At 45.0% G+C, this 234025-nt stretch overlaps 8 protein-coding genes, 1 long non-coding RNA gene and 2 other non-coding genes across 21 annotated transcripts; 4 read left to right on the forward strand and 7 right to left on the reverse strand.

The window, feature by feature from the left end:
• Positions 1 to 4141: 4141 nt before the first annotated feature.
• LOC103185837 (hexokinase-1) lies at positions 4142 to 25227 on the forward strand. Its single transcript, XM_007904548.2, is given in 19 exon segments — positions 4142 to 4518; positions 9705 to 9867; positions 12227 to 12277; positions 12280 to 12374; positions 12470 to 12589; positions 13184 to 13279; positions 13625 to 13724; positions 14181 to 14364; positions 15065 to 15220; positions 16233 to 16466; positions 17046 to 17350; positions 17625 to 17773; positions 18133 to 18252; positions 18789 to 18884; positions 20928 to 21027; positions 21853 to 22036; positions 22701 to 22856; positions 23384 to 23617; positions 24229 to 25227. Coding segments are annotated over 19 exon segments (2748 nt in total). The 5' UTR covers positions 4142 to 4455; the 3' UTR covers positions 24371 to 25227.
• A 3356-nt stretch (positions 25228 to 28583) lies between these two features.
• On the reverse strand, positions 28584 to 36248 carry rufy2 (RUN and FYVE domain containing 2; the record flags this gene model as incomplete). The annotated part of the gene is made up of 14 exons (XM_042336807.1): positions 28584 to 28872; positions 29164 to 29241; positions 29397 to 29445; positions 30337 to 30431; positions 31119 to 31248; positions 31651 to 31770; positions 32514 to 32611; positions 33913 to 34080; positions 34486 to 34602; positions 34814 to 34915; positions 35160 to 35229; positions 35504 to 35569; positions 36015 to 36079; positions 36162 to 36248. Coding segments are annotated over 14 exons (1389 nt in total), but the record flags the coding sequence as incomplete, so codon positions are not given.
• Positions 36249 to 36815: 567 nt separating this feature from the next.
• tspan15 (tetraspanin 15) lies at positions 36816 to 80191 on the reverse strand. Its single transcript, XM_007904551.2, has 8 exons — positions 80056 to 80191; positions 62715 to 62900; positions 60967 to 61041; positions 58150 to 58245; positions 57063 to 57185; positions 43350 to 43397; positions 42922 to 43038; positions 36816 to 40331 (listed from the first exon to the last, which is right to left on the reverse strand). The coding sequence occupies exons 1-8, from the start codon at positions 80149 to 80151 to the stop codon at positions 40158 to 40160; spliced, it is 915 nt and encodes a 304-aa protein (XP_007902742.1). The 5' UTR covers positions 80152 to 80191; the 3' UTR covers positions 36816 to 40157.
• On the reverse strand, positions 73098 to 73169 carry trnat-ugu. Its single transcript has one exon. It is a non-coding gene; the product is annotated as a tRNA-Thr (tRNA).
• Positions 80192 to 83250: 3059 nt separating the features above from the next.
• tacr2 (tachykinin receptor 2) lies at positions 83251 to 90769 on the forward strand. The gene is made up of 5 exons (XM_007904620.2): positions 83251 to 83656; positions 85504 to 85698; positions 87923 to 88073; positions 90256 to 90452; positions 90577 to 90769. The coding sequence occupies exons 1-5, from the start codon at positions 83454 to 83456 to the stop codon at positions 90767 to 90769; spliced, it is 939 nt and encodes a 312-aa protein (XP_007902811.2). The 5' UTR covers positions 83251 to 83453.
• Positions 90770 to 95878: 5109 nt separating this feature from the next.
• On the reverse strand, positions 95879 to 112789 carry LOC103185878 (annexin A7). The gene is given in 13 exon segments (XM_007904621.2): positions 95879 to 98561; positions 98995 to 99107; positions 99250 to 99325; positions 99610 to 99780; positions 100419 to 100502; positions 100504 to 100590; positions 101517 to 101630; positions 101852 to 101946; positions 102159 to 102285; positions 109074 to 109138; positions 109551 to 109646; positions 111229 to 111327; positions 112553 to 112789. Coding segments are annotated over 13 exon segments (1458 nt in total). The 5' UTR covers positions 112761 to 112789; the 3' UTR covers positions 95879 to 98438.
• Positions 112790 to 112817: 28 nt separating this feature from the next.
• On the reverse strand, positions 112818 to 119878 carry LOC103185840. Its single transcript, XR_488686.2, has 3 exons — positions 119687 to 119878; positions 113551 to 113596; positions 112818 to 112892 (listed from the first exon to the last, which is right to left on the reverse strand). It is a non-coding gene; the product is annotated as an uncharacterized LOC103185840 (long non-coding RNA).
• A 3963-nt stretch (positions 119879 to 123841) lies between these two features.
• Positions 123842 to 160993, reverse strand: LOC103185841 (serine/threonine-protein phosphatase 2B catalytic subunit beta isoform). Of its 7 annotated transcripts, none has more exons than XM_007904552.2 (15): positions 160812 to 160993; positions 154865 to 155065; positions 151806 to 151930; positions 150086 to 150197; positions 148681 to 148826; positions 146485 to 146624; positions 146311 to 146388; positions 141245 to 141339; positions 139879 to 140004; positions 139277 to 139354; positions 137030 to 137056; positions 134233 to 134314; positions 132894 to 132991; positions 129681 to 129701; positions 123842 to 125490 (listed from the first exon to the last, which is right to left on the reverse strand). In XM_007904552.2, the coding sequence occupies exons 1-15, from the start codon at positions 160858 to 160860 to the stop codon at positions 125309 to 125311; spliced, it is 1560 nt and encodes a 519-aa protein (XP_007902743.1). In that variant the 5' UTR covers positions 160861 to 160993; the 3' UTR covers positions 123842 to 125308. The 7 variants fall into 7 exon arrangements, with proteins under 7 accessions (XP_007902743.1, XP_042192607.1, XP_007902746.1 ...); XM_042336673.1 differs by having other exon boundaries at positions 134233 to 134317; XM_007904555.2 differs by lacking the exon at positions 137030 to 137056.
• Positions 149310 to 149447, reverse strand: LOC121849494. The gene has a single exon (XR_006085247.1). It is a non-coding gene; the product is annotated as a small nucleolar RNA SNORA84 (small nucleolar RNA).
• Positions 160994 to 167355: 6362 nt separating the features above from the next.
• pik3ap1 (phosphoinositide-3-kinase adaptor protein 1) lies at positions 167356 to 221029 on the forward strand. 3 transcript variants are annotated; one of them, XM_007904560.2, is made up of 18 exons: positions 167356 to 167437; positions 168643 to 168672; positions 175421 to 175822; positions 191055 to 191227; positions 193812 to 193956; positions 194642 to 194784; positions 196751 to 196883; positions 198350 to 198546; positions 201894 to 202092; positions 204155 to 204259; positions 206132 to 206296; positions 211097 to 211180; positions 211824 to 212035; positions 213255 to 213327; positions 216003 to 216158; positions 217734 to 217798; positions 218128 to 218228; positions 219551 to 221029. In XM_007904560.2, the coding sequence occupies exons 2-18, from the start codon at positions 168660 to 168662 to the stop codon at positions 219609 to 219611; spliced, it is 2427 nt and encodes an 808-aa protein (XP_007902751.1). In that variant the 5' UTR covers positions 167356 to 167437; positions 168643 to 168659; the 3' UTR covers positions 219612 to 221029. The 3 variants fall into 3 exon arrangements, with proteins under 3 accessions (XP_007902751.1, XP_007902750.1, XP_007902749.1); XM_007904559.2 differs by lacking the exon at positions 167356 to 167437 and adding an exon at positions 167475 to 167578; XM_007904558.2 differs by lacking the exon at positions 167356 to 167437 and having other exon boundaries at positions 168387 to 168672.
• A 5027-nt stretch (positions 221030 to 226056) lies between these two features.
• On the forward strand, positions 226057 to 233518 carry LOC103185843 (fatty acid-binding protein, intestinal). Of its 3 annotated transcripts, none has more exons than XM_042336981.1 (5): positions 226057 to 226214; positions 229730 to 229811; positions 232067 to 232236; positions 232961 to 233071; positions 233222 to 233518. In XM_042336981.1, exons 1-5 carry the CDS (start codon positions 226074 to 226076, stop codon positions 233270 to 233272), a joined length of 555 nt encoding a protein of 184 aa, XP_042192915.1. In that variant the 5' UTR covers positions 226057 to 226073; the 3' UTR covers positions 233273 to 233518. The 3 variants fall into 3 exon arrangements, with proteins under 3 accessions (XP_042192915.1, XP_007902752.2, XP_042192916.1); XM_007904561.2 differs by having other exon boundaries at positions 226151 to 226214; positions 229737 to 229811; XM_042336982.1 differs by having other exon boundaries at positions 226164 to 226325; positions 229737 to 229811.
• Positions 233519 to 234025: the final 507 nt, after the last annotated feature.

Raw genomic sequence — 234025 nt, forward strand, 5'->3', positions numbered from 1 at the left:
ACACTCCACCTTAGCCAGTCAGAAACCTGGATGTCTTGGTTGACCCTTAACGGTCCTTTCTCCCCCATATCAGTGCCATGACCCATTCTGCTCTCCCCCACATCCGCAACATTGCCCGACTCTGCCACTGCCTCACCTCCCAGGTCGCCGAAACCCTCATACACTCATTTGTCACCTCAAGGCTCAACTCCGGAAACTCCCTCCTTGTCGGTCTCCCCAAGTCTTCCCCTCCACAAGCTGCAGATCATCCAGAACCCTGCAGTTCGTGTCCTCTCCTGCACCAGGCTCCATGACCCCTACCCTCGTCCGGCTCCACTGGCTCCCCATCCCTCAAAGGATCGAGTTCAAAATCCTCATCTTCACTTTCAAGGCCCTCCAAGGCTTTATCGCCTCCTACATCTCTGACCTGCTGACCCTCTATCAACCTGTCTGCTCCCTCCACTCAGCAGGCTCCGGCCTGCTTCAGGTCTCCTGCCCAACCATTGACGGACGGGCATTCATCCTCTCTGCCCCCACTCTTCGGAACTCCATCCCACAATCCCTGCGCCTTGCTCCCTCTTTTGCCTCCTTCAAGGCGCGACTTAAGACACTCCTTTTTGACCGTGCCTTCAGCCACCCTCCTACCCCCTCTTCCCTTCCTCATCCCAACTCTGCCCCCCCACCCTCGGGTCCTGATCCCCGACTGTTCAGCGGCATGGGGCATTCTCCCGACGTGAAAGGCGCTTTAAAATGTAATATTGTTGTTGTTGTAAACAACGGAGCTTGCCATTGATAGCACTGTCTGGCAAGTTTTCTCACTGCTTGTCCAGCTAGGATGACCCTACCCATTAGAGCTTTGGCTTGCAGGGTTAACAGGAGCTGAGTCAGAGGATTCCCTGCCCCCAAATGATCTACCAAAGAGGCGCTATGCCAGACTGTGTGATTTACACTGAGGGCTATAAATAGTCTTCTATCGACCTCTTTTAGAATGCGATTTGAGATTACGAAGAGAGAGTGAACAGATGATTACTTTTAGGGCTGTGTATGATATTTAGAGTACTCGAGTGCTATGTCAGACTAATTGTCTTTGAAGCAGCACAGCCAAGCTTGGACCTGGGGTGCGGACTGAGTAATTGAGAGAACATTGTGGCTGGGGCCTCGGTTGATGGATTGACAGCCCTCTCTATCACTGTGGGAACAAAGAAAGGGAGGAGATTTATATCAGCCCAAGGACATAACATCCAAAACTCTCTCTCTCTCCTCTCTCTCTCTCTCTCTCTCTCAGTATGGCGGACAATATAACCCGCAAATCTCTGGAAATCTGGCCCCAAACCAGCCGCTCTGGGGATTAGCTTGTTTTGGTTCAGCCGGGAGTCTGCCAATCTATTGAGAGTTTCACATCTGTCTGTTGCCCGTATACAATTTAAGGTTGTTTCAGGTACAAGTGGATTTGTTGTTTGGTTTGACCCAAGCGGAAACCCATCAACATGTTTGAGAGTATCCAAACCAAGATGAGAATTCCGTGCATCCCACCTACACATGGAAATTCCAGAGATTCCAGAGAATGGAATGCACAATCTCTCCCTCAAGGGACGCACTCTGCTTACCTAATCACAGAAAGTATTAGGCTTGGGGACCTCATTAGAATCTAATGAGCTAAACCTTGCCATTGCTAGACAAAGATGGGTTGCATGTGTAGGTGGCATACATTTGTCAATACTCTTAAGCACAGTGATGGGTTTCCACATGTATCATCCGACCAAAGAAACATTGTCTGGAATGGAACCCGCACTCTCTCTCCTCGCAGGGGAATGCATGATGCTCACCTAATTCCGGAGAGTACAACAACTTGCAATTATATAGCACCCTTTATGAGTCCTGGAGGGCTTAGGGGATCTCAGAGTGTGCATTGGAGTGACTCCTGGAGTCTGACCAACTAAAACCATGTAGCTTGCCATTGATATTGCTGTCTGACAAGCTTTCCCGCCCTGCTTGTCGGCCTTCCCAACTCCTCCCTGCACAGGCTGCAGATAATCCAGAATTCTGCAGCCCGTGTCCTCTTCCGCACCAAACTCCAGGACCCCATCTCCCTCATTCTCATCCAACTCCATAGGCTCCCTATCCTTCAGAGGATCTAGTTCAAGATCCTGGTCCTCACCTACAAAGCCCTCCAAGGCCTCGCCCCACCTTACCTCTGCGACGTCCCAAACCCGCTCCCTCCGCTCAGCCGGCTCTGGCCTGCTCCACATCCCCCGACTCACGCGCCCCACCATTGGCGAGAGAGTCTTCAGCCACTCTGCCCCCAACCTCTGGAATTCCATCCCGCAGTCACTCCGCCTCGGCCCCCTCCTTAGCCTCCTTCAAGTCCAAGCTCAAGACCCTCCTCTTCGACCATGCCAACGGCCGCCCCCCTTCCCCTCCCCTCCCTTCTCCCTCCCTGCTTGGGTCTGAAATGCTGTACACTGTCCAATGCCTTGGGACAGTGAAAGGCGCTATACAAATGTAATCTTGTTGTTGCTGTTGTTGTTGTTGTTGTACACACATTCATAACATCCTGGCTCGACTATGCAAACTCCCTGCTTGTTGGCCTCCCCAACTCCCCGACTTAAAGCATTTCCTGTTACTTTGTGCCTCCACCACTCAATAAATGAGCAGTGTGGCTACATGCGGGCAATTAACGTTGGCAACAGAGGAGTGACTCTGAAACCGTCATACGTGATTTCATTACATCGAACCTTGACTATGTAAACTCACTGCTTGTCAGCCTCCGCAATTCCTCCCTTCATAGGCTGCAAATCATTCAGCCCATGTCCTCTCCCGCACCAGGCTCCATGACCCTCTCACTTGCATGTTTGTCCAACTCCAATGGCTTCCCATCACACAGAGGATACAGTTCAAGAACCTGGTCCTCACCTTCAAACCCCTCCATGGCCTTGCCCCCCTCTACCTCTGTGACATCCTAACCACCTACCAATCCTGCTCGCTCCCTCCACTCAGCGGACCACACCTCGCACACACTCTACCTCGCATACCCCACCGTTGGCGGGCAGGCCTTCAGCCACTCTGGAACTCCACCCGCAGTCCCTCCGCCTTGCACCCACCCCCTTGCCTCCCTCAAGACCTGTCTTTTCGATCACCCTCCTTCCCCCCCTGCCCTCCACCCTTCCTAATCCCGACCGCCAGTTCAGTTCCAAAACACTGATTGTCCAACACCTTGAGAAGTCCTCCTGATGTGAAAGGCGCTGCACAAATGTAATTCTGTTGTTGCTGTTGTTGTTGTCCAGCTAGGATCGCCCTACCCATTAGAGCTTTGGCTTTCAGGGTTAACAGGAGCTGAGTGGGAGGATTCCCTGCTCCCAGTGACTGGTCTGCCCTTCCAGGTCCTGCCAGTGAGCTGTGCTGTCATCAGCAGTGTCCTGGAATACCTCAGATCTGCCTGGCTCAGGAGCTGGATTAGAGACCACCCCAGAGGGTTGACTCGATTCCGACATTCCGTTGCCAAACAAGTCACCTTAGAGCCAGTTCAGCTCCAGGGAGACCTCCACCCCAATGAGGATAGTCACGAGTTGGTCAGTTTATGTTGTTGCTGTTGTATTTTATATCCGACAAGTGCAGATTTGAGCTCTCACTCGGTGTATGATAGGTACCAGGAAATCGGTTATTTGTCAAATGGAGGATCGCTTTTCTGGGGATAATAATGCAAAATAATAATTTGGTCACTTCAATCCACGACTGTTTGTGGGACGCTGCTGTGTGCAATTGGTTGCTGCGTTTTGCCCACAAAATATACAGTCAACTCACTTTACAGGATATTCTGTGAGTCGCTTTGAGACGTCTTGAAGACATGATAAGGTGCTATATCGAATGCAAGGATCATTATTATATTATTATAGATGAACTGTGTTACTATCATTGTTTGTGTCTAAGAAATGAACGGTGTGATTGCTAGGGCAGGTTATGAGGTTCGGGGGCTGTGTGTGTGTGGGCGTGTGTGGTGTGTGAGTCTGTCTGTCCGTGAGCTGGAATGACAGAGACATAGGGAACGTGCGCTGTTGCACTGAGCTCTGCAGCCCAGTTCCTGGCTCTGATGGCTTCTCAGTAGCCACTCAGGGCTCAAGAGTTGGGTTTCTTCCCTTATGCAGCAAAAGGTCTCTCTGTAGATGGCCAATTACCAGGCAGGAAGTGGGCTGGTGCTTACAGAGTGAGAGAGAGAGAGTGTGTGTGTATGAGTGAGTGTGTAGCCATTGACTACACAGGAAGGCTGGCAAGTGTATCTCACAGCTCTGCGGGATCTGAGACTGAAGGATCTTAGACTTTTAGTCTGTGTGTGTGTGTGAGAGAGAGAGAGAGAGGAAATTTAGAGCAAGCACACATCACACTGTCTGCGGTGGAGGGAAAAGAAAGGAAAGGGTGTGGGTTTTGTGCAAAGGGCTCTTTATCACTCTCTCAATCAGTCCTTTGTGAATTCCAGGCAAGATGATAGCTGCGCAGCTCCTGGCCTATTACTTCACGGAATTAAAGGATGATCAAGTGAAAAAGGTAAGTGTGAAACTGCATTGCTATATCTCGTCTGGAAGACGTGAAAAGCGCTATATCAAATGCAAGGATTATTATCTCCTGTCTGTCTGTCTCTCTCTCTCTCACACACACACACACAGATGCATCCTGCCTCCTGCTCGTAGGCACATCACTGGGCACAGGGTCGGTCTGCAAGGCGCAGTTACAGCTGATGGCTGTTGGATGGTCCACTGTTAGTGGCCAGGGTTCAGTGTTTGGGTGAAGCTGGAGGAAAAACTGCACCAACCTCTCTCTCTCTCTGCCCTGCGTAGATAACGAATGCATCCTGCAAACGATGTTGCAATGGCTTCCTTCTTCTCACTGCAATGTCCTTGAAATCAGCTGTGGTGACATTCCTCTATGGTGTGTGTGTGTGTGTAATCAGTGTACAATATCCCACACAATTCTCCCTCTCCCACCCACCAGGTCTATCTATCTTTTAACCCCCACCCATTTCTTCCTCGGGTTTAGAAGCTATCGATTTTGACCATCTGGGGCAGGATTTTAAGGCTGCATTTGAATAAGAGTAACAATCTTGCATTTGATCCTTATCACGTTGTCGAGACGACTTAAAGCGATTCACAGGATATACTGTAAAGATTGACTGTGTGTTTTGTGGGTGAAAATTTATAAACATCCCTTGTAAAACACAGCAGGTCACAGCGCGCTAGGCATTGCCGGGTTTAAATCCCTTTATAATGAGTGTTATTATTGGATTATTTAATCCAAGCAAATCTAAGCGGTTCTCGGTGTAGGGAGAGGTTGGCGTGATGGTTTCTCTCCCTTTGGTAAGGTCCGCTGGGAGTAAATGGCGCGGTGCATCAGTGTTTATCAGTGAATTGTTGGCAATGTTAGCACGGCCCTGCCCGGGCCTGTGCGGAATGTTTGGCTGGTTTAAATGGACGGAGTTGGTTCCTGGACGATGTGTGTAACGACTTCGGTGCAGGGGTTAAAGTGGTTTAAAATCAACAGCAGAAAATGAGTGAAAGACATGTTCTCTGCGTATTCGGTAACTAAGCTACCCTGGGGTAGGGGGTGGGGGCCGACTGTCTCCATTGCCCTCCAGCTGGGCTCGCAATTGTCCTCTGACTAGGTCACGCTCCCCTCCCCCACCCCATCCACTCCGAGGCCCCACAGGGAACATTTATGTTAATGTAATTCCTTTTTTTGTTCAGGTAATTAACCCCGGGTTTCAGACATTCCTGCGTGCTGGGTTTGTGGCTGGGATGTAATGGGCACAGGCATATCGCAAAGCTGGTCCCCTGGGATTATAATAGCAATAATAATCCTTTGCATTTGATATAGGGTCTTTATCATGTGTCGAGACGTCTCAAAGTGCTTCACGGGTGTGTAAAGGGCAGTGAGTGTGTGTTTTGTGGGTGAAACGCGGCAGACAGTTTGCAGTGTCCCACAAGCAGTCGTGGAGTCAGTTACCAACTTTATTAATAATAATAATCCTTGAATTTGATATAGCACCTTATCATATTGTTGAGACGTCTCAAAGCGCCTCACAGAATTATTTTGGGGGCTTGTCAGCCAGGACACCAGGAGAGAGAAACTCCCTTCTCTTTTCGATTAGTACCATGGGATCTCTAACGTCCACCTGAACAAGCAAACGGGACCTCAGTTTAATGTCTCATTCCTTCTTCTCACTGCAATGTCCTTGAAATCAGCTGTGGTGACATTCCTCTATGGTGTGTGTGTGTGTACACACACTTGTAATCAGTGTACAATATCGCACACAATTCTCTCTCTCCCACCCACCAGGTCTATCTTATCTTTTAACCCCCACCCATTTCTTCCTCGGGTTTAGAAGCTATCGACTTTGACAATCTGGGGCAGGATTTTAAGGCTGCATTTGAATAAGGGTAACAATCCTTGCATTTGATCCTTATCACGTTGTCGAGACGACTTAAAGCGATTCACAGGATGCATTGGAGTGTCAGCTTAGACTGTGTGATTCCAGGTCCCGACATCGGGCTTGAGCCCCACGATCATCTGACTCGGAGACGAGTCAGGCTGACACACAAAAAGGGAACAGGAGGAAAATGGTTGCTTTGACTTGGGCTTCATTGATTCCCTTGCCCATATCAGCCCATTCACGTGTCAGCCCGACAGTGAGCATCAGATCACAGGCCCAACCCTGGCCTCATCCCATATCTGTATCTTCCACTACCTAGGGAGGAGAGGGGGTGCTTATTGGGGCAGTGGCTTTGTCTGATGTTGTTTCCCCCAACCCCTCTGGCCTGGTAACCTAGGAACTGCTGTAACCCTGACCCCTGCTCCCGACTGAGATCAGGAACTCGGCACTTAGCTGGTGTGCCTCGCTCACTGAATATGCGAGACGCCTCGATGTGACTATTTGTGGACTTTTATCACCTAAGCCTCATTCAGCTGTTTGCTGTTGTAATCGGCGAGTGTGTGTTCAGATAAACGCTGTGTTCACGATGGATATAATGAGCCAGGTGCAGCGTGGAGACTCAATCCCTCCGCTGCTACCTGTGCTTCCTTTACCTGTCGGCGTTTGCGTGTGTGTCAGTCCGTCACCGTTACCGAAGGCTGTTCGGGAACGCACGTTTGTACATTCAGCGCCTGGAATCCACCTTGATTAGCCTGCGGCGAGGTGGGGGCAGAAAGGCTGAACGCCCGACCGCCCATGGTGGAGCAGGCAGGGCAGGGGTTATGGACAAAACACACAGTCGCTCCACTTTACAATATATTCAGTGAAGCACTTTGAGACGTCTCAACGACGTAATAAGGCGCTATATCAAATGAAGGATTATTGTTAGCATTATTGGTCAGCAATTCCCTTTAAAGCATTCCTCTTTCATTACAGTTGCTCTGTTAAATACAGGTATTATTAAGCATGATTTTGCAAGGAGGAGAGGTATGCGTCCAAACATCGACCAGTGGAAATGTGTGTGAATGAATTTGCTAGCCTAGTGACGCACATGCTGGGGATCTGAACCTGCGCATCACCCTCGCCGAGTGGATTAACGCAGACCGGGTGGGGGGGAGAGGTGGAGGGGGAGTGAAATCCAATAAAAGAATCCTTCTAGAATGTCAGCGTGGAGCGTAGCAACGATCGCCAGGTTCATCTTCCTGACTGCTGAGTCTCTGATCTCGGTGGCTGAGAGCCTTTGCTGTGCCCTGGGGTGTGAATAGCACACAGTGTGTCTCAGACTGAGCTGCTGATGGGGACTGAGAGGTGTGGGCAGTGTCGGTGTAGAGGACACAGTGCCCTTGGCTGCCATTACCCGAGGCACCCAGACAGGCTGACAGCGAACTCTCACTGTTTCAATGGAATTTAATTTCTATTTTGTTTCCGTTCCCTTGGGAAAGGGTCTGATGTGCCTGTGTATGTGTGTTTGTGTATTGTGTGTGTTTATGTCTATGTATGTGTTCTGTGTGTGTGTCTGTGCCTTTTTGTTTCTGTGTGTGTGTTGTGTGTGTGTGTGATTGTCTGTCTGTGTCTTTGTGTGTGTGTCCTTGTGTTTGTCTCTTTGTCTGTCTGTGGTGTTTGTGTGTCTGTGTGAGTGTGTGGGGTGGGGGTGGAGGGAGCCTCCTCATTTTGACTGATGTGGATAAAGAGAGATTGCTGTTTGTGACAGTGAGAACCTCAAGGGCTACGTTCGTGGAGCGGGCAGAGCTGGGGACACTTTACAATATATTCTGTGAAGCACTTTGAGACAACAGCAACAACTTGCATTTATATAGCGCCCTTCACGCAGTCCTGGAGACGTCCCAATGATGTGATATGGCGCTATACCAAATGCAAGGATTATTATTATTATCAGCACACGCTCACGCAGGTCTCAAACCTGCAACCTCCCGACAGTCGAGAGGTTTACGATGACTCAGGCCATTAGGGAAACACAACTGAGCTTTTCTCTATAAGATGACTTGTTCATTTATTTATAGAGAGACTGCATCTCCGCACTGACCGTAGAGAGACAGACAGGGTGTGTATCTGATTCCGCACATTACGCACTGAGAAACAGTGTCTACACAACTCTGAGAGACATTCTATTTTTGATCAGCCTGGAGGGTGTCTTAACACACACGTAATCCCATCGCTGTGCTTAAGCGTCTCCAAACCAAATTGAGAGTTCCATGTATGTCACCTACACAAGGAAATTTCTGTGTCTGGAATGGAATGCGCACTCTCTCCCTAGAGGGACACTCTCTGCTTACCTCATACCGGAACGTATTAGGCGCAGGGGTACCTTCTGGAGTCTAACTGGCTAAAAACAGGGGGCTCGGCTTGCAGGGTTAACATGAGCCGAGTGGGAGGATTCCCTGCCCCCAAGTAACTGGTCTGCCCTTCCAAGAGAAGCCTATGAGCCAGGCTGAGCTGTGCTGTCATCAGCAGAGCCTTGGAATACTGCCGACCCGCCGGACTCAGGGACCAGACAAGAGACCGTCACAGAGGGTAGGTTTGTTTCCGACGTTCCGTTGCCAAATATATCACCTTGGAGCCAGTTCAGCTGGATATACAAACGGATGTTCCCGAACTCAAGCTCACAGGTAACGCCCTCCAGCAGCTGTTAACTGAAGCCTCAGAGTTCCCTGATCAGCTATTCTATAATAATAATAATAATCCTTGCATTTGATGCAGCGCTTTTCACGTCTTCTAGACTTCTCAAAGCGCTTCACAGAATATGCTGTAAAGTGAATTAATCGTATATTTGTGGGCGAAATGGCAGCCAATTGCACACAGCAATGTCCCACAAACAGTCGTGGATTGAAAATGACCAATTTATTATTGTTTTTGGTTTTGTAGGGATTATTATTAGGTGTGTGGAGTAAGGAAACTTGCCCAAGGTTTCACCCTCTGCCTGGAATTGAACTCAGGTCTCTCGCTTGCAAGGGAGTGCTCTAACCACTGAGCTACAGGACTTCTGTGGCATTTGCCTTCACTACAGAGACATAGAGAGTGTGTGTGACTCCACACAGTGACAGAGACAGTGTGTGTGCGTGTGTGACTGAGTAACTGTGTATATTCACACAGAGACAAAGTGCACGTGTGTGTTTGTGTGTGACCCACACGGAGACTGAGGCTGTGGCTCTTCACAGCTGCTGTGCCTGAAGGTGAATTTATCTCACAGTTGTGCGGTGTCTGTGCCTGTTGTGTTACCTTTGTTAACTGCCGTGTTTTCCTCTCACAGATTGACAAGTATCTTTACGGAGCCCGTCTGTCAGATGAGACGCTGTGTGAAATCATGGGCCGTTTCCGAACGGAGATGGAGAAGGGTTTGGGTCGAGACACCCACCCCACAGCCACCCTGAAAATGTTACCAACCTTCGTCAGGTCCACCCCAGATGGAACAGGTGATGTCAACTCCCTTAGAGCCCTCCACGGTCTTGCTCCTCCCTACCTCTATAACCTCCTAAAACCCCAACAACCTGTCTGCCTTCTTCACTCGGCTGGCACTGGCCTGCTTCAGGTCCCTTGCCCTGCCTGCTCCACCATCAGGGTCAGATCTTTAGCCTTTCTGCCCTCACCTCAAGATCTACCTGTTCGACCGTGCCTTTGGTCATCCTCCTACCCCACCCTCCCTGCTCTCCACCCCTCTGGACTCCAGCCCGCATCTTGGGTGCAAACTCTTTAACTGTCCAGTGCCTAAGGATGTTCTCCCACCGAGTCAAAGGTGCTGTACAAATGCAATTTGTTGTTGTTTAAATATTTATCCAGTTCCCTTTTAATTGTTGTAAATTGATTCCTCTTGGAGGTGCCGTCCTTCAAATGAAACCTTCCTGCCTGTTCAGGTGGATGTTAAAGATCTTATGGTGCTATTCAATAAGAGAATGGAGTTTCTCTCCCGGTGTCCTAGGCCCAATAAAATTGGTCACGCAATCCAATCCGCGACTGTGGGACACTGCTGTGCAGCACAAATGGCCGCCGCCGTTTCGGCCACAAAATACACAGTCACTACACTTTACAGTATATTCTGTGAAGCGCTTTGAGACTTCTTGATGACGTGACAAGGCACTATATCAAGTACAAGGATTATTATTATAACAATAATTGGAAACCTTTAACGTAAAAAGGAGCTATGAAATTCCACCAGCTTCTGAGGGTTGGGATGTGATTGAGGGGGGGGGCTTGTCAATCAATATGCTGACTCACTGAGCTCGCGCTCTCTCTCTCTCTTTCTCACTCGCGTACTCTCTCTCTAAGCGAGGAAAGACATAAGTGGTTTAAATCACGCTGTGTGAGCACTGTTTGCTTTCTCTCTGTCAAATGCGCTTTTGATGGCATTCCCATCACTGCTCTCCTGGTTGTTATGAGGTTTTTATTAACAAATTAATAACAAGCACTCTCCAGTTTTTTTGCGCAGTCATATCCTGGGAAAGGCAGACTGTGTGAGGCTGAGCCACTCTGGATGTGACTGTCTGGACAAAGTCAAAGGTCCTTTGATAAGATAGGGTTCAGATTGTCAGGATTGTCCCTTATTCTGGAGGAAGCGGAAGATATGCTGTTTCCAGGGAAAGGGATTTTGGTCACTGGGAGTCTGACACGTATATACACACACACACACACACACACACACACATACATCCATCCTCCTTGGGAAGGAGGTAAGCAGTCTCTTCCTGGAGGGATGCACCTAATTTCAGAAAGTATTTGGCTCAGGTTGGCAAGAGCGAAGGCTTGGGGACCCCAGAGTATGCGTTGGGGTAATTGCTGGAGTCTGACCAGCTAAAACCACGTAACTTGTCATTGAGAGCACTGTCTGGCAAGCTTTCCCGCTGCTTGTCCAATAGGACCACCCTACCCCTTAGGACTTTAGCTTACAGTGTTAACAGGAGCTGAGTGGGAGGATTCCCTGCCCCCAGTGACTAGTTTGCCCTTCCAAGTCCTGCCGATGAGCCAGGCTGGGAGGTGCTGTCGTCAGCAGTGCCCTGGAATACTGCGACTGCCTGGCTCAGGAACAGGACTAGAGACCGTCACAGAGGTCTGGCTCGATTCTGACTTTCTGTTGCTAAACGTGTCATCTTGGAGCCAGTTCAGCTCATAGAAGATTCCAACTACCCTCTCCACCCCCCCTTCAAGGATAGTTGTTGATGGGAAGTGGGCTGAATGTATGGATCAGATTCTTAGTCAGTCTACTGGTAGCCTTGTCGGGCCGTTTGTGGGATTTTACTGTGGGCAAATTGGCTGCTGCGTTCCCGTACACAACACACAGTGACTACACATTTCAGTGTTTCCTGTGACACGCTTTGAGAGGTCCGACAGATGTGGTTGGCGCTATATTATTAATAATAATAATCCTTGCATTTGATATAGCGCCTAATCACGTTGTTGAGACTTCTCAATGCGCTTCACAGAATATACTGACAAGTGGATTGACTGTATTATGTGGGCGAAACACGGCAGCCAGTTGCGCACTGCGGTGTCCCACAAACAGTCGTGTATTGAGTGCCCAAATTTTGGGGGGGAGGGATTATTACCCCGAGAAAGCGATCCGCCAATCAATTAACAACTGGGTTCCTGCTTACTGCTTGGTAAACAGAGGAGTGTGGAGTAAGGAAACTTGCTTAAGGTTTTGCTCTGCCTGGGAATCAAATCCAGGTACTTGCGCTTGCGAGGCGAGCGAGCTATGCTACGCGACGCAAATGTAAACGTAAGGATAATGATTATTAAAGAATTGCGGAGGACGCTAACTGCTTGTCACTGTTTTTGCAGAGAAGGGAGATTTCCTCGCCCTGGACCTGGGTGGCTCGAATTTCCGTATCCTCCGGTGAAGGTGTCTCACGAGCGTCAGCAGCGGGTGGAGATGGAGAGCAAAATCTACAGCACGCCCAAGGACATCGTCCATGGCAGCGGCGCCCAGGTAGGCAGAGCGCTAAGCTTCCCCTTCAGTCTCTCTTCCCTCGGAAACGCCTCCGCCCACACTGATCTCCTCTCCTCTCCCCATTCCTCCTGCAGCTGTTTGACCATGTGGCCGAATGCCTGGGAGAGTTTCTGGAGAAACAAGAGATTAAGGACAAGAAACTGCCTCTGGGCTTTACCTTCTCCTTTCCCTGCAGACAGACCAAGCTGGACGAGGTAAGTGGGGCCCGCTCTCTCTCCCTCTCCCCTCTTTCAATGCGCATCTCTTTGACCGCATTTCAGTCATCTTACGCCCACCTCCCCATGGATCCCACCCTATCTTGATGCCCAGCCAGTGCTATGAAGCACTAGGAGATGTCCTCCCAATGTGAAAGGTGTTGTATCAGCACGCTCCGGCCTGCTCCTCAACCCCCCGCCTGGCCCACCCCACCATCGGCAGTCAGGCCTTCAGCTTTTCTGCCCCCACCCTTTGGAACTCCATCCCATAGTCCGTTTGACTTGCTCCCTCTCTTGGCCTCCTTCAAAGCACGTCTAAAGACCCTCCTCTTCGACGGCGCATTCGGTCTCCCTCCTTACCCCTATCCTCCCTGCCCTCCACCCCTCTTGATCCCAGCTCCCTGCTCGGGTCCAAATCCCTGACTGTCCAGCGCCTTGGGACGTCCTCCCGACTTAAAAGGCGCTGTGTAAATATAACTTGTTGTTGTTGTTGATTGTATTTTTGTGATTTGTGGCGGTGGGGCTACGCTGGCTGTCAACTGGGTGGGGCTGGCTGATTGACAATGAAATAACCCGTTGCTGTGTGTGACTCAGAGTATCCTGATCACGTGGACGAAGGGTTTCAAGGCGAGCGGAGTGGAGGGCTCTGATGTGGTAAAGCTGCTTCGAAAGGCGATCGACAAGCGAGGGGTAAATGTCCTAACTGCTTGCTCAGGGAGCAGGGAGTGTTCACACAGTGGGTCTGGGAAGGAAGCTGCTAAGATCTATTTGATCTCATCCTGACTGTCTTCTGGGGTGGGTGGGAAGTTGAAGGTGGGGGGGGGGGGCAGTAAAGCAGAGTCTTGTTCTCTTACACTCTCTCTCACACGCTCTCTCACTCACATACTCGTTCTGTCTTGCAAATTCTTTCTCTCACGCATTCTCTCACTCTCACTTTCACACTCTTTCTCTCGCACTCTCTCTTTACCACACACACTATCTCTCATACTCTCTCACACGCGAACACACTCTCACACGCACTCTCTTTCTCTCCAGGAGTATGATGTGGATATTATGGCCGTGGTGAATGACACAGTGGGCACTATGATGACCTGTGGCTTTGACGACCAGCGCTGTGAAGTGGGGCTGATCATTGGTAAAGTTGTTCTCAGTCTCCGTGACCCTATCACCCCTACCCTCGCCTGGCTTCACTGGCTCCCATCCCCCAGAGGATTGAGTTCAAAATCCTCGTCCTCAAAACCCTCCACGGCCTCACTCCTACCTCCCTCTGTGACCTCCTAACTCCATACCAACTTGCCTGCTGTCTCCGCTCAGCGGTCACCTGCCTGCTCCCTGTCTCCTGCCCGGCCCACCCTACCATTGGCGTCGGCCTTCAGCTTCTCTGCTCCTACCCTTTGGAACTCCATCCCGGAGCCTCTCTGCCTTGCCCCTCCCTTGCCTCCTTCAAGGCCCATCTCAAGAGTTTCCTCTTCTTCCGTGCCATCGGTCACCCTCCCTGCCCTCCACCCCTGTTGTGTTTCGCTGGCTGTAAGCTGACGCCTGCCATCTCCTGCCCCCCCGTCCCCCCACTCCCCTCCTCCCCCCCCCGCAGGTACTGGTACTAACTGCTGTTACATGGAGGAGCTGCGGCACATTGACCTGGTGGAGGGGGACGAGGGCCGCATGTGCATCAACATCGAGTGGGGGGGGTTCGGGGACGACGGCTCCCTGGAGCACATCAGGACTGAGTTTGACCGGGAGATTGATCGCGGGTCTCTCAACCCCGGCAAACAGATGTAAGTGCTTAGCTTTGCGATCGGGTTTCTTCCTATTACCACTGAGACCAGACAGTGAGCGTTGGCAGGACATTCAACTCCAAGGGCATTGCAACACCTGACCATGTCCTCACACACCCTCCGTAGGGTGGGGGTCGGCGGGGGGCTGGGGGGGAGTGTGAGGGGAAGTAGTCTGTGGTCTCTGCATAACAATCCAGAGTTTGGGAACTTGGACAGAATCCCCCCCCCCCTCCCCCCCCATTGGTAGTCCAGTGTGGATCCCCAAAGCATAGTGGTTAGACCCCTCGCCTCGCAAACCAGATCACCCGGGTTGGTTCGATTCACTGGCGGGGTGAAAGCTTAGGCAAGTTCCTTACTCCACAAAGCTATCTTTTCTTAGCAATAAATAGGAACCTGATTGGTAGTCGATTGGATGATTGCTTTCCAGGGGTAATAAATTCGCCCCTCAAAAATTAATAATTTGGTTACTTATTCCACGACTGTTTGCGGGACATTGCTGTGCGCAATTGGCTGCTGCATTTCGCTCACAAAATCCACTTTAAGGTGTATCCTGTGAAGGTTTTTGAGACGTCTCAACGACGTGATAAGGCGCTATATCAAATGCAAGTGTTATTATTATTATTGTTGTTGTTATTGAGTGGGGCTGAGGGCAGAGCTGGTGGAGGGAGTGGAGTTGATGGTTGGAATGGGTGTGTTGCAGGTTTGAGAAGCTGATCAGTGGGATGTATATGGGAGAGCTGGTGAGGCTTATCCTAGTCAAGATGGCGAAGGAAGGGCTGCTGTTTGAGGGTAGAATCACGCCCGAGCTTCTGACTAAAGGCAAACTACAAACCAAGGATGTGTCCGCCATGGAGAAGTAAGTCTCATTTTCAAATCCTCGGCTGTTTGACTGTTTTATTCTCTGAGCACTTCTTCACTCCCCTCCTTTCTTCTCCTGAAATAGTTTGACTTGATCATCCCATCCTCGCCTGGCTCCACTGGATTTTAAATCCTCATCCTCACCTTCAAAGCCCTCCATGGCCTTGCTGCTCCCTACCTCTGTGACCTGCTAACTCCCTCCGCTCAGCAGGTTCCAGCCTGCTCCATGTCCCCCGCCTTGCCCGCTTCACCATCAACTGTTGGGCCTTCAGGCTTTCTGCTCCCACCCTCTGGAACTCCATCCCGGAATCCCTCCACTTCGCCCCCTCCCTTTCCTCCTTCAAGGCCCGTCTCCAGACCTTCCCCTTTGACTGTATCTGACCCAATGTGGGTGTCAGCTCAGCTCAGTCGCTCGCACTCTCACCTGAGTCACATGGTTGTGGGTTCGAGCCCCACATTGGGGGTTTTGAGCTCACAGCCCGACCTTACGCTCCAGCGCAGTGCTGAGGAGAAGCGCCTGCATTGACAGAGGCGCCGTCCTTCAGATGACTTGTGCGTCATTCTGGCGCAGTGGTAGCACTCTCGCCTCTGACTCGGAAGGTTGTGGGTCACAACTTGGAATCACACAGTCTAAGACCGCACTGTTCGAGGTGCCGCCCTTTGAATGAGACGCTAAACCGAGGTCCCCTCTGCCCGTTCAGGTGAAAGATCTTGTGGCTCTATTCGAGAAGAGAAGTGGAGTTTCTCTCTCCCGGTTGTCCGGCCGACAAATCCCCCAAATAAAATTGGTCGCTCACTCCAAGGCTGTCGGTGGGACATTTCTGTGTGCAACTGCTGGGTGCACTGTATCAAATGTAACGATTATTATTATTATAAACCGAGGTCCGGTCTGTGCCTGTCCAGGCGGTTGTTAAAGATCCTGTGACACTATGATGAGTTATGAGACGCTATGTTGAAGGCGAGGATTATGATTGTGTTTGTGACTCTCTCTCCCCTCTCCGCGCTCCCAGGACCAAGGAGGGTTTGCTGAGGGCGAAGGAGGTGCTGAGCCGCTTGGGGCTGGAGCCCTCAGACGAGGACTGTATTGGGGTGAGGCACGTGTGCACCATCATCTCCTTCCGCTCCGCCAACCTGTGTGCCGCCGCGCTCGGCGCCATCCTCTCCCGCCTCAAGGATAACAAGGGCGTCCCCCGGCTCCGCACCACCGTGGGCGTGGACGGCTCGCTCTACAAGATGCACCCGCAGTAAGTCATCTCCCATCTCTGTCACACTCGCCTTCTGGGCTCGATTCGCAGGGGGTGCAAAACCTTAGGCAAGTTTCCTTACTCCACACACATGCCTCTGTTTACCAAAAAATTCCTTTTTAAAAAAAAACAACTACTTTTTTCTGGGATGCTGCTGTGCGCAATTGGCTGCCGTGTTTCGCCCACAAAATATAATATACTCTGTGGAGCACTTTGACGTGATAAGGCGCTATATCAAATGCAAGGATTATTATTTTTATTTTGTAGGTGAAACGCGGCAGCCAATTGCGCACAGCAGTGTCCCACAAACAGTCGTGGATTGAAGTGACCCAATTTAATTATTACTACCAGAAAAGCGATTTCCCCCAATCGACTTAACAACCGGGCTCCTACTTACTGCTAGGTAAACAGAGGCGTGTGGTGTAAGGGAACTTGCCTAAGGTTTCTCCCTGACCCACCAGGGAATCAAACCCAGGTCCTCTCGCTTGCAAGGCGAGTGCTCCAACCTCTACGCTGCAGGACTCCGCTTGAAGTTGAGTAAGTGGCCACAGTAACGGAGGCTGTGTTTGCCGTTCCCAGGTTTGCCCGGCGTCTCCAGAAGACGGTCAGGCGGCTGTTGCCGGACTGCGAGGTGCGATTCCTGTTGTCGGAGAGCGGCAGTGGGAAGGGGGCGGCCATGGTGACTGCAGTGGCCACCCGGCTGGTGTCCCAGCGCCAGGAGATGGACCAGACACTAGCCTCCTTCACCCTGACCAGGGAGCAGCTGTTTGAGGTGAAGCGGAGGATGCGGGTGGAGATGGAGAACGGGCTGAAGAAGAAAACGCACGAGGCGGCCACCGTTAAAATGCTGCCCTCCTTCGTCCGCAGCATACCTGATGGCTCAGGTCAGTCACCGCGCGGGCACAGCATCACCAGCGCTGGCAACGGGCACTCCCCCCACCCCCAGCACAGCACCGACACATTGAACAGGGGGAAACATAGGCTTGATCGGGCTTATGTGACTATTACTGTATACATAACTATACAACAATAATATAGGTTAGCGCGGCGGGAGGGGGTGGACTGTATCAGGAGTGGTGGGGAGTGGGTGTTGTTGTGGGAGTGTGTGGCACCCCCTGCTGCCTCCGCACTGTATTGCCTGTGTTCTGCCCCTGACAGAGAATGGAGACTTTGTGGCCCTGGACCTGGGAGGCACTAACTTCCGGGTGCTGCTGGTCAAGATCCGCAGCGGCAAGCGGCGCACCGTGGAGATGCACAACAAGATCTACGCCATCCCCTTAGAGATCATGCAGGGCACCGGAGAAGAGGTAAGCCTGGCACTGCCTGGCATGGGGAGGGGGAGAGGCAACGCCTGGCACAGAGCGGGAGGGGTGTAAGGAAACGTTAATGTGCGCACAATTTGAATGTCAAATAATTTTTTCCTTCACTGTTGTTCCACAGTCAATGATTAAGACACAATAATGGGAGCAACCAGGTTATTAGAGAAATAACCATTGATCAATTACCCGGGAGAGGAGCAGGCAGCTGGAAGAGGAACGTGGGGAGGGGAGGGCTGGTCATTAGCGAGTGGGCTGGTTGGCTGAGGCTGGGGGAGGGGTGTTGGGCCTCGCTGTCTCTGCAGAGACTTAAGACGTGGTTCTAAGGCTCACTGTGTGTCTGTCTCCAGCTCTTCGATCACATTGTCACATGCATCTCCGACTTCCTGGATTACATGGGCATGAAAGGAGCTCGTCTTCCTCTTGGCTTCACCTTCTCCTTCCCCTGTGAGCAGAAGAGCTTAGACGAGGCAAGTGTTAACGTACATATAGCTCGTGGCATTCCAACTGTGGCAAACTCACAACTGGAGTACAGAGTCAGCCTGGCTCAGTGGTAGCGCTCTCACCTCTGAGTCAGAAAGTTGTAGGTTCAAATCCTACGTTGAAACTTGGATTCGCACAGTCTAAGGTGTTAAACGGAGGTTCCGTCCGCCTGTTCGAGTGGATGTTAAAGTTCCTGCGACCCTATTCGAAAAGAGAAGGGAGTTTCTCTCTCCCGGTTTCTTGCCCCCAAGATAAAATTGGTCACTCACTCCACGACTGTTTGTTGGACATCACTCTGCGCAAATTGGCTGCCGCGTCTCACCCACAAAATACACAGTCACCACACTTGCCAGTATATTCTGTGAAGTGCTTTGAGACGTTTCGATGACGTGATATCAAATGTAAAAATGCAAGGATTATTATTAGTGCGTCCAGCTGTGGTCAGACACACCTGGATTCCTGTGTCCAGCTGTGGTGTGGTTACCGTTTATTGCCACTGACCCTCTTCTTGTCTTGTCTTCAGGGGATTTTGCTGAAATGGACCAAGGGATTCAAGGCCACGGACTGTGAGGGGGAAGATGTGGTGTCCATGCTGAGAGACGCCATCAAACGCCGGGACGTAAGTACATCATTTGTCACTTTTTCTGCCGGTTTCAGCCGCTCGGCACAGAGCGGGGCTGAGATCAGTAACAGCACAGAGCGGGGCTGAGATCAGTGACAGCACAGAGCGGGGCTGAGATCAGTAACAGCACAGAGTGGGGCTGAGATCAGTAAACTCTTCTGCTTCTACGACATTGTGGAGCAGCGAGTTCCACACTCGCATCACCCTTTATGCGAAGAGAGATGTTCTGATCTCACCTCTGAACGTCCTAGTTATAATTTGAAGATCTCTTTGCTTTGGAGTCTCGACCAGAGGGAAGAGTCGTCCACTCTCTATTTAACTGGTCAATTAGTTACACTGTGTTACATACCTCAATCAGATCAGATACGGAAAACTGTGGTGGCTATGTAGTGGGAGCCAGTTTGCGCACAGCAGTGTTCCACAAACAGCCATAGAGTGAGTGACCAATTTTATTTGGGGCGGGGGGGGGGGGGGTTGTTGGCCAGGACGCCAGGAGGCCAGAACCTCCCTTCTCTTTTCCAATAGGATCACGGGATCTTTAACTTCCCAGAACAGGCAGACGGGACCTCGGTTTAAGGTCTCATCCTTTCTGATTGTCCCTTTCTCTACATTGCAATGAAACCTCCACCTCCAACGATCCAGGGTCTGGCGTGTACAGGCCATTGTGTCCTGTTGTTAGAGCTGACCCTGACTGAGCGCTGAGAGCCTAACCTCAGTCCGGGAGCTGGGTGACCCTGGTGGGGTAAAGATTGAACTTGGGTGTAATTATCTCACTCTTGAACACGTCGGCCTGTAATTATCCATTGGTGTTGTTAATGTGCAGAGTCCAATGCCACACACACACCCAGTGTTCTGCTTCACTGCCGTTAACCCTTTCACCACCACCTCTCTTTACAATAAACCCCTTTTACAACAGGCTTCGGCAAATCACATGGAGAAATATTTGCACAGCACTTTGCAACGACTGAGTGAGAGGTGTGAGGGCGTTTGGAAGGGACGCCTCTAAGGTAACCGTCAAAGGCTATGAAAAAAGGCTCCAAATCAGGAGGTTGTGGGTTGAAGCTCCACGTGGAACCTTTGAGCTCACAGTCCAGGCTGACACTCCAGTGCAGTGTTGCTTTGTCGGAAGTGTCGTACTTCGGATGAGACATTAAACCCAGGCCTGGTGGATGTTAAAGATCCCACGGCACTATTTGGAAAGAGGAGAGTGTTTCTATCTCCCAGGGTCCTGGCCAACAATCCCCCAAACAAAATTGGTCACTCACTCCATGGCTGATTGTGAGACATTGCTCTGTGACTTTCACTTTCAGACGTGCTCCCAGTGTGAAAGAGGCTGTGTTATTTAGTGCCGTGTGACAGATTTGCATGTCTGGTCTGTGAGGCTGCGCCAAGGTATGTGAGCTATGTGGAGTTTGCAGTTTGTCCTATATTGGAGTAAACTTGCACTGAAAACACCCTCTTAGCACCTTGTACCTGTTTATCACAGCACTGCCTGGCTTTTCACAGGTTCTAAAGGTCTCTTTCTTATAAAGTTAACTTAATAATTTCCTAATGGTTCAGTGGGTAATGGCACAGGACTGTCTGTATATAAAAAAAATTTAATTAAAAAAAATAATTTGATCACTCAATCCACGACTCTTGGTGGGACACAGCTGTGTACAATTGGCTGCCACCTTTCACCCACGAAAGTTCACTTTTAAAGTATATTCTGTGAAGCGCTTTGAGACGTCTCGAAGACGTGATAAGGTGCTATATCAAATGCAAGGATTATTATTATAACAGCACTGTGGGTAATAGGACTGATTAGTGTGTGTGAGTGTGTGTGTGTTTGTGTTTTTAAGTGTAACAGGAGCCTGACTGTGTGTGTGTGTGTGTAACAGGAGCCTGACTGACTGTATGTGTGTGTGTGTGTAACAGGAGCCTGACTGACTGTGTGTGTGTGTGTGTGTGTAACAGGAGCCTGACTGACTGTGTGTGTGTGTGTGTAACAGGAGCCTGACTCTGTCTGACTATGTGTGTGTGTGTGCGTGTGCGTAACAGGAATTTGAGCTGGACATTGTGGCTGTTGTGAACGACACGGTTGGGACGATGATGACCTGCGCTTACGAGGATCCGCAGTGTGAGGTCGGCATGATCGTAGGTAAGTCTCTCACTCCGAGGCCGGTGGTAACTTCAGCCGAGTCCTCGCCCCATCCAGGCTGATCAACACTCTGAGTCACAAGGTTGTGGCTTCAAGTCCCACGTCAGGATTTGAACTCACACAGGAGCCGACATTCCAGTGCAGTGCTGGGGATATGTTGTATTGTCAGAGGTGCCGTCCTTCCGATGAGATGTTAAACCGAGGTCCCGTCTATACCTGTTCAGGTGGATGTTAAAGATCCCATGGCACTATTCAAAAAGAGAAGGGAGTTTCTCTCTCCTGGTGTCCTGGCCAACAATCGACCCCAAATAAAATTGGTCACTCACTCCATGGCTGATTGTGGGACATCGCTGTGCGTAAATTGGCTGCCACGTTTCGCTCGCAGAATACACAGTCACTACGCTTTACAGTCTATCCTATGAAGTGCTTTGGGACATCTTCCTGTGAAAGGGCACTGTATAAATAATAATAATATTTGCATTTGATATAGTGCCTTATCATGTCATTGAGATTTTTCAAAGTGCTTCACAGAATATTTTGTAAAGTGGAGTGACTGTTTTTGTGGGGGGATCGTGGCAGCCAGTCATGCACAGCAGTGTCGCACAACCAGTCGTGGATTGAGTGACCACATTTTTTTAACTGATTATCACCCCTGGAAAGCGATCCGACAGTCGACAAACAACCGGGTTCCTACTTACTGGTAAGTAATCGGAGGAGTGTGGAGTAAGGAAACTTGCCGAGGGTTTCGCTCTGCCCGGGAATCTGACCACTACGCTACAGGACTCCACAATGCAATTTGTTGCTGAATCGTATGTCTTGTCACAGGGACGGGCAGTAACACCTGCTACATGGAGGAGATGGGGAACGTGGAGATGGTGGGCGAGGAGGAGGGCAGGATGTGTGTAAACATGGAATGGGGGGCCTTCGGGGACAATGGCTGCCTGGACGATATCCGGACAGAGTACGACCGAGCTGTGGATGATCTGTCTTTGAACCAAGGCAAACAGAGGTGAGAGCGTCACACATGATTTATGGTGCTGTGTTTTTCTCCACACAAAACCCCAGTGTTTCTGTCAGGGTAACCGCCGGAGTCTGACCAACGCCAACCAGATAGCTTGCCTTTGAGAACACTGTCTGGCGAGCTTTCCCGCTGCTTGTCCAGCTAGGACCACCCTACCCATCAGAGTTTTGGTGTGGAGGGTTAACAGAAGCTGAGCGTGAGGATTCTCTACCCCCAATGTGCCAGACGATGTGTTGTCACCAGCAGTGCCCTGGAATACTGTGGACCCCCTGGCTCAGGAACTGGCCTAGAGACTGCCACAGAGGGCCGGCTCGATTCTGACATTCTTATGTAACCTTGGAGCCAGTTTCATTCCATGGATACTCTGCTTACCTTCCCCCCCACCCCACCCTCACCCCACCAAAAGGATAATCATTTGTTGGTCATTGTGGGGTGGGCTGGTCAGGGAGATGCAGCCTGATATTCAGAGCCAGCTCCCAGTTTCCAGCACTGGACAAGCAGTGTGAAAGCTTCCCAGACAGACAGTATTTGGGAGATTGTTGGCCAGGCCACTGGGAGAGAGAAACTTGCTATTCTTTTCAAATCATACCTTGAGGTCTATAGGAGATCAGAGGCACAGGTTGACCTGAGTTTCTGTTTTGTCGTTGATCAGATATGAGAAAATGATCAGTGGCATGTACCTGGGCGAAATAGTGCGTAACGTAGTGATTGATTTCACCCGGCGAGGCTTCCTGTTCCGAGGTCAGATCTCCGAGAGACTAAAGACCAGAAGCATCTTCGAGACCAAGTTCCTGTCACAGATAGAAAGGTGAGCAGCCTCTTTGTACAGGATATCCCCTGCCCTTTGGCCCATTTGATTTTACTGTAGTAATAATAATCCTTGCGATTGATATAGCGCCTTATCACGTCTCAAAGAGTTTCACAGAAATGTGTTGAAAAGTGCGTAAAGGGGGTATTTTTGTGATTGAAACGTGGCAGCCAATTGCGCACAGCAGTGTCCCTAAAACAGTCGTGGATTGAGTGACCAAATTATTACTTTTAACAACTGTAAGAGTCCATTCAGCTCATCGAGCCTGTTCTGCAGGTTTATTAGGTTACAGCAGATCTTTAAACCAAATTCCCAGCCTTTTATAATATTACAGCTCCTTTCACATTGGGAGGACATCTCAAAGCGCCTCCCGGGGTTTGTAAAGTGTAGTGACTGTGCCGCAGCAAAAGAAAATGACAAATCCCTGACTCTCCAGCGCGTTGGGACGGCCTGCTGACATGTGTGTAAATGTAATGTTGTGGTGGTTGTGGTTGTTGTTGTTGACGTGTTGCTTTCTTGTGTGGCAGTGACCGACTGGCTCTGCTCCAGGTGAGAGCCATCCTGCAGCAGCTGGGCTTGGACAGCACGTGTGATGACAGTATTATTGTGAAGGAGGTGTGTGGGGCTGTGTCCTGCCGAGCGGCACAGCTGTGCGGGGCAGGAATGGCTGCCGTCGTGGACAAAATCCGGGAGAACAGGCGCCTGGATCACCTGGAGGTCACGGTGGGCGTGGACGGGACTCTCTACAAACTGCACCCACAGTGAGTGTCTGCCTCGTTACCATCTTTTACATACACAGCAATCTTTGCGTTCCATACGGCTATTCACGGTCTGTCTGAAAAAGCTTGGCAGGTTTTTGTGCACTGTCAGCCAACGCAGCAGCCAATTTGCACGCAGCAATGTCCCACAAACAGCTGTGGAGTCGGTGACCAATTTTATCTGGAGGATTGTCAGCCAGGATGCCAGGAAAGAGAAACTCCTTTCTCTTTTCAAGTAGTGTCGTGGGATCTTTCGCCATGATGTCAACCTGTTCAGGTGGATGTTAAAGATCCCTGGGCACGACTGGAAAAAAGGGAGTTTCTTACTATTTGACCGGTTAGAAGTGTAGATTGTAGAAACGTAGCCTAATAAACCAGCTTAGTTCGTCAGTCGGCCATGCTTATGGTCACCTCCCCATTCGCCCTTGCTCTGTGTCCGAGCTCGTCACTCTGCATTGAAGAACGCTGTGTAAATGCAACCTGTTGTTTTATTTCCCAAGTATCAGTTATTCTATTGTCATTATTTACATGCCAAATACACAGAAACTCTGAGTAAGGTGGGTGGGGGGGGAATTTGCTTAAGACTATAACTTAATTGTTCCTTTTCTCTCCAGTTTCTCAAAGATCATGCACAAAACAGTGAAGGAGCTGGCTCCCAAGTGCAACGTGACCTTCCTGCTGTCTGAGGACGGCAGTGGAAAAGGTGCTGCGCTGATCACTGCGGTGGCCTGCAGACTGCGGGAGTGTGGCCAGTGAGACGACCAGCCAGATCTCGGAGAGCACAGGGCTCTGTGTGTGTGTGTCGGTGTGGAGGGCGAGACGAGAGACCAGTCACCTCTCTTTGGCAGTTATAACTCAACCTCTGTAACCCAGGCCTGGAACCAACCAGTCAGAAACCACATGAAAATAACATGTAAAGATGGCAAACTGCGGTATTGCATCACCACCTCCAATCCTCGCTTGGCTGGTTTGGAAGCTCTTAAGCATGGCGATGGGTTTCCGCATCCATCAGACCAGCCGGCTGACCACAACAAAATGCCACTGTGTGCTGAGTTACTGGTCTTAGTGCCCACTCGGAGGGGAGAATAAAAATACCGCCCCCTCTCCTATTTTATTTTTAAAAAAATCAGGTTCAGGTTCTTGGAGTTACAGCTGTCTGTGTTATCATTGTCCTATACCCCCAAAGCCCTCCTCCGCACTAAACTGTCCCAAACCACCCAAAGACACACAAGCTTTCTGTGAAAGACAAAAGGAACCACTGGATAAAACTGATTTCTATATTGGCTGTTTCGAGTACCTGATTTTACCCGTTGTTGGTTATAAATTTTGTGATGTGTTGTAGTGTGACACAGAGAAAGATGTATATATGTGACTCACGCACTCCCCCAGAGCCATCCCAGTGCTTGTTGCCATTCGGTGTCTGTTTCCGTCACTACTTTGGCTGTTTTGTGTGCTGTTTGTTCACCTTGCTGCAGAGGTTAAAGACTTACATGTGGAATGCATGCCTTATCGATGTTAGTCAAGGCAGCAGCTTTTAATTTTATACACTCGCTAAGGGACGCTGTGTATTTTAAAGCAACATTTGTGGATTCATTAAACTGTATTTTGATGTGCACCTTGTCCTGTCGTCTCGTTCCTCACTCCTCAGGGTGTTAAAAGAGCTGGTAAACAGATACTTGGGCAAAGAAACAGGAGACACTGCTGTCTGAGGAAGGCAGTGGGAAATGTGCCGTCCTGATCACTGTGGTGGCCTGCAGACTGCGAGTGCGTGGTCAGTGAGGAAACCAGCCAGAGGAGAGTGTGTGAGTGTAGAGGGAGGGAGAGAGAGAGAGAGTCAGCTCTCTAGGGCAGTTATAACCTAACTTCTGTAACCCATTGCCTGGAACCAACCAGACAGAAACCAAATGAAAATAAAATGTGAAGATGGCAATGCTCTTCTGATAGCCAACTGTGGTGATTGCAGCACCACCTCCAATAACTCTCTTGACTGGTTTTCGGTTGCTCTAAGCAATGAGTTACTGGGCCACTCACTGGATAAAGTCTGATTGAAATGTTCCTTCCAATTTAATGAAATTGCTTTCTGCTCATATTAATAATAATCCTTGCATTTGATGCAGCATCTTATCACATCATTGCGCCATCTGAAGGCGCTTCACAGAATGCACTGTATAGTGGATTGACTATTTCGTGGGCGAAACAGGGCAGCCAATTGGGCACAGCAGTGTCCCACAGTCTTGGATTGAGTGACCACATCTTTTTTAATGAAGGGATTCTTACCCCAGGAAAGCGAAACAGCAATTGTTTTAACAACCGGGTTCCTACTTACTGCAAAGTAAACAGAGGCGTGTGGAGAAAGGAAACTTGGCTAAAGTTTCACCCTGCCCCGGAATCAAACCTGGGTCCTCTCGCTTGCGAGGCGAGCGCACTAACCGCTAAGTTACAGGATTCCACTTTAGTAAATAAACTGGACAGTAAATTGCACAGATAGGGATTAAAGTCTTTATAATTTAACAGTCAGAGTGAACAGGCTGGTTTACACACACACACTTTGGTCCCAGCTTGTCCCGAGGAATGATGTCAGTGGAGTAGCTGCAGTCCCCGACCGTCAGTGGGCGTCATCGCTCACAATGCCAACCACACGCCACACACAGGGCAAAGGGGCAGTTACATTAAATAGTGCTCGTTTTTTAAATACATTTTACAAAAATTAAACAGTCACAAAAAAGAAACCATTAGTGTTCTTACAAAGTCATTAGTACAATCAGAGCACCTGGGTGCAAATTGGTCCTGTCCCGGCGGCCGGAATGGGTGACAAGTGCACGGAGGGAGAGAGGGAGGGTGGGGACGGGAGGGAGGGTGGTGGTGATGGTGGGTGGAGATAGTGGCTGCAAAACTCTAGATGTGGGTATGCAAGCGCTGCTTCCCATACACAGCGGTGGGGGTGTGAAAAGCTGGTGTCCACAAAGTTCTGTTACCCTTTATTACAAAACAGGGATAGGAGACTGGGGAGGAGCTGAAACAAGCTGTCAGGGATGCATTTTGTCTCCTCACTCCATCCATCCATGTTACAGAAGATGTTACCTATCCTGTGGATGACTAAATACAGTTAAACACTTGTGCTGAATACGATTAAGTATTTCTAAATGCAATCATCAACATCATTCTTCCACATGTTTCAGTTATTGGTCATCGCACTGTATAAAAAAAAACATGGCAGTAACAGGACTTGGTGGATACACTGTACAGGCTCTGTGGAGTGGCTAAGAGCAGAGGAGACCTGTCAGACTGACACCTCCACCCATGGGTAGGGAGGCTGGCTAGACTTGGCTGACTCGTTAAGTGTTGGGGAAAGGAGCACAGAGCAGTTTCACCCCCAACCCCCTAAAAAGGACTGACACATAGACAACAACACACAGAGACTGTGCTCACACCCTCTGTCACCCACCAGCATGGGGTTGCCTCTCTCCCCCCCTGCATTAGATCCCACTCTGTGATAAACCAGCGACAGTCAATCTGTGTTACAGTATTAATTCATTCTCAGTTCCATATAGTGGGAGTGAGCAGGAAGGGGCGTAACTACAATAATAATCCTTAATCATTGCATTTCATACAGTGGTATCTGTTGTTGCGATGTCTCTACGCACTTCACAGAATATACTACAAAACAAATTGATTTGTGCATTTTGTGGGCAAACCGCAGCAGCCAATTGTGCACAGCAGTGTCCCACAAACAAATGTTTTTTTAAAGGAATTATTACCATAGAAAGTGATCCGGCAATCGACTAACAACCAAATTCTTACTTATTGCTAGGTAATCGACTAACAACTGATTGGCTGATTGCTTTCTGGGCGTGATAATCCCCAGATAAGTAGGCAATGCTTACTATAGAGTAATAATTCATTACTATAGAGTAATAATTCATTCTCAGCTCCATGTGAGCAGGGAAGGACGTAGAGACATGGGGTCAGTTCAGATACCACACAGCAACCTGACTGGGAAAAAGCAATACACTCTATGAAAGTGAGGGGGAAGGAATGAGAGAAAACCTCACATCTAAACCTGATCTATAGGGTGTCCACAAAGTCCTGTTACCCCCTATAACAAAAAAGTGATAGGAGACTAAGGAGGAGCTGAAACAAGCTGTCGGAGAAGCATATCACCTCCTCACTCCGTTCACGTTACAGAAGGTGTGGCATCAAGCATGACGACTGATCATTATCTGCCATGAAAATGATGGCGCTCACTCACACTCATCTTCTGGACGTCTAAATACAGTTAAACACTAGTTAAACACTAATTATAACCTCAATCTAAACTCTAAATACAACTATCATCAATCTTCCACGTGTTTCAGTTGTTGGTAAGTGCACTGTAGAAAAATAACACGTGGGTAACAGGACTTTGTGGACACTTGTTGCTGGGTGGGGGCGATCACTGACCATGTAACCTGAGACACAAAGCAAATCTGGTTCATTGGTTAGTTGAGCACCAGAGGGAGGGAGGGAGGGAGGGAGGGAAGGTTGTGTGCACTCAGTCACCGGGGAACCTCACTGAGATACCTGGATCATTTGATCTCAGACCTCCTCAGTTCAGGGAATCACTAGGCTTGGAGCGTTTCTGTTTGCAGACCAGTCACTGGGGGCAGGGAGGGACTCTACCCACTCAGCTCCTGTTAACCCTGTAAGCCAAAGGCCTTAACTGGTAGGGTGGTCCTAGCTGGACAAGCAGCAGGAAAGCTTCCCAGACAGTGCTCTCAATGGCAAGCTATGTGGCTTTAGCTGGTCAGACTCCAGCAGTTACCCCAACGCACACTCTTGGGTCCCCAAGCCTTAGCTCTTACTCTCCAGAATTAGGTGAGCAGGACGCTTCCCTGTAGGGAGAGAGTGCGCACTGCATTCCAGCAATCTATCTCTGGAATACCCACGTGTAGTTGGGATGCATGGAATTCTCAGTTTGGATTGGAGACTCTCAAGCAACGATGATGGATTTCCGCATGTGTCAGACACCCAGCTGAACGCGAAAAACAAAAACGAAACTGAAAAGTTCTTGATTTTACGACAGACGGTGGGAGGTTGTCCGGGTAGGCGGGAGGAATGCCGAGGCTGACGGGAAGTCAGGAGAGGTTGGAGGAGCAGCTCTGGAGGAGCGTGGCGTGACATGTGTCGCACACGCGCTCAGGCTTAGGTGAGGAGGGCAGCGGGAGCTCATTGTCAGAGCAGGCGTTACAGAAAATCTCCCCGCAGTTTCTGCAGTGATGCTGAAAGAGAACATCAGGATATCAGCTCACACTGACCCCCTCCCTCCCTCCCCGCCCCCATCCCAATACACTGACACTCACCCTCCCCCAAACACTGACCCACCTCCCCCAATACACTGATCCCCTCCTCCCTCAATACACTGACCCACCTCCCCCAATACAGAGCCCCCCTCCTCCAATACATTGACGCCCCCCCCTCCCTCAATACCCGGACCTCCCCTCCATCAATAAACTGATACCCCCCCACCCCCCTTCCTCAGTACACTGAAAGCCACTCGCTCACTCTCTCACCTTTCTTCTTGAAATGGAGAATTCCTTCTCACACAGTTTGCAGCTTGTGGCCTCTTTGTCCTTCAGCCACACCAGGCCCTGGAGGTCAGAGGAATAAAGTGAGGTCACTGCAGACACCAGAAAGTCAGTCAGTCACTCTAGATATAAGTGAGTCAGTTACCCCCTCCCCCAGTTTGAGTTACTCTGCCTGGGATGGGGGATACCCTGAGAATGTATCAGACAGACAGCAATACCTGCAAAGCTTTGTTAGCTTCTTTGATTTCTTCTATCTTCAGTTTTGACCTAAAGAAATAAAAAATAATACATTTTAGTTGGGAATGTAAGACACTTACAGCTCAGCACAGAGAGAGAGAAAGCGAGAGCACCAGTGAAAGTGAACTGCGAACGAAAAAGAGCACATGAAGAAACGAGAGAGAGTGGACGCAAAAGAGTGCGTACAAGTGAGAGAGAGAAAGTGCAGGAGAGCGAGTGCATTTGAATGAGCACAGGAGAAGAGTAAGCGTGAGACAGAGAACAAGTGTGTGAGTCAGAGAGACCGAGTGAGGACGTTATAGAGTACTGGGAAAAACTATGTGGATGTAGTGTACACAGGATTGATTCCTGACTGTCTTAAAGGGAGCGTCCCCCCAAAAAATGGGTGCACAACATGTGTGCTGTGAATCTGTCTGCACTCCCCACTAAGAGGGGGGGGAGGGGTGAAGGAGATAGGGAGGTGGGGTACAAGATCCCATTTGTAACGGCGGCAGGAGTGCCTTGGTCCCTTGACCAACATGGAGTGTGCAGAGGCACAAACAAGTTGGAGGAAAGGGGCAGAAATATTAATAATAATTATCCGTGCATTTGTTATAGCACCTTTATCACGTCTCCGAGACATCTCATAGCACTTCACAGAATATACTGTGAGGTGAATTTACTGTATACTTTGTGGGTGAAATGTGGCAGCCAATCGTGCACAGCAGCGCCCCACAAACAGTTGTGGATTGAGTGACCGAATTATTATTTATTTTTGAAGGGATTAACAAGGTGGGAAATGAAGTTTAATGTAAGACATTAATAAAAGTGAAATGGCAACCTAATAATAATAATCATAATAATCTTTGAATTTGATATACTATGCGACAGGACATCGGTGTTGGGAAATCGTTATCAGCCAGGCAAACGTTAGTTAGTTACTCTCGGAGCTGCAAGCCCAATTCCTGCAGTGCCAGCTCCTGCTCAGTACAGATCTTCTGTAGCTGCCGGTTCTCATCCTGTAGGCGGAGGAATTCCTAGGGAGAGAGAGAGGGAGAGAGGGAGAGGATCAATAAGAAGTTATATTGTGAGAACAAGTCTCATATGGGTTTAACAGGAGCCATGCTGTTTCAGGGAGAGATGGTTATAGAGTGGGTTTTAATAATAATCCTTGTATTTGATAAAGCCCCTTATCACATCGTTTAGATGTCTGAAAGCGCTTCACAAAATATACTGTAATGTGGATTGACTGTGTAGTTTGTGGGCGAAAAGCGGCAGCCAATTGCGCACAGGGGTGTCCCACAAAAAGTTGTGGATTGAATGACTTTTTTTTTGATGGAGTATTACCCCCGGAAAGTGTTCCGCCAATCAACTAACAACCGGGTTCCTACTTACTGCTAGGTAAACAGAGACGTGTGGAGTAAGGAAATTTGCCCATTAAACTTGCTTTAATAACAAAATAAGAATCACTAAATTTACAGCGTCAGGCCAACGTCTCAAAGGTTTCAGAGTCTTTACTGTAAGGTGGAATGTGTTTTCTGGGACAATTGCATGATTTACACCCAGCGACGTATCCGCGGGGCGGCAAGAGAAACCGTTGGAAGAAGCAAAGTGCAGGGGCTGGGACACACGAGAGTGACAGCAGGAAAACATAGGGCAACAGCAGCTTTCAATCTGTGCTCTCAGCCTCGGGGGTGGGGGTTGTGCTCTCAGCCTGCAGTTACCTTTTTGAGGGCGTTCATTTGCTGGGTCTCTGCTCGCAACTCGGAGATGGTCTCGCGCTCCTTGTGCAGATCGCACTGCAGCGCATATCTCCATTCCTTCTCAATCTTCAGGTCAGTCTCCAGCTGCTGCCTGGGAACAGCCAGAGAGAGAGTCAGAGCGGCGGAGAGAGAGCAAGAGACAGAGCGGCGAGGACAGAGAAAGAGTGAGAGTGTCAGAGTGGCGGGGAGAGAGAGTGAGAGTGTCAGAGCGACGGGGAGAAAAAGAGAGAGACACAGCGGCAAGCCGTCTGGTATCCACAAGGAGCGATCTGAAGCGATGCAGCTCCCCCAGCACCACATCCCATCCCTATGCTCTCTGCCCATTACAGTAAAACTCACATAAGTCGTATCAGAACTGAGAGTGCTACCACTAAGCCAGGCTGACTCACAGGCCTGAGAACCCAGAATGGCAAAGGTTTGAAAGCAATGGAAAAGGCACACGTCCCCCCAGTCCCCCGAGTCCCCTGTCCCTCCCCCACCCCCCAACACTCACAGCTGCCGCTCTTTCTGTACGATCTGTCTCTGCAGACCGTCCACCTTGTCGCCCAGCTCCCGCTTGAACTTCCTGCTGCCGTCCTCGGCCAAGCGTCGCTCCTTGTCTGCTTGCTGCAATCTGGTGGAAGTCAAACCAGCTGAGGTCAGCGGGGCCCAACGTCCAACAACAAAACAAAGTCAAAGACGGGAAAATAAAAAGGACAAGGGGAGCAACCCAACTCAACCAGCGGAACCTAGCTGAGCAATTTGAGACATGACACACACACACAGGGTAACCAAAAAGACGTGATAACTACCCTATTATCTAAAAAAAGAACATCATTTCTTTAAGACAGTGCAATGGTATTACTACTTTTTGGTCACGCTGTAGTAAGAACCAGGCAACGTTGGATTGAAGGTTCCCAAAGCTTCCCACTGTGTTGTCGACTAATCCATACAGAATTAATTGCTATCAGCATCTCCATTATTGTTGCATGCGGACAACCAGGATGGTAGATGGACCTTGGGTTTTTTCATCCAGCAATTCCTATGGAAACTAAATGAGTGCCGGTACCAGTGCTGTGCCCAACTTTGATCAGACTCTGAAGTGTTGGAGAGTTCAGAGAACAACAGGTCAGCACGGTGAGCTTTGACCAGTCCAGCAGAGCTGAAGGGCATCGATTGAAAACGATTTGCCTCGTGATTCAGCGCACAGACTTCCCTCCCACTCCCCAGAAGAACTCATTTGTGCAAGTGGGGTTTGGGGTTTAAGCACCCTCGTGCCAGCAGCACACCCCGCGAGATATCCGCACACTTTCAGGCAGCTCACGGCCATTTTTTTAACCACTCAGGAAGTGACAGTTAGCTGACAGGAAATTGTACCTTTGCTCCATCCGCTTCATGGCTGCCGTGATTTGATTGGTCTTCTCTTCCAGTCGGCCCATCATCTCACTCTTGTGCTTTAGGCCATCTTCGGAGCCCTGACGAGAAGCAAGAAATCAAACCAGGGGCAAAACAGGGCTTTACAGAATCCAAGTTCTTCAGATAGCTCCAGAGAATCAATCCAGTGATCAGATCTGATCCTGGCTCAGTCGCTCACACTCTCACTGTTGCTCAGAAAATGGTGGGTTCAAGCCCCACGTCAGGGCTAATGCTCCAGTGCAGTGCTAGGGGAGTGCTGCACTGTGAGAAGTGAGAAATGAGACATTAAGATGAGGTCTGCCCTTTCAGGTGTACATTAATAAATCCCATGTTAATCTTGGCCTTTTGACTAAAAACAAAGAGAACTGATTAGCGGGCTGCATTATGGGAATGAAGGGACTTTGAACAACAACAAATTACATTTATACAGCGCCTTCCATGTCGGGTGGATGTCCGAAGACACTGGACAGTGCAGGGTTTGCACTCAAGCTGGGGGTTAGGATCATTAGCGATGCAGGGCAGGGAGGGGTAGGAGGGTGACCGAAGTCACAGTCAAAGAGAAAGGTCTGGAGACAATCCATGAAGGAGGCAAGGGAGGGGGCAAGGTGGAGGAGCTCTGGAATGGAGTCCCAGAAGGTAGAGGCAGAGAGGCTGAAGGTCCAACCATCGATGGTGGTGCGGGTAGGGCGGGGAACGTGGAGCAGGCCAGCGCCCGCTGAGCGGAGGGAGCGGACAGTGTGGTAAAGGTTTAGAAGGTCGCAGAGGTAGGGAGGAGAAAGACAGCTGAGAGATTTGTAGCTCAGACAGAGAGACAATTGACCCAGCTAGACTGAATGGCTCTCACCAACCTGTGCCTAATAGATTCCAGAATTAGGAAGCAAGATGCATCCCCCCAGAGAGAGAGCGCACATTAAATTCCAGACATGAGGAAATTTCTATGTGTAGATGGCAGACGTATGTGGAATGATCAGTCTGGTTTGGATACTGTTAAGCATGTGTCACACACCCTGGTGCCATCGCCCTCTCTCTTGCCTCCTTCAAGACCCGTCTCAAGACCCTTCTCTTTTGGTCACCCTTCTACCCCTGCCCGGCACCCCTCCTGAGCCTAACCCCCAGCTTTGGTCTAAATCCTTGACTTGGGACGTTCTCCCAACATGAAAGGCGCTATACAAATGCAATTTTTGGTTGTGATTAAAGAAAACAGTTGAATGTATGCGCTGAGCTTGGGAGGCCGATTGAGTAAGAACTGGGATGAAGGTAAAGGTGATTTAGTAAAATGGGTGCAGATGTGATGGGTGCAATAGTCTCTCTCTGTACTGAAGGTTTGTCTTGTTTTCCCTGTGTGGGAGACTAGACTGACCTGTAATTTGCGGAACATCTCCACGTTGATGGCCTTCACCTCCTCCAGCTGCTCTCGGAGGCTGATCAGAGCGTCCTGCTTCTCATGAACATCCTTCTCCAGCAGCTTCATAGCCAGCTCCATCTCATGCTTCATACCTACCTGAGCCAACAAGTCACTCTCCACTTCCTGGGGAAAGCAAACTAGTCACACAGTGTCAGTAGCTCATCCCAACCCTCCCTCATCCCATTACTCTTCAGCTCATCTTAACCCTCATCCCATCATGCTCCACCTCCTGTAAAGAGGCGCCCAATCACATAACTTCACTAGTTTACAACAACAACTTGCATTTACGCTGCAGCCTTCACGTGGGGTAGCATCTTGGAGCACTTAAGAATGAGGAATTAACCAGGCTTTATACTCCCTTTTCCTCTCTGGACAAGTGACTTTGATTCCTGATCACAGATCCGAACATAAAATATTCAGTCAAACACAATAAGCTAGTTTCAATAAGAGTACTTAACCCCAGTACTAAAGGAATTTTTCTCAGTGCAGTAACGCTGTGTGGGTCTGGATTGTCAGTACTCTCCTCACCTGTCTCAGCTGTGCCTCCTCCCTGAGCTGCCTGCGGGCCTCGCTGTACATATCGTCCTGGCCCTGTCTCGTGTCCTTGTAGGTCTCCAGTTCAGCAGATACATCCAGCTTCACCACCTGAACACACACATGGCCTTTTGTCAGCTCACAGAAACACACAGGCAGGGGTATTCTGATTATCCTCCTTATGGGGAGGTAAGCGGGGTTTCCTTAAAGCTGAACTGGTTTCAAGGTGACATGTTTGGCCCTCTGTTAAGGTCCTTGAGCCATGCGGGATAGCAGTACTCCAAGGCACTGCTGATGACAGCTCAACCCAGCCTGCTCTTACCTCCATGTGCTGTTGGGTTTTCATTATGATGTGCATGTTCTCATTGCGAAACTGAAGATTTTCCTCTTGTAGTCGAATGATGCTGTTCTTTGCGATCGCCAGCTACAGGAGAGACAAGATAGAGGTGTCCAGAAATACAGCCGGAGAGGAAACAGCGGAACCTTGTCCCTGTCTCAGGCCTTCCTCCCCCCATGGAGGTCTGTAAGTCACGGTTTGGGGTGGAGGATTGTCAGCGATGCATCCTGGAGTGACTGTTTTATAAATTGATCGGAATTTTATAAATCACCCAGTGGGTGGACAGTGCTGAACGATACAAATTTTGCCTTACATGAAACAATATAATTACCTCTTCAATCAATTTAGTGTTTGCTTTCTCAAGTGTATCAACTCTGCCCTGGAGACCATTGACTGTAGAACTGGAACACAAACAGAAGGAGAACAGTTGCGACTACAACTTTGCTCAATTTAAGTGTTGAAAACTGGAACAAAATTAAATAATAATCCTTGCATTTGATATAACGCCTTATCACGTCGTTGAGATGTCTCAAAGTGCTTCACAGGATTCACTATAAAGTGGATTGACTGTCTATTTTTGTGTGTGAAACATGGCAGCCAATTGCGCACAGCAGTGTCCCGCAAACAGTCGTGGATTGAGTGACCGTAATTTATTTTGGTTTAAAAGAAACGTACTTGAGTTGCCGATTTAGTTCCTCCACATAGTTCTTCTGATCCAGGATCGCAGCTATCTGGCCATCCCTGAAAGAGACCGACAGGCTCAGAAATCCTTCAGGTGAGATAGTAAACGTATTTGCGAAAACCTCTCCCCATTACCATTAACAAATCATAAACAGATAATCCTGAACCTGACGAAGTGCCTGTCACTTCCGGGGAACATCTCAAAACACTACATGAGGCTTACTGTAAAGTGCAGTGGCTGTATTTTGTGGGTGGCATGTGTGGGTGGGTTGCATGGAATTCTCAGTTGGTTTGGAGACCCTTAAGCACGGCGATGGGTTTCCCCGTGTGTCAGACACCTAGATGCCCCCCAACTCAAAAATTGTGCAGAGTTATTTTTTTGGAAAAGCAATAGCCAAATGAGGAGAGATTCAAATTCTAGGCAAAGCAGAACGGCAATAACAGACTCGTCTCTTAGCAGAGAGCTGGGAGCTCATTACTGGCTGGAACTCTGTTGGCCAATTACCTTTCACAGCAGCCGCTATTCTCTTCATCGTTCTTCAGGTAGAAGGAGAAATCGATGACTCCCACCTGGAAGGGAAGCAGGACTCACGGTTACAGCCGATTATGCGAACACCAGTACAGGCTACGTACTGCCTTCCTTCTCACTCACCGTCACCGGGTCAAACACAAGGAGAAATAAGAGCCATGAATTCCCCAGGTTATTCAGGCTCGGTCGCTCTCGACCCCACTTGTCTCCAGGTCAGAAGGTTGTGAGTTCAAGCCATTGTGGTAAAGGTTTAGAAGGTCGCAGAGGTAGGGAGGAGAAAGACAGCTGAGAGATTTGTAGCTCAGACAGAGAGACAATTGACCCAGCTAGACTGAATGGCTCTCACCAACCTGTGCCTAATAGATTCCAGAATTAGGAAGCAAGATGCATCCCCCCAGAGAGAGAGCGCACATTAAATTCCAGACATGAGGAAATTTCTATGTGTAGATGGCAGACGTATGTGGAATGATCAGTCTGGTTTGGATACTGTTAAGCATGTGTCACACACCCTGGTGCCATCGCCCTCTCTCTTGCCTCCTTCAAGACCCGTCTCAAGACCCTTCTCTTTTGGTCACCCTTCTACCCCTGCCCGGCACCCCTCCTGAGCCTAACCCCCAGCTTTGGTCTAAATCCTTGACTTGGGACGTTCTCCCAACATGAAAGGCGCTATACAAATGCAATTTTTGGTTGTGATTAAAGAAAACAGTTGAATGTATGCGCTGAGCTATGGAGTTCCAAAGGATGGGGGCAGAAAGCCCAACCGTCGATGGTGGGTGGGGTTGTCAGGAACATAGAGCAGGCCAGAGCCCGCTGAGCGGAGGGAGTGGACAGGTTGTTATGGAGTTAGCAGAAAAAAATATTAAAAAATACAGAAAGGTAGGAAATAAAACACTCAAATCCCTTTAAACATCCTAGCGGAGTGTGGACTCGTCTGGTCTTATTTTGATGTGATGCCTAAGTACAGTAATCAATGAAATCTCCAATAGAAATGCTGGTTATCCACATGCCAATTCCCCCACGTGTGTTTTACCTGCACTGTGCTGTTATGTGGACATGGATTGAGGGCTGTGAGACATCAGCAAATAAAAATCCTGTAGTGTGCACCAGTGAAGTTGTCACAAATGCACGGTTGGTAAAAGTCGCTGTGATCAGCTAAATGTGCAGAACAGGATCTCCCCCTGGTTGTGTGAAGATTAAGCTCCCCAAAGGATTTATACAGTAGTTTGTACAGGTATGGTTAGTGTCAGAAAGGGAGACTGAGGGAGAGGAAGTCAGAAAGAGGAAGGCATTGACAACCGTCAAGACAGTGGTAGACCCAGAGAAAAACAGAAAGGCAATGAGAAAAAGGCAGAGGGACAAGAGAGAGAGAGAGAACTAAGGAGCTTCCTGCTTAATTGTTAACTGTTCTACTGGAACAGTGAGAAAATAGAGAATAGCTGATCCTGTGCTCACCCCATGTCCACATGTGCACCTTCTAGCAGGAGTATGGATTGTGATAAACTCTGGAACTCTCTCCTTCAATCCCTCTGCCTTGCCCTGTCCTTCCCCATCTCCAGATTGCGCCTGAAGACCTTCCTCCTCAAAGTCATGCTCTGTCACTGTCAAGCGCTCTGAGATGCTACCCTGTGTGAGGGACGCTATGTAAATGCAAGTTGTTGTTGTTGATCAGAAGCAGCAATCTTAGCTGGTTTTCCCCTTCTTCTCCCAGTGGGTTTGAGGACTATTGCATGTTCCGACTCCTGTCTCGGCTGAGATCAGTAGCTCAGACTGGTGGGATAGGAAGCTGTGAGTCTCACTGGGCACCCACTGCTGTAACCTTTACCATCTCGTCTGACAGAGCAGCTCAAAAAGGCATTTGTGGAAACATCTGAAAATGGACTGAATTCAAATTCAGAATTCCCGTTCACAAATAACGTGAACAGAATCAACCCGTTAGATACTAAGTAGTAACTGCACTCATTAAGGCAAGGAGGCACACGTCTTCTCACAGTGAGATGGCACCCAGAGAAATCTCAAACCAAGAGAAGGCCACTTGACTTGTGCCAATGTCCTGCTAGCAACACCACAAGCGCCATCTTCTCTGTGTGGGTATCGTGGCTTAGAGGCAAAAGCCTCTGCTTGGTAAACAGAAGATCCCAGCTTCAAAGAGGTGCTTTCTTCCATAGTTTGTGTGCTGGCACAGACTAGTTGGGCCAAATGGCCCATTTCCCTGCTGTATAACTTTAACTCTAACCTCACCTGCTAAAAGAATTCCGCTCCCTTCACTGGTCAACTGACCTGCTAACCTGCCAGCTCAGAAGTCCAGTCCTGCCACATCAAGGCCTATCACTAGGAGTGCCAATCATTGGGTAAGACTATTTGATGCTACGTTTGGCCAGTTTAATGGGGCAGGATTGCTTCTTCACAGTAAGGCTGAGACTGGCCGAAACAGATCCTCCTTTGATTCAGATTGAGGAGCAGAAGTGGTTAACCCTTCACGAAATCAGTAAAATATATTAGTTCCTCATTAAGTGCTACACCTTTTACATAACCATAGAAACATTTTTACATTTCTAATTATATCAATCACAAAACACTGTAAACAAAAATGAAAGTAAACCCCATTTAGCCCATCCTAATAGCAAACTCCATTGCACAATGCAGCATTGTTATAAAGTGCAACCGCGTCATTGATGGTGTGTTATATCGCTTGCTACAACTTCACGTGCTCACTTGTCGCCTGTGTGGCTGTGGATCAGGAAGCCAGGCAGAAGGTAGCCAGGCTGGTACAGAGCTGTCCGCTCTGCGCTTCTACAACAAACACTAGGCAGCCCCTCCTGCTCGCATTCACAACAGGGTCACCGGCTGACGTCGTGGCCTGCTGTGTTACTGTAGTGTACACTGACACGTGTTAGAACAAAGCTGCACTGCACTTAGGAAATTCAAAAAGGCGATTATTAAAAGCCCAGCTTTACAGGGTGTTCACTAATTCCTGTTAAATACAATTATCATCATTCTTCTACACGTTTCCATTGTTGGCCAATGCACTCTAGAAAAAATCATGGGGATTACAGGACTTCGCGAACACCCTGTACAGTAATAGAGATGTGTATATTAAATTATGTAAAACCGTTCTCTATTAAAAAGGCATACATTATCACAAACAAATCAGCATTAACCTCAACCCAATTACTTTCAAAGTGAGAAGTTAAACCGGAAATGATTCCAAACTTTAAATCTATGATTCATCTTGTACAACGAAGAAGGTAAAAGAGTGATTTAGGGGAGGTGGGAAAGTAGGGGTAATTAGAAAGGGCACACAGGCTCATGTGGAGCAGAAACACCAGCAGTTGGACTGAACAGCCTGTTTCAGTACTGTACAGTCTCTCAAATTCTATGTACTCACAGTATGCTGCAAACTCTAGGTCTCTTTCTCCTCATCGGTAATGATCAGTAGTCATAATTAATAAACACTTAGCAGTTCTTAAGACACACATATTGTAATTACACCCAAAAAGGTCAGTAGTTTATCAGTTTGCAGCTGTTAAATTCTAATGTGAGGCAAAGGATTAACAGTATGCATGAGAAAACTGTATAATCCTTGCTCAATGGAGTGAGGTTAGCATGCAGAGGGATGGTAGATATCTATTAGGGCTAACACATCGAGACTACCTCAGCAGGTCACCAGGACTGTAGGAACGGTCCAAAAGATAGGCATCTTTCATTGCCTCTTTGATAAGTGTCTGGAGGGCAGTGGCGAGTGGGCAGGTGAAGCGGCTATCACGAATAGGAACGGAAAAGCAGGGGTCTAACATATCCCACTTGCTGACAATATTCTAAGCTGCACATAGACTGCAATTCTCACCTGCATGTTAGATCCCATAGACTGACGTGAGCGTTGAAAATGTACGTGTGCTTCTACAAAACACTGACCGTGGGGTAAACACTGATGGGAAAGAAATGGGTGTGCTGAAGCCCAATGTTATGTGTTTGAATTATATCGTAAAATAATGCATTTCCCTCAAATGGTACATATTGGCATCTCGACGTCCTGACTGAAGTGCCGCAGTGTAAGACACTTGCAGATCGGGGTTGCGCTCATTCTATACCCCACAAAATATACACTACTAATCTACAATGTCAGGCATCAAGGTCTGGGAGGCACCAACAACACCCTGGCCCTTTCTTGCTGCCACCTTCACACTTCATGTCGCTGGGCGGATCGAGCATGCTCCGAAAGTCAACCTGGTCGTTCTCAAGGATCATGTCTTCCACACGAGAGATGTACAGCCAGGTTAGAAACACACCAAAAAACTGAGGAAAGAAAGACAAGGTGAGGTTCAAACAAATGAACCGATTCAGAAAACACATCTCTACATCACCCCATCTCTCAATTGATTTCTCACCAAATGAAAAAGGTAGTTCGTCAATGCAGAAAGCAATCACAAATGTTACATGGAATCCCATGGTGTACTGGTTAGTGCACTCGCCTCGCAATCAAGAGGACCCAGGTTCAATTCCCGGATGGGGCGAAACATTAGGCAAGTATCTTTACTGCAAACGTCTCTCTTTACCTAGCAGTAAGTACGAACCCAGTTGTAAGTCGATTGGCAGATTGCTTTCCAGGGGTAATAATCCCTCCCAAACAAACAAACAAACAAGTAAATAAATACGTCACTCAATCCACGACTGTTTGTGGGACACTGATGTACGTAATTGGGTCCTGTGTTTCGCCCACAAAATATACAGTCAATCCACTTTACAATATATTCTATGAAGAGCTTTGAGATGTCTCAACAACGTGATAAGGTGCTATATCAAATGAAAGGATTATTATTAATCTTTTATAACAAGGAGTTTGGAATATAGAAGTAAGGAAGCAAATGAAAACTAATTTGGATTACTATTTGGTTATTGTCACTTGATCTTAGGAAGGTTACACTAGCTGTTCAGGATGGCTAGCAATGCTTCACTAGATTTGTACCTGAGATGAAAAGGTTTAGCTATGAGAGGTTGGATTTCACTGTAAAGTGTAGAGACCGTCTATTTGTAGACAGTCATGGGCAGCCAATTGCACATAGCAAATGTCCCACAAACAGCCATGGAGTGAGTGACCAATTTTTGGGGGGGCATTGTTGACCAGGATCCCAAGAGAAACTCTCTTTTCTTTTTGATTAGTGTCAGGGATCCTCAACATCCACCCGAAGAATCAAATGGGGCCTCGGTTTAACGTCTCATCTGATGGACGGCAATGCAGCGTTCCCCCAGCACTGCACTGGAGTGTCAGCCTAGACTGTGAGCTCAAAGTCCCCACAACCTTTTCACTCAAAGACCACAGTGCAAACAACTGAGCTAGGCTGACACACAAGAACAAAAGAGAAAAGAAAAACCAGGAGAGAAGTCAGAGAATGAGGGTCACGCAAAATCTATCTATAATTTTGTAACTCAAATTGCTTTTATTGGATTTCCAATTAGGAACACATCCTCGCCTGTCTGGGGGGTGGGGGCGAGGAGAAAGTAATAACGTTGCTTCTCCCATGGTACAGAACCATTGCTCAAACACACAGAACCAATGGTGTGAGCATTCAGTAATATTCTGAATAATTATAATATGGAGTTGATATTAAAAATCTTAATAGATCCCTTCAGTACCCAGCAATTAGATAAAGGCACTGCAGCCAATTATTTGGTGTTGCTGAAACTAGTTGACAACAAGGCAGCTTTTGACTTGGACATACGTGTAAACCAAACTGGAGAAATAGCTTAAGTGACAGTGCTGGGATCTCATTTAAAGAGTCAGGAATTGCCGAGAGGTGGATGTATGAATTATGTAGGACAATTACAGCACTGGGACATGTGCTTGTTTTTTTTGGTTGTAGCAGAATACAGTCTGCTGTAACTTTTATCTCCAGAAAAATAATATTTCAAAAAGCTTCAGAAATTCACTGCCAGTTGAATCCACAACAAACTTGCATTTATAAAGCACCCTTCACGCCATGTAGTGTCCCAGAGTACTTGACAGTGGCGGAGTCTGACGTCGAGCCAGGGGGAGAGGTAACCGTAAGCACGATCAAAAAGGAAGGTCTTTGGGTGAGATTTGAAAGTGGGGAGTGAGGGGGCAAGGCTGATGGAATAAAGGGAGAGAATTCCAGAGCACGACCACTGATGGTGGAGAGGAGGGGATGAGCGACAAACATGAGGCCGGAGCCAGCTGAGCCAAGGCAGCAGGTGGTGGAGTGGGGTGTAAGCAGATAGATAGGTAGGGAGGTGCGAGGGCATGAAGGTATTCGAAAACGAGTTGAGAGTGGAGCCTGGCAAGGACTGGTGTGATGGGATATGGAGTTTTGTGCAGGTGAGTATCCGGACAGCGGAGTTTTGGATTAATTGAATTTTGTATGGGGGAGCTGGGGAGACCAGCGAGCAGGGTAATTGGAGTGGTCCAGCCAGGAAGTGCAAAAGGCGTGGAATAGGGTTTCGGCTGCGTTGGTTGCGAGGTACAGATGGAGGCAAGCAATGTGATGGAGGTGGAAAAAAGCGGTCCTGGTCAGGGATCGGATGTAGGGTAGAAAGGAAAGCTGGGGATCAAACCTTACGCGTGGGTTCAGTGAGGGAGAGCCCAGGGAGGTCGAGGAGTTCAGACCTGCAGGAGAGATGACGTTGACGGGAGCCAAAGAGTATGGCTTCCGTCTTGCCGACATTCAGCTGCAGGAAATTTGCGCTCATCCAGACCTTGATATCCGTCAAAGCGGACAGGACATCATCTGTGATGACTTCGCTAAGAGGGAGCATGTAGATAAGGAAAAGAAATGGGCCAAGGATGGAGCCTGTGCAGCGCCTTAAGACCTCTTACTGACATAAAAGGCGCTGTATCAAATGTAAGGATTATCAGTAACATAAACATTACCTGTGGTACTATTATACCCAGCAGAAGGCCAGCCATGGCAGTATAGTGATCCATGAACCAGAGCAGCACAGCATTTGTGCACCCACGGATATAAATGGTGTTGACCAGACTCAGACGCTGTAAGTAAAGCAGCAACAAATTACATTTACACATTTCACATTGGGAAGACGTTGGCATCCTCTAGTCCATGCTGGTGTTTATACTCCACATGAACCTCCATCTATGCTAATACCCCCATACACCTCTACTCCCTTCTCCCTGCAGTAATAACTATTCCATTTCAATATCCCTGGTCTGGTCCACGCACGCACTGAACACCCCCGCTCTCTCTCCTTTTGCTTGATCGCTCATTACCTTGGTGCTGTGATGTCCAATAAAACCCCAGGAAACTGACATAGAATACTAAAAGCAAATCTAGAAATACATACCAGTTTATTAAGAGTTTCGAAGCCGCACAGTGTATTGGCAACTTCGGTCTGAAACAAAATAAAACACCGATTAACTTTCAAAAGTTTAAGAACCAGAGAGGGGACAAGGAGATTTTTTTATACTCAGAGAGTTGTTATGGCCTGGAATGCACTGCCTGAAAAGGTGGTGGAAGCAGATTTGATAATGGCTTTCAAAAGGGAATCGGATAGGCACTTAAAAAGGAAAAATTTGCAGGGCTGTGGGGTCAGAGAAGGCGGAGTGGGACTAGTTGGTAGTTCTTTCAAAGAGCCAGCACAGGCACGATGGGCCAAATGGCTCCTTTTGTGCTGTAAGGTTCTATGAAGTAGCAAATACCGATTTTTTTTTGGAGCAGCAAGCTCGATAATAATAATAATCCTTGCATTTGATATAGCGCTTTTCACGTCGGGAGGACGTCCCAAAGCGCTTCACAGAATAATAATAATAATCCTTGCATTTGATATAGCGCTTTTCACGTCGGGAGGACGTCCCAAAGCGCTTCACAGAACACACTGTAAAGTGAATTGACTGTATATTTGTGGGCGAACGCGGCAGCCAATTGCGCACAGCAATGTCCCACAAACAGTCGTGGATTGAAAATGACCAATTTATTATTGTTTTTTTGTTTTGGAGGGATTATTATTAGGCGTGTGGAGTAAGGAAACTTACCCAAGGTTTCGCCCTGCCTGGAATTGAACTCAGGTCTCTTGCTTGCAAGGCGAGTGCTCTAACCACTGAGCTACAGGACTCCACAATATTGATATTGATATCGATATTAAAATATTGAATTTTCCCAATAAATCTCTATGAGGTTCACAATAATTGTAAGAGAGGTCTCCAGAGAAGAACATCATGAAAGATGCTCAGTGTTAGAGAGATTAGCTAAGAGGAACAAGAGAGAGGCTAGAAATGACCAGATGGAACAGTAATCATTTCAAATCTGGACATTGCTATTGCTCAAGACACAAATCTTTCTCAAATTATCATAATAGTCTTTGCATTTTATATTGCACCTTGTTGAAACGTCTCAAAACGCTTTACAGAGTGTAGTGACTATACTTGTAGACAAACATATCAACTTGTCCATGCCCTCCGCTCAGCAGGCTCTGGCCTGCTCTACATCCCCCGCCCGGCCTGTGCCACCATTGGTAGTCGGGCCTTCAGCCTTTCTGTCCCCACCCTATGAAACTCCATCCCATATTCCCTTTGCTCGCTCTGTCCCTTGCCTCCTTCAAGGCGCGTCTCAAAACCCTCCTCTTCGACCGAGCCTTCGGCCACCCTCCTACACTCCCTGCCCTCCACCCTCTCTGACCCCCAGTTTGAGTCAAAATCTCTGACTGCCCAGCGCCTTGGGACGTCCTCTCGACATGAAAGACGCTACACAAATGTAATTTTGTTTTGTATTGTAACATGACAGCCAATTTGTGCACAAACTGGTTCTGAAGATAACCCCTGCATTTGATACAGCGCTTTTCACATCAGGAGGACGTCTCAAAGCATTTCACACTTTTTGCTGTAAAGTGTTGTAACTGTGGATTTTCTAGGCATAAAAAGTGAAGGCATTTATTTTGGCAACTGGCAATATTGTTTCCTGTTCTCGAACTACTGCATCAAATGCAGTGCTTGAATCTAGCGCTCAGCATTGAGAATTAATAGCCCTGTAGCGTAGTGGCTAGTGCTCTCACCTCGCAAGCGAGAGGACCCGGGGTTTGTTTCCCAGGCAGGGCGAAACCTTAGGCAAATTTCCTTACTCCATACGCCTCTATTTGCCTAACAGTAAATAGGAACCCAGTTGTTAGTTGATTCGCGGATCACTTTCCTGAGGTAATAAGCCCTCGAAAAAAAAACGGTCACTCAATCCACGACTGTTTGTGGGACACTACTTTCCATAATTGGCTAATACATTTTACGCACAAAATACACAGTCGATCCATTTTATTCCTTAAAGCACTTTGAAAAGTCTTAACAACGTGATAAGACGCTATATCAAATGTCAGAATTATTATTATTACAGTGCACAATTAAAACAAAGGCAACAAGGTTCCATGATCCTGAACGGTTGGCATCAAGGATTGTAATGATGAAACTAAATAATAAATGTGAAAAACATATGTGTTGCTACATAGTAAGCAACTAACTGAGACGTAAGAAAGTAAGACATCTTAAAAGGATATTCCTTTTGTTACTTCTCTCTCCCCTCCATTTTAGTCTCTTGTGCTGCACTGTATGAACAATCTTAGAATAAAGAATGATATTTCTCCAAGATTCCTGCTTTGTTATTGACACATCATGAAATTTCCTAAAAAGGCCCTCTGGGTTCGGAACTATGCACATGTGCACATTTCTCCATTGCGAAGGGGAAAAACAAAGAATTATGTTACAACGTGGAAGTAAACTATGAACATTAGCCCTAGCATGAAATACTGTTGGGACCTTAGCTTTCTTACAGCACTTGACTGCAGCCCACCTCTCTAAAGTGTTATAGATCCTGGAGCCAAAAGTGTATTCTTTTATTCCGATCAACCTATTTGTAAGATCCAAATTTAGCGGTTCAAACTGTGATTTAAGAGTTTTTATAAACAGGGCTTCAGGATTGCCAATGCGTCACCAATGTTCAAATAAACTAAGCGCACTGTATATAACGGGAACGATTAAACCCCAAATTGTTGGCAACTTCAAAGAGGTTTTAGCTGAGGTCTAAAATGTCTAACATGTTTCTCCATTATGTTATTCTCATCTGATGCTCTATAAATTTCAGCAGCAGACAAACCACATCACCAGCACCTCAGCTGCACTGACAGAAGGATTCCTAGGATCAGCTTGACATTCCTTCTGGTCCCAGGAGCTCAAAGACCAACAAGATTCAATTTGCTCAAACTTCCTTCGGAAAGGTGTCGTCAAGTTGCAGCACTGCTTGTGCTTACAGGGTAATGATTCCAATTCAAATTAGTATCAAATTGATCCATTGATAAATACTCAAGAAAATATTAAATATTTTTAGGAAAAAGCAAAGGAATAGGATTACAGAGTTCCAGTGGGGGAGCGAGCACCAGGACAGACACGATGGGGAGAGAGTATGGGATTTGGATTAGAGGCAATAGTTCAGATTGGGCAATGAGCACGAACGTAGATGCAACAGGAGAATAGTCTCTCTCTTTGCTGTGCGTATTATTCCTAATATCCAAGAATATTGCCAATAATACATAATTGCAACATTAAATGTGAAGAAAGTGATTTGGATATTTTTTCATTGCCGATTACAGGCGTGTTGTGGATGTGTTTATTATTACCTTGGCTTTCTCTTGTTAAAACTCAACAGTGCATCACTGAAAACAAAAACAAAAGTTGCAGGGAACACTCAGTAGGTCATGGAGAAAGGAAAGTGAGTCAATGTTTCGGGTCCACGACCCTTCGTCAGAAGTAGGGGATGTTGGGCGGGAGAGGCTTTTAAGGGCTAACAGAGAGGCGGGAGACAGGGCAAGGAAGTCAAAGGAGAAAATGGGGTAGAGGACAGGGGATGATGGGTTAAAGACTGTTCCCAGCGACTTCTGTTGTTGTTTTCAGATTTCCAGCATTTGCAGTATTTTGTGTTTTGTTTAATGCATCACTGAAGCCTGGTGGTGACCTTCAACTTGTAGCATCCTGTATCACGATCAACTGTTCCAACACGATAATAGGCTAAAACATCAACTAATTGTTTGCAGATTAGGTGAGCAAGCATGCACAAAGGTCTCGGGAGGGAGGGCATGCCCCATATAAGACAAACACATGTGGAACACTCAGTTTGGTGTGTACTCTTAAGCATGGCGATGGGTTTCCATGTGTGTCAGACACAAGGCTGACCAGAAGCACGCCCTAATACCTTTGTCGTCTACCCTACCTTCAATGTTTCACCATTTAGAATGTATTCTTGTCTGTCATTCTTACATTTCGCTCACAAAATACACAGTCAATTCACTTTACTATTGTGAAGCACTTTGAGACATTTCGAAGACGTGATTAGGCGCTATATCAAATGCATGGATTATTATTACTATTTTATTTTTTACATCCATAATGGACTGTTAGCCACAATCTGTCGGAAATCTTACATTTCCCCCAAGACATTTCTGAAACAATGAACAAGGATTCAAACGTGTAATCAAAATCAGAAAAAAATATTATTGAAGAGCATAGATGATGTTTTTTAATTTCTTCTTTCTTCAGAAGCCGGGTGTCTGACATATACAGAAATTCATCACCATGCTTAAGAGTATCCAAGCCTATACATTAAAATTTCCCTGTGTCTGAAATGGAGCCCGCACTCTCTCCTGGGAAGGATGCTTATCTAATTCCAGAGAGTATTAGGAGCAGGTTGGCAACAGTCAAGGTTTGGGGACCCCAGAGTGTGCTATTTCCCAAACGCACACATTGAAAAACTGTGAAAAGTAATTCTAAGAGAAAATTAAAAAACTATCACTGAGCGACAAGTTCATTAAGGGAAAGAGATACTGCATTAATCACGAGGAAGCACTTCTAAAGGACATTAATTAGTAGACACTAATGAAAATGTGAAGTGGAAAGAATTAACTTGAAAAGATGAAAAGGAAGCAGACATTTACTAGGGGAGCCATCTTCCTTTGAAATTCTGAATGCTTTGGCCTCTCTTCTTATCTTCCCATATCAGTCTTAACTCACTTCACCATCAGCACTCAGAATTAGGTAAACTGTATGGATGCCCAAGTATTATCACATTTTAATAAAGGTTTTTGTTACAATAGCTTCATTATCAGTTTTGTGGGCGAACATGGCATCCGATTTGCACACACCAATGTCCCACAAACAGCCTTGAAGTAAATGACCAATTTTATTCTCTTTTCGAATAGTGCCACGGGATCAGCGCCTTGGGATGTCCTCCTGACGTGAAAGGCGCTCTATAAATGCAATCTTGTTGTTGTTGTTAACATCCACCCAAACAGGCAGATTTTTTTTGCAACATTTTATCCAAAGGACGACACCTCCAACAATCAGCAAACCCATACATTTGCATTGGATTGTTAGCCTAGACTGAACTCCCAATCCACAACATGGCTGTTTGTGGGACACAAATGGCTGCCATGTTTTGCCCCAAAATAGTCACTCCACTTTACAGTATATCCTGGGAAGCGCTTTGGCATGGCCTCCCGACGTGAAACGTATTATGCCAAATGTAAGGGTTATAATTCACTTCTAACTTTGTGGACTCAGCTTCAAGAGCCAATAATGTTAAACATTCCATATTCTAATATCCTCTGCCTTTATTGCTTCCAATTCCCCTAGTCTGTTGCAGAAATGCCCCAGGTTCACTGAATCATCAAGCAGTGGAAATAGTTTATCAGAACCATTCAGAATTTTCAAGCACTTCATTAAATCGGGACTTCCGTTTAATGTCTCATCTCAAGAACGTATTTGACAAGAAAGAATATAAAAGGGGTATGGGGTAAAAGCAGGGAGTTAGGTTTAGAGGTGGAGTTAGCACCAGTTTAGACACAATTGGCCAATGGCTTCCATCTGGGCTAGAATTTTAATAAAGGGAACCATCAAGAACAATGTACTCAACTCAATATTAAGTCTAGTACCCAAGTCAATATATAATCATAGACATTTATAGCACAGAAGAAGGCCATTCAGCCCATCGAGTCTGCACCGGCTCTCAGAGCAAGGAATTTGTTCAACCCCACTGTCCTGCTATAGCCCATTCAGCCTCCATATTTCATATAACTATCCACTTAAACCCACAATACACAGTGCCTCTACCACCTTACTCAGCAGGGCATTCCACATTACAACAACTCTAAATGAAAAATTCTCTCAAACTCTCCTTTTGCTCTTCTTGTGACTATCTAATTACTATGGTGCAGAGTCACCGATTCCCCAACCAGTGTGTTGCAATACTGCTTTACATTTAAAACGGACAACTGTGGGTTCAAATTAAAGCCATTAACAGTGTCACAAGAACCAATAAACTTATTTTACTATCCTCACTGTCTTACACTTAAGTGTTTTATTTGGATTCACAACTGGCAGATGTTCAATTTTCCTCTAATAAAACTGGCCCCAAATGACTGAAGCTACAATGGGCTATATGGTCACTTTGGATGCTCTGGTTTTCACATAACCCCATCCTCTATATTTGTGGCCATTTCCTTTGTATTCATGATCTCAGTTTACAATAAGTGTGATCAAACACATTCATCCAAGTCATCAGAGTGATTCATGGCTTAAGGAAATTGGATTATCTCAAATAGGCTAGTATTTAATATGTGTATTTCTATGTCTCATATAATGTCTGGAATTGCAGGAAGTCAGCTTGGCTCAGTCAGCACTGCTCGTGTCTCTGGATCCGATAGTCGTTGGTTTAAGCTACACAGTGGGACTTTGAGCGTTCCAGGCTGACACATTCCAGGCTGACACTCCACTGCAGTCCTGAGGGAGCAGTTCAATGATGGAGGTGCTGCCCGCCCTTTGAGTGAGACATTAAACCAAATCTGTCTGTTCAGGTTGACGTTAAAGAACCCATTGTATTTTTCGAAAAGAGAAGGGAGTTTCTCCTGGTGTCCTGACAAACAATTCTCTCTCATGAGTTTCGGAGGTGCTGCCCGCCCTTTGAGTGAGACATTAAACCAAATCTGTCTGTTCAGGTTGACGTTAAAGAACCCATTGTATTTTTCGAAAAGAGAAGGGAGTTTCTCCTGGTGTCCTGACAAACAATTCTCTCTCATGAGTTTCCAAAATAGCAGGGTGTCATGAGGTCATTGGGTAAGAATTTAGTGGGTTTTGTTTTATTGGCATTTTGCCCAAGTTGGGGGAGAAAGAGAAGCTGAATGTGGGCCTTGGAAAAGGAGAGAAAAAAATGAATAAAAACACACCAATTTTATTTGAGAGATTGTTGACCAGGACACCGGGAAAAACTCCTTTCTCTTTTGCAATAGGATCTTTAACTTCCACCTGAACATGCACAGATAGGATCTTGGTTTAGCGTCTCATCTGTAGCAGGGCAACTCCAACAATACAGTGCTCCCCAGCACTGTATTCGAGTGTTACCTTGAATAGAATTTAAAGCCTTGATATGACTTCTGACTCAGAGACAAAGTGCTCTTAACAGCCAGGCCAAATGGCTAATTTGCATCCATCATTCAGGGACAAGCCCTCAGCATAACGAGGATCTTTAAACATTCCTACAGCAGCAGAATACAGGCTACACTGCTCCTGTTTGGTCCTCTCTGCGCCAGACAGCCTGGGAACTTTTATACCCACAGACATTGTCAATTACCCTAAAACTATAAAAATTAATGCTTTGATTACAATCCAAAAAAAGTCCTTCTGTGCATTTTTAGAGACAAGCAGCTTGAAGTAAAGGTTTCATTATCAGTAAACCAGGAACATGGTTCCAAGAAAAGTACAATGCCATGCAATCAAATCATATTCAGCTTAAGAGGGAAAACTCCACACCCTTCACTCAGACAGCACTGGGCTGCTTCATGCTCCTACTCCTTCAGTTCCACCATCGGCTATTATCACTCTCTGAAACTCAACAATAGCAACAAAATTACACTGTTGTATCTTTCCCGGGAGGACGTTCCAAGCTGCTGGACAGTTTCGGACCCGAGTTGGGGTCGGGGAATGTGGAGGGTGTGGGAAGAGTGCAGTCCAACTCTGACTTCTCCCCCCTCACCTTGTTCAAGGTCCAACGCCTTTGACCACGCTTTCCGGCATCTTTCCCCTCCCTCCCCAACCCCCTGGCCTCCCAATCGCAGTTTGGATGCCAGGTCAATTCTGTGAAGCGCTTTAGGATCTCCTCCTGACATGACAGCTTCTATACAAATATAAATGTTTATTGTATTGGAAAACAGGTCATTTAGCAATAATGCTTACAAAAGGAAATCATCATTTGCTTATAAATAAACTGTCCCTACAACTGACAGAAAGCAGTGAGACTTTTGACGTGATAGGTTCTGTATCAAAATGTACTGTGCTGTATTATCGATATTTTGGGGTCAGAGCTGTTTGACTCCACAGAAACCCATCACCGTGCTTAAGAATCTCCAAACCAGACAGAGCTCCGCATATGCCACCTACAAATGGAAATTTCTCTTAGTTTGGAATAGAATGCGCATCTCCCTCTGGAGGGTCGCAGCCTGCTTACCTGATTAGGCATAAATTGGCAAGAGCCAAGGCCCTGGGAACCCCAGAGGGTGGGTTGGGGTAATTGCTGGAGTTTAAACAACTAAAACAGTATAGCTTGTCATTGAGAGCACTGTCTGGCCATCTTCCTACTGTTTATCTATCCAGAACCACCCTTCACGTTAGGGTTAGGCTTGGAGCTGAGTGGAAAGAGTCGCTATATTGGGTAACTGGTCTGGTCCTGCCAATGAACCAGATTGGCTTTGCTGTTATCAGCAGTGCCCTGGAGTACTGTGGACCCGCTTGGCTCAGGAACTGGACGAGAGACTGTCACCGTTCTCTTTGACCGTGCCTTCAGCTCCCCTCTCGACTCTCTTCCCCCTCCTCGCTCCCTCCCTTCCCTCCCCTCACCCTGACCATTTCCCCCCTCCTTGCTCCCTCCCTTCCCTCACCCTGACCATTTCCCCCCTGCTCGGGTCATGACCCAACTGTGCAGCGCCTTGGGACGTCCTCCTGACGTGAAAGGCGCTTTATAAATGGAATCTTGTTGTTGTTGTCTTGTTGTCACAGAGGGTGAATTCGATCCTGACATCCTGTTGTCAAGCATGCTCAGCCCCGAGGAGACCCCATTTACCTTCTCCCCAAGGAGGATAATCATTATAAACAATGGTGCCAAACCTGGGATGTCAAATCTATTGAGCTGTCTTCCTGACGTGAAAGACACTATTTAAATGTAAATCTGCACTGAACTGTATTGTATAAACATGGTGAAATACACTGTAGAAATGCAAGCCAGAATATGTGATACTGTTAGGCGGAAGGGAGGTAACTGAGCATTTTTTTGCCTTAATTAGAAAACAATATTCAAAACAATCTTTCAGTTTTCCGAAATGGATAATAAATTTGCCCAGGATTACTGACTACATGGCACCAGTGTGATTTCAGAAAGCAGGAAAAGTTGCAAAAGGTTCTACTAATTTCACAAGACTTTTTGTTTTGGCAGCCATACAAAAAGAGCTTTACACATGGCTTTTATATGGTTTATCATAGGAGCAGTTAGTGCTACACCAGAAGTCAACAGTTCCCAAATTCGACAGAATGAATCCATCTCATTGCTGTTTGCGAGACATTGCTGCAAAGATTAGCTGCCACATTTATCTACAGAACTATCCAGAAACTTTAAAGTAAGTTATTATGTGAAGCCCTTTGGAGACATTTCAATATACACAACGCTGCATCAACCAACTTAGCAGAACAAGAGGGCACAGGTTCAGGGGCAATTTAAGGGCAGAGAGCACGAAGTAGTTTGTTACCCAGAGAGTAATTAACAACTGGAACAGATTACCAGGAAGGGGTGGGTTGAGACCGAGACTCTGGACTAATTTGGGAAATAGTTTTTTTTATATATACTGCTGAGCGAGGTTAGGCCTACTCACCCCTATTAACCAAATTAGATCGAATATGTTCCATTAGGGAATGAGGATTGTCCCCGCAGAGAAGCCCCACCCCACCAAACTATTCTGGACCCCAAATTGTTAAAGGACAATGCGGACCTGAGCCATCTCTTCACAACCACTAAATCCAGTCAAGTGACCTCATTGCATTTCTGGCATGGCAAGCACAGCCTGAGCCTAGCGACCAAAGTGCTCAAGTGAGATCTGCCTTCCAGTATCTCCGCTTCCTCTGTCTGAGAGCAATTTGGGAAACACCTTGATGCTGTAATGGAAGCATGGTTAAACTGGAAGGTTGAAATCAAACGGGACAAAAGGTCATCAACTCAGCTGTAGGTAGGAACCCAGTTGTTAGTTGATTGGCAGATTGCTTTCTGGGAGTAATAATCCCTTCAAAAAAAATCTGGTCACTCAATCCATGACTATTTGTGGGACACTGCTGTGCGCAATTGGCTGCCGTGTTTCGCCCACAAAATATACAGACAATTCACTTCACAGTATATTGTGTGAAGAGCTTTGAGACTTCTGAAAGGCACTATATCAAATGTTTATTATTATCAAATATCAAGTATTATTATTATTATTCAAACCAGTAAGCATCTCAGCTCTCTCAACTACTGAACAAATTCCAACATTTCTGTCCCAGTGTGTGGAGGGCGCTGGGAATAAAACTGCGATTTTACAAATTGGTTTTATTTTAATCAGTCAGAGAGATAGGAAGAAAAAGAAAAAAAATTTAATTTCAGATTCACTTCTATTCGGTAATTAATAAAATCAAAGCTCCTTTGAGATGAAAGTTAGCGTTTCCCCAGCACCTCAGGATAAGCCGTTATTGCGTCTGAAGGAAGACTCATAAGTGACTTTTGATAAGATTTGAAATGTTGGCTGAAAGCTGAACTAACATGAAATAATTAAATAATCAAAACATGTAGTGAGGAAAGATCATGGTGTTCACCCCCGCTCCCTGCACAATATACAATCTGTTGCACAAATTCCTCCCTCAGTCCCGAGGGAACGATCTGCAAGCTTCCACCAATCCCTTCCCGACAGGTTGTGGACCGGCCTCAATAGCCACTTAACAGTAACAATAATCCTTGATTATTTGATACAGAGCCTTTAATGTCAGGAAGATGTCCCAAAGCGCTTCACGGGATTTACTGTTTCTTAAGTGGGGTGACTGTGTATTTGTAGGGAAACATGGCAGCCCAACTGCATACAGGAATATCCCACAAACATCTTGTGACTCTTGGTATAAATTCCACACCTTAGTCCAGGGTTCTAATCTCATCTGCTGCACAACAACAAACTCAAACTTTTGTCGGTTATCAATCAGCCAAGGTAAAAGTGACAACCATTAATTTCCTGTTCCATTTTATCTTTATGAGAATCCATTAGTTCATTTGTTAAATAAAATTGAAAAGAGCATTTGCAGAACAGCTTCATTCCCATGCAAGCAGACAGCTCACCAGAACATTCAATTCTCACTTTCATTAATACCTCAAGCATCTAGCATGCAAAAATCTTCAACTTGATTTCTATTAAATTACTAACATGTACGTAAACTCAATCACTGTATGTATAGGGGCACCACACCTAGTTACTAAGAATTCCACATAAAGTATATATGGTTTCTGTTTGTCTGATAGAGAGTGTCCACCCTCTCCGTAGAGGGATATGTCCTGCTTGCCTGATCTCAGAGAGTTTAGACATAGTTTGGCATAGGCCAAGAAATAGATTTCCTTTGCTTATGGTGAGGTAATAGTGATAATAATCCTTGCAATTGATATAGTGCTTTATCACGTCATTGAGATGTCTCAAAACACTTCACAGGATATATTGTAAAGTGGATTGACTGTGTATTTTGTGGGCGAAATGCGGCAGCCAATTGCACACAGCAGTGTCAAACAAACAGTCGGGGATTGAGTGACCTCAACTTTTTGAGGGATTATTACCCCAAGAAAGCGATCTGCCAATCGACTATCAACCGGGTTCCAATTTACTGCTGGGTAAACAGAGACATGTGGAGTAAGGAAACTTGCCTAGGGTTTCACCACAACCGAGAATCGAACCCGGGTCCTCTCGCTTGCGCTATGCTATGGGACTCCAATACAGTTGTCATTTCATTTTTGCTGTGAAATGCCATTAGTATTGCTGGAGTGAGGAGGCTGAATGCTCTGTCAGGAAAAGCAAAGGAACTCAATAACCCATATAGTGGAGTTACTGCATAATTTTTTAAAAAGCAGTGCAATGTAAAATCCATCAAACCACACACAGATTCACAGCCTGTAAACCATTTGTTTGGATCTGATTTGGCACAGAATCAAAGGGAAGAAGCACCCCACCCCTGTAACTACATCCTAGAATCTTGCACAATCATTCAAAAGACTACAATATGCCAAGAAATAATAGCAAAAACATCCAACCCTCATGCACTTGAAGCTGTGCTGGGTGCTCAGGGTCAGCAAGAACAGCTCACGCACAGGGTCCACACATGGAGTGCTGTAGCGTATTGGTTAGAGCACTCGCCTTGCAGATGACCTGGGTTCAGCTCCTGGGCAGGGCGAAAGGTTAGGCAAGGTTCCTTACTGCACACGTCCCTCTTTACCTAGTAGGAACCCAGTTGTTAGTCAATTCGCAGACTGCTTTTCTAGGGGGTAATAATACCTTCAAAATTAAATAAATAAATAGTAGAATGAATAATACACAGAAATAAATAATAATATAGTCACTAACACCTTGTGGGACACTGCTGTGCACAATCGGCTGCCGTTTTTAGCCCACAAAATATAGTTAATTCATTTTACAATATATTTTGTGAATCGCTTCAAAGAGTCTCGAAGACGTGATAAGGCGCTTTATTAAAATGCAAGGATTATTAATATTATTATGGTACACCATAGATGGAGACGGAGGCTTTCAAACATTCATCCCTGCATTTCATGTTCCAGCATCTCCTCCTACTCCACTCCTTGGGTCGCCCCGTTACTTGGCTAACCGGTTTGTTGTCTCCCACCCACCGCCTCCACGTATGCACATTTACAGACACACAAAAAACCAACCAAGTTGGCTGCAGAAACACTCCACAATTTCTCAAAGTATTAAGCTAATTGAGAGAATGTTTTATCCTGGAGTTTTATACTTCGAATCTTTATATCAACATTTCCAAACAAGATCTTCTGTTTTTTTCTTCTCAATGTACAGGAAAAAACTAGCCACAGACCCATCTGTAGCTTCCATTGCTGCATGAAGGCTCCACCAGTGAGACACCTGCAAACCCGATTAGCCTATTAGGCACCACATCTGGCAGCCAGACAGAGGAGCTCATTCAGCTGGCGATTATGTTGGACAATCTGCAGCAAGGTACTAGCTGCAGCTTCAATAAACCCACTGACCTTGAAATAATGTGAATCCTACAAACTACTATTCTGCTATCTATTCTGTGAAGCACTTTTGAGGTGTCTCAATGACATGCTAAGGCACAATGTAAATGCGAGGATCATTATTATTTACTGCAGCCCTTTCATACGTTATTTACATATATGAGAATTATCAGCAGAAGACAAAAGGTTAAAATATCGTTTAATTTGTGTTTCTCCTAAAAATATACAGTTAATTTACTTTACCGTATATTCTTTGAGACGTCTCAAAGACGTGATAAGGCACTTTGTCAAATGTCACTTTATTATTATTATAATTGTACACCCACACTCTACCCCAGCAAGTTAATAATAAAAAATAATCCTTGCATTTGATATAGCACTTTTCATGTCTTAAGAGTCTCAAAGCGCTTCATAGAAATTACTGTAAAGTGAATTGACTGTATATTTTGTGGGTGAAACACAGCAGCCAATTGCGCACAGCAGTGTCCCACAAATAGTTGTGGATTGAATGACCAAATTATTACTGTTTTTTTTTCTTGAGGAATTATTATCAGGCGTGTGGAGTGAGAAATTTGCTCAAAGCTTTGCCCTGCCGGGAATCAAACCCAGGTCTCTCCCTTGCGAGGTGTGCGCTCTAACCACTGAGCTACAGGACTCCACTTCCAAGTTGTATACTTCCAAGTTGGAAGTGTATAGCACATTACAGAACAGAAAGCCGTACCTTGTTGCGGATACAGCATGTGTAAGGGACACCGCATGCCAACGGACCAGAAGTTAGTCCATCACAACTGTGATACTGATTCTTCTTCCAGTCCAAATAATCTTCACCACCACAGCATTTAAACTGAAAAAAAGACACACAAGTAAACGTCTGAACTGACTTACGTATATGGTGGCTCTGTAGAGGGAAATAACACACGACTTCCATTTGTTGAACCAAAGACCAATTTATACTATGCAATTTAAAAGTTGAAACAGCACCCTATATTTGTTGGACTATAATCAAGGTAGAGCACTAAAAAATGGAGACAATAATAATAACCTTTGCATTTGATATACTGTAAGATGGGAGTGACTGTGTATTTTGAGGGCAAAACACAAGAGCCAGTATGCGCTCAGCAATGTCCCACAATCTGGACTTGGAATCACATATCTAAACTGACATTCCAATGAGTGCTGGGGTGTGTTGCATTGTCTGAAGTGCCGTCCTTTGGATGAGATGTTAAACCAAGACCCCATTTGCCTGTTCAGGTGGATGTTAAAGATCCCATGGCAATATTCAAAAAGAGAAGGGAATTTCTCCCAGTGTCCTGGCCAACAATCCCCCCAAATAAAAAAAATTGGTCACTCACTCCATGGCTGTTTGTGGGACACAGCTGTGAGCAACTGGATGTTGTGTTTTGCCCAGAAAATACACTTCATACTTTATAGTATATCTTGTGAAGCTCTTTGAGACGTCTCAACAATGTGACATCAAATGCAAGGATTATTATTATTATTGATGGGGAAATCTACTTACTCTTCAAAAGTATGTAAGGCAATAATCACAGAAATTGCACCTGCTTTATATATTGCGCTCTGCAGCAAGTCACTGAGAATGAGGAGTGGAGTAAGATAACTTGCCTGATGTTTTGCCCTGCCCTGGAATCAAAACTGGGTCCTCTCACTTGTGAGGCTAGCGTGCTAATCACTACATTACGGGACTCCACAAGATGAATTAATCCATGAGAAATCCAACTTTAGGGGAGATCATGAAACAGACGGCTCACAATCTGCAGGAACTGCTGAGGATTAAATAATGCAAACACCTGCTCTTGGACGAAATCCATGATGTTTTTGAAGTCCAAGTCATCATAATAATTCTTTATGCCTTTACGAATGTTGTCGTTCAAAAAGTCTAGCGTCTGGAAAACAGCAAAGAGAGAATTTAAAACATTTTGAAAAAGTTGAAATGATTATCAATTCATTCAAAAACAGAAGTCACTGGGAACACTCAGCAGGTCAGGCAACATCTATGGAGAAAGGAAAGTGAGTCAAAGTTTAGGGTCCACGAACCTTTGTCAAATTCAACCTTCTCTCTCCCAGAGGCACGAGTGCTCCAATGGAGCATAGCTGACATGCTTAAAGTCACTATCAAGTTACAATTGATAACTTAGACCAGAGAGACTATTCACAATATGCTGCTGCGTAATTCGTTGTTGTCAATACTTTATAATATATTCTGTAAAGCGCACTGAGACATCTCAGTGACGTGTTGAGGCGCTATATCAAATGCAAGAATTAATATTATTGAAAGTGAGATTCAACAAAAAGAACACATTGCTGATCGTGACATGCTCACTGCTGTCATCGGACACAAAGCAGAAAAATGCTCAATTTTCTGGGCGGTTAAACATCCAGCCCAATTAAGCAAAAACAATTGTACAGTTTTAATACATTGCTTCCCTGTGAGTGCAAGTCTTTTATATCTGTATTTACATACCCCATAGAGAGTGTCACTTTTGGGGGCAGAATACTAAGGTCATTACCTTAAGCACATTTCCAAAACTGTTTTTAATGACCGATGTGGAAATGCAGTTCCCAAGATACACACACTGATTTCAATGTTCGGTATCTGTGTTGCAACCTCCTCTTCACATCTTGTACTTTCAGAATGGATTGTGCTGGTAATCATTAATCAGTGCTGGGTCCTAGAACTTGGCTCAGTTATGAAGTGCTTCATTTACTTTATATCCCCATGGGGATTGTGAAGTCAGGCATTTGTGAACCATTCCTACTGCAATCATTTTGCATGTCCAATCTATACCCAACCCAGTCCACGCAGATCAGTTGTACTAACAATAACAACAGCCTCCAATGCTGCAACTGGATGGAGTCTTACCCGACACAGTGTAGAAGTAACTGAGCAGCCATCAGCAGCCAATCTCCATTCCCCATTGAAGCATTACTTGTGTGTGTCTTTCCTTTGAACAGTGGCAGCAGTTCCAATAGGTGAGCTGCATTTTCTGAGACATTAAGGGTAATCTTCCCAAAAACCTGCACTCCCATCACCCCTCAGCATGTACAAGTAACAAACTTCAAATGACTAATGCTATAGTTATAACAGGGGAGCAGTGGGCTTCTCAGGAGAAAATCAAGTATCTGGATTAAGCTGACCCCTTAACAATGGCGTAGTTTGACCCTAAACCAGGAAGAAAGTGGAGGTGACTGTAGGCACGGTCAAAGAAAAAAGGGCTTCAGGTGTGATCTGAGATGGGAATAGGGTGGCAGGCAGAGAAACTGATGCTGGGAATTGCAGAGTTCTAGGGTGGCATAGTGACTGAAAGCCCAGTCGCCAATGACGGAGTACAGGGGACGAGGGCCGTGAAGATATGGCTGAAGTCAGCTGAGTATAGTGGGATTCGGCTGGTGTAAACATGACCGGGATTTTCCAGGTGTAAGTTTAAAATGAGTACTTGACTCAAACAGACTTAATACCTCCTGGTATGGAATGTGACTCCAGACAGCCATGTGTATAAATCAAATCCTTGGATATCTCATTTAGTTCAGAGTTTTTCTTCCAAACAAGTGCCTCCTAGGAAACAGTGCAGACTTGTCTGTCCTGAACAAGATGGAGACTGAGGCAGCAGCAGCAGACTCTGTAATGTACTCCGTGTCCAAACCCCAAATGACATTTAAAGGCTGAATATTATTCCGCATACTCACCTGTTGACTAGTCTTACAAATTATCAATTATATTCATTCCAGCATAAGTCTTGGCTTTTCAACAAAATTCCAAACAAATTTGTGAACTTTATTGTGTTAATCCAAACCAATTGGGAAACACCCTCTGTCTAAAGATAGTAACAATTTGGATTATGGATGATGTACGAATGTATACTATAAGGTGTGTAATATACAAATAGTGCGATTAATTTGTTCAGAGTTGGACTGCGTGTTTGACAGTGCCAGAAAATTGATTATTTTTCCGCTTTGTGTCCGATGACAGGAGTAAGCACTTGTGATCTCAATCTCACAGCCACACGGTTCAGCTTTGCCAAGTATCTTTTTGTTGCATATCACTTTTAACCCAGTACTAACTACCTACGTTGGGACTTGAAATCACATAGTCTAAGATGATACTCCAATGCAGTGCTGGGTGTGTGTTCCATTGTCAGAGGGACTGTCCTTCGGATGTGGTGTTAAACCGAGGTCCCATCTGCCTGTTTAGGTAGACATTAAAGATCCCTTGGTGCATTTGAAAAGAGAAGGGAGTTTCTCACTCGGTGTACTGGCCAACAGTCCCCCACCAAAATAAAATTGGTCACTTACTTCATGGGTGTTTGTGGGACATTGCTGTGACAACTGTCTACCGTGTTTCGCCCACAAAATGCGCAATCACTCTACTTTGTAGTATATCCTGTAAAACGCTTTGAGACGTCCCAACGTCGTGATAAAGCGCTATATCAAATGCAAAATGCAAATGTAAGGATTATTGCCTGTGGCAAGTTGCTGGTGAGATCAGCTGACATTTTTGCCTATATAACATTCATTTCATTTCAAAGCAATTGTCGTTTGTAAAGCACACAAGAGAAATGTACCAATTCTTCTTATATTATTAATTAGGAAGCGTTGAAAAGTTTTACCTTGTTCCGAAAGATCAGTGCCACAATCGCACCCAGCAACTCCAGCATCAGCACAATTGCAAGCGTGTAGAGAAACTAAACACAAACACAAAACAAGTCTCATTTTCCAGTCAAAATTACTAGTGGATCTAAAAGCATGAGTCTCCCAGATCCCTATAGTTCTCTCTCTGAGAGGATCAAGCAGTGTGAGAAACCTAACCAACATTGAAATACAACTTCAATATTTTAAATACGCATACATCGACAACTCACCTACTACTTTTAAAAAAGCTCCTACAGTTTCATTTCCCCATTAGCTCAGTGAGGATTTAAGCCATGTTCTGTTCCATTGGGTCACATGAACCAAAAGGTGCGAGGGTCCAACCCTGCTTTGTTCTGTTAGCTCTCAGCCAGGCAACAATGGGAGTACCGCAAATGGCCTCAGTGTCTCAATGAGGGGAAAACTCTGTGAGACCTTGCTTCTGAAGGCTATCTATTGACCTCTGCTGGAAAATATATTTGAGGACAGAGTCAGGTAATGGTGCTCTGTAATGGAAATGCTTCACCGCACTCGATATTGGGCTATAATGTCCTGCATGCTAATAGCCTTTCATTAAGTCATTATAACAGGATTTCTAAAATAATGCGACTCTCATGGAAAGCTGGGAGGGTGGGTATTCTGAAAGGGTTAGATCAAATGGGCTGAAAGGCCATCTTCATCCAAACTGCTCTTGCAAGTAAATATTTATTTAAGCTATCTGGGTATTATATCCCTGCAAAAAAAAATCCAGGCTTAAACAAAAAAAGGCACAACCAAGAACCATAAACCAGAGTGAGCCACTGCCGAGGAGAGGAGAGAAAGAATGCTGGGAGGAAGAGGGGAGAAAGTACAAAGTCTTCCAACAGATTCCATTCTTTAACACATTTCTGCTTTCTGCCATCAATGTAAACCAGGACATTTGAGCTATTTATGCTCTGAGGTCGTGGATAGCGAGCGCTGCAATGTCAGAGGTGCCGCCTACGAATGAGCCATTAAACTGAGCTCCTGTCTGTGCCTGTTCAGGTCGATGTTAAAGTTTCCATGGTGTCATTCGAAAATAAAAGGGAGTTTCTCTCTCTCGGTGTTCTGACCAACAATTTCCCAAATAAAATTTGTTTTATCCATGGCTGTTTGTGGGGCAATGCTGAGCGCAGCTGGCTGCCCCGTTATGCTCAGAAAATACACAGTCCACTTCACAATATATCCTGTGAAGCGCTTTGAGATGTTATGATGATGTGAAAGGCACTATATCTAATGCAATGATTATTATTATTCTCTTTTTGATTAATGCTTCTCTTTTTGAATGTGATCTTTAATGTCCACCTGAACAGGCAGATGGGGGTTGATTTAAAGACTCATCTGAAGGACAGCACCTCCAACAATTAACCCACGCCACCAGCATTGCTTCAGAATATCAGCCTGGATGATATCATTTCAAACTTCCGTCTTGAACCCACAATCTTCTCAAAAACTCAAAAGATGAAAGTGCTGCCAACTAAGCCAGGTTGACACATGATATTTGAAGACAAATGTTTTCTGGATGATGTGTTGATTTTCCGTACAATACTGAACAAATCACTGAAGTGTTTTTGGAGCAAAAGACTGAGACATCAAATGACACTGATAAATGAATAGCTCTTTGCAGATATATTTGGTTCCAAAGTTAGTTTACATTAGTGGTTATGTTAACTGTTCTAGAACTGTTGTAAGGTTACAAATATCGTCTTACCACTCTAAGAAGAGACAAGTTATCCCTCAGAGATGCAAGGACGCCAATGAAGGAGACGATGAACATCAGCACCCCCAGCAAGATCAGGATTATAGCGGGGGCCAGAAAGGCACCTTCCAACGTCTTGTACTTCTGTCTTTCAATCTCTGCATATATGCCAATGCACAGGATAAGGCCGCCGATCAGCTGCAAATAGAAAACAGGCAATTTGAAAATGAAGTTCTAATATTTGCTTAATTTGCCCCTTTAAAATTAGTCTCACTGTTTAAAGACAATGGAATATGAAGATCTTATGTTTTGATTGTGTGGAGTTTTCACATATGAAAGGATGAGGTGCAGCATCAAATGCTTGTGCTAGAATCCTGAGCTGTAACTTTTGACTATACTTATAGTAATCCTTGCATTTGATATCACGCCTTATCATGTTCTTGAGACGTCTCAAAATGCTTCAAAGAATATATTGTAAAGTGCAGCGACTATTTTGTGGGCGAAACTACTGGGATGTTTAATAGGAACAAGAATTTGCAAGTTCAGCATTTGCACAATCTGATTTTTAAATCTTCACATATTTCCCTAATCCACTCTGTAATCAAATTGTTATCTGATCACTCCTGAAACTATCCACTCTACCTCATCATCTTGATTTCCACATGTTAACCACCCACTGTGTAAAGTCAAGTCTAACATGCCCATTCATCTTCTCGATTTGAGATCATATTGGAGGATATTGGAGCTGATCTGTAATAATAATAATCCTTGCATTTCATATAGCGCCTTATTACACTGTTGAGACATCTCAAAGCGCTTCACAGAATATACTGGAAAGTGAAATTTACAGAATATACTGTAAAATTAACTGTATATTTTGTGGGTGAAACTCGGCAGCCAATTGCACACAGCAATGTCCCACAAACAATTGTGGATTGAGTTACCAAATTTTTTTTGAAGGGATTATTACCCCCGAAAAGCAATCTTCTAATCGAATAACAACCGGGTTCCTACTTACTGCTAGTAAACAGAGGCGTGTGGAGTAAGGAAATTCGCCTAAGATTTTGCCCGTATGGGGAATCAAACCTGGATCCTTTTGCTTGCGAGGACAAGTGTTCTAACTACTACACTACAGGACTCCTGTACCCTTGAGGGTATGGAAAATGTCTCCAGGATGTGAAAAATACAGGGCATGTCACTCCAGGGAGAGAGTGCACCTTCCATTTCAGACATCAGGAAATTTTCTTAAACATAATGATGGGCTTCGATAAGTCAGACACCCGGCTGACCAAAGTAAAACATTCTAAGCTTCAGGAAACTCTTCTTACCTCAGATACTCAATCTCATGGATTAATTCAGTCAGCCTTCACTGTACCTTCTAGCAATGCTAGGACACACTTCTGGAGTACAGTCTCCAGAACCCCGTGCAAGACTCCAACAACAAAAACATTTATTTACAGTAAACTACTGATAACTCATCATTCTAAGGGAAAAGGGCCCAATGACGAGTTATCTGAAGTGGCGAGTTAAGCATACATATAAATACATAAGTTAATGCAGCTGGGATATTGACAGCATGATGATTTAAGTGGTTGTGACATGTTGAGGCAGGGTCAAATTAACAGGAGTTTACTGTACATAGCACCTTTCACACCAAGAGGACATCCCAAGGTGCTGGACAGTGAGGATTTGCACCATAAATTTGTTAATTTATCAAATGAAAGTGTAGCAAAGTTTCCTATGATTATGCTTTATTCCACTAATTATTTACCCTATAGAATAAAAAGAACATCACTTGAATAAACCACATCAATTGGTCTGCTTTACAACTGAAATACAGTGCAAGATTAAATACAGGATAGAGTTTGAGATAAATTGCAGATGTGCAAATAGATTGGTACAGATGATGGATTGTACACATATCAACGGGCCTCTCACACAAATCTTCAATTCATTCCCAACTTATTTTCAATAACTCAAGTTCTTGTTCTGTTTATGCAAACTGACTGGCATTGTGTCAGGCTTAAGTCAACTGAAGACACGATAAACAGGAAAAACTACCCATTATGCAAAGAATATCAAGTAATTGCATGGATTTAATAGAACAATGCACAGATTAAAAACCTGCAATTCGTATAGACAAATTTGGAAAAATGAGGAATTGCCAGTAGAACAGAATTAACACACTTGTAAACTCTGCACATTATAAATATACATTATAATTTTAGACCCACACCCAACTTTAAATCTGTTATTGTCATGTAATGTTGACGAAAAGTAGTTAAAACACCTAAAATTAAAGGTATTATACATATACATAATACCTTTAACCTTATTCATATCATCTGCAAATATGTCAGTTTCTTTGCCAAATAGACAGTTATTATTATTAATATATTAATAATAATCCTTATATTTGGTGCAGTGCCTTTCATAACAAGAGGATGTCTTAAAGGCGGATGCACTGTAAAATATAGTGATTGTGTATTTTGTAGGCAAACAAGGTAATCATTTGCTTACAGGAATGACCCACAAACAGCCACAAAGTGAATAATATAATAATAATCCTTGCATTTGATGGAGCCTTATCAGCACTTAGATTTCTCAAAGCACTTCACAGAATGTACTGTAAAGTGTAGTGACGGTATATTTTGTGGGCAAAGCGTGGCAGTCAGTTACACACAGCAGTGTCTCACAAACAGCCATGGAGTGAATGATCAATTGTACCTGGAGGATTGTTGGCTAAGGACACTAGGACAGAGAAACTCCCTTCTCTTTTCAAATTGTGTCGTAGTGTTAATGAATACATCCACCTGAAAAGGTAGATAAGACCTTGATTTAACATCTCATCCAAAGGGCGGCGCATCCAACAATGCAACACCCTCCCAGAACTGCATTGGAGCATTAAAATAAGACGATGCGATTCCAAGTCCTGACGTGGGGTTTAATGTTCAACCTTCTCACTCAGATGCAAGAGTGCTACCACAGACCGGCTGAATGATCAATTTTCTTTGGTCGGACAGGACACCAGGAGGAACTCCCTTCTCTATTTGAGTAGTGCCACGGGATCTTTAATGTCCACCTAAACAGACAGACGGTACCTCAGTTTAATGTTACATGCAAAGGACAGCACCTCAGACAATGCAACGCATCCCCAGCACAATATTGGAATGTCAGCCGAGTACAAACGTCTCAATGTGGGGCTTTAACCCACAACCTTCTGACTCAGAGCTGATAATTCTACCAACTGAGCCAGGCTGACACAATTATGGAAAACAGGTAGTCAGGTTTGAATAATGGAGGACTGAATATTGCTGGGAAGTTTGGAAATCCTTCCTTCAGAAGACTAAAGTGGATTGGAATCCAAGATAAGGAAAGTAGATAATGGAAAAGTCACGATCAGTACAAGTTTTATTCCTGGATCTGTAAAATCCTTCTATTACTGTAGTGTTTATGCCTTTCTGTATATACTCTTCTCATGCCTATCCCATTTTTTTCGCACACAAAATATAGTCAACTCACTTTACAGTATCTTCTCTGAAGCACTTTGAGATGTCTCGAAGATGTGATAAGGCGCTATATCGAATGCAAGGATTATTATTATTATTATTTTTCATATGATAAAATCCAGAATACAACCGGTTTTCTGTTAAAACCAAATCCAATATTTTTGACTGAGAAAAATCATCTACTAAAGTAGGAGCACAAACTTTCTCTTGCTTGAGTTCTTTATAAATTGGCAGCATGGCCACACATTTTCCATGTCCCTGAATTAATCACACTTTTCCTAAACACAAACAGGATAGGGATTAGAGAATTGTGTGCCATGTAATACCATTCTTTCAAGCGCTTATTCTTTCCAATTGAAGGAGTTTGGCCAGCCGGATAGAGCAGTTACTGGGAATATAAAGACTTGCACAAATGCAATGTCCTATTAGGGGAATGTGCTGTAAGTCTCCCTGCTCTGAGTTACAAAGACTAAATGCCCTGTCAATTCAAAATGACAATTTAGAATACAATTACAAAATCAAATGCTTTTACCTGCAGAGTGAAGGGAGCCTTTACTGGCTCTGGAAATCTTCATTGTTTGTGACAGAGTTTTATGAATTGAGGTTTTAGAGGGTATCAAAGGCCTTAAAGTAATCTGTGTACCATCCCTCATTTCTTATATAAGCCTGAGCTTCAGAGCAGAAAATGTTCACCGACTCGTTTCAGAGATCAATTACCTAAACTACAACACAATGGAAAAAGATGGTTCCCCTAGAGATTTCTGCCTTAAATAGAAACAGCATTTCAAACCCAGAACAGTGCAAAGCCCCTTGAAAGGAAAAAAATGTTCTGGGGACAATAATCGTGGTGATACAAAGCAGGAATAAAAAAAGTACTGCAACTGAAAGAACAATTTCTGTTCAAAATATTTTCAATCTACTATAGAAAAAACGTGCTGTGCAATTTGCCTAAACGTCAGAGATTTTTTGGCTCCCAATGAAGAGTTTACAGATAGAGCATTTAGTCCTCACAAGTTACAGCAATGTTTTCAGACACTTAACTGAAGCTGTACTTTCCCCAGTCCTCAGGAATCGGAAGGGGGACGACCCCTATTTGGCTGAGACCCACCTCTAAAGGGCAACTAAGCAAAGAGGGTAGGATAAGCAAAGATTATAAGGAAGTAGTTTAGAAAGAAGAGAATTCTAACCTGCCTTATAATGGAGCATGATCAACAGGGCTGGTCAGCTCTTCCACATCCTGTCATCACGATTCACATGAGCAGACATGTCCGCGACGTGTACAGAAAACCGGTCAGCAATGGTTCCCTGCCCCTAGTAACTGGTCTATCCTTCCAAGTCCTGCCGATGAGCCAGGCTGGCTGCACTGTCATCAGCAGTGCCCTGGAGTACAGCAGACCCACCTGGTTCAGGAACCAGACCACCATAGAGAGCTGCCTCGATTCCAATATTCACTTTGGAGCCAGTTCAGCTCCTAGGACACCCCACTTACCTCTCTCTCCCCCTTTCCCCACACTCAGGAGCCAGCAAGGCTGAAACAAAGGAGCCCTCTCTCCACAAGATGTGTACCTCGAGAATCCCTAATCCTATCTTCCATCCCTTTCTTCCACACGTATGGTACATTATATGCCTTACATTTTTAACACAAAAAGGAAACCATACAAAATAAATACCAAGATGTCATAGAATTATAGAATGTTACAGTACAGAAACAGCTATTCAGCCCATCAAACGGGCCATTTAGTCCATCAAGTGTACCCTGGTATTTGTGCCACGTGGTCCAGCTTGCTTCGCACAGTTCGTCTTTCATATTTCATATTTAGTCTCTTCAAGCATCATTCTAATTCTCTATTAAAGTAATTTGTAGACTGTACAATTTGTAGATTTGTAATTTGTAGATAGATCAACTACTATGTGCAAGAAAGAATTCTACACTCCAATCATAGTCTGCAAAGACTTTTTTTCTAACCTCCTGCTGAATTCTTTTTATGTCATCCTATATATCTGTGTCCTCTCGTTGCTGACTGGCCGACTACTGGGATTAATCTTACTATTTTACCCTGATGGAACTTTTGCGGGTCATGAAGACCTTTATCAGGTTACCCCTTAACAGCTCCAGTGGGAAAAGTACCTAACTTCCAGAGTCTCTTTTCATCCCTCTAATCACGGGTAATTACAGATTTAGAATTTTTCCAAGTGTAAAATCCAGTAGTCTTACTACAATTAAAAGCTTATAAAACATAACCGAACAGGTATAGCAAAATATCAGAATATATGTAGTTTACACTAGGGACCATTGGTTCTGTCTAACAATGGCCCTTTTATACTTCAGAAATAATGACAGAAACACAACACAGCTGGGTAATGGAATACAATCACTCATTCAAAGTTCAGGCCTGCTTTTATGATTTACTCCACTATTCCACTAACCCAAGAAAATTATTTACTTCAATGTCTCCAATATGAGAGTGCCAAATGGTATCTTGAGGCCCTGCCAAGTACAAGGCGCATGCAATACATTGCGTCCTGAGTAAATGAAGGCATCCTAAGGTCTGACTGGCACCAGAAACAAAAGAAACTTTTGGATGGTCGGATTACAATGGATCCATAGTATTTGTTAAAATAATTGCACTGGGTCCAAATATGCATCAAAGTAGCTGATCACAAATGAGGGATTTGGGCTGACAGTACTTATACTTGATCTGCCAGGTACTTGCAATCGTCAAAGAGATTGCAGTGTGTTTGACATAGGTGCAAACAGATGCTGAGAGTCTTGTGATTCAGCCTAATTTTCCAGCAAATAATCAGGTATGAGGACGAAGCTAAAGTGAGTTACACATAATCAGCCATCTAGATGCTGATGAAAGAATAGTCTCCACACAGAATAATAATAAAATGTGCATTTGGTCAGTAGCTTTCACCCATTTATATTGGCAGGGTGTCTCAAAACCCTTCACCCGATACACTGAGAAGCGGAATGACTCTTTTGTGGAGCAACACAGCAGCCAATTTGGACACGACAAAGCTCCAAAACAGTCATGAAGTGAATAACCAATTTTATTGAGGATTGTTGACAGAGCTGGGAGACTCTCCCCTATAATGGCGAGTTAAGTTAAAACGATTTTAAAGTTTAAGGGGCCAGATTTCAGTACAGTAAATATACTGTAAAGTGAATTAATTGACTGTATATTTTGTAGGCGAAACGCAGCAGTCATTGTGCGCAGCTGAGTCCCACAAACAGTTGCGGATTAAAGTGACCAATTTTTTATTATTTTCTTTGAAGGTGTGTGGAGTAAGGAAACTTGCCCAACATTTCACCCTGCTGGGAATCAAACCCAGGTCTCTCATTTGCCAGTGCTCTCATCAATGAGCTACGGGATTCCACATGAAGAACAACAACAACTTGCATTTGTATAGCACCCACCACGCAGGATTAAGTCCCCGATCACTTGACAGTGGCGGAGCACAACGCCAAGCTGGGGGTAGGGGGTGGGAGGTGACCATGAGCATGGTCCAAGAGGAAGGTCTTCAGGCGTAACCTGAAGATGGGGAAGGAGGAGTCAAGGGGGAGAGATTGAGGGAGAGTTCCAGAGTTTTGAGGGTAGTGACTGCTGATGGTGGAATGATGATGGTTATGATCCAGTCAGTAGTACTGCGGGCTTTGGCCATTATTTGGGATGACAGTATAACACCTTTGGTTATAACATGGGATCATTTATAATATTATTAAGTTGCGAGCCCTGACATTTTGTTACCCAAATATCCAAAATCCCATCATTACACCAACAAACATCCATGGTTGCACCTGAAACCGTGTCTTCTCTCTTCAAACTGTATCAGCACAAGAGGATTTGAATGTTTGAAGTACAACATCGTGATTTCAAACTCATCCCTGAGTAATGGAATTGGCTGGCTTCATGCACCCGTGTGCGGGCATGTGTTCATTGACGGCTATGATGCAGAAACCCTGATTAGTAGCTGCTCTTAAACGTTTTCCCATTAGAAAACAGATTGGAATTTTATGAGCCCCCAATTACTGTTTCATAAAGGGTGTTCTACTCTATATTTAATTGCTCTCTTGTAGATTGTAGATTAACTTTGTTTGTTTGTTTGTCTGACATTTCTGTACTGTAGCATTCTAAGGCCTATACTGAGACTAGTAACTACGGTATAAACTATTTATTATAGCATCCATGTTACAGAAGATGTGGCCCTGAACGTGGCAACGGACCATGAAAATGATGGCGCTCACTCACACCAATCCTCTGGCCTTCAAATATAGTTAAACATTTGGACTGAATAAAATTAAGTACTTTGAAATACAATTTTTCCACATATGTTTCAATTGTTGGTCAGTGCACCATAGAAAAAAATGTTGGTACCAGGACTTTGTGGACACCCTACACATTAAATTAGATAGTTGTCTGCCATTATGAATTGCGGGCACACTTCAATACAAGGGAAGTTTTGAAATACTTTTCACAATGCAGAACCAGCATGCTGAGACCTGCCTTTGATACAGTATCTCCATTATAAAGTATATAGTGTCTGTGTTTTATGACTATATTAAATGTATTGTTCCATTTGTTTTTAAAGTAGAAAGGTACAAATTTCAGAAAATGCCATACAACTGTGTTTTTGCGTAGGTGAATCTTAAAACTATTAATAAACCAGGAGAAAACACAGGGTGCTCAAAGCTTTTAATACGAAAAATGCTAAGAAGACTATTAATTACAGCTAAAAGCAAAGATGACAAGATTTGCTAAACAAATAGAACCTCCCAGGAAACCAGCTGATCTTTGGACCTTCAAACAGATTTATTGCTGGGATTGTAATATTTCTAGGTACAGATAGAAGTTCCAAAAATATCACCAACTGAGGGGAGTTTTTGTCAACCAAAATGATTCAGGGTTACAATAGTTAGAAGATAGATGCATCAAAGCATCTTGTGGGAACTTAGATGTATTTATGTATGTACTTGAACGAATCTGCAGAAACACTACTTCGGTGAGTGAGTTGCAAATGTATGGAACAGGCTCCCTAGGGAGACGGTGGAAGCAGAACATGTTGATCCATTCAAGATCAAATTAGATAGATTTGCTCAAGTTGGCTGTCACGTTCGTCCACAAAATGCAGAGTCACATCACTTTACAGTGTATCATGTAAAGTGCTGGGACTTTTCCACGACGTGATGAGGAGCTATATGAAATGAAAGGATTATTATAAAACAATTTTTCATTACTTCAATTTACAGTAAACACCTGATATCCATTTGTCTTACTTGTTTTTCTTTTAATCTCATAGCATTCCAGTTTATCCAATAATAATAATCCTTGCATTTGATATAGCACCTTATCACGTCTTCGAGCCATCTAAATGCTTCACCAAATATTCTGTTAAGTGAATTGACTGTATATTTTGTGAGCGAAACGTGGCAGCCAATTGCGCACAGCAATGTCCCACAAACAGTCTTAGTTTGAGTGACCAAACTTTTTTTTTGGAAGAGATTATTACCCCCAGAAGAACGATCCGCCAATCAACTAACAACTGGGTTCCTACTTGCCGCTAGGTAAACAGAGGCGTGTGGAGTAAGGAAACTTGCCTAACGTTTCACCCTCCCCGAGAATCAAACCCAGGTTCTCTCACTTGCGAGATGAGCGCTCGAACCACTGAGCGATTGGACTCCAACCATTTGTTGTTTTACATGCTTCACTGAAATGCCATCTGCATCCTTCTGCACTGTAGAGATGCAGATGCAGAGATGCAGGTGCATAGCAGGACATGTTTCTAGTCCTGCTATGCACCTGCATGCCAAACAGCTCTTTTCTGTTGAAGGGTGTGGGACAGCATTTTCTATTGAAGTTCCAAAGGGGATCCAGACAAGCCAAGCAAACCGGGGTAGTCAAGGAGGAACTGTGGGATGGAGTTCCAGAGGGTGGGGGCAGAAAGGCTGACTGCTGATGTTGGGGCAGGTAAGGCGAGAAATTTTCCTGAGGAAATGGGGAAAGAAGCAGATGTAATGCATGCTCAGGAAGTACTACCACTGATCCTATGAGCATGGCCATCTTCACAGTCGGAAAAAGCAAAAAGATAACAGCTAGATTTGGATTCGTTAAACAAAATAGATTTCTAAAGATTCCAACAGGGTAAAGCAAGAACAAACATTACTCTGGGAATGATGCCAAAGTCAGCTAAGAGCACTTTGACTGTGCACTCAGCCTAAAAGTACTTTTGTTGAAGTCTGCAGGTCATGCACTTCTTTGGTTGAACGTAAGCATATGGCTGTCGCAAATAGACTATTAAAAACCCCTTGCGGAGAAGCTGTCCTGGATAGTAACTGCCATCATCTGGCAACAGACCCATGCTCCCTCCCGAATGATGCAATTCTACTCTCCCAAGTCATCAGTAAAAGGCTTGGTTGATACCATGCTAACAAATGTGAGATGTCAGATTGACAAAGGATGGGGGTGCAGCATTAAGGTCAAAGCCCAAGAATATTTTTCAATTGGTGTTTTTTTTTACATTATATTTAGCAGTGAACATTCCTCAATTTATTAACAATCACCTTTGCATTTGATGTAGCCCTTTTCAGAACATCTTAAGTGATTTACTGTAAACTGTGTTTTGTAGGCAAAATAATAATAATAATAATAATAATAATCCTTGCATTTGATATAGCGCTTTTCACGTCAGGAGGACGTCCCAAAGCGCTTCACAGAACACACTGTAAAGTGAATTGACTGTATATTTGTGGGCGAACGCGGCAGCCAATTGCGCACAGCAATGTCCCACAAACAGTCGTAGATTGAAAATGACCAATTTAATTATTGTTTTTAGTTTTGGAGGGATTATTATTAGGAGTGTGGAGTAAGGAAACTTGCCCAAGGTTTCGCCCTGCCTGGAATTGAACTCAGGTCTCTCGCTTACAAAGCGAGTGCTCTAACCACTGAGCTACAGGACTCCACTCCATGTCCGAAGTCCTACTGAGAGCCATGAAAAGAATGACCTAAGTTACTCGAGGGATTGTTGGCCAAGAAACCAGGAGAAACCCATTTCTCTTTTTGAGAATGGCATGGAATCCTTAATGTCCACTTAGCCAGGTAGATGGGCCCTCAATTTAACGTCTCACCTGAAGGACGACATCTCTGACAATGGAGTCAGTGTACGTGAGTTCAAAGTCCCAATGTGGGGTTTGATCCCACAACCATCCGACTCAAGAGGTGAATGCGCTGCCAACCGAGCCAGACTGATACCTATCATGTCCAAACTTTAAGAGGTCCAATCTTGTGAATTTCAGAAGTCCAGAATAGAGCTTTTTCAAAAGCAAGACCAGCAATAATAGCTACAAAAAAAATCCCACAACTAGTAATTCAATGAGTTTGACCTTTAGTCTTTGGAGCTGCTATAGTCTTTGGGTTGTTAAATTTATCATTTTAACCAAACAAAAGTTCAATTTATTCTTTAATAAATAAGTGAGCCTTCATCACAGTTTAGAAATGAGAATTAATCTTATGAGAACAAGTTGGGTTGCAGCCTGCAATCTGTTTGTTGAAGGAGGTGGCTTGTTCAGACCTCTGATATGCAAATTAATGCAGTATGTACAGTAAAGACATTTGTAATTTGATGGGAGTTGAGCGTGAAATCACAGAAGGCAAGAGAAACTCTTTGATTGTGCACTCAATCCTTAATATCCACCTGACCAGCCAGATAATAATAATAATCCTTGCATTTGATATAGCGCAGATGGGACCTCAGTTTAACGTCTCATCAGAAGGACGGCATCTCTGACCATGGAGCCATCCCCAGAGATACAATCTTGTGAAATCAGATTTCAGGGACACCTCCCGCAATCCAAGGCTGAAACACTGCATATACAGAACTGTTACTGCAATACAACTGCATGTTTAAAATTAGATCCCTGTAAGCCGTTCTAACATCTAATTTGGAATACTTTGTCTCTGTTTGAATGTCAAACCTTAAAGCGGATATACCTGCCTTGGAAGGCATCCTGCAATGTTTCACCAGATTAACACCTAGGTTAAACTGAAAGTTGAGACCGAGTGGATTCGTTACCTGGAGTTAAGGAGACTAATGACTAATGATCATAATTCGACCCATAAAATATTGAAGAGTATTGACAAGCTACTACACGTAGCGGACAACTCTCAAAACTTGAGGTTGTACAGCTAAAATGGTTAAAAACATGATCAGTGAACATTTCTCCACAAAGAGGTTATGAGAATGTGGAAGGCCTTGCTCCAGAGGAACACTGATGCAGAATCAATGAGAATTGTTAAGGAAAATAGGTAAGATTCTTGGGATGTAAAGTGTATCAAAGGATATGGAGAAAGGGTGTAGACATAGGTTTAAAGCTGCCATGATCTAAAAATATGGCATTGAGCTGAATGGCCTCCTTCCGGAAGGTTGTACAGTACTTGAATATCAAACTGTTCTCTTATAAATTATGTGTCACACACTCCATTCTCACTAATATCTGAACAGTTGTGGTGGACGAAATCAATCAGGAACGGCATTAAGACTGTGAATCAACTGATAGCACTCTCATCCGTGAGTCAAAAAGTTAAGACTAAATCCTAGTCAGGACTTGAACTCAGTCCAGACTGCCATTTGAGCACAGGGCTTCAGGAAAATTCAACCATTTATTTGGCATTGCCAAGAGTAGTTTTATCTTGGAAACTTCACTATTCCACAGTAAGTGGATTTAATAATAATGATCCTTAATTTGATATAGCACAATTTTCACGTCGTTAGACATCTGAAAGCACTTCACAGAATATAATGCAACGTAAAGTGAATTGCATATTTTGTGGGCGAAACATGGCAGCCAAATGCGCACAGCAGTGTTCCACAAACAGCTGTGAATTGAGTGATTATTATTATTATTGTGTTTTGAAGGAAACCGATCCGCCAATTGACTAACAACCAGGTTCCTATTTACTGCTAAATAAACAGTAAGGAAACTTGCCTAAGGTTTCGCCTTGCGAGGTGAATGCTCTAATCAATTTGCTACAAGACTCCACCTTTGCTTTAGTGATTTTTATCCACAGTAATAAAGTTTGCAGTGGGCGGAGGCATATTCAACATGCATGTTGTTACTCTAGTAATGGAGGCATCAATCATACGCTACTGAGTCAGAAGTATATTTTTTAATTAAGTCAATAAGACTGGATTCACTACTTTTTTCCCTAATACAAAGCTGCACTTCATTATAAGTATTTTGATTTCAGATTAGGAGATCTATCCTCATAGAACCATAGAACTGACACAATCTGAGACACTAGAAACACATGATCTCTTTTCACGAGAGCAAAGGTTGAATGGAGACTTGATCAGAGGTATTCTATGGAAGGTTTCTTTCAGGCAAATAGTGAAAAATAATTTCTCCTGATTAGTGAGTTAGTAACTAGAAGGCTAATAAAAATAAGATCATATCGAAACAAAATGGGAGAGGTTCAGAGATTTTGTTAAAAACAAGGCGTTATTAAACAAGGAATGTCCTAATGTAAACAATGATGGAAAAACTATTTATATTTACTATATATTGCACCATTCAGGCCGGGGAAACATCTCAAAGCGCTTTACACAGCTGACTAGGCACTTAAACTGGAGGGATGAGGGGATTTACCCTGTTGTTACGGGAGAGCATTAGCTTCCAGCTGCCTCCTCCAGAGTTCAATTGTTCGTATCTTTGCTGGAGCTCACCCACTCAGTTCCAGACATTTTTAAATGAGCTTGTAAACAGATAGTAAGTGTCAGAGTTTGGGTATTTCCTGTATTCATTATCCTCGCTATCGTGTTACATAGATTTCATGCAATTAATTCCAGTTATGCTGCCTGTAGCTTAGTGGTTAGAGCACTCACCTCGCGGTCCTTCCTGAGTCATATTTTGAGGTCAAGAAATCCTTAGGCACTTCATTAATCCCTTAGAAAAGGTACTTAGGCCCTAACTTTTTGCTGGGACAGTTATCCAAATTGATGCCAAGTGAGAGTTGTTCATTGCTTCGCCTGTTAGGTCATTTACATCAATAAATGGCACTATTGAAAAACAAGAGGGAGTTTCTCTCACCCGATATCTTAGCCAACAATCCCACAGATAAAACTGGCCAACTCACTCCATTGTTGTTTGTGGGACACTGCTGTGCACAAACTGATTGTCGTGGTTCTCCTACAAAATGCAGACCATCCACTTCATAGTATATCCTGCAAAGCGCTTTGAGACTGTTAACAAATGATAAGGCGCTGTATCAAATGCAAGGATTATCACTATTATTAAATCCCACCTGAAACCTATTTCTTTAACCATGTTACAGCCACTTGCCCCTCCTTTGAACAATGCAGTGATGATAATAATAATAATCTTTGCATTTGATATAGCGCCTTATCACATCTTTGAGATATCTCAAAGCGCTTCACTATTCACTATAAAGTGAATTGTCTGTATATTTTGTGGGCAAAACTCGATAGCCAATTGCGCACAGCAGTAGCCTAGAAACAGTCGTGGATTGAAGTGACCAACTTATTACTTTTTTTGAAGGAATTATTACCTCCAGAAAAGCGATCGGGCAACTGACTTACAACTGGGTTCCTACTTACTGCTAGGTGAACAGAGAAGTGTGGAGCAAGGAAACTTGCCCAACGTTTTACCCTGCTGGCAATCAAACCCAGGTCCTCTCGCTTGTGAGGTGAGTCCTCTGACCACTAAGCTACAGGACTCCAGGGCAGCATAACATTTGCTGGAAGTAACTGCATGAAAACTATGCAACACTGCGACAAGGCTAAGGAACAAAGGAAACACCCAAACTCTGTCTCTTACTATCTGTTTACAAGCTCATTTAATGGCTGTTATGCACCTTATTTATTACAGGGAAGGGAAGGGAATTCCAGTTCCCAGAACTAAAACCACTGATCTATATCAAGCAAACTACCTATGAAGCTCTATATGAAAGCCACAGCTCCATGTAGACCACAAGTTCACTGCCAAACCACAGTATCCCGGAAGTGTGGTAAACCTCCAGTTTGCAGTGTTGACTGGTTGGCTTCCTATGCAAAACACACAGACCTCCTAGTGTCACACGTGTCGTGCAATTGCTGGAAATGCATGTGAGCGCAGTCACCGCTGACTGGCTGACTTTCTGTGAGCTGTGTGCATGTAAGTATGCAATGTGATTGGCAGAAGCTGACTATAACGCAGCCCATTATAATGTAGAATCTGATCCAATAGATCCAAACCACCTTGTTAGAATAACTGTACAATGCTTTCATGTTGGATGAAATCTTCAAGTGCTTCAGAGGAGATGGAGATCACTGAGAAGGAGCAGAATTTAAATATGTTGACCAAAGGTACGGTCAAAGAATAAAGAGTTAAGAGGGTATTCAAGTAAGGAGGAAAATCAACAGATTTTGACATAGTAGCCAAAAGCTCTACACTAGCAGCTATTTATGTTTCTAAGGGACGAATGAACAACTATTCATTTGAGTATCCACAACTCCCTAGCCTGCTTGTCCTAAATCCATTACAAAATTTGAATCAAAAGCTCAAGAAGGATATTATACTGCTTATTAAATGCTTATCATGGAGTCCAGTAACATAGCAATTAGCACAATCGTAAGTGAAAGGACCTGGGTTTGATTCCTTGCCAGGGCGAAATTTTAGGCTAGTTTTCTTATTGCACACACCTGTATACCTAGTAGTAAGTCGGAACCCAGTTGTTAGCAAATTGGCGTATCTCTTTCCAGCAATAATCTCTCAAAAAAAAATGGTCATTCAATCCACGACTGTTTGTCTGCTGCATTTTGCCCACAAAATACATAGTCAATCTACTTTACAATATATTCTGTGCTTTTGAGACATCGCAACAATGTGATAAAGCGCTATATCAAATACAAGGATTCTTCTTATTATTAATGAAGCAAATCTTCAAGTGTAACTCAATGTGTGAGTAAATACCCACCATTGTAACATTCCATAACAAAACATTTTTTTCGCAGGGATGTTTGTTACATGAATTTGCTAATTGCTAATTGCCATGAAAGCAGCTCCTGTTCCTGGTTGAGTTATCAGAAAGTTATCACAAGTCGGACAGCATACAAATTGTTACTTTGAATATAATAATAATCCTTGGATTTGATATAGTGCCTTTCACGTCAGAAGGATGTCTCAAATTGCTTTACAAGAGTCAGTAAAGTGTTGTGATTGTATTTGTAGGAAAATCCAGCAACCAATTTACACACAGCAACACCCTAAAACAGCCATTAAATCAATGACCAGTTTTATCTGAGGGATTGTTGGCCAGGAACCAAAAAACCCTTTCTTTTTTTTGAGCAGGGACACGTGATCTTAATGCTTACCTGTAATAGATGGGACCCTAAGCTTAACGTCTACATTGGGAATTGAACCCACAACCTTTGGACTCAAGAGGTCAGAGTGCTACCAACTGAGCCAGGCTGACACAAGGGCTGGCTTTGTCCTTATTGTCTCTCAAGGAACATGATCCAACATTAACACAGGAAAGCATGGAACGAGAAAAGACCATTTAAGTTACCAAACCCGCTCCCTACCTAGACTGAGCAGAATCGACTTCACAGGGGTTTTACACCAAAGAATGGTGGCACGGCGATCCCAGGTCTACACAATCGCCAGGTTTCTGCCACACAGTGGACCAACGGAATAATAATAATTCTTGTATTTGCTATTGCACCTTATATCATCAAAACATCACAAAGGGCTTCACAGGAGTTCCTGTCAAATAATAGTAATAACACTTGTATTTGATCTAGCGCCTTTTCACATCGTTGGAGACGCCTCAAATCGCTTCTCAGGATATACTGTTAACTGTAGCGACTGGGTATTTTGGGAGTGAATGCAGCAGCCAAGTTTTGCACAGCAATGTCTCACAAACAGCGACGGAGTGAGTGACTGATTTTATTCGGCGGATTGCCAGCCAGGACGCCGGGAGAGAGACACTCTCTTCTCTTTTCGAATAACGCCGTGGGATCTTTGAAATCCATGTGGACAGGCAGACAGACGGTACCTCAGTTCAACGTCTCATCGGCGGGACGGGATGTAGTTATCGTTTTTTGTAGGCAAATACAGGGTGCCCAAAAAGTTGTCTTAACTACCCTATTGTCTTCAGAAAAACGTCAAAAATATCATCATTTCTTTACGACTTATTGAACTGGACATTGCAAGGGTATCACGACTTTTTGGACGTAGCTTCTCTAGAATAATAGATAAATAATAAGCCTCGCATCCGATAGATGTCTTTTCGCGTCTTCCGGAACGTCTCACCAAAGGCGCTTCGCGGGATAACACCGCAAAGCTGCACGTCCGAGGGCGAGAGGCGGCGGTCGACTGCCCGCGGCCGCGGCGACCCGCAAACAGCCGTGGATTGAAGCGACCGATTTTATTTCGTGCTATGTTTTTCTTTCGCTCCGGGGGGGGGGGGGGGTTACCATCGGGCGCGCGGAGCGAGGAAACTCTTGCCCAAGGTTTGGCCGCCCCCCCCCCACCACCACCACCATCACCACCCAACCCCTGCCCGGGAATCAGACCCAGGTCACTGGCTGAGCTGCAGGACTCTCTGGTCATCATAGCCATACACCTGCTGCCATGGAAAATAATGACCCCCCCCCCCCCACCCACACACCCCCTCTCCATCCAAAGCCCCCCCCACCCCCCACCCACCTATATAACCATGAGACCCAACACCCTCGGGGTGTGGTCGATACCAAGAGAGACAACACCAAGTGACACAACAGAACACAACACCCCTGGGGTGGGGCCACCAAGAGAGACACACAACCCCCCGGGGGTGGCCAATACTTACCCAGAAGCAGGTGGAGTAGGTGACGAGGGTGAACTTGAGGCAGAGGTAGGAGAAGCGGTGGCAGGTCGGCGCCTCGCGGGCCTCCCGTTTCGCCATCGCGAGCCCCCGGCCAACCGCCGCGCCTCGCGCCGCATTCAAACCCGCTTCCGGCTCCGCCCCGCCGCCGGCCAATCGCAGCGCGAGCCGCGCTGACTGACGCCCGTCCCGCCCAATGGGCGCGGCGGCGCTTGGGCGCCGAGCCGCCCGCCTCCGGGCTGGTGCCCGACCGGAAGGAGCGCCCCCCCTCGGCCGACAGCTGCGGCTGCAGCAGCTTTTTAAAGGGACTTTCGACTGGACGTGTCCTTCATATAACAATAACAATAATAATAATAATAATACGAACTTGCATTCGTATAGCGCCCCTCACGCCAGGATAGCGCCCCAGAGCTCTCTTTTTTTTATATAAAAAAAATCCTGACATTTGGTACAACAACAACAACAACAACAAGATTTAATTTATTGAGCGCCTTTCGGGTCGGGAGGACGTCCCGAAGCGCTTCGTGGGATTTTACCCACAAGACGTGCGTTGACTGCGTCTTCGTGGGTTAAAAGTAACTGCCCGTTTGCGAGCAGCGACGTCCCACAAACAGCCGTGACGTGTTTTATCTGGGGGATTGTTGGCCAGGACACGGCGAGAGAGAGACTCCCTTCTTTTTTTCCAATAATAATAATGATAATAAGAATACTTGGAAAGGCAGACCAGTTACTGGGGGCATGGAATCAATCATCCCACTCAGCTCCGGTTAACTCTGAAAGCCAAAGCCCTGATGGGCAGGGTGGTTCTCGCCAGTGGCAAGCTACGTAGCTTTAGCTGGTTAGACCACGATCAGGGCGTACGTCACCATCCACACAACGACAACAGCAAAAAAATTACATTTGTAAAGAGCCTTTCACGTTGGGAGGACGTCCCAAGGCGCTGGGCAGACACACCACCACTTACAGTTACCCCAACGTCTCAAGCCTTGGCACTCACCAAACTCTTAGCGGTTTGATTTGGAGACTGGCTGCATTCATTTTTTTGAGAGTCATTTTGCCGCAAATGAAACTCCGATTGTGGGGGTGGACAGGGGCTGCGCCTTTAGGTATTTGCTGAGTATCTTATCAATCTGTATTTGTGCATGTGAACTACAGTTTCAATGTGTTTTGTGATAGTTCACTGGGAAACCAGACACAGCTTGCAACATATCCTATTTTTGATAAAAGCTACATTCCACTTTCAAGTCAGTGCACACGCACATATTTCAAGGAATGTCTGATCTGTACCCAACGAAGTGTCTCTTGCCTCTGAGTCAAATGGTTGTAAATTCAATCCACATTGCAGACGGACTCTTGAGAGCAGTTCATTGTCAGAAGTGTTGCCCTTAAATCGAGGTCCCGGCTGCCTGTTCAGGAAGGCATTAAAGATCTCCCACGAGACTGTCACAAAAGAGAGAGATGTTCCTCCCTCCCGGTGTCCTGGTCAACAATCCCACAATTACTTTGGTCATTCACTTTATGGCTTCTTGTTGTATGGAACTTGGTTCCCACATTTGCCAACAAAACCTCCTCACGCGCACCAAACTCCCAATGCACATCACCCCAGTCCTCGCCTAGCTCCACTGGCTCCTCATGTAAAATCCTCACTCTGAACTATAAAACCCTAGTGCCTCCCTATCTCTGTGACCTCCTGCCCCGCTCCTCCGCTTGGCTAACTCAAGCTTCCTGTGTGCCCTCATGTCCTCTGCTCCACCATCAGTAACCAAGCTTTAGCTGCTACACCCCTGACCACTGGAGCTCCCTCTCTCTAACCTCCATCTCTCCTCTCTCTAAACTGTCCTTAAATTTGTCATCCTGGCGCAGTTGTACCACTCTCTCCTCTGAATCAGAAGGTTGTGGATTCAAGCCACACGTCGGGACTTGGAATCACATCGTCCAAGCTGACACTGGAATGCAATGCTGAAGGGAATGTTGCATTGACGGAGGTGCCATCCTTCAGATGAAATGTTAAACCAAGGTCCTGTATACTTGTTCATGTGGACTTGAAAGATCTTGTGGCACTACTTGAAAAGAGAAGGAAGCTTCTCTGTCCCGGTGTCCTGACCAACAATAGTCCCAATAACATTGGTCACTCACTCCATGAGTGTTTGTGGGACATTGGTATGTGCAAACTAGCTGCTGCATTTCACTCACAAAATAGTCACTGCTCTTTATCGTATCAAATGCAAGGATTATTATTAAATCACACCTAAAATCTACCTCTTTGATCACAGTTGCAGCCATCTTCCCCTTCTCCCCCTCCTCCCTTGCATAAAATCCCTGTGCAGTGCTCTGAAAAGTTGCTATGCGACGAGTGCTATGCAAGTCTTTGTTACAGTAATAATAATCCTTGCATTTGATACAATACCTTATCAGGTCTTCGAGGCATCTCAAAGGATTTTGCTGAAAAGTGTAGTAAGTTTTGTAGGCGAACCTGGCGCACAGCAACATCCCATGAACAGGTGTAAAGCAAGTGACCAATTTTATTTGGGGGAATGTCGGCCAGGACCCAAGAGAGAGAAACACCCTTCTCTTTTTGAGTTTTACTGCCTGTAATGCTAATATTGACTTGAATGAACCAGGACTGCCAGGAGGCAGAGTGTTGTTGTGGTGATTTAAAAATCTATTTGCCAGCGATAGGCAGATGGGTTTAACAGAACTCATTTCCCAGATCGGTGGGAGGTGGGATTGGAAACCAGCGGTCGCTCCAGTCAAGTGGTTGTTGTCAGGACAGTCACATCCCCTCTCTGTCAAACTCCCGCACCCTCTACCTTCCCCACTCTCTCTCACACAGACACAAGTACCAGTTTAAATTCACTTGCTCATTCATCTGATTCCACAGTTACAAGTGATCCACTCACTTTGCATCTCTCTCTCTGCTTCCCCCTTTCTCCCCCTCTGCTCCCCCCTCTCTTTCTCTCTCTTTCTCCTCCTCCCTCCACATGACGCTGAGCTCCATCCAGCCCATCTCTCTCTCCCTATCTCTCTGTGACTGTTTGTCTCTCTCTCTCTCTCCTCTGTTTGACTGTCTCTGACTCTCTCTCTGTAACTCTCTCCCTATCTCTGTGACACGCACAGTCGGCATCTTGCCTGAAGGATGCAGTGAGACCCCTTTGCCTGTCTCTGTCCCTGTCTGTGTGATGAGTGTGACGGTGGAGCCGGCTGTGTTGCCGGGGTCGGAGCTGGTGCCTGTGCTGGGGCCGGAGGTGAACAGCACGCTGGAGAACGTGTATGCTCAGCCGACCTGGCAGGTGGCGGTGTGGACGGTGGCGTACGCCCTGATCGTGGTCACCGCCGTCATTGGTAACCTGACCGTTATCTGGATCATCCTAGCTCACCGCAGGATGCGCACCGTCACCAACTACTTCCTGGTGAACCTGGCGTTCGCAGACGCTTCCATGGGCGCCTTCAATACCGTCTTTAACTTCCTCTATGCCACCCACAACGACTGGTACTTTGGGCTGGAATACTGCCGCTTTCACAACTTCTTCCCCATCACTGCCATCTTCGCCAGCATTTACTCAATGACCGCCATCGCTGTGGACAGGTAATACTATAATAATAATAGTTTGATATAGCGCTTTATCACAGCAACGGATCAAGACTATGTTTCCCGCAATTCAATGCAGCCGGTAAATGCAGGAGTAATGGAGGGTAGAGGAACAGCGTTACGAGTTTAGAGATGATTAAAATGAGTAGTGTAAAGAAATCTAAGTGGTTTCCATAGGAAACTGAATGGGACTCGGGTGAACATATGACTTAGGTGTTTATACGATTTATAAAGCTAAGACTTATGCGAGTTTTACTCAATATTTCACACGGTTACTAACTCCACAGGAAGGGGCTGCTGGTCAGGAAAGGGAAGGACAGTACAGACCGAGTGAGTTTCCACAGAGAGAGAACGGAGTGTGGCATGTGCAGGAGGCAGGCTAGAGATAGAGGCAGACCGTAAAATTAAAGAGCCAATTTGCTGTGTGAGCCTGTGGGAGGCTGAGGAGTGCAGCAATAGCGAGTTTGGGTCAGCCGAACGGACAGCACTGATCTTTCACTTTCCTGCATATTCTTACATTAATATTTCCCATCGATCAAACTGTGTTCAGTCGTTTCTTTGACGAAGAATAATGGAAATGGGAGTCTGTTTACTAGCTTATTTATTCTCTGTCCACTTATTTTGTTTATATATACATATATATAATATGTATATATATGGAGGTTGTGGGTTTATATTCACAGCCCCTGACTTTGACATAATAATACTATTAATCCCAAAATGTTTATATTGTGCCTTATCACATTGTCAACTCATCTCCAAGCGCTTCACAGGATTCACTGTAAAATGTAGTGACGGTAGGCGAAGACAGCAGCCAATTTGCACACAGCAGTGTCCCACAGACAGCCATGGAGCGAGTGAGCAATTTACTTGGGAGATTGTTGGCCAGGACACCCGGAGAGAGAAACTAACTTCTCTTTTCCAATATTGCCGTGGGATCTTTAATGTCCACCTGAACAGGGCACAAATGGGTCCTTGGTCCAAAGGACAGCCCCCATGACAACGCAACACTCTCTTAGCACTGCACTGGAGTCTCAGCCTAGACTGTGAGCTCAAAGTCCCTGATGCGGGGCTTGAACCCACAACCTTCTGACCCAGAGGCGAGAGTGTCCCTGACTGAGCCTGGCTGACACCTCTATTAGAAGCTGCGGTTTGTAGTTTCTCTACAAGAAACACATTGTCCTGAAATCCCTGGTCTGTAACAATTGTTCTCAAAGTTCTGGAGAGAGATGGTAAATGTCCCAGGTTTTTTAATAATAAACAGATTGCTGCCTGCGTCCCGGCTTTCAGAGGAACATTCTGTTACTGAACCCCTCTGCGTGTGGTGGGAAAATGAAAATAATAGTAATCCTTACATTTAATACAGCGTCTTTCACGTTGGAAGGACTTTTTAAATCACCTCACGTGACTTATAATATATATACTGTACAAAAACAACAACCTGCATTAAAGCAGGTTCCTTTCTCAGGATGCTTTCCCACGACCCCAAAACACCATTCTAGATTTTCTCTTAAAAAAATCCAGATTCTGCCTTATAATAATAATAATGGCGCTATTCAAAAAGGGGAGTTTCTCTCTCCCGGTATCTTGACCAACAATCCTCCAAACAAAAAGAAACCTGTTCACTCCCTCTATGGCTATTTGTGGGACAACGCTGTGTGCAATTGTGCTGCCACGTTTGCCTTCAAACACACAGTTACTACACTTCACAGTAAAGCCTGTGAAGTGCTTTGAGACATCAACCTGACACGGTAAGGCGCTATATCAAATGCAAGTATTATTATTGTATATTGCTGGACTCTCCTGTCTGTAGTGTAAACATTTCCGCTGTTCTTGCTGTACAGGTACATTGCTATAATTCACCCCTTGAAGCCTCGGCTGTCCTCGGGTGCCACCAAGATAATGATTGGGGTCATCTGGCTCCTGGCTTTGGCACTCGCTTTCCCCCAGTGTTTTTATGCTCACGTTGAACACCGGGACACCAGGACAATCTGTATCGTGAACTGGCCCGGAGACATTGGCGGTCAGCACCAACTCACGTAAGAAATTGTCATTCACGTTCAACAGTTTATAATGATAAGCTCACATTCTATACAGGGCCTTAATAATAATAATAATCCTTGCGTTTGATATAGCGCCTTATCTGGTCATTGAGATGTCTCAAAGCCCTTCACAGAATATACTGTAAAGAATATTTTGCGGTCAAAACGTGGCAGCAAATTGCGCACAACAGTGTCAAACACAAACAGTCGTAGATTGAGTGACCAAATTATTATTATTTATTTATTTATTTATTTTTGGAGGGAGTATTACCCCCAGAAAACGATCCGCCAATCAACTAACAACTGGGTTGCTACTTACTCCTAGGTAAACAGAGGCGTGTGGAGTAAGGAAGCTTGCCTAAGGTTTCGCCCCGTCCGGTAATCGAACCTGGGTCCTCTCACTTGTGAGCACTCTAACCAATACTCTACAGGACTTATCACAGCTTTGACCGCCTCACAGGATTTACTGTAAAGTGTCGCATTTGTGTCCTTGTAGATGAACATAGTAGCCAATTTGCACCAAACGGCCACGAAGTGAGTGATTCATTTTATCTGGAGGATTGTCAGTTCGGCTAGGACACCTTTTTCTTTTCCAACAGTGCCATGAGATCCACCCGAACAGGCAGACGGGACCCCAGTTTAACGTCTCATCTAAAGGACAGCACCTCCAAAAATGTAGCGCTCCCCACAGCATTGCACTGAAGTGTCAGACTGGACATTGAGCTCAATGTTCGGACGTGGGGCTTAAATCCACAACCTTCTGTCTCAGAGATGAGAGTGCTACAAATGAGCCAGGCTGAGACAGATATGTGAAGTGGAGGAATATTAAAGAAGTGAGCGGGAGAGTGGGATTAGACATCTTCATGTGGTGCCAACATCTTTGGTTGGCCAACAGTATAAACGTTCCTTGATTGAATATTTCTGGATTTATGGCATAAATCTACGCTATTTTGTTATTTCCATAATTATTTTGTTGGTCAACCAAAGTCTGAAGGTTGTGGGTTCTCAGCCCCACGTCAGGGCTTTGAACTCGTGTAGTCCAGGCTGACATTCCAGTTCGGTGCTGGGGGAACGCTGTATTGTCAGAGGTGCTGTCCTTCAGATGAGACGTTAAACCGAGGCCCCGTCTGCTTCTTCAGGTGGACTTGAAGATTTCGAGGCAGTATTCAAAAAGAGAAGGGAGATTCTTTTCTCCCGGTGTCAATAGATAATAAACACCCAAATAAAATTGGTAACTCACTTCACAGCTGTTTGTGAGATGCTTCTGTGTGTAATTGGGCTGCTGCATTCACCTACAAAATACACAATCACTCCACTTTACAGTGTTTCCTTTGAGACATCCTCCTGACATGAATGAAAGACAATACCAAATGATTATTATTCTTATTCCATCTGGGCTGTGTTACAGCAGTATCTCATGTGCCAGCAATGCAGAACGAAAGCCAACTATCATTTCTGAGGCAGAGTTGAATTACTCAAAGGAATGTGTGTGACATAAACATATTTGAATCTGCCCTCAATCTCAGTCCCATGTGTGACCTGATTGACAGCCTGATTGATGGTAAGAGTCTCACTTTTCCAATCCCATTTTGTGCTGAGTTGGCTGATCACAACACAGGACGGGTAGGGAGGAGTCAAGAGAGACTCCATTATATACCCCGCAATATTTAATGACAGATAACTTTCCCCTGGTATGTGGCAGAGTGCGATTATTATAATAATAATCCTTGCATTTGATATAACGCCTTATCATATCTTAAGACATAAAGCGCTTCACAGAATATATTGTAAAGTGAATTGACTGTATATTTTGTGGGCAAAATGCCAGTTGTGCACAGCAGTGTCCCACAAACAATCGTGGATTGAGTGACCATTTTATTTAAAAACGGGCTTATTATTATTATTACATTAAATCTTATAATAATAATTCTTACCCATATGATACAGTGCTTTATCACATCTCATATCAAATGTATAAGAATTATTGTAATTATATTATTATTCTCAAGACCTTGCTCTTCAACCGTGTCTTTGGTCATCCTCCCACCCCTCGACTCCAACCCTTGAATGTCCAGTGCCTTGGGACGTCCTCTTTTCGTGAAAGGCGCTATATAAATGCAATTTGTTGTCATGACAGGGTCCGAGAGTTGAGGTGACGTGAGGGTGTTTGCAGACAGATGAAGTGATGCGAGTGCTATGCGTGTGCGTGTGTGTGTTGCAGGTACCAACTGGCTGTCATCGTGCTCATTTACTTGATGCCGTTGACGGTGATGGGCATTACCTACACCAAGGTGGGGATCACACTGTGGGCCAGCGAGATCCCAGGAGATTCCTCTGAGCAATACCATGAGCAACTGAGTGCCAAACGCAAGGTACGCTGCATCACTCCCTGTACAGTATTCACTGCCAGTCAGGGTCAGCATGGGGCAGTGTGGAGTCACACAGGGCACTGCTACATCCCACACCCCATACTCACCTTACCCCCACACACCATCACACTATCACCCCATCCTCACCTTACCCCCACACACCATCACCTTCACCCCTCCAGCCCCATCCTCACCTTCTCTCCATCCTCACCTTATCCACACACACCATCACTCGCACCGTAATCTCCTCCGGATATACATTCTAAACAAAATGGTGTGGAGTCGACCAACAAAATACACAGACAAACTGCTTTACAATATATCTTCTGAAACTCCTTGAGATGTGATAAGGCGAGGATTATTAATATTATTTAATATCCTCCCCTTGCCTTTCTCTGATCTGCTGCTCGCTCCCCACATCCTTCCCTCTATCCTCAGTGGCTAGGATACAGTCACTCTGTTCTCTGAGACTCTCACAAAGCCTTGTCTCCTCCCCACCTTGCTTCTGGGACAGTGCTTTGTGACCAGTACGACTGTATAAATCTACACATTGTTTTAGTCACAGTTTACCCAGCTTGGATGGTGATCTGGTCTGCTCTGACTTGGCCAGGCCTGTGTTGGGTGCTGTATTGAGGTGCGTTGGGTGCTGGTTGAGGTGTATTGGGTGCTGGATGAGGTATGTTGGGTCAAAAACAGAGAGAGCTGGGAAAACTCAGCAGGTCAGGCAGCATCGATGAAGAAAGGAAAGTGAGTCAATGTTTCGGGTCCACGACCCTTCGTCAGAACTGGGGTATGTTGGAGGGAGAGGTTTTTAAGGACAAGTTGAGAGAGGGAGGCAGGACAAGATGACAAAGAAGACAAAAAAAAGAGAGAAGACAAAGGAGAGAATGTATTAGTTGATAGGTTAAAGAGGTGATATGGCATAAAACAAAAGGGTATTTTTTAACAAAACGGGTGTGTGTTGAAACAAAACTGGGGAGAACCCAGTGTTAATGGTGCAGAACAGGCAACACACCAGAGTGTCTGGGGTGATGATTGTAGTGATAACAAAAGATAGCTCTTCTGGTAACAGAAGGGGGGGGTGGAGGCAAGGGAAAGGTGAGCTGTTACAGTATGAAGTGGCTGAAATCGACATTGAGGCCAGAGGGCTGTAAGGTCCCTCTAGCAGATAGATAAGATGTTGTTCCTCAAGCTTTCACTGTGGATCACTGGAACAGCGTAGGAGACCATGGATGGAAAGGTCAGACTGTGAATGGGATTGTGCATTGAAATGGTAGGAGACCGGAAGATCAGGGTTGACCTTGCCTACCGAACGGAGGTGTTCTGCAAATCGGTCACCCAATCTGCGCTTAGTCTCCCCAATATAGAGGAGACCACACCGTGAGCAGCAGATACAGTAGACAACATTAGTGATAGTACATGTAAACCGCTGTCTTACATGGAACCTGTGTTTGGGGCCTCGGATAGTGGTCTGGTAGGAGGTGAAAGGGCAGGTATTACATCTCCTGCGCTGGCATGGGAAGGTGCCAGGGAAGGAGAACAACTGGTAGTGCTGACAGCAGAATTAACTAAGGAATCCCAGAGGGAGTGACCCTTAGGAATGCGGAGAGCGGAGGGGAGGGAAATATGTGTTTGGTGGATCAGTCACACTGGAGGTGCGGGAAATGTCGGAGGATGATGTGATGAATCTTGAGGCTGGTGGGGTGGTAGTTGAGGACTAAGGGCACCCTATCCCGGTTCTGGGATGGGGGGGAAAGGGGTGAGGGCAGAGGTGCAGGAAACAGAGCGGACACGGTCAAGGGCCTTGGCTGTTAATGTTGATGGGAATCCTCAGTCGAGGAAAAATGAGGACATTTCGGTTGCTCTGGCGTGAAAGGTTGCATTGTTGGAGCAGATGTGGCGGAGGCGGAGGAACTGGGAAAATGGAATGGCATCTTTGCAGGGAGCTGGGTGGGATGAGGTGTAATCAAGATAGCTATGGGAGTTTGTGGCCTTGTAGAAAATGTCTGGATGCTGTGTTGAGGTGTGGACATTGTGTTGGATGCTGTGTTCTGGTGTGATGGATGCTGTGTTGAGGTGTGTTGGGTGCTGATTGAGGTGTGTTGGGTGCTGCATTGAGGTACATTGGGTGCTCTATTGAGGTCCGTTGGATGTTGTGTTGAGTGAAGCTCTCGCTGTGTTGCAGGTGGTGAAGATGATGATTGTGGTGGTGGTGACCTTCGGGATCTGCTGGCTGCCCTATCACTTCTACTTCATTCTCGGCAGCTTCAACAACGACATTTACTACGAGACGTACATGCAGCAGGTCTACCTGGCCATCTTCTGGCTGGCCATGAGCTCCACCATGTACAACCCCATTATCTACTGCTGCCTCAACAAACGGTGAGCAAAGCCTACTCGCATTCTCTCACACTCATACGCTCATTTCCTCCCTCCCTAATTGACTACCTCACTCCCTTCCCTCCTGTGCGCTGTTTTGCTGACCTGATGCTGTGCTGTGTTGCAGGTTCCGGATCGGCTTTAAGCGAGCGTTCCGCTGGTGTCCCTTCGTGCGGCTCAGTAAGTACGATGAGCTGGAGCTGAAGGTGGCTCGCAGTCAGCGACTGAACCGCGCCAGCACTTACACCGCCAGCCGCCTGGAGACCGCCAGCAGCGTGCTGGAGCAGGGCCGGGCCAGGCCAGGGAGCACCTGCATTTGACAACAGCCTGGCCTCGTACCGGGGGGAGTGGGGGAGAGGGGAATAGAAGGGAGGGCGGGAGACAAGTCTCAGACTCACACTAAAGAATGGTTACTTAGGACAGACTTGAGACACTAGACACTGGTGTGACTCAGAGGACAGAATGTCTTGCCACATTACACCACCTCCCGACAATACCAGTTTGTGTACTAGTATTGCCAAGTTCTGTAGCGTAGTGGTTAGGGCACTCACCCCGCAAGCGTGAGGATTTGGGTTTGATTCCCAGGCGGGGCGAAACCTTAGGCAAGTTTCCTCACTCCGCACTCCTCTGTTTACCTAGCTGTAAGTAGGAACCTGGTTGTTAGTTGTTTGGTGGATCACTTTCTGGGGGTAATAATCACCTCAATCCACAAATTTGTGAGTCACTGCTGGGTGAAATTGGCTGCTGTGTTTTGCCGACAAATGCACAGTCAATCCACTTTACAGTATATTCTGTGAATCACCTTCGAGACATCTCAACAACGAGATAAGGCGCTATAACAAATGCCAAGGATGATTATTATTACCTGCTGATAACACCAGGCTTTGTGTCAGGTAACAAGTAAAAATATTCTTTAAGACCTAGACTAATTAAGGAGATGTGCCAGATCCAGTTAAATGCAGACAAACAAAAGTAGTTATTTTGGCTCCACTGAAGGACTTGATCTCCCAGTCTATTCTAGGCTGACTCTCCCGTGCAGTGCTGCATTGTTGGAAGCGTTGTCTTTCAAATCAGATATCCCCACGGTTGGAGAGTCCGTAACCAAGAGACACGAATATAAACTAGCAACAAGGGGATCTAAAAGAGAATTTAGGAATTACTTCACTCAGAGGATAGTGAGGTTGTGGAACTCACTGCCTGAATCAGTGGTTCAATCAAATAGTGTGGATGCACTCAAGAGGATGCTCGACCATTATATGAGGGACAGTGGAATAGAGGATATGGGAGAGGAAGTAAGGAGAAAGGAGGGGAGAGAGATGAGACTTGCGTGGAGTATAAACACCGGAACGGACTGGTTGGGCCGAGTGGCGTTGTACATTCTGTGTAAATCTTTGTAAATTAAAACTGAAGGTCCCTCTGTGCCTGTGCAGGTGGATGTGAAAGATGCTGCAATGCTATTGGGAAAAGGAAATGAGTTTCTCTCTTCTGATGTCCTGGTCAACAATCTCTCAGATTAAAATTGGTCACTCACTCCATGGCTGTTTGTGGGACATAGCTGCGTGCAAACTAGCTGACGCGTTTATCTACAAAATGTGGAGTCCTGTAGCTCAGTAGTTAGAGCACTTGTCTCGCAAGCGAGAGACCTGGGTTCGATTCCTAGCAGGTCGAAACCTTGGGCGAGTTTCCTTACTCCACATGCCTGATAATAATCCCTCAAGAAAAAAAAACAATAATAAAATTGGTCACTCAATCCACGACTGTTTGTGGGACACTGCTGTGCGCAATTGGCTGCCGCATTTCGCCCACAAATATGCAGTCAATTCACTTTACAGTATATTTTGTGAAGCGCTTTGAGATGTCGAGAAGATGTGAAAAGCGCTATAGCAAATTCAAGGATTATTATTATTAAGATACAGTCACTACACGATAGTAAATGCTGTGAAGCGCTTTGAGATGTCTTGGTAACATGATAAAATGTGATATCAAATGTAAGCTTTATTAAAATGTATCTGGAGAAAGCTGACTATTGTGGTTGGTGTTTTTTGCTATGGTTTTCTCCTAATCCTCTCTCATCTCTGCCCTTCCATAGACTTCTTATGTTTGTCCTGGCTTTGTCCTCAGTATCATTGCCCTGTAAGACTCTTCCCCTATCCCTTTGCCTTGCCCCCTCTTTCCCGATCTTCAGATCGCGCCTGAAGATCTTACATTTCGACCATAATAATAATAATAATAATCCTTGCATTTGATATAGCGCTTTTCACGTCGGGAGGACGTCCCAAAGCCTAGAATCACCTCCCCACCTCGCCCCAGCTCGGAGTCGTGCTCTGCAACTGTCAAGCGCTCTAGGTCGCTATTCTCGCTGAGGGGCGCTATATAAATGCAAGTTGATGTTGTTGCTGTTTGACTGTCTAACCCTCTGTCATCTTTCAGTGTTGCTGTTTGCTGATCCCTGAAGCCACAGCTCCCCTCTCCGTCTTCCTCGCTCTCCCAGCACCTGCTATCGTCTCCAGTATTTTCACTATAAAACTTCCAGAAATAGACAACAACGGAGTGTACTGCCACCCAAAGGCCGCACGGAGATTCACTGGGTATACTGTATACACACACTCGCTCAAGTAACACAGGAACACAGACACACACATACTCACCTAACACACACATACTCCACGCCATGACCGGCACTGCCTCCCACCACCTCCGCAACATTGCCAGACTCCGCCACTGCCTCACCCCTCAGGCTGCCGAAACCCTCACCCACGCATTCGTCACCTCAAGGCTCGATTACGGGAACTCCCTCCTCATCGGCCTTCCCAACTCTTCCCTTCACAAGCTGCAGATCATCCAAAACTCTGCAGCTCGTGTACTCTCACGCACCAGGCTCCGTGACCCCATCACTCCCACCCTCGCCTGACTCCACTGGCTCCCCATCCCCCAGAGGATCGAGTTCAAGATCCTCGTCCTCACCTTTAAGGCCATCCATGGCTTTGCCCCCTCCTACCTCTGACCTGCTGACTCCCTACCAACCTGCCCGCTCCTCCGTTCATCGGGCTCCGGCTGCTCCATGTCTCCCGCCCGACCCACCCTACCATCGGTGGCCGGACTTTCATCCACTCTGCCCCCACAATCTGGAACTCCATCCCACGGTCCCTTCGTCTTACTTGCTCCCTCGCATTCTTCAACGCCGGTCTCAAGACCATTCTCTTCGACCGTGCCTTTGGTCACCCTCCCACCTCTCTGCCTTCCCTCACCCCTACACCACCCCTCTCCCATGCTCGGGCCCCGACAGCTGACTGTTCAGCGCCTTGGGACGTCCTCCCGACGTGAAAGGCGCTCAATAAATGTAATTTTGTTGTTCTTGTTGATACTCACCCACGCAAGACACACACAATTACCTAGCACAGACACACACACTCACTTATCTGACACATATAGGCCCACCCCCACCCACACACACTCTCACCTAACAGGAACACACACATTCAACTGGTACACACACACATGTATATGCCTAACACAGACATACACACTTATCTAACACAGATACAGACAGATACAGACAACAAGATTACATTTGTATTGCACCTTTCACGTTGGGAGGACGTACAAGGCGCTGATACACACACACAACGCACACCTAACAGAGATACACATATACACTCACCTAACACATATATACATACGTTCCCTGCAGTCCCCATACATAGAGCTGATATCTTGTTGGTCTGTGCCCCTCTGGTTAAAAACAACTATAAACATTCCTTCTAACGCTGACCAGCCTGTGAGTGAATAGATTGCCTATAGCTCAAATTCGGTCACACCTCCCCATCCACTACCTCCTCGAGCCCCTGCACAGAGACAGCGCTTGTCAAAATCACAAACAACATCCACTCTATCTGTGACCAGGGATCTCTCTGCCTTCTAGTCCTCCTGGAGCTCTTTGCCGTGGACACAGTCGAACACGCCATCCTCCTCCACCGCCTCTTCTCCCTCATCCACCTTAGTGGGACCGTACTCACGTGGTTTGAATCTTATTTAACCAACTGCCTCCACTTCATCTCGGCAAATGGTTTCTCCTCCCGCTCCCGCCCGGTCACATGCAGGGTACCCCAGCCCTCTTCTTTTCCTTATCTATATGCTCCCTTTGGGCGATGTCATCTGCAGAACTGGAGTAAACTTCCACATCTATGCGAATGACACACAAATCTACATGGTCTCTTCCAGTATCGACTCCAGGTCCGCCGATGTCCTATCAGCTTGTCTGGCAGATATCAGGGCCTGGATGAGTGTAAACTTCCTGCAGCTGAATGTGGACAAGACGGAAGCCATACATACTCCTTGGCTCCTGTCAACGTCTTCACTCCTCCGGATCTGAACAACCTCAACCTCCCTGGCTCTCCCTCAGGCTCACCGAACCAGTGTGTACCTAGGTGACTGGTTCAACCCCCAGTTGTCCTTCCTCGTCTACATCTGGTCCCTGACCAGGACAGCCTTCCTCCACCTCCGCCACATTGCCCGCCTCCGACAGTACCTTACCCCAAAACAGCTGAAACCCTCATGCAAGCGTTTGTCACCTCCTGCCTGGATTACTCAAACGCACTCCTCGCCGGTCTCCCCAGCTCCACTATTCGAAAAATCCGCTCGACTGGCACCGGCCTCCTGCTTGTCCCTCGCTCCCTCCGCTCCACCATTGGAGGATGCGCTTTCAGCCACTACGTCCCGAAACTCTGGAACACTCTCAATCCCTCCACCTTGCCCCCCCTCTTCCCACCTGAAAACCTTCCTTTTCAACTGTGCTTACCGTCACCTCCTCGCTGGCTTGGAGTCAGGCTCCACCACTGATAAGCGCTCTGAGACGCTACCTTGTGTGGAGGGCGCTATATAAGTGCAAGTTGTTGCTGTTCTCTTGGGAACATGCTGTACCAGCCACACCATGGCCAGTGCTTCACATTCTTGTTCCTCTCCATCTCCCTGCTCTTTCCCTCCACCTACCAACCTGCCCGCTCCCTCTGCTCAGTGGACTCCTGCCTGCTTCACGTCCCCCACCCTGCCTGCCGCACCATTGGCGGTCGGGCCTTCAGCCTTTCTGCTCCCCACCTTCTGGAACTCCATCCCAGTATCTTTGCCACACTGCCTCCCTTGTCTCCTTCAAGACCCGTCTCAAGACCTTCCTCTTTGACCTTGCTTTAAGCACCCACCCACCATACTCTCCTAATCCCAACCCACAGCTCGGGTGCAAACTGTTGACGTTCCAGGGGCTCAGGATATTCTTCTGACGCTGTGGAAATGTAATTTATTGTTGCTGTTGTCAAATAGAGAGAACCAAAGCTGCGCGTCATCCAATAGTTTTATTTTCATTTCTCGTACTTTAGCAATTGGCAAAAAACACAAAGAAACACAGAAACTGAGATTTTTCCATTATTCCAGTCTTGGCGGTGGGGTTGGGGTAGGGCAACATTTTCCAGGGTTTTTATAGTTCCCCCACCCCCAAGAATTTTACCGTGATGTCACTTGTCGATCCGTACAAAAACTGAACCACAGAAAAAGTGTTTGGAGTTGTGTGTGAGGACGGAGGAACGGTGAGAGGAGCCTAAGCAGGTGACCGACTTTGTTGGAAGGGCAGACCAGTCACTGGGTCCAGGGACTCTTTCCACTCAGCTCCCGTTAACCCCGCAAGCCAAAGCCCTAACCCGTAGGGTAGTCCAAGCTGGACAAGCAGCAGAAAAGCTTGCCATACAGCGATATCAAAGGCAAGCTATGCGGTTTTAGCTGGTTAGACTCCAGCGGTTACAACACTCTGGTGTCCCCAAGCCTTGGCTCTTGCCAACCTGCGCCTAATACTCTCTGGAATTAGATAAGAATCAGGGAGAGTGCGCATTCGATTCCCAACAGTCTATCTCTGGTATTTCCATGTGTAGGTGGGATACAAGGAATTCTCAGTTTGATTGGGAGACTGTTAAGCACGGTGATGGGTTTCTGTGTGTGTCAGATACCTGGCTGACCAAATTCCCCCAACCTCAAAAACAAGCTTTGTGTTTTGGTCAGGACCCCGGTGGCTGATACAGATATGGCTGTGGACAGAGAGGTCACTATAGCAGGTGGTTACTGAGTGGGTGTGGGGCAGGCGAGGGAGGGTGGGGGGAAGAGATTGTCGTAGCTATTTGGGGGGAAGAGGGTCCTGAGTGTGAACTTTGAGCCATTGAATGGTCAGCTTCCAAACAGACCTCGCCCTGTCCTGAGACACGTGAGGACTGAGTAAACAATAGGTCAGTCTAACCCACAATGAGTGTGTGTGCGTGTGCGCAAGAGCATGTGAGTGTGCGTGAGTTGATAGTGTGAGAGTGTGTGTGTGTGTATTTATGTGTGAGAGTATGTACGACAGTGGAGAGAGTGCGCGTGTGAAAGAATGTGTTTGTATCAGTGTGTGAAAATGTATGAGAGTGAATATGAGATGAGTAAGTGACTGAGTGTGAGTGAGTGTGAGTATGCTGGAAATGTCCAAATAACCATCACAAGTAAAGATAACATCAGGTTACAGGCAATATTGGGATCCATGTTGACTGGTTCTCCTGCTCTCTCTGAGAAAAGCATCTATGATGTCCAACGCAGTTATTTTTGACTTTGATACAATGATAGATGTGCAGAGCTCAGCTAAGCCTAGTGTCAGCATGTGGCTCGAGTATTCAGGTGATGCTCTGTATAAATCACCTGTGCAGTGAGCGGGTGGCACTAAATCATGGTTCGCTTAAGTTTTTGGGGGGAATATCTGAATTTGGCTCGGTCGCCTTTCCTTCGCACCAGACCAAACCTCGTTATAACGCTTCACACTGTGGATCCAACAGGGTGTGACCCATCAGCAGAACGCACAGGAAGTGACGCCAACAGGAGTTGATGTCAGGGGGCCTGCCTGCGTATAGCGCGCATGCAGAGCGCACAGGACACGACATCATTGGCGATTTGGAAGCACGGACCGGCAGCCATTTTGGCAGAAGTCAAAGCATCTCGTTACAACGAGGCTTTGCCTGGATTTCAACAAGCGCCACTGCTTCAAAACAACCCAAATAGTTTCTTTCTCCACGTGATTCGACATACAAGCTTACTATAACAGCAGAATAATAGAATTAATAATCAGATACATTCAGCAAACTCACAAAGGCTTTACCGGTTAAAACCTTGTTTAGATAGTTGTCTAAAGTCTCTCCCACTAGATATTCAGAGACAGGGGAAGGGGGCGCCTTTTTTTAAAAAAGCATTCTTTGCGTCAATTAGGATAGATTTGATAACCACCAGCTGGTGGCTCTCCCCTCTCTAAATTTAGTGGAATAATCCTCTCCCAGTATAATTATGAACCGTTAGGGTGACTTATGACTGACAGATGGAGGTGGGACTTGGGGGAGGGAGGGCTCCTCCAAATAATAGATCTGGAGCAAAGGTTTCTCCGTCGAAGCAAGAAATGCTCAGATCAGTATTCCTTCCCAGCTGCAATGTATTCAAATGGATCAGTCAGATCCCTAACTGGGTATCGAGGTCATTTGAAAATTCTCTCCCCACCCCCACAATGGAAACGAGGTGTCGTGAGGGGTCCGGTGATGTGACGATATTCAACCCTGGTTACATGTAGCTGTGACACGTGCAGCAGGACGAGCAGTGGCGAACACATTGCATTTGGGGGTTTACTGAGCGTTAATCTCCGCGCTTTAACTGCGCAGAATTCCGGATGGATGGAAATTGAGCGTCAACTGGGTTTCCTTTCAACACCCAGGAGGCGGGAGGAGGAATACTGAGACGCCACAAGCATTCATCAGATTACGACGCAGACAAAATCAATCCCGGGGAAAACAGGATTTTTTCCAAACTGGAGGTGGACTGGGAGCGGGGAGGTGGGATGCGATTGGGGAGGCGGGGAGCAGTCTCTCTGGGAATCTCAAAGTGGCTTTGGCATTGACTAAGGCATGGAGGGAGTGAGCGAGGGGGTGAGAGAGGGGGCGGCTTTCAGTTGCCGATGACGGACAGCAGCATACGCTTGTAGTCTCCGCTGGTGTCGTGTTCCACCATGGTCCGCAGGCTTTTCTGGTACTTCTCCCAGAACACCTGCTTGATCTGCACCAGGTCAATCTGCGGGCGGGCAAGAGAAGCGTTACAGTCAGACAGTTCACATTTACACAGCACTTCCCACTCTAACTGCCCTCCCCCCACCCTCTCACTGGACTGGCCAAGCAGTGCACAGGGCTTTGAGACACCCGGCTGGCTGGCTAGTGAGAGGGGGGAGAAAAGATTAAAAATAATAATAATCCTTGCACTTGATATAGTGTCTTATCATGTCGTTGAGATGTGTGAGGAAGGTGGGGGGAGGGGAGAGAGAGAGAGAGAGAGAGAGAGAGAGAATGAGAGAGATGGACTGAGAGAAGGGGAGTGAGAGTAGGGGAGTGAGAGAGGACATGAGCATGAGAGAGAGAGGGAGAGAGATGGAGAGTGAGATGAGACACCGGAGAGCGGTAGCACGGAAGCGATGAGGAACGAGCTGCTGTTACTCTAAGCCGATGCGCACCTCACTGCGAGTGACGATGACCCTGATGATGGTGGAGTCACTGGTGCCGAGACCTTTCATGGCCTTGTAGAGTTTCTCAGCAAAGAAGGCCGGTCTGTTCATAACACACTGCACTGGAGGGAAACACACCACAGCATGGTTACTCCCTGAGGGATCAGCCAGACTCCCTCACCCTGCCAGAGCCACCGCCTCTGCCCAAAACCCCCGCCCCAGCCAAGCTCTGCCCCAGCCCTGACCCGGACGCTGTGGTCTCACCAATGGCGTGCATGCCGTCACGGACGTCTCCGGAGAATTCCCGGTCGATGCTGTTGATGAGCTCACGGTTGGCCATCTGCATAGAGAACGAGAGAGAGACAGAGAGAGGAGGAGAGTGATAGACAGAGAGTGAGATATAGAGACAGACAGTGAGATGGAGACAGAGACACCTGTAAACCCTCAACTCAGGGCAGCTGCAGCCGCTCCACAAGCGAAGGCTCAGGGGGGTGGGGGTTGGGGGGCGAGTGTGGGGTGGGGAGTGTTCTCTGAGAACAGGGGTGTGTGATCTGGGGGTGGGGCCAGGGAGCTGGGGGCAGGGAGCTGGGGGTAGGGTGGGGCAAATGGCGGTGGCTACCTTACCCGAGAGTACTCCTGCAGGGTGGCACGGAGCTGTGGGAAGCTGCGGGTGGCCAGCACCATGTTGAAGGTGGACTCGTCGGTGCCCAGCTTGCCCTCGCCGGCACGGTAAAGCCTCTCGGCGTCCGCCCTGGCTTTCTGCTGGTCCACACTCTGCGTCTCGTCCCGGTTACCCTGACAGCAAACAAGCAATAGCACATCAGCCAGAGGCACACACCGCCATAACACTCGCAATAACAACAATCCTCACATTACACACTGCCTTTCACCCCAGCAGGACGACACACAGCCTCACAGGGCTCACGGTAAAGTGTAGTGACTTGTGTATATTTGTGGGCGCACGCCCCAGCCCAATTTGTGCACGACGACGTCCCACAAACAGCCAAGGAGTGAAGTTAACTATTTCCTTCATAACAATAATCCTTGCATTTGACATAGCGCCTTATCATCGAGACGTCTCAAAAGCGCTTCACAGAATATACTGTAAAGTGGATTAACTGTATTTTGTGCGTGAAATGCCGCAGCCAATTGTGCACAGCAGTGTCCTGCAAACAGCTGCGGAGTGAGTGACCGGTTTTATTTGTTGGATTGTTGGCCAGAAACCAGGAGAGAAACTCTCTCCTCTTTCCAAATAGCACCATGGGATCTTTAACATCCACCTGAACAGGCAGACGGGACCTTCCGACAAAGCAACACACCCCCAGCGCGGCATTGCAACGTCAGCTTAGACTAAGTGATTCCAAGTCCTGACGTGGGGCTTAAACCCACAACTTTCTGACTCTGGCCTTCACTCTGCTGCCCCCCACCCTGACCTGGGACATGGAGATGAGGAGCCTCTTGAAATGGCCGCTTGTGTCTTTCTTCAGGTCCTTCTCGATGTCGCGTCCCAGCTCGTTTCTTGTAGCAGCGGACGATCTCCTGGATCTCGTGATTACTCCTGGTGCACAGGATCTCAATCAGCACTCGGTCCTGAGTGCCCGCTCCCTGTGGGCAACAACAACCCGCTCAGCTCCAGCCATCAACCCCTCTCCTCCAAGTATGTCACCTCAAAGCTGAACTGGCTCCAAAGTGACATGTTTGACAACAGAATGTCAGAATCGAGCCAGTCCTCTGTGACCATCTCTAGTCCAGTTCCTGAGCCAGATGGGAAAGTAGTACTTCAGGGCACTGCTGATGACAGCACAGCCCAGCTCATCAGCAGGACCCGAAGGGCAGACCAGTCACTGGTGGCAGTTAACAACCCGTCCACTCCCTCCACTCAGTAGGTTCCAGCCTGCTCCATGTTCCCCCGCCCTGCCCACCCCATCATCGGCTGTCAGGACTTCAGCCTTTCTGCTCCAACCCTCTGGAACGCCATCCAACAAACCTTTCGCCTCGCCCCCTCCCTTGCTTCCTTCAAGGCCCGTCTCAAGACCCTCCTCTTTGACCGCGCCTTCGGTCACCCTCTTACCCCTATCCTCCTCCTCTCCTGATCCCAACCCCCAGCTTGGGTTCAAGCCCATGACTGTCCAGTGCCTTGGGATGTCCTCCCGATGTGAAAGACGTAATTTGTTACTGTGTAAACGTAATTTGTTACTGTTGTTATTGTAAATCCAGATTCATTCTGATCTCAGCGTGATCTGGGCTGAAGGCAGCCAACACCCATCGCCTCAAGGGAGAGGATTAGAGCAGAGGTTAGACTAAGGGTGGTTACACTGACAGCCAGTTAACGTTCAAACATGACTGAATTAAAAGCGTTTAAAAAGATAATTCAATATAAAGCAACTTGAATTTTTATAATAGTTCAGAAAAAAGAGCAAGGCATGGGATTGAAGTAGAGAACTCCAGTGGGAGAGCGAGCACCAGCACCGACACGATGGGGAAAGAGCAGGGAATGGGGTTAGAGCAGAGAGCTCCAGTGGGGTCGGTACCTCCATGGCTTTGCGCACACTCCAGGCGTCGTAGTAAGTGGTTGGCATGAAGAGAGCGATAATCAACTCCTCCATGTTCCCCGACAGCTCCGACTTCAGGTCCTTAATCAGGTCCTTCATACAACAGCAATACATGTGTCAGCGCCCAGTCAGGGATAAAACACCCCCACGATACAACCCACCTCCAGCACAATACAGCGTCCCCGCCTTGTCCCCTCCCACCATGCTGTCCCCTCCGCGTGCGCTCTCCCGATCCCTTCTCGCTGCCCCCCTCCCCCCATCCTGACCCCCTCCATCCGCATTGTGTCCTCCCCCCACGCTGACCCTGCGCTAACCTTGCCGTAAAGAGTCTTGAAAGCCAATTTTATCTTTTGCCGCTGATCATTGCTGCGATTACAGACGATGTCGATTATCGCTTGTTCATCCGTCCCTGAGAGAGAGAGAGTGTATGTCAGAGAGAGTGTCACAGAGAGACGGAGTGACAGACATAGACGCACACAGACAGACAGACAGACAGACAGACAGACAGACAGACAGACAGACAGACAGACAGACAGACAGACAGACAGACAGACAGACAGAGTGGAAGAGAGAGAGAGAGTGCGAGAGGGAGAGAGTTGTGGTAATGTTGCGGTAACTTACCCGCCCCCTTCATGGCTCTGCGGATCACCTCTGCGTCGTTCTGGGCATTGAAATTTCCCACTGGCCTGACCGTGCCCTGGGTCGCACCACTGCCGATAGATAGCGCGTTGATGTTTGGCATCGAGGGCTGCAGGCAAGACATGAGAGGATTAAATCACAGCCACCATCCAGCTCTGCCTCCCTTTCTCTCCCCGCTCGGCGGGGTGGTGGGTGGGGGTGTGGGCCGAGACTTCTTCATTACCAGTTTTTGTCCAACACGTTAAAACCGAACCCCCGTTTGTGCCGGCTCATGTGGCTGTGTGTCAGCCTGGCTCAGCGGTAGCGCTCTCGACTTAGAGTCAGAAGGTTGTGGGTTCAAGCCCCACATCAGGGTCTTGGAACCGCATTGTCTAAGCCGACGCTCCAATGTGGCGCTGGGGGGTGTTACATTGTTGGAGGTGCCGTCCTTCGGCTGAGACGTTATATCAAGGTCCCGTCTCCCTGTTCGGGTGGATGTTAAAGATCCTGCGATGCTATTTGAAAAGAGAAGGGAGTTTCTCTCTCTCGGTGTCCTCGCCAACAATTCTCCAAATAAAATTGGTCACTCACTCCACGGCTGTTTGTGGGACACTGCTGTGCTCAACTGGCTGCTGTGTTTTGCCCATAAAATACACTTTACAGTACAGTATATCCTGTAGCTCAGTGGTTAGAGCACTCGCCTTGCAAGTGAGAGGACCTGGGTTCGATTACCAGGCAGGGCGATATGTTAGGCAAGTTTCCTTACTCCACATGCATCTGTTTATCTAGCAGTAAGTAGGAACCCAATTGTTGGTCCCTTCAAAAAAATAAGAAGAATTTGGTCACTCAATCCATGACTGTTTGTGGGACACTGCTGTGGGCAATTGTCTGCTGTGTTTCTCCAACAAAATATACAGGCCAATTCACTTGACAGTATATTCTATGAAACGCTTTGAGAGACGTCTCGAACACGATAAGGGACTATATCAAATGCAAGGATTATTATTATTAATAGCTGGAACAGGGTTAGCAGGAAGGGTGGTTGAGGAATTTAAGAAACAGCTCAATGCTGTGAGGGGAGGATAGTCTGTTCTGCGAGAGGAGGGTCTACAGATAAGAAGAGAGGAGGCGAGGCAAAGGGTCTGTGGGATGAAGTTCCAAAAGCTGGGGGTAGAGAGGCTGAAGGTCTGGCCACTATGGTCGGGGTGGAACAGGTGGGGTGGGACTGCTGCCATTTCCCAATCAGTTCCTGTTCCTCTGCTAACTTAGTCTTCTCTAAAAGGCAGCTCAAGATATTACAGCTTCCTGTGTGTCAGGCTGGAGCTCATTGAGTGGAGGGAGCAGATAGACCGGCATGGAGTCAGTAGGTCACAGATGAAAAGAGGAGCAAGACAATGGAGGAGTGTCACCTTGTCAGGACATCTCAAAGTGCTTCACAGGATTTACTAACAAGTGTAGTGACTGTGTGTTTTGTAGGCAAATACAGCAGTCAATTTGCACGCAGCAATATCCACAACCAACCAGGAAGTGAATGACCAATTTTATTTGCGGGATGGTTGGCCAAGATATTTCTTTTCCAATGGTGCCATGCGATCCTCAGCATCCACCTGAACAGGCACAGACAGGAGCTCAGATTAATGCCTCATTCGAAGGACGGCACCCCTGACACTGTGGCGCTCCCCCACTGAAACATCAGCCTAGACTGTGAGCTCAAAACACCCAACGTGGATCTTGAACCTGCAACCTTCTGACTCAGAGACGAGAGTGCCTGACCAAAGTCCATCAGTGACAGTGTTGGCTTGTTACCATGGAACTGGGCTCATAGGGGGGAGGAATCATCACCTGAAGCAATAGGTTTCTCAATCTTCCTTCAAGAATAACTGCTGCCATTTCCCAATCAGTTCCCGTTCTTCTGCTAACCTAGTTTTTTCTAAAAGGCAGCTCGAGATATTACAGCTTCTCGTGTGTCAGCCTGGTTCAGTGGTAGCACTCTCGCCTCTGAGTCAGAAGGTTGTGGTTTCAAACTCCCTTCTCTTTTCGAATAGCTCCATGGGATCTTTAATATCCACCTGAACAGGCAGACTGAACATCGACTTAATGTCTCATCCGAAGGCAGGACCTCCGACATTGCAACACCCCGCCCCAGCACTGCATTGGAGCGTCACTATGCAATTGCAAGTCCTGATGTGGGGCTTGAACCCATCAACTTTCTGACTTAAGAAGCAACAGCACTACCACAGAGCCAGCCTGATCCAGAGATCTTTACAAGTGAGAGTTCAGGTCATGAAGGCTATTAAAAAAGTAAATAGGATTCAGAGCTTTAGCCACAGGGCCATTGAATTCACAAGTAAGAAAGTGACACCAGCTGTATACAATATACGGGTCAGGCTATGGTGGAGTCATGTGTGCAGATTTGGGTGCTCCAGTATGTAAGGAATGTCAAAGCCACATAATAATCCTTGCATTTGATATAGCGCCTTATCACGTTGTTGAGATGTCTCAAAGCGCTTCACAAAATATATTGTAAAGTGTGTATTTTTTGGGCAGAATGTGGCAACCAAACGTGCACAGCAATGGTCCACAAACAGTCGCGCAATCCGCGAGCTAACCACTACTCTATGGGACACCGTGAAGAGGATAAAGCAGGCAGAACAGTTTACAGATAAGAGGAACGTTTAAAATAAACTGGTGAGTGAAGAAGAGAAGTTTAGGAGGGAACGCAATAGAAGTCTTCAAGATCCTGAATGGTTTTGATAAGTAGTTAAAGACTATTCTGGCTGAGCGGCAAATCGATAAAGACATGACCCCAGGACAGGATCAGCACCGATCGATCCAGGACAGTGAAGGAAGAGTTAGGAGAGATGTTCATGCAGAAGGTTGTTAGAACATGGAATATTTGGCACAAGTGGACGCGGTTGAAATGGTGTCACAATGTTTACGTGGAAAATAGATCAGTATGTGAAGAGAAACTGATGTAAAAGAGAGTGAGGAGGAAATTGGGGTTGGAGGAGAGAGATCCAGTGGAGGAGCTAAGACCAATATACACTCAATGGGCTGAATGGTTTCCTATTGTGCTGCAGTTTCTAACCAGCTAAATCCACATAGCTTGACATTGAGAGCACTGTCTGTCAAGATTTCCCGCTGCTTGTTAACAGATGAGTGGGAGGATTCCCTGCCCCCAGTAACTGGTCTGCCCTTCCAAGTCATTGCTGATGAGCCAGGCTGGCTGTGCTGTCATCAGCAGAGCTCTGGAATACTTTAGACCAGCTTGGCTCAGGAACCAGACTAGAGGCCGCCACAGAGGGCAGGCTCGATTCTGATCGACCAGAAGCCTCGGATGGACACTGGATGTTCCTCAATCTCACACCAGTTGGGTTTGGGTTAATATTGGACAGGAATTATGAAACCAGCCTGCAGAGGACTCGCTTAATAAGGAACGAAAGACCGCCTGCTCCACATCGCACACACTGCAACTTCCAAATCACTTCAGTTTTGAATTTTTTTTATTTAAAAAGGTTTTGAGGTTGAACATGGTAAGGAAGCAGATACATAGCGTCTTCAACATGGAATAGAGCAACAGGAAATTCAATGTATTCTAGAATACCCTCACTGCCGTTTGTTAAGTTCTGTGTTTGTCCTGGGCTAGAGCAATGTTTTCCCCAGGGTAGTGAGAGCTTTACAGCACCCTTGTGAAGGTGGTCACGTAACAGAGAATGGGGTCAAGTGCGGAACGGAAGATGAGAAAGAGAGGGGCAAGGTTGCTTGGAAGGTAAGAGTGTCAAGAAGGTCCTCTCTGACAGGCTCTTTCTCACAGTCTCCAAGCCTCACAAAGTAACACACAAAGAATTCACGGAAAATAAATGACAAAGAGACGGCACATATAAAGCAGCATCTGGATTCACTCTGGCTAAGAAGGAGCCCAGTGTCATGGTCTATCAATGCCGAAGATCTTCTTCATAAAGCTCCTCAGAAGAGTCAAAAGGTGTGAAATCTGGCATCAATGAAGAGCCTTTTATGACTGAGCGTGTATAATAATAATAATCCTTGCATTTGATGTAGCACATTGTTGAGAAGTCTCACCCAAATTATTATTTTTTTCTGGAGGGATTATTACCTTGGAAAGCAATCTGCCAATCGACGAAGAACCAGGTTCCTACTTACTGCTAGGTATACAGAGGCGTGCAGAGTAAAAAAAACTTGCCTAAGGAATCAAACCCGGGTCCTCTCGCTTGCGAGGCGAGTGCGTTAATCACTATGCTATGGGACTCCACTCTGGTTTGTAGGACCAGAGAGATCTATTTGTTGGAGGTGGAAGAGATGACGTAAACTTTGCTCTAACTAGACTGCACCTATTCACTCCCTTTTTATAGGGCAAGGGTGGAACAGGCAAGAAGGGATGGACAGGGTGCCCTCAAGAGAAGTGGTGCCAGAAAAGCAAAATAGTCTTTTGAAAAAAATGATTGGTCTTCAAGGTCTCCCAGGGACAGGGAGAGAGGGTAGGCGATGTGGTTAGGAACTGTTGACAAAAGACTGGCACATGCTCTGCAAAGCACCTATAGAACCGAGATCTAGCCCAGTACAGCACAACTCTGCACCCAACCCAGTACAACAGACAAACTGGATCGAATCCACAACAGTGTGACAGAAACACAACTGGGAAGAAATGCTGAGACGTTGAGTTCAGCAGAGATGTTGAGTGAGCATCATCAGCTCCTCTAATATTTAACTGCACGATCAGCGCCAAAAGAGGAACAGATCTGAAGTAAGAATCTCAACTCCTGAGAACACAAGCGATAGAAGAGTAAAGGAAGGGCCCCAGAGATGGTCCTGGACAATGTCGCACATACAGAGTGTTGCTCGCTCCTCAGTGTGCTATAGAGGCAGAGCTTTCTATCCTAAGAGGGAAGAGAAGAGCCCGAGGGTGCACAGTTTGTGCCTCGGAAATGATTCACTCTGTACTAACGGTACAAGACGTGAGGTAAGGGAAACACACTCAGGGATAAACTTCTGGTCTGGACGTGAAGAGGAAGACTGGTGACCTGGAGGTGTGAGTGATACTTTGTTCTGGTTAAACACCAGCAGCCACAAACCTGGTGTAGAGTGGAAATAGTGACAGCATCCTCACCTGAAAGGCACTATATGTTATTGTTGCTGCACCAGTCTCTATGTCCCATCCCCGTGTAGACTGGATAGCACACAAGAGGAGAACATTTGGTGGAACACACACATTGAGACACTCAACACATCAAAATTTTGGGAGCACAGCCATGAGGTCTATTTACCAAAGGCATCCCCACACCTTTATCTTCAGTAAGAAGGCTTTGAAAGAATTCTCATCAATTGGGTCAAAGGTTCTTTTCCCGCTTGATGATGAATGAGCAGTGGAGGCTCCCTGCCAACTACACTGGAAGAAGAGGGGAGGAGATGGATAGCCCACATTAGAGGACAAGAAGAGGCACATCGTGAAGATTTGGTGGAACACACTGAACAAAGAAAGGAGGTGAAGGATCACAGTGAAGATTGGGTTCCACACACTGAATAGAAAGAGGAGGTGAGGCATGTAATGAAGATTGGGTACCAAACACGTCAGATGAAGAGAGAAGGACAATAATGAAGAATGGGAGGAACACACTGGTGGAGCATGCATTGCTAATAAACATCTCCAAGATGATTCCAGGTTGATGTGTGTGTCGGGGGGAGTGGGGGGGGGGGGGGGGGGGGGGGGGGTGGAATGGTGGGAGGGGGCGGAGTGGGTAGGAAGGAAGACAATTTGTTTGGAGATCAAATGACTCAGTATAAAGCCAGGCGCACATAAAACAAGTCAAGTCTAGAAGATACGAGTTAAAGGATTGGGAGACTGATGGAGACATTGTCTCTTAGTTCCGGTTTAGGGGAAAAGGAGGGGGCTGTGGAGAGCTACGGTCCAGGGCTGCGTCTCCTCAGAGATGGGGCGGGGGTCGACAACCTTTCAACCGAGCAGTGAGATTGCAAGTCAGGGAGCTTGACTCAAGCTGAACCCAAGCTAGTGCCAGTCAATTTGCACACTACTGTACAGGGTGTCCACAAGTCCTGTTATCCCTTGTTACAAAACAGGGATAGGAGACTATGGAGGAGCTGAAACAAGCTGCCAAGGGATGCATTTTGCGTCCTCACTCCATCCATGTAATGGAAAATGTGGCACCGAACAAGGCGGCGGATCATTATCTGCCATGAAAATGATGGCGCTCATTCACTCACAACCGCCCTGTGTACGACTAAATACAGTTGAACACTTGTACTGACTACAGTTAAGTACTTCTAGATACAATTATCATCCATCTTCCACACGTTTCAGTTGTTGGTTTGTGCACTGTAGAAAAATAACATGGGGGTAACAGGACTTTGCGGGCACCCTATACGCACTGACACTGTGAACACGAGCAGTGGGCAGATTTACACAGCACTGCCTCTCGCTCACACACACACACACACAACACACAGAGAGCAGTAGGAGGAAGAGCATCACAGACTGACAGCCACAGGAAGCAGAAAAGGTTACAGATACAAAAGGAAATCACGAGCTGCGTGTTCAGACCCGCACTGAGAGGGACGGAGAGCTTCTTTGTATCAGGTTAGACAGAAGGTTGTTGGTCTATCTTGTTCCATTTCCAATCAGAATCCGAGCGGCCCCGCTGTGGGCAAGTCAGGGGCTGCTGCTAACTGCTGGTTCTGGACAAGCAATTTTCAGTTATAAACACAAGGCAATTCTTCAGTGACTCTGCTACAGAGCAAACCTGCACCGTGTCGGACACCTTCTCAGCTTCATTGCCTCGGGCTGAAGGCTGCCGTTGGTGGCTAGCGAGCAGTGCTGGGACCTGGGCATGTTTGCTTTGGGCAGAGGGTGGGTAGATGAGGGGGTCAGATAGGAGGCGGGTATACCTGGGAGCTGGGCGGGTGAGGACCACTCATAGCAGGGCCAGGGGCAGGGCCAGTGGGATATCCACCTGCAACACAGAGCAATAGAGTGTTACACTCCCTGTCAGACATGATCTTCAATATCTGCTCACAATCAGCCACAGCACAGCGAGGAGACAGAGTAACTCTCCCTCTAACACTATCGAAACGCACTTCCAGGTAAGTGACAGTGCAGGTTGGAGCCAGAGTAAAGTTCCCTCCACGTTGTCCATCCTCACTCCCAAGTCAGGGATAGAGACAGAGTAAAGCTCCCTCTACACTGTCCATCCACACTCCCAGGTCAGAGTTAGACACACAGTAAAGCTGCCGCTACACTGTCTGTCCACACTCCCAGGTCAGTGACAGATAGTGTGATCGGGTGTTGTGCCTGTGACACCTTTGGACAGTGGAGCCTGGGTGAAGGTGTGAATGAATGAATGAGTTTCTCCAAGATTGAGTTACCTGGAGCGGGGTTGCCACCGCCATAGCTTTGTCCACTGGGCTGAGAGTATCCACCATAACCAGGAGCACCGTAACCAGGCCCTGGGGCACTCGGAGCTACAACAAGTAAAGACAGACCATCAGAGAGACAGACAGACACACAGTGGGAGTTTCACAGCCACAAGTACATAGTCACTACACTTTACAGTAAAACCTCTCAAGCTCTCTGATGTTGGTTCACGTGATCAGGGGTCTTTGGAGCTGAACTGGCAAAGGAATGTCGGAATCAAACCAGCCCTCTGTGACGGTCTCCGGTCCAGTTCCTGAGTCAGGTGGGTCCGCAGTATTCCAGGGCACTGCTGATGACAGCCCAGCCTGGCTCATCGGGAAGACTTGGAAGAGCAGACTAGTCAATGGGGGCAGGTGAGCTCCCATTAATCCTGCAAGCCAAAACTCTAGCGTGGGGTGGTCCTAGCTGGACAAGCAGCAGGAAAGCTTGCCAGACAGTGATATCAATAGTAAACCATATGGTTTCATCTGGTTAGACTCTAGCTGTTAACCAAACGCAAGCCTTGGCTCGTCAACCTGGCTATAATACTCTCTGGAATTAAGTAGCCGGGGGGAGAGTGCACACTCCATTCCAACAATCTATCTCTGGAATCTCCATGTGTAGGTGGGATGCATGGAATTCTCAGTCTGGTTTGGATACTCTTAGTGATAGATTTCCTCATGTCAGGCTGACCAAAAAAAGAAGCCCCGCGGCAGAGACATTAAGCTCAAGATCACAGACCAGGCTGATATTTCAATGCAGTGCTGGGTGGGGAGGGGGGAGGTCGGCGAGCATGGCTGGATCGTCAGAGGTGCTATCTTTTTGGATGAGATCTTTGGACCCCCCCAGGAATCATCCATTTAGCCCCTCGAGCCTGTTCCGCCATTCTATTAGATCATGGCGGATCTGGACCTCAACTCCATTTACCCGCCTTTGCCCCATATCCCTTGATACCTCGACCTAACAAATATCTATCCACCTCAGGCTTGAAAATGTGAATGGATCCACATCCACAGCCTTTTGGGGGAAGAGAGTTCCAGATTTCCACTAGCCTTTGTGTAAAGAACTGCTTCCTGATTTCACTTCTAAATGACCTAGCTCTCATTTTAAAATGATGCCCCTCTGTTCTAGATTTCCCCGCCAGAGGATAGAGCCTCTCTGTAGCTACCCCATCAAATCCCTTTATTATTTTAAATAGCAGTTTTATTTGCCAACTTGGCCTCTCCAAAGTCACTGCTCCTCAGAGTAACTCGTTGTGTAACAACGAATTACATTTGTATACACCTTTCACATCGGGAGGACATCCAAAGGCGCAAAGATTAGCACCCAAACTGGGGATTAGGATTAGGAGGGGTGGATGGGAGGCAGGATAGGAGTAGGAGGGTGACCTAAGGCGCGGTCAAAGCGGAAGGTAGTGAGAAGGGCTTTGAAGGAGGAAGGGGACAAGGCGGATGAACCATGGGATGGAGTTACAAAGGGTGTGGGCACAGCTGAAGGCCCGACCGCTGATGGTGGACCGGAGCCCGCCGAGCGGAGGGAGAAGGCAGTTCAGTATGGAAGCGTGATGTGCTTCAGAGGCAAATTAACAGGAGCAGCTGGGCCAAAGCCAGGGGAGGATGAAATGCCGGTATCCGCGGTCAGTCACATTACCTGCAGAACCCGGAGCACCGCCCGGGTAGGTCGGACCGCCCGCCTGAGGGAATCCTCCGTAACCCGGGGCTCCATAACCGGGGGCTGGGGCACCGGGAGCTGAGAGAGGAAAAGGCAGACAGTCAGTCACTACAGCCATCACCACCACCAGAACACAAACTTACAATAATATTAATAATCCTTGCATTTGATGCAAGCGCCTTATCATGTCATTGAGAATATATTGTGAAGTGGATTGACTGTGTATTTTGTAGGCGAAACGTGGCAGCCAATTGCACACAGAAGCTAACAAATTATTTTGTGGAGTCGTTGAGACAAATGAATTGTTCAGTTCATGGCTGCTGGCGATACTGAGCTGTGTACCAAATGGCTGTCGTGTTTATCTGGACTTGACAGGGATTTCCTGTCAAGTGTTTGGCGATGTTTTGACATTACGTTGTAATAATAATAATAATCTTTCCATTTGATGTCATCAACATTATGGGAAACTGTCTCAAAGCAATTGCTATCAAGTGTAGTGACTGAATTAGTGCAGGTAAACGTGCCAGCATATTGGCACATAGGAATGACCCACAAATAAGTGTGGGACAATCCTGGTACAGTGGTAGTGCTCTCATTTCGGAGTTTCGAAGGTTGGGGTTGAAGCCCCACATCAGGGCTTGGAATCACATTGTCTAAACTGACGATCCAATGCAGTGCTGGGGGTATGCTGCATTGTTGGGAGGTGCCGTCCTTCAGATGAGATGTTAAACCAAGTTCCCGTCTGTCATAGCGCTATTTGGAAAGAGAAGGGAATTTCTCTCTTTCGGTGTCCTGGCCAACAATCTCCCAAATAAATTTGGTCCCTCACTCCACGACTGTTTGTGGGACACTGCTGTGCACCAACCGGTTGCCACGTATCACACACAAAATACACAGTTCACTGCACTTTACAATATGTCCTGTGAAGCGCATTGATATGTCTCAACGACATGATAAGGTGCCATGTCAAACGCAAAGATTATTATTAAGAGATGACAGAACAACTTATGTGGAAGAACGTTGGCCAGAACACTCCATTCTCTTTTCCAATACGGGATCTTTAACATCCAACCAAACAGGTATGGATGGGTCCTCGGTTTAGCATCTCATCTGAAGGACGGCGCCTTTGCCAATGAGGCGCTCCCCCAGCACTGCACTGGAGCGTCAGCCTGGACTGTGACATCAAAGCAAAGCCCCACTACCCCCCACACCCACCCGTGTGGGGATTAAACCCACATTTGCCTTGACCCCAGCGGTGAGATCACACAGGTGCTCACACATTGCAGAGAAAATTAGTGCTTACCTCCCGGGTAGGCTGGGAATCCCTGTGCATTGGTGGGGGGGGCAGGGTAGCCCCAGGCTGCCTGGGGGGCCTGGAATCCCCCCGCCGGAGCAGAAGGGTAGCCAGCTCCTCCTTGGGGGTAGCCGGCCCCGGGCACTGCTGAGGGGTAACCCCCACCAGCTGCTGGAGGGTAGCCTGCCCCAGCCGGTGGGTAGCCCCCACCTGGCATGGTGGGGGGGTAAGCACCCCCCGGCCCTGCAGGAGGGTATGCCCCCACCCCTGGCCCCCCTGGGTACCCCCCCGGCCCCCCAGGATATGGGTACTGGCCCGCGGGAGGGTAGCCTGCATCTCCACCCGGGGGCTGAAAGAAAGCAGAAAGAAGAACGATTAATAACAGCCATTATTAACTTGTTGAGTCTCGTAGCTTATTAACTAACGTACTCGCCTCGCAAGCAAGAGGACCTGGGTTTGTTTCCCAGGCGGGAAGGCAGGCTTCCTTACTCCACACGTCTCTGTTTATCTAGCAGCAAGCAGGAACCCGTTTGTTAGTCGATAGGTGGATCGATTCACGTGGATAATAATCCCACACCTCCAAATAATAATAATAATAATTTGGTCACTTCAATTCACGATCCTTTAGTGGGACACTGCTGTGCGCAATTGGCTGCCGTGTTTCGCCCACAAACACACAGTGCCTTATCACGTCGTTGAGACGTCTCAAAGAGCTTCACAGAATATATTGTAAAGTGAATTGACTGCATATTTTTGCGGGTGAAACGCAGCAGCCAATTGCACACAGCAGTGTCCCGCAAACAGACGTAGATTGAGTGACCACATTTTGTTTTGGAGCGATTATTAGCGCCAGAAAGCAATCCGAGCTGAGTAGGAGGACTCCCTGCCCCCAGTAATCAGTTATCTAAATATCATTGCACCAGGAGCCATGAGAAACCGCCTCCAACAGCGCGTTCATACAGAGTATACTATGGGTAGTGTCCAGGGAGAGAGTGAGAGTGACTTACAGGATACCCAGGATAGCCGGGTGCTGGATAGCCGCCTTGTGACATTCTGGAATAAAAGGAAAAAGAGATTTAGTGATCGCAGCGAGCCCTTGCCCCCCCACCCCCACCCCCATGGTCACCGCACTCAACAACCAGCCTTTTACACAGCTCCATTTTTGTGGGGCAGGGTCTCGAAGCATTTAACCTGATGCCGAACCGGGAGGGGAGGTAACCGTAGGCACGGTCGAAGAGGAAAATCTTCTGGTGCAAGCTGAAGACTGGTAAAGAGGGAGCAAGTCGGAGGGGTTGAGTCGGGAGTTCCAAAGCTCTGGGACATAGTGGTTGAAAACACGGCTGAAAACATTCTATGAGATCACGGCTGATCTGTACCTCAAGTCCAGTTACCCTCCCTTGCCCCAAATCCCTTAATAAGGTTTTGCCCCACTTGGGAATCGAACCTGGGTCCTCTCACTTGTGACTCGAGAGCACTAACCACTACACTACAGGACACAGCAATGAGCAATTGGTGACTTTCAGGTTAATTGTACAGAGGAGCACTCACGTGTGTGGTTGGGAGGTGCTGGCAAGGCTATACACGCAGACAGATGTAGTGACCTAGACACCTCCCAACCTGTCCTTCAGGCTCTGTGACACACATGATCCACCCATTCATAAAAAAAAGGCAGATCAGCAAGAGATTTGTGTTTGGTCAGCCGGGTGTCTGACACATGCAGAAACCCACCGCCATGGAGTGTGATGGATTTCCGCGTGTGTCAGACACCCGGCTGACCAAACCAAGCTGAGAATTCCATACATCCCACCTACACATGCCCTACCGGTTATATCTGTCACTGAACCAGACATTGGCTAGCTTGTTCAGCGAGAGATTTAATAACCAGGGCAGTCGTGACAGGAACCGCATCGCAAGAGATGTCTCACTGTAATTGAAGCTGCAACACCCCACGAATCAGCAACTTTGCTTAAAGCTCAACCTTCTCTCGTGTTCGTAACCACTGATATCTACTCAGCCCCCCGAGGCTGTTCCGCCATTGTATAAGATCACAGCTGATCTGTACCTCAAGTCCAGTGAGCTGTCTTTGCCCCAAATCTCTTAGTACCCTGACCTAACAAGTATCTATCTAAAAACACTTCAAAAGATAATAGTGACCAGACTCTGGTTTGCCTCACTGCCTTTTAGACTCTAACATACATTTCATGCTCTTCCTCTCTCATTGATAATAAGAATTTGCATTTATATAACGCCCTTCACGCGGGTCAACACCTCTGAGCACTTGACAGTGGCAGAGCCTGATGCCGAGCTGGGGTGGGGAGAGTTTGACCATAAGCATGGTCGAAGAGGAAGGTCTTCAGTCGTGATCTAAAAGAGGAGGAGGGGGCAAGATGGAGGGATAAGGGAAAGTGTTCCAGAGCTTTGGGGCGTAGTGGCTGAAAGCTGATAAAGGAGTGGAGGGGACGAGGGACAAGAGGCAGTCGAGCGGAGACAGCGGGTGGTATCATTGGGAATAAGCAGGTCGGAAAGGTAGGGAGGTGTGAGGGCATGAAGGGATTTCTAGATGTATGAGAGGATCTTGAAATCTATCCATTTTGTGATAGGAGAGTTAGTAGAGCCAAGCGAGAACTAGAGCGAAGGGGGTACGGAGTTTAGTGTGGGAGAGAATTGAGGACTGGTTTAGAAGAGTTCTGTGAGCTGGAGTGGAATCAGTGACAGGTTACACAGCTCAGGCCTGCAGGAGATGTAGTGCTGGCGTAAGCTGGGCACGCCCTGTGTCTGGGAGGTGCAGACGACAGAGTTCTCACATGACAGAACAAGTTTCTGTTCAATAACTCCCATTTTGTCCTTCCCAATAACTGGCCTGTCGCCATAGATGGCGGGTGGAAAATATTCTAAGGGGGAGGGAGGAGTGGAGTGGCTGAGTCATACTCCTTTAAAACAGGTGAACTGTTGGCTTGACTGACAGGTGCGTCAATCAGACACGAATAATAGCCTGCGTTTTGCCCACAAAATACGCAGTCACTTTACAGTGAAGCCTTTGAGACGTCTGACAATGTGAGAAGGAGCTATATCAAATGCAAGGATTACTATTATTAACACTGGCCTCTGGGGTGAGGTTACTAGAGGGCTTCTGTGGAAACCTCAACCGCTGGAAGGCAATCAATTCAATGAAAGGGGTAGAGGAGAAAGTGGACTGTGAGCAAACCAGAAAGACTTTCAGATAATCAACAATAAGTAGATGTGTGTCCAATGCATTTTGCTCCGACCACACACACTAATTGTATAATTACAAACAGACACAAGCTGACGAACGTCCAAGAGCTCAGTGCCCAAGCTCACACAGTCATCACTGGAATCAGTTTTTAAAACTCACAGAAACTGCACAGTATATTCTGTGAAGTGCCTTGACACGTCTCGAAGACACGATAATAATAATAATCATAATCCTTGCATTTGATATGGCGCTTTTCACGTCTTCTCGACGTCTCAAAGCGCTTCACAGAATAACGTGATAAGTCTCTACACCAAAGGCAAGGGTTATTATTAAACCAGAAAATGTAAATTCAAATACCGTAATGAGTTCCCTCCTCTCACTCACATAAACGTTTATTTTTTAGACCTGGATTAGAGAGAAAGTTGTACTTTCGGTTGTACTTTCACCTCCGAGTCAAGGTTGTGGGCTCACAGTCCAATACAGCGCTACAGGATAGCTGCGTTGTTTGGAGAAGTTGTTCTTTGGATGAGGAATTAAACTGAGGTCTAACATCTGACTGTTTAGGTGGATGCTAAAGATCCCGTTCCACTATTCAAAAAGAGAAGGGAGTTTCTCATGGTGCCCTAGCCAACAAACCCCCAAATAAAATTGGGCAGCAGGTTGGCCCCCGCTGTTATGAATTGTAGTGACTGTGTATTTGCAAGCGAAATGGACAATGGGAACGACCTGGGCTCTACATTCGCCACACAAAGTGAAGCCAGCGACACACCACAGGCTCCTTGTCACTAAAAACACTTTCAAACCACAACACCTGCACTTTCTGAGCCTGAGGGCCTAAACCAGGGAAGCCATGTTTGCCTTTTAAAAGCTGTGTAGTTAATTACTGGGTGGACAGGGATTGTCTCTGTCACCAGTGTGCACCGGCAATGGAGAAGTACCCGTTGTCCTCACGACATCCAGGCGTTTCCCCCCACAACCCCACCCGCTGAGTGTCCTGTAGCTTAGTAATTAGCATTTAGCGGCTAGCAAACACTTCAGCAAGTTTCCTTACTCCACACATTCGTGTTTACCCAGCAGTATGTAGGATCACTTTCCGAGGGTAACAATCCCTCAAAAAAATAATTAAAATTTGGTAACTCAATCCATGACTGTTTGTGGGACAGCTGCCGTGTGCACTTGGCTGCCGGCTTTCGCTCACAAAAGAGACCGGCAATGCCCTTTACAGTATATCCCGTGAAGCGCTTTTGAGACACTTCGAAAACATGATAAGGCGTTATATCAAATGCAAGGATTACTTATGAAGCCGGATGTGTCCCTCCAGGGAGAGAGTGCACATTCCATTCCAACAATCTATCTCTGGGATTTCCATGTGTAGGTGGGACGCAGGAAAATCTCAGTTTGGTTTGGATACTGTTAAGCACGGCGATAGTTTTAATGTGTGTCAGACACCCGGTTGATCAAAAAAAAAACCTCTCGATGGCAAAATGGGAACCAGCCTAACAAGAGCTGAGTGACTCAGCCACCAACCACCACCAGCATGTCTTGTCCTGTGGGGACAGTACTGGGTTGCGATACTCCCCTGTGCCTTCATCACCATACCTACCGAGGGGAGGTATCGGAGGGTCCTAACAACCACCCAACGTAACCCAGCACTTCTCGAAGGCTACGGAACAAACATCTTTGGATTGCGTTTAGAATAAACCTCCTCACTATTAAAGCTCTCCACAGCCTAGATCCTCCCTATCTCTCTGATCTCTTAACTCCACACCGACCTGTCCACTCCTACCGCTTAGCAGGTTCTGGCCTGCTCCATGTCCCCCCGGCCTGCCCACCCCAGCATTGGCAGTCGGGTCTTCAGCCTTTCTTACCCCCAACTCTTTGGAACTCCATCCTGGAACCTCTCCACCTCTCACTCTTCCTTGCCTCCTTCAAGGCCCAATTCAAGACCTTCCTCTTCAAACGTGACTTTGGTCACCCCTCCTAACCCCACCATCTCTTGCCCTCCACCCCTCTGATTCCAACACCGAGCTCAGGTCCAAATCCCTGAGTGTCCAGCACCTTGGGATGTCCTCCTGACGTGAAATATAAATATATAAATTGCATTATATATTAATATATAAACTGTATAAATGTGGAGTCCCATAATGAAGTGGTTAGAGCACTCGCCTTGCAAGCGAGAGGACCTGGGTTCAATTCCCAGATGAAACCTTAGACAAGTTTTGTTACTCCATCCGCTTCTGTTTACCTAGCAGTAAATAAGAACCCAGTTGTTAGTCGATTAGCGTTTCACTTTCAGAGGTAATAATCCCTCCAAGAATAAAATGAATAATTTGGTCACTCAATCCATGAATGTTTGTGGGATACTCAGTGCTGTGCACAATTGGCTGCCGTATTTTGACCACAAAATACACAGTCAATCCACTTTACATTATATCCTGTGAAGCGCTTTGTGATGTCTCAAAGTCTCAACAATGTGATAAGGCACTACAACAACAAAATTACATTTGGTAAAGCGCCTTTCACGTCGGGAGAACGTCGCAAGGCGCTAAACAGTCTGAGATCAGGACCTGAGTGTGGGGGGGTCAGGGTTAGGGTGAGGGAGGGCAGAGGGGTGGGAGGGCAGAGGGGTTAGGAGAGCGGTGAAGGCACAGTCGAAAAGGAGGGTCTTGAGTTGTGCCTTGAAGGAGGCAAGAGAGGGAGCGAAGCGAAAGGATGGTGGGATGGAGTTCCAGAGTGTGGGGGCAGAGAGGCTGAATCCCGGCTGCCGATGGTAGGGCGGGTCAGGCGGGAAACATGGCGCAGGCAGGGGCCCGCTGAATGGAGGGAGCGGACGGGTTGAAAGGGGGTCAGCAGGTTCAGAGCGGTAGGAGGGGGGCAAGGCCTTGGAGGGTCTTGAAAGTGAGGACGAGGATTTCGAACTCTATCCTCTGAGGGACGGGGAGCCAGTGGAGCCGGGCGAGGGTGGGGGTGATGGGATCACGGAGCCTGGTGCGGGAGAGGGCACGGGCTGCAGGGTTCTGGACGATCTGCAGCCTGCGGGGGCGGGGGGGAGGGGGGGAAGAGTTGTGGAAGCCGACAAGGAGGGAGCTTCCGTAGTGGAGCCTCGAGGTGACCAACGCGTGGATTGCACGTATGTCAAACGCAACGATTAGCATCGTTATTCGTAGTTCGTTTGCTGCGGTGGTGGTTGCGTCAGTCCCCGGGGAGGGGTGGGGGGAGAATCACATGTAAGATCTGTGCGAAAAAATCTGTATGACATTGTGAGTGACTAATCAGTAACAGAGGGCGGTCCACACACAACACACACACACACACCCTAACAGGGTGCAACCCACAGCTAAAACCCGGAACAACTCAAGAAAGATTTTTCGCTCTCTCTCTCTGTGTATAAAACACCAGATCATAAAATGTATCCAACCAGGAAATCAAAGCAAGTTCGAGATACAATGTCTCAGCTCTCAGTATCAACTCACCACCACCACCACCTCTCTCCCTCTCTCTCTCTCTCTCTTTCTGGGAGATTCCCAATTAATTATTAAACATGTAACATGTGTGTGTGTGTGTTTGTTTTGGGTGTGGCTTTTAACAAGCATTTTTTTTTAAAAAAACAAGATTTTTGGGGGTTTTTTTTTGGTGGTGGTGGGGGTGTGGGGAGGGAGGGATTGAAGGGGGAGAGAAGAAAGGTCGTCATTCAATTTCTTCTGCAACGCATCAAATAAAAGTTTACATCGTTTTAAGACCAAATAGATGGGAGATGGGAGTGGAGGTTTTTTTTGATAAAAAACCCTCACACAGCAAACCCCAGAAGAGGAAACTGAGTGTAAACGAAAAGACTGGGATGTGTTTTTTTCTTTCTCTCTCTCTCCCTCTCTCTCTCTCTCTGTGTGTGTGTACGAGTTAAAAGGTTATAAAGAGGAATTTTTTTTTACCTGCTTTAAAATGTGCCTCTGAACCAGTCCGTTTGGGAACAAAATCTCTGGCCCTGGAGTCGATCCAAGAAATGATATGTTTTTTTTCAGCCACACACTCACACACACAAAAATAATCTCACAAACAGCCCAGTGTGAAAGGGAAGAGAAATGAGCAAAGTATGTGCTTCCTGCTCCAGGGAAGACCAACCAACCAATGACTACTTCCTTGCTAACTCCCCCTCTTGACTGACTGCTTAAATTGTGTACTTCCACAGGCCGCAGACCTTTATCGCGTTCTTAAAACGCGTCCGTTAGCGTAAGGGTATAATAAATTGGTCATTTTCGATCTACGACTGTTTGTGGGACATCACAGCTGCGCGCAACTGGCTGCCGGGTTCGCCCACAAATACACAGTCAATTCACTTTACGGTGTGTTCTGCGAAGCGCTTTGGGACGTCCTCCCGACGTGAAAAGCGCGACATCAAATGCGAGGAAAACGCAAAATGCCAGGATTAAGTGGTTCGGGCACTCGCTTCGCAAGTGAGAGGACCCGGGTTCGATTCTCGGGCAGGGAGTAACCTTACTCCACACGCCTGTTTACCTGGCAGTATGTAGGAACCCGTTTTTTGTCGATTGGCTTTCGTAAGTTTTCAGGGGTAATAATCGTACCCCTAGAAACTTTCCATCTGCAAACTTGGAGATTGTACTCCCTATACCCGAGTCCGGGTCATTTATGTAGAAATGGCGACCTGTGGTTAGAGCACTTGCCTCGCAAGCAAGAGACCTGCCTGGGTTTGTTTCCCGGCAGGGCGAAACCTTGGGCAAGTTTCCTTACTCCACACGCCTGGTAATAATCCCACAAGAAAAATACTAATAAATTGGTCACTTCAATCCATGACTGTTTGTGGGACTCTGCTGTGCGCAATTGGCTGCCGCGTTTCGCCCACAAATGTACAGTCAATTCACTTTACAGTGTATTCTGTGAAGCGCTTTGAGACGTCTAGAAGACGCTATATCAAATGCAAGGATTATTATTATATTATTTATCCTCTTTTTGATCTATATAAATGACCTGGACTTGGGTATAGGGAGTTTGCAGATTATACTAAGCTGGAAAAGTAGTAAACAGTGAGGAGGATAGTAGCAGACTGCAAACGGACAGAGACAGACTGGCAAAATGGGCAGACACGTGGCAGATGAAGTTTAACGTGGAGAAATGCGAAGTGATGCATTTTGAGAAGATTAAGGAGAGGCAATACAAGCTAGAAGGTAGAATCTTAAAGGAGGTGAAGGAACAGAGAGAACTGGGGGTTCATATAAGTAAATCTTTGAAGGTTGCAGGACAGGGAGATAAAACTGTTAAAAAAGCATACAGGATACTGGTCTTTATAAATAGGGGCACAGAATACAAAAGTCAGGAGGTTATGATGAACCTTTATAAAACACTGGTTAGGCTTCAGCTAAAGTACTGTGTTCACTTCTGGGCGCCACACTTTAGGAAGGATATCAAGGCATTGGAGAGGGTGCAAAGGAGATTTACCAGGATGGTACCAGGAATGAGGGACTTCAGTTATCAGGAGAGGCGAGAGAAGCTTGGATTATTCTCCTTAGAGCAGAGAAGGTTAAGAGGAGACTTAATAGAAGTTTTCAAAATTGTGAGGGGATTCGATAGGGTGAACAAAAAAACAATTTCCACTGGTGGGTGGGTCGGTAACCTGAGGGAAAGAGGAGGGGGGTGAGGAGAATTTTTTTTACACAGCGAGTTGTTCAGATTTGAACGGGTGGTGGAAGCCTATTCGATAACAGCTTTTAAGAGAGTAGATAATTATTTGGGGAGGACAAGTTTGCAGGGCTATGGGGAGAGGGATTGAATTGGATAGCACTTTTCAAAGAGCCGGCACAGACACAATGGGCTGAATGGCCTCCTTCTGTGTTGTATAATTCTATGATTCTATGAATCCCTCCGAAAGAAAATGTGGTCAATCAATCCACCGCTGCTTGTGGGACACTACTGTGTGCAATTGGCTGCAGCGTTTCACCCACAAAATACACAGTCCATCCACTTTACAACATTTGAGATGTCTCAATGACGTTTATTAAGGCCAAACACAATCCGGACCGTTGTTTTTAAGATGAAGTGATCTTGAAATACACTGAAATGTATTGCGTGACAGTAAAACAATTGAGACACAGGTTTAGAGTTGTAAAGTTCAATTTTAGAACAAGTGTTTCTTCTCCAGGGCCCTGCTGATGATAGCACAGCCCAACAGCAGGACTCGGAAGGGCAGACAAGTCACTAGGGATAGAGAATCCCTCCCATTCAGCTTTTTTTTAAACTTTGCAGCATGTCCTTCCGACGTGAAAGGGCTATGTTGTGGTTGCAAGCCAAAGCCCAAACAGGTAGGGTGGTCCTAGCTGGACAGGAAAGCTTGGCAGGCAGTCCATTCAATCACAAGCTATGTGATTTAATTGATTAATGCATACTCTGGAGTTCCCAAGCCTCAACTCTTGCCAACCTGCACCTAATATTCTCTGAGCCAGGTGGGTCTGCATTATTCCAGGGCACTGCTGATGACAGCACAGCCAGTCTGGCTCAGCAGCAAGAATTGGAAAGGCAGACCAGTCACTGGGGACAGGAACTCTTCCCATTTAGCTCCTGTTAATCAAGCTATGCAGTTTAGCTGTTGATAATCGAGCTGTTACCCCAACACACACTCTGGGGTCTCCAAGCCAACTTGTGCCTAATATTCTCCAGAATTAGGTAAGCAGGCTGCGTCCCTCCAGGGAAAGAGTGCACATCCACTCCCAACAATCTACCTCTGGAATTTCCAAGTGTAGGCATGGAAATCTCAGTTTGGTTTAGATATTATTAAGCATAGTGATGGGTTTCCCCATGTGTCAAGACACTGGCTGCCAAAAAAAATTACAGTACTTAAATTTAGCATGACTTCCCTACTTTTACACTTTTCCTTTGGCCATTAAGTGAAGGACTATTTACATTCTTTTTTGGCCCCTGCCCAACTACGTTGCTAATTTTAGACCTCAATGAGGATTGTTTCACATTCCCTGCCCTCTCCATAATCACCATCGGTGGCCAAGCCTTCAGGCCTCAAACTGCAGGAACCTGATTGTTAGTCGATTAGCGGATCGCTTTCCGGGGACCAATAATCCCTACAAATAGTGGTCTTCAATCCAAAACTGCTGTGTTTTGCCCACCAAATAATCAATCCATTTTACAATACATTCCGTGAAGCGCTTTTTATTACAGCATTAAGCATCCCAATTGAGTACGTCCTAGCCTTAACCACCCTTCCCAGTAACCCTGACCTAGTTGTTAATTCAAGTAAAGCAAGACATTTTTAAAACACTCTTTTAGACCAGATCTTAAACCAGTCCGCCTGTTCGTTTGGATGTTAAAGATCCAATAACTGTATTGGAAAAGAGAAAGGAGTTTCTCCTGATGTACTGGTCAACAATCTCACAGATAAAATAGGCCCCTCACTTCAAGGTTGGTTGCTCATNAAAAAAACTGCAATGTTTGCCTGCAAAACAGGCATTAATTAGTCTTGGCTGTAATTGCTTTAAGACGTTGACATTATCAGTGGAATAGAAACATCAGTACTTTGTCATATACAAAGAACATACACTTTGTGTATCAGCCAGGCTCAGTTGACAGCACTCTTGCCTCTGAGTCAGAAGGTTGTGAGCCTCAAATCGGGATTTGGAACATATATAGTCTAAGGCTGACATTCCAATGCAACGCATTGTTGAGATGCCATCCTTCAAATGAGACATTCAACCTAGGTCCTGTCTGCCTCTTCAGGTGGATATTAAAGATCTTGCATCGCTATTTGAAAGAAGGGAGCTTCCCCCAGTGTCCTGGCCAGTAATCCACCAAATAAAATTGGCACTCACTCTATTCCTGTTTGTGGGGCATTTGTGCGTGCAAATTGGCTGCTGCATTTGCCTACAAAATAGAAATTACATTTTACAGTAAATGCTGTTAAGCTCTTTGAGACGTCCTCCAGGTGTGCAAGGCGCTTTATCAAGGATTATTATAAGAATAATTATTATGGTGCAAATTGAAAATACCTTTAACTTACCATTTGCGTTTAATCTTCACTTGAATTTAGCACTTCCCGAGGAAAAATAAATCCAGAGAATCCAATGAAAGCAGGGGCCCATGCATACGTTTATTGTGTACAGTCTTATAAAATAGTTAAATATTTCAGAACATGCATAGTACTGTATTTCCAACGGGACAGAAGTATGCACATGGCAAATCAAAGAGAAAGTCGAGTGAATTGGTTTCCAAGTCATGTCAAACTGGGGGAAGCAGAAACCAGACACGAAACTCGGTAGGTAAAGTATAAAAATGTACAGCGGCAGTCAGTAATCGTTCATCTCGGTATAATTTCTGACCAGATGCAATTGAACCAAGCAAACGTTTTGGTAAAATTAACATGCGTTGGTGAATTTACACTTTCACCAGAAAGCCGGCCTTGGGGAGACTCACTGCATAGCTTCAACAAAAAAAAGTCGTCATTTTTCATGTCCTTTTACAGAATAAAGATATTAAAATGCCTGAAGCCTTTCAGCCCAGTGGATTATAGCATTAGAAGCAAGTTTAATACCCACGTTACATTAAAGGTATTCAAAACATCTATATAACCTGATTGATGCAGATCTGTACATCACAGGGCTAATATATTAAATATGTCCAAAATGGGGGAACGCATGCAGACAAAATACACAGCGAAGCTTTACACACTTGATATGAATTCCCTAATGTACAAAATTCAATTAAAGTACAGTACCTTATAATTATTATGTGGGGCTTTGATTTCAAACCACTGATTGAGGGCAGAGATTCTTAGTTTAACATAAGATGGGCACTAACGATGGCTTTTCTAACTTAAAAAAGCTTTGATTTCCATTAAAAGCAATCAGCATCCCTTCAAATAAATCATTCCCTGATCCTCAAGCTATAATGTAGGCAATGAAATACAGCCTTAGCAACAATCCCAAGGCCAGCGTTTTAGCAACACACCTCACTTTCCAATACCACGGCTGTTTGGCACATCTTTCTAATGCACATCTCGGCAGCTTCGAAATTATATTTAAGACCATTCCAACAGCTTGTCTTACAGACATCGTTACGATGAGGATACCTCGTCAATAAATAGTTAGCTCTCGGCTTCAGTTCCAATTCCGAACAAAATCAGCTGTCTCAAAACAGCCGTGCCTGTAAACGCTGCGAGGGTCAGTGTTGAGCGTAAGATGCGGGTTCCTAGATGTGCGTTCAGTGAAAAACGCCCAAATTAACCTTTCCCCCCCCAAAAAAGTCTTAAAAAGTCTTGGCTGTTGGGTTCTGGGATAAATGCCACATGCACACAATTGGCCTGTCCATCGCAGGCTGGCGTTTCAAGAGCACCTCAGCTTTTTTCAACACAGACCATTTTCGATCGCCAGATTTGCATAGTTCCTTGGCGTTGAAGCTGATACCATATTGGAAGCAATGATCTGGGAACGATCAGGCAAGGCAAATGTGTATGGGGGGAGTGTGGGGGGGAGGGGAGGGGAAGAGTAAAAGGGAGGGATGGTGGCAGGTTGGAAGCAATGGAAGAGCTGAATGTTCGGTCACTGTGCGTTGTTGTTGTTGCCACCAGTTCCGTTATTCTCACCGGCGTTTGTGGTAACTGAATGAATAGCCACTTGCTGGAGGCCATCTTTCCGTGGAGGCATGCGTTCGTTTATCCTGTCCAGCCCCTTGGCTTCCTCGAAGCTGCAGATTTTGTGCTGGGGCGAGAATCCTCGGATTGCTTAATGAAATGCAAAAGAAATGAGTGAGTGATGGAATGGGACGACTGGAGGCAAAGCACTCTGGAACAACTACCCGCCTGGAGTCACATACGTACATCACAGTTATGGTTTCCCTGGGTTGAGGAGCGGGTTAGCACCCATATAGACCTTCATCTCTGGGACCTGGGCTTAAACCCAGCCCAGACTGATGGGGCTGAACTCTCCTCTGTCAGCGGAATTGAGTTTGAATACAGTCCAAAGAAAGTTTCCCTTGTGACTGATGGGTTTCCGTGTGTGTCAAGATACCTGGCTGACCAAAACAAAAGATAGGACTCGATGTGACAGGGAGGAGAATTAAAATGAGCTTGGCTTGTCAAGGTTAGGGAATGGGGTAAGCAACAATAACTACTTGGATTTATATAGCGCCTTCTACGTGCAGTAGTGTCTCAGAGCGCATAACTAAACCAAACTAGAAGTGAATTTAAATACGAGTTTTGCTGTTAAAGTCGAGTCAGGACATTGCAAAATCATGGACTCTTTCCTTTCCAGAAGAAGAAATGTGGTCATGAAGGCAAAGTTTCACTTACTGGAGTTTGATTAGAAATTGGCTCATTGGGGTTCCTGTTCCTGCACTCTGTAGTGATGGTGTGCATGTGTGACACCCATACGAGAAGGAGAAAAATTCCAATCTGCCCTCCATTTTCCTAATTCCAGATACTTTGGCACTGCTCTTTCTTTTACGCACGTTACACCTGACTCGATTCCCAGGCAGGGTGAAACCTGAGGCAAGTTTCCTTACTCCACACACCTCTGTCTAACTAGCAGTAACTAAGAACCTGGTTGTTAGTTGATTAGCGAATCGTTTTCCGGGGGTAATAAACCCTAAAAAAAAAATTGACCATGACTGTTTGAGGGACACTGCTGTGCGCAATTGGCTGCCGCGTTTCGGGTAACAAAAAAAATCTTCCCACTTTATTTCTCCTGTTGTGTGAACGACACAAGCAACGAGAAAGCTGGTCACCACAGACAAAAAAAATCAGACACTTGCTAAGATCAGGAGGCAGCGTTTCAAAATAGAAACGTCAGAACTAAAAGTACATCCACGACTCAATCAACGACTGTTTGTGGGACACTGCTGTGCACAATTGTCTGCCAAGGTTTGCCAACAAAAATAGTCAATCTACTTCACAGACTATCCTGTGAAGCGCTTTAAGATGTCTGAATGACGTGATAAGGCGCTAGATCAAATGCAAGGATTACTATCATTGAATAGAGTGCATAAGCAGTTGGGAAGAGAGATAATAGTCGTGGCCTATTATATTTCAGGACTGACATGAGTGTCTGTATGACTAAGCGCCTGCTTTATTTTAAGGAGCTAAAGGATCGGTGGTGCTTCGCAGCTCAGTGAGTTCTGTGACTTCCTACACACTCCCCATAGCTCAGCACTGATTGCCAATCCACAGCAGAGGGCCGGGCAGCTCAGTTGCTGTTGCCATTACACTGCACCTGCTCTCCTCCCCTCCTGCAACTAATCCGTAGAATTTATTTTTAAGAAGACCAGGGGTGAGGAATTTCAGTTTTGTGGAGGGACTAGAGAAGCTGGGATTGTTCTCCTTAGAGTGGAGAAGTTTGAGGGGAGATTTAATAGAGGTGTTCAAGACTATGAGCGGTTTTGATAAGAGTAGGTAGGGAGAAAGTTTCCTCTGGTGAGTGAGTTGGAAATCAGAGGACACGGGTTCATCTTCCCTCTGGTTCAAAAAGAATTCTCCTCACCCAGAGAATTGTTACGATCTGGAATGCCCTGCCTGAAAGGGTGGTGGAAGCAGATTCAACAATAACTTTCAAAAGTGAATCGGATAGGTACTTGAAAAATTGTAGGGTTACGGGGTAAGAACGGGGGAGTGGGACTAGTGGGATAGCTCTTTCAAAGAGCCGGAATAGGCACGATGGGCCGACAGGCCTCCTTCTGTGCTGTAGGATTCTAGGATTCTGAAAGTGAAATAAACACCCTATGTGCTTGTGTGTGAAATTCTGCAGGTGAATGACACTGGGACTAAATTGCAAGATTAGCAAAAGCAATCTGTAAGTGGGGAGAATCCTCTAGGTTCTGACACGGGCTAAGGCCAACTCTTTGGAACTCCGCTCGGCTTCCAATCTCCTGCCGGATGCCTCGGATACCACAATCTAATATTCTGGAAGGTGGCACCGATTTCTTTTTTTTTTGGGGGTCAGCCAGGTGTCTGGCACATGTGGAAACCCATCACTATGGTTAAGATTATCCGAACCAGACTGAGAATTCAGTGCGTCCCACCTACACATGGAAATTCCAGAGATAGATTGTCCGAATGGAATGTGCCCTCTCTCTCCCTGGAGGGATGCATCCTGCTTACTTAATTCCAGAAAGTATTAGATGCAGGTTGGCAAGGAGCCAAGTCTTGGGGACCCCAGAGTGTGTGTTAAGAGTATCTGGCAAACTCAGCTTGTCCAGCTAGGACCAGGGTTATCAGGAGCTGATTCCTGTATTCCGTTGCCAAACATGTCACCTTGGAACGCCAGTTCAGCTTCGAGGAGACCCAACCGAGAACAGCGTTCCCGACACGTATCCGGATCGAGTTATAAATTAATTTATGAAGTGTTTCAAATTATTTGGGGGGGGGGGGGGGTTCATAAGGTAAATAGAGAAAAAACATGTGTGCTGGTATTGAGTCAGTAACTAGTTGGCAAACATTTAAGATTGTTACTAAAAAAAAAGGTTAAAATTATAAATTTTAACACAGAAAGGGCATGGAACACCCCAACCAAAAACACTGGTTGAAGCAGAATCCATAATAGCTTTTATAGGGGAACTGGAGTTTAACAGATAGCTCCTCACAGGCACGATGAGCTGAATGGGATTCTCCTGTCATTAAAATTTGTGAATTTTGCATTTATTGAGGCGGCTAATATGTGCCAGTATTTTGGAGTAAGTGAATTTAAGAGGTTAACAAATAGTTAAAATACCTGGGAAAATCTACCAGCTTCCATGTAAAATGCACAGCACAGCACACGTCAAACAAGTTTTAAGATTAGAAGCAGTTACAGCAGTCATTAGAACACACATCCCCGGTCCGACTATGCTCACTTATAAACTTATTACACTGCTTTCCAACAGTTCATAATTTTAGAGTAATATTCAGTTTTCTTGTACAACTAGACAATTAAATGTTAGAAACGATAACTGGATCTGAGGACAATCCTATCTTACAGACAGAAATCAGATGGAGTCATTTTTTCTTCAGTACGAGGGGGAAAAATTAACTGAAATATTTTGGGATGGATCATTGACACCACTTTGCACTTCTCACCCCTTTTTTTTTGCACACGTGTTTTTTTCCAGCTAAAAAATGCAGCTGCAAAAAGTCTCTTGGAAAATAGGATGCAATTGGAAAAACTACAATTTAGGAAACTGTGCTAAGCTTTTACCACAGCTGTGCAAATACTTGCAGAGCACAGCTTGGAAGAGAGCTAAGTAATAGGATTCCCCCTCCCGTCAACCAGTTACGTAATTTGGGTGGAGTTTTACCAGAGAAAACCACGCTTCATTCAGACGGAGTTGTCCTTCAGATCCTCAGGGCAAATAGAGGAGGAAACATGCATCAGACTTTCATCACGTGCAACCAGAGAACATCACACACCAGGAAGACATCACTGCAGCATGCGGAAAGCATGCCTAATACAAGTCAAAGCATGCTTCTTAACAAATCGACATGAGTTACAATCACAATACAACTGAATTCAAGGTTATTACAGACACAAGGGGAGGAGGAGGAGAGGGTTAAAATGTGTGATTCGCAATCTAGATTGGCAAAGGATTATAAGTAACAAACCCTGCCAGGAAACAGATGTGACACACGCTGACCACTTGGGCAGGTCTATTTCCGTCATTCCCACAGGAAATGTGATGATGTACGTCCGGTTCCTGGCAGGATTCAGTATTTACTACCCTTTGTGAACCCAGCATTTTCCCCCCACCTCCAAACAGTAAAAAAAAACTACTAATTGTAACATTCTACAAAGCAAAAACACAAGAGAGTAAATGAATATCGGTTTGGGTGCTCTCCTCTTATGAAATGGAGGAACTAAACTCCTTCACAGTTAGTGTAAGTTGCTAAGCTACACCCAAACCTGGATCATTTTTAATCCCCACACCCCGGCATATTCTTGGTCGTACCTTGTTCAGCCTCAACTGTGGCTGTTACAGAAGTGAGCAGTTGCATGCAAAATGAATGAGAGAGATAAGTAACAGTAGCAAGGAACCAAACAGCGGCAGTACAGACTATCCCAAGTGGAATGGCAATGGATTCCAGATTTTGAACAGCTTTAATACACAAAAATATTAAACAGAATGAAACGAGCTTCAGGTCCAAAAGTTACCGTGAAAAGGCACTCAAATAGGCACACATTTAGAGTAAAACACAATATGCAGATTAATATTTACACATTAATAAGTTACTCACAAAGGTTTTAAACTTATGCGAACTAATCTCTAAACGGCTTGGAGCTCCAGTAACTATATTGAACAAAGCAGCAAAGCCTCTCGAGGATAACAACACGTTAACCAGCTACAAGTAAACAAGACAAGGGAACACTGAACACGGCATTGACTGGACAGAGACCAGCGGCAGGACGGTTCAGTTTACTTGCGCGTCGGATGGATTGAGATGTCGAATATAGCGGGTCCCACCGAGGCAACAACCATCGTGAACAATAACTGTGATCACACACCACCTGCTGGCTGTCCAAGGACTTGCGTGTGAAACCAGCGTCACGGTTTTTTGAACACAGAATTATTATCCACTATGGAAGTGCAGCACTTTTGTCTACTAGGACTCAACGTGGGAGAACAGTTCTTCTATCTGTAGGTGTGTTCAGGACAGGAAGGGGGCATTTGCAATCCATCTAGCTTGATATTCACTGTGCACTCTTACACTCAGGCGCCTCCTCAGTCTCCCCTGTGCAGTCTGTTCTACATGTTCCCATCATCTGAATTCTGTGGTCAGGCCCCTTGTTCTAGAGATTGTGGTAATGTGAAACATGAACTAGCCTCACTTTGCCTATAGCTGTTACACAGGTCAGTAAGGTCTCCCCATTTATCTGGATTCTGTGGTGGGAATACCACTGGTCACTAAATCACTGTATGTTGATTATCAAATGTAAGGATGATTACTAATTCAGCACAGTTCCCGAGCCACAGTAGCTCTATTCTGCTAACCCCTACCTATTTTAGCAGAGCGGTGCTTTGAGGTTATTCTGGTACAGTACTGACTTGAACACAACTTAATTTGTATTCTGAGAGCTTGATAGCATTCCTTGTGTGGTCTTGTCTGAATGAGATGTGAAGAAATCTTGCATTTTTACAAGTCAAGTGAGTCGTTATCACAGTGAGGTGTGGTAAAGTTTGTTTTAAATGTCTTTACAGACTAACAAGGGGCTATGTGATAAATAGCTCTTTGTCTTTCACCAAGACAAAAAGACCCGCTTGCACATATCAAATGAAAGGGTTAATATTATTATTTTAAAAAGACTGCTCTTTTAAAGGTTCTGTAGGAAGATTAGTGCAGTCTACATAAAACATAAAAATGCACCTTTAAGTACAGATGGGCATTGGATTATACTACTTGGAAGTGGATTTGATCAGACTGTTTCAACAGCTTCTCAGCATTTTGTTACCTTAACGAACATAAGAATCAGATTTCAACTATGCTCGTGAAATAATAGTCTCTTTATGCAAACCTTCTAGCAGTGATCAATAAATAATAATACATGCATTTGATATAGCACCTTATTAGTTCGTTGAGGTGTCTCAAAGTGTTCCACAGAATATACTATAAAGTGGAGTGACTGTATACTGTGGACAAAATAATCTGTTCTGGCTCCACCAGAAACCGTCCGTGTTACCCAACTTTGAGACTGGCATCTACTTGAGGTGGGACAAGGAACGTGCTTTAAGTTTACAAACTCCTGTTAACCTCGACTGCACTGCTGGCACTTGGTAAAGTTGTTAGTCTGGGTGAGCTCCAACTCCATCTATTTAATGTCAAACATTCGAAAAGTGGCCACAGGTTGCACCTCTGTAAATGTTGAGCCCTGTAACCCTGTCTGGGCCACTCCCCATGGAGATCTCATCAGCTAGAGTCTTTTGCCTGATGGTTGTGCCAACCTGACATTACCACCCACCAACAGTGAGTCACCATAACAAGCGTCAGGAACAGGCCACACCAGCGCACTCTGCCTGCACGCTGGGCTAAACAATGTCAGGCTGCTCTCCCACACAAAGCACTCTCACACTCAACTATGTGACCTTGGGCAAAGTGGCCGTCTCCCATGTTGTGAAGCATTCAAATCAAACCAGTTTACAGGTGAAATTCCACACAGTCCACTTTATTGTCAAATAAAACAGGTCTGCACATCAAAATCAAGCCGAACTAAGCTGCTGTTAGCAATATAATTGCTCGCCGCTCCATTTATATGCCTGCTCGAGTTGCAGCACTTAAGATCAATATCAAAGTGCTCGCTCTTGCGTATAAGCGGTTGTCTGCAGATAATGCAAGGTAAGTGGAGGGTGACAACATTCCCTGTGACAGTGCAGATGACAAATATACAGACACACAACTACAAACAACAAGACAGACAGATGTAGAGCACTGCTAGATCAGAAGAGGAAGAAAAGGCAGGTTACAAAGTTTGAGCACATTTCAGTGAAGTCAGTGATAGATACACAGGAACATAGGACATGAACATAGGACACACACATATGTATGTGGCCATCATTTCACCGGGGTACAAGTGACAGCACCACTTTACTAAAGCATCTTAGTCACCTTCCCTTTTTGTGTGTCCTCTTTTCCTTCCACCCTCAACCAAGGCCAAAATAAAATGCGAAAAGTCACCAAGCAGAGGTGAAAAACTTAAAAACTAGGCTAAACAGCAAGAGGAGGCATTACACAGTCACGGGCAATGGAAGCATATCATTCCACACACACGTGTAGACTGACCTTTCAGCCACTGCTGTTAAGTGTCATGGTGCACAGAACTACCAGATTCAATTAAAAATATATAACAGAGACGAGCATTAAACAAATCTGGTTAGAAAAGTCAATACTTGACGTTCAAGGCACAACCAAAGATCTAACTGTCTAAAAAGTCATGAAAAATAAAATGGACTGCTACCCGCCAAGGTGACTAACACTTTGCTATCACATGTACGTACCCTGGTTAGCATGCAGTACAAGTTGCTGGAGTTTGCATATAACATTGCATCAGCCACTGAGACAGGAACTAAAAAGCATCAAGAAATCGGGACATGCATTACGTGTAGTGCCATTGAAACAGTGAGAAGTGCCCCATTCCATCTGAGGCACAGGAAGAGGCAATGCATCATTACCACTTTGCAGGGTCTGCCGTCCTCCAGCCAGCACTCCGCTAGGCAGCATCCCAGTGGGAGTCAAGCCCTTCAGCATCAGCACGCTCTCACTCTCTTCTCTGAAAACATCGAACATAGCGAAGCAGGGTTTAGAATTATTGTACAACAAGGGAGGGGATGAAATGAAACTCCCCACTGTCAGACGCCCAACACAGAGGAAGAGAGCTAGGAATTGGAAATAGGAGATAGCTCTATCGGAGGAGGTAGCACCAGCATCTGTGTTGATGGATTATTTTGGGGTAGCCGTGTGTCTGATCCTTCACCAAGCTTTAGTGTATCCAAGCCAGAGTTCCATGCATCCTACCTACACGTGGAAATTCCAGAGATACTTATTGGAATTGAATGCGCAATCTCTCCCTGGAGCGCTTGCCTAATTCCAGAAAGTATTAGGCGCAGGTAGGTAAGAACCAAGGGTTGGGGACCCCAGGGTGTGTGTTGCGGTAACTGCTGGAGTCTAACCAGCTAAAACTGCATAGCTTGCCATTGAGAGCACTGTCTGGCAAACTTTCCTGCTGTTTGTCCAGCTAGGACCACCCTACTCGTTAGGTCTTTGGCTTTTCAGGTTAACAGGAGCTGAATGGGAGTGACTGGTCTGCCCTTCCAAGTAGTCCTGCCAATGAGCCAGGTTGACTGTGCTATTGTCACCAGTGCTCTGGAGTACTGCGGACCTGCCTGACTCAGCAACCGGACTACCAAGACCATCACAGAGGGCTGGCTCAATTCTGACATTCCGATACGTCATCTTGGAGCCAGCTCAACGCATCTCTTTCTCTCTACCGCCAATGGGGAAAGGGTTTCTCGCTCTGTCATTACTATTAGTCTCTTGTTATTCAGTCATTTTATGTTCAAATTGGGTTTCATTCACTTCCCTATTTCTCTTCCCTGTCACACAATCAGTCACTCATTTTGTATATCCATCTATTCCCTGGGTATTCTATCTGGTCTTTTAGCTTTCTCTCTATCCCTCACTAACACTCATCTCCCCCACCTCCCTTTCCTCTACAAAGTGCAATACACTATAGTGATTGTGTGACAGCTGACAGTGCTACAAAATTTCCCCATCAGTTTTCCTCTGTACCAAACGCATCCAACCGTAAGTGGGAATGGTCTAGTACTCAAAGTCAGGATCCAGATATGCAAACCCACAGCAAACAAAACAGATCTGGGAGTTTTATTCTGATTTCCTTGTCTTTTTACTGTGATTAACAGAGCAATTTCATTCCAAATGTACCACAGTAAAATGATAGCCCCAGAAAAGACATTCACACACCGACCGATATACAGGAACAGAAAGACCTACCTGAGCACTGAGAAGACTCGGGCCATTTTGCCGATAGCTCGGATCTTGTTCCTGATGATTTCCTTGCGAGCCGCTGCTGTGCCTGCTTTCAAACAGAACGTCGCAAGCTCAGTAACTGCGATCCCACACGACATCCCCGCGCTCACACACAGCTACATGAGGACACACACTGCTGGTAACAGATAGTTTTCAATCAGACAGTACTGGAGGTAAAATCTGACCCAATTTTACTGGCTATTTGATGAGAAGCCATGTGGAGTCCTGTAACTTAATGGTTAAAGCACTTGCCTTGCAAGTGAGAGGACCTGGGTTTGATGCTTAGGCAGGGCGAAATGTTGGGCAAGTTTCCTTACTCCACACGCCTGTTTACCTAGCAGTAAGTAGGAACCCGGCTGTTAGTCGATTGGCGGATCACTTTTCAGGGGGTTATAATCCTTTCAAAAAATAAATGAATTAAAAAATTAATTTGGTCACTTAATCCATGACTGTTTGTGGGACACTGCTCTGTACAATTGTCTGCTGCACTTCACCCACAAAATACAGTCTCTACGCTTTACAGTATATTCTGTGAAGCGCTTTGAGACGTCTAGAAGACGTGATAAGGCGCTATATCAAATGCAAGGATTATTATTATCTGATGTCCCCAAGTTTCTGCATTTATTTCCAAATTAAATCAAAATGACTTCAAGTATATTTCAGTCATACTTACCTCTTCACACCGTGACATTATGCTGTAAAGAAAGTATCTGTGCAGGTTTGGAGACTAGTACAATTTATACTTGCAAAAGAAAGTACACCTGGTTCACCTTTCATCAAAACATTTACAGTTCAGCTCATACAGAGATGTGCTTTTTGAAGGCAATAAGAGGTGGAATTGTAACCATAGTTCACAGAAAGAAAAGACAGAGAAAGAGACACAGAGAGACAAGGACACAGGGCATGTCATTCTAAAAGCAGCTGAATTGTCAAGGTCTAATCATGCAGGTGGTGTTAGGGTCCATAGTGGCTAAAAGCTGTAATTTAACTGTCATTAGGCGTGTGAGGATGTACGAGGACACCCATCTCCCATGCTGTGCCCCGTGCTGACTCCACAAACTTTTGCACCATTGGTTTGTACCATTCAACTGTGAGTCGACGGCTTAGCTAAATATTCAGCATAAGGTGCACATGCCGCTAAGCATTTGTGAACACACGTTTGTATTTCCAGCACCAGGGAATCCACCTTGAGTGGCCTGTAGAGAGGTCAGCAGCTGCTGCTCAAGCTCCGCACCTCCAACTGGTGGAACCATCGCTCAGTGGGACGGGATGTGTGCCCGAGCTTTGGACAGGAAGATGGCAATGCTCACGTATTTTACCAGTAAGCTTGCAGGGAGTTCCTGGTACCTACCATGCACCTAGTGGGGGCTCAAACCCACACTTGTCGGGTTAATGACTATCCTCGGGGTGGGGTGGGGGGAGAAGCAACTGGGGTCTGCTTGGAGCTGAACTAACTGGAAGGTGACATGTTTTGCAACGGAATGTCGGAATTGAGCCCCCACTCAGTGGCGGTCTCGGTAGTCCAGTTCCTAAGTCAGGCGAGTTCTGTGGTATTCAAGGGCACTGCTGATGACAGTACAACCAGCCTGGCTCATCAGCAGGGCTTGGAAGGGCAGACCAGTCACTAGCGGGAAGGAATCCTCCCACTCAGATCCTGTTATCCCTGAAAGCCAAAGCCCTAATGGGTAAAGTGGTCCTAGCTGGACAAACAGCAGGAACGCTTCACAGGTATTGCTCTCAATGGTAAGCTACGTAGTTTTATCTGATTAGACTCCAGCAGTTATCACAACACACACTCTGGGGTCCCCAAGCCTTGACTCTTGACAACCTGTGCCTATTACTTACTGGAATTAGGTAAACAGGATTTGCCTCTCCAGGGAGAGAATGCGCATTCCATTCCAGGCGCAAGGAAACATTGCTTTGAACAGGGCCCAGTCAGACAAGGGCTGTAGTAAGACCTTGCAATTCTACAGTATTTCATGAACAGGTGCAGGTGGAGATATCTTTCTTATTCCATTCCCCCCACAGATCAGTCAAGCATGAATGTCATTGTCAAGACTGGATGCTTATTCATCCCTTTACTTGGGAATATTAGTTACACAGTCATCGTGGGTATGAGATTAGTATACAACAATCCTGTAGGTAAACTTAAAATTACAGTCAGATAAATCTTAAACCTTAGTGGTCATCAGAGCACACCCTACAGTTGAGCAGGCAACTGGAGATCTAATCATCTACAACACAATGTCATTACAGTACTGTTGAGCCAGTCCGAGAGCTGACAATCCACTATTCTTATACGTAACTGCTAGATCTGATGCTGCATTGCAAATTAAAACAGATTTTTGCACCTCTACCCAATCACATGCAAAAACTATTTCAGTCACTGAAACACTGGGGACGGGGCAGGGAAAAGAGACGGAAACCTGACACCAATCAAATGAGGACCACAAACAAACACTGTCTCAATTCATGCAACTTACTTTTGACAGAAGCTGATCCAAAGGGGGGATTTAGTACAGCAATAAATGGCTCGAAAGTAACAGTGTTAATAAAGAGGCAGGAAGGAGGAAGAAAGGAGGAAAATTGCATGCACAGAAAGACAGATGTTAAGAAATATGACTGATACATCGCGAAATCTGAATTCACGATTCCACCAATGTTGGGATTATTTTTAAGAAACTGACACACTAAAATCTTGTTGGCCACATTGCCTTAGGAAGTCATATTTCAGAACAGTCGAACTCTGTCTGGTCTGTACCTTTTCTATTGCCATAAATGAGTCGTTCTTCAGATGGAGAATCCAGCAAAGGAAGTGGAATGGTGGAGAGAACAGGCGAATGCAGACAAACAAAATTAAATAATTTATTTTGGAAGTGTAACTCGGAATGAATGCCCCCAAAAAGACAAAACATGAAGAATTAGATACATAGACAAAAGATTAAATTCAGCGAAGATATTTACTGATTGAAAATGGAAGAATATTCATGATCAGCATGTCTTTTCTCCACAAATTCTTCCTAGTCATTTACTGTTCAAAGAAAGTGCGTTGTAATAAAAATTATTCGCACCCCTCTTAAAAGGAGGGCCACATTTTAGTTAGGAACATGGATATTATAGAAAGATGGGACAAGATGTTACAGCACTCATGAAAGGTAATTAGCTACCATAGTACGATCACCGCAAACGTGCAAGAATTAGGAGCAGTGAGGATGTGAAGTCAAGGATGAAGATGATAGTCGATGGAAGAAAAGAAACTGCAAGTAAAGCCTTTCGATGCAAAGGAATTACTGCCACCAAGACGCGACAATATAATCTTTGTCAATGGCCCTGCTTTAATTTACCTTGTGCCAGCAGCTTCCAGAATATTTTTCAGGAGATCTTTGTATTTTATGGTCGGTTGGCTGTTTAAATTTACAGCAAGTCTTATACATTTAGGCTGGGCGTGATACTGGGAGAACGCCTGCAGAACCTACATCTATCTCCAGTTCAAACACATTATATGAAACGTTTGGGGGGATTCGGGTGATCAATCCTGGATAGTGATGTGGGGGTAGGAAGAACCCTGGATGATGACCCCTCCCCTACCCAGAGACATGGAAACGAAATGCAGTCCTGACAATTGCTCGGATTGAAGTCAGTAACTCAGCACAGGGCAGGCAATTGACCTTCTAGCTTATATTGAGTGCAGTGAGGGGACAGATCTGCACTTTAAAGAGAAAACTATTGGAAGAACCTTTCAGTGTTTAGCAAGTTCATTTCTCTCCCTGGGATACAAACCACAATTTAAAACCTATTGCAGAAATCACAGCCCCTAGAAACTACTTAAAAAGCAGTCAAACTATAGTTTCTTACAGATGTAGGACAGGTCCTGCCAGGAAGAGCGTATAGATTGTGGTTGATAAGGCACAGATGTGATCCCACATGCACTAACCCATTATCAAGCCTGCAGACACTCACTCTTGGGTATGATTTAGGTATGACATGGGAGGGCTGTTGGTACCAGGGCACTGTATCCCACACATTAATCATTACCCTGGGTTCAGGAGTGAAAAAAATTCAAATCACAACTTGGGAGTCGAGTGAGGCTGACAGAGGCTCTAGACTCAACACATACTGCACTTAAAAACTCAAGTGTGAAACCTGGGCTGAAAATGCCGCATTATCAACGTTACCAAAATTGTGAAGTTTTAAAAAAAACTGTATGGCTTGTATTTTGTGTTGGCGCATAAAACAGTCACTACACTTTACAATATATCCTGTGAGCGCTTTGGGATATCCTCCCGACATGAAAGGCGCTGTATCGAATGTAAAGACTATTATTATTATTATTTTTGTTACCTGCAGAAGTGCTGAGCGAAAGGCAATGCAACCAACCAGCCAGTGGAGGTAGTATTGCCAACCCTCTACAGGCTGCTGAATGCTGATGGCCCAGGATGGCTGTTGGTTGCCCAGGATGGCTGCTGCTCACATTGAGCCTCCTCTCCCACAGCTCAGCCCAGATTCTCCCTCTATCTGATTGACAGATGGGGCTGTTGAAAGGGGAGGATCATCTAACCCATCAACAACAACAACAAAATTACATTTATAGAGCGCTTTTCATGTCGGGAGGATGTCACAAAACCCATCCTGGACAATGTGCAGTACCCACCATATGGTTCATCTCCTGCACCTTGTAACTATGGGACTCAAGTGTGAACCCATTTGGGTGCGTAATGTGGCTATTTTCTTCCCATCACTCCCTCCCTCCAGGAATATTCAGGTTCAGATAATACTTTGTATTCAGAATCATGAATGTATAAATGTAATTTTGTTGTTGTTGTTGTTGTTGAAGGGAGCTGGAATTGCATCCCCTGTTGGAAGCCAGAAGCTTAATGTGTTGACAGTGAAAACAAAAGGTTGGCATGAAATGATTGTGCTCAGTTTATATTCCCAAGTTCCCAGAACCTTACAGCCTCCAAACCAGGAATCACATCAACAAAAGGATTAGCTGTAAAATCGCTCTTACCATCAAAGGCATCTTCTCCCTCAGACATTAGCTCGTCGTCCGAGCAGATATTGAGGACGTTAACCAGCATCTCTGTAACTGTACAATGCAAACCAAAGGTTAATAATAATAATCCTTGTATTTGATAAAGCACCTTAGCGTGCCATTGAGACATATCAAAGCACTTGATAAGAATATATTGTAAAGTGGATTGACTGTATTTTGTGTCCGAAACGCGGCAGCTGTGTCCCATAAACAGTCGTGGATTGAGTGACTTTTTTAATGTAAAAAAGGAATTACCTCCAGAAAGCAATCTGGCAATCAACTAATAACCGGGATCGAACTTACTGTGAGGTAAGCAGAGGTGTGTGGACACCTGTGCTCCACAGTTTTATTTAAAAATGGTATTATTACCCCGGAAAGCGATCTTCCAATCCACTAATGAGCAAGTTCCTACTTACTGCTAGGTAAACAGAGGCGTATGGAGTAAGGATTAAGGTTTCGCCCTGCCCAGGAATCGAATGCGCATGTAAGGCGAGCCCGCTAATTACTACCCTACGAGTCCACATCTAGTTTGGGTGTTTTGCATTCACTTTGGGTGATTTTTGTGTACATTGCTCTACCTTTTTCTCCGACAAACGGCAGTGACCACGTGAAAACATCCATGAAGTTGGGTAACCAGTAGGGGTGTGGAGAGCAATTAAACTGCCGAATATTCATCACATTGTTCTCATATTTCAACACAGCAGCTGAAGAGAGAGAGAAAATTCAATTCCCAGTGTTAAAAAGAATAACTACATGCTTTACCATATCATGGAAACATTTTAAAACGCTTCTCAGTATTTACTGTGCGGAGACTATAACTTTTTTAGATGAATGCAGCAACCACTTTGTGCACGTCAATGGCCCACAAACAGCCATGGAGTAAGTGACCAATTTTATCTGGGGGATTGTTGGCCAGGACCAAAACAACAACAAAATACATTTGCACAACGTATCGGGAGGACATCCCAAAGCCCTGGATACAAGGATTTGCACCCGAGCTGTGGGTTGGGATCAGGAGGGGTGGAGGGTAACCTTGCATTTACTTGAAAACAGATTAGACTGAAAGGCAGAATGGAGCCGCTTAAATCATAGAATTCCCCTAGATTTGAACTTCTACGTTCAGAACCTCTACCATTTATGGAATTCTGCTTCTAAAGTAAAATGTGTGAAACCTAAATGCAGAAAATCCCTCTGGAATACTAACTACCTTGTTATCTACATTCTAAGTACATGCTTAAAATCCTCATGTGAGGGAAGAGAGAGATTAAGGAAAATCGGACACCGATGATTAAACTACCAGATAACAAAGATGGTATTAAACGCTTGGCATTAAAATGAAAGTTCACAAAATGCCTTAAGAGAAAGGAAGGGGGGGAATAATAATCCTTACTGATGGAAATAATTCCTTACTGATGGAATATACAATTGAAATAATTGTAATATCAAATAATCAAAGCCCATTTATATTTTAAAATCCTATCCAGTTCCTTTCAATCGGCTATGTTCTGGGAAAAACAGCTCACTTATAATAATAATCCTTGCATTTGATATAGCGCCTTATCACGTCATTGAAACATCTCAAAGCTCTTCACAGAATATACTGTAAAGTGAATTGACAGTGCATTTTGTGGTCGAAACGCAGCAGCAGTGTCCCATAAACAGTCGTGGATTGAGTGACTTTTTTAATGTAAAAAAGGAATTACCTCCAGAAAGCAATCTGGCAATCAACTAATAACCGGGATCGAACTTACTGTGAGGTAAGCAGAGGTGTGTGGAGTAAGAAAACTGGCCTAAGGTTTCGCCTCACCCAGGAATCAAACCCAAGTCCTCTCGTCTGCGAGACGAGTGCTCTAACCAATATGCTGCAGGACTTCACAGGGAAATGGAATTTGTACAGTAAAGTAGTAAAAGAATAAAAGAAAGGTTAAAAGAAAGTTAACTTACCTTTATTATTGTAGACATCTAAATAGTTAGGTGCAGAAAAAATTGTAATTAAAGACGGGAAGCCTGTGGTTTGACTTTTCCTGTACATTCTATAGCTGCAGAGACAAAAAATGTGAAAAGCAATTACTTCTCAACTAAATCACCCACGGCCTCGGAATCAATAGTAAAAGCAGCCCGAGGTTTAACATAAATCACAACGCAATCAGCCAGGCCCGTCACTGTGTGGCCAACTGCAAGCAATCAATACACCCACACAAGACACAGTGACATGAGGCAAGTCGGCTCAGGACTTTTGTGTCCTTTTACCAAAATAGCTCAATAATGAGATGTCAGTTGGTCACTGAGCTCTCTTCACCACAGACCACTCCTGGACACCATATCCCAAATCTCCCTTCTGTGCCTTCTGTCCATAGCCCTTAATATTCATAATTCCCAGATATGTGGCCATTACCCGTCTCCTTGAACTACCCAATCAATTCTGCATCTATGCCTTATACAATACAATCTGCATTTACATAGCGCTTTTTATGTCAGGACGTCTCAAAGCCCTTCACATTACTGGCTGGACTTGCTGGAGGTGCATTTGCAAGACGTAAACCATTGTACCCAGAGTCCTAATAATAATCCTTGCATTTGATATAGCGCCTTATGACTTTGTTGAGACATAAAGTGGATTGACTGTGTATTTTGGGCGGAAAACGTGACAGCAAAATGCGCATAACAGTGTCTTACAACCAGTCGTGGATTGAGTGACATTTTTTTTTTGGAGGAGGATTATTACCCCCGGAAAGCAATCTGCCAATCGATTAACAACTGGATTCCTACTTCCTGCTAGGTAAACAGAGGTGTGTAGAGTAAGGAAACTTTCCCACAGTTTTGCCCTACCCAGGAATTGAACCCAGATTCTCTCATTTGGGAGGTGAGTGCGCTAATCACTACTCTACCGGACTCCACACCCTTTTGTGTTAATGTTGTTTGTCAGACTAAAGGAAATTGTTGTTTGGTTTATTTTGTCAATTCCATTTGTAGTCATGACATCTAAGTTAAATTCCTCCTCCACATCCTCAGCTCCTCTGTAAAATTCAGATGCATCTGGAAGCAAAAGGAAGGTGCACAATTGGCTGCCATGTTTCACCCCCAAAATAGTCATTCTACTTTACAGTATATTCTATGAAGCGCTTTGAGATGTCTCAATGACGTGATAAGGCGCTTATCAAATGCAAGTATTATTAATATTATTATAGGACCAGATAGTCCATAACTACTTTATAGAAAAAAAGACAAATCTGGGTATAAATTCTCCCCTCCTAATCACTGCCGTGCGCAGATTAGCTGCCATGCTCGCGAACAAAATATTCAATCACTGCACTTTACAGGAAATCCTGAAGCACTTTGAGATGTTCTACCAATGTTAGGCAAATGCAAGGATTATTGTTAATTATAGTTATATTGAACTCAAAAAGTTCCTGAGATATTTTTTACTCAAATTGGTTTTATTTTCTCCCTTTGGACTTTCTCAAAGTTTCTCTGCCCGCTGGGACTATACATTCTTTAGACTTTAATGAAAGTTTTTAAATTAAATTTCTGCTTTTGCATTTACTGTAATCATTCACACCAAGGAGAACAGCAAAGGATGTGAAGTGTGATGGCTGAATGCTGCAGAATGAAACTAGGGATAGGATAGCGTCAGGTTACCATGGCTGGTGCTGCTCATCTGCTCCTTCATACTATATGGGTTCTGTGCTTTGCATAAACAATAGAGCATGCAGCAACAGATTAGTGCTGGTTATATTCTTGGGTGTAGTATTCTATATCACTTACTTCCCCATACTGTATTTCAAGGTTTACACGTGGCAGAACTTGCCTGTGGGCTGCAGAACTAACTTACTGCTCATAACAGGGGTGTGGGATGAGGCAAAACAAAGAGGGACATGGGGCGGGCGGGTGAACATAAATACAATGTACACTGAAACTGTAAGATATTTATCTCAAATTTGAGTTTATTTTAGATTCTTCCTGATGCTAGCTAGTAGACAGCATTCAAGGATAATAATTGCGCTTGGATTTGTTGTAGCACTTATAATGTTGAAATGTCTCAAGAGCACTTCACAAGTACTAGCTGTCAATTATAGTGACTGTATTTTGTAGGCAAATGCAATAGCCCATTTGCACACAGCAATTTCCCACAAAGAGCCATGAAGTGAAAACCCAATTTATCTGGGGGATTATTGGCCAGGGCGCCATGAAAAAGGACGATGTTTCTCTCATCGAATAGTGCCACAGAAACTTTTACATCCACCTGAACAGGCAGTCAGGACGTCTCAGCAGAAAATATAGCATTTCCCCAGTACTATGCCTCAGTGTCTGAACTACTACTCAGTTAACTCAAGGCCCAATTTGGGCCTTAAATCCTCAATCTTCTGACCAATAAGGATGTGAGTGACTAGTGAAGACCAGAAAGGTCCCAAGTTTGATTACTGGTCTGTGCTAAATCAGCAGATCTCAGTGGGAATGATGATGGAAGGGCAACAATTATAATGCTTACATTTGATATAGCCTTTCACATCAGAAGAATGTCTGAGTTTCAGTGTACTGTATGTCATAAAGTGTAGCAATTGTGCGCTTTGTAAGTGAATACAGCAACTCAATTTACGCACTGTGATCCTCCACTAACAGCCATGAACTGAATGACCAATCTTATCTGGGGGATTGTTGTTCAGGAGACTGGGAGAAACTCCCTCCTCTTTTTGAACATTGTCTTTAACTTCTTCTTGAATAAACAGACAGGACCTTAGTTTAATATCTCATTCAAAGGACGGCATAAAGTTGATAATGTAATGCTCCCTCAGTACTGCGATGGAGAATCAGCCTAGACGATGTGAGCTCAAAGTCCCATCATTTGGCTTGATCCCACAATCTTCTGACTCAGAGACGAGAGACTGGGCTAGGCTAACACAAATCTTTCCATTACTAAACAAGGAGGGGGAAAACCTGCCACGCTTGTCACATCTCAACACTATTCAGTGATTCCGGCTGAGAGGTGCGTGTGTGTGCGGTGTGAGCACCCCTTCCCGGTTAAACAAGCTCAAGGTTCAAATAATGATCGTGTCTCTTTGGGCAAGGGACTGGAGAACACCCAGAAATCATGGATCAAACCCTCAGAATATATTGGAAAGTGAATTGATGTGTATTTTGTGGGCAAAATGTGGCAGCCAATTGCGCATAGCAGTGTCCCATAAACAGTCGTGAATTGAATGACCAATTTTTTTTCAAGGATTGTTACACCCAAAAAGCGATCCACTATCAACTAATACCCAAGTTCCTACTTACTGCTAGATAAACAGAGGTGTGTGGGGTAAGGAAACTTGCCTAAGGTTTGATAATGTAATGCTCCCTCAGGACCGCGCTCAAAGTCCCGACACTTGGATTGATCCCACAATCCCACCCTGCCCGGGATTCAAACTCGGGTCCTCTCGCATGGGAAGCGAGCATGCCAACCACTACACTACAGGACTCTACAGAACTGACAGAAACACAAGGTCAGAAAGGATACAATGAGAGAAAACAGCACAACTTGCAGCCTCACAGTAGTGTCGTGCTGCAGACCCTCTCACCGCTGCATCATAGTCAACAGGGAGATGATTCAACACAACAGATTTAATGTCTCGTCTTCATCTAAAGTAATGACTGTAGGCAGCAGGTTAAAGAGTTAATCTGAACAACATTTTCAAATATGCAAAAGCCACATAATGTATCCACTCAAACTCAGACGAGGGAAGCTGAACAGCTCAGATTGAAGTACTTCACACAGAGTGCATTAGCATGGGGAATGGCTGCTCAGGGAGAGTGGAGGTGGAGAGTGTGGGCAGTTTGAAGAGGGAATGGATTTTTTGATTGTGAAGGTGGATTGAGGACTATTTGAAATTGAGAGATATTGCATGAAAAGAAGACCCTCTGGAAGGACTAAAATGGTTTTATCCAGGCCTGCACATTCCTAGGTTTATGAATGAAAAGTAAGAAACGTGCTCCAAATAGTTTATCCTTGGAAGGATTTTCGAAATGAATTCCCCTTTACTATTTGACCAAAAGTTCAAGAAGTCCAAGAAAGTGGAGAAACTGGTGGAGTTCTGCAGCTCAGTGGATTGGAGCAATTGCCTCACAAGTGGGAGGACCTGGATTTGAATCCCAGGCGGAGTAAAACCTAACTCCACACGTCTCTGTTTACCTAGCAGCAAGTAGGAACCCGGTTGTTAGTCAATTGGTGGATCGGTTTCCAGGATTTACTTCACAAAAATACATTTATAAAAAAAATTTGGTCACTCAATCCACAACTGTTTGTGGGATACTGACTGCTGTGCGCAATTGCCGTGTTTCGCCCACAAAATATACAGTCAATTCACTGTATAATTCCGTGAAGTGCTTTGAGACGTCTCAATGAGAAAAGGCACTATATCAAATGCAAGGATTATTATTACTATAACTGATGCATTTTTCCCCAGAACATACCATTGAAAGGAGACCGGATAGGCTTTAAAATGTAAATGGGTTTTGAAACAGTGAGGGGGAAATTATTTCCATCAGTCAGTGAGTCAGTAACTGGAGGGTAGAGATTTAAGGTAATTACCAAAAGAGCAAAAGGAATTTTTTTTTAAAAAATCACGATTCTTAGGACATGGAATGTCCAACCTAGAACCGCGTTTCAGGCAGAATCACCATTAGCTTTTAAGAGGTAGTTCGATATCTAAAAAGCTGAAAATTAAAAGGGAGAGGGAGGAAAATTAAAAATAGGATGAAACAGGTAGCTCTTTCAGAGGGCCAGCACAGGCATAATAGGTTGTATGACCTTCTTCTGTGCTGTAAATTGATAAGATATATTGCAAAGCAAAGAACCGGTGTTCGATTCCTGGGCAGGGCAAATCTGTCCGAAAAGAAAATTTGCGGATGCCGAGGGGGAGCACGTAGAAGAGGAAAATTTACCTCTGGAACCCGATTTTACATCCAGTTTACAGTACGCCCAGTGCCGAGTTACTGTGAAATGTGATCTCAGAATGTGATGTCAGTCTTACCCTGCATCCTGCGCCTCGTGTGCTCGAATTATCGATAACAAATTATTATTTTGCAAAAATTCACAAATAGCTGGGTAGCTGAAACAAAGAACAGTGTCCAATTAAAGTCTGTCTCAGGCACAGGAAAGTAATATTGAAAAGCATTAAATGTAATCAGGCTGTGGAGTTGCCCACCTGTAGAAGTAGGAGCACCCGCGGACAGTGTTATGGCTGAAGTGTTCCTGGGTTTTTTCATTTCCAAAATCCTCTGAAGGATCTGACCACAACAAGTCACACATTGGCCCAAATGCAGGTGGCTCTTTAAACCTATCTAACTGTTAGGGACATGTCAAAAAAGGCTTAATAGGATTTAAAGCGCACAACTCTCATTATTGTAAAACATCAGCAGTTATTTGAAGACTTGGAGGCATTATTGTAAACTATTAACAAAATGGCCTGAAAAGAACAGCAATAATAGCTTGCACAGTAGTGTCTCCGGTACAGAACAGAGGAATTTATGGTTACAGTAGAATATTGTGGGTACAGCCTTCATCATTCTTTCAATCTTGTTTGACCTCCACACCAATAAACTGGTAGATGGGGCAGTATCTTTAAGAGTTCAGTGCTGTATGACTTACACAAAGAAGCCAATTTCCCCATCACCACACCTTCTCACCTGCCCATATAAAATGCCTGCTTCATAAATTTGTTCTTTTCAAAGCCAGAGAAAAAGCACAAGACCCCCAAGAGGCTCTGGCTATACAAATAAGTAAAAAAAAAGTAGGCAGAGAGTTTAAGTGGAGCTTGAACTGTATTCACAGAATGAGGAAGACTGTACCTATAGTTAATCAAAGCATAATCCTTATTCATTTAACTTTTGTGTACAAATAAGTAACAAACACTAACAGAGGTGGAAAGCTCTGGGACTCGATGCTAAAGGCAGCTTGGAGCATCACAATACCAGAGCACTGGATCAGCAAAGTCAGCCAGCACACAACTGGACTGGACCCAAACTGCCTGTTAAACCGTCGCTGAAGTGTGGGTGATGAGAGCCATTCCCAGACAGGATGCATCAGTCTGACACCAGATCTGTGCCAATTCCAAAGGTTGGGCTAATGCTGTAGGAAGTTCAGTCTCTAAGGCTCCCCCCACTACACTCGCAGAAGGAGAATGAGCCTTGATTGACACAGCTTTGATCTTGAGAATACTTCTCTTCTCTCTCCCCTTCCCCCCCCAAACCTCACAATTATTCCTCTCTGTAATGTAACGCACAGTACTATAAACCCTCTAGTACTTTGGTTGTTGCTCCTGCATTAGCTGATGACTTGGACAGTAAGTAACAGGGAACTAGACAAACATTTAAAAAAATGAAAACAAATGGGCAGGGGGTTGGGGCTGAAAAGGAGAGCTCTTTCTGAGAGGCGACACTGGGACGAAGGTCCAAATGACCTCTTTCCATGCTGCAAAATTGTATTCATGTGGCCAGGTTCAGGAGCTTCTGAGCTGATTCAGATTTTCATCCTGCCCAAAGCCAATGTCCACACATGCACCTCCAATAGGGGTTGCTGAATAGAAGACATTTTGGCTGATTTTGCGCTCCTTGATCCAGGCAGGAGCGAGGCAATGTAATTCCTGTCGTTCTGATTCAGCAAACTTGGGAGAAATGTGGGAGCGTTCAACTTTTTTGTTGCCAAAATCAACTTGCAACAAGTTATACAAGCACGTCAAAACTTGCATAGTTTTGAACGCTACGTAACTACATGGGACAATGGTGCGGAGCACAGGAGTATGTATTCTCCCAGGTTCTGACATTGGGTGGTGACCACAGTGATTGAGCAGATACGCCAGATAGTGAAGGGTCTGTCTCTATTTGAGTTGGCGTTGGTGAGTAACCAGCACCACACAAGCAAAGAAAAGCTGTAGAAAGTTGGCAGAGACTCAAACCAAACCTTGCTACACTCAAGGCTGCAGTGAGTCAGCTTGGATGACAAAATAAAGTGGTATATAAACTGTGAACGTTTGGTGTGTGGGCGACAAGAGCAAACTGCTGCTGACATGAGAGAAAGAAACAACAGACATTGCCCAGAACAAGGTCTTCCATACACCAGAAGGTGAGCTCACTCGACTATACAAGGTGTTGCTCGCAACCCCTATGGGATGATGGAAGTATCAGATTTGTAGGTGGAAATAGAAGAATTGTGCTCTGTGGCAGCATTTTACCAATCGTGGGGAAGGGAACATGCAATGTACCTCACAGGCTCTGAAATCAACCCAACTTTCAGGAAAGGACTTTGAAAGAAACAGTCTATTCCCCTCCCCCTCCACACCCGCCTGAGAAAGTTGCTATTTCAAAGCATTTATTAATCAAGCTTTAATATTTAAAGATCTTACCCGTTTAATGTCTTCTAAGTTATGAACTTCGGGTGAGAGGCCACCGTGCACGCACAGAAACTGCTGGTTGAGAAGTGCAGCAAGGGGAAGGCAGTCAAATGCTTCCATGCAGGCGTCGTAGACTCTTTCAGAATACTTGATTTTACCTGGGTGATAAACGCTGGCATTAAACTCACTACTTGAAAGATAAACCATGCATGGCTGTTCAATGTTCATTTTTTACTAATACTTTGTGCTTTGATCCTTAGCTTCCCCCCCTCCTCCAAACACACTGCTTATAACATTGCCCCGTAGGGTCTGGTTGGCTCTGTTTTGTCTGGTGGCTGATAGCATGTGCACTGCACTAAGTGGAGAAAGAACTTCATCCCACAACTATGAACACTCTACAACTGCAAGACTTTCCAAGGACAGCACCAAGAGTCAAAAAGGCTGATTTGCACTGTGCCAAGTGCACTGGACTGACGAAGGTTTCGGAAATCTGAATCTGCAACCGTATAATTGGGAGGGCAACGTGTTAGCTGGTGAGTCAACTGAGCAATGCCAAACCTGGAGTTTTAGTAGAAACCTATCATCTGAGCATTTACTGTTAGATGCAGCACACAATGAAGATGAATCTCTACCAGATAATCGTATGTCTCTGTGACCGGGCTACGGAGACTGCTCATTAAACATTACAGACCCCATGCATATATCACAGTGTTACTTTTGGCCCGTTCATAATAACTGCGGAACTGGACTGTCACCCCAGTCCACAGTAACCACAGGGCACCGATTTATGCTGACGTAGTTAACAACTATGAACACTATAAGAAGCTCCTGGTACCCACCATCCACCTAATGTGGGTTCAAACCTGTGCTTGTGGGCCATCAAATGACCAACTAGTGAGGTGGGGGGAGGGAAGAGGGGCTGAACTGGCTCGAAGATGAAATGTTTGGCAACCAAATGGCGGAATCGAGACCACCTGGCCAGCCTGGCTCATCGGCAGGACGTGGAAGGGCAGATCAGTCACTGGGGGCAGGGACTCTTTCCACTTCGCTCCAATTAACCCAGCAAGCCAAAGTTCTAACAGGTACGGTAGTCCTAGCTGGACAAACAGTGGGAAAGCTTGCCAAGCAGTGCTGTCAATGGCATGCTATGTGGTTTTAGCTGGATAGACTCCAGCAGTTACCCCAACGCACACTCTGGGTTCCTCAAGCCTTTCCAACCTGCGCCTAATACATTCCAGAATTAGGTAAGCAGGACACGTCTAGTTTGTCCAGTTTCTTCTTTTATCGCCTGTGCACCTGTCCACATCCCCAACACCCATTTTTCCGAAAACAATGGCTCCTGTTTTTCCTATTCTCTTTTGTTGTCCTTATTGTGAAGATATATTCAATGTTATACAAGCTGAAGGGCGTTACTTACATTCTTGTTTAAACGTGAAATACTCTGTAAGGTGTCTGCATTCGTGATTCCCTCGTAATAGGAACAACGTATTTGGGTACAGAATCTTCAAAACCCACAAGTAGAGTACACACTGTTTTAAAAAAAAATTATTAATCTCTCACACACATGTGAATTAGAAAACAGCAAATCATCGATAAAAATCAGATTCATTAGTAAGGTACAGCAGAAGTTTATTTTCAATCATTCACCTTACGAGTTATGAGCAATGATTAGGTGAACTATCAACAATGATTAGACAAGTGAGGGTTCTTCAGTCTTGATAGGTCTCATCTCACAGGGGATCTTATAAAGTATGTGATCTAACCTTTTGGCTGTTTGAGGGCTGGATGCCCTATTTGAGAAATGTCCGTGGGCAGCATAAGGAATATTTTTGTGTTTCTCTTCCAGAAACATAAGAACATTTACAGATTATGGACGGAACGGGTGGGCCAGATGAAATGGATGAGTGAGTGATGGATGAAATCGGCCCGCAGACCGCCAATTGGACCACCCTGTTATTGAGGTATATAAGATTTTAAAAAGGAAGAAGAATACTTTCGGGTGTAGGCAAAAGGTCTTTCCAGTTAGAAAGCAGCATTGGGAATGACAGAGAAACAGAAATGACATAAAACTGGGCCAAATAAAACAATTAAAGAGCAATCCAAAGTTGGCTCCCAGTTGAAGGCAGGAATTCACAACACAAATTGCCCAAAGTTCAGCATTAATTGTCCGTGAAGGTGACTGGAGAAGCTGGACGAGTGGCAGAAGAAATAACAAATCACACAGATTGTGTCCTCTTGCCGATCAATGGAAACAAAGTGACACAACAATGATTGCATAGAGAAATAAAGGGGGAGGTTGAAAGCATTTTCTTCAGAGCATGGATGGAATGCAGAATCTGCTGCCACAAACCACACTGAATTAGATTCTCTTAAATCAAAATCGGATGGATACTTAAATAAGAGCCATAATAAAGAGTATAAGGGAGCGAGCAGGAGAATGAGATTAGAGTAGGTGGCTCATGTAGAGAAAGCATGTGTACAGACTGGACATGGCACAAATGGACCATTTGTCTGGTGGAACATTCTATGATTTTTGTGTACATACAACAACAAGAATTTGCATTTAGCATCCTTCACATGGGTAGAGTCTCAAGTGTACTAATTACGTACAGAAGAATGAGCTTTGCTCTCTGTTTGTTCTCTGCTTATGCTGGAACAAGAAGTAAAGTCAGACCCTGGATAGTGATCAGGAAAGGCATATTTAGCTGATTTTCCCTTCCCTAACACAAGAGTACAGAGGACAACAGTCGCCCCAACTGATGGCCCAGATGAGATCAGCTCACTTAGCAGAGCCTGGGATTCAAACCTGTGATTTAGCGGTCTGCATGACCCAATGCTTCACCAGCTTCACCCATGAGACCATCAGGGAAGCCATAGCTGTACAAGATTGCTGAGGGCACAGTTCACTTTCCGACATGGTTAAGCTGGATATTCGTAATGCTGGAACTACAGTACAACAAAATAACACTCGGCAATGCTACGCTAATATCAAAACGCAAACCGTGTTTGAAATCGCCAGATTAGACCTCACACTGAATATGAAAAGTCAAGCAGGAATGACATTTCATTAACAGTTTTTCCCTCTACTCATCAGTTTTTCCTCTACGCCCCAGCCCAGGTAAGCGCTTAATTCTTACCTCTATGCTGAAATACCCTCGGTCTACGTAATCTCCAAGGAAGAGATATCTGGTGTTGGCTGGTGATCCTCCTACTTCAAAAAGCTTCATCAGGTCAAAGAATTGACCATGGATGTCACCACACACTAGAATATAAGAGGCATCCATTAACTTTACAATAATAGATAATAATAATTGTTACATGTAGTTCAGCAACTTTCTTTTGGAGGAGGTCTCAAACCGCTTCACAGGATTTACTGTGGCATGATTGTATATATTTGTAGGCAAATGCGCCAGCCCAACTACGCACAGCAATGTCCCATAAACATGGCTGAAGTGAATGACCAATTTTAGTTTGGAAGCTTGTTGACCAGGACACTGGAAGAAACTCCCGTCTCTTTTCATATCGGCCATGGGAACTTTAACATCCACCTGAAAAAGGCAGCCAGGATCTTGATTTAATATCTTATCTGAAGGATGGCACCTGACAATGCAACACACCCCCAGCTCACCCTCACCTCATAACAAAATGGAAGCACTTGAGTAAAGGCTGCGCTGTAACGCCCACTCAGTCTTCCAACAATTATTTTGCGAATAAAAACATATGAAATTAACATTAGGCAAAAGGTTTGCAGAAAAGCCTGAGAAAATTTAGAAATCCCTTCAAACAAAGTGACAGAGAATCATGCTTAAATGTAATACTTTCCTGTAAAATTGTATCAAATTTAAATCAAACTTCAAATTTTGAAAAATTGCAGCCTTCAGCTGTTGCCACTTTGCTCTTGTTCATTGTATGATCCAGGCTCCACTGGCTCCCTATCGCCAAATGGATCCATTTCAAGATTCTCACACTCGTTTTCAAACCCCTTCATACCCTGGCAGCTCCTTACCTCTCCAACCTGCTTACTACCCGTTGCATGACTGGTATGTCCCTCGTCCCCTCTATTCCATCAATGTGGCCACGCTTTCACCCACTCTGGAATACTCTCCTCTATTCATCTGCCTTGCTCCTTCCTTCCCCATCTTCAGATCGCACCTGAAGACCTTCCTCTTTGACTGTGTCTACAGTCACCTCCGCCACTGTCAAGTGCTCTGGGCCACAATCCTGCACGAGGGGTGCTATATATATGCAAGTTGCTGTCGATCCCACCCACAAAAATCTTTGAATACTTTAATAACACACAGAGACACAGGAGCAGATCGCTCACCCGCTTAACCCAAACACAGTGCAAGCTGTGGGGAAGCACCCATTCCTCTGTGGGAGGAGCTTGTAGCCAGAATCCAAACGAAGAGTGTTACACGACTTGGTTTTCCCCAAACACTTCCCTCAGTCTCACAGGTGTGAGCACCAAAAATAAGCCAGCAGAGATCTAAAAGTAGCAGCGACTACTTTATAAATACACTGTACACCATAAAAGTGCACCAGATTCCAACTCTCTCTGAATCCGCAGATTTCTGCAAGTCAGGGGCAATACTGATTATTAGTGGTAGTTTGAATTGAATATTTTCTAGAGTATGGTGTCCTATAAAATGTAGTTGCCTGCCACCCCTTCCCTCCCAAATTTTATCCTGGGCATTTAAACATACAGTGAAGCTCTATATTTTATGGACTTGCCAGAAGGCAATGATAACACTAGCAGGCTTGACTGATTAAAATGAAGAAATATTTGCGAGTAAGGGGACCTGGGTTTGATTCCCGGGCAGGGTGAAATGTTGGGCAAGTTTCCTTACTCCACATTGCCTCTGTTTACCTAGCAGTAAATAGGAACCCGGTTGTAGGAATTTGGGGTTAACAATCCCTTAAAAAAAATGGTCACTCAATCCATGACTGTTTGTCGGACACTGTTGTGCACAATTGGCTGCTAGATTTGCCCACAAAACATAGTCAATTCACTTTACAGTATATTCTGTGAAACACTTTAAGAAGCCGAGGAAATCTATGGACATCAACCTTGCCTTAGTCTGTTCACTGACACGAAAGGCTCAGGAAAGCCAAAGCTGCAGTGAAATGGAACATGAACACCTGCATTGTATCTCACTTCAATATTCAGCTGTTTCACAACCTCTATACTAAATGTGAATGAGACAACAACTAATAATAATACTTACACTACCTACTCAATATACTAAGCCTTCTACTAATAGTTGATCATTCAGTTACTGGAAACTGACTGCTGAACTAGCTGATCTCTTTCTGGCTTCCGCTGGAGCTCCGTGCAATGATCTGTCGTGTTGACTAATTTCTCAACTAGGGGGAGGGAAAAAAGAAAAAGATTAGAAAAATGGCAAATGTAGTTTACCCTCGACTTCTGGTTCACAGCCTACATTTATCCTGGGCTAAATGAAGTTTTACTGCACCAAATGTTAAGCTTCTTGAAATATAGCCACATTGACCAATTTTCCACAGCTTTGGGTTGGCCATAACAAATGCAACATGTAGCGAACCAGCCTTAGGCAGTGTTAATAAGAGTTACAACCATTACTGCAGCGGGAATGATGAATAGTGAAAAGTTAATTACGTGTCTTGATGGATTTCACCAACTTGGGACTGACAATTTTGATAATTTAACTCGATTTAATTTAGGTTCTAGCAAATGCTGCTCACAGGAAAACAAGGCAACCTTTTGTTTCTTCTGACTACTAAAACAAATGTTTTTCAAATTTCATTATCTAAAGGTACCCAGGGTATGCTTCTCCAGTTAGATTAAAGAATGAATTATGAAGTTTGTTTTTAGTTAAAAAAGACTTGATTTTTAGAACCTAACGTTGCGTTCCAAACAATGTGCCACTATTCCAAGAAATATAACTGGGCGCATATAATAATAATAGTCCCTTTATTTGATGTAACACCATCATGCCGTTGAGATGTCTCAAAGCGCTTCATAGGTTATACTGTAAAGAGGATTGACTGTATTTTGTGGATGAATGGAGCAGCTTGTGTTATTTTGAACAAGTTTGGTTTCAGCTGGGTTTAGCCTCAAGTTTGAATGAAAAGGAATCGAATATCTTTATCCTCTTAACCCCAACGTCAGTGTAAAGCTCAGAAGTTTCCTTTGCACAAAGAAAAGCTTTGCCCTTACCTGTTATCGGTGCTTCAACTTCTATCATGGTATTCTCTCTCCGCAGGACTTCAGCCCCTTCATTAATAATTCTAAGTGCAATTTCCTCATCCACGCGACCTTCTTTTATTAAATGGCTTTTCAAAACATCTACTCTGGGCTTGCCTTCGGTGTCAAAGATCTCTTCACCTGTCAGGTGGTGAGCCGGTGGGAAGGGGACAGCTGCAGGAGGGAGACAGAAACACAAAGTGTTCCAACAATCACTATTAAGAGAAAATAAACAGGAAATACACAACATGAAACAATGCACGGAGGCAGCTTTTGAGACTTTAGGGAATATTAGAACAACATCTCTCTTTCTCTCTACGCACAATGGCCTCGGAGATATCCCTAAATTTGGAAAATTCAGTATTAACTAATTTTAGGCACAGAGAAATTAACAAATAAGTGCATGAAAGCCATTTCAACCATACACAATGTGAGCATCAGTCAAGAACGTCTAACTGGTCCTGTTATTGTCCATTTTTTAGATTTCTTGAGGGTACTTTCTTTCTCAATCTGCAATAATAATAAAAATAATACTCTTTGCATTTGATACTGCTTCATCATGTCATCGAGACGTCTCAAAGTGGATATACTGTAATCTGGATTGACTGTGTATTTTGTGGGCATACGTGGCACAACACAGCAAAATCCCACAGAGAGCCAGGACACCAGGAGAGAGAAACTCACATCTCTTTTCGAAAAGTGCCACGGGATCTTTAACATCCACCTGAACAAGCAGATGGGACCTCAGTTTAACGTCTCACCCGAAGGACGGCACCTCCAACAATGCAAGACACCCCCAGTATCGCACTGGAGTGTCATCTTAGCCTACGTGATTCCAAGTCCCAACGTGGAGCTTGAACCCACAACCTTCTGATTCAGAGGCGAGTGCCACCACTGCGCCAGGCTGAAACACACTGACCAGCAGCTCAGATCAAGATGGCTAAAGTGAGCATTGTTCAGGGGATAAGAAACTGACCAGAAACCAGGACTTTCTTGGTGAGCATTCTGCAATGCGCATCAGTTGGAAATACCCAACAAAAAGTCGAAAAGTTCCAATGGCAGGACTTCACAGAAGACAACAACAACAACTTGCATTTCTTTGTCTCAAAGCTAAAACTACCGGACAGAAATACTTAGAACCACATTCTGTCACAATATATTCGGCCCCACATCTCCTCATTCAGTTTCCTCTCCTTTAAGAGCCAATATATATTTCCTTTGAGGCTGTACAAAGTAAACCCACAGTTCGATACTAACCCTATCTTAAACTCCAATGTAATTATACCTCTCAAAATTCCATATTTTGTAGAACTTGTTGAATCTGCAAATTGCACAATCCAGCCACAGACATGCTCTTATCTGAACATAGTCAGCACCCCTAATCACAGAAAACAATCATCTAGCTTGTGTTGCATTCATAAGAGCTGAAGGAGGCTTTGTGCACAGATAGACAGTCTTAATCCCAGGGATTCCTCTCCGAAAAAGCCAGCTTGGACATAGGTACGAGAGTCATGCCAGGTCAAGTGAATAGTTGAAGGGAAGGGCACCATCACTCTCTATCTGAGCGGCAGGTTAATGACACATTTAGAGATTGAGAAAGAAAGCAGCCTCAAGAAACTAATAAAGAGCGGGCTGTAATGTGACCAGTTAGACATTCCATGATTGATGCTCATGTTGTGGCTGCTTGAAATAGCACCGACACATTGATTCACATATCTATAGCTTAATGTGTCCAAACTACTTGGTGGTTTCTTTGTAAAATATCTAGTAACCTGAAACGATCAATACCAAACTAATTTTCACATACCCAATGGACAGACGTATGCATTGACTGCTACCTACCTGTCTAACTAGAAATATGCAATGGGAGACGGCTGATTGTATGTGGGAACAACTGCACCGTTCTCCTGTGTTAATTATGAATATGCAGTCAGTACGGTCTGATGTTTTCCTATGATACGACTGCATTCAAGATCTCTTTGGGGAGATATTTTTGGCAGCTAAGGTCTTTGGCACAGTGAGGGGGTTTTCACTTTCTCTTGTTTGAATATTCTTCAGAGTTCTGAAAATGACAACAACTTGCATTTATACAGAACCCTTCACGTAGGGCAACGTTTTGGAATACTTTGCTGGGACGGGATGGACACCCAGGCAGGATAGATGGGGAGTTGGCCAAGAGGTTGAATTTGAGGCAGGAGTTAAAGACAGAAGGAGAGAGTTCTGGAGGTTAAGGCTTAGGATCTGAAGCCTTGGCCACCATCAAATTAGTCTCCATTTGATGGGCAAGGTTTGCATAAAAGGCTTAATCTACTGGGCAGCAAAGAGAGCTTCAATTGACTATGAACTAAGTCTCAAATTAAGTAAAGATTTGTTTATTTGAAGAGTAATTGACCCATTCCAGTTATTTTATATATTGCACTTTTAATATAGGTTGATTGTAGTGTTCGTTATTGAAAATATTTTGTCTGTAAATCTATGGGCTTACCAGTGTTGATCACAATTTCAAAAATAATTTGTTGTGTGGTGAGACTGCTCTAAATTAAACAAGCAAATTGTACCCATCAGTTACAAGGCTTTGCGAGAAAGATGATAGGTGCTCGAATTATAGACCAATTTAAGGGATTGGTTGTGAAACAGTTAAGAAAGATACTGTGTAACTCAATATTTGGAAATTTTGTGCTTAATCCATCTTCCACCCAACAAACCTGGTGGAAACTGCATTAATGAACAAATTAATGGAGTGTGTTTTTGGATTACAAGTTACTGCTCTGACAGGAAGAAAAAGCATGAGAGGCATGTTTAAAACATACTCATCAAATGGGAGAGAGGGAAAAACAGTACAAAAGCAAACTGAGAAGAGACCTCACTGATTTGCAATAATGCTCAGAGGAATGGAGTGCTACTATGACAGCAATCCACAATACATAAGCACCTCTCAAACACTCCAATATAATTAATACTCTGTTTCAAAGATTTTTTGAGTACTGTAATTATACACCTCACAGAATCCGCCACCTGACAGTTGAAACAGGTTTTGACGAGAAAAGGAAAGGGGGAGGGGAAGAAAACAGGCGACTGGGAACAGTTATAAAGAAAAGTCAAATTCATTCCCACTGTCTAGAAACTGCTTCCCTTCACAATACTAGCATATGTCTTCAGAAGCACTCCGAGGGCTGAGTTCTGCCATCTTTGCACTTATTTTACAGAAGATTCTATGAATTGCAACTACAAAAACAACAAACTACTGATAAGGTTGACGATAAACTAACAGCAAGTGTTTGTGAGAAAGCTGAAGCCTGAGGATCTCAATAAGTAGAATTGGCAGTGTTCACCGTCAGTACGAGTGTAGGAGCTTGAGAAACACATGCCTGCTCATGTAGACTTAGCATAAGTAAAAACACAACTTCAAACCAGGACCAGCCTTTTAAATGGAACACACATCCAATCCACATGGATAGCAGAACCTGAACGTGCTTCAACAAAGAATCTTATCCATTCCTAAGATGGTGGATTCATGTGAGGGGAAGCAACTTTCTGACTCCTACCGTGGGAATTTCTTTCTGCCTCTCCTCCAAATTCAATTGATCGCATGCAACAACAAATTACATTTGCATACAATATTTTGACAGCATTTATGATTTTAAGGAAATACTTTAAATGGAAAATGCTTCAAAGTACTGTTTCTTTCAAATACAGAACATCCCCAAATCGTACTTCATGGTCACAACAGGTGAGGTGCAGAACGCAATCTGCTGCTGAATCCTAACCCGTCGGCTGGCTCTGACCTCCTGCTTGTCCCTCGTCCCCTCCACCATCGGTAACCGCACTTTCAGCCACCATTCCCTGAAGCTTTGGAACTCTCTCCTCCAATCCCTCCGCCTTGCCTCCTCTTTCAGATCATGACTGAAGACCTTCCTCTTCGACCGTGCTTACGGTCACTTCCTCTCTCCCCCAGGCTCAGTGTCAGACTCCACCAGCGTCAAGCTCTCTGAGACTCTGCCCCGCCGGCGCTACATAAATGCAAGTTGTTGTTGTAATAAAATAACTGCCTTTCACATCAGCAGGGTGTCTCAAAGCACTTCATGGGATACACTGTGAAGGGTAATGTCTTGAGTATTTTGTTGGCCGATATGATCTGACAAATTGGAATTTCAGAAAAAGGAATGTGACAAAAGGGTACAAGTTTTAAGAGTCCGTCTGCTTCTCATTACATCAACCTTGTCTCATCCTCCATACACTATCAATTTAAGTGGTAACATTTATACCAAATAGCTCCGTATAAATAAACAGAATATTTTAAAATGTGAGCATTGCAGTACAATACTCAAAAACACATAATGCAAAAGCACCAATATTTACATAAATCAATGTAAATCATATGCATATTGAATACAATACCACTACAGTTTCAGGGCTTAAACACGTTGCCAAAGTATTACTCAGGAGATTTCAATGTTTTAATTGAAATTTGTGGAATAGTAAAAACCACTAATAATTACATACATCTTCAATTGCCAGTACATGTGAGTAATTTGCTCCAAACATTGTGCAAAATCTGCATTCCTCGAAAAGTACAAAACCAACATTGGATGCAAAAACAAGCGAGGAGAAATAGTTTGGCACTTTGGGAATAATTACACTTTGGTTCAGAAGATTCAAGATCACGTCAGGGACATTTGAGCTCAGTGGTCTCCAATACAATAAGTATAATCAGTTATAATAATAATCCTTCCATTGTGTCTTTTCAAAGCATTTTGTGGTATTATTATTTAATTATCCAAAATTTAGCAAAAGGATTAGCACCACATTACTGACAACTGTTCAGTGCTAGGTAGGGGGTTTCCTTTGATGCGTGTTAATGCTGGAATACTTGCAATCAATTGATAAATACAGCCACAACTTTCAAAGTGGAACCGGACCTGCAGACACAATTTGCTCCCCATTTCAGCTCACTGAACCCGTTCACGATTTTAAGGCAGGCAGCACAGCACAGGTCTACGATTGCTTGGCTTATGAGAGTGAATGCACATCCACACCTTCAAGTCTCATTGACGAATTGCAGAGGTCGATCAACCATCACTAAATAGATTTACCACAGAACTCCCAGACGTTGCTCGCTGTCGTGCCTCCTTGTAGCCAGTTAATACACAAAGTATACAAACATGGTCCACAAAATACGCAGTCAATTCACTTTACAGCATATTCTGCGAAGTGCTTTGAGACTTCTCAACAACATAATGATGTGCTGTATCAAATGCAAGGATTATTACTGTTATTAAGATACAGAGAGACCCAGCTCCGGGAGACTTTAAGGCAGGGCGCTAATTCTTAGTGGTTCTGAATGGATGTCGGGTTGGCAGGACTCATCGAGATTCAAAACCCAGAAGCTTCTGGTAGCAATTCTGGTGCTCGCAGTACTCAATTACTTGGGATATTCCAGCAAACACGAGGCTGCGACCCAGTGCTGCGGTACAGCACACAGTCCCTGCGCGTGTAACCCCAACACACTGTGTGTTTAAGCAATAAAAGGAAGCGATTAACGTACAATTATCGACTCTCTACCCCCTCCTCGCTCCCCCCCCCTCCCTCCCTCCAATGCTCGGGGTCCCGACCCAACTGTCCAGCGCCTTGGGACGTCCTCCCGACGTGAAAGGCGCTCTACAAATGCAATCTTGTGGTTGGTGTTGTTGTTGTTGTTGTACAGATCGAACCGCGGCTCAGCCGTGTGCCCTATCCCGGCCTCCGCTGCCAGGCTGCGTCCGCGGCTTCGTCGCGACCGTTGCACGGCCTGTGCCTGGCGCGGGGCAGCGCGGAGAGCGGAGAGCGGAGCGACCCCGAGGCTGGGAACAGCCGCGCTCGGCGCTCGGCACCGGCCCCGCGCGCGCCGCTCCTACCCGCCGCCCAAGCCCCGAGCACTCACATTTCACCACCCGTTCCGTCGTGCTCATCTTGCCGTCCCTGCCCGACATGGCTCCGGCTGTCGCTCGGCTCTCCTTCCTTCCCCCTCCCCCCCCCTCCCGGGGGACCTGGCTCCGCGCTCCCCGGGCCTGGGCTGCGGGTCAGGCTCCCGCGCTGACACCAAACATGGCGGCGCAAACGATGGCCCAGAATGCAGCGCGCGCTCCGCCCTCTGCTCCGTCACCTAGCAACGCGGGGTGGGGGGGGGGGGCGGGGCCAGCGACCCGTGCACCAACTGTCAGTCAGCGGGCGACTGTCAGTGGGAGGGCGACCGTCAGTGGGAGAGTAACTGTCAGTGAGAGAGTAACTGTCAGAGAGTAACTGTCAGTGAGAGTAACTGTCAGTGAGAGAGTAACTGTCAGAGAGTAACTGTCAGTGAGAGTAACTATCAGTGAGAGTAACTCAGTGAGAGAGTAACTGTCAGAGAGTAACTCAGTGAGAGAGTAACTGTCAGTGAGAGTAACTGTCAGTGAGAGAGCGACTGTCAGTGAGAGTAACTGTCAATGACAGAGTAACTGTCAGTGAGAGCAACTGTCAGTGAGAGAGTAACTGTCAGTGAGAGTAACTGTCAGTGAGAGAGTAACTGTCAGTCAGAGAGCAACTGTCAGTGAGAGAGTAACTGTCAGTGAGAGAGTAACTGTCAGTGAGAGAGTAACTAGTCAGTGGGAGAGTAACTCAGTGAGAGTAACTGCGAGTCTCAGAGTAACTGTCAGAGAGCAACAGTCAGTCTGAAAGTAACTGTCAATGAGAGAGTAACTGTTAGTCTGAGAGTACCTGTCAGTGAGAGTAACTGTCAATTTGAGAGTAACTGTCAGTCTGAGAGTAACTGTCAGTTTGAGTAACTGTCAGTCTGAGAGTAACTGTCAGTGATAGTAACCGTCAGTCTGAGAGTAAAAGTCAGTGAACATAACTGTCGGTGAGAGGGAGGAACTCTCGGTGACAGACAGTGAGAGAGAAAAACTGTCAGTGAGAGTAACTGTCAGTGAGAGTAACTGTCAGTCTGAGAATAACTCAGTGAGAGTAACCATCAGTGAGAGAGTAACTATCAGTGAGAGTAACTGTCAGTGAGAGTAACTGTCAGTGAGAGTAACTGTCAGTCTGAGAATAACTCAGTGAGAGTAACCATCAGTGAGAGAGTAACTATCAGTGAGAGTAACTGTCAGTGAGAGTAACTGTCAACTTGAGAGTAACTGTGAGTCTGAGAGTAACTGTCAGTTTGAGAGTAACTGTCAGTCTGAGAGTAACTGTCAGTGATAGTAATCGTCAGTCTGAGAGTAACAGTCAGTGAAAGTAATTGTCGGTGAGAGGGAGAAACTCTCGGTGACAGACAGAGTGAGAGAGAAACTGTGAGAGTAACTGTCAGTGAGAGTAACTGTCAGTGAGAGCGTAACTATCAGTGAGAGTAACTGTCAGTGAGAGAGTAATTGTCAACGAGAGTAACTGTCAGTGAGAGAGTAATTGTCAGTGAGAGAGTAACTGTCAGTGAGCAAGTAACTGTCAGTCTGAGAGTAACTGTCAGTGAGAGTAATTATCATTGAGAGAGAGTAACAGTCAGTGAGAGTAACAGTCAGTGGGAGTAACTGTCAGTGAGGGAGAGTAACTGTCAGTGAGAGGGAGAGATATTCAGCTGCAACTTCCTGCAGCGGAATATGGACAAGACGGAAGCCATGCTCCTTGGCTCCCATCAATGTCTTCACTCCTGCGGATCTAAACTCCCCAACCTCCCTGGGCTCTCCCTCAGACTCACCGAACCAGTGTGCAACCGAGGCGTTCGTTTCAACCCCCAGCTGTCCTTCCTCCCCCAAACCTGGGTCCTAATCAGGACCGCCTTCTTCCACCTCCGCCACCGACCGTACCTTACCCCAAAGGCAGCCAAAACCCTTGTGCATGCATTTGTCACCTTCTACTTGGATTACTCCAATGCACTCCTTGCTGGTTTCCCCAGCTCCGCCATTCAAAAGAACCAGCTCATTCAAAATTCTGCCGCCTGCATACTGACCCGGACCAAACTCCGTACCCACATTTCACCAGTTCTCGCCAGGCTCCACTGGCTCCCCATCACCAAACGGATCGACTTCAAGATCCTCACGCGTGTTCAAATCTATTCACTCCTTGGCACCTCCCTTTACGACCTCATTCCCTAATCCACCACCCTGTGCCTCCGAGCAACTGGCACTTGCCTCTTGCTCATCTCTCGCACGCTCCGCCCCACCATCGGATGTCTCACTTTCAGCCACTATGTCCCAAAACTATGGAATCCTCAATCCTCAAACCCTCCGCCTTGTCCCCCCTCTCCCCTGTGCTTACAAGGGCATATGACCTAAGGGGAGGAGAGATAGGAACCTGGAATAATTGGACCAGGAGAATGGATGAGAGGCCAATTGTGTGGGCAGGTATACAAAATTCGCACTTAAAACTGAGGAAAAGGATGCTGGGGCAAAAGAGCAGGGTTTTACAACTGACAATTAGAGAAAGAAGTAATGAGAGGAAAGGAGAAAGAATACAGATGGCTGGCGACAAAGGGTATAAAAAACGGTTGCCCAAACTTAGAAATACTCGAGCCCCTGAGGAGAGGAAGAACCGCTACGGAGAAGAGTGCCTTTGAGGGAAAGAGGACAAGCTCAGCTCTCGCGGGAGTGGACCGCAAAGAGGACAAGTTCAGCCCATGCTGGAGTGGACCATCAAGAGACGTTTGCAGCTAGAAGCAAGCCAGAGATGTTTGCAGCCAGCAGCACACCAGACACAGTGTTTAACTTTCGTGCCAGCCTTAGAACTTCGTCACGACTTCCTGCCTGCTTGGTACTATCTCTCCTACTTACTAAAACAAGCACCCAACATACATACAAAACAGTTAGAGATTATTTAGGCACATTTCATATGTCACAAAATGTTTTTTTTATATACGTTTAGAATTTTAGTATTGAGTGTATGTAGATAGTGCTTCAGTAGTGTGTCTTGTTAAGATAGTGCTTTAATAGCGCTTTAATAGTCATTTGAGCACAACGAATAATGATAAAGTGTCGGGTGTAATATGATGCTTATGCTTGTGTGGTTTTATAATTGCAAATAAAACATTTTAATGATATCCTTGGTGTGGTTTCTGACAAACGCTTGAACCCAATTTTACAGAGAATAACTTTCAGAGTAACTGTCAGTGAGAGTAGCTGTCAGTGAGAGAGTAGCTGTCAGTGAGAGAGTAGCTGTCAGTGAGAGAGTAGCTGTCAGTGAGAGAGTAATTATCAGTGAGAGAGTAACTATTTGCTCCCCATTTCAGCTCACTGAACCCGTTCACGATTTTAAGGCAGACAGCACAGCACAGGTCTACGATTGCTTGGCTTATGAGAGTGAATACACATCCACACCTTCAAGTCTCATTGACGAATTGCACAGGTCGATCAACCATCACTACGACAGAACTCCCAGACGTTGCTCGCTGTCGTGCCTCCTTGTAGCCAGTTAATACACAAAGTATACAAACATGGTCCACAAAATACGCAGTCAATTCACTTTACAGCATATTCTGTGAAGTGCTTTGAGACTTCTCAACAACATAATAATGAACTGTATCAAATGCAAGGATTATTATGATATTACTATTATTAACTGGCCGGAAAGTAACTGGAATGGAAGTACTCATGATCAATGAGGGAGAAACAGCCAGTGAGCCAGTGAGGGAATAATTGACACTGAGGGTGGTACTGTGAGCGAGGGAGTAACTGTGTGTCAATGAAGTAACTTTCAATGAAGATGTAACTGTCAAAAAAGTCAGTATCTGCCAGTGGGGGGAGTTTCTGTCAGTTAGAGGGTTAGGGTTACATCACTGAATATTTGTTGATTATGTTTTTTACTTTGGGACTATCCAATGTGACCGCAGATGTCTTGTACCTCAGAGGTTAGAGCACTCGCCTTGCAAGCGAGAGACCTGGGTTCGATTTGTAGTAGGGCAAAACCTACGTCTGATCTTAATCCCTCAAGAAATAAACAATAATAAAATTGGTCACTCAATCCATGACTGTTTGTGGGACACTGCTGTGTGCAATCCGCTCCTACGTTTTGCCCACAAATATACAGTCAATTCACTTTACAGTTTATTCTGTGAAGCGCTTTGAGAATTTTAGAAGACGTGAAAAGCGCTAGATCAAATGCAAGGATTATTAGTATTATTAATAAAGAGAGAGGGTGAAAGAGGAGTGTAAGAGAGGCAAGAAAGAAGCCTGCCTACTGATCCTTTGGCTTATCTAATTGAAGAGTACACAGTAGTTAGTTGATTGCAGGCAGCTCTTTATTTAGTGAAAGCACTTACAATTTTTATACTTCACAATAGGGGGAGTGCTAAACAAGACATCCAGGCTGCTTCCAAGTTTAAAGCTTGGCCATAATGGATACTGAGCGAGACAGGCCAGTGTGCAGTTTTGTATCTTCATAACATTCAGCATATTCATAACTTAATTGGCAAAATAGTATATTCCCAGCAGTAGAATGTTTCCCTGAATATGTAGTGTCCTGTAGCATATTGGTTAACGCACTCGTGTCGCAAGCGAGAGGACGCAGGTTCCATTCCTGGGCTGGGCGAAACCTTAGGGAAGTTTCCTTACTCCACACTCCTCTGTTTACCTAGGAATAAGTAAGAACCTGGTTGTTAGTCGATTGGCGGATCACTTTTCTGGGGTAATAATCCGTTCAAAAAATAAATAACAATTTGGTCACTCAATCCATGATTGTTTGTGGGACTCTGCTGTGTGCAATTGGCTGCCACATTTCGCTCACAAAATATACAGTCAATTCACCTTACAGTGTGGTCTGTGAAGCCCTTTGAGATGTCTCAATGACATGATAAGGCGCTGTAACAAAATGCAGGGATTAATTTTATTATTATTAAGTGATGTAGTCTGCCAATTCAGGTGGATGTCAAAGATCCCATGATGTTATGTGAAAAGAGAATAACATTTCCCACCTCTGTACTGGCAAACAATCTTATAATCTTTGGTCCAAGATCAATTAAAAGTTATGGTGTTGGTCAGATAAGATCTACCGCTTCTGAATCTGTTCTAGCTATCATTTTATGCAGATAATCATATTCACGTGGAGTACATCAGTATAGACTACTTGAGGGCTGACTGCTATGCTTCCCTGCTACTTTCTATATAAATCTATATAATCTTCCATTGTTCTTCTATTAATTGGCTCCATCAGTTTTCCCAATATTGAGTTCAGGCTAATGGGTCGAAGTTGCTAGGTGTGGTTCTGCCATCTTTCTGGAATATGAGAACCACATTTTCTCACCTCTAGTCTGTTGCAACCTCATCTGTGGTTATTGACTCCCTCATAATGTCTGTCTTACTCCAATCTCCTGCCTTGTGTCTCTAAGTACCCTGGGTTACAATTCAATCGTTCTGAGGGATTTGCTGGTTTTCAACCCCTTTGAGCCTATCTAGAAGTTCAGCTTTGCTTATGACAAAGATGTAGATCTTAAAACAATGTTGCTGGATGTTGAGGGCATGGTTTTAGTGTTGATCTGTTAAAAACCTCTGGGAAGTAGTGGTGGAGTTCTGTAGCTCAGTGGTTAGAGCACTCACTTTGCAAGCCTAACCCTAACCTGGGTTCAATTCCTGTCAGGACAAAATGTTGGGTGAGTTTCCTTACTCCACATGCCTCTGTTTACCTAGCAGTAAGTAGGAACCCGGTTGTTAATAGTATTGGTGGATTGCTTTTCTGGGGGTAATAATTCCTTCAAAAAAATAATGAATTGGTCACTTCAATCCACGACTGTTTGTGGGACATTGCTGTGTGCAATTGGCTGCCACGTTTCGCCCACAAAATATACAGTCAATTCATTTTGTAGTATGTTCTGTAAAGCGCTTTGAGATATCTCAAAGACGTGACTATATCAAATGCAAGGATTATTATTATTATTACTATGACTAATAATATGAAACCACGTTCGCCCACAAAATATAGTCAATTCACTTTGCAGTATGTTCAGCGAAGTGTTTTGCGACGTCGCGCGGACGTGATTATAGCAAATGCAAGGATTATTATTATTACCATGATTAATACGACCAATAATACGAAATGAAACGTGAACGCTATGGTACTAACGGGGGACGGGGGGGGGGGGTGTGGGGGGGGGGGGGGGGGGAAGGGACTGTCGGGATGGAGTTCCAAAGGGTTGGGTTTGCACAGGGCAAGGGTCCCAAAGCCAGTGCGGGACCAATTCATGGTTGACCAGGAGAGCTGGGAACCATTCCTTTGAATGATCTGATGGGATGTTTAATAACTAACCACTTGGGTTCAATGGTTTATCTGCAGTTACACCTCGACCTATAGACCCAACAGTCGATACTGAGCTGAGGTCCTGTTGGAGGGGGTATTGGACCTCTCTCTCTCTCCCTTTCCCCCCCCCACCCCCCAACCCAACCCCTCCCCAAAAGGAAAGGGTGTTACCCACTGAGCCAAGTTTACCAAGAAGACATGATATGAACAGGTATCTTTGACTTGGTGAGGAAGTGACGAGTCTGGGGGTGGGGGGGGGGAGAGAACCAGGAAATTCCGAAGCCACTGCTCTTGTGAAAGAGTTTAAAAGTTGGAGTTAAGTGACGAGTCTTAAGTGGCAGAGAGTGGGTGGTGGTGGTGGTGGGGGGAGGGTTCGTGTCGGGAGTGGCAAATCCGTGGGAAGTTACTGAACTCGAATCAGAGACGGCAGAGGGTTTGGGAGCTGCAGCGGTGGTTGTATGTTGTTGTCGTTGTTGTTGTTGTTGTGTTGTGTGTTTTCTCTCTCGCGGGTGTGAGAGTTCGCCTCCACCGCGCACTTGGTCCCGACCACTGATTAGTCACCCACTCGCTCTCCCTGTCACCCACTCACTCTCCCTGTCACCCACTCACTCTCCCTGTCACCCACTCACTCTCCCTGTCACCCACTCACTCTCCCTGTCACCCACTCACTCTCCCTGTCACCCACTCGCTCTCCCTGTCACCCACTCACTCTCCCTGTCACCCACTCACTCTCCCTGTCACCCACTCACTCTCCCTGTCACCCACTCACTCTCCCTGTCACCCACTCACTCTCCCTGTCACCCACTCACTCTCCCTGTCACCCACTCGCTCACTCTCTCACCCACTCACTCTCCCTGTCACCCACTCACTCTCCCTGTCACCCACTCACTCTCCCTGTCACCCACTCACTCTCCCTGTCACCCACTCACTCTCCCTGTCACCCACTCGCTCTCCCTGTCACCCACTCACTCTCCCTGTCACCCACTCACTCACTCTCTCACCCACTCACCCACTCACTCTCCCTGTCACCCACTCACTCACTCTCTCACCCACTCACTCACTCACTCACCCTCTCACCCACTCACCCACTCTCTCACCCACTCTCACTCACCCACTCTCACTCACCCACTCATTCTCTCACTCTCTCACCCACTCTCTCACTCACCCACTCTCACTCACCCACTCATTCTCTCACTCTCTCGCTCACCCACTCTCTCACTCTTTCACTCCCCCTCTCACCCACTCACTCTCGTGATCTGCGTTGATGTGTGTGTGTGAGTGAGTGTGTGTGTGTGTGTTGGGGAGTGGGAGGAGAAAAAGCAAAACTCCCTTTGCGTTTTAGAGAAGTTGCATTTCGAAGCATGTGAATGAATGTGATGTCGGTGTGATGTGGAAACTCTGTGAGCCACGATCCAGTCGCAGTCTGAGAGCGTTTCAAACCCTGGAGGATTGATTTATTGATTGACTGACTGACTGACTGACTGACTGATTCATTGATTGATTGATTGATTGATTGACAGGAGACGACAGCTGGACCATGGCAGCTCAGGGTAAGTGTGCTTTTTTTTTGGCATTTCGTTTGCAAAATTCGTTGCTGTTTTTTTTAAAAATTTTGTTTGTTTGTAACTTTTATTATCTTTCTACACTTCTGCTTCCTCTTCTTTCTTTTTTTTTGGGGGGGGACACCAGTTTTTTTGACCTGCTTGGATTGTGCTGTGAATAGTCGTACTTAATAATAATAATAATAATAATAATCCTTGCATTTGACATAGCGCTTTTCACGTCGGGAGGACGTCCCAAAGAACTTCACAGAACACACTGTAAAGCGAATTGACTGTGTATTTGTGGGCGAACGCGGCAGCCAATTGCGCACAGCAATGTCCCACAAGCAGTCGTAGATTGAAAATGACCAATTTATTATTGTTTGGGGTTTTGGAGGGATTACTATTAGGCTCTGTGTGGAGTAAGGAAACTTGCCCAAGGTTTCGCCCTGTGCCTGGAAATGAACTCGGGTCTCTCACTTGCAAAGCGAGTGCTCTAACCACTGAGCTACAGGACTCCACAGGACTCTAAATGTGAATACTTGTGAATGTTTTAAGTGTCTCTCCAAAATAATCTTTTTTGAATGTTTTTTTGGGGGGGTGTGGTGGGGAGTATTGGCTGGGTTATGGTTTGGGATGGAAACTGATGCAATTCGATAAATTTACATGTGGTGTGTAAAAAAATGCAACAGTTTTGCAAGCTTTTAACAGCAGCTTTCAAATCTTAGCAGGTTTTTAAAAAAAAACGTGAAACGCTTTTTTAAAAAAAAATAGTTTCTTGTTGCCAAAATGTTTAACCCCGTTCCCTGAAGTTAGATGTCACTGGTCTAGTTATGTAAGCAACTTGGTGTTAAGAAGAAATGAAACGATCCTAAAATATTTACATTTGTGAACATGTGTGGGAGTCCTGTAGCTCAGTGGTTAGAGCACTCGCTTTACAAGCGAGAGACCTGAGTTCAATTCCAGGCAGAGGGCGAAACCTTGGGCAAGTTTCCTTACTCCACACAGAGCCTAATAATAATCCCTCCAAAACAAAAACAATAATAAATTGGTCATTTTCAATCCACGACTGTTTGTGGGACAATTGGCTGCCGCGTTCGCCCACAAATATACAGTCAATTAACTTTACAGTATATTCTGTGAAGCGCTTTGGGACATCTAGAAGACGTGAAAAGCGCTATATCAAATGCAAGGATTATTATTATTAACTGGGGTTGTCAACCCGGTGTAGCATTGACAGTCAGCGCCAGAGGATTGTGCAATCAATGGCACTGCCCTTTGGATCGGACATGCGACATGAAACTAGTTAAACAAGTTGTGTTTCACTTTGTATTCACAATTTCGCCCTCGAAATACACATTCACTTTACAGTATATTCCGAGAAGCGCGTTGAGACACATCAATGACACGATAAGGCGCTATATCAAATGCAAGGATTATTATTTTCATAATGTTGATAGCCTGGTTTCAACAACCACTATCAAGGGGTGTAGCGTACATTCCAATGCTACATTGAACCTGATTTTTATTTCCAATAGAATTAAGGTTATTTTTTAACAGGAATGATGTTGATGGGCTCAGATCTCTCAAGTGTAGGAAACATTTTTAATCTATACTAATGCTTTAGTCCACAAAAATACACAGTCAATCCACTCTACGGTATGACCCATGAAGTGCTTTGAGACCCTTTAAGACTGTCTGTCTGTCTGTCTGTCTGTCTGTCTGTCTGTCTGTCTGTCTGTCTGTCTGTCTGTCTGTCTGTCTGTCTGTCTGTCTGTCTGTCTGTCTGTCTGTCTGTCTGTCTGTCTGTCTGTCTACCAAGAATGGAGTATCCGATTGATGTAGAGACATGATGTATATCTCATCGGAAGGGTCTTGCATAGGGGACCCTCATATGCATATTTTTTTTCGGGGGTCTCCTATGGTTGATGAGCTATATTAAAAAATATATTTAAAAAATACTTTAATTAAGCCCCAAAAAGGTATGCATGGTATTCTGCAACAAAATAGTGGTAGAGGTCAAACACCCTTCCAGAGAGATACGTCTTCATTTTCTAATAAAAATGAAATATATATCTGTGTGCCGGGAGTCTTCCCACAGGAGTCCTCCAAGTGGATATGTGTGCAAATATATGAACAAAGGATGCTGATGTGTTCAATAGTACATTTTCTTAATCTTAAGGGATAAAAGATGCCTAAGAAGCGAAGATCAAGCCTTTTAAGGACAAAAAAAATTACAGACGAAACAGAAGGACGATTAAATAAAACTTGTTGCAAGCGTAGCTGCAATGGGTACAGCTAGTAATATATAATAATCCTTGCATTTGATAAAGCGCCTTATCACATTGTTGAGACGTCTCAAAGCACTTCATGGGATATACTGTAGAGTGGATTGTGGATTGACTGTGTATTTTGTGGACGAAAGCACATTTTTATTGTACTTTAGCAAGTCAAACATTTCAAAGTTCGACTAAATAATAATACTTTTGATATAGTGCCTTATCAAGTTGTTGAGACATCTCAAAGCGTTCACAGGATATATTGTAAAGTGCATTGGTTGTGTTATTTTTGTGGGAGAAATGCAGCAGTCAGTTACAAACAGCATTGTCCCACAAAAAGCCATGATTGAGTGACCACATTTTTTTTGGAGGGATTATTAGCCCTGGAAAATGATCAGCCAATCGACTAATATGACAACAATAAATTACTATCATGGATAGCAACTTTTTGTTGACAAATGAGGCAGCCATTTTCTGCACAGCGAAGTCCCTCAAACACTAGGAGAAACTCCTTGCTCTTTTTGAATAGTGCAATGGAATTTTGTTTAATGTCTACCAGAAGATCAGCCAGGTGATACCTTGATTTAACATCTCATCCAAAGGATGGCACCTCTGACATTGCGGTGATATCCTCATCCCCCGACCCCCTCCCCTCACCCCGTACTGGACTGGAATGTCCTCCACGCTCAAGTCCTATGTTCCCACATCCTTCTGACCAACTCAAAGGCAAGACTGATACAATCGGAGGCAAATTGATACGTGATTGTAATTAAATCTTGTGCAAAGAAGCTTAGAAAAAACAAACTCACGGCCTTTAAAGAACCTTAAAATGTAGAGAATCAACAACACAATGAAACATGGCTAATGAGTTATTTTTATGATAGTAAGAACTGGCAAGTCTGCTCCTTGTACAGACCATGTGCAGTCCACATGTCCTGTACTCTACAAAATTCCAAAAACATTTCATTCCTTGAAGAAAGGTTCCCTTTTTTTCCCCCAAGTATCTCCCTGCCTCTAAAGATAATTGAAACAGCATTTCAGAACATGGTCCCACTCAGCACATCTTTTTCATCTGAAGCAATTATTTGTCCTTTGTGTCCTGTCTTCCTACTGTTTTAAATTGGCCATATTTACAAGACCTTGTGGTACCATAAATAAAGTATTGTAACTCGGGAAATGTTTGCTGTGAAGGTCAGGGCCAATGCTATGATATAAAAGTTAAATGACACAAATGGTAGGTAGCTTTTCATTTCCCATTGAAATTTGGAACTCTTCGGTTTGCAGCCCTCACCCTTTCCCGTTGTCAATTTTCAACCACTTGCCTCCTCATTCACTCTGTAACTCTATCTCCAAATCCCTTTGTCTTGCGCGCTCTGTATCCTTCATTTGAAACGTGCTTGAAAAGTATCACTGCTGAGTCATAATGGTTGGTGTGACAATGACTATCATGTTGGAGTGGTTGGAGTGACGATGGCTGTCTGGTTGGAGTGGTTGGCGTGACAGTGGAGGGGTTGTTGTGAAACAAGGTGACTGTCGGATTTGAATAGTTGGTGTGACATATGGTGACTATCAGTGGGCTAGATGCAATGGGCGAACATTGAGGGGATTACTCGATGGAGGTCTTAAAGATTATTTCTACTGATCAGTAATGAAAGGGTACTGATATTGATAAAATAATAATGTTGATGTTTAGTGTAGCACATTTAATGTTGAGAGGATGTCCCAAAGCACTTCATAGGATAATCAGTAAAGTGTAATGACAGTGTGTTTGGTGGGTGATTATGGCAGCCAATTTGTGCACAGCAACGTCACACAAACAGTCATGGACTCAGTGACCATTTTATTTGAGGGATAGTGACATGGGATCTTTAACATTCGCCTGAATAGGCAAATGGGACCTTGGTGTAAAGTCTGTTGGCAGGACACCAGGAGAAACTCCCTTCACTTTTTGAAGTGTCATGGAATTTTTAATGTCCACCTGAACAAGCAAATAATTTAAGATCATTGCATAAAGAGTTAAAGCAAAAGTTAGAAACAAAAACTTTACACAGAGGGTGGTTAGAATGTGTCAATCCTATTGAAAATTGTTTTTGAAGGGAAAACAGATTCTGGAAAACAAAGAAGTATGGGTAGCGAGCAAGGAACATCTTTGCAGTCTGAGAAACTTGCTTTTTTTGTCCTTTCTGTGTAGCCACATTCTTTGAATTCTGCATTTTTAAACATGTAAGGTTCAGCATTTTTAAACATATAAGGTTCAGCAATTTTTGTGCAGATGTTGTCATTTACACAGCACAAACAAGCGACTCCAGTAAATAACATCTGACTGTAGAATGAGTATTTTGCATTACCCAATAATTTCTCTGAAGGTCATTCTGAAACTTAGCAACTTTTAACTTATTAAACAGAAGTAATTGTGTAAAAACATCCTAACTGCAGCAATTGTAATCTACCACAAAGTAAGAGCAAGTAGCAAGGGGAGGAAAACAGATGGTTGCTTCTGATCCCAAATAAATTTAATTTCTTAAAAGCCACAATTTATAAAATGGATTAAAGAAATAGAATCAGTTAGACTTCACTAATGACAATTTTAACTGAATGAGGGAGGGAGGTATTGATATTTGGGAATGGATTAGTTTAAAAATTAATGAACTGGGGTAACTAATTCAAGGAGATTTTATGAAGTATTGTCTGAGAATAATAATAATCCTTGCATTTGATATAGCGCCTCTTCGTGTCTTTTAGACTTCACAAAGCGCTTCATATACTATACTGTAAAGTGAATTGACTGTATATTTTGTGGGAAGCTTGCATCAAGCCTCTTTGTAGTGAGTTAACATCAATAATTTATTGCAAAAGTGCACAGAAACGGAATCAAACAGATGTTTGTCGTGAAGTTACCAGCTAAGACAATTAATGACTTCATGTGGAATTGCTGGGAAGTGTGGATGATATAGGCAAATGTGGCAGCCAAAATGCTGACAGTTAAGTTCCACAAATATCATGTTGTTGAGACTTCTCAAAGCACTTCACCGGATATACTGTAAAGTGCAGTGACTACATTTTCTGGGTGAAATGCAGCAGCCAGTTTGCGCACAGCGGTGTCCCACAAACAGCCACGGAGTGAGTGAACAAGTTTATTTGGGGAATTTGTTGGTCAGGACATCTGACACTAGTGACGAATGCTGCTGACATGAGTCAAGCTAACACCTAATAATAATTGTAACATTTCTTGCATTTGATACAGCTCCTTTATCATGTCGTTGAGATGTCTCAAACTGCTTCACAAGATTTTACTGTGAAGTGTAGTGATTTGTGCACACATCTGCCAATGTGTGCATAGCAATGTCCTGCAAACAGCAACGAGGTGAATGATCATTACAGTTGAGAATACTCGGTGGGGGATGGGAGGGGTACAGTGTAGATTAATGCTGAAAGTATAAAATGAGGAGGTTAGAAAAGATTTACCAGAATGTGGATCATGTTTCCTTCCACAGGTGGCTATTGAAACTTATGTCAATTAAGTCATTTAAACAGGAATTATACCAACAGGTTAACAACAAAGATTAAAAAAAGGTTTGGGGAGAAAGCAAAGCATTGGAATTTGAATAAAGAGCTCCATCTTGCTCCGTCTTGCTAAAGGGTCCATCTAGTTCGCCTTCCCTCTTCTTGGCAGTCACATGCACATGTCATGTCTCAAACGATATACTGTATCCCAAAATATTATTTCCTAACAGGAATCTATCTAATTTGTTCTTTGGGCATGTCTATTTGCCAAGGACAACAACAACAAATTACATTTGTAAAGCGTCTTTCACGTCAGGAGGACGTCCAAAGGTGACTAGCACCTCACAAGCTGTCCTGTAAAGTTCTACCCACCACCAACATGCTGAAGGCAGATGTTCACCAGATAGCTGATGAGGAAACTCTAAGGCGTGGAGCGACAGCTTGGAAGGTGTTACCTGGAGTCCCAATTCGTACATCCAGTGCCTGGAATTCACCTTGATTTTCCTGCAGAGAGGCAAGCATCTGATGCTCTAACTCTGCACCTCCAATTGGTGGAACCATTGGTCAATGGAAAGGGATATGTGCCTGAGCTGCGGACAGGAAGACGGTGACAATGCTCTCATCATTTCATGCTGAAATGCATTGCCCACCTGGAAGCTCGCAGGGGGTTCCTGGTACCTACCATCCACCATCCTGCTTACCTGATTCTAGAATTGGCTAAGCAGGATGCGTCCCTCCAGGGAGAGATTGTGCATTTCCATTCCAACAATCTATCTCTGAAATTTCCATGTGTGAGTGGGTTGCATGGAATTCTCAGTTTGGTTTGGGCCCTCATAAGCATGGTGATGGTTTTCAGCGTGTGTCAGACACCCGATGACCAACGAAAAAAGTACATGGTCTTTTGTGAGGTGATTGATAAAGACAAGGACCTATACACCAAATGTACAATTAATATTCATTTGTTTCTCCCCAAGGACACCAAAATGGATGGAACGTGCTCATCCTGTTTGCAAACGATGCTGATGAGTGGAGCGAATATCTCAATGGCCTGCTCTCCTCATCTGGTTGCTTTTCTGTTTCAACCTATCTTCTCAAGGAGGATACTTCCTTATCGCGCCAAGACTATCATGACTTTGAGAGATCCAAATGCATCCTGATTCTGTTGTCAGAACAGCTTCAGGAGGTGATGCCCAACGTACAAAGTGCGCTGCAGAGTATGTTGCAACCTGCCCACAAAGTGGTGGTGCTTCTTTGTGGTGTGACCGACTCAGAAGAACTGAGGACTTTGTTCAGTGACTCGGACCAATGGAGATGCATCTCTTGCGAGGATGAACCAGATGTCTATATTACGGCTGTGAAGGAGGCCATCAATGAAGGTAACTTTCAGGTTAAGATAACTAACTGATCCTGAGTAGCCTCGTGGGTAAAGCCACAGTTGGTGCAGCATTAGGCCGCAGCAGCAGCAGCAGTCTCCACTTTCTCCTCTAGTATTCTGTAGATAGGGTGGCATTGCCTGAAACTCGCTTTATAAAGATTCCTTTTCAAAGATGGCTGGATTGAAACAATGCTAGCTGAATTAACTAATTTACAATTGGCCTGTGATAAGGGAAAAGAAAATCAACTAAATTTCTTGATACCGTTGCTGGATGGTCTTTATGCACGAATGTTGGCTAAGAGCAACATCAGGGCAGTGGTGGACCTGGTGGACCATTTTCTCCACCAACTTATATAATGTAGCCATTGTCTGTCTCATCATTCAGTTTAAATTCAGTGTCGCATTTAGTGAATTTACTCCTCCTGCCCTCCTGATTTATGCTGAGTACAGTTCTATGGGTATGTGCCTAATTGGTTATTCTTTGTCTGTGGACACATAGTATTGGTAGGTATGTGTGAAAGGGGAGATTGTATGGTTTGCAATCTAGGCCAATTCTGTCCTTATCTGCTACAACAACAGCAACAACAAATTTATATTTATTCGGCCCCTTTCATGTCAGGAGGATGTCCTGTAGCTCAGCGGTTAGATCACTTGCATCACAAGCGAGAGACCTGGGTTCTATTCCTGGCAGCACAAAATATTGGGTAAGTTTCCTTACTCCAAACGCCTCTCTTTAACCAGCAGTAAGTAGGAACCTGGTTGTTAGTCAATTGGTGGATCGCTTTTCTGGGGATAATAATCCCCCCCAAATCATAATAATAATAATTTGGTCACTCAATCCACGACTGTTTGTGGGACACTGCTGTGCGCAATTGACTGCTGCATTTCACACAAATATACAGTAAAGTCACTTTACAGTATATTCTGTGAAGTGCTTTACGACGTCGAGAAGACATGAAAAGTGCTATATCAAATGCAAGGATTATTATTATGTCCTAAGGCATTTGAAGGTCCTGGTTTGGTACTTGAGCTGAGAGTGGGAGCTGAGAGAGCTGGGGGGAAGATGACCGAAGGCATGGACAAAAAGGAAGATCTTGAGATGGACCTTGGAGGGGGCAAGTTGGAGTCTCGGGAATGGAGTTCCAGAGCATAGTGGCAGACAGGCTGAAAGCCTGACCGTCAATGGTGCAGTAGGATGGGGAACATGAAGCAGGCTGGTGGCTGCTCAGCTGAGGTAGCGACTGGGTTGGTATCATTAAAGAAGTTCTGGAGTCCTGTAGCTCAGTGGTTAGAGCACTCGCTTTGCAAGCGAGAGACCCGAGTTCAATTCCAGGCAGAGGGCGAAACCTTGGGCAAGTTTCCTTACTCCACACAGAGCCTAATAATAATCCCTCCAAAAAAAAACAATAATAAATTGGTCATTTTCAATCTACGACTGATTGTGGGACATTGCTGTGCGCAATTGGCTGCCGCGTTCGCCCACAAATATACAGTCAATTCACTTTACAGTGTGTTCTGTGAAGCGCTTTGGGACGTCCTCCCGACGTGAAAAACGCAATATCAATGCAAGGATTATTATTATTATAAGTTCACAGAGGTAGGGTAGAGAGATGTAAAGGTGAGGATGAGGATCTTGAATTCGATCTGCTGGGGAATCGGGAGACAATGGAATTGTGTGACATTGAGAGTGAAAGGAGAGTTCTGAATAGTTTGCATATGTATAGTCTGGATAATTTTGGATATCCACAAATCCGCACTATGCGATAGGAATCGGTGGATAGTGATCAAGAGCAGGCATCCTGTCTGATTCACAGTTGGGGTTTGGATCTAAGACTGCTGTATGTGGAAACTATATTAACGAAGTAAAGCAATGGGGGCGCTATTGCTATTATGACTCCTAATAGATGTCTACATTTAAATTGCCTTTACTGTGTCATCATGTGTGCCTCAACTAGGACTTTCAAGGGGACAACCCAACAGTTGAGAAGTCATCAATGTATTCATAGATTCCTTCATAGGAACCCATGACAATTTCTCGCTTTCAGTATTTGTAATTGTTGTGGAGAAGGAAATTTCATTGCAGTGCTTTGGTAAGTAGATTTTTTTTTGAGGAGTCAATGGCAATCTTCTGACTGTGAATGCCCTGAAAAGAGAGATCTCAGAGGGGGCTTTACAGAGGCATATCAGCTGTTAAATGGAATTAGGACAGTAAATCCTGAACAATACTTTCAGATCACAAAGCAGTAGAGCAAGAGGTCATAGATTTGGGACCGTGAAGGGAAAGTTCCAAACAAACTTCAGGAAGTAATTTATCTTATCTCTAGTAGTTGCTCTGGTCTGCTGTTGTTAGGTTGGCATTGCCTGAAACTCGTATGACAAAAAGCATCTTCAGTCAGCAGTGAGAAAGGGGTATCATCCTGTGATTTTGGGCTGGGTTTCAACTCTGGTTCCAAGGGTTCTGTAATACAGTGCAAAACTTCGCTCCTTAAGAGTTGTTACATTAATTTGACAATCTGCAGATATTCCTGAGTGCTTGTCATAAACCCATTATCCATAACATTACATAATGATCAAAGTGGCATTCGTATCATTGCATTATGCACTTTGTCAGGCAGTGGATGCAAACCATCTCATGCCTTAATTTTCTGTCAACAATTTTCAAAGCGTTCAATCCAATTTCACTGGTGTTGAAATGAAATCACTCTCCTAGATCAATGATGTGCTCTGAAAATCAAGAAGTGATAATGTACTTTCACCTCCAGAAGGGAATTCCTAGTCGCTCCTTTCCCAGCAAAATAGAAAGTGCTGAATGCCATGCAGATCTTGATTATCTCACTCTTTCCATATCCAGACACCTCCCATTGCTTTTACAGGCTACAGCTTGGCATGATTAAACCATTTCTTTATTTCGTGGAGTAATGAAAATATAGTACAGAAGCAGGTATCGGGACTGTATTCACTGCCTTGGAGCAAACAAATCTCTGTTTCCTTTTCTCTACTTTTTCATAGAACCATAGCAATATCTGGCACAGTAAGAGACTAGTGTAATTTTGGTATTGGTGCCTGCTCCTCCATCGATTCCTAATCCCAATTCCCTGCTCCTCCCCTGTCTGCTCCAGTACCTAGCCTCTGCATATGCTTGTGCATTTTTTAAAAAAATTCTTCAATTGACTCTGCTCCAACAGCCACCCTGGCAAATCATTCCATACATTGACAACCCTCTGGGAGAAGACATTCTTTCGAACGTCTCCTTTTTACTCCCTTCAATGTGACACATTCTGATTAATTGCTCTGATTAAAATAAATACTTCCTTGTATGTCCTGGAAAAAAAATCCCCTCTGTATTGTATCCATGACCTTATACCCTCTTATTCAGCTTCCTTAGTGTACGTGAAAGTATTATTCTGGATTTACTTTCTCAATCCCACTTAAGACCATATACACCTTCATAAGAATGTCTATTTTCATGTTTGAAACGTTGATTGAATTATTTTTCATAGTTTACTTCAGAAAAATAGATTTTCTGAAGGGAATTATTTGATGCAGCGATGTGTGACACACTTACTTGTTTTTCTAGAATCACCCTTTCTTTATTTACATTATCAGTTCACTCCCCATATCACTTAATATTTTTATTGTTTGGCACAGAAAATCAGAATCAAGCCAACCCTCTGTGCCTGTCTCCCGTCCAGTTCCTAAGCCAGGCGGGTCTGCAGTACTCCAGGGCACTGCTGATGAGAGCGCAGCCCAGCCTGGCTTGTCAGTAGGACTTGGAGGATCAGACCAGTCAGGGATACTTCTCACTCAGCTCCCATTAACTCTGAAAGCCAAAGCCCTTATGGTGGTCCAAGCTGGACAAACAGCAGGAAGCTTGCGGATGACACCCAACTCTATCTCTCTGCCTCCACCCTTGACTCCAGGACCCACTGCTGTCCTGACAGAATGTCTGTCAGACATTAAGTCCTGGATGAGAGCTAACTTTCTTCAGTTGAACATCAACAAGACCGAGGCTCTCCTGATTGACTCCCGTCAGCGCCTCCACACCTCAAGCACTGACAACATCATTATCCAAGGATGCACACTCCACCTTGCTAAGCCAGTCCAGAACCTTGGTGTCTTGTTTGACCCTCAACTATCCTTTCTTCCCCATATCCGTGCCTTGACCAGTTCTGCCTTCCCCCAACTCCGCGACTTCGCCCAGTTCCGCCACTATCTCACAAAGCCCTCCAATTGCCTTCCTTCCCCTACCTCTGCAACCTCCTAACCCCCTACCAACCTGCCCGCTCCCTCCGCTCAGTGGGCTCCAGCCTGCTTCACATCCCCCACCTCACCCGCCCCACCATTGGCGGGTGGGCCTTCAGCCACTCTGCCCCCACTTTCTGGAACTCCATCCCACAGTCCCTCCACCTCGCCCCTCCTTTGCCTCCTTCAAGACACATCTCAAGACCCTCCTCTTTGACCATGCCTTTGATCACCCTCCTTCCCCTGCCCTCCGCCCTCCCCAATCCTGACACCCAGCTCGGGTCCGAACCACTGATTGTACAGCACCTTGGGATGTCCTCCCGACATGAAAGGCGCCATACAAATGTAATTTTGGTGAGCTTGTTTCAAATGCATCCACACACTATCTTTGCAATATCTTGTAATTTTACCGATATGCCTGTTCATCAAACTCTGGCTTGCTTAATATCCCCTCGTCTTATCTGCCCCACTGTTGGTGGGCGAGCTTTGTCATTCTGCCTCTACGCTCTGAAATCCCATCCTTGAGTCCCTCCATGTTGCCCCTCTATCTCCCTGCCTTCAAAACCCATATTAAGACTTATTTTTTCCACCTCACACCTGCTAAGGGTCCGAGACAGATGAGCACTCTCAGACATCCTCGGGAAACGAAAAACACAATTTAAACGTAACTTGTTGCTGTTGTTGAGTTTTACTGAGGTATTCAGGTGTGAATAAAGCACATATGTGCCACAGAAACTACAGCATGTTTGTAAAGTGAATACATTTGCATGCCAGACTCAAGGAAAGGGTTGGCTTTGATTCTGAAAGGTTCAATGGTTATTCTTCTAATGCCTGTCAGAACAATGAAACAGATGTCTGCACAGAAGTACTTCTCTATACCACAAGCAATGGCTCAGGCTCTAAGATATAAATTGAACAACTACTAAAAGAGGAAGCCTGAAATACACAGGATGTGTTTAATTGCTGACTCTTAACTGACATTACATGATCACCACACCAAAATAACTTCTTAACTTTTGTTCAGCAGGGTTAGGGGGAGGTATTAAATTGGACCTTAAATACCGAGCTGTTTGTGAGACATAACACTTGCAATTCATTGAACACACATTTGTAACCCTCCAGAGAAAAATCGGTGTTACCTGAAAATGGACATATTTCTATTTAATTCAAAAGATGTCTCAAATATTGGGAGAGCCATGTTTAGGGAAGTGAAGCACTGTAATTATTTTAGTTCTGAATGTGCATTGTTTTCCATTTTTAAAAAAAACTTTAATTCCTTGCTCGTGCAGTCCTTGCTTTCTGCCTGGGTACAATTGGCACCTTCGCGAGCATCTGGAAAGTTATTGGCTACCGCATACAGTGCATTTGTGCTCTCTGGAGCTGCTCCCACTGTGGAATAACTGGAGGATTCCAGCAACAACAATACATTTACACATCGGCTTTTACGTCAGGAGGATGTCCCAAGGCATTGGACAGTCAGGATTTATACCTGAGCTGGGGGTTGGGATCAGGAGGGGTGGAGAGCAGGGAAGGTGGGGTAGAAGAGTTCCCTTCACGAACCCCTCAATTGGGTTTCCGTGCCACCCACAGCACAGAAACAGCATTGGTCAAAGTGATAAATGACATTCTGTCCATCGGCGACCAGGGCTCCCTCTGCCTCCTTGACATCTCTGCTGCCTTCGATACCGTTGACCGCTCTATCCTCCTCCACCGCCTCTCCTCTCACCTCAACCTTCAAGGTTCTGTCCTTGAATGGTTCAGATTGTACCTCTCCCACTGTCTCCACTTCATCTCCACAAACGGTTTCTCTTCTAGCCCCCACACCATCTTGTGCGGCACTCCTCAGGGCTCTTAGTTCCCTCCTCTTCAATATCTATATACTCCCTCTTGGTGACATCATCCGCAGACATGGGGTCAACTACCATGGTATGCAGATGACACCCAACTCTATCTCTCTGTCTCCACCCTTGGCTCCAGGACCACTACTGTCCTGACAGAATGTCAGCCTATGAAGGGATGAGTCTCCTCAACTCTTCCCTTCGTAGACTGCAGATCATCCAGAACTCTGCAGCCCATGCCCTCTCCAGGCTCCGTTGACCCCATCACCCCCATTCTCACCCGACTCCACTGGCTTCCATCACATAGAAGATACAGTTCAAGATCCTGGTCCTCATCTTCAAAGCTCTCCATGGTCTTGCTTCCCCCTACCACTGTGACCTCCTAACTCGCTACCAACCTGCCCCCTCCCTCCACTCAGTGGGCTCTGGCCTGCTTCACATCCCCTGCCTCGCCTGCCCCACCATTGGTGGGCGAGCCTTCAGCCACTCTGCCCCCATCCTTTGGAACTTCATCCTGCAGTCCCTCTGCCTTGATCCCTCCCTTGCCTCCTTCAAGACCCATCTTAAGACCCTTCTCTTTGGCCATGCTTTCGATTACCCTCCTTCCCCCACCTGCCCTCCACCCTCCCCAATCCCGACCCCCAGCTCAGGTCTGAAACACTGACTGTCCAGCGCCATGGGCCATCCTCCCGACGTAAAAAAGGCACCATACAACTGTAGTTTTGTTGTTGTTCCTATTGCGCCAATTTCTCAGAATTGATGGCAGCTGTTGGATCTGGATTCCTTTCTGACTGATTTGGTTTTGATTGTAAACTTCACTTCAGAACGCTTGCTATTTTAGTTAATACACATTAATAAAATAATTATCCTTATATTTTCATATAGCACATTTCACATCGGCAGGAATTACCATAAAGTGCAGTGTAGGCGAATGCTGAAGCCAATTTGCACACAGTAACGTTCCACAAACACCAATGAAGTGAATCACCAATTTTATTTGAGGGACTGTTGGCCAGGAAACTAGGAGAAACCAGATTTCCCACTCCTCATGAGATCTGTGTTATAGTGAGCAATAAAGCAAGGTGTGCATAGTACATCAAAATCTTTGGTGTTTATCTAGCACCTTTCACAGTGGGAGAATGTCTCAATTAACTTTACAAAGACACATAAAATCCTAGGACACAATGTTCAAGAGATGAAAGCCTCACAAGACACCTAGGTTTTAGGGAGCCTGAGCTGGGAGGGAGCTAGAAGGAGGAGTTGGCAGAAAGGATCTCTTCAGGCTGAATGTGAAAGCAGAGCGGAAGGAGTGAGGTGGAGGGATTTTGAAAGAGTTCCAGAAGAAGGGACCAGAGTGGCTCAAATCTCACCTTCTGATGGCAAGGCAGAGTGGGTTGGGGCATGAAGCATCCAAAGCGGTTGGGGAGTATGACCTTGCCATTGGCAAAAGGAGTGGCGGGATGTAGGATTGTATTAGTTAAGACCCATCTGAAGACCAACTCTTTGACTGTGTTTTTAATCATCTTTCCCCTCCCCACCACTTCAGCTCAGGGGCCAAGACAGTACTGTTAAGAGCCATGGGACATTGTTCTGTTGTGAAAGGTGCTATAAAAATGTAAATTTGTGTTGTATTATATCACAGAGATGCAGAATTTTGTTGCAGACCAGGGAATGAGTGTTACATATCTACAGTTATTTACAGAAAAATAGCTTCAAAATTAAGGCCATATTTAAGAATATAACAAATTATGGACATGAAAATGCTACATAAATTTAGATGTGGGTGGAATTTCTCCCCAACTTTGCATGCCACAGACACGTGTTTCCTCAGTGTTGTTCTCTGAAGGATGATTGCTTGTCTGCTGCAATGCAGTACCTCACCACATAGATGACCTTGCTATTTGGACACCCATAGTGAAGGAAATTGGCAGTGGGGATTTTTCTGAAATATTTCGATTTTTTTTTGGCAACCAAATGCGGTGTTTCCATTGAAAGCAGAAGTTTGCTTCAGTAAAAATTAGTTTCAGCAGAAATGGCTAGAAACCCTGACTGTTTTTTCCTCCCTAGGTTTAGTGCACGGAGTCAACTGTGGTGCCCTATCCTTCCCTGAGGCCAGTTAACTGAAAGCTTTTTTCAAAGCCCTCCATGGCCTTGATCCGTCCTACCTCTGTGACCTGCTCACGCCATATCAACCTGTCCGCTCCCTCTGCTCAGCAGGCTCCGGCTTGCTCCACATCCCCTGCCCTACCATCGGCAGTCGGGTCTTTAGCCTTTAACCTTTTGGAATTCCATCCCACAGTCCTTTTGACCCTTGCCTTCTTCAAGGCCCTTCTCAAGACCCTGCTCTTCGCCCATGCTTTTGGTCACTCTCTTACCCCCTATCCTCCCTGCCCTCCATCCCTCCTGATCCCAATCTCCTGCTTGGGTCCAAATCCCTGACTGTCCAGTGCCTTGGGATGTCCTCCCGATGGGAAAAGCGCTGTATAAATGTAATTTGTTGTGGTTGTTGAGTATCCATGCCAGAAAGCATTCCACCTACCCACAGAAATTTGCCTACTCCTGAAATGAAATTTGCACTCTCTCCCTGGAGAAATGCATCTTGCTCACCTAACCCTGAAAGGTGCAGGTAGACAAGAACAAAGTCTTGGGGACCCCGGAGTGTGCATTGGGTTTCTGCTGCAGTTTAACCAGCTAAAATGCATAGCTTGCCACTATCTGGCAATCTTTATGCTGCTTATCCAGCAAGGCCCACACATTCTGTTCGGGCTTTGGCTTGCAAGGTTAAGAAGAATGCAAAGAATTCTCAACAATGTCCTATGAGAACGTCTGCCTGACCCACAATGAACAACAACAGCAACAACAACAAATTACATTTATATAGCGCCTTTCACGTTGGGAGGATCTCCCAAGATGTTGGATAGTCAAGGACTTGCACCCGAGCTGGGGGTTGGGATGAGGAGGGGTGGAGGGCAGGTAATCAACCATAATCAAATACTTTTGCATATCTCCAATATTTAACTCCCTACCCACCCTTCCACATACAAACATTCTTTCCCTTATCGCCTCCTCCCCAGCAGTACAGAAATCCTTTGTGTCCTGTGAGCTATTTCGTCACCGCACATTGCACCTGCCCTTTCTTCCTTCTCTGCTGTTTTCAGTCAAGACTCCTCGTTCTTTATTGAAGATTTAAATCATGCAGAATGAATTGCTTGTGTTGGGAGTCTGCTCATGTGCCCATTGTTCTGAGAATAAATGTTCCCTCAACAACAATAACAACCAAATTATATTTGTATATTACCTGTGATGTCGAGAGGACGTCCCAAGGCACCGGACAGTCAGTGGTTTGGACCCGAGCTGGGGGTCAGGGATTGGGGAGGGTGGAGGGCAGGGGCGGAAGCAGGGTTATTGAAAGCACGATCGAAGAGGAGGGTCTTGAGATGGGTCTTGAAGGAGGCAAGAAAAGGCACAAGGTGAAGGGACTGCGGGATGGAGTTCCAGAGGATGGGGTCAAAGTGGCAGAATGCCCGCCCACCGATGGTGGGGCAGGCGAGGTGGGGGATGTGAAGCTGGCCGGAGCCCACTGAGTGGAGGGGGTGGGCAGGATGGTAGGGAGTTAGGAGGTTGCAGAAGTAGGCGGGTGCAAGGCCATGAGGGCTTAGGGTTATGGAGCCTGGTGCGGGAGAGGACACAGGCTCCAGAGTTCTGGATGATCTGCAGCTTGTGGAGGCAAGAGTTGGGGAGGCCTACAAGCAAGGAGTTTGCATAGTCAAATGTACGTCGATGTAATGAAAGTGTGTATGAGGGTTTCGGTGGCCTGGGTGGGAGATCGTGGCAGAGCCAGGCGATGTTCCGGAGGTGGGGGGAAGGCAGAGTGAGTCAATGCACGGATGTGGGGTAGAAAGAATAGTTGAGGGTCAAACAAGACGCCAAAGTTCCGGACTGGCTTAGTAAGGTGGAGTGTGATGCTGTCGGCGCCTTCCAATCTCTGATTGACACATTAGTACCAAAAATGGAATCTATATAATGACCTTTAAATAATAATCCTTGCATTTGATATTAGCACCTTATCACATTTTCGAGACGTCTCAAAGCGCTTCACAGAATATACTGTAAAGTGAATTGACTATTTATTATGGGCAAAATGTGTAACGATTATGGATTCTAAAAGAATCTTGAACTGCGGGAGCATATGTACATTCTCAAAATAGTTTTAGCTGTTCCATTATTTTAGTTGGTCAAGGCAAATCTTTTAATTCCATTTCCCCACCTCTTCTCTCATATCTCTTATTACCCTTACTTCCCAAGTGTCGCTCTGTCTCCCTTTCGATCATCCCAATCAATTTTACATTTACAACCTTTTGTGGTAAGATGTTTCACCTTTTCACAGCCCTCTCGGTGAAAAAATGTCTTTTTGATTGCACTTCTAATCTGTTTAAGACTCGTGTTATTTCTTGTGTTTCTTTCAGTTCCTACCAAGCACAGTCACCAAAGATACACTTGTCAGGTTACAGGAAATTGTGTGGGACAATTTTTCCCCGCTCTAATTGTCCATTTCTGTTAATGACTGGTTCTTCCGTAAATCGATTTGAGACATTTTTCCTGCACGTAAATTGCTACAGAAGTGCAAATTGTTTTTGTTATTGACCCTAATTGCACAGACATATGTTTTCTATGAAGAAGCATGCAAATCTATTTAACATTCATCCCTTCTTAGATTCTTCATTCATCTTCCACTAATCATGTTCTACCCTCAATAACCGTACAAACCCCCAAGCCCCTTCTGGTGTACAGTTTCCTTGCGTACCTTAGACTTTTTGGTCCTTTCTACTCAGGCTTCCAGTACTCATGCTGCTTGGATATGGTTACATGGCCCCCCAGCCTACCATCAGTATCTCTCTCAAGTATTGCTGTCAAGCTAACTATTGAGGCAGCCTTAATCTGTTCTTAATTGCCTTAATTGCATTAATACTCAAAAAGTGGGACACTTGATAGCTAGCAAGAGTGGTTGATTTCCCATCTCTAACTCTTTCATAGCTACAGTACTCCAACTCCTGTGGAGTCCTGTAGCTCAGTGGTTAGAGCACTCGCTTTGCAAGTGAGAGACCTGAGTTCAATTCCAGGCAGAGGGCGAAACCTTGGGCAAGTTTCCTTACTCCACACAGAGCCTAATAATAATCCCTCCAAAACCAAAAAAAACAATAATAAATTGGTCATTTTCAATCTACGACTGTTTGTGGGACATTGCTGTGCGCAATTGGCTGCCGCGTTCGCCCACAAATATACAGTCAATTCACTTTACAGTGTGTTCTGTGAAGCGCTTTGGGACGTCCTCCCGACGTGAAAAGCGCTATATCAAATGCAAGGATTATTTATTATATGGTAGATCTGTTAATTCAGCACCAACTGAGGATTGAACCTAGGAGTTTCTTGGTTCAAATAATAATAAAAAATAATCCTTGCATTTGATATAGCACCTTTCGGTCTTCTACACATCTCAAAGGGCTTCACAGAATATACTGTAAAGTGAATTGACTGTATATTTGTGGGCGAAACACGGCAGCCAATTGCGCACAGCAGTGTCCCACAAACAGTTGTGGATTGAGTGACCAAATTATTATTGTTTTTTTTACTTGAGGGATTATTATCCCCGGAAAAGCGATCAACTAACAACCGGGTTCCTACTTCCTTCTAGGTAAACAGAGGCGTGTGGAGTAAGGAAACTTTCCCACCATTTTGCCCTACCAGGAATAGAACCCAGGTCTCTCGCTTGCGACGCAAGTGCTCTGACCACTGAGCCACAGGACACATGTGCTTCATGCGTATACTGACCAGTGACTGTATTTGTGTGGTCCACTTTATACTTTTACCTGTTTTTATAGGGTTTGGTGGCTGATTTTCACACGTTTGCCTAAGCAGGCAGAGAGCGATGGGGGGGGAGACGTCAACTGTGGTCTTTCTACTGCTTCTCTGACCGACTGAGAGGAGTTAACTGAACATGTGCTGTGGATAGAACCAGAGACCTTATTGACTTGCATACTGAGTTGGTTTGACTAGCAGGTGCTCCTGGAAATCCCCTGTGGTCGGGTTTTGCTAAAGATCTGGTCACTCTTTGGCTCATTTGAGGGTAGGGCCATGGATGAGTCACCTGCCAGCTGCTAAATTTACCATTAGACCGGAAACAGGAAATGTATTATAATTCTACAGTATAACACCTTGCAATCTGTGTTTCCCTTCAGTAAAATTTTGGGCAGACATTTGCAGTATTTCCACAAGTAAAAGGGAGTGTGTGAGGTTCAGAACCTGTGAAAGGCGCTATACAAATGTAATTTGTTGTTGTCGTTGTTGCTTACCAATTCAAACACCAGCAAAATAGGACCTCTCTGCTTTTATTCTCCATGTGCACTCTAACCAAGGTTATATATAGTGTATCTAGTTATCTAAACTAAATATATGCTAACACAAATTCGATATGGTGTATATACTGTACTTGGCATACCCTTCCTCTGCATTGCTTCTCNTTTTTTTGTAAATACCCTAATCAGTTCTGCTCTAACAACTTTAGGATTCCATTCCTTGGCAACTCTCTCAGAATTAATTCATTCTTTTTCCAGGCCCTCAAGTCAATGGAACTCCTCATTTCCCTGTCTTCCCTTCCTCCTAAATTTAGAGTACAGAGCTTAGTGGTTAGAGCACTCGCCTCGCAAGGGAGAGGACCTGGGTTCGATTCCCGGGCAGGGCAAAACGCTGGGCAAGTTTCTTTACTCCACGCACATCTGTTTACCTAGCAGTAAATTGGAGCTCAGTTGTTAATCTGGATTAACCAAATGCAGACTGAGGGGACCAAACACAGATCGGGTGACCGATTTGCCGAACACCTCCGTTCTGTCGACAAGCACAACCCTGAGCTTCCGGTTTGTTGCCACTTCAGCTCTCCCTCCCACTCGCACTCTGACCTCTCCATCCATGCTCTCCTACGTTGATCCAATGAACCACAGCGCAAGCTCAAGGAACAGCACCTCATCTATCTGCTAGGGACCTTACAGCCCACTGGTCTCAATATTGATTTCAGTAATTTCAGACCGTAACAGCTCACCTTCCTCCTCCCCCTCTTCTGTGGCCATTACCATATCATCTGGGTCCCAGACACACCTTTTTTCTCTCTCTGGTCTGCCTATTTTGGTCCAATGTTCCCCCCCTTTGCATTAATAACCCCTCTTTTCCCCTGTTTTGTTGCAATCCCCCACTTTGTTTTGCATCATTAACACCTATTTAACACCCATCATCTTCCTGTCCTCTACTCCATTTTCTCCTTTATCTTCCTTGCCCTACATCCCCCCTCGCTGTTAGTCCATAAAAGCCTATCCCCTCCCAACATGCCCCAGTTCTGACGAAGGGTCCTGGATCCGAAACTTTGGCTCACTTTCCTTTCTCCATAGATGCTGCCTGAGCTGCTGAGTGTTTCCAGCGACTTCTGTTTTTGTTTCAGATTTCCAACATCTGCAGTATACTGCTTCCGAGTTATTAATCGATTGGTGGATCACTTTTCCAGGGGTAATAATCCCTTCAAAAATAAATAAAATAATAATAATTTGGTCACTTAATCCATACTAGTTTGTGGAACATTGCAGTGCGCAATTGACTGCCGTGTTTTGCCACAAAATATTAGTCAATTCACTTTACATTATATTCTGTGAAATGCTTTGAGACATTTCAATGACGTGATAAGGCTCTATATCAAATGTAAGGATTATTAGTATTATGATGAATGGCAATGGTGTACCTTGGCACTTTAACACCTCCCAATTCATTCTGACATAAAATCTGCCCTTTAACTGTTGTTTCTTCAAGTAATGGTATATTTGGACCTGGAATTCAAGATCAGTCCTGTAGCTCAGTGGTTAGAGCACTCGCTTTACAAGCGAGAGACCCAAGTTCAATTCCAGGCAGAGGGCGAAACCTTGGGCAAGTTTCCTTACTCCACACAGAGCCTAATAATAATCCCTCCAAAAACAATAATAAATTGGTCATTTTCAATCTACGACTGCTTGTGGGACATTGCTTTGCGCAATTGGCTGCCGCGGTCGCCCACAAATATACAGTCAATTCACTTTACAGTGTGATCTGTGAAGCGCTTTGGGACGTCCTCCCGACGTGAAAAGCGCTATATCAAATGCGAGGATTTTTATTATTATTATTATCATGAACTCTCTGCAAGGAGATGTCAGTTGATTTCTAAAGACAGATGCTTTCTTTGACTATTGTTGAAATGAATGAGGAAGTACCTGTATAGGGTGCTGGACACGTAGTTTGATCTAATCTGAACAGTTCTTGAGCTGGAATTAAATGTTTACAGTAATGGGAAAGTAAAATGCGCTTTCATTTCTTGGATTAGCAATTACTAAATGGGGAACTACTATTGCAAAGAGATTCCGAAAGTGATTTAGGGGTTTAGATGGGATTTTTAACCCTTTTAGTAATTTTGCACTAAAAGTAGTTTAGTACAAAACTAGTTTTGGTATACTTATAAAAGATCTTTTTATGACTCTTGCAGAGGTCGTTAAACATCAGTTGGATTATTTTTATACCTTGTTGCTATATTTTACTGGCAGTGATTAACATATCGTGTACATTCCTCGATAATGAGAGAAATTTCCCTTTAACTCAACTATTAAATGCCACTCTTTGAAGCTTAATTTATAATTAAAATAGAATATGTTTAGGACTTCATGTCAGGAGGAGATCCTTGGGACATCCTCCCAACTTGAAAAGCGCTATACAGATATAAATTTGTTGTTGTTGAAGAGAGAGAATAAATTATAGTATTAAATTGCAGTTTACTTTGAGGGAGCTAGCAGCGACACAGACACAGTGGAGTAAGAGCAGGGGAATGGGGTTAGAGTAGAGAGCTACAGTGGAGGAGCAAACACAACCAGGTATCAGGAGCAAATTGATCACTTCTGTGCTGTTATTACTATAACTCTATTCCACTTGTAGGCTTGAGATGAGGGCCCCTTCCTTTGGATGTCTTGATCATACTGAATAAGGTATTAGATTCAAAATGTCTGTCTTTGGACTGATGGCGATGAACAATGTCCTCTTCATTGGATTTGGACCCCTTTTAAGTATTTAAGAAAACATTTCTTCCTCTTTTAGGTTACAGTAAAGACTCTGGATGTGATACTGCAGCTGACACCGAACCCGAACTTGATCCACACCACAAAACACGGACTAATGTAACAGAGCGGTCAAGGGAACATTGTTTGGCATCTTCAGGGGAGACCGAAGAATTCACAGTAAAAGTATTGCCTGACAGGATCCAGTGCGGGGTAGGTTGGTTATTAACACAAGGAATACATCCCAGCTATGTATCTCATTACAATCACCCGCCCGGTGCTTGGCTATAGTTTAAGAAGTATGGTATACTGTATTGGGCTGCATTGGAAAACAATAAAGTATAACATGAGAGCGGTTCTGTTGTTGCTGTAAATGCACTGATCAGTTTCTGTCTGGAGTTTTATATACAATTTGGCTCACCTAATCTAGGACAGTATCGGGTGGGGGGGGTGAGGGTTGTTGGGAGGAGCAAAGGTGAGCAATGAAGTTCTTATCAGCTCTTAAGAGTTACTGAAAATTGGGCTTAGCTGTTTACAGAACGATGATGCGGAAGTAGATGGACTGGGAACTTGTGCCCAATAGCAAACAGTACCAACACCAAGGAATACAAAGTAAACATTACCGGGTTAGAAGTGAGGAGTGAATCCATCTTAACACAAAGGGTAATGGGTGTGTGAAATTAAGCTGTTACCATAGAAAGTAATTCAGGCAGCGACTGTGTAAATTAAAAATAACAATGCTTACATTTGATACACAGCCTTTCACATCAGGAGGAAGTCATAGGATTTACTGTGAAGTGTAGTTACTATGTTTCTTGTAGATAAATGCAGCAGCTAATTTGCACACAGTAATGTCCCACAAACAGTTATGGAACGGGTGACTTATTTTATATAGGGGATTGTTGGCCAGGGTACCGGGAGAAACTCCCTTCTCTTTTCAAATATCCCACGGATCTTTAACATCCACCTGAACAGACAGAATGGACCACCGTTTAACATCTCTCTCACCCGAAGGACAGCACCTCCAACAATGCAGAGCTCCCCCAGCATTGCATTGTGGTGTCGGTCTAGACTGTGAGCTCAAAGTCCTGCTGTGTGTTCAAGAGGCAACTAGCTATATTGTTGGATAGAGAATGGATTATAGGATGTGGTGGCTGGTTTGTGAATCAAAAAGGGATGGGTGTGCTAGCCCTCAAAAAAAAATCTGTTCCGTAAAACACTTTTGTTCTTATAAATGGCTCAATTTTATAATAAAATATGTAGTTTTAGAAAAGCCCTCTTGTCATAACCATTATCATAGCTAAATGTACAATAATAGTGCACTGTGACCATTTAAAAAAATAGTGAAGTAGGTAAAAACAGAACTGCAGTAATTTAAAATGGCAAGAAACTGAGTAACAGCAGTTAGGAGGTAAAGATAAAGAAGTGAGACATTTGTATTTTTTTATGTTGGCAAATTGTAAAGTACAACAATCACTTTCATTTATATAGCGCCTTCTCACGCAGGGTAGAGTCCCAAAGTACTGTACTTCAGAAACAATGATCATTGTGTGCAGTAACTGTTTTTATAGGCAGACATAGCAACCATTCATGCAGAGCAAGGTTCCACAAACAGTGTAAAGGTAACAAGCAGTTCATATAATGATTAACTTGATTTGATTTGTTAATTTGGGATTCAAGAAATTCAAGAATTTCTATGCATGAGAAAGTTGAAGCGCAATGTTAAATTCAGGTTTTTATGTAGTAAAGCATATAAATAAGAATGTAAGACAGCTCGAAAGGGCTAAACACCATTAAACCCGCTCCTTCCACAGTCTTGTGTAACCTGGAATATCGTTGGCTATATCCAACCCGATTAATCGCCTGAAGAAGGCAGTCATGTCACCCGCCTCGCCTGCCCCACCATTGGCAATTGCACCAACGTGCAGATTGTTTGCAATGTTTGCCTACAAATGCACAGTCACTATTATTTACAGTAAAAAATCAATGTGAGCTGTGTGTGTCAGCCTGGCTCAGCGGTAGTACTTCTGTCTCCGAGTCAGAAGGCTGTAGGTTCAAGCTCCACATTGGGACTTGAACTGACATATTCCCTCCAATGCAGTGCTGGGGGAGTGTTGCATTGTTGGAGGTCGGATAAGATGTTAAACCGAAATCCCGTCTGCCAGTTCAGGTGGATGTTAAAGATCTGGTGGCATTATTCAAAAAGAGAAGGAAGTTTCTCCGATGTCCTGGCCAACAATCTCCCCAAATAAAAATCAATCATTCATTTTGCGAATGTGGGACATTGCTGTGCACAAATTGGCTGCGGTGTTCACACACAACCACAGTCTTGTAAATATGTAGATATTTACTGCATTATTTATAGTAAATCCTGGGAAGCCTTTGGGGTAATAATAATCAACAATAATCATCTTGCATTTGGTATTGCGCCTTTCATGCCCTTGTGACAAGGATGATTATTGTTGATGATTATTATGATGTCTGGACAACATGATAAGATGCTATACCAAAAACAATTGTTATTATGAAAGGTGTTTAGCAGGCGGTGTGATATGCAAGAAGGAAAGTACTACAATATTTTCTCTCTTAAGAGAGAAGTAGATAATTATTTGGGGAGGACAAGTTTGCTGGGCTATGGGGAGAGCGCGGGGGAGTGGGATTGATTTGGATAGCTCTTTTCAAAGAGCCGGCACAGACACGATAGGCCGAATGACCTCCTTCTGTGCTGTATGATTGTATGATTCCATGATAATAATAAAAATAGATTGCGTTTTAAAAATATTTCTCTGGATTTCAGGTCGCAACGCAAATTTTTATTGTTATGAAGATCAAATTGGACTACGAAGTGAAAAGTGAACTAGAATTTACATTGAAAAACCAACCCTCTGTACGGATACCAGCTGTACTCATCAATGAGTACACCATGGCTGCACAAGCTCCAGGTACATCTTAAACGTTTAACCAGAAATGCTTTTTCTATTAGTTTCTTACCTTTCAGGTGTGTGCTTGCATATGACTCACACTATGGGGTCCTTGGCTCTTGCCATCTTGTGCCTAATACTCTTCGGAATTGGGAAAGCAGGGTGTGAGGAAGAACTAAAGAATCTATAGGATAAGTCAGCAGATTTGGGACAGAGCTGAAAGTGGTGGTATTATTTACTAAACCTTTAACACAAAAGGTTTTTTCATGGGTTTTTTCTTTAATACAGTAATACAACTCTTATATTTATAAATCATATAATTGCCTAAATCGTACATGCACTTGAATCCCATTCAGTTTCCTACCAAGAAAAACACTTACGATTTCTTTGCACTTAGGCATATTTTAAAAAGCAAATCATCTCCTAACTTGTACCACCGCTACCTCATTTACTGGCCTACGATGAATCGTGGCAAATAAAGTTCTGACCCGTCGACACCTGCACACTTACCAGCTGCATTGAAGTGCACATGCACAGTGTATACTATTGATTAAATTGGATTTTATGCAATTTACACAAATTTGCCTGAAACTCATAATTTGCGTAAATCGTATTAAATGTTATGGTCCCGAATGATGTGACTTATGTGAGTTTTACTGCTTATGGCAATCTTGAACACGTGCCTCATTTGCTTTGGTTTGGACAGATTTGCCTCCTGGATCTGTTTCACTCAGCATTTACTCAGGAAATCTGAAAGTAAGTTTTGCCACAATAACCTACTACACTGACATGGAGGAAATTCAGAATATTCTGCAGAAAGCTACTAACCCTGTGGAGTTCATGTGCCAGGTAAGTTGTTTAATATTTAATGTACCAGACATAAACTGTACAACAGATAAATATGCCTTAATACAGTAAAACTCTTATATTTATAATTGTATAATTGCCTAAGGCAGTAGGCAATTGCATGATTCCAGGCAGTAAATAAAGAACCAATGAGCCATTTTATTTGGAACATTAATTTTGCACAGTTCTGACTTCTTATCTAAAAATTGCATCAACAACAGCACCACATTGGGAAAAGCAATAGCCAGATAGGGCTTAGAGAAGCGGTTCAATTTCACTTTCTGTAACAATCTATAATTGGCTTGCGTGGGTGGGGTTCAGTGAATTTGTGGTGTCCTGTGGGTGGTTGTCTATGGTTGAGTGTCTTGGGTTTGAATGCTACTGTTCTGTGAATGTATAGCTGAGTTTTCCTGATTGGATGAACTTATAATAATACTAATAATAATCCTTGCATTTGATATAGTGCTTCTGGACGTCTCAAAGCGCTTCACAGAATATGCTGTAAAGTGAATTGACTGTATATTTGTGGGCGAAACGCGGCAGCCAATTGCGCACAGCAGTATCCCACAGATAGTCATGGATTGAAAATGACCACATTTTATTTTGAGGGGAGGGAAAGCAAACCACCAATCGACTAACCAACAGGCTTCAACTTACTACTAGAAAACAGAGGCAAGTGGAGTAAGGAAACTTGCCTAAGGTTTCGCCCAGCTCCGGGAATTGAACCTGTGTCCTCTTGCTTGCGAGGCAAGCTTGCGAACCACTCCACTACAGGACTCTGTGATCAGCGGAGTACATCACAAATTGCAATACAAATTTACATATATATATTACCTTTCACATCAGCAATAATGTCCCAAGATTCTTAAAAGTCCTGCCTTGGCACTAAAACGAAAAATCCTGTGGGGAATGGAACATTAAACATGTGATGTAATTGCTGCATTACTTCCAGAGTAGCAGGTTAGTGGAGAGAGTGATCCAGACAATAAAAAAAGCTAAAGAACCTAGGAGGTGGGAGGACGACTGATATCTTGTGATGATGGAATATCAGAACGCACACAAGGGGCAGGACTCCGATCGCTGGCCCAGCCGTTGATGGTGTTGTAAATGAGGACCATCCTGTCAGGAAACAAAGCATTACTGAAGCAGAAAGTGACAAAGTAGGATGTTCTGAAGAAAGGACAAAATATGTGGTTCCAGAAACATGCAGCAGGCAAAACGAAATGGAGAAAAGGCAAAGTAGTGCACAAATCGGAGTAGACATGGGTGTATAGTACACCACAAAGGATAAAGTGAGGACATTGTCGTAGGAAGAATTGAAGGAATATTAAACCCAGGACAAGAATTCATGAGAGACCTCACAAATGGCCAATGAAGAGCTCAGAGGAAACACACAACTTGCCCAGCAATATGCGGACGTCTGAAAGTGCTTCAACAAACAACAACTTGCATTTATATAGCGCCCCTGAGCGGGGTAGCATTCCAGAGTGCTTAAACACTTCACACTAAGCAGTATCATGCACTTATTGTTTTTTGCAGAAAATACAGCAGCCATTTTTCTCATAACAAAGCTTCACAACAGATGAATGATTGACCAGTTTATCTAAAAAAAATTCTTGGCCAGGACACCGGAGAAAATTCCTTTAGCCTTCGGATAGTGGACAGTATCTTAATGAAGAATACACAGACAGTACCGTGGGTTAATGTTCTACCTGAGAACTTCACCTTCAACAACATAGTGGTCTCCTAGCACTGCATACGAGTAGGACTGAAGAGAACTTAATCTGGATTTAACCTATTCTAGTGCTCGGTCATTCATTTCATTTCACATTAAAATCCTATGAAGCGCTTTGAGGCGCTATATCAAATGCAAGGATAATTATTATAATAAAGGTTCTAAAATCCTTCAAATAAAAATGTTCAAAAATGCACTCCTTTCAGATAAGAAATACATTCTTCTTGTCTGCAGGCATTCCATATTATACCATATAACACAGAAAAACTGGATAAGTTACTGACGGAGTCACTGCGGAAGAATATCCCAGCAAATGGACTGCACGTCTTTGGAATAAGCCAGTTGGAGGAGGAGAATATGTCTGCAGGTGAACTCATCACTCTTAATTTTCAAGTTAAAGATATGGGAATGTATTTGTACTGGGCCATTCAAACCTTTTCCTTTTGTCCTATTTCTTCATTGTCCTGGTTCATGTCCTTTATTATAATCTACAGGTTTTTAAAATCCCATTTTTAACCACTTAACCATGACTTGTTTTATCTCAAGCACATATTATTTTGTTTAATGAATGAATATCTCTATAACTCCTGATCGGTCTCCCCAGCTCCACTATTCAAAAGATCCAGCTCATTCAGAACTCTGATGCCCGCATACTTACCCAGACCAAACATCGTATCCACATCTCACCAGTTCTGACCAGGCTCCACTGGCTCCCCATCACCAAACGGATCGATTTCAAGATCCTCACACTCGTGTTCAAATCCCTTCACTCCCTGGCACCTCTCTACCTCTCCACCACCTCACTCCCCAATCCACCAACCGGCACCTCCACTCGACTGGCACCAGCCTCCTGCTTGTCCCTTGCACCCTCCACTCCACCATTGGAGGTCGCACTTTCAGCCACTATGCCCCGAAACTCTGGAACACTCTCCCTCAATCCCTTTACCTTGCCCGCCCCCCTCTCCCCTTTTTTAAAGATCTCCCCACCCCCTGGCTCGGAGTCAAGCTCCGCCACAGTTAAGCGCTGTGAGTCGCTACCCTGCGTGGAGGGGTGCTATATAAGTGCAAGTTGTACTAATTAATAGTTTTACCTAATGATTGAAAGCCATGCATTGTGAATACCATCTTTGCTAGATTTCTCTTGGCAATGTCTTTATGCTTCGATCTGTTTCCTGCCAGTAAACTCCCTAACTGCCTGGTTAATCTGTTACTGGATAGATTTTATTTGCTTTCTCTTGTTTAAAAATTTGAAATGTAAACCAAGACACACTGAAATGTCAATTGTGCTGTCTATCATAGCCTAGAACAGTATTTGCCAACAGTATCTCCCACGTAGAACATTTGTGCTGGTAATATAACTATAAAGCAAAGAGAAACTGTTCCAGTAATAGAAAGGGAGAAATACATTGGGCAGGTAGAGGAGTGCTGAGCACTGTGCAAAAGCAGTGGGGAGTTCATTTGAGAGTTACATTGAAAGTTAATTATTATCTTTCAACAGTCATTTGCTTTTCAATATATCTAAATTTATCCTGGGGGAATTTTACCTTTTATATCCTAGGGGAGTTCACATGTGGATGAAATAGCACTGAGGAAACATGTCTGGCAAAGCAAAGGAGCTCTCCCATAACTCCAAGAAGACTTGAAAGCCTATATTTGGCTTCTTGCGAACCAAAGCCCTTAATGGGTAGTGTCGTCCCTCCTGGATAAGTACTAGGTGGACAGTGCAGAGGGAGTTTTAATCTGCATATTTAGTTTATTTAGTAAAAATTTTTTTCCTTCTGAAATCTGCTGGAAGTTGCGTGTGTATCACATCAGTGTCATGTTTCTGCACAGCTCAACGAGATGAAGAGCTACCAACATTACTTCACTTTGCTGCCAAGTACGGTTTGAAAAACCTGACTGCTCTGCTGCTGCAGTGTCCTGGGGCCCTGCAGGCCTACAGCGTGGCCAACCGGAACGGAGACTATCCAAACAGCCTGGCCGAACGCAGCGGCTACAGGGACCTCAGGCAGTTCATAGATGAATATGTGGTAAGGACGTTGAGAGTAGCCATTTTAATGTTCTCGATCCCAACCACCAGCTCGAGTGTGGATCCCTGACTGTCCAGCGCCTTGGGACGTCCTCCTGACGTGAAAGGCACTATGCAAATGTAATTTGTTGTTGTCCCTTTTTTTTGTATGCGCAGAAACCCATCACAATATTTAAGAGTATCCATTTCAGACCAAGAGATACATTTACATTTCTTAAACATTTCCCTATGTCTGGAATGGAATGCACGCTCTCTCCCCAGAGGGACACACCCCACTCACCAAATTACAGAGAATATTAGGCACAAGTTGGCGAGAGCTGGTAATAATGGTTAACCTGCTAAAATTGCACAGCTTGCCATTGTGAGCGCTGTCAAGCAAGCTTCTCGATGCGTGTCAGCTAGGAACACCCTACCCGTTAGGGTTTGGTTTGCAGGGTTAACAGGAGCTGAGTGGATTCCCTGTCTCCAGTGTCTGCTCTTCCAAGTCCTGTCACCAACAGCACTTTGTAGGATTGCAGACCTGCCTGGCTTAGCAAACGGACTGTTGAGAGTCGATTCAATTTTGACGTTTCATTACTAAGCATCACGTTGGAAGCAGGTCAACCCCAAGGACATCCCACCCGCCAAGGAGCATTGTAACTAGTCGGTCATTTGACATCTAACGAGCGCGGGTTTGAGCCCTCACTATGTGGATAATAAATTCCAGGAATTCCTCGCAATCATCTGTTTGAGCACCACAACTTAGCATGAAATGTGTTAGCCATTGCCACCATCCTCACTACCCTCAACCGAGACACTCGTCCCTACCCAATAATTGATGGTTCCACCAGTTGGAAGTGAGAAGCTTTGGTAGCAGGTGCTTATCTCTCTGTGCAGCAATCAAGGTGGATAGTAAGCCTTAGATATGATCGTGTGTTCCTATCTATAGTATGTAGATAGACATACATTTCCTCCACAAAATATACAGTCAATTCACTTTCCAGTATATTCTGTGAAGTGCTTTGAGATGTCTCAACAACATGATAAGTGTCCATGCATATCCGGTGTCCAATACCGTTTTTTGTGATCTCTGCTTCACCACCCTTCCCACCCCCATCACTTTGAGGTCGGCCAATTTTGGTCAAAACTGACTGCAAATAATTTACTCACTTTCAATTTCCTGATCATGATCATGTTGGGATACTACCCTGCATGAGGGGCGGTATATAAATGCAAGTTGTTGTTAATCGCTTTCCGGGTAATAAAGCCTTTTTAAAAAAAACAGTGTCCCACTGTTTATGGGACACTACTGTGCGCAATTGGCTGCCGCATTTCACCCTTAATATGCACAATCAATCCACTTTACAATATATTCTGTAAATTGCTTTGAGACATCTTGATGACCTGATAAGGCGCTTCACAGAATATATTGTAAACTGGATTGACTGTGTGTTTTTTTGCGGGCGAAATGCAGCAGCTAATTACACACAGCAGTGGATGTGAAAGTACATGCAGAAGGCTTGGTTCAAGAAAAATAATAATATAATAATCCTTGCGTTTGATATAGCGCTTTTCACGTCTTCTCGACACCTCAAAGTGCTTCACAGAATAGACTGTAAAGTGAATTGACTGTATATTTGTGGGGGAAACGCGGCAGCCAATTGCGCACAGCAGTGTCCCATACACAGTCGTGGATTGAAAATGACCAATTTATTGTTCTTTTTATTTTTTTGGAGGGATTATATATGGTTCAAGAAAAAGAATCATCAGTACAGAGTTGATTCTATGTGATCAATGTAAAAGCATTTATCATCAACCCACGGGAAGTAACACCAACCCCTGCACTGTTGTGACAACTCACAAATTTCACAAGTCTCACAGCTAATGTCACAAACTGCTGGATCTGGTCATGTTTCACATTGTCAATGGGCCTGCATTGACAGTCTTATTAACATCTCATTAACAGTCGCAGGAATAGTTTCTAGCTCATCTAGCCAGACGAATCATTTAAAATCATTTCCTATAATGGAGTGCCCCAACCAGTACACAACACTCCACAATACTGGCCTAACTAAGGTCTTATACAAGTCTTCTTTAAAGGAAAGAGTCTTCACTCAGTCATAGTCACTGAAAATAAATTGGCTTAACTACATCAAATGCGATGAGTGGAAACCATAAGATCTCAGCCCAGTTTACAACAAGTTGGTTTGTAGCAGCCAGCTGCTTTGGTAACTCATGTTGACCATTTCCTGCACTAAAAAAAACTGACTTCTTTCTTGGCCATGTCATTGCTTATTCAATTTCACACGTACTGTGCATACTCAGCCTGCAGGACATGAAAGCAGCAAATTGATGACCACAAAGTCTGTTTTTTTTAGTATGTGAACTGGCCGGTACCTGGGATTCAAGCCAGCTAACTATGCGCATATGCAGTGAATGGGGTCAACTCATCATTAGTATTAAAAATAAATCAGCCATTCTAATAGCGCTATACTGTATTCACATGATAGTTAAATCCTTAGAACATCGTCAAAATGCTTCACAGGAAATGCTACAAAGTGGAGTAACTGTATTTTGTAGGCGAATGCAGCAACTAATTTACGTACAGATATGTCTTACCAACAGCCATGGAGTTTATGGTTAATTTTATTTGGTAGATTGTTGACCAAGACACTGGGAGAGAGAAACACCATTTCCCTTGTGCCTAAATAAATTTTTTTACAGGGGGTTCAGTTGATCCTTGGATCATGGCTATTTTGTTCTGTTCATCAATTCAACAAAAACCTATATTTTTTGTACAGAGGCATTTAACCTTATGAAATACACTTTCTTCATGCATGAACCTGGTAGGCTTATGCTACCCTGTGTAAAGCCAAGCCACTAAATTAATTTGTGAAAACTATTTTAAAAAATGGGTGAAATGCGGTAGTCAATTGCACACAGTAGTATCCCACAAACAGTCTTGGACTGAGTGACCAAATTGTTTTTGGAGGGATTACTATCCCCATAAACAGATCCACCAATCGACTAACAACCAGGTTCCTACATATTGCTAGATAAGTAGAGGCATGCGGAGTAAGGAAACTTGCTTAATGTTTTGCCCTGCCCAGGAATCGAACCCGGGTCCTCTTGCTTGCTAGGCAAGTGCTCTCACCACAGTGCTGTGGGACTCCACAGTATGGCTGATTTCTCAAACTGTCTTTGTGCTTACAAGTTTTGACTTTCAAACACTTTAGTTATTCTTTACCAGAGAGTTTGGTGGTTTTCAACCTCTTAGCCTATTGGGCCAGTCTCAGGTATGTCAAGGTCCTGGATTGCGCACTCTTCATAAAAAATAAAGCACATAACCATTGAAACTGTTGTTCACAGGAGACAGCAGACCTGCTGAAGACTCACATTGAGGAGGAACTGTGGGGGAACACACAGAGCGCTGAGGATGAGGACTTATATGAGTCCATGGCGACAGCTAACCGATTGATGAAATGCAGTTTAAATCCAGGCTGTGATGAGGATATATACGAGTCCATGATTGGAATGCTTCCCTCAGCAGGGGTAACAGAGAGCACATGTGAGTCCACGCACCATTCAAATTCAGTAGCAAACTCTGAGCAGAATTAAACTTAAATTACCTGAATTGATTATGATTAGTTAAACTGTTAATCAGTTTGTAATTTTTTTCCCTTGTTGGTTCTAATCCAAATCTAAGCTTTGCATATTGTTAACAGTCTCTGGACGTGATAAACGTAATAAAACCGATTGCTTGTTACTGATGGTTCAGTGTTCTTTATTTCCTCAATCAGAGTGAGGACACTGAGATACAATCACTGAAACTAAGCCAGCACTGAACAGTTCTAACTTCGGAAAGCTTAGAAATATAGCACCAGAAGAGACAACTATTGTTTTCCTGACTTGTTTCATTTTGGCATTCCATTTCTCCCTATTTCCTGCCTTCCTCAAAACCCATCAAATTCCCTCTTGGAACTGTCCACCCTTTCTGCCCCCCTGCTCCCTGGATAAAGAGTTCCACTTATTTCCTCTGGTTAACTCGTTCCATCGAAATGATCTTTTTCCTCCTTCAGAGTTTGAGACTGTGATCCCTTGTGGACTGCATGACTGTATTGAATAAGGTATTGGAGCTGAGTTTGTCTACAATCTTTAGCATATGAAAGACTTTCATTGAAATGGCTTTAATCGTCTCTTCTCCACTGTAAACATTACCAGTCTCTGCATTCGCTCTTCAGATCTCATTTGTCCAGTCCCATAGATTCATTTAGTCACTTTTATTTATTCTTAATCTAAAGTAAACCATGATATTTAGTTACTTGTTTGAGGCATATATGACTTCTTCCCACTTGTACGTGGACATTGTAGGCCTGAAATTCCACCTACTTAGCCTTTGCCTACTTAGACCATTTGGTCTTAAAATTTAAGATCCCTCAGAATTGTGGACAATTCTTAAATTCAATGTTAGTTTAGAAACTAGTTCTTCAATGTATTTGTTTGTCAGCTGAGTGTCTGACGCATGTGGAATCCATCACCATTGTTATGAGTATCCAAAACAAATATATGCCTGAAAATTTCCTTGGATGTACTGGTCTGGAGTGCGCGCACTCTCTAAGCAGCTTTAGGTACAGGTTTGCCAGAGCAAAGGCTTGGGATCCCAGTGGGTGCATCAGGGTATTGCTGCAGTTTCACCAGCCAAAACTGCATAGCTTGCCATTGAGAGCACTGTCTTCCAAGCTTCCTGTCACTTGGCTTGTCCAGCTAGGACCACCCTGTCTGTTGGGGCTTTGACTCGTGTGGTTAACAGGAGCTGAGTCGGAAGTTCCCTGCTACCTTCAAATCAAGCTGATGACCAGGCTGGCTGGTCTGTCATCATCAGCCAATTGGGCACAGCAGTGTATACACAGTCGCGGATCGATGAAAAGTAATGAAAATGTATTTGTTAATTAACAACACTGAGTAAAAGCCTTCCAGGATGTGATCCTATGTGAAAAATATTAAAATAAATGCAAGTTGTAGTTGATGAAAATGTAAGAATTTATTAAGTGAATTTACTTTGACCTGTAATACCATCTTGTGTTCTCATAAAGTGTGTGCGTGTGGCTTATAACCAGGTATCCTTATAACCGTGTAGGACAGATATCTGATTAGCAGCAGAAAAGTTTATATGAATAAGAAGTAAGAAGAATCATGTTGGAAACCACAAGTACAGGATAGTTCCTGAAACACTGAATCCAAATACAAACTATCTAAGGTGCATAATGTGGAATGCAAGATCAAATGGGTGTTCTGGTTGATTTGACTTTGGTAGGAATACTCCTCAGACGATTATCAGGTTTGGAAACTAGTATGTTAGAAAATATTGTGCGCAGTGTGTGGATGGAATGGTTTGCTCCACATTATGCTCTCGACGTGGGAGCTTCAGGTATCTTGCCAGGATCTCTTAACTGGCTCAGAGCTGCTGTCAGCTGGATTTCATTGTACAATTTAAATGATCTCCTTATGTGCTTCAAACATTCTATGATTCCAATTAAACGTTAACCAATCTGACTGAAGATTGCCTCATTTTCAGAAACGCATGTTAGTATTTTGTGGGGAATTGTATGTCGATACTTTTGTCTTTGCAGACGAGTCAATGCATAAACTAAGTGGGGGTAAACAGCCATCTCTGCATCAACCAGATTGCTTTGTTCCAACCAGCACAGACACCATATTGAGAAAGTTTCTAGAAGGTAGGTGCAATTTATTTGATAATAAAAATCGCTTTTCTCTTAAATGCCAGGAAATATACAAATATATATTTTACCCTTTCACAATTGTTTTTATAATGCAGAATTAGAGTGGAGGGGTCAGTTATGGATTTCCTGTACAGATTCCTTTCTTTATGGACTCACTTTCATATCCCTCCATGGCCCAACATTACCTCTGGGACATCCTGTAACCTTCCTGCCTCTGTTGCTCCCTCCACTCAGTAAACACCAGCCTGCTTCATGTCCCCACCTGAACCATTGGTGGGCAAACTTTCAGTCATTCACCCCTGATTTCTGATCAGGGACTCCACCGAGTCCTTTTGCCTCGTTTCCTTCCTCTCTGCTTTTTCTGACTTAAGACCTATTTTTCAACTGTGATTTCAGTCAATCCCCCCTCCCTGCTGAGCTTCCCCACCCCATCCCCAACTCAGGCTCCCAGTCATCTGTATGCAGCACTCAGTTTTGGTGAAAGCCATGACATCCTTCAGATAAAACTGTAATTATTAAAGTTTTAATAATTGTTATCATTTCCTCAACTTCAAATTGAATTAATTATCACATTATGAAACTACGCTGATTTTATACAACTGGTAGAACCATCGCTCGATGGAAAGGAAGGTGTGCCCGTGCTGTGGACAGGAAGATGGCAGCAATCCTCTCACACATTTCATGCTGAGATGTGCTGCCCACCAGGAAGCTCGCAGGGAGTTCCTGATTCCTTCCATTCACTTAGTGAGGGCTCAAACCCGCGCTTGTCGGACATCAAATCACCAACTAGTCACTATCCTCCTGGAGGGGGAGGGGGAGAGGCAAGGTCTCTTTGGAGCTGGACTATCAAGGCGACATATTTGGCAACAGAATCTAGCCAACCCTCGTGCAGTCTCTTTTCCAGTTACTAGCCAGGTGGGTCTGCAGTACTCCAGGTCACTGCTGATGACAGCACAGCCTGGCTCATTGGCAGAACTTGGAAGGGCAGACCAGTCACTGGGCCAGGGACTCTTCACATTCCCTTTACTGCAAACCGAGGCCTTAAAGGGTAGGGTGGTCCGAGCTAGAACAAGCAATGGGAAAGCTTGCCAGATAGTGCTCTGCATAGCAGGCCATGCGGTTTTCGCTGGTTAGACTTCAACAGTTAACCACAATCCACGTTGTGGGGTCCAGAAAGCAATCAAGTTTATCCATACCAGACTGAGTGCCACAAATGTATGCTATTTACATATGGAAATTTCTCTGTGTCTGGAATGAAATATGTGCTCTCACACTGGTAGAACACAATACATGACACATTTACTTATATATAGCACCTTTCACGTCAGGAGGACATCTCAAAGGACTTAAAATACTGGCTTGGGACCCAACCCGAGGGTTTCAGAGGAATTTCAAAATGTTGAAAACTGTTATACACAGCTTACATTAGTTCTGGAGAATGTTAGGTGCAGGTTGGTGAGAGCCAGGGCTTGGGGACTTCAGAGTGTGCGTTGGGGTAACTGCTGGAATTTAACCAGCTTCACCCTTACGGATAGCCTCACCCATTTGATTCCTGTTAAACGGGATGAACCCTACTTGAGAATACACTTATTGATGTAAAATTAGTGGGTGAATCCAGAATAAGGGGGCATAATCTTAAAATTAGAGCTAAGCCATTTAGGAGTGAAATCAGGAAGCAGTTTTTAAATTTTTGTTAGGTAAGGGTATCAAGGGGTATGGGACAAAGGCGGGTAATTGGGGTTGTGGTACAGATCAGCATGATCTAATAGAAGGCTCAAAGAGCTGAATGCCTACTAGTGTTCTCATGTTTCTATGTTCGTATATAAATTATAAAGAGCCACATTACATTTCCAATTGTTCTCCCAGGGAATATACATGAAGCATGTGAAGATCCTTATAAGATGGGAAGCCATGACCATTACGATACTGGAATGAAAGCTAGCTATCCTCAAGAGATTGTGAACAGACCTCCAGCTACGATCCCCAGGCCTAGCCTACCCTCCGATATGATGGAACCCTACATTTCTAAAGGTAAGGAGAACACATTGACCATTATATCCCTGCTCGTTTGAAGGTGCTGAAAAGGTGCCCTCTGACTAGAAACTCTTGGGTCAAATCTAATATATATAATAATAATCCTTGCATTTGATATAGCACCTTATCACATCTTCGAGATGTCTCAAAGCGCTTCACAGCATATATTGTAAAGTGAATTGTGCATTTTGTGGGTGAAACACGGCAGCCAATTGTGCACAGCTGTGTCCCACAAACAGTCGTGGATTGAGTGACCAAATTATTATCATTTTATTTTGGATTGGTTATTACCCCTGGAAAGCGATCCACCACTGGACTAACAACTGCTTTCCTACTTAGTGCTAGGTAAACAGAGGTGTGTGGAGTAAGGAAACTTGCCTGAGGTTTGGCCCCACCTAGAAATCGAACCCGGGTTCAATTTGTCCTTTTAATTTCTCCTCCTGATTCCCAACCCCCAGCTCTGGTCCACATCCTTGACTATCCAGCACCTTGGGACATCTTCCGACATGAAAGGCGCTATACAAATGTAATTTGTTGTTGTTGTTGTTTAAAAGAACCTACAGAAAAACTGCTTCAAAACTGAAACTGAATTGAAGGATTTTCAAAATTTTGCATATTCTGCAACAATAAGGAAGAAGTCTAAGTCAAGAGCAGGTGGAATTCCTCAGGAGGTTATTTTTAGACAGGTTACCTGAGTTACTTATTGTTGTTTACTCAAAAAGTACATACAATCACACCTGTTTACAGGATATCCTGTGCAGCACTTTGAGACCTCTCAGCAAAGTACTAAGGCACGGTATCAAAGGCAATGATTATTATTACTTGTCAATGGCGAATCCTCACTCCCAACCTTGCCTTTCTCCATTGGCTCACCATCCCCTCATCCTTGCCTTCAAAGCCCTACAAGCCTTGCTCCTCCTTATCTTTGTGACCTGCTTATTCCACACAGATCTGTACGCTCCCTCTGTTCAACGGGTTCCAGCTTGCTCCATGTCCCCCGTCCGGCCTGCCCTAACATCAAACTCCATCCCACAGTCCTTTCGCCTCAACCCCTCCCTTGCCGCCTTCAAGACCCATCTCAAGACCTTCCTCTACGACGGTGTCTTTGGGTATCCTCTTACCCCTACCCTCCCTGGCCTCCACCTCTCCTGATCCCAACCCCCAGCTCGTGTCCAAATCCTTGGCTGTCCAGCACCTTGGGATGTCCTCTTGATGTGAAAGGCTCTATGTAAATGTAATTTGTTGTTGTTGTTATCTTGGAATGTAATAGAATCTCTATCAAGCAACTGAGCTACTTGAAGCTGGATAGGAATCCAGTCCTAGAGGTGCAAGGCCAATATCTCGCCCACTGCACTCTGCTTCATTAAATGACCTGTTTCGGTTTAGAATTTAATAGTTGTACTTCCTAAAACCTGAATGGAAAATTACACGTGTTTTTGTTAGTGACGATCACTAGAGGGAAGAAAAATACAGTACTTCCTTTTCCTGCTCATTCAGGCACTTATCAGGGGACTTTTCGAACTGTTGCCACATAAACTTCTGAAAGACAGCTAATTCCAGTGAAATACTACACACATCATGCTAATTTCCTGTCAATTTACTGGCAGTGAAATAACTGACGTTATAGTGAGGCGAGATGACCGATCTTGCCTCAATCTCTAAATCATACAATGCAGTTGATAAGCTGGTTGAGCGAGATTAGTTAGTAGTAAGTGCTATATTCAAATGCACATACTTGTGTTATTATTAGCAACAATACTTACATTTGTTATAACGCCTTCGCATCAGGAGGAAGTCTCAAAGTCTCCTTTCGAGAGTAATGGTCAGGGTTATGGGGAATGAGTAGAGGCCAGGGATTAGACTAGGTGGCCCATGTGGAGAAAAACATCAGCACGATAGTGACTTGCCAAATGGCTTGTTCCTGTGCAGTAACGCTGGGTTGCTCCTGTCACTTCAGAGTTGCTGTTGGAGAAATGCATTCCAATACCAATCAGAATGAGCTATGTACAGAGGTGGACCTTTGTGATTCATCCCAGTATAAACCCACATGCTTGAAGAAGAAAAAAAGTCTAATAGAGCCATGTGAGTCACTCTGGGTCGCAAACCAATTCGGGGCAATCTCACACCTTAGAGAAATCCGGAGAAATGACAGCGAGCAAATCATACTGAGAAGGAGCCCACATGACAGCCTTGACTGAATAGATCCATGGAGTTGGCAGCTCAGTGTGAGTCAAAACCAGGGAAAGTGCCTTAATTTTTTTTAAAAAACAAATATGCTTTCGGTCAGCAGCTTAAATCTCACATCTCCCTGCCCACCACATCTCTCAAATGCCTTCAGATCTTCTTTTACGTGGAATACTAAGTGTTCTTATAACTCATTACAGTTTCATACAAAGCTACAACCTGTCCGATACAATTAACTGAGTGCCCTCCCGCCACCCCCACCACACACACACAACTCCTCAATGGATTGGGCCTTTGCTCTTAAAGAGTACATGAGCAAAATGCCTGTAAGATGTTCTTCCTCATGAAGATCTGCAAACACAGGATGAGGCTGTGGGGTCCTTACACCTCCACCATCTAAACCTCAGAGCTCTAGGGTTCTGCATCAGACATCTCATCCATTTCTTCCTGCCCCTCCGACTCTCAGCTAGAGGTGAGGGAGTCTTGCAGACTTCTAATGTTCTGCCATGGGAGAGGTGTCATGAAGCATTGTAGAGAGTAACATGGTTGGCTGTAAAGTACCCCAATAACTTAGACTTCAACACAGTGAACATATTGAGCAACACTTGCTTTTAAAAAAAACTTGTCTTGCCCAATCCAATTACAATACAATTTACATTTATACTATACAACACCTTTCACATCGGGAGGATGTCCCACCTGAGCTGGGGGTGGGACCCGAGGGTGGGGTGGGCAGTCAAGCTGGTCCATGTTGAGTAGACTCCACAATGGATCATATTCTCTATGGGGTGAATGGAGTTCTGTAGCGATTGATTAGTGAGCAGGTCTTGCAAGCAGGAGGACCCGGTTTGATTCCCGGGCGGGGCAAATCCTTAAGACAAGTTTTCTGACTCCACATGCCTTTATTTACTTAGCAGTAAGTAGGAACCCAATTGGCGGATTGCTACCCGCTACCCAGACTTAATAATCCCTAAAAAAACATAATAATTTGGTCACTCAACCCATGACCATTTGTGGGACACTGCTGTGCGCAATTGGCTGCTGCGTTTCTACCACAAAATATACAGTGAATCACTTTACAGTATATCCTGTGAAGCACTTTGAGAGGTCTCGACGACGTGATGAGACGCTATATCAAATGCAAGGATTATTATTATTATGAATGGCCTTGATGGACAATTACTTTTCTCAGTCTGTGTTTCTTACCTCTGTAATGTATATGAATACATTAGAGGTTAACAAGTAAGGTCCTTTATACAAAGATCTAATGAAACAATTGCTATTTTTAGCTATCAGTACAAAATAGACCCCACGATCGGAAGCGAAGCAGCCTAGCACAAGCCACTGGCCTGTAGCATAAATACATCAACACAGCGTAATGGAAACCGTTCACTTCCCGTTCTGTATCTGATGTGGTTTGAAGCAGAATTTACGAAATTCCACACTTAATCACAAAAGCAAGATTTTTTTTGACGTAAATGATTGCACGACAGGGCAATCGATGGCCCAAGTCAGGCTGTGCATTTGCCCAACAGGAAAGAAACTATATTCACTTTATGGTGTACAGTATCTGGTTGATGAGATCTCACACAACTTCCTACCAAGCTGCATATCATAGATAGCTCCCCCTGAACTTTATTAACCCACAGACCACCAGCGGCTTTTGCTAGACATACTATATACCATGCCCTGTGGGGTTGAAACAAACAGTAGGACAATAAGGAAATAGCTCAATTATTTATTTTTACAAGTCATTTTGAATTGTACTGTAGAATCATTAACAGAAAGAGAATAGATGGAGATTGCTATGCTAATTCTTTTCCTGTGCTATTTCCCCATTGTTTCTCTTGTGGTGCTAGCTCCCCCACAGGAACTATCTAGTGGAATCATAATCTCCTGCTCTTTCCCTTTCGTGTTTATGCTATCTCCCCACTTGTGCTCTCCACTCTAAACGCGTTGCCCTCTTATTTCTCTATTGTGTTTGTGCTGGTTCTTGCTCCCCCATTGGAGCTCTCTACTCTAATTCTCTTGCTCCTACTCTTTGCCCTTTCTGTCTGTGCGAGTGTTAGCTGACAATTATTTAAGAGTTGGAGTCCCGTAGTGTAGTGGTTATCCTGTGTACCTCGCAAGCGAAAGGACCCGGGTTGGACTCCCGATCGGGGCAAAACCTTAGGCAAGTTTCCTTATTCTACACGCCTCCATTTATCTCACAGCAAATAGGAACCCGGTTGTTAGTAGATTGGCGGAATTGCTTTCCGGGGATGGTAATCCCTTAAAAAGAATTGTTCACTCAATCTACGACTGTTTGTGGGACACTGCTGTGTGCAATTGGTTGCCATGTTTCGCCCAACAAAATTTAGTCAATTTACAGTATATTCTGTGAAGCGCTTTGAAATTTCTCAATGATGTGACAAGGCGCGATATCAAGGACGAGGATTATTATTATTTACAATTTGAGGGAATTCGAACTGGAGATTTCTGAGTCAAATGCTCTTCCTTTGAGCTACATCCCATGTTGTTACATGCTTACGGTTGCCAGGACTTGATGTCCAAGCCATTAGGAAGCGGTGACTTTCAAAATCCGCAACACTTGTTTGTTGTTTCTGCTTGCAGTGTTCAGCAGTAAGGAAGAGAGGAGATCGGAGAACATCTACGTCACTAAATTACCCTCAACTCCGGCAGCACAGGCGAAGCAAGGTACATCAGTATACCTCAGAGGGCTTGTGTACCTGGGCAATGGGGTCCAAAACATAATGCAATAAAATTTACATCGCGCCTTGCATGGCAGGAAGACGTCTCAAAGTACTGAACACTGCTGACATTACAGGCAAATCGTTGCATTAGTTATGACTTCCAGTTTATGATTATCGCATTGTGAAATTTCACAAGAAGAGTTGGCAGCCATGAGTCACGAAACTAAAGCTAAAAATGTCCGGTGCCCTTTTTTTCTCATCAGTCTTTCTTCTCACTTTGCTGGCCTGGGAATCACAATTCGCGAATCACACCAAATGTTGGCAAATATTGGTGCTTGGAGTCCTGTAGCAGAGTGGTTAGAGCACCCACCTCGCAAGCGAGAGGACTTGATTTCGATTCCCGGGTGGGGCGATAATAATCCTTAAAAAAAAATTGGTCACGCAATCCACCACTGTTTGTGGGATACTGCCGTGTGCAATTGGCTGCCACATTTTGCCGCAAATACACAGTCAATTCACTTAACCGTATATTCTGTATCGCTTTGAGACTTCTCGAAGACATGACGTCAAATGCAGGGATTATTATTATTATATTATTAAATACCTAGCAATGGTACAGGTTTAAACCTATTATTGTTTTATTTCAGGGCCTGTAACCTTGCCAAAACGTGAGATGTTGAAGGCTGTGTCAAGTGACTATGATCCTTTTGCGGGGATGATGACACCAGGCCAGAGGCAGCTGATCACCCTGCAGGAGCAAGTGAAACTGCAGATGATTTCTGTGGACGAAGCTCTGGTTCAGTTCAAAGAGTGGCAGCTCCACCAGAAGAGGAGGTCAGACTCGTTCCGATTCCAGCAAGTGAGTGAGCACCTCAACCTCTCTTCTTGGATATATGTGCCTCTGAGGGGTCCCAAAGGGTCAAAATCCCTGACTGTCCTTATCCTTGGGAATCCTCCTTGATAATCCTTGAACTCACAGTGCAGGCCCATTGTATTGAGGCAAACAGAGTCTAACTGTCGGTGCGAACAGTTTAGCTGTGATGACCTTCTCTCCTCCTGGGTTAAATGACCTGCCAGAGAACCTGGGAAGCGATCAGGACTGTTCAATAGGTTTTTATGTGAATAAGGCCTTAGCGTGACTAACTTTCTCCTCTGGGTCAGAAAGTTGTGGGTACAATCCCCACACCAGGATTTTGAGCTCACACTAAAGGCTGACACTCCAGTACAGTCCTGGGAGAGCACTGAGTTGTTGGAGCTGCCATCCTTGAGACATTAAACCAATGGTGCCTGTTCAGGTGGATATTAAAGATGCCATGGCACTATTAGAAAAGAGAAGGGAGGTTCCCCTGTGTCCTAGCCAACTTCCCCGTAGCATAACGGTTATCACGCTTGCCTCACAAGCGAGTGGACCTGGGTTCAATTCCTGGGTGGGGCGAAACCTTCGGCAATTTTTGTTACTCCTCCCGCCTCTGTTTAACGAGCAGGAAGTAGGAACCCAGTTGTTAGTCGATTGGCAGATTGCTTTTCCCAGGATAATAATTCCTTCAAAAAATATAATAATAATAAATTGGTCACGACTGTTTGTGGGACTGTGTTGTACTCAATTGGCTGCCGGGATTAACCCATGAAATATACAGTCAATTCACTTTACAGTATATTCTGTGAAGTGCTTTGAGACGTCTTGAAGACGTGATAAGGCGCTATATTACGTGGCAGGATTATTATTATTATTATATCTTGTGAAGCGCTTTGAGATGTCTCAATGACGTGATAAGGCACCATATCAAATGCAAGGATTATTATAACAATGCCCCAAATAAAATTAGCTGTTGAACATTGGAATGGTGGATGTAGAAATCCTGAGGGGATCGATTCTCCATCTACCATTCTTGGGTAGATTCATCCCAGTGCGTGATTGGGTCTTATTCTCCCTTTCTGTCCCTCCCAGCTACATTCTCCAGAAATGTTATAGCTGTGCAGCAGCTGTCATTGTTCAATGGTTTGTAGAATAACACTGAAGAGCAGATATAGCAGGTAAAGCTCTGACAGCTCTCCCCTCTCTCTCTCTCACATGGTAGGAAAACCTGAAGAAGCTACGGGACAGCATCACACGGAGACAGAAGGAGAAGGGAAAGTCTGGAGTACTTGGAGGTGAGAACCAGCCTTCTCTGACTCTGTCAGAGGAGACCCAAGCCTATTGAAACCACAGCAAATCTCACTCCTCTGATAGCAGTGGGTATGTAGTACTCCGTATCTACTAAAACATACAGAGTAGAAAGTCCTCAGTATCCATCAATGATCCATGTTAAGGTAACTGATCTCTGGCTAAAAGATACAGTTGGTCGGATATCTATGCCAGGTAGTCGTGGCTGGAGGAGAATTAGCTGGGGTTCCAACCTCCAATTACTATCCAGTGAGGCCTTCTGAGGTGGATGTCAAGTGAGGATAGAATCCGGGTTAGCTATGAGGTCCAGCACGCCATGGCCAATACTTGTTGGTGCAAGAGGAAGCAGACACCAGCCGAGTGAGGAGAGACCAAATGGAAACTGAAAATGATGTATTTGAATTGTTCGATCATAAAGAGAATGTGATCCCGTGCTGGTAGGGATGTGGAGAGGTGCACCTTGTGATGTTGGCATTGTCTACCTGCAATGGCTGCTGTTATTTGCCCTCTTTCTGCTTGGCTTTCAACCTCTGAAGCTGTCACAGAATCACAGGAAATTATAGCACAGAAGAAGGCCAAACAGCCCATCAAGTCTGCATGCACCAACTCTCAGAGCAAGATCTACTTTCAATCTCACTGGCCTCCCCTATCCCCATACTCAAGCAGGACAAAATCTTATATAACATGCAAGGATTATTATTATTATTATTACCACCCCTTCAAGCCTCTGAATGTCATATACCTTAGTCACTCAGGGGCTCACAATACAGAGAGCCAGGGCAGACTCTAGACTTGATAGCTTCCTTCATTGTGTGTAATTGTTTCACCTGACCTTTTTATGTTACGTTATTCTGTTTTCTTACCAATGTTCTCAATTCAACATCTCCACTATCATCTTTTCCGAGTCACTAAAATTATGAAGCGTTGGTATGAACCTGGCTCATTCTTCCTTTGCTTTGCTCCGGTATATCGAGTTTAACTGTAGCTTCCCTTACTGGTAACTCCCACTGAGATTGGCAAATTGCACATCGATTGAACCTGGAACATTCCTGGGCTAATATGGCTCAGGTCCACAGTGATGCAGTGAATTTACCAAATAAGCCATCGGAGCTTTAGAAGTTGATACAAATTCAGGGCAAATCTACACTAACAACTAATTTACAATAATGCAACACTACATTGCAGTGCTGAATTGTCAGAGACGCCATCCTTCAAATGAGACGTTAAACCAAGGGTCTGTCGGCCGGCTAAGGTGGATATAATATCTTTTTTTGAGGGATTATTACCCCCGGAAAGGAATCCACCAATTGACTAACAAACGGGTTCCTAATTCCTGCTAGGCAAACAGAGGTGCCTTTAGTAAGGAAACTTGCCTAAGGTTTCGCCCTACCCGGCAATCGAACCCGGGCCCTCTCACTTGCAATGCGCCGTTAAAGATCCCATTATTGTTATTTCAAAGAGAAGGAAATTTCTCCTGGTGCCTTGGCCACCAATCCCCCAAATAAAAATTGGTCACTTACTTCATAAATATTCGCTAAAGGAAGCAATAGCTGCAGTGCACTTATTGGCCTCTGAGTGACACTGCATCAGCAACACAAAGGCTTCTTGCGACTTGGGGTGGGATCCGAACCAGTCACAAAGGAAAAGATGTAATAAATCTTTTCTTCTGTAACAAACGACTGTTCGTGGCGCACTTCTGTACGCAATTGGCTGCCGTGTTTCACCCACAAAATACTCAGTCAACTAATTTGGCCACGTATTCTGTGAAGCGCTTTGAAGCGTCTCAACGACGTGATAAGGCGCTATTTCAAATGCAAGGATATTATTATTTTATAGTTTCTATATTCTATAATAGCAGAAAAAGAATTTGACAAGTCCTGAAAGTTACAAATGTTCAAGGTTATTAAATGGTGAGACAGATCCGTTGAAGAAAACTTTGGGCAAAATAGATGAATGGATAAAGGAACAATTAATAATCTTGCATTTGATATAGCCCCTTATTGCAACGTTGTGACGTTTCAAAGAGCTTCACAGGATATACTGCAAAGTGGAGTGACTATATTTTGTGGGCAGATGTTCGTTGCCAGCACAAAACTTACTGTTACATTATAATCAGTAATAATGATTCTTGCATTTGATATAGCACCTTATCACAGGATGTTTCATCTGAAAGGCATTCGAGGGCTGTTGCATAATCATTTCATAATCTTGGCCTACAATAATATTCCTTGCAATTGGTATAGCCCCTTTCATATTGGGTTGATATCTTGAAGTGTTTCACTGTAAAGTGAATTGACTGCATTTGAATGCAGCAGCCCAATTGCACACAGCAAAGTCCCTCAAACAGCCATGGAGTGAGTGGCCAATTTTATCTGTGGGATTGTTGGCCAGGATAACGGGAGAGAAAACTCCCTTTTTTCAAATAGTGCCATGAGATCTTTAACATACACCTGATCAAACAGACAGGACCTCAGTTTAACAGCTCATCCAAAGGACGGCACCTCCGATAATGCAACACACACCAGCAATGCACTGAAGTGTCAGCCTATACTATGTGAGTTCAGGTCCCGACATAACGGCTTGAACCCACAAGCTTCTGAAATGTATTTATTGTACTGTATTAAGTGTATTAAAATCCCCATGTTGTCATTACTGCTCTCAGAGCTGCAGATCTCTCTCCCCACTGGGCAATCAAACATGCAACAGGGTCTAGAATGCGGAGTTTATGAAGCCAATGCTAGAATGATCCCGCTCAGTCCAGCTCGGGTGCCGATACAACGCAGAAATTGGACCACAGCCAGCACATCAAGCACAACAAGTATGTCCAACAGCGCTTATACAGACATGGCACTAAGGAATGGGTTACGTAGGTCTCGTGGGGCATGATGCATTCTAAGGGTAGAGATAAACTGAATGTCTCCCTGTCTCATAGGTGACGTGTGGCAAGGGATAGAGGTGGGCTCAGCCCTCTCTCCACCCCATCTATCTCTAGTCACCGTTTTATGATGAGCTGGGAAGGGAAAGCCCAGAGGAGGACCACAGCAAGTCCTCCAAGCAGCCCCAACCCGTAGCATCTTTTTGCCCCTCTCCCAACTTGGCAGTGGTGCCCACACATTTCCGGTCCAGTGGGCTACACCTAGGGGTGTCCTCACCTCTTCTTGTTCAATGGACTTGTCAGTCAAGCCAACAACTCGCCTATCTTAAAGCGGACCAACCCTTTGACTGAAGATCTCTCGATCTTTTCTTACCCTCCTCCTCACCTCAGCTCACTCGGACTTGCTGTGCTTCACCCACTCTCTCTCCGTGGCATCATCAGTGGGTGGGTGGGTTGTGAGCTGAGAAGAAAGCAATTACTTAGTATACCAGTGTGGATTGAGAATCATTACAATGGTGTGTCACTGAGTTTATTTGAGTCTCTATTCAAACCCATTACAATAACCACACCCTATGAAGCTTTCTCATTATGCTTTTATACATCGTGAATCTGTCCACATTGGGGGTCAATTGATTGACTCTTAACGGGATCTCTCTATGTCTTTCTATGTTTTAAGTTCCACCTCAAAAACTACCTCTGCCACCTATACCTCCTTCCCCCTCTCCCTCGCTGAGTGTCTGACACCGTCCTTGTAAAGCGATCTTTAACCTACGTGAAGAGTGCTGTGTAAATGTAAGTTGTTGTTGTCTAATATGATCGACAATGCAAGGAATCTACAAGAGGAAGGGAAACAGAAATATGCCATTTGGTGAAATGTACCCATGCTGATGTTAGCACTCTGTTAGAGAGGCACAAACTCAAGCTCAGAAGAGGGCAGAGGGAATATACAGTTTGGATTTACTTACTTTACACAGTGAGCAATGAGTGTGGCGAATGGACGATATAGGGAGGCACAGAAGGCAGATTATTTCAGGACATTCTGTACAGGGCAGAGGTGCTGGAGTGAGAACTTTTCTGCCACAAACTATTGTTGAAGCCCAGTCCACAGATTGAGGGCTTATGGTAGGAATGTTGCATTGTTGTGAGCCGAGAATAAAGGAATTACCTAATACACAAGTGTTGTGGATTGAGAATCATTGCACAGTTTATGAGGCCATTTTTTTGCTTTGTACAATAAGGCTCATTGCGTTTCTTTCCCCATCCTCAAAACCCTTTTAAAAACTATGGCTTTGGTATCGTCCTCACACCCCCTCCTTTCTCCCAGCTCAGCCTTTCCCGCAAACAGCCATGCAGTAAATGAGCAATTTCACCCTTCACGAAGGGCACTATAATAGGTGATATAAGTGCGAGTTATTGTCAATGAGTGAATGTGTTTGATTTCATTGTGGTTTGGACCAACATGAAACTGAATGCGAAGCAATAGGTTTTCCTAAATCGGTCACATTTCCTCTCTCACAGGCAGCGCCAGCAGCCGGTCCAGCACTCGCAGCACTTGGAGCAGTGGAGCCGAAGCCGACAACGAGGTAAACGTGGTTCCTTCCCCACCTTTTCCTCTTGCCGTACCCTTCGCCTTCCTCTTGTGCTAGACACAGCAATGCTCCCTCTGCACTGTCCGTCCACACTCCCAGGTCAGTGGGGTTGGAGACCGAGTAAACCTCCCTCTACACTTTCTGTCCACGTCAGCTGCTGTAGCTGAGCCCAGAAATGGGGAAGTTCAATTTTGCAGCGCAAACATCCCTACATGAGCGAACTAACAGCCAGTCTGAGTTCAAAACATACACTGATGATACTAATGTTTTAACTGGTGTCTCTTTGCAAATACTGAAATGATCTTTAATTTGCTGTGTTTTAGGACAATGAACAAACAGACAGCAGTGGTCTGCGACGTTCATTGAACCGGGACCGACCTCCCACTTTACCTCCACCTCGCGTCCCACCCCGCATCCCAGCCAGGTAACACCCCCCCCCCCCCCCTCCCACAGCAATTACCCCCATCTGGTCTCCACACTGTTGGAAGATTGTGACGGGAGAGCTCCAACAACAACAACTTGCACTTATATAGCACCCTCCACTCAGGGTAGTGTCTCAGAGCGCTTTAAGAATGCCTGATCGGCAACCTTCCAGGTGTATCTTCTGAGTGTGTCAGCTGAGTATTGGAGAGCTTGCGTGGGTGAGGGGGAATCTGTATGTCGCTGGATGTTGGGATGGAGGGGTGTATTGGGTGCTGGTGAGGGGTCTGGGTGCTGGGTCTCACCCAAATTCAGTGTTCTATGTGTGAGTGTTGGCGGGCTGTTCAATTATCAAGTGATCGCGTGCTTACACCCAAGACACGGAGGTGTGGTGGGGGGAAGGGACACTGGCTGATTTTCGCCTTGCCAACCATAGCCGTAGCAAATTGTAGTCCCACCTGAAGGGATCCAAATATCTATCATACAGTTGGGGTAACTGCTGGAGTCTAACTGGTTAAAACTGCATTGAGAACACTGTCTGACCAGCTTTCCCGCTGCTTGTCCAACTAGGACCACCCTAACCCTCAGGGCTTGGGCTTGCAGGTTTAACGGAAGCTCAGTGGGAGTATTCTCTGCTCCCAGTAGATAGAAGACATTAAATTTTAAATTGGAGACTAATTTGCGACATTTGCAAAAAGATTTGTGAATAGTGTAGTGTGTCCTGTGGAGCTCTGGTTGTATCTCAGGCCCATCCTCCAGAATAGGTGGAGTCACATAGCGTAGTGGTTACTGCGCTCACCTCGCAAGCGAGAGGACCCGGGTTCGATGCCCGGGCAGGGTGAATTCTTAGGCACGTTTCCTTACACCACATCCCTCTGTTTAAGTAGAAACCCCATTGTTAGTCCATTGGCGGATTGCTTTGTGGGGATAATAATCCCTTCCAAAAATGTGGTCACTCAATCCCACCAAAAAATTAATAGGTAATAATAATTTGATCACTCGATCCACGACTGTTTGTGGGACATTGCTGTGCGCAATTGGCTGCCGCGTTCGCCCACAAATATACAGTCAATTCACTTTATAGTGTGTTCTGTGAAGCGCTTTGGGACGTCCTCCCGACGTGAAAAGCGCTATATCAAAATGCAAGGATTATTATTATTATTATTATTCTGTGAAGCACTTTGAGGCGTCCCAATGATGTGACAAGGTGCTACATCAAATGTAAAAATTATTATTATTATCGCTCCCATCACAGTTTATTCCCCGTTATTAAATGTTAAAACTAAATGATTTCTTACACACTCTCCTTTTCTCATTCTTTTTCAGATCTTCACCTCAAACTGAAAAGCCACGGTTTGCCCCTCCAGTGCCTCCTAGAGGCCGATAGTCAAACTGCAGGCAGTGTGGGACCTGCTTCTAGTTTAGTGATTTAAGCACTCGACAAACTCTTGCCTACAGTGGAGCCTGTGGTGCGCTGGGAGTATGACATCTCTCCATCGCTTGTCGTGTCTGTTGTGTTTTCCCAGTGGTGACAGCCACACCGAGTGAGGTGTTGCTGAGGAGGACACAGCAGGTCTATTTATTCTAACTCAGGTTAGGTTGTATTGGAGCCACGTAGGAACGGGGTGAGGTCATTCAGCACATCCAGCCTGTTCCACCATCTACATTTGATATTGGTACCTCTTTTAATCCTAATTCCCCACCCTTCAGTCACCTGTAAAATGTGGATACCAAGTAGCAAGCAACCACACCTACTCAAGTTTATAAATACTGGGTTTAGGGCAAAGAGAAATCCCATGGAAAACACCTATATTGCCAGATCATCATGCATTTCTTTCTGGCCTGCATTCACTCCCCCATGAAACACACTGCTTGCATTTCTCCGCCTTCCCCACCCCCATCCCTCCACTCTGGCCTTCCCCCCCTCCCTTCCTCGAAGACGACAACAACAACAAAATGACATTCATATAGCGCCTTTCACGTCGGGAGGACGTCCCAAGGCGCTGGACAGACAAAGTTACAAGCCTGTGGTTCCTCAGCCCACATTCCCTCACGTTAACACAGGGCAAGTTAGATGAAGAGAAGATTCTGTATAGCACACATCTCTCTCTGGCTCTTATTATCACAAACTGATAAATTGGTTCCTTCTTCTACATATAATCCCATTGCTATCCTCTGTACAGCTTAAAAAAAAAGGACACTTTATTTCTAAACAATGGTGTAGTGACCTCTCACTTAAATAGCTGAGTTCTTGCAATACAAAATAGATTTGAAATAGATGGGTTTGAAAGATAAATGTTCTTCTGTTGTCTTCATTGTGACATTGAATCAGACAGACCAAGAAACTCCAGGTTCAATCCTGCTTTGGACCGGGTTATCTGATCTTAGCCAGGACAGCAGTTGGGATGACAGTTGGCTTCGGCACCCCTGGGTCAGGGAGGAGAAAATCAGCCAGGGCTCCGGCTCCTGGTCACTTTCCAGAGACCCTCCCCCTGCTCCCACAGGGAGAATGTTGGATAGGGAACTGCAATGGTCTGAGCTGACGCTCATTATCTGAGCTGGCACGGAAAGAATGACTATTCGGGGCGAGAGGTGGGCAAGCGTCTGGTTACTTGTGGTGCTGTAGCCGAGCAGAAACCAATGCTTCCAGGAGAGAGGAGAAAGCTGGAGTTAAAGTTCCATGATATGAATAAACAGACAATTACCATTCTAGTGAGGAAAACCCACTGCAGTTTTACAGTGTCCGAACACAGTACTGAGGAACTGTGGAGTCCTGTAGGGTAGTGATTAGAGCACGCGAGAGGACCCGGGTTCAATTCCCAGGCGGGGTGAAACGTTCGGCAAGTTTTCTTACTCCACACGCCTCTGTTTACGTAGCAGTAAGTAGGAGCCTCATTGTTAGTCGATTGGCGGGTTGCTTTCCTGGGGTAATAATCCCCTCAAAAAAACTGTGGTCATTCAATCCACAATTGTTTGTGGGGCACTGCTGTGCACAATTGCCTGCTGCATTTTGTCCACAAAATACACAGACAATCCACTTCACAATATATTCTGTGAAGCGCTTTGAGACATCTCAACGACATGATAAGACTCTATATCAAATGCAAGGATTATTATTAGTACAGCACTGAATATCGTTGCTGCAGGAGAGGCATCTTATTTGTGTACATTTCCATCCTTCCGTCAAGAAAAGTGTGTGGAATACTATTAACTTTCAGTGATTTCAGCTTATGTTTATAAAAGTTTGAGTCTAGCTAACCACTGCAACCAGTGAATGAATGTGGAAGCTGAGCTCTCAATGTATGTTTTATGTTGTGCTCAGTATACAGGCGGTCACAGAGTGTGCTTGCTCATGTGTTACTGTTGTGTATACCAATGCACATTACCTGGGGTACTTTGCAACTTCAATCAGAAATATTGACTTGAATTCCTGGAAAATTGTAGAAAATTAAACCCAACATATTTGTACAAATGAACACAGTTTGAATGTCATTCTTCAGTGTAAAAGAGTTTCAATCTATTTTCCAAATCTATTTTCTCTCTCCTCTCTGGAAGCACAGACAAAATGGGTTCCTGAGCGAACCTTGGGTACCTCACTCTCCATGTATAACCCCAAGCAACCAGCGTTCAAAGTGGCTTTGCCACCAAGCCATCAGAGGAGTCTGGAGTGTACAGAGTGTTCACAAAGTCCTGTTACCCCCATGTTTTTTTTCTGCAGTGCACTTCACTGACCAATAACTGAAACATGTGGAAGGATGATGATAATTGTATTTAGAAGTACTTCAATGTATTCAGTACAAGTGTTTAACTGTATTTTTACTGACCAAAACCTTAGGCAATTTCCTACTCCACACACCTCTGTTTACCAGCAGTAAGTAGGAATCCCGTTGTTGTCGATTGGTGGATGGCTTTCCAGGGGTAATAATTCCTCCCCCCACAAAAAATGTAGTCGCTCAATTTATGACCGTTTGGGGGACACTGCTGTGTGCAATTGTCTGCCACGATTGTTCACCCACAAAATACACTGTCAATTCATTTTACAGTATATTCTGTGAAGCGAGTTGAGACATCTCAATGCAAGGATTATTATAATTATCATTAATGTGTCTGATCTGACTGCTCCCACTGTCAAGGAATAATCAGACTTGATTAGTGAACCTGCTCAGTATACAGTACACACAATAGCAGACAGGAACTGAGTGTTTCAGTCAAAATGACTCAATCAAAGATCACCAACGCTTCAAAGTTTCTTCTTTTGATTTGCCTTCAGGAGGTAAAATCTTCCAGCTGCATTGAGATCAGAGCCGGTATGGTCATTCAAAGGCACGTATTACGCAGGGGAGAAAGAGATTCAGAGAATAGCACTTTGTGCATGAAATCATATCAGTGCCTGCAAGCCAAGGCGATTGCTATTTAAATAGATCAGACGTCTCACAGAGTTAGAATGAAACACCCTTACCGGATGTGCAGATTTTTAATCTTACACAATGTGGTTGCAGGTGTATATTTCACATCTGGTGCCTCGCCATCGATGGTCGGGCCTTCAGCCTCTCTGTCCCCACCCTTTTGAACACTATCCCACAGTCTCTTCACCTCGCCCGCACCCCCTTTTGCCTCCTTCAAGGCTTGTCTCAACAGCTTCCTCTTCGACCACGCCTTTGGTCACCTTCCTACTCGCACCTTCCCTGCCCTCCACCCCTTCTGGTCCCAACCCCAGGCTCGGAGCCAAATTCCTGCTTTTCAGTGCCTCGGAAAGTCCTCCTGACGTGAAAAGCGCTGTGTAAATATAATTTGTTATTGTTGTTCTGAATCAAGCCTGCACATCTTGGCTGTCAATCCTTGTCAGTCAGTGTATTTGATTTCCCAACAAGACTGTTTGATAGACTGTACAATGCGTACTTGTTCTGAATGTGTAAAGGCCTTGTGATGGAGCCTATCATCTTTCAGGAATGCCTTGTATGGTAAGGAACACACCTTTGCCCACGCGCGTGTGTGTGGGTGTGAACGGAATGCAAATGTCTCACAAAGTGTAATTATCATAGATTTGTCTCAGTTACAGAAGAACAAAGTAACAATTTCCGGAGTGAATAGACGATCAGTTTACCCCTCTAATTCCTGAGAGGTTTCTTCACTTTCTAAATCAAATCATCCTATTCTCTTAAATTGTTGCCAACTTGTCCACTTCCTTTTAGAAACCCTTTGCCAAGTTTCTTCTTCATCATCTCTTAACTGATTGATTTTGGACATTTTTTTTTCAAATTAATGTATTTATAATAATGATAATAATAATAACAATTCTTGCATTTGATATAATGCCTTCTCACATCACTGAGACTTCTCAAAGCTTTACAGATAATATTGTAAAGTGGAGTGACTGTGTGTTTTGTGGGCGAGACAAGGCAGTCAATTAGATGTTAAAAATAATTCAATAAAATTTGTTGGGGACTTGGAATCATACAATTTAAGCTGGTGCTCCAGTGCAGAGCAGTGCAGTGCTGGGGGTGGGCGTTGCATTGCCAGAAATATTGTCCTTCAGATGAGACATTAAACCGAGGTCCTGTCTGCCTTCTCAGGTGGATGTTAAAGATCCCATGGCGCTATTCAAAAAAAAGGGAGTTTCTCTCTCCCAATATCCTGGCCAACAATCCCCCAAATAATAAAATAAAATTGGGACACTACTGTATACATTTGGGCTGCAGTATTCGTCTACAAAATACAGTCACTCCATTCCACAGTAAATGAATTCCTGTAGGGTAGTGGTTAGCGCACTTGCCTCGCAAGCCCATGTGGGGTGAAACGGTAGGTTAGTTTCCTTACTCCACATGCCTCTGTTTACCTAGCAATAAGTAGGAATCCAATTATTAGTCAATTAATGAATCACTTTCCGGGGCTAATAATTCCCCCAAAAAATGTGGTCACTCAAATCACGACTGTTTGTGAGATACTGCTTTGTGCAATTGTGTTGCCCACAAAATACACACTCGATGCATTTTACAATATATTGTAAAACCACTAAACTACAGGATGTGGAGTCCTGTAGCTCAGTGGTTAGACCACTCACCTCGCAAGCGAGAGGACCTGGGTTTGATTCCTGGCAGGGGAAAGTTGGGCAAGTTTCCTTACTCTATGCAACTCTGTTTACCTAGCAGTAAGTAGAAAGCCGGTTGTTAGTTGATTGGCAGATCGCTTTTCTGGGGGTAATAATCCCTTAAAAAAAAGGACACTTAATCCACAACGCTTGGCTGCTGCGTTTCACCCACAAAACATAAGTTAATTTACTTTAATAATAATAATAATCCTTGCATTTGATGTAGCGCTTTTCACATCTTCTAGACATCTCAAAGCGCTTCACAGAATAGACTGTAAAGTGAATTGACTGTATTACAGTATTTTCTGTGAAGCTCTTTGAGACTCTATAACAATTGCAAGGATTATTATTATTATTCTATGAAGCGCTTTGAGAGGTCTCAATGACGGGATAAGGTGCTATATCAAATGCAAGGATTATTATTATTAAATCCCGTGAAACGATTTGGGATGTCCTCCCAACTTGAATTGCATTTTTCAAGGCTGGTACGCATATTTTGCATGTTCAGCATCTGCTGCCTCTGCTGATTCCTACTGCATGCGCTACCAAATGGAGATTGAATGCAACAACAAATATATGGGGACGCCGTTTTATGTAGCCTGTGAAAACCAACGGATGGATTCTGTGAAAAAACTGCTAGTGTAGACTCCAATGTTAACACTGCCAAAAATCTCGAATCTCCTCTTCACGTGGCAGCCAAGAGCTCAAATATGGAACTGGCCACCATACTGCTGGAACACGGAGCACGGATTGACTCCAGGAATGCTGACGGGAAACGACCTGTGGAACTTGCACCTCCGAACAGCTCTCTAGAAAAATTGCTTTTACAATGGGAAGGTACTGACAAAGAGCTACTCGATTCTTAAACTAAAAGCGTAGAGTACAAGGCATAGCAGCAGCTCTCAGTGTCATTTAAATGATATTGATGCCACAATAATTTGTTTTGCATTATAAAAGAACACTTGAATAAGTGAAATAATGCAATATTTTATGACAGATTTGATAATTTTTCAATCCTAAGGTGGTCTAGAAATCTTTGGGTTCAATTATTGTTTTGAAGCCGAGAATGGAAGGAAGGAGAGCTTTATTAACATTATTAACTAACTATCTATCGGGAGTTGCCTTTGACTACTCAACCGCACGGTAATAATCTTTCTGCCATTCTCTCCCTGACTCTTTCTCTCTGACTTTCTCCCCATCTTTCATTTCTATGACTCTATTTGTCTCTGACTCTTACATCACACTTCACAATTTTAACATATATATGGAGTCCTGTAGCTCAGTGGTTAGAGTACTCGCTTTGCAAGTGAGAGACCTGAGTTCAATTCCAGGCAGAGGGCGAAACCTTGGGCAAGTTTCCTTACTCCACACAGAGCCTAATAATAATCCCTCCAAAAACAATAATAAATTGGTACTTTTCAATTTACGACTGTTTGTGGGACATTGCTGTGCGCAATTGGCTGCCGCGTTTGCCCACAAAAAATACAGTCAATTCACTTTACAGTGTGTTCTGTGAAGCGCTTTGGGAAGTCCTCCCGACGTGAAAAGCGCTATATCAAATGCAAGGATTATTATTATTATTATTATTAAATGCTGCATGGGTTGCATCCCCACCCTCTGTGACCATTGAAAGCCAGAAAATGCAAGCTCAATAACACCACATGTCAACTTGGCTCTCTCGTGCCTATTTCAGCTAACCAAAAACCATCTGATACAGGAACCAGTGTAACTGGTCTTTCAGTGAGATCGGATCATGTGCACATGCACCTAAGGAGGACGCAGTTACACATTAAATCTGCGAACTTGGAAGATTCTTGTCAGAACAAACCTTGTGTCGACAAGCCCAGAACTCTACACATTCTGCTGCTGAGGAGGGCTGTGGGATACAAGCACTGTGAGAAGGTGAGCGCTTCTCTTTAAAACATTGAAAGGCTAGAAAACCTGGGGCTGTTTTCAGAGATAAAAAAGAAACTTGATGCAGGGCGGAGTGACAGTTCTGAGGATTTTCATCAGGTAAATGTGGGGATCAGCTGTTTGCACTGGTTGGTGTGTCAGTAACTCAAAAACAATAGTTTAAGATCATTTTTACTAGAATAAAAAGCTTTGTTACTATAAAATTTTTACTATAATAAAAATCCTTGCATTTGACATAGCGCCTTATCATGCCGTTGAGACGTCTCAAAGTGCTTCATAGAATATATTGTCAAGTGGATTAACTGTATATTCTGTTGTGCAAAACGCAGCAGCCAATGGCGCACAGCATTGTCCCATAAACAGTCGTGACTGAGTGACCAAATAACAACAACAACAACAACTTGGATTTATATAGTGCCCTCCACACCGGACGGCGTCTCAGAGCGCTTTACAGTAATCTCGGCGCCAAGCCAGGGGAGGTGGAGGAAGGTGACCAAAGGCACGGTGGAAGAGAAAGGTCTTCAGCCGAGACCTGAAAATAGGAAGAGAGGGGGCGAGGCGAAGGGAGTGAGGAAGGCAGTTCCAGAGCCTCGGAGCACAGTGGCTGAAGGCACGGCCGCTGAGGGTGGAGCGGAGGACTCGGGGGACGAGGAGGAGGCCAGACCCAGAGTAACGAAGGCAACGGTACTGTTTTGAGGAGAGAGGAGGTCAGAGAGGTAGGGGGGGTGCAGAGGAGTGGAGGGATTTGAATAAAAGGGTGAGGATCTTGAAGTCGATCTTGAACAATCGGGTTCCTACTTACTGTTAGATAAAAAGAGGTGTGTGGGGGTAAGGCAACTTGCCTAAGGGTTTGCCCTGTCTGGGAATTGAACCAGGGTCCTCTTGCTTGCGAGGTGAGCACATTAACCCCTACACTACGAGACTCCACTCCTGTTTTTACTGACCACAAACACTGGTTGAAGTGTAATTCACAACATCTTTCGAAAAGGAATACGCAAATATTTGAAAAGGAAAAATAGAGTGTGGGTAAAGTAATAATAATAATTGATATTTGATACAGCATTTGACGTGGCGCCTTAATATGTTATTGAGACGTCTGAAAGCACTTCACAGGTTATACTGTAAAGTGGTGTGGCTGTGTGTTTTGTGGGCGAAAGTGGGTCTATTAGATCCAGCATAGGCAGAAGAAGCCAATGTGCCCTCTTCTGTGCTGTAAAATGCTACAATTCTGTGGCTCTGCAGTTACACAGAACCTGTTAGTTGCAGAGAAAGACTGTGCTGGAGAACGAGTGAACAGACTCCACCAGCAGCAGAGCTGTCACCAGTATCGGGCCAGACAACGACCTGTCTATCAATAAAGATTGGACACGTTTCTCTTTTGGGCTGAAACGAATGAGAGGAGACTTGATAGATGTCTCAGAGAAGAGACCTGATAATATTTTGTTTAATATTATTAAAGACTTTGATGAATGAGGTGGATGTGTGGTGGATGTGTGTCAGACATACTCAGTGGTAGCACTCTCACCTCAGAGTTGGAAGGTTGTGGGTTTAAGCCCCATGTCGGGATTTGGAATCACATAGTCTAAGCTGACACTCCAATGCAGTGCTGGGAGTGTGTTGCATTGTCAGAGGTGCCATCCTTCGGGTGAGACATTACACCGAGGTCCTGTCTGCCTGTTCGCGTGGATATTAAAGATCCCATGGCACTGTTTGAATAGAAGAGATTTTCTCTTCCAGTGTCCTGACCAACAATACCCCAAATAAAATTGCTCACTCACTCCATGGCTGTTGTGGGACTTTGCTGTGCACAACTTGGCTGCTGCGTTTCACCCACAAAGTAAACAGTCACTACACTTTACAATAAATCCTGGGAAGCGCTTTGAAATGTCTCGACGACATGATAAGGCACGGTATCAAATGCAAGGATTGTTATGTTGATGGGCTGTTTTCACTTGTTGGTGAGAGGATACAAGTATAAGATAGCCAGTGGTACATTTAATACGGAGATTAGGAGGAACTTCCCCACACAAAGTATGTGAGAATGTGGAACGACCTGCCGGAAGCTGTGGTTGAAACAAAAAGAGTCAACATATTTAAGAGGAAACTTAATGTATAAATGAGGAAGGGGTCTAAGAGAGGCCTCTGTGGGTTTAAACGCTGGGATGGGCCCGTTGGGACCAGACATCTGTAACATTTTGTGTAACTCTTCCCTATGTGTGCATGGCTCACAATTTAGACCATTGAACAGTAACAGTGTTTTGCTGGAGAGAGACCTTTCCTGAGATGTAACCACAGAGTGTGAAAGGTTATGAATCTAATTGCATTTAATCACTGAAAAGGCAGGCTGCCTCACTTCGCTCACCTCGCTCCCCATCCCACCCAAAAAAAAGCTCCATTGGCTTAAGCGCTGGTCCATCGCAAACACGTTCCTTTTCTGGAGGATTTTCACTGCGTTTACTTGTGAAAAGGTCTGTGAATTGTAATCAGGGTCCCTCCATACTTACACTCAGCATCCCGTAGTGGTTAGTGCGTTCGCCTCGCAAGCAGGAGGACCCAGGTTCAATTCCTGGGCCGGGTGAAACCTTAGGCAACTTTCCTTACTCCACATGCCTCTGTTTACCTAGCAGTAAGTAGGAACCTGGTTGTTACTCAATTGGCTCAACCCCTCTCCCCACCAGCAGCGGATGAGCTTTCAGGTACTTCCACCCTTCTGAAACTTGCTCCTCAAATCCCTCCACCTCGCACAGTCCTTCAAGCCACTCCTTGCAAGAACCACATGCATTTAGGTTCAGCATAGACTCCAGACATCCCACTAAACTCCTGAGAGTAGATTCTCCCACTTACAAAGTCAGCAGATCACAGCACCGAACTGAAGACCCTATGTTCGTAGCATGAGCTGCTAGTGGGACAGCCGTGTGGGTGGAATATGAAAGATGTTGTGAAATGTAGAGCAGTCACTTGTTCTACACCACTGTTAAGTGCTCCGAGCCACTACCCTGTATGAAGGGCTCTATATAAACACAAGTTGTTGTTGTATCTCTTCAATGACGTAGGAACATAATTACCCCACTGAGGCTTTTTGGAGTTGGACTGTTGCCTCAAGCGCCAAACGTAAAAGTTGGAATGGAATGCCCACTCTCTGATCCTGCTACCCTAATTCCGGAGATTATTGGGCACAGGTTGGCATGTGCCAAGGCTTTGGCACCCCAGAGGGTGCGTTGGGTATCTGTTGGAGTCGAAACAGCTACAACCACAAACTTGCCACTGAGAGCACTGTCTGGTAACCTTTCCCGCTGCTTGTCAGCTAGGACCACCCTACCCGTTAGGGCTTTGGCTTACAGGGTTAACAGGAGCTGAGTGGGAGTACAAACAAAATAGCATCAAATGTCTGTTAAGGATCTTCTTCAGGGATCTTCTCCCAACGTGTAATGGAAAGATGTTAGGTGGGATTGAGGGCCCGGCTCATCACTTACAAATTTACTCTTGTCTGTTTCTTCTAACTGTGGTCAGGATCCGTCATGGCTTTTAATGGACTCTGGAAAGTCTACAAGAGTGAGAACCTGGACGAGTTCCTCCAAGGCATGGGTAGGTTACCATGTTTTGTGCTTTCACAAGATGGGTTAATGATAGAGTAAGGAACTTGCCTAAGGTTATAGAGCTCTAATCACTATGCTATGGAACTGCACCACAATGGGACCTCGTTTCAGAACCTCCACCAAAGCAGCCTGATTCTGGACTGGAGGTTCAGGTCAGTCTAGATTCTGAGCTCAAGTTTCAATGTCCCAAGACCAGAGAGTGCCCAAATGAGCCAGGTTAATCTCACTAATCAATACAGGAAACAATTCCCTGAGAACACGGGATCTAACTAACTGCAACACAGTTTAACTCCATAACGACCTGTACGTTCCCTCTGCTCAGCAGGCTCCGGATTGTTCCATGTCCCCCACCTTACCTGCCCCACCATCATCGGTCAGGCCTTCAGCCTCTCTGCCCCCACCCCTTGGAACTCCATTGCACAGTCCCTTCACCTCGCCCCCTTCCTTACCTCCTTCAAGGAGTGTTTCAAGACCCTCCTCTTTGACCACACCTTTGGTCAGGCTCCTACCCCCAACCTGCCTGCCCTCCATCCCTCCTGATTCCTACTCCTAGCTCAGGTCCAAATCCCTGACTATCCAGGGCTTTAGGACGTCCTCCTGACGTGAAAGGCACTGTGTAAATGTAATTTGTTGTTGTGTTGGATGTAACAAACCTAGTGCACAGAGAGCTGACAATCTTGCTGGCCAATCCAACACTGTGTGTACCTCCCAATCCCTTCCTACTCAGAAGAATACAATTGGAGAAAAGAGAGAGAGAAGCATTAAACTGAAGGCAGATAGAGAAGCCACACCGAAACAAAAGGCAAAGGAAAGAAATATGGGTGTAATTAGCCACGTAACTCAGGAGCTGTGCTCAGACCTGCTGAGAACTCACATGTCTCTCTCTTCTGTTCTCAATGATTTTTTTTGCAAAACTGGTTTTACAGTCGTTTGGAAGGTCAAATCTTTATCAAGAAGGGGGAAATCTCATGGGGTCCCTGGCTGGCATGTCTCTTGCCTTAAAGGAAGATTAACGACAGGAAACCACACAGACAACATGGGTTGAATGGCTCCCCTCTGTGCAGAAAATTAGTTTTCCAGGCACAGTTACAAGTAGGACAGTGCCCACCCTTTTCTCCCTCCTCGGGGGTTGGCCACGAGTAACTAAATCCCGCACTTGCAGAGGTAAAGCTACAGATCTGTCAGGAGTGCTACGTCACTGGGATTCCTGTTGAGTCCTGTAGTGTAGTGGTTAGCGCATGCCTCGCAAGCGAGAGGATCTGGGTTTGATTCTTGGGCAGGGTGAAGCCTTAGGCAAGTTTTCTTACTCCATATGCTTCGTTAAGTAAGTAAGTAAGTAAGAACCCAGTTGTTAGTCGATTGGCGGATTGCTTTCTGGGGGGTAATAATCCCTCCACAACAAAAATGTGGTCACTCAATCCACGACTGTTTATGGGGCATTACTGTTACAATGGCTGCTGTGTTTTGCCCACAAAATACACAGTCAATTAATTCACTTTGGAATCTATTCTGTGAGATAAGATGTCTCAGTGATATGATAAGGCGCTATATCACATCACATGCAAGGATTATTATTATTCAAGCACACATGCTTGGATTTCAGTTACAAGGCAGGAAATATAACTCAGCTCAGTGCAGCATCACTGTTACCAGCTGCAGCTCTTGTTATTTCAGGTAGCGAATTGTGATGAAGCTTTGGGAGAGGGAACAATATTGTTTGAGCTCACAGTCCTGGCTTATGCTCCAGTGCAGTGCCTGGGAGTGCTGCATTGCCAGAGGCTCTGTCCTTCAGAAAGAACAACAACAAGCAAATTGCATTTAGATGTAGCACCTTTCAGGTCAGGAGGACGTCACAAGATGCTGAAATGTTAAACTGAGGTTAAAGATCATATTGCACAATTGTAAAAGAGAAGGGAATTTCTCTCTTCCCGTGTCCTGGACAAAAATTCTCCAGATAATTTGGTCACTCACTTCATGGCTGTTTGTGGGACATTAGCTGTTGCAAATTGACTGCCGTGTTCATTTACAAAATAAACAGTCACTACACTTTACAGTATATTCTGTGAAGCGCTTTGAGACCTCTCGAAGATATGGCAAGGCGCTGTATCAAATGTAAGGATTGTTAAAATAATGGACCAGACCAGCAGAGCAGGCAGATGGAGTGAGTGGGTGGATGGACAGAGGAAATTTTGGGACAGATAGATAGAGACACAGTGACGGTCAAGTCCCTTTCCTTACCACCAGGTTCTAATGTTCCCGGAAAGGTCCTTGAAGGGGACAATCTGCAGCTGGAGATCAAGCAAGATGGAAAGAAGTTTACTGTCATTGAGAAAAGTACCTTTCGAAGCAAGGAATCAACATGGATTTTGGATGAGGAATTTACCAGTACTCTTGCTGACGGAAGTGAAGTGAAGGTATCGCAGGTTTTGAACACTGAGCTTGGCATCACTTAACCAATGCTTCTTGATTTATCACGTCCTCTCTCCTACTCTTTCTCACCTTGATGGTGGGCGTCCCAATATAAGGTGGCCAAACTGCAGCAAATAAAGCCTTCAGCTCCCCTCTCGACTCTCTTCCCCCTCCTCGCTCCCTCCCTTCCCTCCCCTCACCTTGACCATTTCCCCCCTCCTCGCTCCCTCCCTTCCCTCCCCTCACCCTGACCATTTCCCCCCTGCTCGGGTCATGACCCAACTGTGCAGCGCCTTGGGACGTCCTCCTGACGTGAAAGGCGCTTTATAAATGGAATCTTGTTGTTGTTGTTGTTCTTCGAGGATTGTGGTAGGACCTTTGCTCAGCAGGCTCTGGCCTACTCCATGTCATCTGCCCAGCCCACCCAATCATCAGCAGTCGGGCCTTCAGCCTCTCTGCTCCAACCCTTTGAAACTTCATCCCAGAGTCCCTTTACCTCGCCTCGCCCCTTGCCTCCTTCAAGGCCTTTCTCAAGACCCTCTTCTTCGACCTCGCCTTCAATCACCCTCCTACCCCTACCCTGCCTGCTCTCCACCCTTCCTGATCCCAACTCCAGCCTGAGTTCAAATTCCTTGACTGTCCAGAGCCTTCGGACGTCCTCCCAACGTGAATGGTGCTGTATAAAGTTAACTTTTGCTGTTGTTGTTACATTTCTCGTTGTCCTTTTAGGGAAGGTTCTTCTTGGAAAGCCCCAATCGCCTGGTCGGCCGGTTTAAGAAATGTTCCGATGGGAAGGAGTTTGTGACAATCAGAGAGGTGAAGGAGGGTGAGCTGCAACAGGTGAGGGTCAGAGAGAGCAATGGACAGTGTGGAAACCCGGCTCGACATTTACTCTCTATACGCGATGTGTCAGAACATCCATTATTGGCAAATTCTTAAATGCAGCCTTAATTTTGAAGCCGTTTTTATTATTTCCTCCCTGTGATGTAGACAATGCAGATTGATGGTGCAGAGGGTCGTAGATACTTCAAAAAGCAGTGAAACAGGATCGAAGGCGTTTGCACCAACTTTGAGGGATTGTGAATTGCAATGATATCAGTACATCACCTGGCTTGGTTCAGGGAGGTGCAGAAACAGCAATGTATTAATCTGATAATAGGCTGAATCATGGTTTGCTTTTTATTGACTCACATTGGTGGTCAGTGGGAATGCTACACAGTTACTATCCTGCAGCAAAACCATCAGCAACCAGCTTTCTGGTGACATAATAAAGAATGTAAAATATAAGAGATGTGGGGAGGACTCCATTTTCTCTGTACAGCCATATAAGGTTCAATACAGTTAAATACAAGGTACATACAGGAAGTAAGATTGGGAGACAGAGGTTCCCAGTGGATGAGAGTGGAATCCCATAGAATAGTAGTTAGCGCGCTCCCCCTCACAAGCGAGTGGACCTGGGTTTGATTCCTAGCTGTGGCGAAACCTTAGGCAACTTTCCTTACTCCACACAGCTCCAGCATTAAGTAGGAACCCCTCCAAATAAAAAATAAAAAATAATCCCTCCAAAAAAATATAGGTCACTCAATCCACTGTTTATGGGTCATTGCTGCGCACAATTGGCTGCTGCATTTTGCCCACAAAATAGTCAGTCCACTTTACAGCATATTCTGTGAACTGTATTATTATTATTATTATTATTGTTATTAAATGCAAGGTACATATAGGAAGTAAGATTCGAAAAGACGAGTTCTCCATGGATGTGACAGAACTTGACAAGGGCGAAGCTAAGAGATC

This window comes from Callorhinchus milii, unplaced genomic scaffold, assembly GCF_018977255.1.
Source record: "Callorhinchus milii isolate IMCB2004 unplaced genomic scaffold, IMCB_Cmil_1.0 Scaffold7, whole genome shotgun sequence".
Classification (NCBI taxonomy): Eukaryota; Metazoa; Chordata; class Chondrichthyes; order Chimaeriformes; family Callorhinchidae; genus Callorhinchus; species Callorhinchus milii.

Excerpts from the sequence above, each read along its gene's own strand:
- tacr2 (XM_007904620.2), top strand. The coding sequence starts at position 83,454 with ATGCGCACCGTCACCAACTACTTCCTGGTGAACCTGGCGTTCGCAGAC. Across the intron at positions 83,657-85,503 it reads ACCGCCATCGCTGTGGACAG|GTACATTGCTATAATTCACC; the intron begins GTAATACTATAA and ends CTTGCTGTACAG. Across the intron at positions 88,074-90,255 it reads AACTGAGTGCCAAACGCAAG|GTGGTGAAGATGATGATTGT; the intron begins GTACGCTGCATC and ends GCTGTGTTGCAG.
- LOC103185841 (XM_042336673.1), bottom strand. The coding sequence starts at position 160,860 with ATGTCGGGCAGGGACGGCAAGATGAGCACGACGGAACGGGTGGTGAAA. Across the intron at positions 132,992-134,232 it reads CGAGTCTTCTCAGTGCTCAG|AGAAGAGAGTGAGAGCGTGC; the intron begins GTAGGTCTTTCT and ends CGATGTTTTCAG. Across the intron at positions 129,702-132,893 it reads ACGGCAGACCCTGCAAAGTG|CCACAGTTGAGGCTGAACAA; the intron begins GTAATGATGCAT and ends CTTCTGTAACAG.
- tspan15 (XM_007904551.2), bottom strand. The coding sequence starts at position 80,151 with ATGGCGAAACGGGAGGCCCGCGAGGCGCCGACCTGCCACCGCTTCTCC. Across the intron at positions 58,246-60,966 it reads CACTGATCTTTCGGAACAAG|ACGCTAGACTTTTTGAACGA; the intron begins GTAAAACTTTTC and ends GCTGTTTTCCAG. Across the intron at positions 40,332-42,921 it reads TGGGTATAATAGTACCACAG|TTTTTTGGTGTGTTTCTAAC; the intron begins GTAATGTTTATG and ends TTCTTTCCTCAG.
- pik3ap1 (XM_007904560.2), top strand. Across the intron at positions 213,328-216,002 it reads AAAGTCTGGAGTACTTGGAG|AGCTGCAGATCTCTCTCCCC; the intron begins GTGAGAACCAGC and ends TACTGCTCTCAG. Across the intron at positions 218,229-219,550 it reads CCACCCCGCATCCCAGCCAG|ATCTTCACCTCAAACTGAAA; the intron begins GTAACACCCCCC and ends ATTCTTTTTCAG.
- LOC103185843 (XM_042336981.1), top strand. The coding sequence starts at position 226,074 with ATGCACCTAAGGAGGACGCAGTTACACATTAAATCTGCGAACTTGGAA. Across the intron at positions 226,215-229,729 it reads GATACAAGCACTGTGAGAAG|TGGTCAGGATCCGTCATGGC; the intron begins GTGAGCGCTTCT and ends TTCTTCTAACTG. Across the intron at positions 229,812-232,066 it reads CGAGTTCCTCCAAGGCATGG|GTTCTAATGTTCCCGGAAAG; the intron begins GTAGGTTACCAT and ends CCTTACCACCAG.